Source organism: Manis pentadactyla, chromosome 14, assembly GCF_030020395.1.
Source record: "Manis pentadactyla isolate mManPen7 chromosome 14, mManPen7.hap1, whole genome shotgun sequence".
NCBI lineage: Eukaryota > Metazoa > Chordata > Mammalia > Pholidota > Manidae > Manis > Manis pentadactyla.
In genome coordinates this window covers 35,807,753-36,096,110 of record NC_080032.1, presented here as the reverse complement: position 1 = coordinate 36,096,110, position 288,358 = coordinate 35,807,753, and the positions used below count along the sequence as shown (strand labels likewise).

Genomic DNA, 288,358 nt, shown 5'->3' with positions numbered 1-288,358 from the left:
AGTTAGATTCACTTGCTGTTTTTCTGTTTAATGTCCCCCTACATACCCTGGTTCAGTGTAATTATTTATTTTTTGGTTATGTAAAACATCACCAGGTTCTAAAAGTCAAAACCACACAAGGGTAAACTGGAAGAAGCCTTACCCTTCCCTCTACTGCACTGTCCCACCTCCATTCTCCTGTTCTTCCCATCCTGCCCCACCACCCATGTAGGTAATTGCTCTCATTTGTGTGTCTGGTTTGTCTTTCTAGCATTTTTTTTTTTTTTGCACAAATGAGCAAATATGTAAATGTTCTAGATTCCCTTCCTTTTTGCATGAAAGGTAGCATATTACAGATACTCTTTGCTTTTTCCATCTAACAGATGTCCCAGAAGTTGCTGCCAGTGAGTTCAGAGTTCACCCTCATTCTTTTTTAGAGCTACATAGCACTCCATGGTGGGTCAGCCAAAGCTCATTCAACCACTCCTGTGTGTATCACACTTGATGTTTCCAATATTTTGCAATTAACAATGCTTCAGTGAATCACCTTGTGCATGTGTATTTCTCATTATGTAGGTTTATCTTCAGAGTTGATTCCTAGAAGTGGTGTGACTGAGTCAAAAGGTAAATACCTCGTCATTTTTTGAGGTATTGCCAGATTCACTTCCAGAAGGGTTGTACTAATTTGCATCCCATTTGTGCTAATTCAATGTACGAGAATGCCTGTTTCCCACAGCTTCACCAACAAAATATGCTTTTTAGTATTTTAGTGATTTTTAAATATCTGATAGGTGAGAAAGTGTATTTTAATGTTGTCTCACTTTGCATTTCTCTAATTATGAGCTTGGCTCATCCCTTTTTAATATTTAGGCAAATGATATGGAGGCCACCTTTCTCTTGTTCCCTTTTGAGTATATTATATATATATATATATATATATATATATATATATATATATATATATTTTAAAGTAATGTATAACAGGGTTATAGTTTATTTATTCCAGTCTGAAAGTATTCTTTTAATTGAAGTAATTGGTCTGTTTACAGTCAGTTTAATTGCTGATATATATTTAATTGCAGTTTCAGCCAACCCACTTACATGTGCTTTTTGACTATTCTGGTCTGTCTGTGTTCCTTTTTCTTTTTATACTCTTTTTGGCTTGATTAAGGATTTTAAAAATTATTCTCTTTTGGCCTATTAGCTTTATGATTGTAAGTATTCTTTACCTGTAATAGCAGGACAAATCTAGAACTTGGGGGCCTGAAGCTTGTTCAACATCTGAGTCTCTCTTTATGAAAATATAAATACAAAGTTATGAATAGAAAACTTACAAATTAATATGTAGAATGGGAAAGGTGTCACAATGAATTATAACTTTTAAAATGCCAAATACGACAAATGTCACAACATTGAAAGAAAATATTTACTACTACCTGTCAACACATCTCTGTTATAACTTTTCCACTGTATTTTTGGGTGTAAACTCTAATTGACTCTTCATAGGGCAACATTTTATAATTTCATTTTATTTAGAGGGAAAGAAAAAACGACTCAACCCTCTGGGCAGTGTTAATTTAAACCTTATTTTTTACTGTTGTTCAGGAACATTCTTTCAGCTTTATCTTACTTGTTCAGTGTTTGGGGTGGGCCAGGAAGAAGAGACAAGGCCTGAGGGAACACCAGCTCTGTGGTCCTCCTGGGCCTGGCACACTGCTCCTCCGTTCTCTGCTGCACACTGACCCAGCAGGCGGTCCAGGACCTCCCTGCTCCTGGGGTCCCTGTCCTGGTGCATCTCATCTCTCCTGGTCTCTCTTATTTAGAACCTCACTAGTTGCAAAATGCATCCTTAAACTGTCAGAATGGAATGTTACCATCTACAAAATAATTGGTCTTTGTTGTTCAAAATACCGTATCATGAATGACCATAACTGTTCCAGATTAAAGGATACTAAAAAGACATGGCAACTAATGCTGTGAGGCAACGAATGCAGTAATACATGATCCTGAAACGGATCTGGTATGAGAAAGAAAGAATTGCTATAAAGGATGTATAGGGGCACCTAACAAAATTGGAAAATGGACTGTAGATTAGATGTAAGTATTGCGTCAATGCTAAATTTCCTAAATTTGGTAAGTATATATTGATTATGTAGGATACTGTCTTTTTTTTTTAATATTTAAAGGAATGTGATAAATGCAACTTATTCTCAAATGACTCAGAAAAAAATGTACATGCAGATACAAAGAGAGGATGGGAGAGAAAGGAGAGAGAACAATAAAGCAAATAGGGCAAAATGGTAACAACTGACAAACTGGAATTTTTTGTACTATTACTGCATCTTTTGTAGAAACCCTAAATTATATTAATATAAAAAGTTTTTAAAAAGGAAAGTCCATTGTTATTTGGTACTTTATTTTACACTGTTGCAACAATTCAAGGACCTTAGAACACTAGCCACATTAATCAGCCTTCTTTACCTCACATTTTAGCTCAAGTATATGTTAATACTCTCTGTATTTTTATAACCCACAGGCATTTTTTTTATAGTGTTACTATACATTTAGATCAATCCACATATTTATTTTAATTCCTTCTTGCAACATCAGGCTACCATCTGGGATCTTTTCCTTCTGCTTAATGAATATTCTTTGTTATCTTGGGTTCATTGGTGATAAATTCTTGCTTTTGCATGTCTGAAAATGCCTGTATTTCACTTTTAATCTTGTAGGGTATTTTTACTGGAAAAAATAATTCTAGGTTGGAAGTTATTTTCTTACAACCTGTTTAAAATTAATTTTTTATTGGGGTAAAGTATATATAACATGAAATTTTACCATTTTTAAGTGTACTATTCAGTGATACTAAATATATTCACAATGTTGTGCAACCATCACCACATTCTTTCAGCATTTTGAAAACACATTTTCTCTAGGCTTCCACTGTTTCTGTTGAGAAGTCAGTTGCCAATTGCAGGGTGGCTCCTTTGAGGAAATCTGTCTTTTTTTAAATACCTTCTGTCCCTTGTATGATTTTCTTTTTGTCTTTGATCTTCAGCAGTTTGTCTGATAGCTTTACATGTGGATTTCTTTTTATTTATGCTGCCTGGTACTCATAGTATTCTTGAATCCGTAGCTTGACATATTTCATGAATTTTGGAAAATGTTCCAATATTGTTTCATCCATATTTTCTCTTCTGTTTTTGGGACTCATTAAATGTATGCTATACCTGCTCAGGTATCCTCTCTGTCTTTTTTATCCGTTTTTTGTCTTTCTGAGCTTCGTTTTATGGATTTTTTAAACCTACCTTCCAGTTCACAAAAAAAAATCCCTCTTCAGTTGTAGGTAATCTGCTTTTAAACTCATCTATTGAGTTCTTATTTTGGTTTTTGTATTTTTCACTTGTTGAAATTTTACTCTGCTATATCTTTTTTTAATGTGGTAAAAATCACATACCATTAAATTTACCATCTTAACCATTTTTAATTGTACAGTTCAGTAGTGTTAAATATATTCACATTATTGTACAACTCATCTCTAAAAGTCCTTTACCTTGCAAAACTGAAACTCTATACCCATTAAACACTAATCCCTCCTTGTCCTGCCTCCTCCAGCCCTTGGTGACCACCGTTCCACTTTCTGTTTCTATGATTTGACTACTTAAGAAATTTTGTATGAGTGGAATCATACAATGCTTATCCTTTTGTGAGTGGCTTATTCACTTAGCATAATGTCCACAAGGTTCATCCATATTGTAGCATGTGTCTGAATTTTCTAAATGGCTGTATAATAGTCCATTGTGTATGTAAAGTATGTTTTCTTTATTCATCTGCTGATAGACATTGCTTCTACCTTTTGTCTATTGTGAATAATGCGATAGTGAACACGGTTGTGTAGATATCTCTTTGAGATCCCACTTTGAATTCTTTGACTATAAACCCAGAGGTCGGATTGCTGGATCACATGGTAATTCTTTTTTAATTGTTTTAAGGAACCACTATACTGTTTTCCATAGTAGTTGAAATTTTACAATCTTGCCAATAGTATTTTCCTACTTCTCTTGCTTTTCTTTTTGTCTTGTTCCTTCCTCTATTTTTTAACTTTTTATTTTGAAATGAATTCTGGTGTATAGAAAAATTGCAAAGATTTTAGAGAGAGTTCCTGTATACCCTTTATCCAGCTTCTACTAATGTTATTTGTCAAACTAATAAATTAACATTGGTACAATATTATAAACTAAATTACAGACTCTTTTTGGATTTCATTAGTTTACCCACTAAGGTGCTTTTTCTGTCCTGAGGTTAGTTCTATTATTAGTCATCATGTTACTTCAGTCTGCTCCAGTCCAAGGCAGTTTATCAGCTTTTCCTGTTTTTCCTGACCCTGACACTTTTGAAGAAGAATATCCTAGAGGTGATGTGCTCTTCTCCTTGCCATTGCTACAGTTGCTTCTCATTGCTAACAGGAGCCTCATGTTATCAACATGATTTATCACTAACCATGATCACTTGGTGAAGATGGTATCTATAAAGTTACTATTTTTCCTTTCCATAATTTATTTGTTAGAATATTACTTCTATTTTAAGTATAATGCTTTCTTAAATAAAATTCTGTTTGGTCTTGGCTTTACCCCCAAACATCGTGAACCCATGACATTCTCTTGGATAGTGGGTAGTCCTGTTTTCCTATTAATTTTCTTACTTGCTGTGTCATTAAATCCTGAAATCCTCCATTAAAAAATCCAAAAACTTACCAATATTTCAATGTAGTGGGTGAAGGGTCCCCACCCATAAGATGGCGAACTTCCTGTTTCTCTTCCGGGTCCTCGGTTCCCGCCGGCGCCACCTGAAGCCCAATCACCCCTCGCCCCCCTAATCCCAGCACCTAGCCAATAGCCACCAGCCCCGTAGAAGTGACACCTCAATCACCCCATGCCCCTTCCTATATAACCCAGCACCTTTCCCTAATAAAGCGGCATTCTCCGGTGAATTGCTGCTGTGTGTCGCTCCTTTCCTTTCATTGGTGCCGAAACCCGGGAGACGGGACACCCCAACTGGGCCCCGTCTTCCCCCGACACCAGCGGCAGCTTGCCCTCGTCCTCTTTTTCCGGCGCTGGCTCCTCACACTCACCACTCCTCTCTGGCCTTTGGGTAAGTTTTCCCCCGGAGTGGGCTGCTCTTCCCCGACCAGGAGGGAACTCTCCCCGCCTCAGGCCTTCACGGCTGCGGCGGACCCTCAGGCCCCCCTCCAACAGCCATAAACGAGGTGACTCCTTTGCGGATGAGAACGCTCCCTTCCCCCCCCCCTCTTTCCATTCCTTCCGCCGAAAACTCCTAGTACTAGGTTCCTCGTGACTCCGGCACTCTGCCTTCTTAGAGAAGTCTGGGTGACGACCCACACCTCCTAAGAAATTCCGACTCGTATATGAGTTTCCGCAGACCACCAAGGATCACCGGGGACGCCCTTTGTCTCCTTGCCGTCTGCTCCCAGTCCGAGGGTCTCCGTTCGTCTTCCCCTGTTTGTCTCCTTCTCTGTCCTTTAGCCATGGGAGCCTCCTCATCCCTCCCTGGAAGTTCACCTCTTGAATGCCTGCTCAAGCATCTAGCCACCCTCTCCCTGACGCCTGATATAAAACCAAAACTTCTCCGCAAATACTGCTCCCAAGATTGGCCGACATGCCCCCTAGACAATGACAACCAATGGCCTGCAGGGGGAGCTCTTGATCCTGACATCACTCGCGATCTCTTTAACTACTGCCAGCGCCTGAAAAAATGGAAGGAGATTCCCTATACCGAAGCTTTCCGTCTCCCCCGCCGCCTCCCCCCAAGTTCTCCTAGCCTGCAAGCCGTCTCCCCCGCAGAAGCCTCCCGCCCACTCCCTTCCCCCTCCTCTCCTACAACAGCCCCTCCCCCTTCCTCCCCCACCATCTCCTCCCCCACCTCACCCCCCTGCAGATCAAGCCTGAGCCTTTCAGCCCCCCTCTAAGTCCCAGGGGCCTCCTCCGTCTTTGCCCCCATCACCTGTTTCTTCCCCACAGACTGAGCCAGAACCCTTCAGTCCCCCACCGCAGTGGGTCTCCGCTCTCAAGATATCTTCGCCTGCTGCGTAATAGCAGGTCTGAAAAAGGCAGCTCGTAAAGTAGTCAATTTTCAAAAGCTCCAGGACATAATTCAAAGGAGGGAGGAAGCTCCCTCCGAGTTCTTAGACAGACTCACTCAAGCCCTATTACAGGACACCAGCCTGGACCCGGAAACGCCTGACGGGAGACATGTCCTTATGACATACTTCCTGGCTCAAAGCTACCCCGACATTAAAGCTAAACTCAAAAAGTTAGAACAGGGCCCCGCTACCCCACAGACTGACATCCTAACAGTGGCCTTTAAAGTCTTCCATAACCGGGAGGAGGAGAAAGAACGCCGTAAACAAAACGCTGATCAGGCCAATTTCCAAATGTTGGCCCAGCTGATAAAACCACAACCTGGTGCCCCTCTACAAACAAGCCCCCCCCCAGGAGCTTGTTTCAAGTGCGGAAAAGAAGGACATTGGTCAAGGGTGTGCCCCTCCCCCAGATCTTCTACCACCCCATGCCCCAGATGCCACAAAAAGAGCCACTGGGGGTCTGATTGCCCAGCCACCCGAAGGGGAGGCTGGACGAACAACCCCCATCCTAAGCCTGCCGTAGTGGGGCTGGCAGAAGAAGATTGACGGGGCCCGGGGGCTTCTCGCCCGACCATTTCCATCACCAAACAGGAGCCCAGGGTTACTTTAATAGTAGACGGTCGCCCCATCTCCTTCCTCCTAGATACAGGAGCCACCTTCTCAGTCTTGCAGGAATACCGGGGCCCTACCACGCCTGCCATTACTCCTATAGTCGGGGTAGGAGGTAAACAGATTTTCCCATTAAAACCCACCCCCTTTTATGCACAATCCAAGACAATCCCATGCCTTTCTCCCACTCCTTCCTGGTTATGCCCCAGTGTCCCATCCCCTTACTAGGACGGGACATCCTCTCTCTCCTCCATGTTTCCATAACTATATCCACTCCCACAGCCCCCAGTACTCCCTTTCTGATGGCCCTCATAGCCGACGACCCCCCTCTACCCAATGAAAGCTCCAGTTCCGCCCTCATACACCCTGTAAATCCCAAAGTTTGGAACATTACAAGCCCCTCCGTGCCTCTATGTCCTCCTGCCTCTATCAAATTACGTGACCCCTCTCAGTATATCTGTCAGGCCCAATACCCCCTAACCACTTCAGCCCTCATAGGCCTCCAACCCATCATTCAAGATCTTTTAAACAAAAATTACCTCAGACCCACTCACTCCCCATTTAATACCCCCATATTAGCTGTTAAAAAAACCAACGGATCTTTCCGCCTTGTCCAAGACCTTCGCCTCGTCAACATGGCCGTTGTCCCTATCCATCCCTTAGTCCCAAATCCATACACCCTTTTATCGCGGATCCCTGCCTCGGCCTCCCACTTCTCAGTCCTAGATCTCAAGGACGCATTTTTTTTTTCTACCCCTCTGGACCCCTCCTCCCAAGATTTTTTACAGAAAACGGCTCCTCTCTGACCTGCCCGTTCCCAAAACCAAGACAGAAATCCTTTCCTTTCTAGGCCTGGCTGGGTATTTTAGAGCGTGGATCCCTAACTTCTCCCTGTTGGCAAGACCCCTATACGACCTCAGCAAGGGCCCCCCTGAAGAACCATTATCCTCCTCACCCCAACACTCCTTCATTAAGCTCCGTCGAGCCCTTGTGGAAGCCCCAGCTCTCCATCTTCCTGATTTGTCGAAGCCCTTCTCATTATACATTCATGAGAGGTCCAGTCAAGCTCTAGGAGTCCTACGCCAACATTATGGCCCATCCTTTGCCCCAGTAGCTTATCTTTCCAAGCAATTAGACCCCACAGTTCGGGGATGGGCCCCCTGCCTACGGGCATTAGCTGCTGGACAGCTCTTGCAGAAGGAAGCTCATAAACTGACATTCGGGGCGCCCCTTACCATTCTGTCCCCACATCACCTAAAGGATCTCTTAACCTACAAAAGTTTACAGACTCTCCCTCCCTCCAGACTCCTGACCTTACTGTCCTCTTCCCTCCAAAATCCCGTTCACCCCCTTTGCCATCCATACCTGAATCATGACTTTTTCCTCCTTTACTGCTCCCTCGCTCTCTCTCGCTTTTTTTCCTCATTCCTATTGTCTTCCCCGCCACCCCAGCCTCCTTTGTATGGCGATTCAAAGTCAGACAGACTTACACACAGCATCAAACAAAAATTACTGCCCTCATTGCCACATCAGACTGCCCTCTGAAAGGCTGCTCCGAGCCTTTATACCTCCACTTTCCTCCCTCCACCGAAGTGCTCACTAGCAGCTACCTTTATTCTCCCTACCTCTGCTTCCTCTATGACCAAAAACAAGCCTGTTACAGGCGATGGCCAGACACCTACAGGGGATGTCCCTACTGGTCTTGTGCCATTCACTATGTGGGTAACTCCTGGTACCCACAGTATTACTCCTCCAACCGTTTCATAAACTATCCCAACAGCTCATTCTCCTTATCAATCCCAGATCCCTGGGACTCTCGATGGGCCGCCGGAGTCACAGCCTCAGTTTACTACAGGGGGTCCTTGACCCCCCACGGTACCCTTCATATCTCTCGAGAGTATGTTCCCTCTCATTCCCAGATCTCTCAAGTTGCATCAGATATCAGACATTCCGAAAAAGTCATTATCCAAACTCTTGACGATGCCTCTTCATCATCTTATCCCCGCCCCTCTTCCAATTTCTCCTACTCTTGGTTACAGCTTATTCAGGACACCACCATCTTTCTCAACCACACCCTTAACACCGCCAATTGTTTCTTATGTGCATCACTACAGCGCCCACTGCTGGCCGCCGTGCCCCTTAACATTTCCAATTACTCCATTCACGCAGAAGGACAACCCTTCTGTCCCCTGGCAGACATACCCCTATGGGAACCAGAATACACAAACAATCTCACCATCCACCACTGTGTAGGCCCAACTCCACCCCACTCCAGCACACTTCACTGCCTCTCTATGTACACCCCTACCTCCGGCTCTAAGACTTTTACGCAACTGGGACACTTCCTTTGGTGTAATGACAGTCTTTTCAACTCATTGCCTCCCAACTCCAATACACCCTGCATTCTCGTCACCCTAATCCCACAGCTTACACTTTACAGCATGGCAGAATTCCTTGAGCACCAACCTCCCTTGCCCTTGCACACAAGAAGGGCTGCTTTCCTTCCCATTATAGTCGGTGTTTCCCTAGCCAACTTAGCCATTGGGGCAAGATTTTCAGGGGGAGCCTTGGGTCACTCTCTATAGGCAATTAGAGATCTCAACGCCAAACTTGAGAGAGCCCTGACGTCCACTGCTGATTCCCTGGCCTCTCTCCAAAGACAGGTCACTTCGCTAGCTAAGGTCACCCTTCAAAACCAGCGGGCCTTAGATCTGCTTACAGCCGAAAAGGGCGGCACCTGCGTCTTCCTTCGGGAGGAGTGCTGCTATTACATCAACAAATCCGGCATTGTAGAAACTGACATTACCAAACTCACCAACCTTGCCTCCAGCCTCCACTCTGCTTCCAATTCCAACTCATTCTCTTCAACACTAACAAACCCCTTCCTTATCTGGCTTTGGCCCATTGCAGGCCCTATAATAATCATTCTCCTCGCCTGTCTCTTCTTGCCTTGTATAATAAAGTTTATCAAATCCCAAGTTGGTAAAATCTCTAATCAAACTTTCAACCAACTTTTACTCAGGAACTATCAGCTTCTGGCCACAGAAGATCCCTCACCCTCACGTGACCTCCTCACCACACGCTGAGATGGACCCTCTCTCCGCTGGAAACTGTTCCTAGAAACAATGGCCGCAGACGCCTGGCTTCTGGCACCCGTATCTTCTTGGCACCATTGGAATCAACAGGTCCTCGACCTATGGTTACAGGGAACCTTCATTGATTTCCAACCTGAAGAAGTCCACATCTACTTGTCCTTACTGTGGGGAGTCCTATCAACCCTTTCCTCCCGGTCCTCAAGCCCTCACTCCCTTCTCCGCCCCCGTTCAGCAGGAAGCAGTCAGAGAGAAAGCAACGTCCACAACCCCATAGAGGAGAAAGGGGGGAATGAAGGGCCCCCACCCAGAAGATGGCGAACTTCTGCTTCTCTTCTGGGTCCTCGGTTCCCGCTGGCGCCACCTGAAGCCCAATCACCCCTCGCCCCCCTAATCCCAGCACCTAGCCAATAGCCACCAGCCCCACAGAAGTGACACCTCAATCACCTCATGCCCCTTCCTATATAACCCAGCACCTTTCCCTAATAAAGCGGAATTCTCCGGTGAATTGCTGCTGTGTGTTGCTCCTTCCTTTCAGTGGGGGCTTGAAATCTTCATCTCATGGGAAAATTTCCTCTAAATTTTAATTGGGAAAGTGATTAGAATAACTCTTTAGAGAATTATTTTCATGGTATTAGAAGTTTACTGATGTTAAGAATTTTATAAGAATTATTCATGGTGTTTGCATAATGATCACGAAGGCAAATGTTAGTAAAATCTTGAGTACAAAGTATGAAAAAATATCTGTATTTCTTTCCTTTATACCATACTGCCCAAATAAATACAATAACCACACAGTATGAGATGCCAGGGTCCCCCATGCCTGAGCAGACATTCTAGTGCCCAAATATGGGTGGTCTCTCCTCATTGCCTCACTCCATTGCCAGCACCAACCAAATTTTGTTCCCCTAAAACTCATGAAATGCCAAGTCGTTAATTAGAAAAAGTCAAACTTCTTTTTTATAGAAGTTAGTAATTTTAAAAACATATTAATTTCTTGATTTAAAAGAACCAGCACATAAAATTATATTTTCTTAAGGTTAATTTTGTGTGTTCATTGAATTACCATTTGCCAGCGGCTTTCTCTGGTCCACTCCACAGAGGCAACTCCTCAGTAGCTCTGCCTCAATGAAAAGTATTGTGGTCCTTTGGTATATAAATGTATGGGTTTTATTTTCTCATTATAGACTTTCTATATTGTTTCACAGGGCCTTCTCACCACAAACAACCTCATGCATTTGGAGTGAGGGGCAAACATTAAATGGTATGGGAAGCATATTATGTTCATGGACATACGCAAATTCCATTTGGGTACTAAATCCATGGTGACCTCTAGCAGTTCCATAATACAAGTCGGGCTATATTTCCATCTGCTAAAGGATTTGGGGTACATTGGTTCATTCCATCTAGTTCTCCATACAGGAAGTAGTAGTTTAGCTTAGGCATTGTCCATGACAATTAAAGCCAATTAGTCTTCTCAATCGACTTGCTATATCCAATGTTGATCTTTCTTTTCCCCAAAAAGACTGTGGCTTATTTGTTCTAAAAGCAGGGTTATGACTTACTTCTGATCTTCCACGTCTGGCTAGTGCCAGCACAAAGACACTCTGTAAGAAATGAGGAGGTTGGGAAGGTAGCCGTTTGGTGGTGAGTAAATGTATGGAGTTTGGAGCTGAGTGTGGGAGCTGATACTTCCTGCAACACTGACAAATGTGAACGTGACCATTTTAGTCCATCATAGAGATGTATAGTTCGACTGAGTACTCATACTTTTGCCTAGTGGGTTCTGTGCTGTGAATGTACTTTCTGTTCAACCAAGCCCTTCTGGGGCTTGCTAGGACAGGTGGCCTGACAACAACTTTGTTTACTTGGGTGGGGTAACTTCCTGGTGTTTTACTCAGAAGATGTCAACTTTGATTTTAGTGATTGAGGCTTATCTTGGCAATGTTCACAGTCAAGCATTCCAAACATGTTTTAAAATGGCTGTCATATGTAATAGCCAGTCTTCTATTTCTACTAATACATGCTATCCTTGCTACAAAAGTCTAAAGACAGAGTATTTGTCTCTGGACTGAGCTAAATGTCATTGAGTTTGAAAAATTTACACTATGTTCTGGGCAGGAAGAGACCCTAAGGCATGAGGAGATTTCAGTAGACAGCTACCTTCTACCAGATGAGTCAGTTTTATCTGTGAGGGGCTGGTGCCGGGATGAGTGCTTAGTAAAATGGGATAGGGTGAGGTAGTGACTGGAATATGGCCTCTAATCTGGCCTGAGAGATCTCATCAGGTTTGGGAACTCAGTTTAGGAATGTGCTGACAACCTGCAGGTCTGTGATGGGAGCGAGGACAGTGAGGGTGAGGGATCCACCCAGAATACTCTGTCCCACGTCCCTCACCTAGGGAGGGCTGGGCAGGTGCCAGCATGCAAGGTTCCCAGCTAATTCCAGCAGACGCCCTGAGAAACAGGTTCTGTTCTGACTCCAGCTCAGCTTGCTATCACCACACCTTCCACAGCACCACCACATAACCTCTCCTGAAAAGGTCTCCCTCCAGGACATTTTTCCTAAGGCAAGGCAGACCAAACTAGAGGCAGAAGTTCCCATTGGAGGAGTAGGAAATAATGATGGAGACAGAGGACTGGTCCAGTGTGGGCCTTCTGGAGGTGGGGCAGTTGGACCAGTTGAGACACAGACCAGGAAACATAGTCCAGTTCTGAAGAGCCACTCATTCCTCTTTGGGTTCTTTTTTTCTTCTGCTTTAAACATTTCTATTCTTGATCATACCAGATATGCAGTGTGGGGGGTGGTATGTATGACTATGAACCTAAAAGTTCATTTTCATATTTGTCAACGCTTCAGGAATTGCTGCCACCAAACTGACCATGCCATAGACCTGAACCCGTTTTCTTCTCTCTTGGCCACCAGCTGGGTTCCCTTCGCCACCTCCTCACGCCTGCCAGGGTAACTCCATTGTTACACTCTTACACTGGAAGCCTTGGTAATGCCATTTTATTTATTCTTCAGTTCATTCAATAGTCAACTCTTCAATAGTTGTTGAATATTCCTCTTGGTTTTCTTTCTCATTTTTTACTAGCATTTGCATTTATCAGTAGCTTAAGTTATCTTGTTCATGATGTGGTCATTGTTTATCTCCTCCTCCTCTGTTGGGCTCATTCATTGCTGTATTTCCTGTGCCTAAATGGTGTCCAGCATGGAGTAAATACTTACTACATATCTGGTCATGAGAAAATCTTTACATGCTTCTTTCATTTGAGGGGTGAGATCTGAGGGCCCAGTAATTATTCCTAAGTATTACTCAAGTTGGTGATGCTCACTGCCTGACTCCTTGTTGATGTTGCTGTGGAACATTCTGAATTTCAGTCTGGGCCCTGTACCTCTGCATCATGTTAATAAGTAAGCAGGCACAGCAGCCAGTAGGACTAGGGCTGAAGCTGTTCCTGCACTCAACAGCAGTGACCTAATTATACTTGGAAGCAATTAGGGAACCATAAATACACCTTGTTAAATTCACTCTTAGTGTATTCCCAGTTTAATTTCCCCTTTGCTGAGTGTCTCAATGTGTTGATGGCCACAACTAAGCCTCTGACATGAGACATATGTGAAAACTCCAAGTGGGAGGAGAGCTATCTGAACCAATTACAGTTAAGCTATCTTAATTTTTTATCACTATTATTAATCATAAGACTGTTTTAGGTTACTACATCGCTATACTGTAGAGGAAAATCTGTGCTTCATGGAAAACTATTATCTACAACATATCTTCAGCATTATCTGTTTCTAATTCTATAGGAGCTATTTAACAATTCTAAATTGTAGGAACTGAGAGCAATGCAAACAAATTCTTACATGTTGAAATGCAAATCAGTTCTGCCCAGGGGAGGTACAGCCCTCTTCTCCTTCGGAAAGATCATTTTTGTCTCCATTTGCACATTCGCTTCAGTATTCCTGATCTACAAATGTGTCTGTTTTTTGTTTTGTTCTTTTGAACTGGTTATAACATCTGCCTGATTCCCTCATTATGCTTAAAATAAAATCTTTAACACATAATTATTTATATTCGTATGAGAGTCATAATTTTGTCTTAAAAAAATTGTACCCTTTAACACTAGGACCCTCCGTCCCAGGACCTTCAGAAGAGCCCATGCAAATGAGAGGCCATAAAGGGTGAACTTCATGAGCCTGTGGTGAATCTTCTGGTGAAATTTAGGTAATGCGTACAATGGAAGAAGAAAAGTGAAGCATGGGTGGGCCCACTTAAATGAGCTGGGTTGAAGAAGCAAACATTGGGTTAGAGGAAAGTCAGGGGAGATCAGTGCCCTGGAAGGCAGAGCAGTATAGATTTGGAGAACTTTCCTTAGGTTCAAGGAAGATAAGAATCTAGCGATGACAATTTGATTAGAAAATTAGAGGAGACTGTGGCTCCCCTTAGCAAGAGTGAGGAAACAGCCATGGCATGCAGAGTGATTGCAGGTGGATAAAGAAAGCACAGTGAGCCTGGCCACCTATTTCAAAGAACTTGATAGTGAAAGGAAGGACAGAGAAATGCTGATGGACAAGAGTAGACACATGGAACACAGAGGGATTTTTCCTGAATGACATTTAGTATTGTCATTGAAATTTTCAGTTATCTAGAACATCTAAAAAGTTACAAAGAAAACAGCTATAATTCACAAGGAGGTTACCATCATTAAGTTCCCACATAAAATAGATAAGTATATATAATACATAAAATAAACTCAAGTTTTGTATATACAAAAATACAAAATTAGACTCATACTGTGTGTGTGTGTGTGTGTGTGTATAACCTAAGAATATATTTATTGCTTTATCATACCTGGAAGAATGTTCTCATCTTTAATAGCCTTCCAAACTAATGGCTTAAAGACTGTATAACATTCTATGTTGTGGGTGTACCATAATTAATGGATTCATTCTCATATTATTTGGCTTGGCCTTTAGATTACTAACAGTTTTTCACTGTTTCAATAATGTTGCCATGACTTTCCTTTACATTAATCTTAATGATTAGCTCTGATTCATTCCAAAAGAAAAATTACTTTGAAGTGGAATTCTTGGATCGAATGGTATGTTTCTGGCTTTTAATATCTATTCTCAAATTTCACTATCAATAGGCTAAGCTAGGTCTCTCACAAATGTATGAGTGCCTATTTGCCTATACTTTCTTTGTCAAAGAGAATTTTCATATGTTATGAATATTTGTCAATTTGTTAGGCAGATATTAATGTTGCACTATTTCATTGTGTTTGAGTGTTTGATGGAATATTTACCGTAAGTTTTTCTTTCACTCTTTCCATTGGCTGACCATTTATTGTGTTTTCCATTTTTGCTGACCATGTTCTTACTTATTGGAAAACTTCTTACTTACTGATTTTTTATTGGGAAAAATGGTGGCTGTTGATGATTTATGTAAGAACAGAATCTTCAGAGATAAAAGCCAGACTGGATTGGATAAAGAGAGAATGGCAGGAGGGGACCATGTGCATAGACAACCCTTTTGAAGAATTTTGCTATAAAGGAAAGTTGTAGTGGTTGTAGTGGAAGTGGAACATAGGGTCAAGGAAGAGTTTTTTTTTTTCTTTTGGTATCATTAATCTACAATTACATAAGGAACATTATGTTTACTAGACTCCCCCCATCACCAAGTTACCCCCACATACCCCATTACAGTCACTGTCCATCAGCATAGTAAGATGCTGTAAAATCACTACTTGTCTTCTCTGAGTTGCACAGCCCTCTCCATGCCCCCCCATTATACATGCTAATCGTAATGCCCCCTTTCTTCCCCCCCTCTCTTATACCTCCCTTCCCATCCATCCTCCCTGGTCCCTTTCCCTTTGGTAACTGTTAGTCCATTCTTCAGTTCTTTGATTCTGCTGCTGTTTTGTTCCTTCAGTTTTCCTTTGTTCTTATACTTCACATATGAGTGAAATCATTTGGTATTTGTCTTTCTCTGCTTGGCTTATTTCACTGAGCATAATACCCTCTAGCTCCATCCATGTTGTTGCAAATGGTAGGATTTGTTTTCTTCTTATGGCTGAATAATATTCCATTGTGTATATGTACCACATCTTCTTTATCCAGTCATCTACTGATGGACACTTCGGTTGCTTCCATTTCTTGGCTATTGTAAATAGTGCTGCAATAAACATAGGGGTTCATCTGTCTTTTTCAAACTGGGCCGCTGCACTCTTAGGGTAAATTCCTAGAAGTGGAATTCCTGGGTCAAATGGTATGTCTATTTTGAGCATTCTGAGGAACCTCCATACTGCTTCCCACAATGGTTGAACTAATTTACATTCCCAACAGCAGTGTAGGAGGGTTCCCCTTTCTCCACAACCTCGCCAACATTTGTTGTTGTTTGTCTTTTGAATGGTGGCGACCCTTACTGGTGTGAGGTGACATCTCATTGTGGTTTTAATTTGCATTTCTCTGATGACAAGCGATGTGAAGCATCTTTTCATGTGTCTGTTGGCCATCTGAATTTCTTCTTTGGAGAACTGTCTGTTCAGCTCCTCTGCCCATTTTTTAATTGGATTATTTGCTTTTTGTTTGTTGAGGTGCATGAGCTCTTTATATATTTTGGATGTCAACCCTTTATTGGATCTGTCATTTATGAATATATTCTCCCATTCTGTAGGATGCCTTTTTGTTCTGCTGATGGTGTCCTTTGCCATACAGAAAGTTTTTAGTTTGATATAGTCCCACCTCTTCATTTTTGCTTTTGTTTCCCTTGCCCGGGGAGATATGTTCATGAAGAAGTCGCTCATGTTTATGTCCAAGAGATTTTTGCCTATGTTTTTTTCTAAGCGTTTTATGGTTTCATGACTTACATCCAGGTCTTTCATCTATTTCGAATTTACTTTTGTGTATGGAGATAGACAGTGATCCAGTTTCATTCTCTTACATGTAGCTGTCCAGTTTTGCCAACACCAACTGTTGAGGAGGCTGTCATTTCCCCATTGTATGTCCATGGCTCTTTTATCATATATTAATTGACCATATATGTTTGGGTTAATGTCTGGAGTCTCTAATCTGTTCCACTGGTCTGTGGCTCTGTTCTTGTGCCAGTACCAAATTGTCTTGATTACTGTGGCTTTGCAGTAGAGCTTGAAGTTGGGTAAGGAAAAGTTGTTTAAACATGGGGTTGATGTAGCCAAGAAGAGAGACTGAGCAGTTGTTGACCTTACTGAGAGCAGAGGGTCATGTATTTTAACAGAATGTGACATGGATACAGTACAAGTTGACTGGAAGATTTGGAAAGTAGGGTGGTTCTGTTCTGTTCCTCAGTGAATCAAGAAATGATCAAAAGCTGAATGAGAGGAATGCTGGAATTTTGACCAAGAGAAGGTATGAAATTGTGTTTCAGAGAATGGACCAGTAAATTGACTGGAGTAATCTAGTAAGATTGGAACCCACAAACGGTTCATGGTTAGGAACTGGATGGGAGATCAGTCCACATATGCCTAGTGTTTCCTCTCTCCACCATAAGCTGCTCAGGTTCAAGTGACAGGTGAGTGAACTTGCCGCTGGTGGGGCTCTCCAGGCAAGATGACTTAGGACAACAGAGAACTCGAGCTGATGATTATTGAAACGAGTTGTTATGGTGATGGGGCCGCAGAATCTAAGCTGAGTGGAAGAAAGGCAAAGAAACAAAGGGGGTTATGGGCAGCCAGAGTGGTGTACCAACAAACTGAAGGCCTCAGAAGGGTCAAGGGATTATTGGAGAAGAGCGTTAGAAAAACAGAAGGTGATTTTGGAGAGTAGGATGCTTGAAATGGGGTCAGGGCCAGTGGGTGGTGGCAAAGTTGACAACAACAAGCGAGAAGCAGAAAGGACTGTTGAAACTGAGGTTGAAGAATGGGGCCCAGAGTATGGGATGAACATGAGTGACCACAGCCGGCAGGCACGATGGACAGTAATGTCATGGAGCAGGACCGTGAGCCAGGTGAAGGGTCTTCAGTGAATGAAGCACTGGCAGATTGTGAGTGGCTGTGATTGCAGCACAGAGGAGGAATCTAAAGGCCTGCACTTCAGAGGAGATGGGGGTTGAGGGGGGAGGACAATGACATGCCTGGGAAGGGGATATGAGCAGCTAGGAGGCCTTTTTTTCTCCTCCAAATCCTTTAGAACCAAATCTTTTAGTGACCGTTTAACAACGAAGGTTTGAGAAAAGTGGAGATTTGAGAAAAATCAGTGTCCTCAGGGGACAGACAGATTTTGGTATTTAGTACATAGTATGTTGAAAGTGAAGGAAACACAAAGATAAATAGTAGAGGGCACAGTGGTTGGGTAGTAAAAGGTGTTTCTAATGAAAGGCTGTGGGGTCAGGATGTAGAATAGGAGCATATGGGAGGGTCTGGCTTTTTTCCACTGTTGAACTGCCATCCCTAATCCAGTTGTCCACCTAGAGATGTGCAGCCCAGTCCTTTCATTTGAGAGATAAGGAGACTTAGGACGCAGATGGGAATTGCCTGCAGAGTTTGTTCCTTCCCAGTCACGGCTTCTGAGTCTGGGCTAAAGTCTGAGGGGTCATCTTTGTCCAGCTCCTCCTGGGGGAGAACCCTCCTTCTTGGTGGAACCCTGGGGGGTGAGCTAGCCAAGCCATTTTCTTCAAGCTAAAGAACATTTCCAGGGTCTTCCATCTGCTGGGCCCAGTTCTGCCAGTGCCATCCTGAGCTGTCCCAAAGCTGTTAGGTAACAGGTGTTGCTATCAATTCCACTCCTCAGGCTCTGAACTCCTCCTGTCTTTCAGAAGGATAGGGAAATAACCAGAGCCTGTGCTGGGTTCATCTGCCCCTTTACTTACAGTTCAGTTTGTACAGTTCAATAACTCACACGGAGGCTAGTCCAGCTTCGTCTTGCAGTTGAGAAGCCTGATCTCAGAGGGATTCATTTCCTTCCCTGAGGCTACACACTAAGGAGGTTGTGAGTGAAACTTGGCCTCAGACTCCAAAGCCCTTGCAAGTCACTACTGTGCAAGGTTGCCTCCATTTCCTGGCTGTGCAGCAAGCTCCTAGTCTGATGGAGGAGGAGCAAAAGCAGGGCGGCCTCGAAGTGTAACAACTGGGGCAGGGCCGGGCAGGGCCAGGTTCTCCTGGTTGTAGGAGGCTTAGAGGAGAAGGCGGCACTGCGTTGGCCTAAAGGGAGGACTGGAGTCAACTGGAAGGAAAGTGAAAGGGCGTTGATGGCGGGGTAACAGCGTGAGTTCAGACATGGGTGTCTCCTAGTTCTCAGCCTCCCACCACGCTGAGTCGCGAGGGAGAGCAAGGGTGAGACTGAAGGATGTGCCCGTGGCTCTTGCCCCAGAAGAACCCCCGAGACTTGCCTCCCTTTCTTGACCAGCCACAAGGCCAGGGCCCCTGACAGGTCAATCTCAGGGTTCTGCTGCTGCCTTGACCTGGAAGGACTGAGAGACTCGCCGCAAAGGCCACACCCCCCGGAGCGGACCCTTGGGAGCTTATTTATTTCTCATTGGCTGCGAGGCCAGTGCCCCCGGCCAGCCACTGCCGCCTGTAACCGCGCGCAGCCACCCCATCCCCTTTCTGGCTGCGGTGCCGACAGGAAACTTGCCTGGGGGACAGGCAGCGGAAGGACCGGGCTGCCATAGAGAGGGTGAGGCTGTGAGGCCTGGGCCGCTGCTCTCACCTGCACCAGGTGCCCAGGTGAGGGCCAGGCCATGGGGTTACCGGGCCTCGTCCTCCAGGTATGTCTCAGAGCATAGAAATCCCCACTGGCCGGCGACCCTGGCAGTTTCCTCCCCACGTGAGTCTCTGTGACCTGGCTACTGGCCGAGGGGTGGGGATGAGCCGGTTGGGACCCAGGTCTCACCTGGCATGGAAGGGACTCCACGGGGCTGAGAACGAAGGCAGTCAACCTACAGTCCCCTTTGCAGTAATGGGGTTTGCTCTTTGGCGAACACTTTGTCTCTTCTTCATCACGCCCTAAAACCTTTGTTCGTACTTAGAAAATAATTATGAGCACCAAGTAGGTTTGGTTCTTCAGTTTGCATCTCCAGTTTGCCACCAGCATGCAGAAAGTGTTGAAACGACCTTGCAGAGTTGCTGCGCGGATGGGAAGGTCATGGGTGCACACTCGGCCGAGTGTGTATGACAGGGCCCACTTCCGTTGTTCATCCCCTGGACTGCGTGTCAGTGTGAGAGAGTAAGATTGATCAGATTGTGGCTTTTCCTCCTTGAAAAGGATACAGATGGTCAGCGACAGCTTCAGCCCTGAAGACACAAAACTTTGTACCATCTGCAAACAGGATGCCTGTGTTTTCCCCACTCCCTGCCTCCTGCCCCAGTTTGCTTGCCTCGGTGAGCAGTCCTTAGCGCTCGGCTTCTTCATCTGGCAAGTTCAACTATTCTCAGAATCCTTCGTTCATTCCAGCAAACAGCTACTGTTCTACTGTAGGACAAATGTGTTCATAAAACTGCAGTGATCATCTGTACATGTAGTCGATTCTATCTTTGGTTTCTTTTTTTTTTTTAGATAATTATTTTTTATTGAAGGGTAGTTGACGCACAGCATTACATTACATTAGTTTCAAGTGTACAACACAGTGATAAAACATTTATATACATAATTCTAGGTTCCAGCTATCACCCTACCAAGCTGTTACAATATCTTGACTATATTCCTTATGCTATACATTACGTCCCGGTTACTTATTTATTTTACCATTGGAAGTCTGTCCTTTTTTTTTTTTTTTTGTGAGGGCATCTCTCATATTTATTGGTCAAATGGTTGTTAACGACAATAAAATTCTGTATAGGGGAGTCAATGCTCAATGCACAATCATTAATCTACCCCAAGCCTAATTTTCGTCAGTCTCCAATCTTCTGAGGCATAACAAACAAGTTCTTACATGGAGAACAAATTCTTACATAATGAATAAGTTACATAGTGAACAGTACAAGGGCAGTCATCATAGAAACTTTCGGTTTTGCTCATGCATTATGAACTATAAACAGTTCAAATATGAATACTCATTTGGTTTTTATACTTGATTTATATGTGGATACCACATTTCTCTCTTTATTATTATTATTTTTAATAAAACGCTGAAGTGGTAGGTAGATACAAGATAAAGGTAGAAAACATAGTTTAGTGTTGTAAGAGAGCAAATGTAGATGATCAGATGTGTGCCTGTAGACTATGTGTTAATCCAAGCTAGACCAGGGCAATAAAACATCCACGTATGCAGAAGATTTCTCTCAGAACGGGGGGGTGAGGTTCTAAGCCTCACCTCTGTTGATCCCCAATTTCTCACCTGATGACCCCCCTGCGACTGTGCCTGTCTTAGGTTGTTCCTCCCTTGAGGAATCTTACCCGTCTCTGGCTAACCAGTCATCTTCCGGGGCCATACAGGGAAATGTGAAGTTGGTAAGTGAGAGAGAAGCCTTATTGTTTGAAATGGTTAGCTTTTTATTTCTTTGCATATTTATGCCCTGTAGCTTCTATGCCCAGCATTTGTCTTGAGGTATCTTTACCACTTGGAAGAATTATGATACTCGGTAAATTTGATATGAGGCACGAATTCTATTTAAGGGTTGTAATTAGGAAGGAAGAAGAAAAGCTATAGAAGTAGCAGGCAGAAGAAAACATGGGAAGATTGATTATTTCTTTGACATATCTTCTTGTAGAGTAACTTCAGCACGTATAGGTTTTAAGCTACTACTTAAATTGCACACACACATTAACATAATAGGAGTATAGTTACATAACCAAAGCATATCTGTAATTACCAGCCATCTCCAGTGAAACCAAGAAAACCAGTTAGGCACCTTAGGCATTTGTGAAAACGTATCTATGATATGGTGGATATTGTCCAACTGAACTTGAACAGTCTGAGAGAAATCAGACAAATTAAAACAACCCATTCCTGGAGAATGTTCACATCCCTTATGTTCTTTTAACAGTAAATAGTCTGTAGTTGTAAGATTTTGGAGCGCTACAATTTGCACTTCTCCTAATTCTTGGTTGAGTTCCAACAGTATAGATCCAGTCAAATTTGTTGTTTTACTGTATGCACAGGCCAGCTTAGATATCTCCTTCATTCCCATGGCAAGTCCAGGAGCTGGTGGGATGAGTGCATCTACAGCTGTAGCAGTGCGTGGATCTTTGTTGGGGTTTTTTGATGATCATCTTCTGGCATGAGTCTTCCCGAGAGTGCTGATGTTGGAAGTTCTCTTTCATATCGTATCTTAGTTCATTTTCGGGGTAGCCCAATTAGGCTTTGATCTTCTGTATAAACGCAAACAGACCCTTTGCCTACACTTTTTTTTTTTTTTTTTTTTAGATAATTATTTTTTATTGAAGGGTAGTTGACACACAGTATTACATTACATTAGTTTCAGGTGTACAACACAGTGATTCAACATTTATATACATGATAATTCTAAGTACCAGCTATCACCATACCAAGTTGTTACAATATTTTGACTATATTCCTTATGTTATACATTACATCCCGGTTGCTTATTTATTTTACAATTGGAAGTGTGTACTTTTTCTTGGTTGTTGTTGTTAGGGCATCTCTCATATTTATTGATCAAATGGTTGTTAACAACAATAAAATTCTGTATAGGGGAGTCAATGCTCAATGCACAATCATTAATCCACCCCAAGCCTAATTTTCGTCAGTCTCCAATCTTCTGAAGCATAACGAACAAGTTCTTACATGGAGAACAAATTCTTACATAGTGAATAAGTTACATGGTGAACAGTACAAGGGCAGTCATCACAGAAACTTTTGGTTTTGCTCATGCATTATGAACTATAAACAGTCAGTTCAAATATGAATACACATTTGATTTTTATACTTGATTTATATGTGGATACCACATTTCTCTCTTTATTATTTTTAATAAGATGCTGAAGTGGTAGGTAGATACAACATAAAGGTAGAAAACATAGTTTAGTGTTGTAAGAGAGCAAATGTAGATGATCAGGTGTGTGCCTGTAGACTATGTGTTAATCCAAGCTAGACAAGGGCAATAAAACATCCACATATGCAGAAGATTTCTCTCAGAACAGGGGGGGTGAGGTTCTAAGCCTCACCTCTGTTGATCCCCAATTTCTCACCTGATGACCCCCCTGCGACTGTGCCTGTCTTAGGTTGTTCCTCCCTTGAGGAATCTTACCCGTCTCTGGCTAACCAGTCATCTTCCGGGGCCATACAGGGAAATGTGAAGTTGGTAAGTGAGAGAGAAGCCTTATTGTTTGAAATGGTTAGCTTTTTATTTCTTTGCATATTTATGCCCTGTGGCTTCTATGCCCAGCATTTGTCTTGAGGTATCTTTACCACTTGGAGGAGTTATGATACTCGGTAAATTTGATATGAGGCACGAATTCTATTTAAGAATTCGTTGTAATTAGGAAGGAAGAAGAAAAGCTATAGAAGTAGCAGGCGGGAGAAAACATGGGAAGATTGATTATTTCTTTGACATATCTTCTTGTAGAGTAACTTCAGCATGTATAGGTTTTAAGCTACTACTTAAATTGCACACACACATTAACATAATAGGAGTATAGTTACATAACCAAAGCATACCTGTAATTACCAGCCATCTCCAGTGAAACCAAGAAAACCAGTTAGGCACCCTAGGCATTTGTGAAAACTTATCAATGATATGATGGTTATTATCTAACTGAATTTGAATAGTTTGAGAAAAGTCAGACAAATTAAAACAACCCATTCCTGGGCACTGTTCACATCCCATATGTTCTTTTAACAGTAAATAGTCTGTAGTTGTAAGATTTTGGAGCGCTACAATTTGCACTTCTCCTAATTCTTGGTTGAGTTCCAACAGTATAGATCCAGTCAAATTTGTTGTTTTACTGTATGCACAGGCCAGCTTAGATATCTCCTTCATTCCCATGGCAAGTCCAGGAGCTGGTGGGATGAGTGCATCTACAGCTGTAGCAGTGCGTGGATCTTTGTTGGGGTTTTTTGATGATCATCTTCTGGCATGAGTCTTCCCGAGAGTGCTGATGTTGGAAGTTCTCTTTCATATCGTTTCTTAGTTCATTTTCGGGGTAGCCAAATTAGGCTTTGATCCTCTGTATAAACACAAACAGACCCTTTGCCTACACTTTTATATGTCCTTTATATCATTGTGCAGAACTCATTAGAGGTCACCACATAGGAACTGCATTTTTTTTTTTAATCATTAATCTACACTTACATGACGAATACTTTGTTTACTAGGCTCTCCCCTATACCAGGTCCCCCCTATATACTCCTTTACAGTCACTGTCCATCAGCATAGCAAAATGTTGTAGAATCACTACTTGCCTTCTCTGTGTTGTACAGCCCTCCCTTTTCTCCTACCCCCACATGCATGTTAATCTTAATACCCCCACACTTCTCCCCCCCTTATCCCTCCCCACCCACCCATCCTCCCCAGTCCCTTTCCCTTTGGTACCTGTTAGTCCATTCTTGAGATCTGTGATTCTGCTGCTGTTTTGTTCCTTCAGTTTTTCCTTTGTTCTTATACTTCACAGATAAGTGAAATCATTTGGTATTTCTCTTTCTCTGCTTGGCTTGTTTCACTGAGCATAATACCCTCCAGCTCCATCCATGTTGCTGCAAATGATTGGATTTGCCCTTTTCTTATGGCTGAGTAGTATTCCATTGTGTATATGTACCACATCTTCTTTATCCATTCATCTATCGATGGACATTTAGGTTGCTTCCAATTCTTGGCTATTGTAAATAGTGCTGCGATAAACATAGGGGTGCACTGATCTTTCTCATACTTGATTGCTGCATTCTTAGGGTAAATTCCTAGGAGTGCAATTCCTGGGTCAAATGGTAGGTCTATTTTGAGCATTTTGATGTACCTCCATACTGCTTTCCACAATGGTTGAACTAATTTACATTCCCACCAGCAGTGTAGGAGGGTTCCCCTTTCTCCACAGCCTCGCCAACATTTGTTGTTGTTTGTCTTTTGGATGGCAGCCATCCTTACTGGTGTGAGGTGATACCTCATTATAGTTTTAATTTGCATTTCTCTGATAATTAGCGATGTGGAGCATCTTTTCATGTGTCTGTTGGCCATCTGAATTTCTTCTTTGGAGAACTGTCTGTTCAGCTCCTCTGCCCATTTTTTAATTGGGTATTTGTTTTTTGTTTGTTGAGGCATGTGAGCTCTTTATATATTCTGGACGTCAAGCCTTTATCGGATCTGTCATTTTCAAATATATTCTCCCATACTGTACGGATCCTTTTTGTTCTATTGATGGTGTCTTTTGCTGTACAGAAGCTTTTCAGCTTAATATAGTCCCACTTACTCATTTTTGCTGTTGTTTTCCTTGCCCGGGGAGATATGTTCAAGAAGAGGTCACTCATGTTTATGTCTAAGAGGTTTTTGCCTATGTTTTCTTCCAAGAGTTTAATGGTTTCATGACTTACATTCACGTCTTTGATCCATTTTGAGTTTACTTTTGTATATGGGGTTAGACAATGGTCCAGTTTCATTCTCCTACATGTAGCTGTCCAGTTTTGCCAGCACCACCTGTTGAAGGGACTGTCATTTCGCCATTGTATGTCCATGGCTCCTTTATCAAATATTAATTGACCTTATATATCTGGGTTAATGTCTGGATTCTCTAGTCTGTTTCATTGGTCTGTGGCTCTGCTCTTGTGCCAGTACCAAATTGTCTTGATTTCTATGGCTTTATAGTAGAGCTTGAAGTTGGGGAGTGAGATCCCCCCTACTTTATTCTTCTTTCTCAGGATTGCTTTGGCTATTCGGGGTCTTTGGTGTTTCCATATGAATTTTTGAATTATTTGATCCAGTTCATTGAAGAATGTTGCTGGTAGTTTCATAGGGATTGCATCAAATCTGTATATTGCTTTGGGCAGGATGGCCATTTTGACGATATTAATTCTTCCTAGCCACGAGCATGGGATGAGTTTCCATCTGTTAGTGTCCCCTTTAATTTCTCTTAAGAGTGACTTGTAGTTTTCAGAGTATAAGTCTTTCACTTCTTTGGTTAGGTTTATTCCTAGGTATTTTATTTTTTTGGATGCAATTGTGAATGGAGTTGTTTTCCTGATTTCTCTTTCTGTTGGTTCATTGTTAGTATATAGGAAAGCCACAGATTTCTGTGTGTTGATTTTGTATCCTGCAACTTTGCTGTATTCCGATATCAGTTCTAGTAGTTCTGGGGTGGAGTCTTTAGGGTTTTTTATGTACAGTATCATGTCATCTGCAAATAGTGACAGTTTGACTTCTTCTTTACCAATCTGGATTCCTTGTATTTCTTTATTTTGTCTGATTGCCATGGCTAGGACCTCCAGTACTATGTTAAATAACAGTGGGGAGAGTGGGCATCCCTGTCTAGTTCCCGATCTCAGAGGAAATGCTTTCAGCTTCTCGCTGTTCAATATAATGTTGGCTGTGAGTTTATCATAGATGGCCTTTATTATGTTGAGGTACTTGCCCTCTATTCCCATTTTGCTGAGAGTTTTTATCATGAATGGACGTTGAACTTTGTCAAATGCTTTTTCAGCATCTATGGAGATGATCATGTGGTTTTTGTCTTTCTTTTTGTTGATGTGGTGGATGATGTTGATGGACTTTCGAATGTTGTACCATCCTTGCATCCCTTGGATGAATCCCACTTGGTCATGGTGTATGATCCTTTTGATGTATTTTTGAATTCGGTTTGCTAATATTTTGTTGAGTATTTTTGCATCTACGTTCATCAGGGATATTGGTCTGTAGTTTTCTTTTTTGGTGGGGTCTTTGCCTGGTTTTGGTATTAGGGTGATGTTAGCTTCATAGAATGAGTTTGGGAGTATTCTCTCCTCCTCTATTTTTTGGAAAACTTTAAGGAGAACGGGTATTATGTCTTCCCTGTATGTCTGATAAAATTCCGAGGTAAATCCATCTGGCCCGGGGGTTTTGTTCTTTGGTAGTTTTTTGATTACCGCTTCAATTTCGTTGCTGGTAATTGGTCTGTTTAGATTCTCTGTTTCTTCCTGGGTCAGTCTTGGAAGGTTGTATTTTTCTAGGAAGTTGTCCATTTCTCCTAGGTTTCCCAGCTTGTTAGCATATAGGTTTTCATAGTATTCTCTAATAATTCTTTGTATTTCTGTGGGGTCCGTCGTAATTTTTCCTTTCGTTTCTGATACTGTTGATTTGTGTTGACTCTCTTTTCTTCTTAATAAGTCTGGCTAGAGACTTATCTATTTTGTTTATTTTCTCGAAGAACCAGCTCTTGGTTTCATTGATTTTTGCTATTGTTTTATTCTTCTCAATTTTATTTATTTCTTCTCTGATCTTTATTATGTCCCTCCTTCTGCTGACCTTAGGCCTCATCTGTTCTTCTTTTTCCAATTTCGATAATTGTGACATTAGACCATTCATTTGGGATTGCTCTTCCTTTTTTAAATATGCTTGGATTGCTATATACTTTCCTCTTAAGACTGCTTTTGCTGTGTCCCACAGAAGTTGGGGCTTAGTGTTGTTGTTGTCATTTGTTTCCATATATTGCTGGATCTCCATTTTGATTTGGTCATTGATCCATTGATTATTTAGGAGCGTGTTGTTAAGCCTCCATGTGTTTGTGAGCCTCTTTGCTTTCTTTGTACAGTTTATTTCTAGTTTTATGCCTTTGTGGTCTGAAAAGTTGGTTGGTAGGATATGTGGTCTATTCTGGAGAATGTTCCATGTGTACTTGAGAAGAATGTATATCCTGTTGCTTTTGGATGTAGAGTTCTATAGATGTCTATTAGGTCCATCTGCTCTACTGTGTTGTTCAGTGCTTCCGTGTCCTTACTTATTTTCTGCCCAGTGGATCTATCCTTTGGGGTGAGTGGTGTGTTGAAGTCTCCTAGAATGAATGCATTGCAGTCTATATCCCCCTTTAGTTCTGTTAGTATTTGTTTCACATATGCTGGGGCTCCTGTGTTGGGTGCATATATATTTAGAATGGTTATATCCTCTTGTTTGACTGAGCCCTTTATCATTATGTAGTGTCCTTCTCTATCTCTTGTTACTTTCTTTGTTTTGAAGTCTATTTTGTCTGATATTAGTACTGCAACCCCTGCTTTCTTCTCACTGTTGTTTGCATGAAATATGTTTTTCCATCCCTTGACTTTTAGTCTGTGCATGTCTTTGGGTTTGAGGTGAGTTTCTTGTAAGCAGCATATAGATGGGTCTTGCTTTTTTATCCATTCTGTTACTCTGTGTCTTTTGATTGCTGCATTCAACCCATTAACATTTAGGGTGACTATTGAAAGATATGTACTTATTGCCATTGCAGGCTTTAAATTCGTGGTTACCGAAGGTTCAAGGTTAGCCTCTTTAGTATCTTACGGCCTAACTTAGCTTGCTTATTGAGCTGTTATATACACTGTCTGGTGATTCTTTACTTCTCTCCCTTCTTGTTCCTCCTCCTCGATTCTTCATATGTTGGGTGTTTTGTGCTGTGCTCTTTCTAGGAGTGCTCCCATCTAGAGCAGTCCCTGTAAGATGTTCTATAGAGGTGGTTTGTGGAAAGCAAATTCCCTCAGCTTTTGTTTGTCTGGGAATTGTTTAATCCCACCGTCATACTTGAATGATAGTCGTGCTGGATACAGTATCCTTGGTTCAAGGCCCTTCTGTTTCATTGTATTAAATATATCATGCCATTCTCTTCTGGCCTGTAAGGTTTCTGTTGAGAAATCTGACGTTAGCCTGATGGGTTTCCCTTTATAGGTGACCTTTTTCTCTCTAGCTGCCTTTAACACTCTTTCCTTGTCCTTGATCTTTGCCATTTTAAGTATTATGTGTCTTGGTGTTGTCCTTCTTGGATCCTTTCTGTTGGGGGTTCTGTGTATTTCCGTGGTCTGTTCGATTACTTCCTCCCCCAGTGTGGGGAAGTTTTCAGCAATTATTTCTTCTAAGATACTTTCCATCTCTTTTCCTCTCTCTTTTTCTTCTGGGACCCCTATAATACAGATATTGTTCCTTTTGGATTGGTCACACAGTTCTCTTAATATTGTTTCATTCCTGGAGATCCTTTTGTCTCTCTCTATGTCAGCTTGTATGCGTTCCTGTTCTCTGATTTCAATTCCATCAATGGCCTCTTGCATTCTATCCATTCTGCTTATAAACCCTTCCAGAGTTTGTTTCATTTCTGCGATCTCCTTTCTGTCATCTGTGATCTCCCTCCAGACTTCATCCCATTTCTCTTGCGTATTTCTCTGCATCTCTGTCAGCATGTTTATGATTCTTATTTTGAATTCTTTTTCAGGAAGACAGGTTAGGTCTGTCTCCTTCTCTGGTGTTGTCTCTGTGATCTTTGTCTGCCTGTAGCTTTGCCTTTTCATGGTGATAGGAATAGTTTGCAGAGCTGGGACGAGTGATGGCTGGAAGGACTTCCTTTCTTGTTGGTTTGTTGCTCTCCTCTCCTGGGAGAACAGCGACCTTTAGTGGCTTGTGCTGCGCAGCTGCGCGCAGACAGGGTTTCTGCTTCCTGCCCGGCTGCTATGGAGTTAATCTCCGCTGTTGCTGTGGGCGTGGCCTGGCTCGGGCAGCTACTCCAAAATGGTGGAGTCGCGTTGGAGCAGGAGCTGCTGGGAGGCTATTTATCTCCGTAAGGGGCCTCCGTGCTCCCTGCAGCCCAGGGGTTAGGGTGCCCAGAGATCCCCGGATTCCCTACCTCTGGATTAAGTGTCCCGCCCTGCCCCTTTAAGACTTCCAAAAAGCACCCGCCAAAACAAAACAACGACCACCAAAAAAAAAAAAAAAAAAAAAAATTTTTTTTAATTAAAAAAAAAAGGTGGTCGCTCGTTTTTCTTTATTCTCTGGTGCCAGCCTCAGGCCTCTGCTCACCGGTCTTGCTGCCCTGTTTCCCTAGTATTGGAGTCCCTATCCCTTTAAGACTTCCAAAAAGCGCTCGCCAAAACAAAACAGCAAAAAAGGAAATAAAAAAAAAAATGGTCGCGTGCTTTTCTTATGTCCTCCGACACCCGCCTCCAGTGCCCGCTCACTGTTCTTGCTGCCCTGTTTTCCTAGTATCTAGGGCCCTGCACTCTTGCCCAGATGGCTGGGGCTGGGTGTTCAGCAGTCCTGGGCTCCGTCTCCCTCCCGCTCTGCCTATTCTTCTCCCGCCGGGAGCTGGGGGGAGGGGCGCTCGGCTCCCGCCAGGCCGGGGCTTGTATCTTACCCCCTTCGCGAGGCGCTGGGTTCTCTCAGGTGCGGATGTGGTCTGGATATTGTCCTGTGTCCTCTGGTCTTTATTCTAGGAAGGGTTGTCTTTGTTATATTTTCATAGATATATGTTGTTTTGGGAGGAGATTTCCGCTCCTCTACTCATGCCGCCATCTTCCGCCCCTCTCTTTCTCTGGTTTCTTTGCTAAGAAAAGATAACTAGAAATGGGATTGTTTTAGGACACTTGATACATAGTATGATTTTATTATCACTTAAAATATTGGTGAATATGATGGGCTACAATGATATCTTAGATCACTTTTTACATTTTCCATTACAAGTAATGATTTACTACTAATCATTTATTACTAATCTTATTTTCCATGAGTTGCCTTTTTCCCGTCATTTTGCCCAGTATTGAACCTTTAATGTTATAAAGATGTTCACTTAACATATCATTAGGAGGTCCTATGTGTATGATGCTATTCTAGGTGCTGGATATAGTATTTAACAATCAGGCAAAAATCTTTGCACTCATTTAGCTTATATTCTAAATATGAGGTACAAAAGAAATAAGAGTGTTTACTATTTTAGATATTAAAAAATGCTAAAGAGACAAAGAAAAACAGAATGGGGATTGAAAGGATATGTCAGAGAGAGGTGAAATTTTCATTTGGATAACAGTGAAAGGCCTAATGGGCAAAGTAATTTTTGGTAAAAACTTGAAGGGAATAGGAGAGTTTGCTGTACATATCTGAAAGAAGAATATTTGAAACATAGGAAACATCAAATACAAAGGACCTGAGGTAACAACATGTCTGGTTTCTTTGAGGCAAAGGCTAGAGTGGAGAGAAAGGGGGAGATAGTAGGAAACTAGGTTAGAATATCAAGGAAACTAGGTTAGAATATCAAGGGTAATGCCCACTCTCACTACTTTTATCCAACATAGTACTGGACGTCCTAGCCATGACAATCAGAAAACACAAAGAGATAAAAGGCATCCAAACTGGTAAGGAAGAAAAACTGTCACCGTTTGCAGACGACATGATATTATACATAGAAAATCCTAAGACTCCACTAAAAAACTATTAGAACTAATAACTGAATTCAGCAAAGTTGCAGGACACAAAATACACAGAAATCTGTTGCATTCCTATATACTAACAATGAATGAGCAGAAAGAGAAATCAGAAATAACAACTCCATTTACAATTGCATCAAAAAGAATAAAGCACCTCAGAATAAACCTAACCATGGAGGTGAAAGACCTTTATTCTGAAAACTGCAGGACACTCATGAGAGAAATTAAAGAAAACACCAATAAATGGAAATCTATCCTGTGCTCATGGATAAGAAGAATTAATATAGTCAGGATAACCATCCTGCCTAAAGCAACCTATAGACTCAGTGCAATCCCTATCAAAATACCAACAGCATTCTTCAATGAATTAGAACAAATAGTTATAAAATTCATGTGGAACCACAAAAGACCAAAAAGAGCCAAAGCAATCCTGAGAAGGAAGAATAAAGCTGGGGGGATTATGCTCCCCAACTTCAAGCTCTACTACAAAGCCACAGTAATCAAAACAATTTGGTACTGGCGCAAGAACAGACCCATAGACCAATGGAATAGAAAAGAGAGACCAGATATAAACCCGCACAGATATGGTCAATTAATATATGATAAAGGAGCCATGGATATACAATGGGGAAATGACAGCCTCTTCAACAATTGTTTTTGGGAAAACTGGACAGCTACATGTAAGATAATGAAACTGGATTATTGTCTAACTCCATACACAAAAGTAAACTTGGAATGGATCAAAGACCTGAATGTAAGTCATGAAACCATAAAACTCTTAGAAAAAAACATAGGCAAAAATTTCTTGAATATAAACATGAGCAACTTTTTCTTGAACACCTCTCAGGCATGAGAAACAAAATAATAAATGAACAAGTGGGACTACATCAAACTAAAAGCTTCTGTACAGCAAAGGATACTGTCAGCAGAACAAAAAGGCAGCCTACAGTATGGGAGAATACATTTGTAAACAATTTATCCAATTGGGGTTAACATCTAAAATACAGAGAGAACTCAAATGTCTCAAAACAAAAGAACAAATGACCTGATTAATAAATGGGCAGAGGATCTAAGCAGTCCCTTCTCCAAAGAAGAAATACGGATGGCCAACAGGCATATGAAAAGATGCTCCACATTGCTAATCATCAGGGAAATGCAAATTAAACCACAGTGAGATGTCACCTCACACCAGTTAGGATGGCCACTATTCAAAACAGAAACAACAAATGCTGGCAAGGATGCAGAGAAAGGGGAACCCTCCTACACTGCTGGTGGAAATGTAAATTAGTTTAACTGTTGTGGAAAGCAATATGGACGTTCCTTCATAAAACTAAAAACAGAAATACCATTTGACCCAGGAATTCCAGTCCTAGGAATTTACCCAAAGAAAACAAGACCCCTAATTTGAAAAGATATATGCACCCCTATGGTTGGTTATTGCTGCACTATTTACAATAGCCACAATATGGAAGCAACCTAAGTGTGCATCAATAGATGAATGGGTAAAGAAGAAGTGGTACATATACACAATGGACTATTATTCAGCCATAAAAATTAAAGAAATCCTGACATTTGCAACAACATGGATGTATCTAGAGGATATTATGCTCAGTGAAATAAGCCAGGTGGAGGAAGGCAAATACCAAATAATTTCACTCATTTGTTGAGTATAAAAAGCAAAACAGAAGGAACAAAATGGCAGTAGACTCATAATCAACAAGAAGGGACTAGTGGTTACCAAAAGGAAGATTTTGGGGAGGATGGGTGGGGAAGGGGAAGGGGATTAAGGGGCACTATTATTCACAGTCACAAAATAGGTAGGTCACAGGGACAGTAGTACAGCACAGAGAATACAATTAATGACTCTGTAACATCTTACTATGTTGACTACGTTACAGTGACTGCAGTGGAGGGGATGAAGACTTGATGATATGGGTGAATGTTGAACCAGTGTTGCGTATGTGAAGCCATCATAAGACTGTATAGCAATGATACTTAAAAAAAAAATCTACACATTGTGACTTTAAAAAGATGATGGTCTGGAAAATGGTAACTGGTGAAAAACATTAGCAATAAATTATATGATAATGTAGCTGTTATGAAAGGTGAGGACAAAAGGCTGTGAACAGTTCAAAAACTTTAATATGTAGAATATGTGCCACGCCAGCACATTTCTTTAATCTGGTCAGAGAAAAAGTTGCTATGACAGTAACTGAAATTGTTGACTACTTTAGTATTTTGTAACATTTATGCTTTCTTTCCAGATTCATCTCTTAGAATATTTTAAACAATGGGGTATTTAAACACATGTGCAACTTAGATTTTCATTTAAAAAAATCTCAGTGAAAAAGAGGATTGTTCTATTACAAAGGTGTTTGAGCCTTGAAGAGGGTGGAGCCAACATGGTGGCGTGAGTAGAGCCACGGAAATCTCCTCCCAAAACCACATATATTTTTGAAAATACAACAAAGACAACTCTTCCTAAAAGAGACCAGAAGACACAGGACAACATCCAGACCACATCCACACCTGCGAGAACCCAGCGCCTCACGAAGGGGTAAGATAAAAGCTGCAGCCAGGCAGGACCCGAGCACCCCTCACACCAGCTTGGGGCGGGAGGAGAGAAGTCAGAGCGGGAGAGAGAGGGAGCCCAGGACTGGTAAATAGCCAGCCCTAGCCATCCACACCAGAGCACAAACACACAGTGCATGCGTGGGGTGCTGGAAACTAGGGAAACAGGACAGTAAGACCTGTGAGCGGGTCCCCGCAGCCAGCACCCTGGGTACAAAGAAAAGCGAGTGCTTTTTGGAAGTCTTAAAGGGACAGGGACCCACGGCCAGACGGAAGCATCCTGGGACACTTCGTCGAGCAGCAGGGAACTATGGGCACCCTAAACCCCTGGATAGCAGGGGAGCTCAGAGGCCCCTCACGGAGATAAAAACCTCACGGCCGTTCCCCCTCCGATGCAGCTCTGCCATATCGGAGCAGCAGCCTGAGGCAGGACATGCCCACAGCAACAGCGGAGATAAACTCCATAGTGGCCAGGCAAGAATCAGAAGCCCCGTCTGTGCACAGCTGCCCAGCACAAGCCACTAGAGGTCGCTGTTCTCCCAGGAGAGGAAGGCCACAAACCAACAAGAAGGGAAGTACTTCCAGCCGTCACTCGTGCCAGCTCTGCAAACTATTCCTATCACCATGAAAAGGCAAAATTTGAGGCACACAAAGATAACAGAGACAACACCTGAGAAGGAGACAGACCTAACCAGTCTTCCTGAAAAAGAATTCAAAATAAAAATCATAAACATGCTGACGGAGATGCAGAGAAATATACAAGAGCAATGGGATGAAGTCCGGAGGAAGATCACAGATGCCAGGAAGGAGATTACAGAAGTGAAACAAAATCTGGAAGGATTTATGAGCAGAATGGATAAGATGCAAGAGGCCATTGATGGAATAGAAACCAGAGAACAGGAACGCATAGAAGCTGACACAGAGAGAGATAAAAGGATCTCCAGGAATGAAACAATATTAAGAGAACTGTGTGACCAATGCAAAAGGAACAATATCCGTATTATAGGGGTACCAGAAGAAGAAGAGAGAGAAAAAGGGATAGAACGTGTCTTTCAAGAAATAATTGCTGAAAACTTCCCCAAACTGGGGGAGGAAATAATCGAACAGACCACAGAAATACACAGAACTTCCAACAGAAAGGACCCAAGGAGGACAACACCAAGACACATAATAATTAAAATGGCAAAGATCAAGGACAAAGACAGAGTTTTAAAGGCAACTAGAGAGAAAAAGGTCACCTATAAAGGAAATCCCATCAGGCTATCATCAGACTTCTCAACAGAAACCCTACAGGCCAGAAGAGAATGCCATGATATATTTAATGCAATGAAAGAGAAGGGCCTTGAACCAAGGATACTGTATCCAGAACGATTATCATTTAAATATGGAGGTATTAAACAATTCTCAGACAAGCAAAAGTTGAGGGAATTTGCATCCCACAAACCACCTCTACAGGGTATTCTAGAGGGACTGCTCTAGACGGGAGCACTCCTAAGACTAAACAGATGTCACCAGAGAAAATAAAATCACAGCAAAGAAAGCAGACCAACCAAATACTAACTAAAGGCAAAAAATAAAATCAACTACCCACTAAAAGCAGTTAAAGGAAACACGAAAGAGCACAGAATAAAACAACCAACATATAAAGAATGGAGGAGGAGGAATAAGACGGGAGAGAAGAAAAGAATGTCCAGACAGTGTATATAACAGCTCAGTAAGTGAGCTAAGTTAGGCCGTAAGATACTAAAGAAGCTAACCTTGAACCTTTGGTAACCACGAATCTAAAGCCTGCAATGGCAATAAGTACATATCTTTCAATAAGCACCCTAAATGTAAATGGACTGAATGCGCCAATCAAAAGACACAGAGTAATAGAATGGATAAAAAGCAAGACCCATCTATATGCTGCTTACAAGAAACTCACCTCAAACCCAAAGACATGCACAGACTAAAAGTCAAGGGATGGAAAATCATATTTCAGGCAAACAACAGAGAGAAGAAAGCAGGTGTTGCAGTACTAGTATCAGACAAAATAGACCTCAAAACAAAGAAAGTAACAAGAGATAAAGAAGAACATTACATAATGATAAAGGGCTCAGACCAACAAGAGGATATAACCATTCTAAATATATATGCACCCAACACAGGAGCCTCAGCATATGTGAAACAAATACTAACAGAACTAAAGGGGGAAATAGAATGCAATGCATTCATTTTAGGAGACTTCAACACACCACTCACCCCAAAGGATAGATCCACTGGACAGAAAATAAGTAAGGACACGGAGGCACTGAACAACACACTAGAACAGACAGACCTAATAGACATCTATAGAAATCTACATCCAAAAGCAACAGGATATACATTCTTCTCAAGTACACATGGAACATTCTCCAGAATAGACCACATACTAGGTCACAAAAAGAGCCTCAGTAAATTCCAAAAGATTGAAATTCTACCAACCAACTTTTCAAACCACAAAGGTATAAAACTAGAAATAAATTCTACAAAGAAAACAAAAAGGCTCACAAACACCTGGAGGCGTAACAACATGCTCCTAAATAATCAATGGATCAACGAACAAATTAAAATAGAGATCAAGGAATATATGGAAACAAATGACAACAACAACACAAAGCCCCAACTTCTGTGGGACGCAGCAAAAGCAGTCTTAAGAGGAAAGTATATAGCAATCCAGGCACACTTAAAGAAGGAAGAACAATCCCAAATGAATAGTCTAACATCACAATTATCGAAACTGGAAAAAGAAGAACAAATGAGGCCTAAAGTCAGCAGAAGGAGGGACATAATAAAGATCAGAGAAGAAATAAACAAAATTGAGAAGAATGAAACAATAGAAAAAATCAATGAAATCAAGAGCTGGTTCTTTGAGAAAATAAACAAAATAGATAAGCCTCTAGCCAAACTTATAATGAGAAAAAGAGAATCAACACACATCAACAGAATCAGAAATGAGAATGGAAAAATCACGACAGACTCCACAGAAATACAAACAATTATTAAAGACTACTATGAAAACCTATATGCTAACAAGCTGGAAAGCCTAGAAGAAATGAACAATTTCCTAGAAAAATACAATCTCCCTAGACTGACCAAGGGAGAAAGACAAAATCTAAACAAACCAATCACCAGCAAAGAAATTGAAGCGGTAATCAAAACGTACCCAAGAACAAAACCCCCAGGCCAGACAGATTTACCTCAGAATTTTATCAGACATACAGAGAAGACATAATACCCATTCTCCTTAAAGTTTTCCAAAAAATAGAAGAGGAGGGAATACTCCCAAACTCATTCTATGAAGCCGACATCACCCTAATACCAAAACCAGGCAAAGACCCCACCAAAAAAGAAAATTACAGACCAATATCCCTGGTGAATGTAGATGCAAAAGTACTCAATAAAATATTACCAAACCAAGTTCAAAAATACATCAAAAGGATCATACACCATGACCAAGTGGGATTCATCCCAGGGATGCAAGGATGGTACAACATTCGAAAATCCATCAACATCATCCACCACATCAACAAAAAGAAGGATAAAAACCACATGGTCATCTCCATAGATGCTGAAAAAGCATTTGACAAAATTCAACATCCATTCATGATAAAAACTCTCAGCAAAATGGGTATAGAGGGCAAGTACCTCAACATAATAAAGGCCGTATATGATAAACCCACAGCCAACATCATACTGAACAGTGAGAAGCTGAAAGCTTTTCCTCTGAGATCGGGAACAAGACAGGGATGCCCACTCTCCCCACTGTTATTTAACATAGTACTGGAGGTCCTAGCCATGGAAATCAGACAAAACAAAGAAATACAAGGAATCCAGATTGGTAAAGAAGAAGTTAAACTGTCACTATTTGCCAATGGCATGATATTGTACATAAAAAATCCCTAAAGACTCCACTCCAAAACTACTAGAACTGATATCGGAATACAGCAAAGTTGCAGGATACAAAATTCACACACAGAAATCTGTGGCTTTCCTATACACTAACAATGAACCAATAGAAAGAGAAATCAGGAAAACAACTCCATTCACAATTGCATCAAAAAGAATAAAATACCTAGGAATAAACCTAACCAAAGAAGTGAAAGACCTATACCCTGAAAATTACAAGACACTCTTAAGAGAAATTAAAGGGGACACTAACAAATGGAAACCCATCCCATGCTCTTGGCTAGGAAGAATTAATAGCGTCAAAATGGCCATCCTGCCCAAAGCAATATACATATTTGATGCAATCCCTATCAAATTACCAGCAACATTCTTCAACGAACTGGAACAAATAGTTCAAAAATTCATATGGTAACACCAAAGACCCCGAATAGCCAAAGCAATCCTGAGAAAGAAGAATAAAGTGGGGGGGGATCTCACTCCCCAACTTCAAGCTCTACTACAAAGCCATAGTAATCAAGACAATTTGGTACTGGCACAAGAACAGAGCCCCAGACCAGTGGTACAGATTAGAGACTCCAGACATTAACCCAAACATATATGGTCAATTAATATTTGATAAAGGAGCCATGGACATACAATGGGGAAAGGACAGTCTCTTCAACAGATGGTGCTGGCATAACTGGACAGCTACATGTAAGAGAATGAAACTGGACCACTGTCTATCTCCATACACAAAAGTAAATTCGAAATAGAAGAAAGACCTGGATGTAAGTCATGAAACCATAAAACGCTTAGAAAAAAACATAGGCAAAAATCTCTTGGACATAAACATGAGTAACTTCTTCATGAACATATCTCCCCGGGCAAGGGAAACAAAAGCAACAATGAAGAGGTGGGACTATATCAAACTAAAAACTTTCTGTATGGCAAAGGACACCATCAGCAGAACAAAAAGGCATCCTACAGAATGGGAGAATATATTCATAAATGACAGATCCAATAAAGGGTTGACATCCAAAATATATAAAGAGCTCATGCACCTCAACAAACAAAAAGCAAATAATCCAATTAAAAAATGGGCAGAGGAGCTGAACAGACAGTTCTCCAAAGAAGAAATTCAGATGGCCAACAGACACATGAAAAGATGCTTCACATCGCTTGTCATCAGAGAAATGCAAATTAAAACCACAATGAGATATCACCTCACACCAGTAAGGGTCGCCACCATTCAAAAGACAAACAACAACAAATGTTGGCGAGGTTGTGGAGAAAGGGGAACCCTCCTACACTGCTGTTGGGAATGTAAATTAGTTCAACCACTGTGGAAAGCGGTATGGAGGTTCCTCAGAATGCTCAAAATAGACATACCATTTGACCTAGGAATTCCACTTCTAGGAATTTACCCTAAGAATGCAGCAGCCCAGTTTGAAAAAGACAGATGAACCCCTATGTTTATTGCAGCACTATTTACAATAGCCAAGAAATGGAAGCAACCGAAGTGTCCATCAGTAGATGACTGGATAAAGATGTGGTACATATACACAATGGAATATTATTCAGCCATAAGAAGAAAACAAATCCTACCATTTCAACAACATGGATGGAGCTAGAGGGTATTATGCTCAGTGAAATAAGCCAAGTAGAGAAAGACAAATACCAAATGATTTCACTCATCTGTGGAGTATAAGAACAAAGGAAAACTGAAGGAACAAAACAGCAGCAGAATCACAGAACTCAAGAATGGACTAATAGGTACCACAGGGAAAGGGACTGGGGAGGATGGGTGGGTAGGGAGGGATAAGGTGGGGGGGAGAAGAAAGGGGATATTATGAGTAGCATGCATAATGTGGGGTGTGGGAGAAAGTGGAGGGCTGTGCAACACAGAGAAGACAATTAGTGATTCTACAACATTTTGCTATGTTGATGGACAGTGACTGAAATGGGGTTTGTGGAGGGGACTTGGTGTAGGGGAGAGCCTAGTAAACATAATATTCTTCAGGTAATTGTAAATAAATGATAACAAAAAAGAGAAAGAAAAGGGGGATTACTCCCTGATAGGATAAAACTAACTGCAAATCAATGATTAATGCATGCTTTACATATCCTTAATTTTGATCTTTTATAGGGTGTCAGATGATCAGCTATGGAAGTACATTTTTCTGATAATATTCCTTTCACTTAAAAAGAAAAAAAAAGCAGTTCCTGTGTGGTGATCTCCAATAGGTTCTTCACAATGGTATAAACGTCATATCAAAGTGTGGGCAAAGGGGTTGTTTGTGTTTATACAGAGGATCAAAGCCGAATTTGGCTACCCCGAAAATGAATTAAGATACGATATGGAGAAGACCTTCCAACATCCACATCCTCTGGAAGAGTCATTCCAGAAGATGATCATCAAAAAACTTCAACAAAGATCCTGGCGCTGTTGCAGTTGTAGCTGCATTCATCCCACCGGTTCCTGGACTTGCCATTGGAATGAAGAAGGAGATATCTAAGCTGGCCTGTGCATACAGTAAAACAACAAATTTGACTGGATCTATACTGTCGGAACTCAACCAAGAATTAGGAGAAGTGCAAGTTGCAGCGCTCCAAAATCGTGCGACTATAGACTATCTACTGTTAAAAGAACATATGGAATGTGAACAGTTCCCAGGAATGTGTTGTTTTAATTTGTCTGATTTTTCTCAAACTATTCAAATTTAGTTAGATAATATCCATCATATCGTTGATAAGTTTTCACAAATGCCTAGGGTGCCTAACTGGTTTTCTTGGTTTCACTGGATATGGCTGGTAATTGTAGACCTGCTTTTGTTATATAGCTGTATTCCTATTATGTTAATGTGTGTATGCAATTTAATTAGTAGTTTGTTAAAACCTATACATGCTTATGTTACTCTACAAGAAGATATGTCAAAGAAATAATCAATCTTCCCATGTTTTCTTCCGTCTGCTACTTCTATAGCTTTTCTTCTTCCTTCCTAATTACAACCCTTTAGTAGAATTCATGCCTCGTATCGAAAATTACCGAGTATCATAATTCTTCCAAGTGGTAAAGATACCTCAAGACAAATGCTGGGCATAGAAGCCACAGGGCATAAATCTGCAAAGAAGTAAAAAGCTAACCTTTTCAAAGAATATTGCTTCTCTCTCACTTACCAACTTTACATTTCCCTGTATGGCCCCGGAAGATGACTGGTTAGCCAGAGACGGGTAAGATTCCTCAAGGGAGGAACAACCTAAGACAGGCACAGTCACATGGGGGCCATCAGGTGAGAAATTGGGGATCAACATAGGTGAGGCTTAGAACCTCACCCCCCCTGTTTTGAGAGAAATCTTCTGCATCTGTGGATGTTTTGTTGCCCTTGTCTAGCTTGGATTAATACTTAGTCTATAGGCACAGACCTGATCATCTACATTTACCCTCTTACAGCACTAAATTATGTTTTCTACCTTTATCTTGCATCTACCTACCACTTCAGCATTTTATTAAAAAGGAAATAATAATAAGGGAGAAATGTGGGATTCACATATAAATCAAGTATAAAACTCAAATGAATAATCATATCTGACTTGATTGTTTATAGTTCATGATGCGTGATCAAAACTGAAAGTTTCTGTGATATGACTGCCCTTGCACTGTTCACCATGTAAGAACTTATTCACGCGGAGCCAACATGGCGGCGTGAGTAGGACAGTGGGAATCTCCTCCCAAAAACATATATACTTTTGAAAATACAACAAACACAACTAGCCCTAAAAGAGAGACCAGAAGACGCAGGACAGTGGCCAGACTGCAGCTACACCAGCGAGAACCCAGCGACTGGTGAAAGGGGTAAGATACAAGCCCCGGCCCTGCGGGACTCGAGCGCCCCTCCCCCCAGCTCCTGGCAGGAGAACAATAGGCAGAGCGGGAGGGAGACGGAGCCCAGGACTGCCGAACACCCAGTCCCAGCCATCCGGGCCAGAGCGCAGACACAGTATATGCCCAGGGGGCCCTGGATACTGGGAGAACAGGGGCTAAGACCTCAGAGCGGGTGCTGAAGCTGATGCCCCTGTGACAAAGAAAAGCGGGGGCTTTTTGAAAGTCTTAAAGGGACAGGGACTTAACAGCTTGACGGAAACAACCCAGGTCACAGTACAGCAGCTGGAAATTACAGGGAAAACCGGGTGCACTAACCCCCTGGGCAACAGCTCTGAGACCCCTCACGGAGGCAAACAGTCAAGCAGCCCCCCCATCCATCACCCCACCGGGCGCTCCGAAAGCAGAGAAGCAGCCTGAGACAAATTCCGCCCACAGAAAGGGAAATTTCTCCCTCCCGGCCAGGCAAGACACAAAGACCCACTCTACACGCAATTACCCAACACAAGCCACTAGGGGTCGCAGTTGCCCCAGTAAAGAAAGGCCAGTAGTAAGTGAAAATTTTGGCCCTCCCAGCTGACAGTCAATAGCACCTGTCAACATGAAAAGGCAAAAAAATATGATTCAGACAAGACTAACCCAGACAGCTTCGGCATCTGCTACATCTTCCTCTGAGAAGGAATCTGGGGAGATAGATTTAGCCAGTCTACCTGAAAAAGAATTCAAAACAAAAGTCATAACCATGCTGATGGACTTGCAGAGAAATATGCAAGAACTAAGGAAGGAGAATTCAGAAATAAAACAAGCTCTGGAAGGACTTCAAAACAGAATGGACGAGATGCAAGAGACCATTAATGGACTAGAAAACAGAGAACAGGAACGCAGAGAAGCTGATGCAGAGAGAGATAAAAGGATCTCCAGGAATGAAAGAATTTTAAGAGAGCTGAGTGATCAATATAAAAGAAATAATATAAGAATCATAGGCATTCCAGAAGAAGTAGAGAGAGAAAAGGGGATAGAAAATGTCTTTGAAGAAATAATTGCTGAAAATTTCCCCAAACTAGGGGAAGAAATGGCCTCTCAGACCACAGAGGTACACAGAACTCCCATGACAAGGGATCCAAGGAGGGCAACACCAAGACACATAATAATTAAAATGGCAAAGATCAAAGACAAGGACAAAGTATTACAAGCAGCCAGAGAGAAAAAAAAGGTTACCTACAAAGGAAAACCCATCAGGCTATCATCAGACTTCTCAACAGAAACCCTACAGGCCAGAAGAGAATGGCATGATATACTTAATGCAATGAAACAGAAGGGCCTCGAACCAAGACTACTGTATCCAGCACGAATATCATTTAAATATGAAGGAGGGATTAAACAATTCCCAGACAAGCAAAAGTTGAGGGAATTTGCCTCCCACAAACCACCTCTACAGGGCATCCTACAGGGACTGCTCTAGATGGGAGCACTCCTAAAAAGAGCACACAACAAAACACCCAACATATGAAGAAGGGAGGAGGAGGAATAAGAAGGGAGAGAAATAAAGAATCATCAGATTGTGTTTATAATAGCTCAACAAGCGAGTTAAGTTAGACAGTAAGACAGTAAAGAAGCTAACCCTAAACCTTTGGTAACCACAAACTTAAAGCCTGCAATGGCAATAAATTCATACCTTTCAATAATCACCCTAAATGTAAATGGACTGAATGCACCAATCAAAAGACACAGAGTAATAGAATGGATAAAAAAGCAAGATCCATCCATATGCTGCTTACAAGAGACTCACCTCAAACCCAAAGACGCGCACAGACTTAAAGTCAAGGGATGGAAAAAGATATTTCAAGCAAACAACAGAGAGAAGAAAGCAGGTGTTGCAATTCTGGTATCAGACAAAACAGACTTCAAAATAAAGAAAGTAACAAAAGACAAAGAAGGACATTACATAATGATAAAGGGCTCAGTCCATCAAGAGGATATAACCATTATAAATATATATGCACCCAATATAGGAGCACCAACATACCTGAAACAAATATTAACAGAACTAAAGGAGGAAATAGAATGCAACGCATTCATTCTAGGAGACTTCAACACACCACTCACTCCAAAGGACAGATCCACCAGACAGAAAATAAGTAAGGACACAGAGGCACTGAACAACACACTAGAACAGATGGACCTAATAGACATCTACAGAACTCTACATCCAAAAGCAACAGGATACACGTTCTTCTCAAGTGCACATGGAACATTCTCCAGAATAGACCACATACTAGGACACAAAAAGAGCCTCAGTAAATTCCAAAAGATTGAAATCCTACCAACCAACTTTTCAGACCACAAAGGCATTAAACTAGAAATAAACTGTTCAAAGAAAGCAAAAAGGCTCACAAACACATGGAGGCTAAACAACACGCTCCTAAATAATCAATGGATCAATGACCAAATCAAAATGGAGATCCAGCAATATATGGAAACAAATGACAACAACAACACTAAGCCCCAACTTCTGTGGGACGCAGCAAAAGCAGTCTTAAGAGGAAAGTATATAGCACTCCAAGCATATTTAAAAAAGGAAGAGCAATCCCAAATGAACGGTCTAATGTCACAACTATCAAAATTGGAAAAAGAAGAACAAATGAGGCCTAAGGTCAGCAGAAGGAGGGACATAATAAAGATCAGAGAAGAAATAAATAAAATTGAGAAGAATAAAACAATAGCAAAAATCAATGAAACCAAGAGCTGGTTCTTCGAGAAAATAAACAAAATAGATAAGCCTCTAGCCAGACTTATTAAGAGGAAAAGAGAGTCAACACAAATCAACTGTATCAGAAATGAGAAAGGAAAAATCACAACAGATCCCGCAGAAATACAAAGAATTATTAGAGAATACTATGAAAACCTATATGCTAACAAGCTGGGAAACCTAGGAGAAATGGACAACTTCCTAGAAAAATACAACCTTCCAAGACTGACCCAGGAAGAAACAGAGAATCTAAACAGACCAATTACCAGCAACGAAATTGAAGCGGTAATCAAAAAACTACCAAAGAACAAAACCCCCGGGCCAGATGGATTTACCTCGGAATTTTATCAGACATACAGGGAAGACATAATACCCATTCTCCTTAAAGTTTTCCAAGAAATAGAAGAGGAGGGGATACTCCCAAACTCATTCTATGAAGCTAACATCACCCTAATACCAAAAACCAGGCAAAGACACCACCAAAAAAGAAAACTATAGACCAATATCCCTGATGAACGTAGACGCAAAAATACTCAACAAAATTTTAGCAAACCGAATTCAAAAATACATGAAAACCATCGTACACCATGACCAAGTGGGATTCATCCCAGGGATGCAAGGATGGCACAACATTCGAAAGTCCATCAATATCATCCACCACATCAACAAAAAGAAAGACAAAAACCACATGATCATCTCCATAGATGCTGAAAAAGCATTTGACAAAGTTCAACATCCATTCATGATAAAAACTCTCAGCAAAATGGGAATAGAGGGCAAGTACCTCAACATAATAAAGGCCATCTATGAAAAACCCACAGCCAACATTATATTGAATAGCGAGAAGCTGAAAGCATTTCCGCTGAGATTGGGAACTAGACAGGGATGCCCACTCTCCCCACTGTTATTTAACATAGTACTGGAGGTCCTAGCCACGGCAATCAGACAAAACAAAAAAATACAAGGAATCCAGATTGGCAAAGAAGAAGTCAAACTGTCACTATTTGCAGATGACATGATACTGTACATAAAAAACCCTAAAGACTCCACCCCAGAACTACTAGAACTGATATCGGAATACAGCAAAGTTGCAGGATACAAAATCAACACACAGAAATCTGTGGCTTTCCTATATACCAACAATGAACCAACAGAAAGAGAAATCAGGAAAACAACTCCATTCACAATTGCATCAAAAAAAATAAAATACCTAGGAATAAACCTAACCAAAGAAGTGAAAGACTTATATTCTGAAAACTACAAGTCACTCTTAAAAGAAATTAAAGGGGACACTAACAGATGGAAACGCATCCCATGCTCATGGCTAGGAAGAATTAATATCGTCAAAATGGCCATCCTGCCCAAAGCAATATACAGATTTGATGCAATCCCTATGAAACTACCAGCAACATTCTTCAATGAACTGGATCAAATAATTCAAAAATTCATATGGAACCACCAAAGACCCCGAATAGCCAAAGCAATCCTGAGAAAGAAGAATAAAGTAGGGGGGATCTCACTCCCCAACTTCAAGCTCTATTATAAAGCCATAGTAATCAAGACAATTTGGTACTGGCACAAGAACAGAGCCACAGACCAATGGAACAGACTAGAGAATCCAGACATTAACTCAGACATATATGGTCAATTAATATTTGATAAAGGAGCCATGGACATACAATGGCGAAATGACAGTCTCTTCAACAGATGGTGCTGGCAAAACTGGACAGCTACATGTAGGAGAATGAAACTGGACCATCGTCTAACCCCATATACAAAAGTAAACTCAAAATGGATCAAAGACCTGAATGTAAGTCATGAAACCATTAAACTCTTGGAAGAAAACATAGGCACAAACCTCTTAGACATAAACATGAGTGACCTCTTCTTGAACATATCTCCCCGGGCAAGGAAAACAACAGCAAAAATGAACAAGTGGGACTATATTAAGCTGAAAAGCTTCTGTACAGCAAAAGACACCATCAATAGAACAAAAAGAAACCCTACAGTATGGGAGAATATATTTGAAAATGACAGATCCGATAAAGGCTTGACGTCCAGAATATATAAAGAGCTCACACGCCTCAACAAACAAAAAACAAATAACCCAATTAAAAAATGGGCAAAGGAACTGAACAGACGGTTCTCCAAAGAAGAAATACAGATGGCCAACAGACACATGAAAAGATGCTCCACATCGCTAATTATCAGAGAAATGCAAATTAAAACTACAATGAGGTATCACCTCACACCAGTAAGGATGGCTGCCATCCAAAAGACAAACAACAACAAATGTTGGCGAGGCTGTGGAGAAAGGGGAACCCTCCTACACTGCTGGTGGGAATGTAAGTTAGTTCAACCATTGTGGAAAGCAGTATGGAGGTACATCAAAATGCTCAAAACAGACTTACCATTTGACCCAGGAATTGCACTCCTAGCAATTTACCCTAAGAATGCAGCAATCAAGTATGAGAAAGATCAGTGCACCCCTATGTTTATCGCAGCACTATTTACAATAGCCAAGAATTGGAAGCAACCTAAATGTCCATCGATAGATGAATGGATAAAGAAGATGTGGTACATATACACAATGGAATACTACTCAGCCATAAGAACAGGGCAAATCCAACCATTTGCAGCAACATGGATGGAGCTGGAGGGTATTTTGCTCAGTGAAACAAGCCAAGCAGAGAAAGAGAAATACCAAATGATTTCACTCATCTGTGGAATATAAGAACAAAGGAAAAACTGAAGTAACAAAACAGCAGCAGAATCACAGAACTCAAGAATGGACTAACAGGTACCAAAGGGAAAGGGACTGGGGAGGATGTGTGGGTAGGGAGGGATAAGGGGGGGAGAAGTGCGGGGGTATTAAGATTAACATGCATGTGGGGGTAGGAGAAAAGGGAGGGCTGTACAACACAGAGAAGGCAAGTAGTGATTCTACAACATTTTGCTATCCTGATGGACAGTGACTGTAAAGGAGTATATAGGGGGGACCTGGTATAGGGGAGAGCCTAGTAAACAAAGTATTCGTAAGTATTCATCATGTAAGTGTAGATTAATGATTAAAAAAAAAAATGCAGTTCCTATGTGGTGACCTCTAATGAGTTCTACACAATGATATAAAGGACATATAAAAGTGTAGGCAAAGGGTCTGTTTGTGTTTATACAGAGGATCAAAGCCTAATTTGGCTACCCCGAAAATGAACTAAGAAACGATATGAAAGAGAACTTCCAACATCAGCACTCTCGGGAAGACTCATGCCAGAAGATGATCATCAAAAAACCCCAACAAAGATCCACGCACTGCTACAGCTGTAGATGCACTCATCCCACCAGCTCCTGGACTTGCCATGGGAATGAAGGAGATATCTAAGCTGGCCTGTGCATACAGTAAAACAACAAATTTGACTGGATCTATACTGTTGGAACTCAACCAAGAATTAGGAGAAGTGCAAATTGTAGCGCTCCAAAATCTTACAACTACAGACTATTTACTGTTAAAAGAACATATGGGATGTGAACAGTGCCCAGGAATGGGTTGTTTTAATTTGTCTGACTTTTCTCAAACTATTCAAATTCAGTTAGATAATAACCATCATATCATTGATAAGTTTTCACAAATGCCTAGGGTGCCTAACTGGTTTTCTTGGTTTCACTGGAGATGGCTGGTAATTACAGGTATGCTTTGGTTATGTAACTATACTCCTATTATGTTAATGTGTGTGTGCAATTTAAGTAGTAGCTTAAAACCTATACATGCTGAAGTTACTCTACAAGAAGATATGTCAAAGAAATAATCAATCTTCCCATGTTTTCTCCCGCCTGCTACTTCTATAGCTTTTCTTCTTCCTTCCTAATTACAACGAATTCTTAAATAGAATTCGTGCCTCATATCAAATTTACCGAGTATCATAACTCCTCCAAGTGGTAAAGATACCTCAAGACAAATGCTGGGCATAGAAGCCACAGGGCATAAATATGCAAAGAAATAAAAAGCTAACCATTTCAAACAATAAGGCTTCTCTCTCACTTACCAACTTAACATTTCCCTGTATGGCCCCGGAAGATGACTGGTTAGCCAGAGACGGGTAAGATTCCTCAAGGGAGGAACAACCTAAGACAGGCACAGTCGCAGGGGGGTCATCAGGTGAGAAATTGGGGATCAACAGAGGTGAGGCTTAGAACCTCACCCCCCCTGTTCTGAGAGAAATCTTCTGCATATGTGGATGTTTTATTGCCCTTGTCTAGCTTGGATTAACACATAGTCTACAGGCACACACCTGATCATCTACATTTGCTCTCTTACAACACTAAACTATGTTTTCTACCTTTATGTTGTATCTACCTACCACTTCAGCATCTTATTAAAAATAATAAAGAGAGAAATGTGGTATCCACATATAAATCAAGTATAAAAATCAAATGTGTATTCATATTTGAACTGACTGTTTATAGTTCATAATGCATGAGCAAAACCAAAAGTTTCTGTGATGACTGCCCTTGTACTGTTCACCATGTAACTTATTCACTATGTAAGAATTTGTTCTCCATGTAAGAACTTGTTCGTTATGCTTCAGAAGATTGGAGACTGACGAAAATTAGGCTTGGGGTGGATTAATGATTGTGCATTGAGCATTGACTCCCCTATACAGAATTTTATTGTTGTTAACAACCATTTGATCAATAAATATGAGAGATGCCCTAACAACAACAACCAAGAAAAAGTACACACTTCCAATTGTAAAATAAATAAGCAACCGGGATGTAATGTATAGCATAAGGAATATAGTCAAAATATTGTAACAACTTGGTATGGTGATAGCTGGTACTTAGAATTATCATGTATATAAATGTTGAATCACTGTGTTGTACACCTGAAACTAATGTAATGTAATACTGTGTGTCAACTACCCTTCAATAAAAAATAATTATCTAAAAAAAAAAAAAAAAAAAAGTACTTATTCACTATGTAAGAACTTGTTCGTTATGCTTCAGAAGATTGGAGACTGTTGAGAATTAGGCTTGGGGTTGATTAGTGATCGTGCATTCAGTCCCCTATACAGAATTTTATTGTTGTTAACAAGCATTTGATCAATAAATATGAGAGATGCCCTCTCAAAAACAAAAAAAAAGTTGTTTGAGCCTTGTGTGATGGATATAATATTTTGAGGATGTAAAATATTTTTTCTAAAAGATGGAATATGTAAAAAGTTTATTGGAAATGTTGATAAGGCTTGAGTGTGTCATTTTAACTATGTTTTTGAAAATATACTGGAATGTTTCAATAAAACAAGTGGGAAATTTTTTAAAAATCAAGGGTAGATATGTAGTATCTTAAAGTCATAACAAAAAGCACTGACTTTTGTGTATGTCTACAACAGTTTCATTTACATAGAATTCATGTAGTGTAAAATTCACCTTTTAAAAGTGTACAGTTCCGTGGGTTTTCTGTATATTCACAAAGTGGTACAACCATTATCACAATAGATTTTAGAACATTTTCATCACCCCAGAAGGAAACTCCATCCCTACGAGCAGTCAGTAACCGTTCTCTACCCTTCTCTGCCCCAGCCCTATGTAGTAACCATTAATATACTTTCTGTCTTTATAGATTGCCTATTCTGGACATCTCATAGAAGTAGAATAGTATCTTCTGGTCTTTTGTGATTGACTTCTTTCACATGCCATAGTGTTTTAAAAGGTTAGTCCACAATTTAACATGTATTATTACTTCATTCCTTTTTATAGCTGTACAATATTCCATTGTTAGGATATACTACAGTCTTCATCCGCTCATCAGCTATTGACATTTGGCTTGTTTACAGCTTTTAGCTATTGTGAATAATGCTTTTATGAATCTTCATGTACAAATTTTTGTGTGGATACATCTTTTTATTTCTTTTGGGTATATACATAGGAGTGGAACTGCTGGTTCATATGGTAAGTCTTTAATTGTTCAGGGAATTGCATAACTGTTTTCCAAAGTGGCTGCACCATTTTACATTCCCACTAGCAGTGTATGAGGGTTTCAATTTCTTCACATCCTTGTCAACACTTATTATCTATGTTTTTGGTTATAGCCATCCTAGTGGATATGAAGTTGTGTATCATTGGTGTTTTGATTTACATTTCCCTGATGGCTAATTATATGGAACATCTTTTCATGTGCTTATTAGCTGTTTGTATCTTTCTTTTGGAGAAATACCTATTTATCTCCTTTCTCCAGTTCAAATTTGGTTATCTGTCTTAATATAAAGAGTTTTTATATATTCTGGATGGGAGTCCTTTACTAGATGTATGAATTGCAAATATTTTCTCCCATTCTGTGGGCTTTTTACTTTTTTGATGGTATCCTCTGAAGCACAGAAGTTTTTAATTTTTATGAAGCTCTATTTATCTGTTTTTTTGTTGTTGCTTGTGCTTTTGGATATACCTAAGAAGGCTTTGCCTAATCCAAGGTTACATGTAATAATTCGATATTATAAATCATGGTCAGGATTAATTTGAAGACGCTTCACTGTACCTTGTGTTACCTGCTGGCAAGATTCATTACCCTAAGACCAAAGTCTTCAAAGTGTGGAATGTGAAGCCATGGGGCAACCAGAGATGCTTTTAGGATGTTTGCAAGTTCAAAACTATTTTCTTAATAATATGAAGATGTTATTTGCCTTTTTTACTATGTTGATATTTGCACTAATGGTGCAAAAGCTTTGGCAGATAAAACCCATCATCATAACATGTAGCACCTGGAAAGTTTCAGTGTACATCACTCTTTAGAGAGCAAAAAGTTAAAATTATTTAGAGTTAGTAGTAGTATTACAAAAATAGTTTTGACCTTGTGGCCCCCTTGAAAGCATCTTGGAGCCCCAAGGGGGTCCTAGGACCATGCTTTGAGAACCACTATACTGCCATTAATAGATCTTTTGATGGAAGAATTACTTGAAATGCACTTAAAATTTCTTCCAGTATCACATATATATTAATGAATCTTTGGCCTTATTTGATATTAGTATTTAGTTGTCATATGACTTTCAGTTTATATAAAATTAGTATATCTGTTTTTAACTTTTTTATTCTAAACTAAATGATGAAAAGGCTGCACATGCATATAATCAAGCTGTGACCAAAATGAGCATTAAATTCTAGCTTGGGTGCAAGAACCATAGTAAAGATCTACAATGTGATATAACATTTGGGGTAATACCTATACCATAAAACTGATTATTTGCCATTTTCTAGGCTTTAGCCTATAGTAAAATTTTCTCCCCAGATATTCCAAGCTCCACATTAATAAATTGTGTCTGCTAAACTATAAGATGGGTGGAAATGGTATTATTGGTGATCATCTTGAGCACATTCATATGTAAGATTCTGAAATTTCTCAATTTCATGTGAAGGAGTATATTTTCACATATAAATTTTCCACATATTTATGAATGGTAGTATTCTTTGGATCCTCCAAATGCATTTTGAATTTCTGAATTTACATGTCAGATGTAAAGTAGATTGAACTAAAAAGCCGGTCACATTACTTCATGACACGTAAGCCATGGGAGGCCTCAGTGTGCCGACGAGGATGTGACATGACTTTGGAGTGTCAATCAACTTTGAAGGCAAAGAAACACCAGGCAGAAACTCTTAGAGAAGCTGAAAGAAGCTAACGCATTAAAAAACATACTAAATGGGTGAGTTTAAATACTATATTTGGTTATTCCCTTATTTGCAAAACTAGGTGACAGATTTTGCTCATGAATATGATGTAAGTTACACTCAAAGCGGAAAATGCCTTTCTTCGTTTCAGTCTCATGATTCTAAAATCAGTTTTGTATGTTAAAATGTTTAATGTAGCTTGACTGACACTATTGACTAAATCAGTCCCTCTTCTCAATTATATGCAAGAGTGACCCTTTTCTAGCACCCAGTAATTGATTTTAACACCTCTTCCATTTCTCCTTATATAAACCAAGAAATTCAAATAAATGTATCTTGGAACTGCTAACAATGTGTGTGTGTATGATGAAGTGAAATGACCCCAGTTTCAAAAAAGGTACAACGGAGCAGGGCTTTTGTGATCAAGACATAATGTTGTACCATGAATACATTTTATTACATGAGCTTATTATTACATCAGCTCATTGTGTAGATGTGAGTGTTGCTTATGTAATAATTTTTGCACCCAAACGTTTATGTATAAAGGCACACACACACATTAGCTAACATACACTATCTTATTTGGTAACATCTTCACAGTATCATTTTTTATTGTTTATTATATAAAGTTTAGATATTTTCAGAAAAGAGCAAGTCAATTTTTTTCTACATGACATTTTTAAGTACCATTGATAAAATAAGAAAAAAATGTTTTTGATTTGAAATACATTTTATATTAAGTATCACTGCTTAGATTGCTCTCAATATTGGCATAAGAGAACTGGGGTTGGCAACGTGGATATAAGGTAAACGTGCAGTCTTTCCTATTTCATCTCCCTTTCCACGTTGATATCTGGCACTCAGGGAGGCTTAGCAATCCCAGCCCTTCATTCTGTGATGTTAATATTTAAGCAGATTCTGGACTGAATGTTGATGTGGGAGGGTCAGGAAAATGGCAGGGCTGGAGGAGGCTAGAGGGGAGGGAAGGGCTATCTGTTCCTAAGGGATGGGAGAGACAGTGTTCGATATTTGGGACCCTGAGGAGGGAGTATGTCTGAGGGAATAGCCCAGGGTGTCTCCCACTGCTTAACCATCTCATTTTTCCTTGTTGAAGGGCCTGGGGTCGAAAGGCCTGGGTTTTTCAGCTGGAGGCGCCATTATTTGGCTCATCATGGTACCATTATTTTTCTGACAGATCTCTCTCCTTTTTACCCTAGACCAAAAAAAGATGGCAGCTCAGAGCATAGTGCACCTTGGCAGTCTTTCTTCCCGTCTCCACAGCCGCCTCCTGCCTCCACAGGTCCCACCCAGGGATTCTCAGGAATAAGTAAAAATACCTGTGATACTGTCTTCTCTCCTGCCTCTCACTTTTGTGATGGCAGTATGAAAATTGCCTATATGAATGTACTGTCAGAGTTCCAAAATTAATTATGTGGTAAAATGAAAACATACTCTAAATAGACAAACCTGTATATGTATATTTTGTGTCTCCAACTGTATTTAACAGGAAAGGGATAGAGCCTTGGGTTCTAAGGAGGGAGGAAGAACCTCAGCCAGGGCTGACTAAAGGTAGAGTCAGGGTTAGAGGAAACTGGCTACTCCATAGACAGGATTTGGTGGGTTGTAGGCTCTTGGGAGGACTAAGTGAGTGTGCAGAGCATATGCCCTGAAGAATCCCAGCCCTTGGGCAGTGGAACTGTCTGGTAGCTAGGCAGACATGAGCAGTTCTAGCCCTGTCCTGGATAAGGTCGTCCCTCTCTCCACCTACCCCCTTGTCACCAGATGGCAGAACCCACCCCAAACTCCTCCTGTTTATGGTTCAGTGTCCTGACTTTTCATGGCCAAACAAGATATAAAAAGCTCAACAGGGCTTGCAAACCACCAAAACAGGTTGGCCGCAGGCACACTTAAGACCCAGAAGGTGACCTGGAGCTACCTTGGGGCTTATTATGCCATAAATAATAAATTTACATTGAGGTTTTGCCACCCTCTCTGTGGGTTTTGCTCATGTACTTTTGGTCAAGCGCCTGCTTACTAGGAAGAAGTATATATAACCTGAAACTGTCAACAGGTTAATGGAATGATGTAAGACACAGGGAGGGGCTTTCCACCATTTAAAAAAACCAGTCCAAACCCTAATAGCCGGGCTGTTGCTGGTTTCCAGACAGCCGGCTCTCCAGTGTACATTTACTTTGCTTAAACTCCTACCACTTACTGCTAAGTCTGTGTCTTGAGTGAACTCTTGGAGAAGACAAGGACTGAGAAAACGCAACAACATGTTGGTATCTAGCAATGTGGAAGGCACCAGTCTCCTCTGGACTCTAGGTGCTATTCCAGGGAGACTCTGCTGCCCCTCAACAGTCTCTCAGTTTCATACTGGTTCTCATGGTCAGACAACTTCAAGTGCCCCAATGGGGCCACAGTCTGGGGAGTAGGCCAGTATTTGGGGCTCTTCCTCATAGTGTAAACGTCTATATGGAAAATTTTCACTGAAATTGGCCTCCGTAATGGAATGATTCAACAATTTCATAAATTAAATGGTTATATACATGTTTTTACTGGTTAGGTACAGCGAAGACGAAGATGTAGGATGTTTCCCCAGCCCTGTTCTAGTCTTTGGCATCCTTTACTGTGGGAATTTGAGGGAAGGGATCAGGGAAGCTCTTAGATCAACCGTACGCCCCCATCTGGGATCTCCCAGGCGGAAGCAAGAGTGATGGAATGCGCTCTGCCGCTGAAAGGGCTGCTGGGAAGGGCGGCAGGCCCTTGGCCTCTCCTGTGGGTCAAGGTTGAACCAGTGAGGCGGCAGTAAGCCACGATTGGCTGTCCAGCCCGACAAATGCCCATCAGGGCACGTCCCCATGGCACTCGCTTGGCTCTGATAGGTGCGAGGCCCTCGCCCCTCCCCGTTCGGTTCAGAGCTGCCGTGCTCTTTCCTCCCCACTGGGCCACTGAGGGAGGGTGGTGGAGGGGGTGGGCCGCGGTGGAGGTGGGTGGAGCGGTGTTGGGGCTCAGAGGCACGACCCTCCCCTCTTTGGAATTCTAGGGTGCACACTGCGGGGTGAGCTCAGGGGTAACCAAAAAAAAATGTGCTTCAGGATACAAATACCCCTGGCTGCCCACCCCTAGCATGTCGTCCCTTAGTGAGTCTGTGACCTGTGGACGGGCCGGATGGGGACCAGGTCTTCGTCTGGATCTCTGGCGTCTAAGGGCCCCTCCCGGGAGGACTGAGATGCTTAATCAACCATCAATCCCTTTGAGGTGATTGGATTTGCTCTTTGATAACCACTGGTCTCTTGACTTCAGACCGAAACATTTATTCTTAAGAATAAAATAATGCATTTTTTTTCTCCAGAGTTTGAAAAAAGTACTTGTGTGTTATATGTAGCTGCACGGATGCCAAGAAGAAATGAGCTGGGGTCTTATATCCTCACCTGATTGGAAGGAGGACTTGTGAGGGTTAAGCCCAAAGAATGGACGTGAGGCTGCTGAGCTGTTCCAGTGGAAGGAAAGGGCAGAACCACCAGCCGCTCAAAGGAGAACCGGAGGGGAGGTTGCTCACCACTGGGGCACCTGCCAGATGGGGCCTTAGACACGTGCGTTTGTCCAGAGGTAGAGCACATACTCCATTTCAAAGAGGGTTGGTGAGATTATGGTTTTGCTTCAAAGAATGCCGATGCAATGGCGATTGCAGTCTACGTCTGACTCCCATTGCCATTGGTATCTAACCCCATCTACACTGGGCATTCCCATCGGCAAGCAGGTCGCCGCCCTTTCCCTCTGTCTTGCCTCTGACCCGTTGTTCCTTTGCCTTGCCAGGCAAGCCTACCTCATGCCTAATCTTCATATGGCAAACACTAGCAATTCTCAGGTGGTGAGTCATCCTCCGTTCCAACAAACAGAGCCTGCTGTGATTTCTGTTTTAGTCTACAATTGTGCTCAAATCTTAGAATTGCTCTTTCTAAAGTCATCTATTTTACCGTTTAATTCTGTTCATTTTACATATTACACTCTATTGTAACTCTCTCCTCACGTTTTTGACCTCTCCACTGGACTGTGAACTGGTGCCCTGAAACGGACTTCATCTTGAAATCGCCATTGTGTGGGATGTAGATGTCCAGGGAATCTTGTTGAATCATTGAATGAATTTTCATATAGGAGAACTGGTCATAGCTTAAATTCCTAGGAACAAGTCTCTCGGTTAAAGGATATGAGTAGTTTAAATTTGAAACATATACTGTCAAATTGTCCTACAAAAAGATTGTTCTAATTTATATTCCAGAACAGAACTCTTCTGTGGCTGAATAATGTTCCAACACAATGCTTTAGCTTAATTTACAGTGTTGGCTTTCATGGAGTTATGCCATGCTTTGCCACATTCGATATGCAGCCATTTTCATTTCTTCAGTCTTCATAAACAATTTTCATGCCTGTATAAAGTGGTTCATACAGCGTTTGTTCCTCAGTTTGCTTAACTGTTCCTATACTGTGGAATTGCATTTGTTACCATATGTCAAATTACATATAAATTAACCAGTGACTTTACACATAATAGGTTTTGTTTTGTTTTCTTAGGAAAAAAAACTCTAAATGTGCGGGTGCCAGATCATTTCATGACTCTTGATACATATCCTCAGTGCGATTTTTTTCATTACCTCTTAGAATGTTTGTGAATATGATGGGGTAAAATGGTATATCAGATTAATTTTTGCTTTTTTTGGTTTGTTTACTAGGGAAATTGAGCATTATTCCACTATCATTTATGACAAATTGCATTTTCTATTTAGGGAACTAATTTTTATATCTTTTGCTTATTAATGAAGTCTTGTGTGTATTATTTCATATAAAGTAATTTGTGTGAGATTTTTCATTCAGCAAGTAATTTTGAGCATTCCCCATGTGCGTGACATTTTTTTTTTTAGGGGTACAGATGTAGTAATTAACAAAGAAACAAAAATCCTTGCATTCAGATAATTTAAATTATAATGTGTTAGAAAAGAAATTAAAGAATATTCAATCTTTTGTGTGGTGATAACTACTTTTGAATTGAGATGCTTATTTATATGAATTTTTTTCTACTTAAAAATTATATTCTATCCTTTTAGAGTTTTCCCTTAAATTTTAAACTACAAAGTGAACTAATAAAGTCCTAATATAAGACTTTAATGTGGACCATTTTAGTTCTTATCATTCTCCTGTTTGTTGTTTTATTATTGAACACTATTTTAATTCTACCTCATATTTACTTACCTTCCAAATTTTTTATTCAGTTAGTCTTAGTTCAGAAATACATGTTTACTACTGCTTTGCTGCATTCTTGCATCTGAAAGTCCTAATATCATTCATGATATTCATCATGAAGCCTTGATGTTTCATAAATAAAATTCAGAAACTTTCTCTGCCTCAGAAAAAATTGCATTAATGGAGGTGCCTTAAAACAATATACAGATTCTAAGGTCCAATGGATATGAATTTTCTTTTTTGAGCTCTTCCTTAGTGCTCTGATAGATTTAATAAAGAAAAAGAGAAGAGACAGACTGACTTTAGCCTTTAAAAGGAGTTTTATCAAACTCTAGACATGATTCTTTCTGCAAATGCATTAATTTTATAGTGATTCCAGTTAGTAGAACATATAGATTTTTTTTAGTTTAATAAAATGACAGAACTGCTATTATCAAGGCTATTTACTGTTCTCAATATTCTGGGTGACAGAATGAGAAGCCAGCCTCGAGTACTTCTGCGAGCTAAAAATACAATGGTTGTCTCCAGAACAAGTTCTTGTATACTTGTTTGAATTGCTTGCTGAAGTAGGACTCCTTTCATGGAATTCTACTGTATATTTAAACAAACTTTGTGAAAAGAAATGTTATCTTTGAGCTTTAAAAGCAAATTAAAAATTTTATCATGAAGTATTTCCTAAATCATGGCCAATGTAAATTTAAAAATTCTGCTGTACGTGCTGCCATCTGCTGGCAGGTTCCGTTTCCCTAAAACAGCAAACTTCAAAGTGTGGTCTTTGGACCCCTGGGGGTGACAGCGAGTAGGGATCCTTTCCATGGGATCCGTGATATCAAAACTACATTTGTATAGTAATATAATTTTATCTTTTTCACTTTGTTGATGTTTGCACTGATGATGCAAAAACAATGGTGGGCAAAACCAGGGGGACCTCCGGACAGATTGAGGCCATGCCACAAAACTGTATAAAAGGCATGACTCTTCAGTGCCATGTGCTCTCAGTGCCATTTTTACTTAAGCATGTCCTTGAGGAATCAGGAAAAACTGATTTCGTTATAGCTACCCCTGAATTCACATGGGATTCCATTTTACCTGAAAGAATGACTTACATTTAGGATTATTCAAATAGATATTTGTAGACATTTTATTGCAAATGAATGAAGTGAGTTTTCTTTTCAAGTAAAACAACTGGCAGTATTTGCTGCCAACGATAAAATTTGAGTTTTCAAGTGAAAATCATGATCTTGGAAAACTTGTTTTTACTACTAGGAATATGACAAGTTCTAAAGATTTAGTTGATGTGGTAGATAGAATATGGCCCTTCCATAAATATGCAAAGAAGTAAAAAGCTAACTTTTTCAAACAATAAGGCTTCTCTCTCACTTACCAACTTCACATTTCCCTGTATGGCCCCGGAAGATGACTGGTTAGCCAGAGACGGGTAAGATTCCTCAAGGGAGGAACAACCTAAGACAGGCACAGTCACATGGGGGCCATCAGGTGAGAAATTGGGGATCAACAGAGGTGAGGCTTAGAACCTCACCCCCCCGTTCTGAGAGAAATCTTCTGCATACGTGGATGTTTTATTGCCCTGGTCTAGCTTGGATTAACACATAGTCTACAGGCACACACCTGATCATCTACATGTGTTCTCTTACAACACTAAACTATGTTTTCTACCTTTATCTTGTATCTACCTACCACTTCAGCATTTTATTAAAAATAATAATAATAAAGAGAGAAATGTGGTATCCACATATAAATCAAGTATAAAAACCAAATGAGTATTCATATTTGAACTGACTGTTTATAGTTCATAATGCATGAGCAAAACCGAAAGTTTCTGTGATGACTGCCCTTGTACTGTTCACTATGTAACTTATTCATTATGTAAGAATTTGTTCTACATGTAAAAACTTGTTTGTTATGCCTCAGAAGATTGGAGACTGACAAAAATTAGGCTTGGGGTGGAATAATGATTGTGCATTGAGCATTGACTCCCCTATACAGAATTTTATTGTCGTTAACAACCATTTGATCAATAAATATGAGAGATGCCCTCACAAAAAAAAAAAAAAAAAAAAAAAAAAAAGGACAGACTTCCAATGGTAAAATAAATTAGTAACCGGGATGTAAGGTATAGCATAAGGAATATAGTCAAGATATTGTAACAGCCTGGTAGGGTGATAGCTGGAACCTAGAATTATGTATATAAATGTTCTACCACTGTGTTGTACACTTGAAACTCATGTAATGTAATACTGTGTGTCAACTACCCTTCAATAAAAAATAATTATTTAAAAAAAAAAAAATATGGCCCTTCAAGATGTTTATGTCCTAATCTCCAGGACCTATGACTGTTACTGTATATTCAAAAGGAATTTTGCACAGTTGATTTGAGAAATGGAGATCATCCTGGATTATCTGGGTGGGTGCAATATAATCACAAGGGTCATTATAATGGGGTCAGAGAGGAGAGAAGATGCTACACTGCTGGCTTTGAAGATGGAGAAAGAGGCCATGAGATGAACCAGCAAATGTAGGCGGCCTCTGGAAGCTGGAAAAGTATGGGAAACAGATTCTTTCCTGGAACCTCTAGAAGGAACCAACCTTATGAACATCCAGTGAAAATGATTTCTGGTTTTTGACTGCCAGAAACATAGGATAATGAATTCATGTTGTTAATCTACTTCATTTGTGATAATTTGTTATAGCAGCAACAGAAAATGAATACAGTGATATTTTGATATTGTGTCATGAAATGTGGGCAATTTCACATATTCTTAATCTTCATAATTCAGCTAGACTGAACCTTGACCAAATTGATTCCATTTCTCAATTATATACAAGAGGAGTCATTTAACAACATTCATTAATTAGTAACATCTCTCCTCATTCTCCCCTCTTAGCAAGCCAAGGGACTCAGAGGAATCTGTCTTGGAACTGTTAACAATGCCTGCCTGCCTCATAAAGGTAAATGAGCCCAGATCGTAAAATGAAAGGGGGTGAGGAGTTCTGTGATTGGGACATACTGTTGTACTGTGGATACATGAACTTATTATATCAGGGTATTGTGCAGGTGTAAATAATGCTCATGTAAGTAATTTTTGCACTCAGAAGTATGTGTACACAGGTACGTATATACACGCATGCACACACAAACGCTTATGTGGTAAGATGTTCTTGCTGTCATTTTGTGATATTATATGAAGTAAGTATTTTTGGAGAAAGAAAAAAAGTCATTCTGTTCTAAATTAAACTACCATTTTTTCAGTACCATTGATAGTATATGAAAAAGGTTTTGTGATTAAAACAATATAATTTCACATTATGCATCACTTATCTTGGAAAACTCCCAAACGTCACAGCAAGAGAGCACCATGGTGGCAGTGTTCAGCCATTCCTATTTCATCTCCCTCTTCGCACTGACATCTGGCACTCAGAGGCTAAGGAATCCCAGCCCTTCATCCTGTGGTGTTAATATTTAAGCAGATTCTGGACTGAATGTTGACGTGGGAGGGTCAGGAAAATGGCAGGGCTGGAGGAGGCTAAAGGGGAGGGAAGGGCTATCTGTTCCTAAGGGATGGGAGGGAGAGCATTTGACAATTGGGACCCTGAGGATGGAGTAACCCTGAGGGAATATAGCCCAGGGTTTCTTCCACTGCTTCTAAACAATCTCATTTTTCCTTGTTGAAGGGCCTGGGTCAAAAGGCCTGGGTTTTTCAGCTGGAGGCGCCATAATTTGGCTCATCATGGTGCCATTATTTTTCTGACAGATCTCTCCTTTTTACCCTAGACCAAAAAAAAGACGGCAGCCACAGAGCATTGTGCACCTTGGCAGTCTGTCTTCCCGTCTCCACAGCCGCCTCCTGTCTCCACAGGTCCCACCCAGGGATTCTCAGGGCTGCAGGATAAGATTTTTTCCCAACTTCCTTCCTCACAGTGACTCCTCATGTTGTTGTCTCAAAGGCCGGGGGAACTGTTTCTCTGTCGTACCCTTTTCACCTACTAGCCCTCTCATATATAAAATGGCATATTAAAATCGTTTATATTTTAAGATATACAAGCCTGTGTTTATATATTTTGTGTCTCCAGTTATGCATACCAGGGAAGGCAGAGAACCTTGGGTTCAGAAGGAAGAAACTCATCCAGGGCTGACTGAAAGGTAGAAACAGGGAACTGGTTATTCTAGAGACAGGATTTGGTGGTTTGCTTGTGTGTTGGGTGGGTGGGGTGGTGGGTGGTGCAGATAATGTGCCCTGAAGAATTGTTACGCTGGGTGGTACAATGTCTAAATATTGTCAGGTGTGGAGGGGACAGGTCTCCTCTGGGTTTTAACCCATTAACAATCTCTCTATTTACATTTTTATGTTAGGTTCTGGTGGGGAGGAAGCTGATTTCACACATGGGGCTTCAGTCTGGGAAGTAGGACATTATTTGGGGATTTTTAAAATAATAAAAAACATAGTCTGTCTCTGGAAAAGTCACTGAAGTTCATTTCTGAATATTTTATTCTGTTTCTGTCTTTCCCTGTACTGGTACCACCAAAGAGTAAATCAGATTTTTTATTGTTGTTGTTGTTGTTGACTTGTAGGAGCTCTTTATATATTTTGGATATTAACCCCTTATCAGATATACAATTTTCAAACATTTTCCCCCATTCTATAGATTGCCTTTTCACTCTGTTGATTATATCCTGTGATGCACAGAAGTTTTAAATTTTGGTTAAGTCCAGTTAATTTATTTTTACTTTTATTGCCTGTACTTTTGGTGTCATATTCAAAAATCACTGCCATGAAGCCTTTCCTTTGTTTTCTTCTAAGATAATTTTTGTATATGGTGTATGCTAAGGGTCCAGCTTTATTCTTTTGCATGTGGACATCCAGTTTTTCCAGCACCCTTTGTTGAAAAGACTGTTCTTTCCTTATTGAATGATCATGGGTCCCTGTTTGAAAATAATTTGAGTACATATGTGAGGGTTTATTTCTGGACTCTCTTCTATTCTATTGTCTATATGCCTGTCTCTATGTCAGTACCACACTGTTTTGATAATTGTAACTTTGTAATATATTTTAATAAAACAGAAAGTGTGAGACCTCCAACCTTTTTCTTCTTCCTAAGACTGTGGCTATTCTGGGTCCCTTGAGATACCATATGAATTTTAGGATGGGTTTTTCTATTTCTACAAAAAACAGTTTTGGGGTTTTGATAGAGATGGCATTATATTTGTAAATTGCTTTGGGTAATACTGACATCTTAATAGTAAGTCTTCCAATGCACAAACATGGCATGTCTTTCCATTAATTTGTGTCTTCTTTAGGTTCTTTTAACAATGTTTTGTAGCTTTCAGTGTACAAGTCTTTCACCTCTTTAAGTTTCTTCCTAAGAATTTTATTCCTTTTGATGCTATTGCAAGTGGAATTTTGTTAATTTTTTTTTCAAATTGTTCATTGTTAGTGTATAGAAATGCAACTGATTTTTGTGTATTGATTTTGTATCCTACAACTTTGTGGAATTCATTATATATTTTATTTTTCATTCTTGTCTTTTTCTACCAGCTTTAATAGAACTGGTAGTGGGGCATTCTAGTCATGTTCCTGATTTTAAAAAGAATGACTTTTGCTGTTTACATTTAAGTAGTATGTTTGTTGATGAGTTTCTCTATAAATTTAAAGAAGTTCCCTTCTGTTCTTAATGTCCTAAGTTTTAATTTTTTCAGATCATGAATAGTGCTTTTCTTATTCAATGCTTTGTCTGCATCAGATAGCTTTTCTTTTTTTCTGTTAATGTGATCATTTACATTAATAGAGTATTAAACCAACTTTGCATTTCAGAAATGAACTAACTTAACTGTTATATATTTTTCAACTTTAGTGAATTTGGTTTGTTAATATTTTATATGGGATATTTACATCAACACGAGTGAAATTGAGTAATTTAATTTTTTCCTACTGTCTGGATTGTTATCAAGGTTATACTCACTTCATAAAATGAGCTCAGGAGCTTTTTTTTTTAATTCTGAGGGGAAAAGATACATGAGATTAGAATTATTTGTATCTTGAATGTTTGGTAGAATTTCCCTATAATATCTGTCCTGAGTCTTTTTACTTGGTTTTTGTGCAAATCCTCTAAACCACTCATTCAATTTTTAAAAAGATTGTAAATTAGGTTTTATATTTCTTTTGGGGCCATTTTGATAAGATGTATTTTCTAGGAATTTATCCATTTTACCTAAGTTTTCAAAGTCATTGTGCTAAAATCATTCATAATATTTCTTACTATCTGTCTCACTTCTGCTCTGTATTTATTTCTCCTTTTGCATTTTCAAGATAGTTTACTTTTTTTCCTTCTTTACCTGTCTTCCCAGAGTCTTGTCAATTTTGTTAGTATTTTCAAATACCTTAATGAGTCTATGACTTTCAATTCTGTTTAATTTCTGCTCTCATTATTTTTTTCCTTATGCCCTTTTTGAGTTTATTCTACCATTCCTTTTACTACTGTTTCTGTTTCTGGTTGAACACTTTTCATTAATTTTTAGCCATTCTTTCTCTTCTACTATAAACATTTCAGGTCTAAGGGATCATCTCAGGGCCACTTTAGCTGCATAGCACAATTTTGGATAAATTATATTTTATTATCATTCAGTTATAAGTGCTTTCTATTTTCCATTATATATTTTTTTGACATCCAGGGTATATGAAAATGTGTTTTCTTATTTTCAAATGTGCAGAGATTTTTCAGTTATCTTTGAAAAAATCAATTTGTAATTTGTTTGCAAACTTATATTTCCTTCCCAAAGTTTTGTCCGTTTATTCAGTTTTCACCCATAATTTAGTCTGTTTAAATGCTGTCTTGGTCCAGTTTTGAGGTGCTGGCTAGGGCCCATCACTTCTCCTTTTTGAGCAGGTAGGTCCATCCCAGTCACTTCCCTTCTCATCCTCTCAGTCTCTGGGGCCACTATGCACCAGTCCTAAAGGCCCTGAGCCCAGGTACCAGGCAATGAGGGACAGCCCCCAAATTATTCAATTAACCAGTCAGCAGAGAGCTCATGAAAATGAACCCCATCCCACTGGCCATACATAAGCTGCTCTCTGCTCCTCCACGTCGCGGTTACTGTCTTTGGGTACTGTGCTCTGGGTATCCCTACCTGGTAGCTTCCTCTCATTTTAAACTGAAAGTAACAGGTGTGACACCAAATCTGGAATGATTTACCATTGCTGCTCTGCAGGTGAGTCCAGTGGACAGTGGAGCTCTTCCTGAAGACCTCGAGAATTTTTGGCTTCCAGTGTCAGATAGGCTGGTCCCTGTGGATTAGTATGGTGGGCATTTTGATGTTTTTGGTGTTGAAATAAAACTTGGTCACTAGGGGGCGCTGGAGCCTCACATTATTGCTTTCCTTCTGGAATGCCTTCATGCGCTGCTTACCACCTTGCTTTGTGGGGGCTGGGGGAGGGTGATCTGGATATTTTTTGTTGGTCTGCCCCTCTTTGGTCAGGTTCCAGAAACTCAGTCCAGTGGAACGGTCGGGAGTGTAGGCTTTAGCTCTGTGTCTCTGGCAGTGCTGCCTTGAGTGCCCTACCTCCTCTCTCTGGGTATTTCCCCAACTAAGAAACAGGCATTACTAAAAATTCTATCCTTTTTGGGGTTGGGAGTATTGTTTAGTTTTGGAACTTTTCCTGGAGGAAAAACCTATTTAGTGTTTCTCCAGGACAGTAGAAGTATTGAGACAGGGACTGTGGGTTTTGACAGAGTAGGGTGAGGGCCTCTGGAAAAAAAAAGTAAGATAATCCACTGTGGGATTTGCTTTGCCCTGCTGGGGGGCCCAGCTTATTTTCCTCCTTCAGCCCTAATCAAGTGATTTGCAACCTGGGCCATTTAGCAAGCAAGCCCAAAACAACACAGTAAAAACAGGAAGGATTCCATCTTAAAGATAAATTTGCATTTTAAAATCCAATTAGTTAAAAAGCAAGTTTCTTAAGATACTCTTTAACAAGCAGACAATATCTCAGCCCACCTTGGGAGCAAAGCAGGCAGTCTTGATTGGTATGCTCCTAGACCAGGAAGCTGCTATCCTGGGAGGAAATCAGAGCAGTAAATTTCTTGTAAATAACCCGGAAGACCAATAAGAAACTTAATGTCTCTTCAAAGATAAACATTTTGGGACCACTTAGCTGGTCAGCATCCCTAGCCCTCTGCCTCTCAACCACCTATACATCCCCTAGACAATACACCACCCTGGGACTCTCTTGTCCCCCACTGGCCTGAGCCAGGAGCTCTGTCCTCTCACTTTATCTCTAAATAAAGGCTTCTCACTTGCTCTCCTACCTTGAGTGTTTGTGAAGTTCATTCTTTGACTCTGCGAACAAGTACCCCAGCATCAGTAGTATTCTGCAAATCTGAAGACTGACTTTCTCCAGGGCAGTAATCTTTGCAATTTGGAAACCTGAAACCTGCTTTTAACCTGACACCGACTCAGAAATTGAATGTGGTCCCCTGAGTTTACATGCAAATATTTCCCAGATTTCAATAGGCCAAGGTCAGCTGTTTCAAGAGAAAAAGCTATTACTGTACATTTGATTTATCCTACTAATTTTCTCTGCTAGTACCATTGTTGAGCACTATCTGTACCATGCACCATGCTAAAGGCTTTACAAACTTTAGCCATTAACCATCCCCCAGTCCTCATGGTTATCACCCCTTTTCACAGAAGAGAAAATTGAGGGTCACACAGCTAGTAAGTGGTAGCACTGAGCTCCAAACACAGACTGAGCAGGCCTGACCCATGCTCTCAGCCATCAGGGCAGTCGGGGCTCATGCTGTCTGTCCTTCAGGGACCAACACCTGTCACATGGGCAGGACTGGCTAAGGACATGCTAACTGGCTTTCCAGGGATCATCTCCAGACCCACCACGCCCTACGATCACTTATGATGGTTTGGACCCTTAGGTATCACCTGTTCTAGAACCGTAACCCTCCTCCCACCAGGCCAGGGTCCATGGAGACTCCTGCACTTGCTCAGGTGGGCTTGCCCAGGGCCTCGGGAGGCATGTGCTTCACACCTTTCGTTCTGTAGCTCCAGCAGTCTAACTGGTGCCTCAAGGTCTGTAATTCCATGGTGGAATCTTCCTTGGGCTCTGTACCCCTAAAAACATGTTCATTTTATCAATTACTCTGTATCATGAGTGTAGATTCACTGGCCACATAGTTTGAGCCATTTTTATTCTTTCTCTTCTTCCAGAGTTCACAGTGATGATAGTGCTGGAAAGCCCCCAGGAAGCACTACAGTGAATAATGTGTTTAACCTGAGCCCATGCCCAGCAATCCCCAAACTTATTTGACCACAGATCTCTGTTCTTTTTTGCAGGATACACGTGAACCTGGTTCCACAGTTCATGCACTGGGGAACAGTGCTGCAGCTCAGGGTTTCTCAGCATCAGCGTGATTGACATTCTGGACTGGATAATCCTATATTGTGAAGGGCTATCCTTTGCGTTGTACGATTTTAGCAGCATTCCTAGCCTCTCCTGTTAGAAGCCAGAAACAACTTCTCCCACCCTGAACAAAAATGTCTCCAGATGTTGCTCTACATGTCTTGTTGGGACCCAAAGCAGAGGGGATGCAAAGAACCAGGTGGGGAATGACTACTCCAACTCCTGCATTCTTAATAGAGGCGATAGTGTCCCCAAGGAGCAAAAATCATTTATTGGGGGTGAAAATAATTACTCTTTTTATGTATGAAGCATAGATACACATACACTACATAAACAGATATACAGTTTTTCTGTGGCATTAACATTTCATGGGGAGATGGTAAAACAGATTTATCTGAAAAGCTTCCTTAGGAAGGGTGATAATGAAAAAAAAGTTTGATAAACACTGCACCCACTCAATTTTTTAGTTTATTCATGAAGATTCCTCAGGAAAAGTGATATTTGTGGCTCTTTTAAGCTGAACTAGAGCTGAGCAACTGCAGACACAGAGAGGGAAAACATCTAGAAGCTGGCAGAAGTTGAGTATACGATATACAAAAGACTGGTCTGATGTCAGCTCTTGCTTGGATGGCTCCGCGTACTCAAAAGAGACTCAGCCAAGATCACTGTCGGTAGAAGCTCCGCAATTTCTAAGTAGCTGGGGTTTGGGAAGAGGTCTTTCTGTTGCTAAAGAGGCTTGAGCGATGTTGTCATGTCACTTAGCACAAGACTGAGGCCATGCCGATTATTGAACTTGGCTGACTTGATCCCTCCAAGTCACTTCCAGACACACACACTTGGATAAATTTTTCTCTCTTCTACTGAATATCCATTTTCTTGAGTATGTCTAGCCCCTCACTCTGACCTCCTTAGATCCCACGTGTTGGGAGAATCTTATGTGTCCATGCTGGGGAAATAAACAGCCCACTCCAGAACATGGAGATCATTTCTACTGCATATAGCCAACCAGAAGAATTTTTTTTCCCTTAAAAATCCAACAAATAAATTTGGAAGATTTAAAATTTTCTCTTTTTAAAAACTTACTTCATTTTCCTCCTTAATCTAGCAGAAAGCCAACCTTATTAGCTTTCAGTTTGGGGAAAGGAGTGACTACTCACTCATATTCTGCATTTTACTTCTATCAAAAAAACCCACTTGCGCTCAGCACAGATAAATGAGTAGAGTTGGTGCTCACAGGAAGCCACTTGCCCTTCAAAGCCACATGTCGTTCCTAACGCTGCACTTCTTGAGCAGTCCTGGCCCTGCTCCCCAGACCTTCCTCAGAGCCACTTTCAGGAGAGCAAGGTAAGTGGGGATGGGGCCATTCCCAGGGCCTTGGGCCGGGGAACTGCTTTCTGGACAGGGGTATGGACTCAGGAGCACTGAAAGCTGGCCAGCTGCTTACCCAGTGCCAACGTCCGATATCCCATGTGTTCTGCTCGCTGGTGGCTCCTATCCTAGTGCTCATGCATGATCTGCTTGCACTTACTCCCTGCGAGCCCCCATCTGACAGGCATTCATATATGCAGGGCTCTCTCCCTGCACACATCTGGCTGAGGTCTGCATACTCAGAATACGCAGATGTTTTCACCAAACCTATACACTTTTCTGCTTCTTGCTTCTATCAAGACTCCCGGGTCAGGAAGCACCATGCGGATGAGGCCCCCAGAATGATTCCAAACGTGTATCAGCTGTGCTTGCTCTCCTGCTAGTTTGCTGACTCCTCGGCCTCTTTTATTCCTGTAATTTCACTGGTGAAATGGTGGAGAAGGACCAGAATTGTTATTCATTTAACAAACTCTTTTGGAGACCCTGCAACGTGCCAGGTGTTCCGAACCTGTTTGAGGAATAAACCAAAATCTCTGTGTTGAGAAACACACAGTCTGGGTGTTTGGGTGTATGTGGTGGTGAGGGTGGGTGGTAGGGAGGTGATGTGCATTACCCAACAATGTGAAAAGGGTTCAGTGAGGAACGGCAGGGTACCATAAAGAAAGAAGCAAGAGGATGTGGGCTGGAGTCAAAAAGCCCTCCATCCCTGAATTGTTTGCACTCACATGTGAGCATGTATGTGACTTTAAGAAGGTTTTAACTTCTTCACCTGCCAATTGGATAGGAAATGAGGGTGGTTGTGAGCATGTATATAGTTTTAGGAGAGTTTTAACCGCATGTGCCAGTTTAAATAGGAAATGAGGGTGGTTGGGGACGTAGAGATTTTATTTCTGCTTTTTCTGGGTCTGTCAGGCTAATCCCCACTCTGATAAGATTCAGTGCATAGGATTGATTTTTATATGCGGTTTTGATGAAAAGACCACAGTGTTCCCTCAGATTGCCATCTGAGAACTGCGTATTACCTGAGCACGGCAACTTTCCCAAGGGCCTAAAAGACACATTTGCTGCAGAAGTGTCGGATTGGCCCAGGAGCAACTAGCCACCTGGGCCTGGGAGGCCTGGCATGCTTCTGCCTACGACGTGCTCTGGAATGAACAGGGCTTTGGCAGTGCATGCCACAGCTGATTTGCACTGACTCCTAGGAGCAGATTGTTCAATATTCAGGAATTTTGTGAGGCAGTTGGTAGCTTGAACTTGGCCATGGTGGAAGTATTTATACCACAGAAACCAGCAAACACCATCAACCAGAGTCCCCCACCTTTCTCCCCAGATCTGGTTTATCAGCACACCACTGGGACTTGGGGCCCCAAAACACGAGTTCTGAATATAGCTGTGTGGTCTTCAGAAGTCACTGAACTTCTCTGAATCTTTTGTGAGTCATCCACACCATGGTTCAGTATGCTTGCTTGACCGAAAGTCCCGGATTTTTGTTGGGGGGTTGGGGTGAGGACAGGATTAAATGCACAATACTGGTGAACATGCTTGGAAATCCACAAAGTGCAAAGCATGCTGGAGGAATTAGAATTTTTATATAAATGCAAGGGACTAACCAGGCTTCTCTCTAGCCTAAGGATTACCTAAGCAAAAATTTCTGGAGTTTTGGAGTTACAACCTGAAGGGAACACATAGGTTTTTTATTTATTATTATTATTATTTTTGCATTTATGTCAGAAAGGCCCTGGGTGCAGTACTGGTGGGGTGTTAACTGGGCTTGTCATTCCTGCAAGTGATTTTGGTAACTTGACTATCTTTTAGAAATATATCCTTGAAAACCACCTCCTTGAAAAGGAGGCTTTACTGTCCCCATTTACAAATGAGAGAACCGATGCTCCCCCTGAAGGGAGGAGCTTATTTCATTGTCTGATTTCGAAGAGAAGGCTTATTTCATCGGGCTGCACTGCCCTGTGAACAGCTGAGCCTTCAACCTGGAGAGGGTGGCAGTGCAGGTATATAATGACCTGGGGCAAAATATTGGGCAGCTGAGCTCTGCAGGCAGCACTGTCTTCATTTGGTTCTATTCTTAAGAAAACTTGTTTGTTTTTCCCCTCCTTAGCTTCTGGCTGGGCTGACACCTGCCTTGAGGAGCCTGTCCACTTGAAAATGAACCCCACAGATATAGCGGACACCACCCTGGATGAAAGCATCTATAACAATTACTACCTCTTTGAAAGTATTCCCAAGCCATGCACAAAAGAAGGCATCAGGGCCTTTGGGAGGCTCTTCCTGCCCCCTCTCTACTCCTTGGTCTTTCTATTTGGTCTGCTTGGAAACTCCCTAGTGGTTCTGGTACTATTCAAGTACAAGCGGCTCAAATCCATGACTGACGTGTACCTGCTCAACCTCGCCATCTCAGACCTACTCTTTGTGCTCTCCCTCCCATTCTGGGGGTACTATGCTGCAGACCAGTGGGTGTTTGGACTAAGTCTATGCAAGATTATTTCCTGGATGTACTTGGTGGGCTTTTACAGTGGCATCTTCTTCATCATGCTCATGAGCATCGATAGATACCTGGCAATTGTGCATGCAGTGTTTTCCTTGAGAGCTAGGACCTTGACTTATGGGGTCATCACCAGTGTGGCCACGTGGTCAGTGGCTGTATTTGCCTCCCTTCCAGGCTTTATATTTAGCACTTGTTACACAGAGCGCAACCATACCTACTGTAAAACGAAGTACTCTCTCCATGCCTCCAGGTGGAAGGTTCTGAGCTCCCTGGAGATCAACATTCTAGGATTGGTGATCCCATTGGGGATCATGCTGTTTTGCTACTCCATGATCATTAGGACCTTGCAGCACTGTAAAAACGAGAAGAAGAACAAGGCAGTGAAGATGATCTTTGCCGTGGTGGTCCTCTTCCTCGGCTTCTGGACACCTTACAACATAGTGCTCTTCCTGGAGATGCTGGTGGAGCTGGAGGTGCTTCAGGACTGCGCCTTTGAGAGACACCTAGACTATGCCATGCAGGCCACAGAGACCCTAGCTTTTGTCCACTGCTGCCTTAACCCAGTCATCTACTTTTTCCTAGGGGAGAAATTCCGCAAGTACATCATACAGCTCTTCAAAACCTGCAGGGGCTCCTTTGTGCTCTGCCAATACTGTAGGGTCCTCCAGATGTACCCCCCTGACACGCCCAGCTCATCTTACACGCAGTCCACTGTGGATCATGACCTCCATGATGCGCTGTAAAAAAGGAAAATGCAGCAAACAGTTTGTAGCTTCCCAAATTAAGAGCTTACCTAAAATTGTGTTCTAGTAAGAGTTCCTGAGCATGTGTCAGGAAGAAGACTTGCATCCTCCGCAGAGTGTGGGCCTCTCACCCCACCATCTGCATTTCCTGAGCCATGTACAGGTTCAGTGCTGCAAGAGCTGCCTGGCTGAGGTGGGAACTTGCCCGCACCAGGCCTGCCTGAGGGGCAAAGTATTCCTGAGGAGAATTCTGGGCAGTGTTTCAATGAGGCTAATTGTTCATTGGGAAGGAGAAGATCTTCCCTTCTAACCCAAGCTGACAGGGGTCTCCAGAGGGAATTGTAGGGAACTGACTGATGGAATAAATCACTATTTCTTGCTGCAAAAAATGGACCGTTTAATTACTTGTTAGCTTTTGTTAGCTTTTGTGGAAGAATAGAGAAAACTTTGGCTGTTTATCTCTGAAGCATGGAGTACTCCATGAAGCCAGGTGTCTGCAGACACAAATAGTGAAGTAATGAACCTGCCTCTAGGTTTCTTTGATTGTAAAGGTTTATTTGTTAATGGACAGCAAAACTTTTTATGCTGATTACTGGTAAAACAATATGAAGGCATTAGCACGGTCTGATTTCCAAACATACAAGGCATTAAAAAGTCCATACATATTTGGGGAAATTCAAACACAATTTCATATGCTTGTAGACATGTTTTAATTATAACAGATGAATATTCAAAAATTCAAAATATCACGTAGGCCCAGATACATTTAGTTGGGGTCTTTTACTTATTTACAAGCAGGGCCTTCAAAACTAAAAATGATGAGAGCTAGTGAAGTGTGGCAAAGCTTCCTTAATAATTTTGAAGCACCTGCCAACCAGTGAATAGTCAATTAAAAGTTACTGCTGGTGTGGCAGAAAAATGACTGTCAAAAGATTATGAAATTGTGGGAAGTGTTATCCTCTCTTTTAAAATATTGGCTTGCTGTCTAACTTTTGGATGATTCAAAAGTTCAGTCATTTCTTACAAATCATTTTAATCATATAATTAATTATTTATACCTCCCATTTAGATAAATCTCTGTTCTTACAGCCTTACATAATCAAAATTAAGGAAAGATTTTAACCATGTCTGGGGAGACCCTTAATCCCACCAAAAACAAAAACCTATCTTGCAAATTAGGATTAACGCGTTTAAAATGCTTCTGTAGGTTACATATTATTGCATGCTCTACATTTATAAAGAATACATTTCCAGAAAATTTATTTTCAGAAAGGTGATTTTAAAAGGGTAAGTTGATTGTCTTTATAGAAAAAAATAAAATAAGCTTGCCTTTTTTCCTGATCACATTTGTGTTTGATTTCCTAACGGGGTTGAGAATCCAAGCTGCCGGCGCTCTCATCACTTTGACACACATTGTAGATGTCATTAACTCACCCAAGGGGGGCAATCAGAGGGTTTACTGTCCAGCTCTCCACTTAGGGAGGGCGAGTCGGGGGTAGGGAGGTTTGGGTTGGAGGAAGGAGGCACTCTCATGTTGTATTGCGCTTGGAAGTCCGAATGGATGGGAAGTGAGTGGTGGGCCAGGCTCCTAGGCGGTGTTTCCTTGGGAAACCTCTGCAGGCAGGCTACTGTCCACAAACTCCCAGCTCTGCACTCTCGTGTGAGCCAGAGCACGCTACTCTTTTCTCTCAGCCTCAATTTCCTCTCATCTATAGAGCAGAATATATTTCAGAGTGATTGAATTAATGAAACGAGATGATTAATGCAAAGCATCCATGTTCCTAGGTCATCAATAAAGGGTAGTTTTGCATCTTCCCAGCCAGGGGCTGCCTCCCTTTTCCTGGTAGAGCTTGGAATTTTCTTCATTTGATCACAGTGAGATGAAAAACTTTAGGATACCAAAAGACAAAGACTGGCCTAAGGGGTTTCTGCCCCTCATTTCCCATCACATACAACGCTAAGCAAGGGTGCAGTGTGGTCCCACAGCTTCCATCCCTCCGCCCGACGGGGTCATCCATCTTCTCAAGGCTCTCAGGGCTTCGCTCATTCCAAAGTTGGGGGATATGCCCTCAGGATGGGGATCTAGACCCTCTAGTGACAGCTGAACACGATCTTCTCAGGACACTGAAAAGTGTCTTCCTGCTAAGTAACAGAAACAGAGGAAGCCAACCAGCATGGTTCCTACACAAAAAGGTGAGTTTAACCATAACTCATTAGACCCATTCCTTCCTCGTTGCAACCTGTCTAGCATCTGGGGAACACATCCTAGTTGTAATTTGTTTAAGAATAATAGAAACAAGCTTGCTCTGCGGGTGATGTAAATGTTTCAGAACTATCCAGAGGTGGTAGCTGCCTAACATGGGGAATTTGCTGCATGCCACCGAATTGTACATTTTTAAAAGACTAGTTTTACACGTATGTGAATTCTACTCAACAATAACAGAAAGAGTAAAAGGAAACAGCCTGTCTGTATCTGTCCCCTACTAGGCACTTGAATTCTATTGAATAAAGAAATTTCATCTGCTTCCCCTGAGAAGGAGACATAGAGAGTGTTGGTGAAGAGTCTTCAGACCTTTAGGGAGATTTTTTCCTGAGGAGCTCTTATAACAATTTGGAATATTTGATGCAATTAATCCCTATTTGTGCCAAGCAGGATGCTCGGTTATGGAGAGAATAATAGGATACAGGAGTAAGTGCTGCCCTTGTGGAATTTGTAATCTGTCAAGGGGAAACACCAACACAAGATCAAGTACAGTGACAGCAGGACAGATATGGTAACGGAGTTACAAACAAAATGCTTTGGGGCCCCAGAGGAAGGAGAAATGGATTCAATATCTAATTTCATGATACAATTAGCTTTTGAAGTAAGCCTTGCATAAGGAGTGTAGGGACTAAGGAACTGGTGGGCTGATGAAAGAGGGTTTGAAGAGGCAGGAGGTGTGCCGAGGGCTGTGTGTGACCAGGGAGCAGTGGGGAGGCTCTGCAGTTAGACACAATGGGTGGAGGCTGGGAGAGAGGAGCAGAGGAGGGAAAGAGGAGACCAAAGACAGACCAGAGCCCTAAGAGGCGATGGTTTTGAGCTCCTGAGTCAGCTGCCTGCCGCACTGGAGGCTATGGGGCGCCGCCCACACCCCACTGGGGTCCCCCCGACAGTTTCGCAGCTGCCAGGAGCCTTGACAGCCAACAGTGCTCAGCTAGTCTCTTGTCAGGTTGGTCCTCCCGGGGGGGCAGCTCAGACCCAGGGCTGGGATAACGAGGGGATCAGAGACGTGCCCCTTGCCTTAATTCAGGACAACCCTGACCGGCCATTCCAACTCCAGAGCCTCCCAGCGACTTAGCCAAGGCCTCCGTTGCACCTTCATCGCAGTCCAGCCTCCCTGCTGCCCGGTCCTACTTCCTTCATGCCCTTGCCAGGGGACTGTGCATGGAATCTCCCGTATGCAACCTCAGCGTCTGTTCCAGGAACCCCAGTCTAAAACGGGGACTGTGGATCACACAGGGGCAGCTGTGGGGAACTGAGGAGGCTTCAGCGATGTCCTTCCTTGCCTCTAACCGGCAACCCGCTTAGACTCCGGGTTCCTATGCTTCCACTAGTCAGTCTCACCTTCGCTCCCGTAATTTGCCCACCCCATTCCTGAGGCGTCTTCCCTCATGCCACTCGCTGTTGTGCTCACAGTGCGCCTCTACCCTCGGCGGTACCACAGCCTGATACCCTGTATCCTGTGCTGGTCAGGCACTTTCTGGGCTCAGAACCAGACATGAGCTCCACCCACTTTTGTGGTCGCAGTATTTAATTCCTTAGAAGCTTATGTGGCTCCAAGTTCCCCTTTCAGAAGATTGGAAATCCACGAAATGTTTTCATATATTGAAACTCAATTCAGCCTCTTCTTAAAGTAGACAAGGTGGCTTTTATTACCCTAAGAAACTGAGGTGTGGGGAAACAATAATCCAATCATGAATTGGACTAACTGTACCAGCAAGAACCAGCACCTAACTGCCCATCAAAATGCCCAGCATGAAGAAAAATCATTCAGTTATTTTCTAGTGAATGAGTGAATTTCCTTATCTCTTAGCTAAGTGTTCTATACTGGCAATTCAAGTTTCTATTTCACTACACAAACTTCACCAGTCCTCTCTCCAAAATCCCCATTGTGTTTTTCATAAAACACTTTGTGTGACAGAGTTCAAAGACTAATTAAATTGCCTCCTAATTCCAGAAATTAGTGGGTGGTCTTTGGGTCACAAGGTACTTTATTAAGACTTCTGGTATGAACATAGAGCTGCAGAACTCTGCATTTTCATCTTCTCTGAGAAATTGTAAAGTAACAGCAAGAAGAATGCATTAAAAAAGAAAAGGCAGTCCACTTTCAATCAGTCTTGGAGAGAGCGAGAGACTTTCCAGACTGTACAGTGTATGTGAGGTCTACTAAAAGCAGCCACTATTAGGCAAAATCTGTATGGGAGGCGGAGAATAGCCATGAAGGTGTCCTGCAGACAGACCTCCATCTGCCCTGGAAACAGGCCTGGCCTCATGCACCCTGTGGTGCAGGAGTAGACATGGACAGGACTGGCCCTCCTAGCCCCAGTTTGGTTCAGAAAAGTCAGAGGGGGCAGATTTGCTCAATTTCGAATTGGCAGGTGGCAGTCTTTTTCTGTGGCAGGAGAAAAGAGAGTCACTGGGTTGTGAAAACGGCCAGCCTGCAAAACTATCACTTGCCCCTACCCCCCACTGTCCCCGCCACATGCACAAACATGGACTTGAGATGAGCATACTTAATGATTCAAGGATGGACACTAAGAAAAATCATATTGACTATAGTCAGGACAGAATACTATAGAAGTACAGGAATGTAGTAATATTTTACTACCATGAGCAAATACATCTATCTCAGCTCAAAATGCTTCAGGGGGCACTCAGAGGTGTTCCAGGCAGCAGTGAAAGAAGACACAAATGCCTGCTATCATCACTTTTATACAACTTTGCTCTGGAGGCCAAAAGAGGAATAAATTCAAGGCAGGTATCATATCAGAATGAGTGTCTGCCTACTCCCCTCATCTTTGAAAAAGGTGCTGACGTCAGTCCTGGTGAGAAGTAGCAGAGTTTATGGTATGAGATGGTACAAGATAGCAGGTAGGAGGCAACGGAATGCCTGCATTCTTTTGATCACACGGGAGATAGAACAAACCTATAACTGGAGACTGGCCAGGCAGGCAAAAGATCTGCATCAAGATTGGACTGTACAAACACCTCCTTGTGATTGTCTTGGTTAGAGGGATTCTCCTTATTTTAGTGACATCACCATGCAAACATCATTCAAATAGAGTGAACAGTGGTTCAGACAGTGCATTTTGTGGTTGAGCTGGCTCCTCTTGGGGAATGACTGGAGGAGTTTGAGAGGATTGGTGCAACGGCCAAGGAGTGAGCTCAAAAGGGAATGAATTAAAGTGGAAAATGAAAGAATTGCCCCTTAAAAACTGGAGGGTCACAGACTTGTTGAGTCTACCACTAGCAAGACTTCATTAAGGTGCAGCACAAGTACAGTTACGGAGGTTCTTCCTGTCTTCCAGAACTCCTTGAGATGATAGATAACATATAATGAGAAATTTAAAAGATGGTTGGGTACAAAAGCCACTTTGAAAAACAGTTTGACAATTCTTTGTAAAAAGTGATCCAGGAATTCTGGATCTCAAGCAAGATGAAGATCTCAGTTCATAAAAAACTTGCTCAAGAATGTTCATAATATCATACTTAATAGTGAAAGACCAAATGCTTTCCCATTAAGATCAGGCACAAGACAAGGATGGCTGTTCTTTCCACTTGTATTCATATTGTACTGAAGGTTCTTGGCAGGAAAGGAAAAGGCAAGAATAAGAAATATATCCAGATTGGAAAAGAAAAAGCAAAACTATGTTTTTTTGCAGATGTCATGATCTTTTATGTAGAAAATTCTCCACACATAAATTATAAGTGCTAATAAATAATTATAGGATATTTCAGCAGATTACAGGATATAAGATCAGTAGATGAAAATCAACTACATTTATATACATTAGCAATACGCAATCCAAACATGAATTTAAGAAAGCAATTGCATTTGCAATAACATCAAAAAATAAAACAGGAGTAACTTTAACAAAAGAATTGCAAGATATGTAACTGAAAGCTAGAAAACATCATGGAAAGAAATTAAAAGAGACCTAAATAAACAGCAAGACATTCCATGTTCACTGATTGGGAGATTTGATATATTAAAGATTATTTTTTAAGAGGGAAGTTCTTTTCAAATTGATCTCTAGATTCAGTAAAATTCCTGTCTCAGTTACAGCTGGCTTTTAGAATTTTTTTTGTAGGAATTGACAAGCTGATCCTATATGGAAATGAAAGAAATCCAGAAGAGCTAAAACAATCTTGAAAGAGAGGAACAATTTGGAGGACTTACTCCAGGACTCCTGTAATCAAAATACGATGTGGCATAAGGATACATATACAGATTAAGGGAATATGAGAAGACAAAAATAAACCCTCATGTTTATGGCCAATTGCTTTTTCGACAAAAGTATCAAGATAATTCAGTGGCGGGGGTGAATGGGCTTTTCAACAAGTGATGTTGGAAGAACTGGATATACCCATGTATAAGAATGGAAGTTGTACCATTAACTCACTCCACACACAAGAAACAGAAAATAGTTCACAGACCTAAATGTAAGAGCTAGGACTATGAAGTTCTTAGAAGGAAACATACTTACAAATCTTCATGACCTTCGGTTATGCAAATTTATGCAGACAAAATGTAGATCAGTGGTTTACTATGGCTGGGAGCTGAGGCGTGACTGCTCATGGCTGTGGGTTAGTTTTTGGGGTGATGAAAAGTTTCTAAACTTGTGCTGGGGTGCTGTTTGCACAACTCTGAATATACTAAAAAAAATTATTCAATTGTACATTTTCAATGAGTCAGTGTTATGGTGTGTGAATTATATCTCAATAAAAATGTTTAATAAAAGGTTTATGCACAACAGCCCCAAACTGAAAATAATCCAAGTGTCCATTAGCAAGAGAATGGATGAACAAACTTGGTATGTTCAGGCAATGGAATACTACTCAGTAACAGAAACAAAGGAATCATTCATGTATGTAACACTAACACAGCTCAGAGACATTACATGTAGCAAAAGAAGCCAGACATCAATATTGTATACTTCTCTGTGTATGAAGTTTTATAACAGGCAAAACTAATCTATGGAGGAAATAATTGTGACTGTGGTTGCCCCTGGTACATGGTAGAGTGTCAGTCACAAAGGAGTACAGAGGAATAATCTGAGTGATGAAAAAATCCTACATCTTACTGGGTGTGACTGACCTGGGTAGATGTATTTGTCAAATTTCATTGTACAATATACTTAAAAACCTGCCTGTTTCATGGTATTCAAATTATATATCAATCAAAATAATATTGCAGAAAAAGTATAGGATTAAATATCTCTGGGGACAAGAACTGGGAAAAAGAAGCAAAGTGGTGAGCACAGCTTTGATCTCAAAGCTTCAGATCCTGGGACCTGAAGCTGGCAGTTGCTGCCCAGAGTACAGATCTGCGGCGACTCTGCTCCATACAACACGCAGGGCTTGAAGCCAGAGGCTGCATCAGGGCAGGGCTACCACCTCTGAAAGAAGACGAAAGAACTGCTGGTTGGCAGCTGTCAGCCTCGCTAGGCTGGAGGATAAACACAAAGTCACAGCTAAGATTTGAACCAAGCCCCAAGCATATGGCTCAATGAAAAGATCTGTGATACCCCAAACCACTCAGGACTTGAGAGCCAAACCACCAAAGTCAGGCCAGGTTCTATATTGTTACTCTTATTTGCTAGCTGGAAGGAGTCTTAGGTTGGGTTTGCTAGAAGCTGAGCCCAATACACAGATTCTAGTGTATTTGATTTACTGGGGGCTGCTCCATGGCAAAGGGAGGAAATGATGTAGAACACGGAAAGAAAAGAAGGTAAACAAGGATGTTTTCTGTGTTAGAGTTCTCTGGAGAAACAGAACCAACAGGGGACTCTCTATCATCTAGCTGTCTATCATCTATCTATCTATCTATCTATCTATCTATCTATCTATCTATCTATCTATCATCTATCTATATCTATCTATCATCCATCATCTATCTATATCTATCATCTATCTATCATCTATCTATTATCTATCTATTTATCTATCTATCTATCTATCATCTATTATCTATCTGTATCTATCTATCATCTATCTATCTATCATCATCTATCATCTATCTTTATCTATCTATCATCTATCTCATCTATCAATCTCTATCTATCTATCATCTATCTATATATCATCTATCACCTATCTATCTATATCTATCTATCTAATCTATCATCTATCTGTCATCTAATCTATCGACTTTTATAAGGAATTGGCTTTTTATAAGGAGGTGGGCAACTCCAAAGATCTGCAGGTGAGTTTGCAGGCTGTAGACCCAAGAGAGCTGATGGTGTGGTTCCATTCTGAATGTCTGTAGGCTTGAGATACAGGAAGAGCTGATGTTTCAGTTTGAGTATGAAGGCAGGAAAAAATAATGTCTTAGTTTGAAGGCACTCAGTCAGGAGGAGCCTCATAATCAGTGGAGGGTCAGCCTTTTTGTTCTATTCAAGCCCTCGACTGATTGGGTGAGGCTCACCTAAGTTAGGGAGGGCAATCTGCTTTTCTCAGCCTTGTGACTCAAATGTTAATCTCATCGAGAAAACCTTACAGACACACCCAAGATAATGTTTAACCAAATGTCATGGGCATGCCATGACCCAGTCAAGTTGACACATAAAATTAACAATAACAAGTTCTCTGCATTGGCCTGATCCCACAGGGGCTCTGGAGCATGAATTACACCACTTGAAGACAGAGGGTCTGATCTTTCGTATCCTTATGTCAGTGAGGAATCTTTGTAATTAAGGCAAGAGTGGTTCTCTGGGGTGGGGAGCAACCAAAACTTACAGCAGCTAGGGGAGGAGTGCACCAGCAGGCAAAGGCTTCTGGGTAGGGCACCCACCACATGCAATACAGGGGCAACCTAAAAATTCCCATATGGGGGAGGAGCAGACACACACACAAAACAAGTCTTTATAAACAAACACACAAAATCTCCCATTAACAATGAAGATGTAACCCAGAATTCGATAGGCCAAGGAAGAAACATTATTCTAAAACAGTGAACAAGGTGAACAATCAAAACAAGAGCTCACTTGGTATGAACTCAGTATAATAGAATAGTGTGGAAAAATACTTTTAAATAAATATGCTGATCTATTTTGAGGAAGTAATAACATCCACTAACAAAGAACAAAAGATTCTAAAACACTTTCTGACACCAAGAAGAGCTGATCCTACCCAGACGTGTTAGGAGAGGTGTTTATGGGTGTCAACAGTAAACTTCCTTCTAGAACTGAACTTCAATCTGTTCTGAGACCCCAGTTCTCCAGAAGGCAGGGACTTAATCTCAGTCACTTCAGCATTTCACCAACTCCTCATTCCCTCTGTAATGTTTGGTGTCATAGTTTTGGGAAAGGGACTCTGGTCTGTGTCATCTGTTATCTCAGCACCTGCTGAGATACACTTCAACCTGTCTGGGCCTCAGCCAGTCAGTCCAGGAAGCGACCTGCTGAGTTGATCCGCTCCAGCATGCAGGCTACTTCTCAGAGCCTTTGACACTTCTCTTGTGGCACAGGAAACGCTCCATTTTTCTTGTGCACTCTGTGGCCTTGGAAGTCTTAGCGCGGCTGTCGAGAGCCTTTGCTGCTTCTGGCTGGCACAGAGACCATTCTCCACTCCATGTCTAGCTCATGGGAACCCCTGAAGGTTGCGTTGGTCCGCGTGCAGACACCCAGACTGTTCTGCCTCCCCACTTGCACCATGATGGGACACCCAGGGTCCTTGTTTCCTCCCCTAAACTGACCTTGGGAATGGTGGCTCAAAAAGCCCCAGATTTCAAAACCTTGGTGGGGATTGGGTTGCGCTTCCCAACTCCAAGGGCTTGGCCGTGGGAGGTGGCAGTACCAGGACTCTTCTCAAGGATGCTCACTAACATCTGACTTTTTTGCCTTCCTTCAACCCTTCTTTCCCTTCCCGTGAGTCTATGGAAGCCTCTTGCCTCTCAGGACCCTTCCGAAGAAGTTGGACCTGGAAGAGAAAGGTGAGTGTGTGTCATTGCAGGAATATAGATGGGACATGTTTAATTTGAAAGGTATTAGAAATCCAGAGGTGGGGGTGGACAAAGGAGAGGAGAGAAGTGAAAAGGATGGCCAAGTGAGATGGATGATGGTAGGACGTCTTGTAAAAACTGGAATATCTAACATCCAACACAACTGAGCTTATGCTGTTGCAGTATGGACCGCCTCTTGCCCCCAATCTTTTCAAAGCTTCTGTGAAGTACTAAAGATAAAAAGGCCCAATGAGGGTGAGGTTTTTCTGAATCTCAAGGGACTCAGTTCCACATTTGAGTCAAGATACTGCAGAAGAATGTGTGGGATGGTGAGATCAGTTCATGAACTGAACTAATTCAGTGGAAGCAGAGGCAGAATGTCTAGCCAGAGGAAACCATGAGAAAGTAAGCCCTCCAGGGGTACAGAGAAGTCTTGGGAAGTTTTAAAGACAAATATTATTTAGCTTTTTAAAGGGAAGGACACCTCAACTGACACCTGTGTTAGACTTGCCTAAAGGAAGGCTGGAAACACATGGACCCTCTCCCAGTTTGTGAATGTAGTCCTGGGAGCATCCTTTCATCCAGGAAGCATTGATGAAGGACCTACTGTGTGCTGTACTGGGTCCATGGCTGCAAGAATGAGAATCATATGGTGCTTATCATGAAGGCTTTTCCAGCCAGTGGTAAACAGCTAACTCTAGTATTATGAGCTATGTGCCCTATAGAAGGATGTACCCCAGAGAAGGAACAAACAGCCCCTGCCTTACTAAACCTCAGGAGAACCCAGCTCTAGGGGGACACTGAGAATTTACTACCTGTCTTGTCTATTTCCTCTTCGGTCCCAAAGGCTCACAGAATGTTTTGCCAAACGGTCCTAATCTGCAAGTCCTGACATGGTGCCCTGGCTATTTATGTGTCCTTTGCCTAATTAAAGGGTGAAAGTTTCTCTTCCCCTTTTTAAAATTATTGTTGTATTATCATTAGCTGTTGCCTTGTGGGCACAGGACCACACAAGCTCCATGATGACCACTTTGATGGGAGAATAAAAGTAAAGTCTGAAGAACAAGTGTTCCCCAAACAAGAGATTGCCCATTCTCTAAACAGCATTTGGGTGAGATAATTGCCTTCATGTCCAGAGTAAGCATGAAAAATGACAGATTCTTTTTAGGAGGCATTTGTCCCCAAAAGATTGATTGTGAGCTTCTCAGCACAGTTAGTGGGAAGATGGAGGGATTTTAAGAGACATGTTATTTTCTTTAAGTGGGAGTGGAAGGGAACAGTTCTTCCTGACCAGTTTCCATAATAACAGCAATCCACAAATAAAACAAAGTTCTAAGTTTCAAGAGTTAGGAGGGGAAATAAGCTCTTGTATTGTAGATTCCTACAGTGGAGGAATTCATGGGACCCTGACACAGAAGGGACTTTGTAACAGGCCTGCAGAAAGTCCAAGCTTCCTCCTTCCCTTTCTGAGCCCTCCCGTGCTGCCCTACAATCTCTGTGGGATACTGTCGTGTCCATGAGGCTGCACAGAAACTGTTACTCACCTCTCCTGCCAGCTATAAACCTCTAGAAGGCATTGGTCATGTTTTTATTATTATTGATGTTGATCGTAGCTCCATACTCTTCAACAAGGAGATGGGGAGGGAGGGTTGTAAAGTGGTTGCCATTTTATCCTCAATGCCTAGTGTGTATCAGTGACTAACAGGTAATAAATGAATGAAAGAATGGATGAAGGCTGTCCTGGATTTAACAAAGAGATGCACCATGAGCACTTTGTAGAGCATATTGGAGATTAATAAGGCTTCCATAAAAAATGGATCTTGGAGACTTTTCAAGTGCAAAAACCAGGGATGTAAGTGATAGGACCTGTGGAATGAAGAAGGAGAAATTCCAGTGTAAGAAAACGTGGGACCAGAAAGTGGCAGGGTTTTGTTACGAAGAGAAAGAGGAGCAGCAGAGACCAGGCTGATGCTGAAGGAACCTGCTTGGTTAGGAGGGCTGGACATCTGTTCACTCCTGCTGCATGGACTGCATCCCACATGTGTTACTCTGGGTCAGTAATTCTCCAAAAGCATCTCGCTCTTTGAACATTTGAGGTGGGCAGCTCCTCCCTAACTACTGAGAGGCAAAATTCTGGTCTTCAGAGTAGAAGAAAATCAGATGACTCTCAATCTCTTTTCTTCCTATCTTCCACCTCTGTCCTCCTGAACAATCAGAACTCCATCATTAACCAGCCTGGCTTCTGTAGAGTTTGTAATGAGACTGACATGAACCTGCAGTGCCCTCAGGACAGGGCCTAGGAGGTATATTCCAATAAATATAGGCCAATTATCAGCTTCTCAGGCAATCAGAGAATCTTTCAACAGATAGACAGACAAGACTAGTTCTCTGTCCAACTGTCTTCCGTCTCCCTCTCCTTTCTTGCAGATATTTAGTACTGCAAAAACTCCATCGAGTGAAAAGATTTGGCCTTGGTTTTTTTTTTTTTTTGTAGATAATTATTTTTTATTGAAGGGTAGTTGACACACAGTATTACATTACATTAGTTTCAGGTGTACAACATAGTGATTCAACATTTATATACATGACAATTCTAGGTACCAGCTATCACCATACCAAGCTGTTACAATATCTTGACTATATTCCTTATGCTATACATTACATCCCGGATTAACACGAACTTTTATATTTACTTACATAGCTACTTTTTTATTTCTCTGTGTGGATTCAAGTTACTGTCCTTTCATTTCAGGCTTAAGGAACTCCTTTAGTATTTCTTGCAGGATAGGTCTACTAGTGACAAACTCTTCAGTTGTTATCTTGAGAATGTCTTAATTTTTCCTTCATAGTTTTGCTGGATATAGAATTTAGCTGACATTTTTCTTTCAGTACTTTGAATATATCACTGCACTGCCCCCTAGCTTCCATAGTTTCTGGTGAAAAATCAGCTGTTAATCTTATTGAGGTTCCCTTGTGTGTGAATACTTGCTTCTCTCTTACTGCTTTCAGGATTCTCTTTGCCATTGAATTTTGACCATTTAGATTACAACCTGTCTTGGTGTGTCTCTTCATCTTTACCTTACTTTGAGCTTCTTGGGCATCTAGATTCATCTCTCTCATCAGTAATGGTCAAAGTTCTTGACCATTATTTCTTCAAATATTCTTTCTGTTCCATTCTCTCTACTTTCTTTCTGGGACCCCCATTAAGCACATATTGGTATTCTCAATATTGTTCCATAGGCCTCTTAGGTGCTGTTCATTTTTCATCATTGGCCTTGGTTTTTATGCTGTCTCAGCTTTAGAACACAAAACCATGAGGCACCCATCCAGGTCACGGGGGTACTCTGGGAGATCCCAGGGACCTCTGGTCCATTACACATAAACTCTCTGGTGTGGTTTCTGGAACACTTTGCCTTGTTTGTTCTCCGTAAATGTGTGTTGGTGTCTACAAGGCAGAGAGTGGCAAGGTGAGCCAGCCATCCTCAAGGGAAGGTTCTTTGCGAAGTTCTTAGCATCCCAAGGGTGGAGCTGAGGCCCTCTTAGTGCTCCTCCGCCCCTCCCAGTCTCCTCAGCCATCCGGCTCCAGGAGGAGCTCCCTCCAGAAAAAACCCAAGAGCTGCCATCTGACTGTGCAACCACATTTCCATGTACTGTCTCTCTGTTTCCTTTTTTCAGAGAAACCCATTGCTCACAGAGGTTTTCAGCTGAGTTCCTGAGGAATTTGCTGAGTGTCGAAGAACAAATTGAGGCAGAAGAGATGCTGGACTCTACAGCCACTGGTGGGTTTTATCAGAAAAAGGCCTGGGGAGCGAGGCATCTTCCAGGGTGGAGGATTCTCACTTCCTGACCTGTTTTCAATGGGGTCCCACGTATGTGAGCCATTCTGCTCACCACATACCCACACAAGACTTACTGGTCCGTTACCAAAACCCAGGGCCACTACTCACACCTCACCTGACAGCAAGCCAGGCTGTGTGGTTGAAATGTTGTTCTATATTTTCAATTTTCTCAACTAGAATACAAAACTTTCTCCTTGCAGCCCAATCAGTCAAGGCAATCTGATATGGGAAAAGAGGGTGGGATCTGGAGGCAAGAGACTGAATCTGTTTCAGCCCTGCCACTCCTGGGTAAATCACAATCCTACCTCTCAATTTTCTTAAACTGCCAATTGATGGGCTGCATATCACCTGCCCTATTTCTTCAAAAAGTCCTTGTAAAGACTTGGTGGGATCCTGTGTGCAAAATAAAACATTAAAAGTACTTCAGAAATATTATTATTGTTACTATTACTGAACACCATCAATGTTTAAGACATGAACCTGGAAACTTCAGAGGATAAAAGAGGTGTGAAAATAATAAAATGTTTAGGATACTCCAGTCTGGTTGGACAGAGCTCCAATCCCTGCATTTCTCTCCAGTCTCATCTTTCTTTACTCCAAACTCTGGTTAGATTGAGCTATAGGTCATTGGCTTCTGGAGTTCTCCATCATCTCTCTAGACCCTGGGTCCTTGTGCCTTCTGCTTTCCTGCCTGAACCACCATTCACTCTCTTCCCTTCTACCTTTCTCTTCTCCTCTTCTAGCGAGCTCAGCTCCCAGAGCTTAACCTGACCAGTCCCCACTCCACATCAAGTCTGAGATCAGATCCCACGGCACCTTGGTCTCGTCTCTGGCATTGTATTCCCAACACAAGACCACATTGCCCATTTTCACATCTGTGTACTCCCTGGGAGCCAAGAAATGTGTCCCACTCTGTAGGGTGGGGTTCAGAGTAAGTACTGCATGAACATTTGTTGAGTAAGTGATAAGAAGCCAACAGTAGGAGTTAAAAGCTCAGAAACACACGCACCACCCTGAAGGTGGTAAGACCGGGAACCCTGGGACTCCTCATGGGCACCTCCTGGGGTGCTTCATGGCTCCAAAGGCCATGGAGAAGAGGGCAAGTGAGCCACACCTGGCAAAGCATGCTGGGACAAAGCCCCCATTGCTTGAGAAAATGAAACCAAAGTAGAAGTAAATTGGACAGACTGTACCTCTTACTCAGAAATACAAATCAAAAGACTCCGCCAAATATAAGAAAGAAGGAAACCAGACTGAGCTTTAAGTACAGTGCCCAAACTCACACACTGCCACATGCTATGGCTGCTGGGTGGTTTACACAAAGGGCTTCTAGTCTATGGTCAGTCCCAATTCCCCTTCAGTTAATACCTGATGGGACCACCAGCGGCCAGGTAATCTGCAAAAGAGACCATAGAATCCAATTCATGAAACACAGGCTAACTGTACTTATGATGGACCAAGTGCAGTGCTTTGCTGGGGGCCTTGGACCAAGGACAAACAGGACTCTGTTCCTGCTCACTGGGCTCTCAGACTTTTTGTGTAATGGACAGAAATACACAAAACCAACTGTGTTCACATGAGGGTTTTTAACAGTGGTTGCAAATTTTTTGTCACTCTTTCCAGCAAGGGGTGGGCTCTACGTTCCCACCCCTTGAATCTGGGTGCTTGGTGACTGCTGTGACCAGTAGAGTATAGTGGAAGTGATAGTACGTGACTTCTGAGCCTAGGTCTCCAAGCCAAGCAGCTTCTAACTGGTTCAGTTGAAAGGCTTATTCTCCAAACTCCCTCCTGGAACACGCTCATGGAAGAAGCCAGAGCCAGATGGAAAGGCTACATGTACACGTTTAAGATGACAGTGTCAGCTAAGATCATACTTCAAGTTGACCCAGCCCAAATGCCAGACACGAATGAAGGGACCTCCAGATTATTCCAGAACCCAGTGAGCCCCAGATGTCAAGGAACAAAGGCAGGCCATCGTGCTGTCCCTGTTTCATGCCACCTGCAAGCTTATTGAAGTGGTTTGAAGTTCCACAACAGACAAAAACCAAAGTAGTGCACAATGAGAAATGCCCTTGGGGCTCGGAATTCAGTCTGTCTGCAAAGTTGCCTAAGTTTTTGTTTGTTGTCTTCGCTTTGGTAAAGGCTCTAGTATGCACAGAGGCAGGGGGCGCTCAGCTCCTCTTGGCAGCTTTCCTCACAGCTGCTAGGTATTGCCCCGCTTGGCACAGGTGCATGTCCCCACCCTTTTCTTGAATTTGAGAGCCCATTTGTCCTTGGAGATCTGAGCAACTCCAGGACAGATGCTCCAGCAGCGGGGAGCCGCACACCTCTGGAATCACGTCCCGCACAAGCCTGGTGTGCCAGCAGGGCATCTGCGTGGTGACTGGCTCATGCTCTCGGCCACCTCATGACCTTGTTAGGAACCCCAGTCATGGGGCAGTGCGCAGCCATGGCTGCCGCGTGGAGGGGCCTTGCTTAGGCTTTGAGAATAAGAGCCCTGTCCATACCCGCCCCGCCCTGTGGGGGCAGGTTAGTGCTGCAGGGTCTTGACAGGTGGGCACCTGCCCCCTTCTGAGGAAGCTCCTCCTCCCCTGCGGCCAGTATCTGTGTTTTATGCCACACTGACTTCCTCACTTTGCTTCCTTGGGCCTGCGCAGGGGCTCGTCAGGACAGCCTCATTGTCCAGTGAGGAGCTGTGGGGACAAGACAGTGTGTCCTCATGGCATTTCTTCCTCTTTGTCCCTTAGTTTTATACGTGATCGTTTACAGCTTCTGTGGAGGAATGTCGTAGGAAAGCATCAGACTAGCACTCGGCCAGCATCCACTCCATGGACTCCATGGCAGGTGGTGTGCCAGGTGCTTTTATGTTCACTGCGGGAGATGGGGACACTTAGGAGCGGAGGACATGGAGGCTTATAAAGGAATCACTTGCTTGAGATCGTACCAATCTAAGTGACAGCAGGAGTGTGGCCTGTGTTTGTGTCCCAGAGCCTGACCTCTTTCACTTGGAGAGCCAACCCTGCTGATCCGGGGGCTCAAAGGCCGGGCTCGTGGGAGGCTTCCTGACATGTGGGAAAGCCCCGCTAGGTGCACGCAGAGCAGCTGCCTGGTGGCCACGAGGTCAGAATTCAGGAGCATTTACAGATGGCTGCTGCGTGTCCAGTAAACATGCCTCAGGTCCAGAGGCTGGAAGGCAAAGGACAGCCCGAAAACTGGTGCTCAGTCAGACCCAGAGCAGGGGCTGGGCCCCAGCCCGGACAGAGTGCACTCTAGCTACCTGGGCACTGACCGGACTTCCTCCCGGCCCCTGAGCTGTTGGCCCACACGGGCCACCTATTCTGCCACAGACCAGACAGCAGCCCTCACACTGACTAAAAGGGTGATTGAGAAATGACTTTTTTTTTCCTCATAAGACAAGAAAACAAAGACCACGCACAGTTCTTTTCCTATTTGTGTCATCTGTCAGGAGACCCATTGCTTGTTGGGGAAACAATGAAAAAAAACCCCAATTCAGATGAACCAAACCACTTCATTCTGAATAAACTAGACGTGCTGAGAAACAGAGACAGAAAGAGACACTAAGGAGGCAGGGCAGGGAAGAGTGAGGGGCAAGGGGCGCCTGTCTGAGCGGGCGGGGCTCTGTGGGGCGCAGCCTGCCCCTCCATCCCATCCTAGCCTCAGAAAAGATGTTTTGTAATGTAGGGGGGGCACAGGGAAGGCAGTATAGCACAGAGAAGACAGGTAGTGACTCTACAGCATCTCACTACGCTGAGGGGCAGTGACTGTAATGCGGTATGTGGTGGGGACTTGATAACGGGGGGAATCTAGTAACAACAATGTTGCTCATGTAAGTGTATATTAACACCAAAAAGAAAAAAGATGTTTTGAAATTGGCGGTTTCTTGAAAAGTTGAACACACATGTACCATGTGACCAAATAGTTCTATTCCTAGGTATCTGCTCAAGGGAAATGAAAACATCTGACCACAGGAAGTACTGTCCATGGAGGTTCAGATCAGCATTGTTCAAAAGAGTCTCAAAGTGGAAACAATTGCAATGCTTATGAGCTGACAGGTGGAGAAACAGAATGTGGCAAGTCACACAGTGGAGTAACTCCTCCAAAAACTAGGAACGCACTCCTGAAGGGGCTGCGACGTGGACAACCCTCAGACACAGGCTGTGCAAGAGAAGCCAGATACAGAGGACTACAGACTGGGGTCCCAGTTCTATGAAATTCCTGTAAGAGGCAAAACTAGAGACCACAAACAGATCCATGGTCGCCTGGTGTGGGGGGTGGGAATGAAGCATTCCTGCACAACAGAACTTTCTGGGGTGAAGGAAGTGTTCTAGAGCTGGGTTTAGCACAATTGTATAAATTTAGTAAGACTCATTAAATGACCTTAATATGGGTGGATTTTATGGTATGTAAATTACATTTTAGTAAAGTGTTTAAAACAAGTTGTTCTGCAGGTTGTATAAATCTCAGGTACCTACAAACCAAGGGTACAGAGGAAAAGGCCATGATGTTCAGCACCAGGATGGCTGAGAACACGGGAATATTCCAAGAGCATCAGTGTTACAACTGGGTTAGCAAGGGCCTGCTTGGAAAGTCTGAGAATATTAAAATCAGCTTAAAGATACATTTAATGTTAAAGGTTTATATAGCAGGCAGCAAAGGTACCACCCTCGTTATTTTCAGAGGTAGCATCCATACACAGAGTTAAGAAGTCAGGGGTGACCGAAGGTGCATTGTTTTAAGAATGAATGACATTGTAGAAGGTGAAATGTATGCCTGTCAGAGTTGGTATGGGCAGCTGGACTGGCTGTGAGTAGAGTCCAGGGTGGTAGTATTTATGTATTAAGGCCTTGTTTGCCGGAACATGAGACCCTGGACAAGGGATGACATGGTGCTGTAGAAGGAAAAGAACCCCAAAAGATTCCCTCACCCCGACAAGACAAAACCCTATGGCTTTGGATGGCGACAGATGCCTCAATGTTTTCATCTGTAAAATGGGCTTACTGCTGCCTCGCATGGAGTGTGGTTCTGACTGAATGAGAGAATGGGAGGGAAGCACACACTCCCAAGGGGAAGACCTATTCCATTGGCTGAGCCTTCTGGGGACCCCACGGCAGGGAGTCCCTGGGACAGGGCTGGGGCTGGAGGTGTAACTTACCAACATTCACAATGCTTTCAAAGGAATCAAATCACATTTCCTTCCAGGGAGTATCTCTGGGCCCAGTTCCTAAGCAGCATTTTACATGTCTTTCATAGTTAAGTGGAGTAAAGAAGGGTAACGAGCTGTGAGTCTACGGAGTGCGTCCCTCTCCCTGACATATGTCCAAACACCAAATGAAGCAGAGCATCTACAAAGAGATGCTGTGGAAAACAGTCCTAAATAAAGTTCTAGTCTCAGTTTGTCTCACTCATATATGCCTCCCCCAGCTGGCTCCAGCTGCAGAGTTGCAAAATCCCCTGTTGTATCCCAGATGTTCACTGATGAGACGGGAAAAGTGTCCATGAGACAGGGGGAAATGTGTGTTGTAGATCAGCACCAAAAATCTTCCCTTTCTTCCTCCTTTAAAAAAATGTGCATCTTCCCTGTAAAGGACTTAAGATACAAGTATGGAAAAAAAGGAAAAAAACACCCAAAACACCACCCAGATATAGTCATACTTAACATTTGGGTTTACATTGCTGCAAGCCTTCCTATGTATTGATCTAGTATGATGCAACGTGTGTCCCACCCCTGGAGCAAGACTACCCCAGTTCAAACCCTGTTGCTACCACTCACGGCTGTGTGGCCTGGTCATCAGGGAAGATGATCAGAGGTCCTGTGAGGGGCAACTGACTTAAATATATAACATGCTCAGAACTGGGCATGGTATAGGACTAGTGGTCAAAAAATAAGAGGGACTGCCCCAGAGCAGGACATGCTTATCATGCAACCCCGTGTCCCTGCATGTCCGTGCATGTACAAGCCCATGCACTTGTGTGTGCATGCCTCCTGATATGTAAAGCCCTGTGTGGAGTGTGTGGATATGTGCCATTCTTGTGCCCAAACACTAAAAATATAATCAAACTATAGTAATCTGCTTTTTCCACACAACCTGTCATAATGGCGTTTTCATGTAAATCAATACAGCCTGCATCACCATTTTGGGGGCTACATGGTGTCCTAGTGGACAGATGTACCACACATGTCACTTTCTACCTACCAATCGCTTAGGTTGTTTATATAATCACTTTGATTTGTATTTATGAGCTGCCTCGTAGATGTCACAGAAATTTAAGAGGAAGTCATGAAGGATTAGAAAAGCAGTAGTCCACTAGATCAAACCAAGGCTGTTTCCCGTCCCTTTGAACCTCCTGTCAGTGAAGTGGCTTATTCAGCCCACTCAAGTCTAGTTATATGATCTCAGTCAGGGCCTATCATTTAATACCTGCTTAACAATAAAAACAGTTTGAATACAAAATGTATTTAACAAAAAGACATGATTCTTTCAAAATAAAAATCAGAGACACCTTTACAACTTCCCTTCCAACTCCACAGATGGGGTGGCCCCTGCCGGCGGTGGGTCACACGCTGCAGAGCTGCATGAAAACCTCAGGTGAGGAAGCGTGAGCTAAATCTGTTTTCCAGTGAAGGCGGACAGGTGAGGTTTGTGCAAGGCTAGAACCCCAAGCGTCACAGTCTTTACCATCACACACAGTTCAGTCGTGAGTCTTTACCGGCAGGGTCTGGAGGGAGCCGGTTCTGGGTCAGTTGCCTGATGACCGGCGTGTCCACAAACTCCAAGGCGCACAGCTTCGGGCCACCGTCACCGCAGGGTGCCTGCTCCAGTTCCAGCACTACGATGGTGTTTGGGTCCGATGTCTTCAGGATGTTCTGTGGCACAAACAAGGTCATCTGGGGGCCCCGCGCTGGCCAATAGCGGCCAAGGTTAAAGCCGTTAATCCACACCTGGCCCTGGAGAGAGAGGAAGACAAAACTATCAATCTCGGCCTAGCGCTGAGGCCCGAGGGCGGAGGCAGGATGGGCTGTACGGGTGCTGTGCCACCACAGCGAGGCCCAGGCCCCGGGGGCGCTGCAGGGCCTCCCGCAGGAGCCCAGGTGACTGGCCAGGTTGGCAGGGGCGGGGCGCGAGAAGTAACAAGAAGCTGCCCCAGGACCCACACTCCTGCTTCAGGAAAACACAGGTTAGGACCCTCGGCCTGGCTTCATCAGCCAGTCACCACTGGACGGCGCTGGCAGTTCTGCGGCTTCTGTAGTTCGGCCCAGGGAACGCTGCCCACCACCCCCGCCCTGAATGGGCCGTGCGCTGGGACCTGCCGGTCTGCCTGCTCAGGGAGGTGGCCCCCCTGTGCTCGCCTTGCCTGGAGGGGTGTGCCAGGGCAGAGCCGGCCAGCGGCCTGGGAATGCAGGTTCCCAGACAAGCACTCAGCAGGGGAGGGAGAGGGGTGCCCACGTCACTTCGCTGCTCTCTCCGTCCTCACACCAGCATCAGAGCTAGGGTGGGGGCTCCATGTCTGCTTCAAGGTGCAGAGGGGTGCCTACAGCTGCACCTACAAGGTGCAAGGGGGCAGCTGCTTCCACTATCAAACCAAGAGCCAAGAAACTGCAGAGGGGCTGTGTCTGGATGTGTGCTAGGATTTGCTCACAGGTGGACTTCACAGTTGGATGGATGAGTGGAACGTCCTACTAAAAAGGAAGAGAGAAGGGGGCAGAGAAAGTGGAGAGGAAGGGAGGAAGAGGAGGGAGGGAAGGGCAGGTGGAGACAGTGCTACCCACTGGGGCCCAGACATGTCCGGGGCCACCCTGCATGGGGTCCCTGCTGAGCCCTGGTCCCCAGCACTGCCATGGCCTCGGAGCCATCTGGTCACTTTCTGAGCTCCAGCTGCGCCTTTACTCCTGCTCCTCTGAACTTCCGACCTGGTTCAGTCTAAGGCCTGTCTGACTTACTGGCTGCCTGACCTTGGGCAGGTCCCCACTCAGAGCAGTCACCCCAGGGACATGTGAGGACAGCAGGAGCAGGGAGTGGCTTGCCAACCCAGCCCAGCAGAGGCAGTGCTCCGTGAGGCTGGCTCCCACCACCGAATTGAAAAGCTCCCGCGTTCACATGTCTACAACAGGAGCCAGTGGTGAAGAAGAGCTGCCTGTCTGTTGGATCCAGTCATTTAGAAAAAGGATGACAGTTTCACAGTTCTCAGAACTGTTTTACTCTTGTTTTTACCATGGGATATGCCATCTCAATCCATCCTAAAAGGCACAGGTAGTGGCAGCTTTACCAGGCTTTTATCAGGTGCAAATCTGCCAGTGCTTTGTTTTTGTAGCTCAGAGGATGGCACTTGACTTTTGTGGTTGAGGGAAGGTGGGTTTGGAGGCACATTAGTGACAGGGCCCTGTGGGCAGGCAAGGGGTGGGCAAAGGACTACTTGGGTGGCTGAACTTGCCCCTGAGATCCCTGAGGAGCCGACTCGACCAGCTTGGGAGGGATGATTAGTGCTCCTGCCTTGGATTATCTGATCTGGCCTCCAATTTCTGCTTTCCCAGCTCCTCCCACACCGTGGGAGGCCTGACCCTACTGTGAACACTCACAGCGGCTCCACTTTCTGGGCCATGCTGTTGACGGGTAGATGCAACTCCAAATCCTCGCCCTAGCTTGCTGATCGAAGCTGGTATTATTTGTCTGCTAGTCATTTCCTTAGCTCCGGACACCGCACATATCCATTCTAGGTATCTTTTCTCCCCCAGATTTGCATGGGTGGCCTATTTGAAGCCTTTGGCTCCCACGTGAACCCTGCCTCCTGGCTCATCCAGACGACACTGGAACGTGGGCGACTGTGCCTTGCACATTCCCACTATTCTCCCCCGGTTTCAGGGTTCCATAATTCTCCAAAGCTATGAACTTCTTCAGGACAAAATTCCCCTCCACTCTCAGCTCTACCAGAATGGGTGTTAAGCAAGGTTTATGGTGCTTGGCTGCCCTTCCAGGACAGAGGAATAAAGGACTGGGGAGGAGGAGTCATGGGCACATGGCTCCCAGATCACCATTCCCATGAGCTCTCTGCAATGTCAGATGGCCTCGGCTGCCTGACGTGGGAACTATGTGCACTGGATGTGCACTGGATGTAGCTGGCCCAACCCTCAAAATGTGGCCAGAGTGAGAAGGAATGGATTTTCACTTTTCATGAATTGAAATTCAAACATAAATAGGCATGTGTGACTAGAGGTTCCCCTACTGGACAGCAGAGTTCAACAGTGACATGCCTGCGACTGCACCATCAGACCACAGGCTTTCCGCCTCTCTCTGTCCTACTGTGACTTCTGGATGGAGTCATAGGCAGTGCTGTCAGACTGCTGCAGCCTCCCCACCAGCCTCCGGCTGCCTGTAATTCTAGAAGCAGGCCCCACACAGAGGCACAGCGGAGACGAGATGACGAGATGATGGTGTGTTTCCTCCAGCCCCCTTACCAGGGCCACTGCCCCGGCCTCCTCTCCACCCCTCTCGCCCCTGCTCATTTGTTCTCCCATTACTTTAACAAGCCTCACCTGTGCATTAACTCCTCCCCATGCCTGCGACTGTCCGCCAGACCTGAGGCCTCCCCATCAACATCTCCTCTGGAAGAAGGTCCTGGTGGCTCTCCTTAAGACCAGGCTTCCATTTCAAGTCAGTCTCCAACCCTTTAGTTTTCTTTTTCTTTTAAGTATTGTTTGATATTCACATCATGTGTTTGGTGACTGGTTTTTCAGTGATCTTCAGCCTGGGCTCTAGGAAGGGCAAGGCTTTGTCCTTGTTCAAGGCAAGATTCTCAGCCCTCAGCAGAGTGATATTCATTATGAGCCTAGCAACACCCCTTAGATAATGTTGGCTGATAATTCTGCCAGAGAAAAGATCTGGTGGAGAGCTGAAAAAGAAGCCCTCCTCAAGGAATTCTTTGTGCTCTTCTCCTCCCAACTTAAGTCCTAGAGAATACTGTTTCACTGGAAGAAAAATGAAACGTCTGCATTCCTCCTTGATAACACTGTGATTTCTAAAGAGTGATTTTTTTAAAGTGCTAAACAAAAAATCACTTTAAAGAAGTCAAACTAAAAAATATTTTGCTTAAAAATACAGACACTCTGGTTTTTGTTTCTCTTTAAAAAATTATGCCAAAATTGTTGGGGGTGGGGCATGCACATGTTGGTAAATATTATCTAAAAGTAGATCACACTCTTAATTATAATTACAGTACATCCCCTGGGTGAAGCATTTTTAGAGTGAACACCAACGGCTTCTGGGGCTTCCAGGGGATGTCCCAGCTAAAACAGTTCCATGACAAAGTCTGACTTTCTCTGACCACAGCTTGCCCTTTGGGAGACTCCCCACCCTTGATTATTATCAACAAGGTGACAATAGGTTCAATAAATGTTAGGTTCCTGGAAATGTGTGACCTACTTTGCTAATCAGACAGATGTGTGCCTGACCATTTAAAATTCTCTAGATAAATGCCATCCTCTCCTAAGAGCTTAAAGCAAAAGTTTCAATTCTGTTTTAAGTCACAGTTTAAACATTTTGAAATTTGGTTAGGAGTTCCTTCAAAATCAATGAACTTCAGTGAAATATTGATGTTGTCAAACTCTGAAAGAAGACATTTAGACCTTGAGGGACTCAAGACTTAAAAGACAGAGGTCACTTTCAAGGTGAAAAGGCTCTTTACACAATTCATGAGCAACTGTGATGCTAATTTGTGAGAAAGAAAGGAAAAAGAGGATTTTTCTTAAAAAAGGTAAAATTGTGAGGAGCTGGGTTAAATAAAATGTCGACTCGATCTCAGGGCAGTACATAGGAGCAAATTCATTCTCCCTCCCTTCAGACCCAAAGACCCAAAGCTGATGCAAATAATACTCTGCTTCCTCCTGGGTCTTAGAGCAATAAATAACTTTAGGGTTTCTCTGTATTTTAGGACAGACCCAAAAGGAATCAAAGCCATGAACATATAAAATATTAGCCTAAAAGATGAATCAGTTCCTCCTCTCATCAAATTCCAATATAAATTCCTTTCTTTCTCAACTCCCACAAGTTCCCTGTGGCTTGACCTTTTGTGTGGGGTACCTCATCTATAGCAATGGTCGTACTGCCCACATACCTGGAACAAAGCTGAGAACTGGTGAGTGAAAATCACCTCCAGGCAGCCATGTAGGACTTGCTTTAAAGTCCATACACTAGAAGCTATAGAGGACCCTTCTTCACTCAGAGCCTATGGACTCCTAGTTACACACAACTCTTGTGTTTTGTTACTACATCAATATATATTTGTGGAAAGAAGTCTGATGATCTAGTTTCCACGTTCACAGGGCTTGTGACTTGAAATGACAAATTAGCTGGGAAGATTTTGTAGGGGGTGAGAATGACTGTAAATGAGGCCAAAAGAGTTTTCAAAGCATATCAAATTCAGAATGAAAGTAGGGGCCAGCAGAACAAAGGCCTGTGACAGACTGAAGAAATGGCCACAGGCCTTCACAGCTCCCCTATCAAGAGGCAGGGTCTGTTTCTCCTTCCCTGGGAACTGGCTGCTCTAGTGACTTGTGGCCACAGAAGGTGGAAGAATGTGACATGTGAATTCTGACTCAGACCTTCAGAAGCCTCACACCACCGCATGATTGCTTTGAACCCTGCCAGTCACCCTGGACAAGCCTGGGTCAGCTTGTTGGACGACGAGAGGGACATGGCCCACTGTCCTTTGCTGCCTCAGTGGGCAGCCAGCTAACACCAGGAGCAGAGCCTCCTCGCTGACTGGAAGGGCATGCCCTGCTGGGAGCTGCGCCCAGTCAGCCAACACTCAGAATGACGAGCTGAGTAAATGGATGTTTTAAACCACTTGGTTTTGGACAGCTTGTTGCACAGCCAGTGTAACTGATACACACTGAGGTGCATCAGCACACTGCTTTTCAGAAAAGTAAGATGTTTATAAACCGAACTGGAAAATAGTAGAGTCGCCCTCTACTAGTTAGTTCCTCTTTCACTAACCAGCCACCAAACCCTGTCAGGGCTGCCTCAGCGGTGTTTATGCCTCTCTCACGGCTGTTGTAAAGGACTCAGTGAGAAGACACACGTGAGTGCTCAGCACAAGGATGGAAGTGCAGGAAGAAATAACATCACTAGTATTATTATTCCCCACACCAGGACCCTCCCTTCCATCCCATCTGCTACCCTCAAGCCCCAGCTTCCTTCTTTCTCCCCGGACCTCTTCTCCAGCAGGTATGGGAGGCTGAGGAGGAGGAAGAGTTCTGTTTTATATGTGTGGGGTGGAGGTGTGAGACCTCCCATGGCAGGGCCACAACTGGCAGGTGGGTGTGGAGCTCTGGGTCCTCGAAGACACCGAGCTAGAAATTTGGGTGTCACCCACACATCTGCAAGGATGACATCCCCTGAACGTGTTAGAGGAAGGCCCAGGATCAAGTCCTGCAGAGGCAAAACAGCAGCTGAAAGAGAAGCCTGGGAAGGAACAAAGAGGCGAAAGGGAAACCAGAGGTTTAGTCACTGGCATCAGGAGGAGTTTTAAGGGGGGCAGTGGCTACCCATGTCAGGTGATCCTTGCCAAGAGGTCAAGTAAGAGGAGACCTGAGAAATGTCTGGAGGCATACCACCATGTAGGTGCTGGTGGCCCTGGCAAGAACAGCTTCAGTGGCGTGTGGGAGCGGAAGGCAGGTCCTACCCATCGCCCTCCACCATAGACTGAGTTCTACCAACTGAGTCCTTTCCCTCACAGCTCCAAACCTGGGACAGGCCCCTCACCTCTGTAGTCCCCTAACAAGCACTGAATGCATACCTTTCACTCACATTGAGACCCACCTACCGATTTGTATAGAGTTCTACATTTAGATTCAAGCCTGAAAGGCCTTCTATGGGATGGCCATGAGGTCTGGAAACATAAATGACATTATTTCATTGTGTTGAATGCAGCTTTATTCTTTTGCCATGTTCCAGACTTTACAGCCACCTCTTTGACGGCCAAGAGGACATAGTGCCTCTTGGGTGATTAGAAAGTACTTGAGACTGAACATCTGATCCCCGCAATGTACTCTCCTCCAAACTCTGGAGTCCTCCTAGACTCCTTTTTCTCAAATTCCACACCCAATTCTTCAGCAAAACTTGCCTTTTCTTTTGCATACAAATCTTGAACTTCCCTCCATCCACCAGCACCCAAGTGCAGTTTCTCACAAAATTACTACAACAGTTTTCCAGCAGGAATTCCTGCTTCCAGTCCTGCCATCCCTCATCTAGTCCTCGCTGAGAGGTAATGTTTTAAATGTAAATCATTTCTTTCACTCTCTGCTTACCACCACCAGCGGAGCACAGAGAAGCCAGTTCATCATTCCCAGCTGACTTGGTGCTCCCGGTCCCCCAACTCCTCATCTCCTGTGCCCTCCCTCCCCTGCTCATGGCATCTCTCTTGCTCTGGGCCTTTGCACTTCACTGTTCTCTGGTTCTGAAATGTTCCTTTTCTAGTTTTTTTTCCATGCATGACAGCCTCATTCGTCAGGTCTCACTCAATGGTCACCCCCTCCTAGAGGCATCCTTGACCACTGCACACACAGTGGTTAAAACATATGTCCACAAATTCCCCGACACTTTTCCTTTCAAAGGGAAGAATCTGACTCCCATCCCAACAACAGGGACAGGACTCAATGACTCTCTTTTAACCAACAGAATGGGGCCAAAGTGATGTGATGTGACTTCCAAAGCTAGATTATAAAAAAGGTCGGCTGGCTGTCTTTCCTGGATTGCTCACTCTGGGAAAAGCCACCTCTACGCCATGAGGACGCTCAAGTAGCCTATGGAGAGGCCCGTGTGGGGAAGAACTAAGGCCTCCTGCCAACAGCCAGCACCACCTGCCACCACGGTGTGAGCACCTTGAAGTGGATCCTGCCCCAGTCACACCTTCAGATGAAGCAGCCTGGGCTGACAGCTTGACTGTGACTTCAGGAGAGACCCTGACCCAGAACCGCCAGCCAAGCCAGTCCTAAATTCCTGACCTACAGAAATTGTGAGGATAATAAATGTTTATTGTTGTTTTAAGCCATTACATTTTAGGGTAGAATTTGTTATGCAGCAATAAGTAATTAACTACTATGCCATATAGCAGTATCTTTATCCCCACAGCCAACTTTATATTATATTATCACATTTATTTTCTTCCTAATTGTTACCACTATCAGAAATTATAGTGCTTAATTATGATGTCTTCCCCACTAGCAGTGTCCCTGTCTATCATATTCACATGCCAGCTACCAAACACTTCGCCTTTCTGGTACATTCTACACACTGTTGCCATATCCGATCATATCTCTTTGATACTTAAAAGCGCCCCTGGTTCTACAAAGTTCTCAAGGTAATATCCAAACTCTTTGGTACAACGAGGCCTTGAAACCACCTTTCCAACTGCGTTTCTACCACTCCCCTCCTGGCTCTTTCTGGGATATATTTTTTAATACCAACCCATTCTCCAGCTCTCTGGACACCAAGCAGGTGTCCAACAATTCAATTCTGATGACTTTTACCTAGAGTTGGTGTCACATCCCACAAGTTATAGGGCTCAGTCCCACAAGACTGCCTCACTTCAGACACCAGCCACAAAATCTGGGAACCCCTGTACTTCTGAATGACCAGCTACAAATCAGAGGTTGTGGAGGTGGGCCTGAAGGCTCCAGCCCTCTGATCACTTGGTACTTCCGGTGATCTTAGGCTGGGACTGGTCACCAGAGAGACCAAGTAATTAGAGGACTGGACATTTCAAGGGCATGATGCAAAAATAGTTTAAAAATAGAAGGGATTTTTGTCAGCCCTTTGTTATAAATTCTTTTGTTTTGTGATTGCTTATGTCTTAAAAGAGGGAATGCTTGCCTTTAAAAAATAATGTTGCTTTTAGTCAGTATTCTATTTTGATTCTTAGCTTTTCAAAGTATAATTCTGGTTGAGAAAAAGTGGGACATTTCCCCACCCCTCTCCACACTGTGCTATTACATACTCATGCCCACCACAAGTGGCCAAATAGTACAGGAAGGCTGCAGAGGATACTAACCTGAGACTTATCCACACTCACCAGAAGGACAGACAGCACAGACGTCACTGCATTAGCAGAACGTGACATCCTAGAGATGGCTCACAGGATGCAGCTGAAGCATTGGAGGACACTGCCTATCATAGGGGCCAAATGGTCAGATGGGAGCTCTGTGCAGACACAACACTGGCCTGTATCTCCTAGACAGAGCAAAATATGCTTGACCACTTCCCACTGAAATCCCAGCTGCCATTTGGGCATTTAATCAGAAAGCCACCTCTGACTCAAATAAAGCAGAGTAATCAGAAGTGATATTTTTAATCTTGTCAATCACCCTTATGAGTGATTCATTAAATCAGTAAATCAAGTTAGGTTCTTTATAGTAAGTAAAAAGCACAAGCCAAGAGGGGGACGGTGCCTTGAGAGGCGTCTCTGATGGAGGAGGACAGAGGAGGGTTAGTGTGCCTGGAGACAGAGCCTGAGAAATGACTCGAGACTCAGGGGTCATTTGGTACCCCCAACCCCACATCTCCCAAAGTGCTTGTTCTCCCAAAAGTCAGAACTTAGGGCCGTGTATGTGTGTGTGTGTTGCCAGGGATGGATCTTTTCTGCATCTGCTGATCATTTAGAACCTCAGGTGCTGGTCAGGTGCTGTCCTGGGACCAACCACAGCAACAGGGACCGCGGCTCTTCAGAAAATAACAGAAAACACATTTGCTCTGTCATATGCGTGATATATGTGTGTCTTCTGACCTTTGGACGTCCACAAATCCCATGGATGGGCTTTCTTACAAGTGTAATGCTTTACTGAGAGACAATTCACACACCATACACACTCATTTAAAGTGGATTTTAGAGCACTATAGAGCTGTGGACGATTGACTGTAGGGTATTCTCATCACTCCAAAATGAGGCCCTGACCCTTTTAGTAATCACTCATTTCCTCCCAGCACTGCCCTTTCCCTGCTCTAGGCAACCACAAATCCTCCCATGTTGACAGATTCACCTATTCTGGACATTTCATATAAATGGAATCCTACCATATGTATGGCTTGTTACTTGCCTTTTTCTTTCCATTTGCTTCTTTCATTTAATATGGTTTCAAGGTTCGTCCATGTTGTAAGATGTCTGAGTACTTCATTTATTTTTATTGCCAAATAATTTCCCATTAGATGGAAATACCACATTTTGTTTAATTCATTCATCAGTTGACGGACATTTGGGTTTTTCCACCTTTTGCTTGGTTTTGGATCATTTTGGGTGAATGCTGCTGTGAACATGTGTGCACTTGTTTTTGAGTTGACATGTGGACCAAATGGGCTTCTGGGGCCCCAAGCCCTCTGACATGTTCATAAATATCATATGTATATCTACTTTTCAAGCAGGAAGGTGCAGGATGTCCATCAGACTGACAAAATAAGTAAAGTGGCCCTGCCTAGACATTCAGCACGAGCTCCTCGCTGGCCTTGCAGGCCCTGTGCAATGCTGCCTGCCTTTCACATGGGTCTCCAGTCAGACCTGGGTCCAGGGAGCTGTTACACCGCTTACTTCTGCTCCTTAGACAAGATGATTGGCTCTCTGAGTCCCCACCTGCTCATCTGTAAACTGGACATCTGACAGGACACCCTTACACACACGCCTCTTCTGATGATTATGGAGGTGGTGTCTGTCAAGTGTTGAGCAGAAGACCTGGCTCAGAACTCCTGGGTGTGACACCTTCACGATCTGGCCAGTGTAAACTCTCACTGACCTCCAGAAACATCCCCTGCTTTTCCATTTCTGCGCCTTTGCATCTTCTGTTCTGCCACCTGAAATTCCCTCCCTGACAAGACTCCCTCTGATTCTGAGGAAGGGCCATCCCATCCTCAGGTCTATTTCAAACTCCATCTGAGCCAACAGGCCCTTCTCATAATTTCCATAACAGACATGTTCTCATTCTGCTCTGCATCTCCTGGGAGCTTGTTCTCTTGATGCACTAAACTGGGACCACCTGGTGAGCAATGATCTGTGTTCGGGCTTCTCATCTGCCTCGGCCCTGTGTCCACAGCACCCAGCAGATCTCCTCGTCCCGCACAGGGCTGCCTGAGGACCCACGCTGCTCCTATCTGCCTTCTTGCCAGGGGCTCGACAGCACAGGCATTTGGGCACCTGCTCACCTGAAAGTATCTACAGGACAACCAGGTCCAGGGAGGAGGGCAGGATGCCGTATAAGCTGCGGACTTTGAAACAATGCCCTTTATGGAGCTTATGACCTAGGGGGTGAAACCAAGGTGCTAAGCTAAGTGATGAAGCATCTTGGTGCTGAGTTCCAGTGGGGCACGGAGGAGGCCGCCCTTTCCTGGACTGCTGGTCTAGGAAGTGTTCACAGAGGATCAATGCCAGTCTGGACAGATGAATGTGTGATGATCAGGTGGGCAGAGTGAAGAATGAAAAAGCATGAACAAAGGAAATATATGACCCCGCAGGACACCAAGAGGGAGAATAGGAGGAGGAAGGAGGGAAGAAAGAGAGGGAGCATGGGAATAAGAGCAAGCCTGCCAGTTCAAGTGGGAAGGTCCAGGGAGGGCTGTACTTTGTCTTTAGGTGACAGAGCCCCTAGATATCACTTCTGGGCTACAACACAGTGGTTAGCAGAGAAGATGGAAAGGCTGACAAAATGCAGGATGAGAAAGCATGAGAACAGGGTCCTGGCCTGGAGGAGGAAGGTGGGGAGGGGATTTGGAGCTGAGACTTCCTCCCAGAGGCCACTGGGCAGGAAGTGAGGGTGGAGGCAGAGACAGGTCTGACAGGAAGCTGAGGAACAAAGGACTTAATACCTGATAACAGTCAGAGGGCGAGTTCCCCCACGGGAGGTGGTGGGGCAAGAGTGAAGTGGCCTGAGATGAGCGGCAAAGGCTAAGGAAAGCCAGCTGGGGGAGGGGGACCAGTTCTGGGCAAGTTGGGGGCCGGAGCAGCGTGGGGAGGGGATCGTGGCCTTGAAGAATGTTCTGGAGAAGCCCCACAGGCAGTGCTGAGTTACTGGTGAACCAGCAAAGGTGGACCTTCTCAAAACAGAGGATGAACAAAGAGACAGAGTCAAGAGAACCAGAGGCTTAGTGGCTTTTGCAGAAGGACAGTGGTGATGTCTAGGCTGCATAGGGTAGGACTGTGGCCTCGATGATGGAGAGTTTCAGGTCATCATAAGACCCAAGAGCAGGCTTGGGTGGTATGAGAGTTTGGGGAATAGAAGCACATGGCCAGAAAGAGGATAATAGAGCTGAAAACTCCAGAGGTATGTTCACCAAGATATACCACATTCTGGGCCAAAAAACAAGTCTTAATAAGTTTGAGAAGACTATGGAGCCATCAACATGATTTAATTTTGGAACATTTCTTATCACCCCAAAAAAGAAACCTCATACCCATTTGCAGTCACTCTCCCTACCTACCATCAGCCCTAGGCAACCATTAATCTATTTCTTGTCTCTATAGATTTGCCTTTTCTGAACGTTTCATATAAATGAAATCCTGTAATATGTGGTCTTTCATGTTTGTCTCCTTTTACATAGCATAATGGTTCTCAGAGTCCTTTACATTGTAGCATGTATCAGTAGCCTGTTCTTTTTTACTGTGGAATATTATTCCATTGTATGGATATACCACAATGTATTTATCCATATGTCAGTTGATGGACAGTTGAAGTATTTCCAGTTTGGGGTTATGTTAAGTAATGCTGTTATGAGCATTTGCATGTGAGTCCTTGGGTGGACATATGTTTTCATTGCTCTTGGGTACATACCTAGGAGTAGAATTGCTGAGTCCAATGGTAACTCTATGGTTAGCTCTTGAAGAAACTTTCAAACTGTTTCTGTTCCAAAGTGTTTGTATCATCTTACATTCCCACCAGCAATAGAAGAGGGTTCCATTTCTCTACATCTTTGTCAACATTTGTTATTATCCATCTTTTATTATTATAGCTTTTCTAGTGGGCTTGAAGTATTTCATTTGCACTTCCCTTATGATTAATGATGTTGAATATTAAGCATATTTTCATGTGTTTATCAGCAATTTGAATATCTTTTTTGATGAAATATCTATTCAAGTTCTTTGCCGTGTTTTGACTGAATTGTTTGTCTTCCTATTACTGAGCTGTAAGAATTCGTTATGTATTCTAGATACAAGTCCTCTATTACATATATGATTTGGAAATATTTTCTTCCAGTCTGTGGCTTGGATACTCATTTTCTTAATTCTTTTGAAGATAAAACATTTTTAATTTTGATGTTCAATTATTGTTTCCTTTAAGGAAAATGCTTTAGGCACTAAATCTAAGAAGTCTTTTCTCCTTCTAGACATTTCATAGAGGAATTAAATTAGAAATCAATAAAAAGAAGATACGCTAAAAAAGAACCCCACAAATATATGGAAATTAAATAACACATTTCTAAATAATCTATGGGTTAAATAAGAGATAGTAAGGGAAACCAGAGAATATTTTAAATAGAATGATAATGAAACTGTATTTCCATAAACATTTAAAAAGCAAAAAATACACAAGAGCATTTATTAAACACATGCCTCACACATCTTTTGTCCTGTTCTCTCCCAGCTATTAACATATTTTTTTCTCTTCTCCTTCAGAGTCAAAATTCTCAAAAAGAATGTTTATATTCAAGTAGAATCCATATCGATGTTCACGTGTTCATTTCCTTACTCCACACCCCTCAACTGCATGCAGTCTGTCTTGTAGATGCTCCATTCCACTGGCACAGTGATTCCCAAGGGCCCCAGTGACCCTGGTGCTAAATCCAGTAGAAGTGCTTTGGTCTGCATCCCACTTCTCCTCTCAGCTGTGTAAGTACCAGTCTCCCTCCTACCTCTTTGGTCTCTCCTCCCTCTCCATTATGTTTGTGTCTCTCAGAGATCAGCCTGACATCCTCTTTTTTCTCCTTCTGCATCCTCTCTCCTTAGAGGATTCATCCATCCCGTGTCTTCAACACTATCCATATGTCTATTCCCAGCCCAGATCCCTCTGAATTCCCCACCCATAGATCTAACAGCCCTCCTCCAATATCATCTCTCAGCCTCTCAAATTCAATCTGTCCAAATCTGAACTCATGGTCTTGCTCTCCCAGCCCAAGTCCTCTTTGGAAATTTCTTCTTCCGGTAAATGGTACCAATTGCTCAGCTGCAAACCTGGAACCTAAGAGTCATCTGGATATGTCCCTCTCTTTAAATGCAATGTCCCATATGCAATCCATCATTACATCTTATGGATTTAACTTCAAACACTTCTCAAATAGAGGTATCATCTCCATCTTGGCCACCATCACTCCAGTCTCTCAATGAAACTATGGTCCAGCCTTCTAGACAGTTTCCCGGAATCCACATTTTCCCTCACCCAACCCATTCTGCACACTGGGGTCATTCAGGCTTATTGCATCCCAGTTCTGTCCTGACACTCTCCTGCTTTAATGGCTTTCAACATAAAGACAAAACTTTAATGAGTTGGCCTATCCCAATCTGGTCTCTACCCACTTTATTTACTTTTTAAAAAATTTTTTATTAAGGTATGATTGATATACACTCTTATGAAGGTTTCACATGAAAAAACAATGTGGTTACTACATTTACCCATATCATCAAGTCCCCACCCGTACCCCAATGCAGTTACTGTCCATCAGTGCAGCAAGATGCCACAGATTCACTATGTGCCTTCTCTGTGCTACACTGTTCTCTCCATATGGTCTCTACCCACATTCAACCCTCTTCCTTGAACCATACTCCTCACCTGCACCCAGACATCCAGATTCTTTATCAGTTCCTCACACTTGCCATTGCTCCCCTCTAACCACAGGGCTTTTGCACATGCTATCCCCTCTGCTTGGAACATGTTTCCCTCCCTTTTTGCCATGTTAATTTCTCTGTATCCATCATATCTCTGTCAAGCATCACTTTACAGGGAAGCCTTCCCTAACCTCCCCAACAAAGTCAAATGTCCCAGTTATTATCAACCCCCATATCTCTTCCAGCATTGGTTGCAGCTACAGTTTTACCATTTAATTTGGGTGATTATATGATTTGGACCTCCCTCCTCAACTAGGCTGTAAGTTCCATGAGGGCAAGGACCATACCTGATTTTATTTATTATATCCGTTGTGCCTGGCACAAAGCTTGGGACATAATAGCCACTGAGAAATATGCTGAATGAATAACTGAATCATGGTGAGGTCATTGAGGATAAAAACAGGACTCAAAGTGGAGGGGATGACAGTGAAGGAAGACAATAAAATATCTTCAAAGAATAAAGGGGGTGACCAAGACAGAAGACGGCCAAGGAAGAGCTGACCCTACAGAGAATGGTGGATGCCCTGGGGGCACAGGGCTATATGAAGGTGGGGTACCAGGAGTACAGAGTGAGGCATGGACAAAGAGAAGCATGTGCTCCTAGAGATTCACCCCTTTGCCTGGAGCAGATTTTCCTCAGGATCAGGAGGAAGTGCCCCAACGGGGCTATGATTTTTCTTAAAGTAAACAGGAAAGCTGTCATTTGCTAAAGGAAGTTGTCCATCTGTGAAAATGGAGCAGAAGGTCCAACTTCAGGCTGGCCACTGAATCCCCCGAGACCTGCCATGGTTCCACTCCTGCAGAATGGGTAAACCAGCACAGAAAAGCCTTCACCTCCAAAGCCATGAGATGTCACACAGCATCTCCTTCGCAGCTTTTTGATTCTTTATCAGACACCAAAAAGTAGATGTTTGAGGCCTGAATTCAAGCACTGTCCACAAAGACACTTACCTTCGTCCATCCAGGGAACTGGATAAAGGTGTCCTGGGGCAAGTCTGGGATCCCACTGGGAATAGAGAAGTTCCCCACATAAAAGGCTGGGAGCATGTAGTTAGATGATCTTCGGGCAGGGGCTTGGGCGTGGCGGCCAGCAACACGGGCATCCAAGCCCCGCAGGCGGCTGCGCACTGCATCGTCAGCATCCAGCGGGAAGACCATCCAGTTCATGAGGATATTACCCCCAAGGGTCAGGTTAGAAACAAGACCCTGTGAAGGAGAAACAGAGCAGTGAGCCAGGCGCAGGTGTGGTGGGGAGGAGAAGGCTTCCGGTGTCTCTGCGCTCCAGTCCTGACTTCTTGGGGAAAGGCTGGGTGTGAAACACATGTTAAATGAGACTCAAACTGTGCGTCCACTGAGGTGGCACAGGCCTGTCTTGAGGACTGAGCTTGTGGCCCAGATCCCCAATCTTCACTGGTTCAGAGATATTGCTAGGTTGGACAAAATGATAGAATCTGAGGAATGGGAAAAGGAATGAGTGGGGGATACTAAGTGACATACAGTCCACCGCAGGTGGGGAGGGGAGGGGACAGGTCCTGCCCCTTACATACAACCAGGAGCAAGTCCTGATCTTGAGCTCCTCAGCAGCCCTCACGGAGAGGATGACACCTGAGTCCCCTCACCGGCCGTGGGTCTAAATGAGATGGCGTAAATGAAAACACCCTGATATCTGTAGAAGGATGTAAAGGATACTGGGGACGACGGTGAACCCAGACTCGTATTCTAAGGGGCTCTTATTTGTCCAGCAGGGGTGGGGGCTGGGGTGCCCATGGCTTTGCCTCAGAGCCTCTCTCTGCAGCTCCTCCAGCTTCCTCTTCCAGCCTCTAATGTGCAGAACTTCTCCACTCCCAGCGGGATCCCACATTTGTCCCAGGACACCTCTCAATTCTCAGCTTCAATTGCCCACTTAGTAATTCAGTAAACACATTAACCAGGCAGCTGTGCGCCAGGCTCATTGCTGGGTACTGGGGATCCAGAGACTACACACAAGGCTCCGTCCCTCTGTGGGTCAGCGTGATTTGTGACAGCCACGCAGGAAGTCATAATTATAGACTGAGCACAAGGACTGCAACAGGGCATTTCTACTGGAGGCAAAGGTGGCCCTGAGCGGCCATCCCAACGAATAATTACCCGCCCACTGAGCTGCCACCCGGGGTCAGGAGACAGTGCGATGCTTGTGCTGTTCAAGAGTCGCTCTCTCCCCTCTAGCAGACGGTCATCTACCCTTGGGAGAGCCTGTACTCAACACCTTTGTATCCCCCAAAGCACCCGCGTCTTGCACAAGTAGGAGCATAACAAATGTTTGTTGAATAATACTCTAAAAACAAGTATTTGGAAAACATATTTGAACTAGGAACCTGAGCTATAAGTAGCCAACAGACTGCAAGGTAGTACACCAGGGGAAAGGGCTCTCTGTAGCTCAAGGGTTTGTTGGGATCGTCCACACCCGACAGCACAGCAGACTGAGTGCTAAACTGGCTTTGTTGGCAAGGGAGAGCCTTTCGTGGGCCAGGCGGGCTTTTCAGGCCAAGGAAAAGCCCAGTGGAGTGCTTCCTCCTTCTCCTGCTCTCTAGAGGATGGCTGAACTCAAACCCAAGGGAACGGTTCTGTTTGCAAAGCCCAACTTTCTCATCACCCTAGAGGAAAACAGGTCTTCAAAATAACCCAACTTCAAGGCTGCAAAACAAATCAGGGTAGTTTCACTCATCAAATGTGGCCAAGTGTGTGTGCTTTTAAAAACTGCTTCTATGTCAACAGGGCTGGAGGGAAAGAATGTATATGTGAGTTTTTCAGTGGATTTGCAAAATCTTCCTTGGATGGCTTAGGTAGGGTCCAGCCTACCTTTGAACTACACTCCTGACAGGGAGGTTGGTCCTACCTTAAAATCATTGATATAGTGGCCGTAGTTCACACGCCCCATGTTCTCCACCAGAAGGTCCAGAGTGGCTCCAGCTTTCCCTGTTATGTTCAGAGTGATAACAGTATCTCGTGCAAGGATTCCCTGGGGGACCTGTGGGTTCAAAGCCCAGTGAGAATTAACTAGCATGAGAAGTTCAGCGGAGATGCAGGTGGCTCAGCTAATTCAGCCCTCATTTTCCTGCCTGGAAGTGTCACCAGACTTGGGAGGGAATGCTCTGATGGCCCGTCTTGCCCAAGTCACTGGCCAGGAGGCCACCTTCCTCCGATCACCACTTCCTAAACAGGAAAGTTGCCAGACACAGAAAGGTCTAGGTTGGTTTCCTCTGCTCTGGAAAGTTTTGCTGCACATCTATTTTTAACAGAAAAGGGATGGAGGCAAAAACTTCCAGGGGAGAATTTCTATAACCGGAACTGCTTTGTATTCTAGCAGCACAAAAGACAGTTATAAGTAGCTTCTTAACAACGTGGAGAGATGAGACACAATCAGATAAAAGAGATAAAATCAGAGTGTTAGGTGGAGTAGTGTCACTTCAAAATACCTGATATGGTGCATTAACCACAAAAATTACACAACAGAATGAGGGAAAACAACAGGTATTTTCACAGCAACATATTCCTAATTTTTTTAAAGGTGAGATGAAAAACAAAATTGATGTTACACTGACCGTAATTTACTGAGACAGCCCCTACACTGGAATCCAAGAAACAATTGCCAGTGGTACCCATGTAATTCTTAGAAATTTGCTCCCACTGAAATTAAAGCCACCAATGACAATGGAGTGGAAATATTTGGACTTAAAAATGTCTTGATCAGGAAAATCTCTTCATGTGCTTTTTCAGATGATTATTTCAGTGAGAGGAATGGAAACCTAAACTGTTTCTTCCACAAAGTTCTGTGTGTATTTTAGCTCTAATCTTCATGAACAAGCCCTTCAGAATGTAATTTCTCATGCAGCAACGAAGACACAGAGTTCAACGAACCACCATTCTGGCACGTGCCAAACGGACCTGCCCTCCAGGAGCCAAGAAGACATGGGTCACGTCTATGTCACAGCCACGACATGCTATGGTCAGAGGATGGCCGTGGACTGGGGAGGCCAGGAAGGCTTCTGAGAAGGCGGGGCCTTGAGCACAGCCCTCCACAGTTTTCCAGGGGGAGGGAGCATGGGTGAGGCCTCGTTAGTAAGTAAGGGGCACAGCTCAGGGACACCAGGAGAAGGCGCGGGGCTGGAGGTTGGAAAAGGGGGCGAAGGCCTCGAATGCCACATTACCAAGGGCAGCCCTCCCACCCCTGGGGTTTGGAGACAATTCTTACCCCATCCACGGAAACATAGGCCCGGTCATGGACTCCATTGAGGGGTGAAGAGAGGGGCGTGGGGTTACTGCAGTCTTGAGGAAGTGTTGTTCGGTAGAGCACAAACCCAAAATACTGGTTAGAAAAGGATGTAAGAAAAATACATCACTCTTGCTGTTCATTTTAAGAGAACTTGGTCTCCCTGGATCTGTGTGAAAGTGTTGTTTCTAAGCCATGAGGAATGAAACCCTTTTCTCTAGCCTCTGACAAAAACCCCATCTGAAAGGAGGGAACTAGCGGGAACATTTAGATCACAGAATAACTATGGCAGCAGCGAAATACAAGGAGCGCTCAAGGGTGTTTGAGCGACCTCGCCTCCCACACGAGGGAAGCGGGCCTGGCACACGGAAAGCAGTTTGCCAGAATCACTCAGGGGATCCTATCATAGCCATCAAAAGGTTATTTATACAACCTCAAAAAATAGAGCTCCTTCCCAACAAAAAAGGACAAACAACAACAAAGCCAAGAATGTTTGGTACAAAAATCTCCAGGTTCTTGGCCTAAATCTGCTCTAACATAGAAAACAAGAGTCAATCAGAAACTGTGTAGAGTGCAGCGGGGAGTGGGTGGAGATAGTGAGAGGTGGGGGTGTAACCAGTTGCCAAGTCAGAAAATACTGTTAGATGCTGGGATCCCTGGTCTGAAAGGAAGGCCCTGAACAGCCAGCATCGGCGGCACAGCACCCACAGCCCTGGTTAGTGGCTCTCCTGCCGTGGACCTTGCCACGGGATGCTGGCTGGAAGCCCGAGTCACAGAAGAGTGTCCCAACAGAAATCCAGCATGACAGGGGAAAAGGTCCCCACTTCCAGGGCCTGGGGAGCAAGGAAGTGCACCTGAGGCAGGTGGGAAGGCGATTTGCAGGAGCTGACCCAAAGAACGGCAACCTTATTCCTGTGTGGCAGGAAGGGCTGACCCCCAGGAATACCGCGGGTGCCACTCAAAGCTTCCAGCCCAAGGGGGCCTCCCTCCCAGACCCCACATCTCCTACTATCTTGTGTTTTTCCCTTTGGAAAGTCTCCCAGGCGGTAAGTCCTAACTCAGAGGCTGAGGACCTTTGTGAAGGGCACCCAGGTGGGAGCGGAAGCCGTGGTGTTCCATGCAGAGGTGCGACTGGGCCCCGGCGCTGCGCCCATCCCTGTGGCGGGACCCTCCCTGGTTTCGCTGGAAATGAACCTGCATGCGCTCACGCCAGACCCAGAGCAGCCAGGGCCGGGGAGCCCCACCCAGCCCAAGGACCCTGCCTGGGCCAGAGATCAGGAAGCAGAGGGGTCAAGACAGAACAATGACTGCAGTGTCTATACATCATCCTGGAATTCACTTCCCAGGTTCCAGCTGCTCTGGGGTCTGTGTCTTGTCTGACGTGCTCACGGGCCCCTCAGGTTTTATTTCATGGATGAAGACATGGACAGCCAGTGTGCGCTAGAACTACAGAAATAACTACCCAAGGTTAATGAAAAAAGCAGGCCAGGGAGCTTATTATGCATTTTATTTATCACAGACGAGAGTCGTTGGAATAAACTCACAAGTGTAAAAATAGCAACTGGAGGCAAAATAACACTAACCTGAGATACGCTATTATTAATGTCACCATGTTGTTCAGCTGCCTTTCAGAAGGCGATCTGCCCAGAGAGTCAGAAAAGAGGACCCAGATGATTGTACTTTTCAAAAAGTGGGGTTGACACCCTAACAAAGTGATCAAACTTCACACGGCAACAAAGGGACAAACGGAGCTCACGGGCATCCTGACACAGTGTCCTGAGAAGGACGCATCACCTCTGTTGTGCTCGGGCCACAAACATTCTGCTGCGTCTAATCAGTGCAGCCTACAGAACCAGAGCTGAGCTCTTCAGAGGGGTCCGTGCCACGAGAGAGAGGGAAAAGGGGTTAGGAGCAGGCTCAGATGAAGGAAGGCTGCAGGGACATTATAACTAAATAGGTATGAGCATGGGTTAGAAACTGGATTAAAACAAGTAAAAAATAAATTCCCCTCATGGGAATGGCCACAGGCATACCTGCCTACAGAATGTGTATTTGCTAACCGGATGGTATCAGTGTTAAATTTCTTCAGTATCTTAAGTGTGGCTGTTATGTTGTGGTTACACAGGGTAATGTCCTTCTTAAGAGATCTATGTTGTAATATTTAGGAGTGAAGCGTCATGATGTTGACAACTAGCTCAAATGGTTAAAAAAAAAAAAGCAGTTGGCTACATGCACACACAGCAAGATAAACCAAGTGACACGGTGTTAGAACTTGGTGACTCCAGGTGAGAGGTACACAGGGGTTTGTAGTGCTATTCTTGCAACTCTTTCAGATTTGAGACTTTCCAAAATAAAGAGCTGGGGAAAACTTTTAAAATAAAGATGGGGCAGTGCCTAGAGATTAAACACACCCATACACAGAGATTAAACACACCCATATACACACACACACATGAAGTGCTCTGTTCTCTTCAAAAAAATGAAAAATAGTCTAAGAGTAATCTATAAAGAACACGGTCCCTATGCCTTTGAGCTAACTAAAGACAAATAATTAAACTCTCTTGTTGAGCTACCACCTGTCTGAGTGATAATGAGACACGGGGGAACATACAGGACAGATCAGCCCACTGTGCACTACTGAGAGCTAATGCAAGCCTGGGAACCCACAGTTAATTTACTTGGGGTCGGATTTATCTGCTTGGTGTGTTGGTCCTTGTGCTCAGGATAGGCTCTGCAGGGCAGCATAGAAAGCACATTTTGCAGAAAGAGGCTGAAGCATTACCTTGGAAGGCCTACCTGTTTCACCTTGATAAATGTCAAAGGATAGAGACTTTTGATGGGCCCAGCAGGACACAGAACATTCAGAGCTTCCTCCACTGTCTTTAACTGGAAAGAAACAAAAGCAGCACTCACTCACTGTCCCCCTTCCCTGGGAACTGGAGTAGAGAATAATGTCACTTGCAAACCATCAAGGATATTAGTGGATTTGACCAAACCCCCAAATAAACCTAAAGGTTCACTTTCCACTCAGGCTGCTCCCAGTCACCTTCGATCATCTGCACCCATTCCCTAGCTCTTGATGAAAATGACTGACAGTACTCTTAAACAGAGTTTTAGACATACCTATTTGCAAGTACAACCTCCTGTACATAAAAGGCCTTTAAAATGAATGAAAACCAAGGCTCAGAGGCTGTTGCCTCTGTAAAGCTTCCCCTGACACCCCCGAGTGAAGTAACCACAGTGGCGTCACATTTTCCATGCCTGTATCATTTACCCATTGCTCACCTTGGCGTGCTTGCCAGACAGTCAACTCCTTGAGGGCAGGGTCTGTATTGTGTTCACCCCCAAGGCCCAACACGAAGTAGACTCTCAATAAATACTCATAGTCAATCTAAACAACTATGTATTCTTGCAACTCAGGATGTTAATTCTGATGCAGTAACAATGATATTAGCTACTAATCACTGAGTGCCCACCCAACTCCCAGTGGGGACAGCACTTCACAACCACGCAGTGAGGTAGGCATTCCTATCCCCATGAAAGGGATGAAGAACCGGGCACCCAACCAGAGAACCCCACCTGAGCCCTAGCAGAGCCGGGATTAGCACTTGGGTTTGGCTCTAAACCCAGGACTTCCCATGCCTTGATACTGGTTAGGAATTTAATAAATCCTTTCCATGGTTACTGTGCTGATGTGCAGCACCAGGAAAAAAACGTAAGTATGATTCCATCAACTCAGCTACTCACATGGATGTTTTTCCATTTGGACAAGTAAGGGACTTCAATTCACAATAAAAGGTTTTATCCTATGTAACAATGTTGTACATAAATTTAGTTGAGTTATATGCAGATTTGCTCTCTTAAATTATATGTATTTAGTTAACAATGGAAAGCCATTTCTGTTCACACAAGTTTTCTTCATGGTGAACAGAATGTGTTTTTGGTACTAAGTTACCTTTGTTTAAGCAATGTGGCTGTATTAAACATTTGCACTTATTTTCTGCTGCATAAAAATAAATTTCTCACAGCTCTAAAACACACAAACCTTTTCCTTAAGTAGAAGAAGTGGTGAACAAGGAAAGGTGCTCCCTTTACAAGTGTGATTGAAGTCTGATAAATCTAAAGGAAGATTCCTATCAGAGAGCCCACACTCTTTGAAGAATGTAACACACACATCTGACACTAGGTGGAAAATACTACAAGGACTCAGCCAACCCTAACATCAAAGGGCTTCACGAACGGAAAAATTACACAGTCGTGTTTGGCATTTTGCTTCAAGATAAAAATTTATGATGCTATTTTAGAAGATCAAGATTCTTAAGAAATATGTAACTGTGTGTGTGCTTTTTTTTTTTTCTGGTGAGTTAACACATGTAGGAGTTAGGGATTATAAGAGGGGAAATCCTGAAGACCCAGATGGTCAAACAAATTGATTTTGGCTTACATCACTCATGACTATGAAATGAAATTTCTCTTCTTTTTCTCTTTTCCTGAATAAAATGACCTTACCTCCTATTTATGATTAATTTCTAACTTTCCCCCCTGACTTCCCATTTACCATTTATACCACAGAGCACATAAACCAGGACATGATTTTGAGATGGAGGAGGGGAGGGTATGATTAGGGTAAACACCTATCAAAATGCCTGTGGTTTTTTGAGAATCCCTTTAAAAAAAAATGAATTCTGGAAAAGAACCTCACCAGCTGTAACAACAGGGTGGCATGTTATTCCTGCAAAAGCTCCTGGCACTGTCTATGACAACCGGTAATTGAACCAAAATGACCTGAATGATCTAAGAACACCTACCTACTCCTGCTCATGGCCCACATGCCCCCCGTCAACATGCCTACATATCCTCTTACCTCCCACGTGGCCCCATTTTCCCAGAAACATCACCCACCCCATCAGCCTTACAGAAAACAAATTCACAGAAAAACAGAAGCAATTCCCCATCAGAGCACTTTCACTAACAATTGCCAAATTAATTCCACTTCCTCACTCTCAGTATTTCTGGTGTTTTTTTTCTCTTTTCTTACCTTTTTCATAGCAACTTTTCCATATGCAAACTTTGGTGTAGATGGAGGGATAGGACCTTCTGGTAGTTTTTCAAACTACAAACCAGAGTGGAAATAGAAAATAAAAAAAGCTGTTAGAAGCAGCAGACTCACAGAACCCAAGAATGGACTAACAGTTACCAAAGGGAAAGGGTCTGGGGAGGATGGGTGGGAAGGGAGGGATAAGGTGGGGGAAAAGAAAGGGGGCATTACGATTAGCATGTATAATGTGGAGGGGGGCATGGGGAAGGCTGTGCAACACAGAGAAGAGAAGTAGTGATTCTACAGCATCTTATTACACTGATGGACAGTGACTGCATGGGGTATGCGGGGGGAACTTGGTGATGGGGGGAGTCTAGTAAACATAATGTTCCTCATGTAATTGTACATTCATGATACCAAAAAAATAACTTTACAAAATAAAAATAAAGAGAAGAATGATACCATTCTATATTTTTACAAATATCTTTAATGTTGAGCAAATAAAAGATGTGTTATGCATTAAAAAAAAAAAAAAAAAGCTGTTAGAGCCTTGGAAACACATCTGTACCATTCATTTTCAAAAGGAGGGTCGACTCAACCAACAATGCCAGAGATTTCTGGAAAGGCCAAGGAACAAAACTGAGTCTCCAAAACAAGATCTGGTAAAGCTTTTACCTTTTAAGTGTGTGCCTGTGTATGCCTATGTTTTAAATTCCAGGAATCATTCAAATAATAGAGCAAGAGACTTCAAAACAGAGAGCAAAAACAAAAGGAGAGAATGTTGGGAGACGGGGAAGGTCCGCCACAAAACAGAATGTGGAGGATGGAGCCTATAGTGGAAAAATAATTATTTACAGATTAAATCTTATTGACGGATTACAGATTTTTTCCTTCCTCCCTCCCTCCCTCCCTCCTTCTTTCCCCCTTTTAAAAGTAATAAAGAAAAAAAAAAGAGGAGGATAAAAGACTGTTTTCATGAAAAACAACCGTCTCCTGACTATGTGAGAATGTAGCTCGGTCGCTCTATTCTGGATAGCTCCCTTGTAGCGCCACTTTCAGTTTTTCTACTGATTATCTTTGTAGCTTTAAATAATATCCTATACCTTTATTTCTTAGTTTGATCACTTCAGATTATTTTTCTGAGTCCACACTTTTTAAGATAAGATGGTCTTGCATCCTTCCCTGAGTTCTCCCTACTCCCACCTCCAAACCATCAACTACACTTTCACATTGTAAAGTTAGGCATAATATGTATGTTTTTGCTCTGGGATTGAGCATTGTTCTTTAAAGAAAATATTCTCTAAGAAAAATAATTCTGGTTTTCTGATCGGTAGAACGACGCTTCCCTTGATAGACAGTCTATTTGCAAGTGGGGTGTGGACGGGAGGATCGGACAGGAAATAGGTTGAGTTCAGTTAGCCTTCCCACTTTCAGCTCCATTTCATTTCCACCCTTTGTCACACCCGCCCTGCCAGGACCCTGATTCTCCAGGGTTCTTTAAGGCCAGTCTACCCCCTGTCACTTGTTTCTATAACCCCCTTCCACACTCCCTGGGGACCTAGATTTCCTCATCCTACTTTTTTGGTCACCACTCCCCCACGTTTTTGTTTCCCAGAAGTCTTATGAAATCTTTCACGCATGGGCAGGTCCCCTCTTGTTGGCTCCATTAAAAAAAAAATCCTTTTTGATCATTTAGTTGGTGGTAGGGGAGATAAATACACGGTCAGTCAACCATTATGAACTGAAAGTCTTTTGTATTTCTAATATTCTATTAATCTGTATTTCTGTGAACATTTTAAAGATCATTAAAATGATCTTCATGATGCATATTAGAACAAATGTGAGGCCAAAGAGTTACTGCTGATGTTAGAGCAAGATGCACGACCTCTCTTCCCAGCTTTGCCTGAATCGGGACCACATCCCTTCCCGCTTGGCAGTCCACCCGCTTCTTACTCTTCTACCCCACATTCTGGCCAATAAAAGCGGACAATGCAAATCCACAGAGGGGACCTGAGAGCAGCATGATTTGTTTTCTGAGGTCCCCTATTTACCTACACATTATAGTGACTATGTCATCCCTCACACCTAAGGTCAAAGTGGATTCCAGTGTAACTAGGACTTCCATCTCCACTGCACTGGAAGAAAAGGTCATTGCACAGACGTCTTTATTCAACTGAGTGCACATTGATGGAGGGCTTATGCATGAGTTTCACCATCTCAGAAAGGCCCTCAGAGCTAGTTACTATATTTCCCTTTTAGAGAAGAGACTGAGGAACATGTTCAAGATTAGAAAGAGGGGAAGGGAGGGAGATGGGATTCGGACTCTTAGCCCAGTGCTCTTTCCACTGCTCCATCTTTCGTCCTTTATTGTTGTAACAGAAATAGAGCAGAAAGTGTCTTCTATTCATTGCAAGACATAATTTCAAACACAGAAACACCTGCAAACCTCCTGTCTCTCTTTCCCTCCTGACCCTCCCCTCATGCACACGTAATATAAAGATAAAAGATGACTTTTGTAATTTGTTACTACCACTGACTAAAAGCACTTTTGAATGACTAAATGATGACAATACTTTTATTTATTGCATGTTTTGTCAAACAGATTTGACAGAATTTACATTACCATCCTTTCAATATGAATAGTTAAATTATTTCTAATTTTTGACATTATAACTCATGTTACAATGAACAACTTCATGTCTAGCATGATCCTTGTGAAAAAAAATTTTTTTGGAATAAAGCCCCAAGTAGGCAGTTACTAGGTCAAATTGTATAAGCATTTTATATGATTCTTAATATAGTATCTAAGTTTTTACCAAATGTCTATACTTGTTTATATCTTTTGTCCATTATCTATTTGGATCTTGATTTTCTTAAGTCAATGGCAGAACTCATTATAATATTGATATTAAGCCTCCATATGTCTGTTTCCTATTCCACAATCTTTTGTCTTTAAATAATTTCATGACTTTTTCATTGATTATCATATAACAAAATACTAATCTTCCATCCAACTAACTAATGTTTCAGAAATGAAATGGATGAATACACCAAAACACTATACTTCTGAACCTTTATTTCTTGATAATAATTAGTGCTTTAATTACAAGTTTCAGACCAGTCATAAACATTGCTTCTTATTGTGCTTATTTAGAGAGACAAATTCAACAGAGGAAGCTGCTCTTTTCTCCGTGGAATGTGATGGATTCAGTGGTGGCCAACTTTTCTTCCCCCAAGATCTCTAATGTTTTGTTCATTCATCTTACACTCTTTATTAAGAAAGTACTTTGTGTCAGGTCCTATGCTGGGACTGGGGCTACGAACAGCTTCTAGCCCAGAGAGCGAGAAATTTGTGTGAACAAGTTATATTAACACACTATGAGATGTTGTGTATTCAAGATTTCCACCCTATAAGGTGGCATCAGAAAACAAAGTGTGACTAACCCTACAGAAATGAATCAGAGACAACTCCCCAGAGAAGGTAATTGAGGTGTGTTCTTATTTTCCAAATGGATAAAGGCAGAAGGAAGAGGAGTATGTACAGACACTGGGGGTATAAATAGCACTGTTCTAGTCACATAGTACTATGTATCTCCATTTTAAGACCCAAGAGTTACATACAAGAAGGGGAAACCTAAAAGGCTTGAGGAATATAGGGGCCAAGTCATGGAAGGCATTCTGACCAGATGAACATTTTCAAGAAATCATGATGGAAGATAGACTCGAAAAGCCAAGTGTGCAGGAAATATGAAGACTAGTGCCACATGAGAGCAGGCAATGCTTTCAAGACTACCTAACCTTTGTTAAATCACATTCACTTTGTCATCCTTAAGTGTCAGCCACACAACACTGTCCCCACCAGCACCATGAGCAGCAAGAGATAGCTTATGTCTCCACTGAGCTAGCTGATGTCACTCTAGCCATAAAGGACAATCAGTCAGCCTGGTCCTGGGTCAAGCTTCAAATGTCTTTAAGTTTTCTATGTCCCGGAAGCTCCATGGCCATTCTTCCATTCCCAGGCCCCCATCCAGTCCCAGTGACCACTTCAGGGAATCCCAAGGTCCACACCACTATCAAGGTCCTTCAGCTACAACTTGATTCATGTCTGCAGAATAATCTATCTCCAAAGAGCCAGCGAGACTCTTATCTTTGATGGAATCCCTGTGCCGAACTGGAACAAACCTTTAAAAATGGGTCTTAAACACATTCAGAAGCATACAGAAATAAACTCACCACTGCCCTTCTTAGGAATGGATAGCGAGGAGAATGGTTCATCCTTGAGGTCGAAGTGTTAACCATGTCTGGTTGACTTTTACCCACACCAAAGAGAAAACCGTAGAAAATGCAAATGTTGAGAGCTTTGCCTTGCTGTGAAGAGTCAAGTGCAGGGGCTGCGTGGAGCCTCTACCCCTGAACACGGGGCTCGTGCAACCTGATGGAAAATTATCCCTGGGAGTCCATGCCAGTGAGATGTTGTCCATCACCACCCAATTGACTCTTGAAATGGATTAAAGAAGAGACCCATTCCACTTTTTATATCTTTGGTGATGGAAAGAGGCAGGAAGGGCCATATGTGGGTGTATTTATAATCCCATTTCTTTTCCAGATGCAAGCAAATATTTTGAATACCACTTAAAAAACCAGCAAGCTGGACATCTACAAAGTCTCATAAGAAAGAGTCCACTTTTAAATTGGTCTATTTCTCTCCTCCAAACCTAAAATATCAATAAAAGAGAAGGGGAAAAGATGACCACATGTTACGCTGCAATCCAGTACTTTGAATTCCGTTCATTTCTGAAGACTGTCTGCTGGATGGGCCCATCTTACCTCACCCACTGGGTAGATGCTTGGGATCCCCTGGGTTTGTCTTTGGCTTGGTCCATGGCCCTTCTCACTTGGTCCCCATGTGCAGCCTTAAAACGTCCCTTGAACTTCAGCCTCCACTTCCACAGATGGCCCCAGACGCTGTGTCCGTCCTAATGACATCTTCCTGGAGCCTCTCACTCTTAGGTGAGGTGCTTGCCAGAAAGGCATCTCCACCTGAATGTTCCCAGAGGCATTTTCAGCTGAACAATCCCAGAACTGAAATTGCCTCTCCCTCCCCGTTCCCAGCATGAGCCTTTTCCCACAATCCTCTAGCTTAGTTCTGACCCCAATACCCATCCAGTTATCCAACCAAGGTTGTAACCTGGACAAATCAATGACTCCTCATTCTTCCTCGCGCCTGCATTCAGCCAATCGCTAAATCTTGCCAATTTCAGCTCCTAAATATCTTTCAAATCTATCACTTCTCTCCACTGCTTGCTGCCCCTGCTATCATTTCACTCCTAGGTTATAGCAGCAGCCTCCTAACTTTTCTCCTGCATCCAGAAATGCCCCAAGAGGGTCCTAGCAGTGCGTTCAGGTGGCCATAGGTTTTTGTAAAAATTTTCAAAAATAACATAATTTAACCACAACAGGCTATCACCCCATCTCTCCCTGCTCCAGCATCTGCTGTCATACATCCTTTTAAATCAGGAGGCTGTAAAGTGGCTACAGGAATCTTTGGAATTCAACCAAAGAGTTGAGGTGGGGATTTATCTAATTTGGGTGTAGAATGTATATATGCAGTTCACTGTCACTTCCAAGAATAGGTAAATTATTGCTAACAGATTATTCCCAACATCCAATATGCTGATTCATCTGCACTACAATAATCCCCAGGGCATCCAGTCCCTGAAGAAGGTAGGTTGTGGAGAAGAAACAAGGTCTGAAATGTATAGGCCTAAGTATAGCACAGAGAAGACAAGTAGTGACTCGATAGCATCTTACTACGCTGATGGACAGTGACTGCAATGCTGTGTTTGTGGGGGACTTGATAATATGGGTGAATGTTGTAACCACAATGTTGCTCATGTGAAATCTTTATAAGATTGTATATCAATGATAAGGAAGGAAGGAAGGAAGGAAGGAAGGAAGGGAGGAAGGGAGGAAGGGAGGGAGGGAGGGAGGGAGGGAGGAAGGGAGGAAGGGAGGGAGGGAGGAAGGGAGGGAGGGAGGGAGGGAGGAAGAAAGAATTTTATAGGCCTTGAACCTGCCTGTAGAAATTTCTTCTAAATACTGTAGCTCCCATATGAAAGAACTTGAGAGAGATTTCTCCAATTTTGATAACAATCCTCAATATTTATTTAATATTATCAGGAACAAAATGTGAAGCTTTTCCATTTTCCTAAACTACCAATACATACTCAAAAACAAATTTAAATCAGCCACACTAAAGAGAAAGATTTCCATTCTCTCCAAAGAAGATTGCAAACATGGCTGCCCCTGGAAGAGACAATAAAACAGCAGGCCGCCAAAAATAACTTAAGGAAAGAAGGCCAGCAGAGGGGTTTTGAACAGTTAATAAACCCAAAATACATTTTTAAGTTTTGTTTGTGATTATTTTAATCTTAAAAATTTTTGTAACATGCAATGTTTTCTTTATCCATTTACATACAATTCGTTTTTGTTGCCTGACGCAGTACCCTTTCTGAAGTGCGTATCCGACTGGATCACTTTGTTCAAACTCCTTAACATGCCATATCAGTAGCATGAATGGTCCCGGTGAGCTGGGAGAAAATGTCACCTGTCTGTTAAGGAGGAAGTAGTGATGGTTTACACTAGATAATGAGGAGAGGCCAGGGTGCAAGAAGAGAACAGGAGAGAGTTAAGTGAAAGGTCCATTTGGGTCTGAAAGTACATATCCCTGTTGTGGCAGCCCACACTGAAGTCTGACACAAAAGGAAAATATTATAAGGTTCCACTGATGCAAAGTATCTAGAACAGGCAAATTCAGAAAGCTAGAAATTAGACTAGAGGTCACCAGTGGTGGAGGAGAGGTGATGGCAAGATATTGCTTAATAATTACAGAGTTTCTTCTGGGCTGAGGAAAAGATTTTGGACACAGATGGTGGTGACGACTATACAACATTATGAATGTAATGAATGCCATTGAATTGTATGCTTAAACATGGTTAAAATGGCACATTTTATATTTTCTACTATGATTTAAAAAAATAATGTAATATGCTGAAAAGCACTGAATTTTGTGCTTTAAGTGTATGAACTGTATGGTATGTGAACTGTATCTAAATAAATCTGTTTCAAAATACATAAATAAATAAATGTGAAGGGATTTGTGAGATGAAGCAACAGACTATAAAACAGATAAGTCCGTGGGCATTATAATCATATCAATCCAATCAATCAGTAATTGGAAAAGGTTAAGTACACTGTAATATTCATGTAAAATTTAAAAGAGAGAAAAATAATTAAACATATGGTAAGTATTGCATGCGTCTGTATTAAAAGCACAAAAATGTGTGTGAATGATAAAAACTATCCCAAGAGTGTGGTCACCTCTGAGGAGGGAGGGGGATGAAGCTCTATCTTACCTGTAATGTATTATTTTCTTAAAAAAACAGGAGCAAAAATTTCATAATAACCTGTGTTAAATCCATGTACTGGGTATATGGATGTTGGCAACAGTATTTTATACATTAAACATTTTTTAAAGTATTTCATATTTTAAGGATAACTATATCTCATGAAAACATAAAGAAATGAAAGACATCTTTTACAATGAAACTTAAAAACAGAATATTTGGGAGTAAACATATTAAGAAATGGACAAGATTACTTTAAGAAAACTTTGAAACAAGAGGGACATCAGAGAAGATCTGAAGAGATGAAAAGCATTTTCTTGGCTAAGACTCACTATTGTGAGTCTTATCACTCCTAATTTGATATATAAATTTAATGCAAAACAAATCAAAACATCAATAGGTATCTTTGTTTTAAAGTTGATAAAATAATAGCAAAGTTCAAGAGGAAAACTTTTAGGGATAGCTGGGGAAATTCTGAGAGAATAAGGGTGGAAGACTTATCCTACCAGATAAGAAAAGATAGAAAAGGTAAGAATTAAAACAGTTTGCTATCGGTAAAGGAGAAAAAAAGAAAAACAGTAACATATAAGAGATAGCTGGAAAATTGGCTCCAATACTTATGGAAATGAAGTGGATGACAAAACAGGCACATTAAATCAGTGGCAAAATGATGGATAAAGTCCCTGAAAGGTGTAACTGGCTAGTCATGTAAGAGATGAATAAAACTTACTCCCTACCTCATGCTTAACAACAAAAATTCTATATCCATCAACATTTAAATGTAAAATGAAATCACAAAAGTGTTATGTACTCTAAGGGAATTTATTTATACTGCTAGAGTGGTGAAGCAGCCAGAAAGGAGAGAAGTAATACATTTGACAAAATAAAACTTCAAGATTGCCTTTTACCAGAAAAAAGGGATCCCCCAAACTATGAAAAATGCCACAATAATAGAACTCTTGTAAATCATAAAAAAGGCAAGTAACCCCAAATTAAAACCAGAATGAGATATCACCTCACACCAGTTAGGATGGCCACCATCCAAAAGACAAACAACAACAAATGTTGGCCAGGTTGTGGAGAAAAGGGAACCCTCCTTCACTGCTGGTGGAAATGTAAACTAGTTCAACCACTGTGGAAAGCAGTACGGAGGTTCCTCAAAAAACTCAAAATAGAAATACCATTTGACCTGGGAATTCCACTCGTAGGAATTTACCCTAAGAATGCAGGAGCCCAGTTTGAAGAAGACATATGCATCCCTATGTTTATCGCAGCACTATTTACAATAGCCGAGAAATGGAAGCAACCTAAGTGTCCATCAGTAGATGAATGGATAAAGAAGATGTGGTACATATACACAATGGAATATTATTCAGCCATAAGAAGGAAACAAATCCTACCATTTGCAACAACATGGATGGAGCTAGAGGGTATTATGCTCAGTGAAATAAGCCAGGCGGGAAAAGACAAGTACCAAATGATTTCACTTATCTGTAGAGCACAAGTAAGAACAAATAAAAAACTGAAGGAACAAAACAGCAGCAGACTCACAGAACCTAAGAATGGACTAACAGTTACCAAAGGGAAGGGACTGGGGAGGATGGGTGGGAAGGGAGAGATAAGGGAGAAAAAGGGGCATTACAATTAGCACACATAATGTAGCGGGGGGCAAGGGGAAGGCAGTATATACAGAGAAGACAAGTAGTGATTCTATAGCATCTTACGATGCTGATGGACAGTGACTGTAATGGGGTATGTGGGAAGGACTTGATAATAGGGGGAGTCTAGCAACCATAATGTTGTTCAAGTAATTGTACATTAATGATACCAAAAAAAAAAAGAAAAGGCAAGTAACCCAATAGATAAACTGTGAAAAATCTGAACAAGTAGTTTATAGAAAAAGAAATATAAATGGGTAATTCATATACAACAGGATGTACAATTCTAGTGGTCCTCACTAAAGACACTCACTGTTCCCTCAAAAACCATCCTTCTTCACACTAAATGGCAAGGTCAAAAAGGGTAGTTCAGAGATTCGGTAAAAGAGTAGGGAAATGAGACTCAACTGATACAGGTTCACTGAAGGGCCATTTCATAATATCTGTCAACATATTAGATGCAAACAACCTTGACACACCGATTCCATTTCAAGAAAATCTGTAGCTATCCTTGAATTGGCACAGTCCTGTCACCTAACCGGTGGCAAAGGCTTTTTAATTGGTTTTCCTGTTCTACGCCTGCCGGGCCTCTCAGAGTCTCGACTCAGCATCGCCGCCTGCCTAGACCTTTAACTGAACTCCACAATGGATCCCATTTCATTCAGAGTAAAAGACAGTCTCTCAATGGCCTGTAAGGCCTTAGGTCAGTCCCCCATTCTTGCTCCGACCTTACCTCCTATTACAGTCCCTTCTATGACTGGGCTCAACCACACTGGCCCTGCTAGTCCTTAAAAGTGCCACGCACGTTCCCTCCTTTTCACTGGCTGCATTCTGCATACAATGCTCTTGCCCCGAATATTCCACCTGGCTCTTCTACCACCTTGAAGTCTTTGTTCCAGCTTCACCTTCTCAAGGAGACCTGTACATACCAAGCAGCGAACACTGCACCTGGCATATAAGGGAACTTGCTCAATATTTGTGGAATTCTTTGTGAATAAATAATGTGGGTACAGTCAGCATCTGGAACAATTAAAATAATGCTTTACAGGTTTTTGTTTAAGGAAAGAACTAGAATGTGGAAGTCTAAACCTAGGAGAACTCAAATATGTGACATTAATGTGTGTGGTCATATGATATTAAAAGCATATAAGTCAAGAGGATATAACTGGACATAAAAAGTTCTAGTTGTATGGAGGAAGTGAAGATATTGATTAACTTTAAATTGTAAGTTAAAACAGAATGTTAAAGTTTTCTGAGAGCTGGACATAATATATGAACCCATTTATGTAGTTTGAAGAAAGAAGACAACCTATGCTGACAGAGTTCAGGACTGTGGTTAACTCGGTGGGTGGGGTGGGAGATTAATGTCAAGGAGGAGCCTGAGGGGGCTTCTGGCTGCCATGTGTTCAGTTTGCACACATTTGATGAGCTGTTTACTTCTGAGGTGTGTTTTTTGGTGGGTATAATTTTTATACTTCAATAACCACTAAAAGAATAAAAATATAGTGAATAACTTTCAAACTAGAGGTTTTAATTGGTTTTCCTGTTCTACATCTTCTCAGTTTAAGCCTAAGTGTTAAAATGTATTTTATGAAATTCTTTAACATATTGAAAAATATATCTCTACCTAACTACTCTTAGAATCTGTCCATATTGCATACATTTTCAGATGTATGGTTGAATATGTGGGTACATACCCAAAAGTGGGTAGGGGTGAGGAGTGGTGAGGGGAATGAAATAGGGAAAAAAAATAACTCAAACACTTCCAAAGAAAGTAATAAAGGGAAAACAAAACAGAAAAGGTGGACAAGTAGATTATTATAAAATTATAGAATAAGAGGGTTGAAATTAATCAATGTGTATCAAGAATTCTAATGAATAACAATGAATAAATGCACCAGTTGGAAGACAAAAATGTTCACTCAGTTTTTTAAAAATTCCACTATGTTCTGTTTGCATGGGACACATGCAAAAACAAATATATAAAGAGGTTGAAATTAAAGCATTGGGAAAGAAAAACCAGGTGAATACTAACCAAAAGAGTGTAGGTAAGCTATACTTGTATCAGACAAAAAAGACTTAAGGCAAAAAGCATTATTTAAGAGAGACAGTTATTACACAATGGTACTAAAGGATTTAATTCTCAAATTGCAAACCTAATAACATGGCCTCAAAACTGACAGACCTACAAGAGAAACAATATATAAATCCAACTCTCTAATAAGTAAGAGAATAAACTGACAAAAAGAAATTAGGATGGCTGTCAGAGATCTCAACAGCACCATTAATAAGCTTAATGCAATGAACACATATGCAGTTTATACCCAACAATTCTAATACAGTCTTTCTGAGGATACATGGAATATTTGTTCATATTTGTATATGCCAGGCTCTGAGACTAAGTTCAACAGATTCAAGGGATTTTTATCACACAGGCTACATTATCTAACTAGAATGAAAATACAAGAGAACCAACAAACAAGAAAAATACTTAAGTTTAATAGTTGTAAAACCTACTTCTGAGTATCTCAAGGTCAGAGAGAAATCAAAACAGGTACATTTGGGGGCAAACTATAATAAATGTATTATGTACCAAAATTTATGAGGTGTAGCGATAGTAGTACTAGAAAGAAACATACAACCTTGAATATTTGTGTGAGAGAAGAAGATGGGCTGGACTGAAGAGCTGATAAAGGAAAGGAAGGAAATAATAAGAATAGGAACAAAAAGAGCAAACAAGAAAGAGCTCGGGAGTCATCACGGCAATATGCAGAAATTAAACCCATGATAAAAAATAACAGGAGCAACATTTCAACCACACATCTGAAAATGTATGCAATATGGACAAATTCTAAGAGTAGTTAGGTAGAGATATATTTTTCAATATGTTAAAGAATTTCATAAAATACATTTTAACACTTAGGCTTAAACTGAGAAGACAGCGTACTTAAAACAAAGAAAGGTCCCTACCATTTATAGGCAGAAAACCTTTGTTTTTTAACTTCAAAACTCAGGTGACTGAGCAGAAAAATTGTGGGTTTTTTTTTTTAAACCCACAGCAGAGACAGGAAACCCCACCTGGGTGCTTTCGATGCCTCCAAAGGTTACAACATGAGCAGGACAACGCAGTTCAGGTGGCAGGCCAGAAGGAAACAGCAATCACTTGCCCCAGATAGAAAAATGAAGCCCTGCTGCCAGCTCACCTTTGCACAGGGCTTCACAGAGTGCATGGATTTTCTCTCCTACATACTTCAGTTTTTATGCAGACATGTTTTCTTACCTTTATATAAAGTCATAGCTACTACTAACCGGACAACATACATGTCAGAACTGTGCCTTAAATATATTCTTTTTAATCCACGCAACACAGCAAGGTGCTGTCTTTACAGTTTTCCAGGTAAACAGACTAGTGAGTAACTTGCTTACGGGCTCCTTCATCAGGAAGGGGCCCAGACTCAAGACCAAGACTATGTGATGCATTCCTTCATCCTTTAAACACAAAGGCTCCAGGAAGTCATCTACACAATGAGCACAGTAAGTCCAAGACCAGCCCACCGCAGCCCCTACACAGCACCAACCTTCCCAATAACGTCTCGCACAGCAAAATACTTCTTGGTGAGGTCCCCTGCCTCGCTCAGGGGGGCATCATAGTCGTAGCTGGTGGGCTGAGGTTGGTAGGGTGTGTTGGCTCCTAGAAGACAAGAATGTGCCACTCATTACTCCCAAAGGCCCTCCTCTAGGACAATTTCTTTGGGATTCATGGGCTCAGCACTGTGGAGGGAGAAAATAAAGGACACACTAGAACCAATTGTTAGGCAACACAGAGGTGGCCCTCAGGATGCAAGGTTTAGAGAAATGAGTTTCTTCCTACAGGTGGCGCTTGCCAAGCACCTGAGAGTCTGCAGGCGACTTCTCCATGCACTGCTGCAGCTGCGACCCCCTTGGTTACCACCCCGTGGGACCAGCAGGGACCTGAAGCAGCTCCCCACAGAACCTGCTCAACATCTCACGGCCAGAAATGGCAGGGCTTATGGCAGGATCCTCATTCCTGACCGATAACCTTGCAGTCTGTGATCTTTTTCAGGACCTTGAACTCTGTGGCTGAGATAAGATCAGTGGTAGAGACACAGGTGACCAGGCCAGGGGTCAGCAGGAAACAACTGAGGGGTTATCCACCACCCAAAGTAGGAGATACCTGCAGACACACAGTGGCCCAGAGACTCAAATAAAACCTTAAGGCCTTTGTAATTTCTGCCGAGTGAGGGGTGGGGCGGGGTGCCTCTCCCGTCCTCCTTCAGGGCCAAGGCACTCACTCATCCCCAGCTGTGGGGAGTCGGCTGCTGGCAACTTTCAGAGGCATTCCTTTCTGGTCACTGGCTTCTGTGGGGCTGCCTCGCCCAAGGCTACCACCCTCCCAGGACAGCCCAATACAGTGATTAACCAATGACGGCATGTAAGAACCTGGTCCTCATGCCACAAGGGCCAGCCCAGCCCAGGTCTCCCTCTACAAACAGCTGAGCCACTTCTGATACTGTGTATAGAAAAACACTAGAAAGTGCATCCCTCTCCAAGGGGCACAGTCTAAATCAGAGATGATGTTACAGATGATGTTGATAGGGAGGAGGCTGTTTGCAATACTGGATGGGGACCCTATGCCAGTGCTTAGAAAACCTACCCATGCATGGGGAGTCACAGGAAAGCTTGTGAAAACAGTTCTAAGCTGCACCTGAGATTTGAGTCAGCAGGCCTGGGGTGGGGCCTGAGAATGCATTTCTAACAGGTCCCCGGGCCATGCGAATCCTGCTTTGGAGTCCCAGCAAAGCTCTGGACACCCCTTCCTCTTCTACTCCACAGAGCATTTTACAGGGCAAGCATGTGAGAATAAAGCTATTTTAGGATAATCTTATATCTAACCTAATTTGTAAGTAAATGAGGCACAAAATCTGATCTTTCACTTATGGTTTAGTAACAAATTCCTTCAAATGATTGCATGGCTCACGAATGATGGAGCCACCTTGGGTGACCTTACTGGTGCAGCGGGGTGCCTCTCCTGTCCTCCGTGGAGTTGAAAGATGAGCAAGACCGAGGATTTGGTCCACCGCACAGAGACTCGGTTCCATTAGTTCTAAGCACAAAGTCTATATTTTGAAAGATCTGGACCACTCCACCCCGACAATGAACTGATGAATCACATTCTTTCCCCACTTTCTTATTAATCAGTCAGTGGTTTGCCAACAGGAACACCTGACTCTGGGGATACATACGTTAAAACACATCCTATGCTGTGAGATGAAAAGAAAAATAAAACCACATCCCTTGTTGCAAGGAGCTCACCTCTCCTCTAGCTCTAGCATGGCAGTCACCTTGCTGCCCTGTGTTTCTTATTTCGACATTTGGCTTCAAACTAGACTGTGTGCACCTTAGGGGCAGGTGTGGCCTCAATTACTGGAGTGCCTGCCAGAGCCAGGCACAGAAGGCGAGCTCAAAGAGTGGTTGCTCTGTGGACCTGAGTAAGTGTGACTTCCAGAAACAAACCTCAGAGGCCCAGGGAACCCAGGCTGGGAAGCTGGCCAGTGGGTTGAAGGATGGACTGGAAAACTAAGTCTTGGCCTTACTTCTCGACAGAATCATTGCCTGGATGCTTTCTGACCACCCGGGGGCAGTCAGGGAAACAGCGTCCACTCAAGCCTCCTGCCACGTTAGGCAGCGTGAGGTAAGAAGGTGGGAGAAATGGCAGGACTGGCACTCCTCATGTCCCCACACAGGTGGAGAGAGGCACACATCCCTGCATGAGCTCAGGGACCCACCTGGGGGGGACACACCTGCACAACCCCCCCGCCCCCCAGAGCTGTTTCTCTCACTGCTCTCCTGCGGGAAGCTGGCCTGACGAACAGTTTCTCAGAAGCACAGACTGGCCCTCCCTCACTGCCCCCAAGAGACCAGCAATAGGGACGCCCAGGGAGGCCGCGAACACAAGAGGAGCTTGTGCAGGGGCTCCAGGCTGCAAGGGGTTCTTTGAAGGGCAGTGACCGGCTTTCCAAGGTCTGAGGTGAACACAGGCTCGCCCCCTGACAGATGAATGGAAGCATGTGGACTTTCTTGTATCCTGCGTTTCTTATCTGTAAAGTGGGTCTGTAATCCCTAGCCCAGATGAGACTGCTATGGGCATTAAATGGGAAAACAGAGGCAGAAAAAAGACTTTTAGTGTTTATGGCAGGGTCAGGGGCAAGAGAGATGGACAACTTCCATTTTCTGAGTGGTAGTTTCTATACATCTAAATTTTTAAAAATAAGAATGTATCATTTGAAGTAAAATAATACGATATAAAAAGAAATTGTCTCATGAACTGTAAAGTTCCAGAAAACATCAGTCTTCATTCCTTGATTAGATGACTGGTCTCAATCCCTTAAATGGAAGCTAGGTGGGACCCTTAGCAACTGAATGAAAAAGCATCATCAGTCTTAACTGTCTCTAAGGAGAAGACAGACTCACAGAGATGATCTAAAACTTCAATTACTAACCTTGGCTCACTATTGTCTTCTAAGAATGACATTGGAATTTTGTAATATCTCCATTCCTTGGCTCTAATAATAGTAATAATATTAATAGTACTTGTAAGCAAAGTCTTCTTCTAGCCCATCCCACACAAAAGAGAGCAGTCCAAAGGAGAAATTTGGTTAAGAGTGGATAGTAACCAAATACTATCGGGACCCCAGGAGATTCAGAGTCAAATTAAGCCTCTGAAACATAGTATGCTATCCTCAGTGATTCAGAGAGAAAGGTACAGATGTGGAGACAGGTGGGGAATGAGGCTTGTAGAAAAATTAAGATGGCATGATTTGTCTTTGCAAAAAGTCAATGGCAACGAAGAGAATTTCGTTGTTATTTTTCCTTCCCCCCCCAAAAAAGATAAAAGGACCATATAGGAATGTAAAATTATGCAGCCACTTTGGAAAACACTATGGAAGTTCCTCAAACTCTAAACATATAGTTGCCATGTGTGACCCAAACATTCCATTTCCAGGTACACACCCAGAAGAACTGAGACAGGGATTCAAACAAATACTTACATGTCAACATTCATAGCAACATTATTCATAATGGCCAAAAAATAGAAGCCCAAATGTCCATCATTTGATGAATGGATAAACCAAATGTGGTATATTCATATAATAGGATATTATTCAGCATTAAAAAGGAATGAAGTACTGACACATGCTACAACATGGATGAACCTTGAAAAGATTAGGCTAAATGAAAGAAGTCAAACACAAAAGACCACCTATTGTATGGTTCTGTTTATATGAAATGTCTGGAAGAGGCAAATCAATAAAGATAGAGGGTAGACTAGAGGTTGTCAAGGGCTGAGAGGAGGCAGAGTGGGGAGTTACTTGGGCACAGGGTTTCTTTCTGGGGTGATGAGAATGTTACAGAATTAGATGATGGCAATGGTCAAGCAACTTTGTGATATACTGGATTGTACACTTTAAAATCATGAATTTTACGGTAAAGGAATTATATCTCAATAAAACAGATATTTATAAAAAAGGAAGAAAAGAAAAGAAGCAAAAGACCACAGTAGAATATATGAACAAGTAAGCTATAGCCAGAGACTATGACTGAGGTCTGCCCAGCTAGCCTGGCTTAAAACAATGAGGTTTCTAAATGCACATGTCCCTTAAAAATTTTTCAAAGAAAAATGATTTTTAAAAATTACACGGTCAATTCTTACATATTAGAAAATTTAGGAGATGACAAACAAAAAGAGAAAATAAAAATTGTCCACAGGTACCCCTGCCCACCATAGAGCACCAGAAACATTCTAGCGTAAGCTTCCGTGAACAGGTGCCAGATTGCTCTTACCATTCCAATAGGCAAAGTTGGTCCCACCTATAAACATGTACCTACAAGAAACAAGAGAATAGACAGTACTTCACTGTGAGCCTATAGCTGTAGAGGGCTCTCTCCCCTCCAGAAATTAATACTCACAAGTTCACACTTGCCCCATAGGCAAGTATTTCATAGAGGGTCGAAGCTACCACTTCAGTCTTGACTGTTGAGTGAGGTTGGCCCCAGTGGTCTAACCAGCCGGTGTAGAATTCGGAATTGACCTAGAAAGAGAAGAGGACATGGAGACAAACTAATAACTGTTACCTGTCTGGGCTTCCCTGTAACTGCCGTCCTATCTACTCCACCAAGGGATGGCAGAAAGGGGAGTTGACCCGCACTGCTTAACCCAGGCTGGAGGGCCAAACGGGCGTTTCAATAGCAGCATTGGCCAGACTCAGTTTTCAGGTGCCAGCAATACAGGTATTCTGAAATGTTGCCCCTACATCAAACCTTTGTTAACCAGGTTAAATATGATAGGAAAGTCTGTTGGGTGAAAGAATCATTTGGCGAAATAGTTTTATAAAATTATCAACTCCAAATTCATCCTTTGTGTGAATCCAGATTGTCAGATCCTAGGTTGACCTAAAGTGAGGAAGACTTGTCTGAGTATTCTGCAAAGCAGGACCCGCACACTTCGTGCTTCTCTTAGGCATTACCCTGCCAAGCCCTTGGTCTTGAGAAGGGAAAAGAAATTCGGACATGTTCTAGGGTCTGCTCATTCTCAGGACCCAGGCAATAGTGCTACCCAAAGCCTGTCAATGTGGGCTCTTCACCGCTCACTAGGCAGAGACCAGATTGAGAGAAAGTTGTTTTGTACAAAGGTTTGGAGACAGTGTGGCAGCCTGAGCTGCTGAAGAGAAGACGCAGGACACAGCTCCTTAAACTGGGCCGAGGGCCCACAGCAGCACCTACTGGGAAGGGAAGGCAGCCAGCGGAGGACTGAGGCCACATCCACCTGCCTGGGCCTTGCCCCGTTCCTCCTACGGCCGCCCACACAGCATGCCATGAAGCCCTGCAGCTCAGAGTGCACTCGGCTACCTCCATTTCCAATGCTACCTGGTTGCCTGTTGGCCATGCAGATCCTCAGGGCCCACCCCAGACCGCGTGGATCAAAGCTGGTGTTTTAACAAGATTCCCACGTGATTCATAAGCACGTTGACAGTAGGGAAGCTCTGAAACAAACAGCTCTCTGAAACACAGACCTGAACTAAGACGTGGCCGCACAAAAAATCAGACTAGGCATTGAGGAACTTGTAGCAATCTGAGGAAGTTTGTTGAATCTAATGAACTAAGAACGTGGCCCCGCTGCCCACCAGCTATCTGACCCTGGGTAAGTGACCTGTCCTCTGAGCCTCCCTGAAAAGGGAGAGGATGACACCACCTACAACAGCAGCCACGAGGACCGAGCGACGGCAGTGCGAAAGCACAGAGCCTGGTGCCTGGCAGGCCGCCGACCCAGCCCCCACTCTGTTCCCCTCCAGTGCAGGCCTCGAGGCCGAGGTGAGCACTGTGAGTCCCTCATGTGTGCAGGGGGTTATGGCCCCACCCTCCTGTCAGCTCCAGACCCCGGAGCCAGGAAAAGCCAGGACTCACACCCACCCTCTACAGCACATGGCTTCTCTCCCCCAGCAGCTGCAGGGGAGTCAGCCCAAGCGGCCAGTCTCCCCACACCGCACCCCCAGTTCTCACCAAAGGTCCTTGGGGCTCACTCTGCCTCTGGGTCAGGAAAGCAGCCGTGATGTTGGAACCTGGGAATGATGAGGGGGGAAGGTCAGTTAGAGGGGTGACAAGAAGTTCAAGAAAAGGCTCCTTGAACCTGAGGCCCTCCCCTCCCCCACACCCCTGTGCACCTGGCTGGACTCAGACCATCCGCTTGACGGGCGTGTGGGGACCACAGAACGGTGCTTCCTCTCTGAACAGATCGCCAGGGTCCTTCCTGACTGCACTGCCCTGGGAGTCCCCGTCACAGGCCTGTCCTCTCATCTGTGTCCCCACAGCCTGGACACACATCTTGTGTCCTCTCTTCACAGGGACCTCCGACTGACCTAGATGCTCCCTTCAGGAGAGACCTGCCTTGAAGATACTTCTTTGTCACCTCCACAGTGTCACACAGTAGTGCCACAAATATTTGCCAATTAATTAGCAAATCAAAGGGATGTATATGGTCTAACTGTGTTTATCCCTGAATTGGAGTGTACCCTGAATCTTAATTTGGACATCTTCCAGCATTGCAGACCACCTGCTGTAGGAGGCAGCAGTGACAAAAAATGTTAAGAAACATTGCTCTAAAGTAATGAAATGAATGACCTTCAGCTCCACCCAGTACACCAAAGAATCTCAGTGGCATGTTGAGTGGAAGCAATACAATACTGAAAAATACAGACAGTATACTTCCCAGTATAGAAAATTCAAACCAGATGATGGGGCCGGGTGGTCTTGCCTGCCGGTCTGGAGTGCAGGGAACTTACCTTATGCTGCGTCATCTTTCTGCATAACTCACAACACTGTGAGAGGGATGGGCCAGAGGTGGTTTGGGAAATGTTACCAAAACTGTCTTGCCTAACCTATGAGTGCTGTGTATGCCACAGAGGCTCTGCAAGGGAAGGCTCTGGGTGGGCGTGCAGTGTGGCTAGGGTCCTTCTGGCTATCAGTGTTTAAATAGAGTCTTCGTTTAAGTGGCCTTTCATAAAGGCCATGACAGCTAAGTGGACTGGGCCTGCCTCCCTCCCTCCCTCCCTCCCTCCATTCCTCCCTTCCCCTCTTCCTTCCTTCCTTCCATCTTCCCTCTCTCCTCTCTAATTTTTTTTTTTTGCTATGAAGGACATTATTGGGACAATCAAAATCTTTGACTAAAGTTTGGGATTACAAAATAGTATTGTAGGCATGTTCATTTCCTTTTTTTTTTTCTTATTGTGTTGTGTGTAAGGAATGCTCTTGTTCTTAGGGGTGCTCTGCTGTGATTTAGGGGCAAAGGGCCATCACATCTGCAACTCATGCTCAAGTGACTCAAAAAAAATACACACATTTATATATAGAGAGAGAAACTGATAAAGTGAATGTGGCAAAATGTTAACCATGGGGAAATCTGATGAAGGGAATAGGGTTCTTTACATGAGTCTCACAACTTTTCTGTAAGTTCTAAAGTTCTAATGGATTTCAAAATAAAAAGTCACCCCCACCCCCGCCCAAAAAAAAGACCACTCTTCAAGGAGCATAAAGACCCCGCTGTTCTCCCGGCTGACAGAAGACACTCCGTGCATGTTGCACATCCAACACCTGACGTCTCTTGAGAAGGAAGGGCAGAAGACTGAAGTGGCACTTTAAAAGAGACTCTTCTATGTTACCAAAAAAGAAAAGAACTGGTTTTAAGTGAATCGAGTGCTTCTAGAAACATGGCACGTTGCTCAGAGCATCTGGTGATGAAGTAACTCAGCCACACAGAGCCTCACAGGAAGTGGCACGCTGGTTTCCGGCTGCTCTGGCTCCCTTCCCATCACACGGAGGAAAAAGCGCAGTGTTTTCTGTTGGGAGGAGCACAGTGGCAGGTGTTCCGAGTTCGCTGTCAGCACTGTTTGCCTGTGGGTGTCAGCACACCGCTGAGCTGTGGGCTGAAGGACAGAGCACGGCAGGCCAGCGCACCTGGGGCAGGTGGGGCACAGGGCAGCTTCCTCATGTGCGTGGGGGCCCTGCCTGGGGTGGCATCACAGGACGCCCACGAGAATGGTATTGGGTGCAACCCGTGCTTACCAGTGAGACACTGATAGCCACAAAGCACATGAGATTCCCTGTTCCCTGGCCAGCACATTCTCTGCTGGAAGCTGGCCTTACAGAGAAGCCGAAGGCCGATCCGAGAGCAAGGGACTTATCTGGAGGTCCTGGCTGGTGCCATTTCCACTCTGGTGCATCTGTGTGGGAACTGGATATGAAGTTCGGGGCTGGGTGTCCTCTGCTCTGCTTGGAGACACACTGTTCATGCTCAGTCTTTCACTGATGTAGGCGGCTGACCTCAGAGTTCACTGTGGTCACAGCACAGCCCCGGGCATCCAGCCCTGATGCGGGGACAGGGAGGGCAGGGAAGAGTGGCTTGGCCTGTGCGAACCTGAAAGGCGGCTGCCGCAGGGCAGCACTTCCCACAGGCGGGCAGGCCAGGCCCTACCAGAAAGGACTCTGAGGTGCAGGCTGGTCCGCCAGAGCTGGACACGGAGCCTGTCTCCTCAAGGCCAAATCAGCATTAACAAAACCACGTCTGCTTCATCATGACTCTACTTCGCCTTGTTAAAGGAAAACCTGAGACATCACATGTAATATGCCTCTGGCACTGAAAACAGCAGCTGCCCCAAGCGACTGAGTAAAGGGCCCGCAGGCCTCAGCTAGGTTTTCTGTTGCTGCAAACACCAACCTGCCCCAAAGTCCACGGTGGCATAGAGCCCCTGCAGGGCCCCGCACTTCAGGAACTCTTTACAGGCCCCATCGGTGGTGAAGAGCAGCACGTTGTTACCCAGGTGGTGGCGGAAGCTCTTAAGCAGGAAACGCAGGTAGTCATAGTCACAGGTGAAGTAGCCACCATATTCATTTTCTACCTGCAAATTAAAAAAGAGGAAGAAGAGAAACACAGGAGACCCCAGGGTGGTCACTCCAGTTCAAGCTTTGGTGGGGAGGAAATACCTGAGCCCCTGCTGTGATGACAAGGCTTAGTGATTGCCCAAAATGCCTCCTACGCTGCTCAGTCCTCAAAACCCACTTTCCACAGAGCACCCGGAATTAAAACTTACCTTTGGCTCCCTCCCCCGCAGAAACGAGGGAAAAAACAAAACACTCACGTTAGTTTTCAGTGTAGTGATAGGCACCTCTCCTCTGCCCCAGATGCTTTAAACAGTACATACATAATACCTTCCCATGGCAGAAATACCAGAGAGGGGAGAAAATGGAAAAAATATCTATTACCCAGAGATAACCACTCTCAGCATTGTGGCATACTCTCCCAGATTTACATACACACACACACACACACACACACACACACACACACACACACACACACACTATATATATATACACAAATAACATACAGTAATTGTTTTCTGTCCTCAAAACTGGTATATTGTAAGTACCAGTTATACCCTACTCTTTCTCCTTCCAGTATTATGCAAATGTCTGTGGCAGTAAGGAGGGAGGAAAGCTGGGTGTGGATACACCACCACTGACTTGATCTCCTGCGGGCAGATCCTACATCCACTCAGGGTGTTCCCCATTTTGGGCTCAATTTCAATGCATAATCTGTGCTCAATAGGTCAGTGATTTCTAGTCAGGAGCTATTTTGCCCACCCCACCCCTCCAGGGACATTTGGAGCTATGTGGGGCTATTTTGGGTTGTCACAGCTGAAGAGGGGCTGTGCTACTAGCATCTAGTCGGGAAGGGCCAAGGGATCCTGCTCCACATCCCACTTTGTCAGCCTCCTGGCAGCAAAGTCAGTGGTGCTGAGGGTGGGAAGCCCTGCATTCTCCGTGGAGGTGGATGGCATCCCGAGGAGGGGAAAATGGATCTTAAGGGATTAAAAAAAAAAAAATCTTATTCTTTATATATATAAAGCACAGATACACATAAAGTTATGTAGTGTATCTCAGGCATTAACATTTTATACACATAAAGTTATGCAGTATATCTCAGGTATTAACAATAAAAAAAATATCTACAGACGCTCTTTAGGGGGCAATAAGGTAAAAAAGGTTAAGAAACATTGTTCTAAAGCAATAAAACGAATGCCCTTCAGCCCCACCTGATACAACAAAGAATCTTGGGGGTAGGCAGCGGGAAGAAACATAGCACTGAAGGATACAGATGGTGCAGTTCCCCGTATAGAAAATTCAAAGCAGTCAAAACCCAACTATCAAGTCTGGGTACACATAGAGATGGTAAAAGTATAAAGAAAAGCAAGAAACTGCTGACCTGAAAGTCAGGATAGTGGGAGGAAGTGGCATGTGAGCGACAAGGACACCTGAGAATCTTCTAGGGTCCCGGCTATGTGTCATTTCCCAACTGGATGGTGCTTATGTGGGTGTTCCTGTCATGGCGCTTCATTACACTGCACATTTATGTATGGGTGTTATATAGTTCCTGATTTAATAAAAACTTAAACAAATACACAACCATAACATTTCAACCTGCACATAATACAAAATGAATTTTTGTGATCATGGGGACACATGGTCTTTAAATATAAACACAATCAATGGTGAGCTGCCAGAAATGGTGAGCACCTGGCCTGATTGTGGTTGGGAGGGGTGGTTAGGGGAGCTTTCGTGGAAGAGCAGCAGAAAAGCTCCAAAGGATAGCATTCATCAGGGAAGAGAGACAGGAGGCGCGTATTCCTGCAAGGGGAAGACTGTTTGCCAAGTGGCAGCAGCTCCATATGGCCTGTGGACAGTGGTGGGGAGCAGGAAAGGGATGCTGAATGATCCACCACCATTATCTGCACAGCACTGCCTTGCAAGTGGCCTAATGGGGAAATGATTTCTCAAAGAGGATCCCTCTGACAGCACTTTCATGTTATACGTTCAAGAAGCAAACCAGACTGTAGCGAGCAAGCCTGGTACAAGGGCTTGTTGCATGGGAGATGAGGCCATCTTGGAAAAGGGTGTCTGCCACTCACACAGAATAGAGAGCCCCCACTGGGCGACTGATCCTGATACTTTGATTAGTCCCACAGAAGTCCCTTTGGAAATAATTGAGATAGATGCTAAGAAAAGCTTTGCAAGTACTGGCAAGTTACTTTTCCCCTCATTTTCTTTTTTCTCCTCTTTTAATAAGAGCTATTCAAGTGGCTGTGTCTTCCTTCACTTGGCTGTCTGGAAGTTCAGAGCAAAATTTAAGGGGCAGCTCCAGCGTCTACGAGGGCCCAGAGCCTTTGCCCTCATATTCTCTCCTGCCCACCCCCAATGCCCCAACCTGACCAAGTTTATCTTCACTCACTTTTCCAAGGCCTGTTTATCCATTACCATCATGGTGCTATATACCTTAAAATAAACAGGCTCATAATAAAGGCATACACATAATTGGGTTAGGTGTTCAGAGAGAAAGAAAAAATCTCAACTTGTACCAGGCAGCTTAGAAATGTGGTCACGAGCACAGGCCTCAGAGGCCCACACGTGCATGTGCAAATTTTAGCTCTGCCACTTCTTGTCCATGGGACTCCACCTGTAAGACGTTTCCTCATCTCTAAGAGGTGCAGGAGAAACACACAGAAAAGGGCTGGAGAGACTCAGAAGAGTCCCAGTGAGATTCACAGGAATACTCATTCTTCTAGAGCAGGGGTCAGCAAGCTTTTTCAGTAAAGGGTCACAGAGCAAGTATGTTAGGCTTTCTGGTCATACATCTCTGTCTCAACTCACCTCAGCTCTGCTATGGTAGTGCGAAAGCAGCCAGGCAGTGTGTTAGTGAGTGGGTGTGGCTGTGCACAATATATCTTCATTTATAAAAACAGGCAGAGGGCTATGGTTCACAGGCTCATATCCTTGTTCTAGAGTGACTATCCCATCCTGTAAGCTCCTAAATGAAACCACAAAACACTATAGACACTAAAAATTTCAATCTACAGTTGTTCATCTTCCACAATAGGTATAAACAGGGCTAATTACCTTATGACAAATATTCCATCAATCAGATGACACCAAGCTCTGGATGGAAGGTCCCCACAACTAATTATTGTCACCTTGGATATTATTAATAGATGTTTATGTCACCACTTATTTTAGGTGTGGACTTGGTACAAACTGAGGTAAACATCCTCATATGCAAACCAGCTCTAAGCGGCGCTAGTTTAGCTAATCCTTCCAGAAGGGAATAGATGCATATATGCCTGAATCAGATGGATGAAGAAAGGTCCAGGCTGGACTTGCTATAACTGTAAGAGAACAGTGTGGAGGCCCAAACTCCCTCAGGCTGGGCTTTGAGTCTTCTAGTCTGAATGCTTTTGCCCTGCCTGCAGACACAGAGCTCCTCTGTGGCCCCTTCAAACTCTCTGGGCACCCAGGTGAAGCCCTGCCATCATGAACTAAGGTAGCCATCACTAGTACCTTGGTCTGAATTAAGACTGAGACAGAAATCAGCTTTATAGAAGCCTCTGCATGCTGACACACAGTCGACCGATGTCAGCTTCTTTCTCCTCTAACCCATCGGCCTCTATTCCAATTCCACAACTACTTGGTAGGCGTGTGATGTGTACGCATGTGTGATGTGACCTCATAGCTGGTGAGTGGGGAGCAGAAAAGAGTAGAGATACACCTGGGTCAGGGATGAAAGTAGATAAAGTGCCTTAAGTGATTCCCAAGGGGAGGCACCAACTGAGGCTTCTAGGAGTCAAGTAGGTGCCAATAAAGTCCACTGGGAAGGCTTCTGGACAGAGGGAGCCCCCCTGTGAACTGAGCCTCAAATGACATGAGGACACCTATGAATTTGGTGTATGAATAATTTTAATGATATGAAGAAATACTTATGACGTAAGAATAAAGTTAAAAAGAAAGTCAGATAGGAAACTGATCACACAGTATGAACTGACTCTGTGAAAAGAAATTTTTTAAAGGCATGGAAAGAAATTCAAGGAAATCACCCCAAAATGTAAAGAGCTTTGCTTTGGGCTCCTAACATTAAAGTGACAATTACGGGTATTCTGCTTTCTTATATTTCTCCGTGCTTCCCAACACTTACTTGTTTATTTAGTGTTTAAGAGGCAAAAGACGTAGGTAGGATTCAAGCAGGTAGAGATGTGAGGACGTGAGGCAGAGAGGAAGCAGGGCCCCCAGGCAGGACCCATGGTCAAGTTAAAATCACCTGAGGTTGCAGGGGGTGGTCGCAAGGGAAACACCCCCAAGACAGTCAACTTGGCTGCCTTCTGCTGCGTTCATCATTTGATGACATTTTTCAAGGCATTTCAATAACCAAAAGGTACAGAAAAGTTATGAGCAGAAATGGAAATTGATTTAGAGAGAAGCAGAGACTGAAAAATGAGGGAAACAAAAGAAAACCTGAGATCAAGAAAAAGGAAGAAACCCAGCTGTGTAGACACACCCAAGTTTCAGCCTTGAAATTTTCATAAGGGAGATGTGCTCCTATGAGCTTACCCAATACAGACTCAAGATGCCTAAAGGGGCAGTGAGCGCTACTTGTACATCCCTCTGGGGGCTGCAACCTGGCCTCTCTCCAGCGTGCAGGGTCAGAACGGGCTGCCTGGCCAGCCTAGCCCTCTTGCTGCCTCATTGGGTCCCTCACACCGTGACCACCCTGGTATTACTCCTAAGAAGGAATCTGGCCCACACTCCCCTAGGGAGCACCACGCCACACCCCCTTGTTGTCCTGCAATGCAGTCAGTTTTACATAACTTCACTCTTTTCATTTGGACCATCCTTGGGAAATGACCAATGAACATGGTTTTATGTTCTGCCTAAGTAATTTCACCAACATCAAAGATCATTGCAGGTCAAGGATCCTGATTTTTCACATGGAAAATACTTGCTATATGATACACCCCTCAATATACCAGTCTTTGCAGAGCAGAAAAGGTGTGGAAGCAGGAGAGTGAGGGCCAGAAGTGGGAGGGAAACTTCAGGGCCCCAGTTCACCACATCCTGTTTCCACACAGATGTGACCTGATGCCTACGCAGCAAGACACCAATGTGGCTCAATCCATGCTGTGTCCCTGCAGCAGAAGGCAGATGGCACAGGAGAGACAGGTAACAGCACCAGCAGGCCCAGCGTACCATCCTGCTTCTGCCACCTGCCATCTGGGTGACCTTAGCAGAGTCACTTAACCTCTCTGAAGTTCTTCACTTAAGGGAGACTGTGGTTGGAATAATTGAATAGCATTTGTAGGGCATCCAGCACAGAGTCTGGTACACAACCAGCATGCAAAAACAGTAATGTTTCCCCAAAATGCAGTTTAAATAACAGCACCATCTGTGGCATCACCTCTTAAAGAAACAAACATAGGAGGCTCAGGTCTGCATCACTCCTATACATAACGTGGTTGGATGGAAACCTCCCCCCAACCCTGCTCATCTCCATGGTTACCTGCACTGTTATGATTGGGCCTCCGTTCTGATAGAGGAGAGGCTTCAGTTTGGGCAGAAGGACTCCCAACCACTTGTCCACAGCTGCAAGGTAATCTAGAAAACAAGACAGGTTTACCATCACATGATGCCAACACAAGGCAGCCTTGTCATCTGGAGGCCGGCACCTGAGATGTGGGGACTCTGGACTCCACAACTACCTTCTGCAATGGGGTGGCTACATGCAATAAAAGTCTGCTAATGTTGCCCTGCAGGGACAAGGACCAGTATGCATGGTATCTGTCCCTGCCACTAGGACATGAAGCCTGGGGGACAGGAGGCATCCAGCTGGTGTTTTGTTGAGTGAAGAAAAGAGTGGCTGAAAGGTGCATCCTTTCCATCATAGTAGGGCTTTCTTTCTTTTTAAAGTTAAGTTTGAATCAGTTATATATTTCCATTGTCAAATGGGGAAAATAGAGTGTATACTTCATAAAGTTGCTGTAAGCATGAAATAAAACATGTGAAAACACCAACAGATACTAAGCGAGCCCAACATGAGTGTAATACACTGAGAAGGAAATGCATACAACACATCAATACTAAGCTTTTATGCTGTAAATTTAAATTTAATCGCTGACACCATTCCAGAAACTACGTCTGCTATTCTGACTGCCTGCCCTTACTGGCCCTGGAACATACCAAGGTTGTAGGAAGAGAAGGCACTCAAGTCAGTCAACCGTGAACAAGGCCAATGCCAATTCAATGAGTTGCCAGTTTATCGGCAAGATCTGGTCAAATAGCTCAGGAAAGCTTTATTTCCTACACATTCAATGTTGGATGATATTCAGTGGATGATGATTAATTCCAGACTTTCACTAAACTTTCAGTTGTTTGCACAGAAGTACCCCGGCCTTCATAATACCTGATCCTTTTGATATAAACTGTCTAACTTTTCATAAATTCTCTGAAGACATCTCTAACAACTTACCTGGATCAGTAGAACGGAGAATAATAGATTCTTTCTGTAATAGCCAAGCAGGTAAACCTCCCTAGGATACAGAAAAAAACAAAAAAAGGAAGCTATTATAAGGTGTCAGGGAAGATAGAAATTACCAGAAGCAGTGAAGAAAAGGAAGGAAAGGTTCATGGAGGACAGGCATTTGAGCAGAGCTCTCCTTTTGTAACTTTGAAGGAAACGAGAAATTCTAACATAGTAAAAATACCATCCCTTTGCACGAGTGCAAGGTTTTGGGAATCAAAGCCTTTCATACCGATTATTCCACTTACTTCAGAACTACCCTGTTTGGTGGACAGAGCCCACAGCATTGACTGCTCTTTCCAGGTGAGGACACTGCGTTATGTGAGCGACCACTGAGAGGAAGAGAAGCCTTCTGACGCTTACCTGTTCCTCTGTCTCTGGGCCTCCTAAGGCAACACACACCTGTGCCAGCTACAGTCACAGGCTCCGTGCTACCCAGAATTAGAGACTAATTTAACTATTTTAATTCACTTTCCGGGACTGGGGCGGAAGATGGCGGCGTGAGTAGAGCAGCGGAAATCTCCTCCCAAAACAACATATATCTATGAAAATATAACAAAGACAACCCTTCCTAGAATAAAGACCAGAGGACACAGGACAATATCCAGACCACATCCACACCTGAGAGAACCCAGCGCCTCGCGAAGGGGGTAAGATACAAGCCCCGGCCCCGCGGGAGCCGAGCGCCCCTCCCCCCAGCTCCCGGCGGGAGAAGAATAGGCAGAGCGGGAGGGAGACGGAGCCCAGGACTGCCGAACACCCAGCCCCAGCCATCCGGGCCAGAGTGCAGGGCCCTCGATACTGGGAAAACAGGGCAGCAAGAACAGTGAGCAGGCACTGGAGGCTGGGCGACAGAGGACATAAGAAAAGCGCGCGACCATTTTTTTTTTCTTTGCTTTTTTGCTGCTTTGTTTTGGCGAGCGCTTTTTGGAAGTCTTAAAGGGACAGGGACCCCAATATTAGGGAAACAGGGCAGAAAGACCGGTGAGCAGAGGCCTGAGGCTGGCACCGGAGAATAAAGAAAAACGAACGACCACCTTTTTTTTTTTTTAATTAAAATTTTTTTTTTTTTTTTAATTAAAAAAATTTTTTTTTCTTGTTTTTTTTTGTGGTCGTTGTTTTGTTTTGGCGGGTACTTTTTGGAAGTCTTAAAGGGGCAGGGCGGGCCACTTAATCCAGAGGTAGGGAATCCGGGATCTCTGGGCACCCTAACCCCTGGGCTGCAGGGAGCAGGGAGGCCCCTTACGGAGATAAATAGCCTCCCAGCAGCTCCTGCTCCAACGCGACTCCACCATTTTGGAGTAGCTGCCCGAGCCAGGCCACGCCCACAGCAACAGCGGAGATTAACTCCATAGCAGCCGGGCAGGAAGCAGAAACCCTGTCTGCGCGCAGCTGCGCAGCACAAGCCACTAGAGGCCGCTGTTCTCCCAGGAGAGGAGGGCCACAAACCAACAAGAAAGGAAGTCCTTCCAGCCGTCACTCGTCCCAGTTCTGCAGACTATTCCTATCACCATGAAAAGGCAAAGCTACAGGCAGACAAAGATCAGAGACAACACCAGAGAAGGAGACAGACCTAACCAGTCTTCCTGACAAAGAATTCAAAATAAGAATCATAAACATGCTGACAGAGATGCAGAGAAACACGCAAGAAAAATGGGATGAAGTCCGGAAAGAGATCACAGATGCCAGAAAGGAGATCGCAGAAATGAAACAAACTCTGGAAGGGTTTATAAGCAGAATGGATAGAATGCAAGAGGCCATTGATGGAATTGAAATCAGAGAACAGGAACGCATAGAAGCTGACATAGAGAGAGACAAAAGGATCTCCAGGAATGAAACAATATTAAGAGAACTGTGTGACCAATCTAAAAGGAGCAATATCCGTATTATAGGGGTCCCAGAAGAAGAAGAGAGAGGAAAAGAGATGGAAAGTATCTTAGAAGAAATAATTGCTGAAAACTTCCCCACACTGGGGGAGGAAGTAATCAAACAGACCACGGAAATACACAGAACCCCCAACAGAAAGGATCCAAGAAGGGCAACACCAAGACACATAATAATTAAAATGGCAAAGATCAAGGACAAGGAAAGAGTGTTAAAGGCAGCTAGAGAGAAAAAGGTCACCTATAAAGGGAAACCCATCAGGCTAATGTCAGATTTCTCAACAGAAACCCTACAGGCCAGAAGAGAATGGCATGATATATTTAATACAATGAAACAGAAGGGCCTTGAACCAAGGATACTGTACCCAGCACGACTATCATTCAAATATGACGGTGGGATTAAACAATTCCCAGACAAACAAAAGCTGAGGGAATTTGCTTTCCACAAACCACCTCTACAGAACATCTTACAGGGACTGCTCTAGATGGGAGCACTCCTAGAAAGAGCACAGCACAAAACACCCAACATATGAAGAATCGAGGAGGAGGAACAAGAAGGGAGAGAAGAAAAGAATCTCCAGACAGTGTATATAACAGCTCAATAAGCGAGCTAAGTTAGGCAGTAAGATACTAAAGAGGCTAACCTTGAACCTTTGGTAACCACGAATTTAAAGCCTGCAATGGCAATAAGTACATATCTTTCAATAGTCACCCTAAATGTTAATGGGTTGAATGCACCAATCAAAAGACACAGAGTAACAGAATGGATAAAAAAGCAAGACCCATCTATATGCTGCTTACAAGAAACTCACCTCAAACCCAAAGACATGTACAGACTAAAAGTCAAGGGATGGAAAAACATATTTCAAGCAAACAACAGTGAGAAGAAAGCAGGGGTTGCAGTACTAATATCAGACAAAATAGACTTCAAAACAAAGAAAGTAACAAGAGATAAAGAAGGACACTACATAATGATAAAGGGCTCAGTCAAACAAGAGGATATAACCATTCTAAATATATATGCACCCAACACAGGAGCACCAGCATATGTGAAACAAATACTAACAGAACTAAAGGGGGATATAGACTGCAATGCGTTCATTCTAGGAGACTTTAACACACCACTCACCCCAAAGGATAGATCCACTGGGCAGAAAATAAGTAAGGACACGGAAGCACTGAACAACACAGTAGAGCAGATGGACCTAATAGACATCTATAGAACTCTACATCCAAAAGCAGCGGGATATACATTCTTCTCAAGTGCACATGGAACATTCTCCAGAATAGACCACATACTAGGCCACAAAAAGAGCCTCAGAAAATTCCAAAAGATTGAAATCCTACCAACCAACTTTTCAGACCACAAAGGCATAAAACTAGAAATAAACTGTACAAAGAAAGCAAAGAGGCTCACAAACACATGGAGGCTTAACAACACGCTCCTAAATAATCAATGGATCAATGACCAAATCAAAATGGAGATCCAGCAATATATGGAAACAAATGACAACAACAACACTAAGCCCCAACTTCTGTGGGACACAGCAAAAGCAGTCTTAAGAGGAAAGTATATAGCAATCCAAGCATATTTAAAAAAGGAAGAGCAATCCCAAATGAATGGTCTAATGTCACAATTATCGAAATTGGAAAAAGAAGAACAGATGAGGCCTAAGGTCAGCAGAAGGAGGGACATAATAAAGATCAGAGAAGAAATAAATAAAATTGAGAAGAATAAAACAATAGCAAAAATCAATGAAACCAAGAGCTGGTTCTTCGAGAAAATAAACAAAATAGATAAGCCTCTAGCCAGACTTATTAAGAAGAAAAGAGAGTCAACACAAATCAACAGTATCAGAAACGAGAAAGGAAAAATCACGACGGACCCCACGGAAATGCAAAGAATTATTGGAGAATACTATGAAAACCTATATGCTAACAAGCTGGGAAACCTAGGAGAAATGGACAACTTCCTAGAAAAATATAACCTTCCAAGATTGACCCAGGAAGAAACAGAGAATCTAAACAGACCAATTACCAGCAACGAAATTGAAGCGGTAATCAAAAAACTACCAAAGAACAAAACCCCCGGGCCAGATGGATTTACCTCGGAATTTTATCAGACATACAGGGAAGACATAATACCCATTCTCCTTAAAGTTTTCCAAAAAATAGAGGAGGAGGGGATACTCCCAAACTCATTCTATGAAGCTAACATCACCCTAATACCAAAACCAGGCAAAGACCCCACCAAAAAAGAAAACTACAGACCAATATCCCTGATGAACGTAGATGCAAAAATACTCAACAAAATATTAGCAAACCGAATTCAAAAATACATCAAAAGGATCATACACCATGACCAAGTGGGATTCATTCCAGGGATGCAAGGATGGTACAACATTCGAAAGTCCATCAACATCATCCACCACATCAACAAAAAGAAAGACAAAAACCACATGATCATCTCCATAGATGCTGAAAAAGCATTTGACAAAGTTCAACATCCATTCATGTTAAAAACTCTCAGCAAAATGGGAATAGAGGGCAAGTACCTCAACATAATAAAGGCCATCTATGATAAACCCACAGCCAACATTATATTGAACAGCGAGAAGCTGAAAGCATTTCCTCTGAGATCGGGAACTAGACAGGGATGCCCACTCTCTCCACTGTTATTTAACATAGTACTGGAGGTCCTAGCCACGGCAATCAGACAAAATAAAGAAATACAAGGAATCCAGATTGGTAAAGAAGAAGTTAAACTGTCACTATTTGCAGATGACATGATACTGTACATAAAAAACCCTAAAGACTCCACCCCAAAACTACTAGAACTGATATCGGAATACAGCAAAGTTGCAGGATACAAAATCAACACACAGAAATCTGTGGCTTTCCTATATACTAACAATGAACCAACAGAGAGAGAAATCAGGAAAACAACTCCATTCACAATTGCATCAAAAAAAATAAAATACCTAGGAATAAACCTAACCAAAGAAGTGAAAGACTTATACTCTGAAAACTACAAGTCACTCTTAAGAGAAATTAAAGGGGACACTAACAGATGGAAACTCATCCCATGCTCGTGGCTAGGAAGAATTAATATCGTTAAAATGGCCATCCTGCCCAAAGCAATATACAGATTTGATGCAATCCCTATGAAACTACCAGCAACATTCTTCAATGAACTGGAACAAATAATTCAAAAATTCATATGGAAACACCAAAGACCCCGAATAGCCAAAGCAATCCTGAGAAAGAAGAATAAAGTAGGGGGGATCTCACTCCCCAACTTCAAGCTCTACTATAAAGCCATAGTAATCAAGACAATTTGGTACTGGCACAAGAGCAGAGCCACAGACCAATGGAACAGACTAGAGAATCCAGACATTAACCCAGACATATATGGTCAATTAATATTTGATAAAGGAGCCATGGACATACAATGGCGAAATGACAGTCTCTTCAACAGGTGGTGCTGGCAAAACTGGACAGCTACATGTAGGAGAATGAAACTGGACCATTGTCTAACCCCATATACAAAAGTAAACTCAAAATGGATCAAAGACCTGAATGTAAGCCATGAAACCATTAAACTCTTGGAAGAAAACATAGGCGAAAACCTCTTAGACATAAACATGAGTGACCTCTTCTTGAACATATCTCCCCGGGCAAGGAAAACAACAGCAAAAATGAGTAAGTGGGACTATATTAAGCTGAAAAGCTTCTGTACAGCAAAAGACACCATCAATAGAACAAGAAGGATCCCTACAGTATGGGAGAATATATTTGAAAATGACACATCCGATAAAGGCTTGACGTCCAGAATATATAAGGAGCTCTCACGCCTCAACAAACAAAAAACAAATAACCCAATTAAAAAATGGGCAGAGGAACTGAACAGACAGTTCTCCAAAAAAGAAATACAGATGGCCAACAGACACATGAAAAGATGCTCCACATCGCTAATTATCAGAGAAATGCAAATTAAAACTACAATGAGGTATCACCTCACACCAGTAAGGATGGCTGCCATCCAAAAGACAAACAACAACAAATGTTGGCGAGGCTGTGGAGAAAGGGGAACCCTCCTACACTGCTGGTGGGAATGTAAGTTAGTTCAACCATTGTGGAAAGCAGTATGGAGGTACATCAAAATGCTCAAAACAGACTTACCATTTGACCCAGGAATTCCACTCCTAGGAATTTACCCTAAGAATGCAGCAATCAAGTTTGAGAAAGACAGATGCACCCCTATGTTTATTGCAGCACTATTTACAATAGCCAAGAATTGGAAGCAATCTAAATGTCCATCAATAGATGAATGGATAAAGAAGATGTGGTACATATACACAATGGAATACTACTCAGCTATAAGAAAAGGGCAAATCCAATCATTTGCAGCAACATGGATGGAGCTGGAGGGTATTATGCTCAGTGAAACAAGCCAAGCGGAGAAAGAGAAATACCAAATGATTTCACTTATCTGTGGAATATAAGAACAAAGGAAAAACTGAAGGAACAAAACAGCAGCAGAATCACAGAACTCAAGAATGGACTAACAGATACCAAAGGGAAAGGGACTGGGGAGGATGGGTGGGTAGGGAGGGATAAGGGGGGGAGAAGTAGGGGGGTATTAAGATTAACATGCATGGGGGGGTAGGAGAAAAGGGAGGGCTGTACAACACAGAGAAGGCAAGTAGTGATTCTACAACATTTTGCTATGCTGATGGACAGTGACTGTAAAGGGGTTTATAGGGGAGACCTGGTATAGGGGAGAGCCTAGTAAACATAATATTCGTCATGTAAGTGTAGATTAGTGATAGCAAAAAAAAAAAAAAAAAAAAAAAAAAAAAGGGGGCAGTTCCTGTGTGGTAACCTCCAATGAGTTCTACACAAGGGTATAAAGGGCATATAAAAGTGTAGGCAAAGGGTCTGTTTGTGTTTATACAGAGGATCAAAGCCTAATTGGGCTACCCCGAAAATGAACTAAGATACGATATGAAAAAGAACTTCCAACATCTGCACCCTCTGGAAGACTCATGCCAGAAGATGATCATCAAAAAACCCCAACAAAGATCCACGCACTGCTACAGCTGTAGATGCACTCATCCCACCAGTTCCTGGACCTGCCATGGGAATGAGGAAGGAGATATCTAAGCTGGCCTGTGCATACAGTAAAACAACAAAATTGGACTGGATCTATACTGTTGGAACTCAACCAAGAATTTGGAGAAGTGCAAATTGTAGCGCTCCAAAGTCTTACAACTACAAACTATTTATTGTTAAAAGAACATATGGCATGTGAACAGTCCCCAGGAATGGGTTGTTTTAATTTGTCTGATTTCTCTCAGACTGTTCAAGTTCATTTGGACAATATCCACCATATCATAGATAAGTTTTCACAAATGCCTAAGGTGCCTAACTGGTTTTCTTGGTTACACTGCAGATGGCTGGTAATTACAGATATGCTTTGGTTATGTAACTATACTCCTATTATGTTAATGTGTGTGTGCAATTTAAGTAGTAGCTTAAAACCTATACATGCTGAAGTTACTCTACAAGAAGATATATCAAAGAAATAATCAATCTTCCCATGTTTTCTTCCGCCTGCTAATTCTATAGCTTTTCTTCTTCCTTCCTAATTACAACCCTTAAATAGAATTCGTGCCTCATATCAAATTTACCGAGTATCATAATTCTTCCAAGTGGTAAAGATACCTCAAGACAAATGCTGGGCATAGAAGCCACAGGGCATAAATATGCAAAGAAGTAAAAAGCTAACCTTTTCAAACAATAAGGCTTCTCTCTCACTTACCAACTTCACATTTCCCTGTATGGCCCCGGAAGATGACTGGTTAGCCAGAGACGGGTAAGATTCCTCAAGGGAGGAACAACCTAAGACAGGCACAGTCGCAGGGGGGCCATCAGGTGAGAAATTGGGGATCAACAGAGGTGAGGCTTAGAACCTCACCCCCCCGTTCTGAGAGAAATCTTCTGCATACGTGGATGTTTTATTGCCCTGGTCTAGCTTGGATTAACACATAGTCTACAGGCACACACCTGATCATCTACATGTGCTCTCTTACAACACTAAACTATGTTTTCTACCTTTATCTTGTATCTACCTACCACTTCAGCATTTTATTAAAAATAATAATAATAAAGAGAGAAATGTGGTATCCACATATAAATCAAGTATAAAAACCAAATGAGTATTCATATTTGAACTGACTGTATAGAGTTCATAATGCATGAGCAAAACCGAAAGTTTCTGTGATGACTGCCCTTGTACTGTTCACTATGTAACTTATTCATTATGTAAGAATTTGTTCTACATGTAAAAACTTGTTTGTTATGCCTCAGAAGATTGGAGACTGACAAAAATTAGGCTTGGGGTGGAATAATGATTGTGCATTGAGCATTGACTCCCCTATACAGAATTTTATTGTCGTTAACAACCATTTGATCAATAAATATGAGAGATGCCCTCACAAAAAAAAAAAAAAAAAAAAAGGACAGACTTCCAATGGTAAAATAAATTAGTAACCGGGATGTAATGTATAACATAAGGAATATAGTCAAGATATTGTAACAGCCTGGTAGGGTGATAGCTGGAACCTAGAATTATGTATATAAATGTTCTACCACTGTGTTGTACACTTGAAACTCATGTAATGTAATACTGTGTGTCAACTACCCTTCAATAAAAAATAATAATTAAAAAAAAAAAAAAAAAAAATTAATTCACTTTCCCCCGGGTCCCTGCCTGCCAGCCCACCTCTGTCGCCCACCAGGCAGGCAGAGCCCAGCCGGCCACACTCACCATGTCCCACTCCGCACAGATGTAGGGGCCGGGCCTCAGGATAACCAGCAGTCCCAGTTCATGTGCCAGCTGAAGAAAATGTTCCACATCGTGTTCTCCAGAAAACTGATATTGACCTGGCTGGGGTTCGTGAAAGTTCCAGGGCACGTACCTGCCAAGACACACACAGCCCCTTCCTGGAAAAAGCTAAAAAATCCAGATGTCCTTCATGAATTTCTGAACAGTCTATAAACCTGTAAGTCTGCAGGACACATGGACTCTCCTTTGGCAGCCTCTTGGGAAAGAGGCCTTGTTTTGACTTTACACAGCAGATACCCAAGCAAATCAGGTTTGTGGGGAACACTTTCAAGTTTACGACCCACAAAGGATGCCTTTTCCTATTCAATGCTTGACTTAAAAAAATACAGAATTACCTGGGGCACAAATTACTACCATGCAAGAATTATATATATATACTATAAATTATATATTATGTATTATATAATGTGTAAAGTTTAGGAAAAATGAACCCATCTGTGCTAAAGTACTAAGAGGTAGACTTGTATTTTGAAAAAGTAGTTTTTAATAAAAATGGGAAAACCTCAAATCCTCGTGCCCTCTTGAAAAAAAGATTTTGTCAGGAAAGCATGCAGGAGGTAAAGTGACAAAAACTACCAGCTCCCCGGCTGCCTCCAGCAGGGGACACAAATTTAAATATGAAGCCACCCATTGCCATCACAAAGGTCTTCTTGATGACTGCTGGGTGCGGTCCTTTTTCCACTATTCCTTGGTTTTCAGGGTTCCTTGGAACAGATATTCCTGGTCCCACAGAACTCACAGTGGCCTCAGGACCAGAATAATAAGTGGGATTTTCCCTAACTATCTGTCCCAGGAATCTGCCTCTGGGGTTTCTCACTTTTTATCGTTGAAGGTTATCAGCGATGTAAAAACCAGAGTGGCCAGCCAGCTCAACTTTCTTCCCAGTTAGTCACCTTGCAACAGCAGATAAGCAGAGATGAAAGAGAGTTTCTAGGGCAATTATGTAACCCCAGGCTGTAGACTTACCCCAGTAGAACCACAAGACAAACTGCTTTCCAAGGGTCTGCCTAGCAAGGCATATTCCTCTAAGAGCTGAGAAGCTCTGGCTGCCTACCAACATCCTCATCGTCAAATCCCAGGCAGACCTCTGGCCAAAAACAAGGAGGTTGGGCCAATTTCAATTTCCTCAGCTGTAAACCTGAGCAGCAATACCTACCTTGTAGAAATGGAACCATTCATGTAAAGTGCCCTGCCTACAGTAAATGCACAACCATTGCTACCTCCCTTTGCCTTTGTCAGCTGATAACCATTTTATGATGTCTGGTGACAAGGTTCAAGGTTGGAAGAAGTGGTTAATTATCTCAAGAAGCTCATGACAATCCCCTCCAGAACACCGAAATATGCAATTTCCCATTCTGAGCAATGAGATAGCTGCCCTTGGAGATGCAGCTGTATCCTTTCTCTAGGTAGATGTCCAGGCCCAGGGGAGAGCCAGCACCCTCCTACTTACGTCTGGATGGCATTCAGCCCAGCCATCTTCATCTTCAGCAGCCGGTCCTTCCAGTAGAAGCTGGGTATGCGGAAGTAGTGAATGCTTCCCGAGATGTAGCGGAACGGCTGGCCATCCTTGAGGAAGCGGTTGTGGCTGTAGTCGATCTGGAACATCCTCTGGGAGGCCTTATACAGAGCAAGGATGGGACCAGGTGAGAACTTCCACCTTGCACATTTCACAAGCAGCCGCTCTGACTATGCAAGTGACTTCCTGCCTATTCAATTTGTGTAATGTGCTGATGGAGTTAATGTTTGGTCTCTGGGCCATAAAACAAACCACTGCTAAGCCAGGTCCATTCACTGTACTCAGAAACTAAAATATTCCAGGAGGACCCACGTGCAGGGTTCTGTAGAGCTCACCGTCCAGGGGCAAGCACCGACCTGATGATTGGTGCCTGAGATACAGAAGCCATATTCTCTGAGAAAACCTTGCTATAGGTGCCTCTTGGGGGTAGCAAAGCCCAGTGTACTGAGAACAAAACGCACACACCTCCCTCCCCTTGGCTGTGACCTGCAGGGCACTGGATGTACCTCGACAGTAATGTCCTTGGGCTGAAAGCAACAGATTGGAAGCCCCAAACCCTGCAGCCTCTTCCCAGATGCTGCTTGAAGGTCTGCAGCGATGGGCAAGTCCCCTCTAACTCTGCTGCTCTGACCAGTGCCTTTTTTTTTTTTTTAATGAAAGAGAATAGAAAATTTCCCTGTATTGCACATAAAGATAGGTATTATTTTATGAAACTTCTGTTATATGTACATATACAGAGTTGCATATGTACATATGTCTCTACAGAGTTGCAACGTAAGATGTATTTCTAGCAGTCATATCAAATTTCAAGAAACACTGGGGATCACTTCAGAAGGTAAAATGCTGGGATTTGAAAGGCAAGTCCTCAAAGGGGAGGCCAACTGTTAGGCAGAATAGAACACTGCCCTCTGGTGGATGGAAAAAGGCAGCAATAGCCCACAGGTGGCAACAGGGCCAGGGCCACAAGAAGCCATTGAGTCAGTGTCCTCCATTGTATGTAAGATCCTTTGTGCATCTTTAGGTGTTTTTTAAAAATATTTTCTCATAGTAGCATCAAATTCCATGAGAGTTCTAGGGGTTGCCCTTGAAACCGTATCTGGAAGGAACTGTGAGAGCCCAGATCACACTTGGCCTGAAATCCAACTGAGGAGTTAAAGCACTATGACTGAAACTTCAAGTTAATTCAGAATAGACTTCTTTGGAACACTTTACTGTATGTGTTACACCTCAATAAAGCTAACCAAAAAAATAAGCAAATGAATAATTTAAGAATAATAAAGAAAAGGCAGAAGGTGTCTATTTAAAATCACTTTTTTCTAGTGTCTAGGCTCCAGCTGTCATTCAAAGGCAAGAAACTCCTAAAGAAACTCACAAAAATATAAATTATTTCTTATACCAGGGGAATGGGTAATTTTGAAAACATTTTCTTAGCTTACACAATGATTAAGTGTCAAATTGGGATTTCCTACAAGTTCTGAGAGTTCACAGATGGCGCATGAGTTGGGGAAGTTCTCTGGGCAGGTAGACAGGAAGTAAGCAACCAACTTTGGGCAGAACTGGAGGAAGGAAAGGGTTGGTAGAAGCCCACATGTTTAGGTGAAGAGGCTTGGGGGAGCAGGAGATAAGGTTGGTGAGAAATGATCTTGGCAGACAATGGAATCTGGCCTTTGCCTTACACAGCAGAGCACCATTCTGCAAACAACCTAAAAAATCCAGCCCAAATATCTCCCATCATCCATTTACCCATGTGACCAAGCACCTACTATGTGCTGAGTAATAAAAGGGGAAATGCACAGATGTGGCCACAGCCCACATGAAGCTTCTGTCTAACATGGAGGTAACCCAAGAGTCAACACAGTGTGGCCTAGACGGTAAAGTGGCTAAGATGAGTCATGTCCTACACCCTAAACCCACAGTGTTCTCTATCAATTATATCCCAATAAAGCTGGGAGGGGTAAGGATTAGGGTAGAATGCTGCAGCAATAAAAAATGGCGTGGAACCCAGGGGTGGGGGATGAGGATAAATTTCCCAGGGCAGGGAACAGCCCAAACCGTGGCCCTCAACCTTGACTACACATCAGAATCACTTGCAAAAGCTTTAAAAAATAGCCAAGTCAGGCCTCACATCCCAGATGTTCAGATGTTCATTGATCTTGGGTGGAGCCCAGGCATTAGTATTTCTTAAAACTGCCCAGATCATGTCATACACAGCTAGGCTTGGGAACTACTGGCCTAAGCTAAGCCCTAGGGTGAGGAAGAGTTAGCCAAGGGGAAGGCAACATGGGCAGAGGAAACCGAGAACTGGTGGAGAGAGGGCACAACGCAGGGAGGGAGCCGCAGAAGCCGCGTTTAGATGAAGCTGCTGGAATGAGGAGACTGGCAGGGGCCAGACCAACCAAGCCTGAAGTCCATGTTCAAGGGCCTGGACTTTATGCCAAGAACTGTGGAGAGCAACTTAAACAGAATTATAGAATCAGATGTGTGCTTTTAATTTTTGGCACTCTGCCTTTTCCTGAAGCAGCAAAAAAGAAAGCAGAGTCATGGACCATGGCGGGGGAGTGGGGTGGGGCACGAGGCAGGCAGCGGACAGCTGGTAGAACCTACAGGACCAGGGGGTCAGCTGGATGGAGGAAACAGGCTGACTTGCAAAGGCTCCCACTTGGCCCCAGGTGGAAAATTTGGAGCATTTAAAATGAGAGAGACTCAAGATATTTATCAACCAGAGTAAAAAAAAAAAAGAAAAAAAGGCATGGATATTAACACCTATGCATTCATAATACCTTATGCAAGGGAAAAAAATGTCACTGGTCACCTTTGGAGATTGCTTGAGTACCAACTAATTACTCTGAAAAATGATAAAGGGAAAGAACTCAGCAGTTTACTTCCCTTTCACATGAAAACTGTATTTCAGGGTAACTGAAAAGTTGACAATGGAAAATTCTTCATAGAATTCCAACTAATAAATGCAGATAGAATAACAGAATCTGAGAAACACTTTTCTAACACTTAGTGGGGTAATGGATTTCAGCTATAATTACCTATGGATGCTAAAACCATCAGCAAAGTAGATGGAGTTTTATAAAGGAGGGGCGAGGCAAATTCTATATGACCCCTCTGCTCAATGTCAGTTTCATAAGAATAAAAAAAACAGACATTATGTCTCTCATGCTGTGATTCAACAGGATGGATACAGACCCTGCTAGAAGTAGTCCTCAACTTAAATCCCAATTAAACCTGGATCTAAGGACACCACAAGGAAGAACGAAGCCAAAAGTCCAATGATAGAGTTGCTCTGACAAATGGATGGTATTAAAATAAAATAAAACAAAATAGAGTATTGTTAGAAAACAGTAGAGAACTTAAGAGGCATAAACACTAACGTGGGAACCTGTTTGGGATCCTGATTCTAACCAACTGCAAAAGAAAGAAAAAACAATGTTGACATAGGAAAAATCTGCACATAGAGCAGGCATTAGGTAGAATTAATTTTATTGGGTATAACCAGACATAGTGATACACAGGAGGAGAAACAAAGTTCTCATCAGTTAGAGATGAATATGAATGTGTTTGTGGGTGGAACACCAGGCATCTAGGGTTACTACAGACTAAAAAAGAAAAAGAGCAAAAAACAAGTAGAGGGTATGTATGTCACACAAAATTGACTATTGTGAGTATATATATATGGATATATCGGTATTCTCTCTGTTTGTAGTTTTTAAATTTTCCTTGATAAAAAGTTTTTTTTAAACATGCATTTATCCTTTTCACAGAATTTTCTCCACAATATACATACAAATGAGCTTTTTTTTTTTTTTTTTAGTACAACACTGCTTAAACCAAATTGCACTTAAAAATAAAGGCTTTGTCTTGGCAAGAGAAACAAAAATATATTCATGAAAACACTTGTAAAAACATTGTTCATAACAGCATTATTCATAATTGTCCAAAACTGGGAACAACCAAATGTCTATCAACAGGAGAAAAAGATCAACAAACTAGAATGGTCTTGTGATGGAATACCACGCAGCAATAAAAAAGAACTACTGATACTTGAATAACTCTCCTTTGGGAGAGTGGGGGCAGGTTATGCTTGGGAGAGCTAGAAGGAGCTTTCTGGGGTAATGGTAACATTCTATAGCAGAATAAGGGTTTGGATTACACATCATCAAAACTCATCAAATAGTACACTTAAAATCTGTGTATTTCATTGAATGTAAAAATTACCTTAAAAGGTCTAAAAAGAGCTATAAATGAATAGTGACCTCCAGTTACTGACATACATGCTGAAGTATCTGGGGGGGGGAAGTGCACCAATGTCTGCAATTTACTTTGAAACACATCCAAAAATAAAATGGATTGATGGATGGAGGGTAATATGTTAATGGGAGACATTGGATGGTGACTGTTAAGTTCTTTCAACTCTATGTGTGAAAATTTTTCCAAGTAAAATGTTGACACAAATAAAAAAGTGGGGTGGGAATCGGATGAAAGTGGTCAAAAAAGGACACACTTCCTTTTACAAGATAAGTACTGGGGATGTAACATTCAGGATGACTATAGCTAACTTCCTATATATTATATTTAGGAGATTTTATGTATATATAAAATATTAAGAGAGTTAATTCTAAAGTTCTCATCACAAGGAGAAAATAATTTTCCTTCAAGTTTTTTTTCTTTTTCTTGTAACTATATGATGATGACGTTAGCTGAACCTGTTGTGGCAATCTTTCCACAATATATGTAAATTAAACCACCATGCTGTAGCCTGAAGCTTAGACAGTGACGGATGTCAATTATTTCTCAATAAAACTGGAAAAAAAATAAAAAATAAAAAAGTGGACTGAATAAATTTTAAAAAGTGAAAAGTACAGCAGAGGATACTATAATATCTTTGTATAGTGACAGGTGGTGAGCATTTTGTAATGTACGTAACTGTCAAATCACTATGTCGTACACCTGACACTAATACAATAGTGTATATCAATGAGAGTTCAATAAAAAAGAGGACTGATAGAAATCATGATTTCTGTGGTATGATACATATACGAGTGGATGTACCCACAGACATGTAATGGAAGATCATGAAGTTCCTTAAAGTAATGAGGTTCTTGACTCCTGCCCTTCCTGAAACATTGCCCATACACACAGAGTAAAAAGAGAAGGTCAAGGTGTGTTGTTAGCCGCAGCTCTTGTGGTCAGCCCTGGGCGAGCTCAGAGTGCTCTGTGCTGACGGTGTCTCCACTCAGACCCGTATGTCCAGTCTGCCCTCCTGCCCAGGGCAACCTCTTCCCCAGGTACCCGGGAGTCCTGGGGAGACCATTCCCCGGGGGCAGCCCTCAACCAATGGGACTGGATGACTGCATCCCCTGTTAGGCAGACAATCCTGGGGACAGTGTGTGTACTCGCCAGGAGAGTTGGCAGAATCTTGGCCGTGATGCCCAGAGAGAGAACCACAACATACATGCTTACATAGGCTTTTCCTTCTTCCCACCTGTCCTTGGTTCCTGCACCATTGGGTCACTTCTCAGGTCACCTGAACCCAAGCTTTTGTTTCTTGTTTTCCTTCAACAGGAACACAAATTAACACAGTTTGGCCTTAACAGAAGGTCCTCAGGATAAGTCTGCCCCTGGACTTTTCACATGCGTCCAACAGCAGTGAGAACACTATAGCTGGTGCTAAGTGGGTGGTGACAAATCCTAAGGGCCTCGCCTGGGCTGGGCTGAGCAGACGTACAGGCAGAAGGGCAGGAGTTGGCAAGTGCATCAGCTCTGCTCCAGGAATGGGGGACTGGTAATTGTAAGGGTTCTGAGGTTGGCTGGCTTTTATCAACAGATTTGGGAGCTTTGAAGAAAGAAATTGGTTGACAGGCTTCACTCAGGGCATTTTGTGAATGTCAGAGGCTCCTGAATGTTTAAAGAGACCTACACCTCCTCCCGGAAAGGTGAGCCTCAGGACTGAGCCGTGGGTGCTGAGGGGGCAGACTACATGACTGGACACAGGACAGCTTGTTGACATGGCACACAGTCCCATGACTTGTGAACTGTCATCTGGATAAAGGCACCTGCCCACATTCCCTAGGCTGCTGGAGCTGGCTTCCTGGAACCTGGACATATTAGCCTGCACGGAATGAAGTCCAAGTGCCAGGATGGCCTTGGCATCCTCAGGAGGGTGAGATGGCTCAGCGATGGGACTGTAAAACAACCAGACAGCCACATCTCACTCTACCCCAGGCCAGGCCAGAGAACACTCCCTTCAGAAAGGAAGGCACTAGGGAGGAGGGCCCTGGTGTCCCGGAGAAGCTCGGGGAGGGCTGTCCTCTATAGGCAGGGGATGAAAGGAGATGCTGCTGTGGCACCAGGCTCCCTAGTGCTGCTGAGGAGGATGAGACCCTGGCAGGGCCAAAGGGCCCACTCTACCATCAGAAGCAGGTGGGCATCTTCCCACAACGACCAGCTAGGCCAGAGGGGCAGCCAGACGTGCTGAGCAGTAGCAATCTTAGGCAATGGCTCATAAGCCACAGCATTCCTAGAAGGTGAGATGGCAACTTGGTTGGACTGCTTGACACGTCTTATAAGAGAAAACAACCAAGACCAAAAGGCCGATGTCAGCCTCTGCAATGGGAAACGTGACTCCGTCATCTGGCCCTGGCTCTGAGGGCAGGGTGGTTGGGTTCCCTTGAGGAAGGGCCCTGTGATGCCACTCCAAGCACACACAGTCAATACCCCCTGAATTCTTTCCAGGCCCCTCAGGAATCAGGGTCCCTGTGTCCTATAGAGAGGGGCACCCCAGGCCTTCTGAGGACTGGTGAATGCAGTCTGAGCTGACCTGATACCAGGGCCCCTGGAAAGCTTCACTCTCCTCATGGCTCTTCGAGATGCCAGGGGAAAAGACGCAAGTCTTCTCACAGCGAGTCCAAGTCAAAGCACCTACCTGTGGTGATGTCCCTGGTCCTGAGTGCAAACAGGGATGGTTGTACTGAACAGCCCCCAGAACCTCTATGGAGGGAAAGGCCGCGTGGGGGCCCTGGAACCATCCACCCCCCACCCGCACCCCAGGTCAGGTCTCCTGGAACTACACATGGTAGTGCCTCCCCTCTACCCAAACTAACAGGACATCCCACCACAGTGCCACTCCACTGACAGACCCTCATGGGTGCTGGTGGGCCACTTATTTAACCAAGCAGCAGCTGCCCTGTGGGTGTAGCATTAGTTGGGGAATAGTCACCACAGCCTCTGGTGTGGGTAATGTTCTAATCTTTTCAAAACCATCGATCGAAAGTATCAGGAGCAGTTTGTAAGTGGGCAGGGCAGCAGTATACATGCTCTCTCCTGCCCCAGCGCCCTGTTAACTGGCCCCCAGGTCTGGTCTGTAAACAGTATCATGCAATTTGGACCTAGGGAGCAGCACAGAGGGGATCAATAGGACAGCTACAGAGGCAGCGTCTCCTAAGAGAAACAGCTCTCAACTGGTGACTGTCATGGCCAAGGGAAACAGAGAAAATCCACTTCATGGCTCCAAAGTGACCCCTCTCAACATGTAAGGACCTGGGAGGATCCAACCTCAAGGCACCAGCTTCCTTAACATCTCTGAGCAGTGGTACCACTGACAGAGAGAGTAGGGCGATCGAGGAATATGAGGGGAGAAGGAAAGCTGCCTTCAGAGTTCATTCCCCCAAGATACAAAGAACGCACGATTCACCCCATGTGCAAATTCCACCCCTTCTACATTAATTGGCAATGGACTGGAGTACTGAAGAAAAAAACATGGTTTTATTTTACAAGTGCAGGGGTGTGGCAGCATCAGTATTTACAATGCATGAAGTCACAGAAACTTATAAAATGCAATTCCAAGCAAGGCAAAGCCCTTGCCTTCCCATGGTCCCCCATGTACATAATGCATATGAAACTGGAGAAAAAAGACACGGGTACAAACAAAATACCTTAGGACCAAATACACATCAGGAACCTAATACTGTCCAATATAACATTTTAAAAATTATTTATTTCAATTAGATTATTTCAGTAGTAATCATTTCCTAAATATTTAAACATAACACTGATATTTACATCACCAGGTAATGTGAACATTGCCCAAGTTTCCCAATCCTCAGGACTAAAAATAATTATCTTTGCATTATTTGTACACATTCCTCACCTAGAATAAAGAAATCAGAGGAGCTCAGTGACATCACAGGTTATGGGTCATGCTGATTATGTGATGATGACCCGTCTTCAGGTCTCTCAGTATAACTCTGGGAAGCACCTGTTCAATGAGTCTCCATCCCCAGGACCCTACATACCCTTTCAACTCGCCCCAGAGGCCCAACAGGCTGGCAAATCCCTGATGTGAGCTGTGTAGCTCTAGGGTGGCAGAGAACCAATCCTTGTGGGCTGCTAGCACCCTAGTGTTGGGGGAGAAAGGATTAAGGGAAAGGGAGAAGCTAGGAGCAGAGGGTTGGTTACACACAGAGGCTTCCCTGATCCCTTACCTCACAGACAGAACAAAGGGCAAGAGAAGAAATATTTCAGATGACTATAAAACAAACTTTGATTATGCCACAGCTAAGAGCCTTCCAAACATCAGGTGTCATGGAAGTACCATTACAGTAGACAGGTTGGAGGGGCAAAACAACCACAGGGGATGTCGATAATCAATATGGACCTGTAGGCATTTGTACATGGTCTGCTATGGCCTGTGCATTCTATTTTTATTTATGCCCGTCTTGTTCCAAAGAGATTTTTACTCAGCATTTCACAAGCCTGTGGATAAAGAATGTAAATTACAATGTAAGAGGGAGGAAAACGGCAGAATGGAGAAGAAATGAGGTTTGGGACTAGCTCCCAATACTCTCGGACTCATGGACATTTAGATTTAATTTTGCTCCCCTCCTCCCATCTCAGAGAAAAGATTATTATAGTTTAAAAATACAAAAATAAATTTAAAAAATACAAAACAATTCTTAACTGACAAAAGGAGATCTAATTGTCCACACAGGAAAGAAACATTTCAAGAGAATTTGAAATCATATTTGACTACATTTAGCCTAAGGATAAAAATACATTTTTAACTGCATTCAGGTCGAACAAACCTGCATCCAGTAGATCTCATCCTAGTAACAATATTTTGTTGGTATTCTGAATATTTAATACATGTAATAGGGTAAAGTAAATAACTACATTGTGTTGTTAGGAACCAAAATGCTCAATATGAAACAGAAATACAAACATAAAATCAAAGAAAGTTAAATAAAAACTTGAAATTGTGATACCTTCCACTCAATTTTGCTGTGAGCCTAAAATGGCTCTAAAAAAATTAAGTCTGAGTAAAAAAAACCTGTATCTCCCATTTGAATTAGAAACACTAATATAATTATTTTCCTCTTCCTTAAAACATATTAATTTCCTAGCAAGTCACTGAAACACCTTAGAAATGACACTAGCCAGTAGCACTTAGCTCCTCTAGCACTTAAGTTGTGGTCGAAATATTTCCCACTTAAAAGGAATCTGGGCTCCCTCAAGAAATAACTTATCTAAGACTGGGGCAGATCATATGCAAAATAAGCCTAAAACTAAAAAAAAAAAAAAAAACACAAAAAACTATTAGGGTCACAACAAAATGACATAGAAACCAATTTGAAAGGGCTCTCACTGGCCAAAGATGGAATATTTTGAGCATCAAAAGATTTATCCCTTTGATAGATTGAAACACATCAGATCTATAAAAATAGCCAAATTTACATCTTTCTCCCACCCAAAAGAAAAGCTTATGAGTCCTCCTTGGAGTTGTTGGGCATCTACTCATTATCCTGAAAACTGATGAATAAAGGAGAATAATCTTACATATGGCACTCTGTACACTTTTTTTCAAATGAACCAAACAACTGATGAGGCAAGTTCTTTGTAGAAGGACTAGAGCTAGTAAATGCGGAAGAAATGAAAATTTAGAACACAGAAAAGTGAAATAGGAAATACAAAAACAACAAAAAAGCTTTTCACCTAAGATCGGGAATAAGACAGGGATGCCCACTCTCCCCACTGTTATTCAACATAGTACTGGAGGTCCTAGCCACAGCAATCAGACAAAACAAAGAAATACAAGAAATCCAGATCAGTAAAGAAGGAGTCAAACTGTCACTATTTGCAGATGATATGATATTGTACATAAAATACCCTAAAGACTCCACTCCAAAACTACTAGAACTAATATCTGAATTCAGCAAAGTTGCAGGATACAAAATTAATACACAGAAATCTGTTGCTTTCCTATACACTAATGATAAGCTAACAGAAAGAGAAATGAGGAAAACAATTCCATTCACAATTGCATAAAAAAGAATAAAATACCTAGGAATAAACCTAACCAAGGAAGTGAAAGGCTTATACCCTGAAACTATAAGACACTCTTAAGAGAAATTAAAGAGGACATTAATAAATGGAAATTCATCCCATGCTCTTGGCTAGGAAGAATCAATATTGTCAAAACGGCCATCCTGCCTAAAGCAATCTACAGATTCAATGCAATCGCTATCAAAATACCAACAGTATCCTTCAATGAACTGAAACAAATAGTTCTAAAATTCATATGGAACCACAAAAGACCCCAAATAGCCTAAGCAATCCTGAGAAGGAAGAATAAAGCAGGGGGTATCTTGCTTCCCAAGTTCAAGTTCTACTACAAAGCCACAGTAATCAAGACAATTTGGTACTGGTAGAAGAATAGACCCACAGACCAGTGGAACAGAATAGAGAGTACAGATATTAACCCAAGCATATATGGTCAATTAATATATGATAAAGGAGCCATGGACATACAATGGGGAGATGACAGCCTCTTCAACAGCTGGTGTGGACAAAACTGGACAGCTACATGCAAGAGAATGAAACTGGATCATTGTCTAGCCCCATATACAAAAGTAAATGCAAAATGGATCAAAGACCTGAATGTAAGTCATGAAACCATAAAACTCTTAGAAAAAAAATAGGGAAAAATCTCTTGGACATAAACATGAGCAATTTCTTCATGAAAGTATCTTCCTGGGCAAGGGAAACAAAAGCAAAAATTGACAAATGGGACTATATCAAGCTGAAAAGCTTCTGTACAGCAAAGGACATCATCAATAAAACAAAAAGACAGCAGCAGACTCACAGAATATATTCATAAATGACATATCCAATAAAGGATTGACATCCAAAATATATAAAGAGCCCAAGCACCTCAACAAACAAAAAGCAAATAATCCAATTAAAAAATGGGCAGAGGATCTGAACAGACAGTTCTCCAAAGAAGAAATTTAGATGGCCAACAGGCACATGAAAAGATGCTCCACATTGCTAGTCATCAGAGAAATACAAATTAAAACCACAATGAGATATCACCTCACACCAGTAAGGATAGCCACCATCCAAAAGACAAACAACAACAAATGTTGGTGAGGATGCGGAGAAAGGGGAACCCTCCTACACTGCTGGTGGGAATGTAAATTAGTTCAACCATTGTGGAAAGCAATATGGAGGTTCCTCAAAAAACTAAAAATAGAAATACCTTTTGACCCAGGAATTCCACTCCTAGAAATTTACCCTAAGAATGCAGGAGCTCAGTTTGAAAAAGACATATGCACCCCTATGTTTTTCGCAGCACTATTTACAATAGCCAAGAAATGGAAGCAACCTAAGTGTTCATCAATAGATGAATGGACAAAGAAGATGTGGTACATACACACAATGGAATATTATTCAGCCATAAGAAGAAAACAAATCCTACTATTTGCAACAACATGGATGGAGCTAGAGGGTATTATGCTCAGTGAAATAAGCCAGGTAGAAAAAGACAAGTATCAAATGATTTCACTCATATGTGGAGTATAAGAACAAAGAAAAAACTGAAGGAACAAAACAGCAGCAGACTCACAGAATCCAAGAATGGACTAACAGTTACCAAAAGGAAAGGGACTGGGGAGGATGGGTGGGAAGGGAGGGACAAGGGGGCAAAATGGGCATCATGATTAGCAGACATAATGTGGGGGTGGGGGTGCACAGGGAGGGCTGTACAACACAGAGAACACAAGTAGTGATTCTATAGCATCTTATTATGCTGATGGACAGTGGCTGTAATGGGGTATGTGGTGGGGACTTGATGATGGGGGGAGCCTAGTAACCACAATTTTGCTCATATAATTGTAGATTAATGAAACCAAAAAAGAAAAAAAGAAAATGCAAGACTCCAGAGACTGAGGGTAGCCAAGGACTTTCGCTTGTCTTTTAGTTCTTGTTAAATAAAACTTCAGAATCTAAAAAAAGAAAAGAAAAACAACAGAAAAAAAATCAATGACTATAGAGTTGGTTTTTGAGAAGATCAACAAAATTGACAAATCTTAGCTACATTAAGCGGAAAAAAAGAGAGCAGATTCAATTAAAATCAGAAATGAAAGAGGAAACATTATAACCAATACCACAGAAATAAAAAGGATTATAAGAGACTACTATGAACAACTGTATGCCAACTAATTGTGTAACCTAAAAGAAATAGATAAATTCCCAGAATATACAACCTAGGAAGATTGTATCATGAAGAAATAGAAAATCTGAATAGATCAATAACTAGTCAGAAGATTAAATCAGTAAACCCAGAACCAGATGACAATGCTGGAAAAGTCTACCAACCATTTAAAGAAGAATTAACACCAATCTTCCTGAAACTATTCCAAAAAACTGAAAAGAAGGGAACACTTGTAAGCTCATCCTAAGAGACCAAAATTACCCTAAAACCAAGGCCACAAAAGACATAAGAAAACTACAGACCAATATTCCTGATGAATATTGATGCAAAAAATTCTCAAGAGAATATCAGCAAATTGAATTCAAGAACACATTAAAAGGATTATGCACCATGACCAAGTGAGATTTATTCCTGGAGTGCAAGGATGGTTCAACATATGAAAATCAATCATATAAATATGCCATATTAACAGAATGAAGGACAATAACCATGTGATCATCTCAACTGCGGCAGAAATAGATTTGACAAGATACAACACCTTTTCATGACAAAACACTCAACAGACTAGAAATAGAAGCAATTTACCTCCAACATAATAAAAGGCATATATGAAAGCCCACAGCTAACATCATACTTAATGGTGAAAGACTGCAAGCTTTTGCTCTCTGACCAGGAACCAGGCAAGGATGCCCACTTTCACCACCTCTCTTCAAAATAGTATTGGAAGCCTTAGCCAGAACTATTAAGCAAGAAAAATAAATAAAAGACATTCAATTGGAAAAGCAGAAGAATAAAATACTTAGGTAAACTTAACCAAGGAGATCAAAGACTTGGACAATGAAAACTACAAAGCACTGCTTAAAGAAATGAAAGAAGACACAAATAAATGGAAAGGCATCCAGTGTTCATGGAGTGGAAGACTTAGTATTGTTAAAACGTCCATACTACCCAATGTAATATACAGTCAATGCAATCTCTATCAAAACCCCAATGACATTTTCTGCAGAATTAGAAACTTCATCCTAAAATTCATATGGAGTTTCAAGGAACCTCAAATAGCCAAAACAATTTTGAAATGGAACAAAGTTGGAAGACTCACTCTTCTTATTTCAAAAGATACATTAAGATACATTACAAAGCTACATTAATCAGTAATAAATACAGTGCGGACTGGCATAAAGACAGACAAACAGACCAATAGACTAGAACAAAGAGGCCAGAAATAAAAGCTCTTGTATATGCTCAAATATAGTCTTTAACAAGGGTGCCAAGATTATTCAATGGGGGAAAAGACAGTCTCTTCAACAAATGGTGTTAGGAAAATTGGATATTCACATGCAGAAGAATGAGTAGGATCCTTACCTTACACCATATACAAAAAATAACTCAAAATGGATAGGAGACCTAAACAATAGATCAAAAACAGGGGGAAAGCTTCATGATATTGGACTTAGCAATGATTTCTTATATCTGATATGAAAGCCAGCCAACAAAATCATGAATAGACAATGTGACATCAAACTTAAAACTTTTGCACATGAAGGGACAAAACCAACAGAGTGAAAAGTCAATCTATGGAATGGGAAAAAATATTTACAAATCATATATCTGATAATGGGTTAGTATCTAGAGTTTACAAAGACATCCTACAACTCAACAACAACAAGAAAGCAAATAATCTGACTTTAAAATGAGCAAAAGACTCGAACAGTCATTTCTTCCAAGATGATATACACTCAACAAGCATATGAAGAGATGCCCAACACCAATAATCAAAAGAAAAATGCAAATCAAAACCACAATAAGTTATCAACTCAGACCACTATAAACAAACAAAAAAAATGGGACATGCCTATGGTTTTGCTGTAGCTTGCATGTTCCAAATTATAATTCTCTGCTATTCCTGAATAGACCCATTTTTGCTGGTTAAAAAAAAGAGATAAGAAGTTTAGATGAGGATGTAGAGAAAATGGAACCCTTGTTAATTGTTGGTAGGATTTAAAAATGTCTCAACTACGGTGGAAAACAGAAGGGAGATTCCTCAAAAAGTGAAAAATAGAACTAGTAAATGATCCAGCAATCCACTTCTGGATCCAAAATAATAGAAAGCAGGATCTCAAAGAGATATTTGCACACCCACATTTATAGTAGCACTATTCACAATAGACAAGAGGTGGAAGCAACCCAAATGCCCACTGATGGATGAATGGATAAACAAAATGTGGTCTATAATGCAATGCGATATTATTCAGCCTTAAAAAGGAAGGAAGTCTTGTCACATGCTACAACATGTAGATGAACACTGAGGATATTATGCTAAGTGAAATAAGCCAGTCACAAGAAAACAAATAATGTATGATTCTACTTAAATAAGGTACTCAAGAGTTGTCAAATTCATAGAAACAGAAAGTGCAATGGTGGCTCCCAGGGCTGGGGGTGGGGAAAAGCAGAGTTATTGCTTAATGGATAGTTTCAGACTTAAAAGACGAAAAAGCTAGAGATCTGTTTCGTAACAGTGTGAATATAGTTACCACTACTGAACTGTGGACTTAAAAATCATTAAGATGATAAATTTCATGCTATTTTCTTTTTACCACAATTTTAAAAAGACAACTGAGATAATCAGGAAAAACGGAACACTAACTCCTTACACAGTTAACTCCATTTGAATCCTGTCCTCACCTGAAACATACATAGCTAAATCCTCATCAGTGGAAAAAACACTTTTGAGAGGTAGAAGACCTGGCTTCTAGCCCTGAATCTCCTAACTTGGTAGTAGATTATATCACAGAAACATTGTTAATTGCATTGGATACAACGGCATTATGGATATGTTTCTTTAAAAAGGATCCATACTCAAGTATTTTGGGTGCAATTATGTTTCCTAAAATTTACCTTAATATATATTCCAGCCAAAAAGGAAAAAAGACAGAATATAGGGCAGGGATAGATGAGAAAGAACAGTAGACTAGGTACAATTGTTGTAGCTGCGTGATGAGATTTGAGGATTCGATATGCCATTCCCTGTACTCTGTGAATACTTTAAAAATTTCACCATAAAAAGTATAAAACAAAACAAAATAAAAGGAAAAGAAAGGTCGGATGGATGTCTGGAATGGATGGCAGTTAGGATTAATTTACTGAGATTTTACAACAGTAGTATCACACTATACATGCTATGGTTAATTTTTAAAAAGCATCCCATTTTATTTTAGCTTGCGTTTCACAGATTGAAAGAATTTTAAGCTTTAAGTAAATGTTTCTCACCACCATCCCCCAGCCATAAACAAACAACAGAAAGAAGGTAAACAAGTGAAGAACAGGGAACAGAGACGCGACAGGTGCTATAGAGAAAGGACCACCAGGGCCACATCTGTACAGCAAGGGAGAAATTTCTGCTGTGAAAACTTCCACATCACGGAATAAAACCAAGTAAAGGTGTTGCCGAGTATCCCCTAGACACACAGGATGGACCTGTTTTATTCTGTTAATGGAAAGGAACGAGTCAAGCAAGAACTTCAGAGCAAGGACCACAAGCCCACAAAACGATGGCATTCAAGAGAAAGAGACAAAGAGGCAAAGTGAAAATAGGACCAAGACAAGCTGATTTCATGAAGCTCAGGCACTGATGAGAAAGCTCCAAAATCGAGCAACCAGGGCACTGTCTAGCACAGTAGGCAAGCTGAGTGCTGCCAGCTGCCCCCGAGAGTGGAACGCCAAATGGCACCAACTAGCTCGGTCTGCAAACAACGGAGAACTGGAATGGCAACTAGAATGATCCCTTGAGTGGGGGGTCAGGTCACAGGAAAGTGAGATGGTTTGGAGGAGCCCCCTCCTCAGGCTGGGAGGGGTGGTGAACATGGAGCGGTCTATGGGGAGGGGAGTCGGGGGGCTTGGGCTGGGCCACTACCCTATGGTCCCACTGCGCACAAAATAAATGAAAAGGCTTTTCAGGACTCTCTCCCCTTTTCTCCCAACTTATTCCTGGCTGTGAGGATGATGAAACACAAGGGGGTAAAAAGTAAGGAAACCACTGAAATCTCTACTCAAAGACACATTTCAAACTTGACTGGAAGGCCTGCTGTCAATACCTTGGCTGCCCGGAAATGAGAAAGGTGGTCTCCAGGACCCCCCACTCCCCACCAGGATTCCATTAGACACTAGGAGGAAAATGAAGAAATTTCCTTTAGTCAGGCAGAGCACACACATGGAGACAGTAATAAAAGTAGGGGAAAACAAACCCCAGCAGGTGCTGCTCTGACACATCACTGGGCCCTGGCAGCTGGCAGCACGCTGTCCCCGCACATTCCCCAGGACTGGCTGCTCCAAAGACTTTCTGGGCACCTGGGCCCAGCACTGTTCCTCAGCACACCCCATGTGATGTTTCAGAATGAACAGCATCACATGCTTTCTGTGACTGTCCACATGTGACTCTTGCACCCATGTCTTAATATACTCCCTATGAAATAATCTTGAGGTAGATAATTATCCCCATTTTAGGGTGAGGGAAACTGAGGCTCAGTGAAAGCAAGTCACTTCCAGGACACCGCCGGCCTGGTGAGCAGTAGCAGAGTAACATCTTTGTTCCAGGCAGAGGGGTGCCTCCATTCCCTGTCGTAGAAACTCTCAGCCACAGTGAAAGTCAACACTGCACCCAGGTCCCCAGTTTCTCAATGAGGCCTTTTCTAACAAGAGTGCTTATTGCCACCCCAGGCCAAAGGCTTTCTTACCTCTGGCACAAAGGCTGTGGCAACAGCAGTGGGGCCCTCTAGACATGGTAACCCCTGCCTGCTTTTCTGGGGTCCAGTGGCTGGCACGTATGGCCCAGGATCTGTGGGCAGAGCCCTAGGACAGCTGTGATGGGGTCAGGACAGGGAGGGGTTTCCCATATTCCAGGTGGAATGCCCAGCATTCTGCAGTCAGGGTCCCACGGGAGGGAAGACCTTGAGGTCCTGCCAGAGCACAGGGCCCTGCCACTCTCCAGGGATATTTCAACTCCTCCAGAGGTACAGAACGAACTTGTTTCTCACAAAAAATCCAACCTAAACCTAGGTGGGGGCCGGGAGCAGCTCCAGTTTCCTAACTCTTCTTCCAGTATGAAGGACATCTTACACTGAAACTAGCCGACTCCCTTCCCAGGCTGGCTCATGTATCTCTGGGTGAGTTGACATCAGCCTCAAGCAAAAACTAATTTCAAAATCCATCAGGTCCTAGCCCTTGTTCGCTGCCTTTACTTGTTTAGCTGCATTTGAATCTTGTGCTCACTGGTAACAGGCATAGCTACTTAGCCATCAGACAGTGCAAAGAGTACTTTTACTGGGAGGCAGAAGACCTGGCTTCTAACCCAGAATCTGCTTTGTCACGCTGCCTAAACCCTACCTCTCTGCCTCATTTTCCTTATCTCTCAATAGATTGTCCCTAATGACCTCACCCAAGTGTTGTATAAAGGACAGGAGGGAGACAAACACCCTCTGAATTTCTGAGCAGCAGTACTATTACTTCTGCCCACTGCCTGCAACCCCAGAGGCCCGGGGGCCCAGGCAGTTAAACTGCATTGCTTCAGGCCCGGAAGAGGATAAGCCCTGTATGCCAGTGGGCTTTGCTGATGCCCTCAATTAAGTGACTCCACAGAACCAAGAAGAAAAGGAAAACACTCTCCTGTGGCCAAAGTGGCTTCCATCTCACCTGTTCTCCCAGATTACCTAGTAACGCTGCCCCTTCCCAGAAAGCTCTGGATCAATGATTCTGGAAACTAAGTCCTAAAGAGGGTTTAAAAACACGCAGAGTTCCTTCCCTACTCTGCTTTCGCAAGGTGTCCCTTCTAAGCAACACCATGCTTGGGTTCATCCCTGTGAGCTCCCCAGAGGGAATATACCACACAATGTCATCCGGAAAGAGAAGCCTGTTCTTACGTATGTGACTGAAGTGCACAAGAAAAGCAAGTGGCCACCTAGAGAGTCAGCCAGCCGGACGCTGCCAGGCAGCCCCACCACAAATCACTGTTCCAGCCAGGCTTGTGACCAGGCATGTGCTGGCAGAGCTGGGCGGGAGATGCTGTAGGGGATAAATCAGGCAACCTGCTCTGAAGAGGGTCAAGAGTGAAGGGCAAGGGCGATGAGAAGGCATACAGGGCAGGGCCGGGCTCAGGAAGCCCGCTGCAGGATGAGCTCCGTGATCTCCGCCCTGCTGCCCAGCCTCATGGGAATCCCGTAGTGGGCTGTGCCCGGGCTGACATACACGAATGTAGTCTGGGCCACTTGGTAGAGACCAGCAAAGAAGGGGTTCAGGAGATAGGCTGCAACGTTCAAGGGGAAGATCTGCCCAGCGTGCGTGTGCCCAGAAAGGATCAGGTTAATGTCTGGCCGAGCCTGAAGGGCTCTCTTGGCAGCCAGAGGCTGGTGAGCTAGCAGGATGGTGGTGTGGTCTGGGCTGCAGCCATCCAGGGCCTTGACGAGATCCATGCCATGGCCGTAGTAGTGCAGGATGTTGGCTTCAATGTCATCCACCCCCGCCAAGCAGATCCAGTCATCCTCACCATCACCACCACCACCGCCACGCTGGGCCCGCGTGGCAGAAATCTTCACATTCTCATTGTGAAGGGGCCTGACATTCAGGGATTCCAACAGCGCAAACCAGTTGCTGACATCTGACGTGTAGTACTCGTGATTCCCAGTGACAAAGTAGGTGCCGAGGCGTGAGTGCAGCTGGCCCAAGGGAGCGACAGCGGTCTGGAGGATGGAGGCTTCCGAATCGCAGAGGTCGCCCACGATCACCGTGACGTCTGGCTGCAGCAGGTTCACCATCCCCACAAACATCTCCATCTTGGTCCTGCCCACGGTGGGACCCAGGTGAATGTCAGAGAGGAGTGCCATCTTGAGGTTGTCCATCGAGGGGGGCAGCTGATGGATGGGCACCTGCACAGTGTTCACGGCCGGGGGCTGGGCGGCGTTCAGAAGCCCGGCCACGCTAAGCACGGCGGTCACCGCCACTGCCAGGACCGGCCTGAGGGCCAGCTTCCTCGCCTTGTCAAGGCTGCCCACGCCCCTGCCACTGCGCCAGGCCAGAAGCTGGTAGGCCTGCTCCATACCGCTGAGGGTACAGAGGAAGAAGAGCATGATGATGTACGCCCCGAGGCAGGCATAGGCCGCCAAGGAAAAGAGGTAGGGTTCCTCGGCCACTAAGAAGAGCATGGTGAAGAAACTGGAATGGGCCAGGGCCAGAAATGCCACAACAGCCATCTTCCAAAGCCGAAAACAGGCTGACTCTGCGGCTGACGAGTGGCTGAGGTTGCTGACTGTGCTACGCCAGATGTAGAGGGAGCCAATAAGCATGAGCGAGTTGGCAAACAGGGCAAGCTGCAGGCGGAACAACCAATGCCAGGCCTTGAGCTCAAGGCTCCCTGCCAGGTAGGAGCGAGAGATAATCATGGACACGAAGACAGTGCCAGCAGCCAGGGCAGCCTTTGCACCTAGGGACAGCTGCCTGAAGATCGCCATTCTCTCTGCAGCTAAGAGGGTCCCCTGCCAGTTCTGTGCAGGTGGGCTCTGGAAGGTGAGTTTCTTACAAAGGGCAGTGGCCCAGGAGAGGTTTCCAGGTCGGCTCCGCTTGCAACCAGGAACCGGCGTCAGCTTTGTAGGATATTAGGGCTTCCTTATCTGTATTCAAAACCTGAAGGCCACTTATACCTGCCCAACCCACTTTGAAACCAAGCCACTCAAATACTTGGTAATTAAAACACAAACACATGGGATTGTAACATGATGGGCAGTTTTCATTTTCTTAGTTTCCTGAATGCTCAAACGTTTTCCACAATATATATAAACTTCTTTTGATAATAAGGAAAACGTTATTCTAAATCAGCAGTTCTCAAAGTATGGTCCGGGGAGACTCTTTCAGGGGGTCCAATCAGTCAAAACTATTTCCAGAAGAACAGTAAGCTAGAACTGCCTTTTATATTCTCCTTCTCTCATGAGTGTACAGTGGAGTTTTCCACAGGCTCCAGGACATGTGACACAGCAAGACGGAATGCAGAAGTAGCTATGAGACTCCAAGTGTCATCTATTAAGGCAGACATGAAAGAGATGGGCAAAATGTAAAACAGTGCTACTCTTTACCCTAAAATGTGGGGAGAAATGTTATTTTTCTACAGATATATACAAAGTTTATTAACATATAATGGATTTATTATTTCTTACGTTAATTAATAGAATTTTTAAATGTTTGTTTGAATTTCAAGGACAATTAAAGTTTGAGAAGCACTGTTGTAAATCAACATAATAAGCAAGGAAATGATGCAGAGCTGGTATATTGATGTCTTTCTTCAGCTCTAGGTCCAGGAGGGACACCGGGAAACCTGACAGGAGAATTCCTGGGGTAAAGCCAGCCTCCAGTGTGGGCTTTGGGCCAGCCAGTCATAGGGCACCCCCTTGCTAAATGATGCTGCCCAACTATGCTCAACAACTATTACCCAGGGGCCTACCCTGCCCACCAGCTCTCCGTCCATAAATTCTCTCTCCCCTTCCAAAACCCTCCAAGATCTGCCTTCCCGAGATCTGCCTTCCCCTACCTATCTTCCTCTGCCACTGCTCCCTGAAACTATTTCCCACTTCCACCCTCGCCTGTGGTCCTCATGGCCTGCCAGCTCTCACCCCAGGGTTCCTCCAGGCCTCCCAGACAAAAAAGGGGGGCAAGGGGAACACTAATGGAGTAGACAGGGATTAGCAAATACTCAGCTTGAGGTAATCTCTTTACAAGAAGAACCCAAAATGAAAATATTTTCAGCAGCTATCTTCCAAATACTTAAGATTCTCGACCTCAGATTTAGGTATAGGTATGCACTAGGCATGCTACTGATAGGCCTCCTATCAAGGGGCGGAATTTACAAGTCAGCGGGCCCCAATTTCAACTTCTGCTTCTAAAACATGTGCCAGACTTAGCTCACCCAAACTCTGGAGGAACCACAAGTTGGTTCGCTGAACATACAGAAGGCAGGTGCGAGTTCCGGTCCCCGCGCCCGCGTCTCCGCAGCCGCTAAGCCGAGCTCCCCAGGCGGCGATTCCGGGGCCCCCGGGCTGACCTCAGCTCTGGCCGGTAAGCCCGAGGTCGCCCTCACCCGCCGGGCGCCGCCAGACCTCCGTCGGGCAACGCCGGCTGCCACCTTGCAGCCTGCTTCTCGCCCGCCCCGGGCCTGGACCGCCAAACCCTGAAGATCTGGTTAACCCACGCCAAAAGAGCAGGCGGCGGGAGGGACGAGAAGGGACGAGATGCTTGGAAAGAGAACACTTGGAAGGGAATGAACCCGATGTTCCTACCGCGAGGGCCTCTCCTGACCCCATTTTCTCCTTCCGGAGTGCTCCGCAGAGCTCAAGTTGGGCGGGGGAGGGCGCCCCCAACAACGCGCGCTGCTTGGCACCCCCTCCCGGAAAACTGCAAAGCCGGAAAGGTTAGGGCGGCCCTCATCTCACCCCCTGGATGCACCGGTGGGGAAGTGGGTCCGCGCGACGAGCACACGCGAGCGACGAGCTACTGGGAAGGACGCGCGCCGCCCGGCCCGCCCCCGACGGGCGGGCCGGGCTCCTGCCTGCGCTCCGCCAGCTGCCGAGCTGCCTGCTGGGGCGCACCCCGAGCCCCGGACCCCCGCCCTAACCCTCCCCCGGGCGCCGCAGCCCCAGCCCGGGCCCCCGCCAGCTTGTGCCCCTCGCTGCACGCCCGCGCGGCGGCCTGGGGACTTACGCGTGAGCCAAGCGTGGATCCCACCAGCAGCGGCGCCAGCAGCACAAAGAGCACACGGGCGACCCCCGACATGTCCGCTCTCCAGCTTCTCGGTTCCGCAGTCGGCGCCCCGGCCAGCCGCCCGCGTCACTTGCCTGAGGACCCGCGGCCTGGCTCCGCCCTGCGATCCGCCGGGCGACCGCGGAGCCGGGGGCGGGGGACGTGCTGGCCCGCGGGGCGCGCGGCCGCGTGACTCCGGGTCACCTTATCGGGCCTCGGCCTGCGTCCGCGGAGGGAGGGCCGGTGGGAAAGGCGACCCAGAGGTCGGCTGTCAACAGCTTGATAACAACGCGCCCGGGGTTGGGCTTTAACCAAGTTCTCTGCTCCTTGGCTGTCATGAGAGGACAGAAGGGGCAAATTAAGACCAGATAAACCTAAGTGGGCCCAATGGACCTCTAGCCCTGCGTACTAGGCTCTCCTGAAAATTCTCAGCCAGGGGTCCGCAAAGTGAGCTCCCTGGATTTGTCAGAAACGCAAATACTGGGGCTGCACCCCAGCAACAAACAGAAGCTCGAGGGATGGGGTTCAGTAATCTGATTTTTAGGAGCGCTCCGGGTTATCCCTGTGCATGCTAAAGTTTGAGAACCACGGTTCTAGGTTACTGATACATTTAGAGGTGTGGTTCAACTGAGGCAAAATCATAACGAATGCCAGGCCTTCAAAGCACCGCGGTCTGCACAATTTTTACCTCTTTATTTATTGGGTTTTGAGAGAGAAGAGCAGCTACACCTACTGCCTTTCAGTGTGGCCATCTGAGCCTTTCAGCATCCCTTTTGATACAGGCAAAAGAGCATAAAATAGTGTTCTTTCCTTTTACACTTGAAACATCAGAGGCTCTGCTGTGTGAGTTAACTTGTCCAGGATGCCGGTTACCACTAGATCTAAGCCTGAAGTTAAAAATCTTTTGACAGCTGGGTCCCTGCATGCTCTGAAAATCTGTCACTGCCTACATTTTGGCTCTGACTGAAACTGGGTTTCAGAGAAAGGAGCCTTTAGAGACGTTGCTTTTAAATACATACATTTAAATTTCCACCAGTTGTATTGATTTGTAATTGACATACCACAAGATTCACCCATTTTTAAATGTTTTATTTTGTTCACTTCGAAAAATAAAAAGGTGTGGTTAAATTATACTGTCCTGACAGATTCTCTCCTTGGCTTCAGTTGGACTTCTCTGATGAGACTCTTGTAGAGTAGACTAGACCTGGATATTGGCCTTCTGGGCCTGTCCTAATCCTTGTCCTTACCTGGTCTGCATTGACCAGGCTTAGCAAGGAATCCTGCTAAGTCGGTTTAGGGAAAATCCCTCCACTCTTGCTTTCTGATCAGGTCCTCACCCTGCCACCTTTGACATCGAAGTCCTGACCTGCCCTTAGCAAGAATTCTTTGAAATCTCCTCTTTCAGTTTTCTACTGCCGTCCACCTGGTTCAGCTATCTTTGCTATACCTAGAACCGGGACCTACCTCTCTCCCCTATGGCAATAAAGTTGACTCTATTACAACAGCCTTGAAGGAAGTCTTCCTTACCATTTAAACAAATGGCAGAATAATTTTTTCTTTAGCACTATTTTTTACAACTTGTGGATCTTTGAAAAACCTTAGTTTTGGCTTCTAAATGCTGGGAGTGATGACTATAAAAGTCAAGAATAGTGGTTACTTGGCCAATGGGCTTGGGCAGCTCCTCAGTGGGTGGCCGTGGTGGCCGTAGGGGTTCCTCCTGGCCCTGTTAATGTCAGGGCCAAGCCCTGGGAGGATGGCTCCCTAGAGCCCAGCCTTGCTGGGGCAGGGGAGGGGTGGGAGGGAATGGAGTGGGGACTGGCCATGTTGGATGTGACCCAGCAGCACTGGGGTGCCCGTTTTAGGAGAGGCACTAGCTTCTACTCTTGGGATCAGCATCAGCTGGTGGAGGCAATAGATGAGTATCAGATATTATTAGCAAGACAAAAAGAGGCCCCAGCTCAACCAATAATTCTGAATTCACAGAAGAGCAGAACAAAACCATAGGTAAAATTGCAACATGCTTGGAATTACTCAGTGCAGCTTTACAGTCCATGCAGTCCCAAGAAGAATTTAAACTGGAGGATCTGAAGAAGCTAGATCCAATCTTAAAGAATATTCTTACATATAATAAAGAATTCCCATTTGATATTCAGCCTGTTCCCTTAGGAAGAATTATAGCCACAACAGTTTGAGGGGATGAAGCAATTTGCCTGGATAAATTACTTTGTTGTTCACTCCAATCCTAGAGTGTAAGCTCCTCAAGGGGCAAGAACCACATGTTCTCCATGTCATGTAAATTTTCTAAGTGGCCATGTTATTTATTTATCTATCAGAGTGCTTGGCAGCACTCTGTGCCCTGTGAAGTACTTAGTATCTTTTGTTTGATGTTGCTGACAAGACCTCAAAAATAATCCCTTAACAAAAACCTATTCAAATGTAGCAAAACTGGGGAAAAAAGAAAAGTGGGTCCTTACGGGGACCAGGAGCTGAAACTGGAAAGGGGCCCAGAGAGGGGCCTTTGGAGAAGGAGAGGCAACCAAGTGTTGCTTATTGAACTGGAGGATGGTTATAAGGGATCCACAATAATATAACTCATTAGGTAAGTTCTTCGTTTTTGTGTCCCTTTCTGTATCTGTTTTTAAAACAACTTGGAAAGTTACTGTTTACTTTTTACAAAGTTTAAAAAAACTATCTTATCTGTGTTCCAAACAACCTTTGATTTTGTGTAACTAAATAACTAAAATTCCATATCCTCATTCCTTTCTCCTTTCCCACTGGACATTTCCTTGAGTAACCGAGAAAAGATCACTGGCTCTCCCTTCTTTGGTTCTTTTCATGCCAACTCTGTCTCCTAGTCCTGGGAAGCCCTGTCCAAACTCCACCATCGTAGTCCAGTACTAAAGAGCAAGGGTTCTGGAAGCAGGCACACTGGAGCTGGAATTTCCAGCTTGGACAGTTAATATGTGTGTGACTGTGGGCAAGTTGCTTAACCTGTCTGAGCCTTAATTCCTTCTTTGGCAAAATAGGGACAACACTGAACTCACTGGGTAGTTGGGAGAGTTTCCACATGATGACCATAAGACATGTGGCATATACAGGATGTTAGCTGATAAAAGCAGAATTCAGCCTGTAGCTAATGTCCTCATTTTGATAAGGGTGTTAAGATCTGGTCTAAAGATCTAAAGATTAAATAATAGTTTCATATTAATTTGTTAATTTTGATCATTGCAATGTGGTTACGGAAGAGAATGTCCTTGTTTTAAGAAACGAAAGGGCATCATTTTCACAAGTGACTTTCAAGCAGTTCAGAAAAAAAACGTGTATACATGCGCACAGCACGATAAAGCAAAATGTGGCAAATGGTGACATTTGGGGAATTGTCAAGGGATTCTTTGTACTCTTTTTTTTCAACATTTTTCTAAGTCTGTATTGCCAAATGAAGATGTTTAAAAAAAATACTTAGTACATGGCAGGTTCAGCTTTTCCCACCTTCTTTCCCAGTTTATGGACCCAAGGTGATCATACATAGTGAGCTATTTAACTGCATTGAGATAGAAAGGGTTTGGTGTAGGGGTTGGCAAATAGGGATTGCCTGTTACTGTATAGTCTGCCAGTTGAGAATCACGTTAAAAATTTTAAATGGTTGGAAAAAAATCAAAAGAAGAATAGTATTTTGTGCAATTTGAAAATGCGATGAGATTCAGATGCCAGTGTCCATAAATAAACTTGTATTTAGAACACAGTCACTTCTGATCTACACATTGCAGACTTCTGCTTCACACTAATGGCAGCATCCAACAGGTAAAATAGACCTTATGGCCTGCAAAACCTAAAATATTTTCTATCTGGCCTTTTATGATAAAAGCTTTCCCAGAAAGTATAGATTGTAGTTTGTTTCTGAGATTGTACATTTTTTCCCTTTTTAAAATCTGAAGTATAGTTGATACACAATGTTTCTGAGATTTGCATTGTGTTGAACTAGCACCTGTAACAACAGCCATTGTTCTGCTGAGTGCTTTACCAGGGCTCACCCTGCCTCACAAACTAGCTAAATAACTTGCTAATAGCCACAGATCTAGGAAGTGATGGACACAGCGCCTGACTTCACAGTTACTTTTACAAGGCCATGCTTCTGCCCACGCTCTATTTTTTAGATCCTGTCCAAGTGTGCATGTAGCATGTGCTGGGATGTAAAACCTCCAGCTCCAGGTTGTGGGGGATATGAAACAACCGCGAGAAGGCTGTCAGCCTGTAGGGATTCATCTCCAGTGAGAAAGGTGTATGCATACACAACTAAATGTGGTGCAAACTTGAAGATAGATGAGTGCTAATCAAAGTGTGGTCTGAGGACCAGGGGCATGAGGTAAGCACAGAAATTCAGACCAGGTATTTAAAAACGTGTAGCAATTTGGGAAAGTTTGTTAGATCTAATGATGAAAAAGTGGATGTGAATCTTGTATGTGTATCTTTATTTTCTTTTTCTGGTAATTTATTTTTACCATACTTTTACAACAGGATCAGTCCTTGAGAAATAGTGTGGGTAAAATTCTAGTATTTCCAGAATATCTCTCCTGGCTTTGGTACATCTGCATATCAACAGGCATTTAGAGGTGGAGAGAAGTATGGCTTTAGTGCATTTGCATCTTTTCTCAGGGGTGGAGAAGTTCATCTCCATATCAATGGGTAATTTCCTGGGCAAGAGAGGGTTTATCTGTACCTGAGAGGTGAGGGGGAGGGCCGGTGTTGTGGCTGCTTGAGCAGGAGAGAGATGGGCCGGACTGCAGTTTTGTAAGCAATAAACGGGTTTTAAACTTTATTTCTCCCTTTGACTGATTTTGGTTTTTAGAGGTATTTTGCCCCGGGATTTCCTTTCCCCAGACTTACAATTGGCATAGTCGGCAGGATTCCTGTGAAACCTAAATCTGTCATAATGGGTGCGACCTTTGGGAGGACCGCCCCTAGAAATGATGGGGAGAAGTGGCGCTCTCGCCGAGGGACATGTGTCTACACCCGTGTGGTCGTGGAGGCGCCACCACCGCTGCTGGCCATACCAACTCCGGCCCATGGCCTGAGCCTAAGGCTACTACTTCTGCCACTGCTGCTGCTCTTGCTGCCAGCCAGAGCCTGGCCACAACCATGGAAAAGAGCAGAGGTCCAGGTCACCTTGATAGAGAAGCAACTGGCTGCTGTGTACCATGCCTTGCTGGCTACAGAGCCCATCACCGGAACAGCTCCAACCAAGGTAATAACCTCCTATCCCATCACAGGGTGGGTGCAAGACTGGACCCAAAGGCCACGGAGTGGCATGGCACAGACACCTCAAAAGACAATGTGGGCCCAGCGGTGTGGCTTGTCTTTCACCTTTGAAGAAGTCAGCTGAGCCCAGAAGGAGTGCCCTGCATGTTGTGCAGATCAGCAAACCACCAAGAGAGACCTAGAGCGTCTCTCTGCAGCCTATGGTCGGTCGCTGGTGACTGAGAGCGATCAAGGTACCCACTTTATTGGACATGCATTGCAAGGATGGGTGCAGCAATTAGGAGTAAAATGGACATGGCCCTGGACATTTCAACACATGGACCGGCGATGACTGGCTCTTCTGGCACCTTGGGGAAAAGGTCTGGAAGCTGGCCTTCTGTGTATTCCTGTAATAACAGCAAATTGGTCCCCAACAATCACGGTTATTTGCTTCTATCATCTTTGTGTCCTGGATGTGCCCCTTGGCTGCAGCTGCCGCATGATGGCTGGAATAGACGAGCTTTAGACTTAATCTGCATGGGACTTTGAACCTAGTTGAATCCTCTGGCTTGAGAATTATGATTGTGTTGCTGTTGTCAAGAAAATAATGTTTAAAGAGAGGCTTGACTTTGTCTAATGTTTGGTAAAAGTTTTGTGAGCAATCTAGCATGATTGTTAGGAATGAGTAAACGTGTAGAAACGTATTTTGTGCTTAGTGAGAGATTGTGCTGTAAAGTACATTTACTTAATCTGCATAGGCTGAACCCTCTGGTTTGAGGATTATCAAGATTTTATTGCTGTAGCTTTTGCATGTTACTAGCTTGGTTGGAAGAGGGAGATCGAATAAATTGTAAGGCGAGATTTCTGGACGGATGGACTGTGGGTAAAATTGTAGTATTTCCAGAATATCTCTCCTGGCTTTGGTACATCTGCATATCAACAGGCATTCAGAGGTGGAGAGAAGTATGGCTTTAGTACATTTGCATCTTTCCTCAGGGGTGGAGAAGTTCATCTCCATATCAATGGGTAATTACCTGGGCAACAGAGGGCTTATCTGTACCTGAGAGGTGAGGGGCTGGGCTGGTGTTGTGGCTGCTTGAGCAGGAGAGAGAGATGGGCCACAGTGCAGTTTTGTAAGCAGTAAATGGGTTTTAAACTTTATTTCTCCCTTTGACTGATTTCGGTTTTTAGAGTTATTTTGCCCAGGGATTTCCTTTCCCCGGACTTATAGATAGGAAAGGGCACCGATAACCACAGAAACAAATCTGATCCTTCACCAAAGGCAGTTTGAGGAGCATAGAGGTCTTATCAGTAGCCTAAGAACAATGAAGCAGACGGAGTTGCACAGGCCAATAACACACATGAAACTGTTTTGCAACAGGTCTTTGAATCTAAGTTAAGAACCAACCTAAACTCTTGTGACCCATCTATTTTCCTCTTTAGTCCTAACAGAGCTTTCCTATTCAGTAAATTTCAAGTCCCAAAGTCAGTTTTGACTTGTATTTCAGTGTAAAAATTTAACTAACTTTACATTTCTAATATTTAAAAAATTCCATTAAAATGATTGTAATTTGGAATAGGTTTTAGGAAGATTACATGATAGATGTTAAAGGCAAGGAGAAAACAAGCCCTCCACTGCAAAGACATGACAATCAAATGTAATGCCTGATCCCGGATTGGATCTTGGACTGGGAAAAAAAAAATAGCTACAAAAAGCCATGCTTCATGGGACAATTAAGAAAAGTTGAATATAGACTATGGATTAGAAAATAATATTGTATCAATATTAAACTTCTTAATTTTGATAATGATACCATGGCTCTGTTCTTAGGAGACACACTCTGAAATATTTAGGGTTGAAGGGGCATAATGTCTGCAACTTACTCTCAAATGATAGCAATTATATGTATATGTAATTATATATTACGCATAATATACATATATATGTATATATGAAGAGCAAATAAGGCAAAATGTTAACAGTTGCGTTATTAGGTATACAGAAATTTGTACATCAACATAAAAAGTCATCTGAAAGTAAACAATAAAAACAAAAAATGAGAATTAAATAAAAAGAAAAAAATTAAGTCCCAGCGTTCAGCTGTGGACAGTTCTGCTGTGCAGCAATTCCTTATCCCTCTCTCACGTCTCTAAGTTTTCTAACCCAGAATGTCCTGAGACCTATGTCCTGGGGATACATTGTGCAGCCAAGTGATACATATGGGTTATGAAACAATAAAAAGATAAAATTGTGTAATAATCAGCCAATAGTTTTCCTGCAGTTCCAGTCCAAGTTAGCAGCTGTGTGTCAGGAACTGGGCCATGCTGTATAGCAGTCATGAGTATTAGGATGAACTTTCCCCTGTTCTCAATCTTCCTTGCGGGAGTTCCAGATATCTAAAAACATAAAATGCCCCAAGTAAGGCCTGCCTTAGGGGAAAAAAATGCTGACTCTGCAGGAAACACTCTTCTCTCCTACATTCTCTGTATGTCCTTACTATCTGTCAGTGGCATCTGTACCCCAAGGGCTCTCAGCTGCAGCTCTGCAAGGTCATTTTCCTCTCCATGTTTGATCTAAGACGTCTGTTTCTTCTTCTAGGCACCTAGATTTGGCCCACTCCTTCTGTCTTATAGCCTCATCTGCAACTGTGGCTCACTTCTCTGAAGGATTGGTTTTCTAGCTCAACTGAAGGTTACAATTAGATACAGCCAGAATGGCTATTTGTTCCAGCAATCACCATGTTGGCCTGTCAGTGTCTTAAATTTTATATAATACTGGAGTTACTGATGTTTAATCAGATGAATTTATATAATGTGGATTTCCATTGTTTCAAAAATCAGAAGGTCTGGCCACACCGGGCCCACAATGTCACGGGATAACTGTAGACCAGAGATACGCACTGGGACATTCTTGAGGCAGGTTAGGTCTGTCTGGATGGTCACAATCTCCATCTGATTTACCTCAATTTTCACCAGACCTGCAGGCCCTATGAGAGACTTAAATTTGCAACTTCTGGGTAGGTCAGAGGGTCTCAGTGGTAATCTGATCACTACCTCAGTGATGGCTATCAAACACACCCATGTGAGGCCTCAGATTCCCCAGTCACTGTCCTTTGAACCCTAGGCTGCCTGCTGTACCTCAGCTGCCCTTGCGGCACATGTGTGGCCCCAAGCCAACCACCTGGAGTCTCCGGCTCCTCCAGACACTTCTGACCTCACTGGAACAAAGCACCTTGTTTCTCAAGCAGCTGCTAAAGAGGTTGGTGGGGGTGTAACCTAGAAGGGCAGGAATAAGGTATTAATTAGCATTTAGCTTTGGCCTCAGGCTCTGTTTCTAGGGAGCTCAGGATGAGATAATTATTTGTTCCATAGGAGGAAATTGCTCTGCAGCCTACCATTTCCTGAATGCACTTCTTTAGCTTTTTGCAACTCTGGGTTTGGGAATATCCTCTTAAGAGTTTGCTTTTAGGACCATCACAACTCATTTCCAATTCAAACCCCAGATTTCATGCCTCTTTCTTAGTGAAGTGATTAGTTATTGCACTGGCTGAAAGAGTTCTTTCCTTCCAGAAATTTCCATTGCACTCTATATCTAGCTTATGACATTTATCTTTCTCCATTGTGTGGCTCTCCCTGTTCCCTGCTTTAACTCAGGCCCTCATCTTTCTTATGAGATCACTTTGGGGGCCTCCTACATTGGTTTTTGGCCTCCAGCCCCATCCCCTGCTTTCCTCAGTTTAGCCTTTGTTTCTCTGCCAGGAACCTTCTTCCTTTCTTTCCTTGCTTCTCCAGCTAACTTCTATTCCATCTTTTCAGACCTTTTAAAGGAGTTCAAACATGGCTTCTTGCAAGAAACCTTCCCAGACTCACCCTCAGACTAGATTACTGCTATAGAATAAAGTTTGTGTTCCCTCAGATTCATGTGTTGAAACCTAATCTCCAATGTGACAGCATTAGGAGGTGGGGTCATTGGGTGATTAGGTCACGACAGCAGGGCCCTCATGGATGGGATTGGTGCCCTTTATAAAGGAGACCCCAGAGAGTGACCTAGACCCTCTGTCATGTAGGGACAAGTGAGAAGGTGGCTGTCATGAATCAGGAAGTGGGCTCTCACCAGACATCATATCTGCTGGCATCTTCATCTTGGACTTCTCAGCCTCCAGAATGGTGAGAAATAAGCTTTGGTGTTCATAAGCTACCTTGTCTATGGTATTTCTGTTAAAGCAGCCTGAATAGACTAAGACAGGCATACAGCCCTCTTTGGGGTCCACACAGTATTCTGTCTGTTTCTATTCCCGCTTTAATGGTAGGATAATTGAAGGCTTACTTATCTATCCTCCTCAGACCTTGAATTCCCCAAGAAAAAGTTTGTAATTTTTTTCTAACACAGTGTCTGGCACACTATATAGTTCACTATAGGTTTACATAATGAATAATAAAAAAAAATAGCTGTCTTATTCTTTACTGGACTCAAAGTCCCTTGCAGTCAAGGATATATGCCTGATTCACCTTTGCATTCCAGCACCAAGGATCAGGAGAATGCTGAACAGTGTATGGAAAGAATGAGTAAATTCATGACGTGATGGGGAATTAGTCATTAAAGTCACCTGGCAGAACTCTGGTTCCTTTAGCGAGGAGATACTGTTAGCCCTGAACAGCTCCACAGGCAGGTGGCAGGCAAGCCAGACCCTGTCTGGGTTCACTTCCTTTCACAAAGCGTGCAGAAGCAACTGTACCTCAGCCTCCACGTGCCCACCTACCATCTTGCTCCTCAAAGGCAGGACATTTTTCTCTGCTGCCCCTGCTCCCTTCCCCCCACACTGTGTACTCCTGCCACCTGGCCTCCTCTCAGTCTCATGTACCCTCCATGTATCCTCCCCTAGAGCCACCTTCTGTGGGCACTGCACTATGTGGAGGTGACCTGGCATCCAAACAGGGATCCCAGGACATGGACATGGAGAGGCTTGGCCAAAGGTAATGAGGGACAGCTCCTCCGTGGTGACCAGCCAGGACCAAATGATGTTTCAGCAGAGGCCACAGCATACCTGTAGATAGGGACTGTCTCCAGGGGAACAGGGGAACTCTCTTCCCTGCCTGCTCCCTCCATGCCCCTTCCCCTATTCAGGTCTCTGCTCAGATGTCCTCCTTATGCAATCTGCCCTCTGTCCCATCCACTTCTTCAGCTTTCTTTATATCACTATCGCAGTTTTTTTCTAAAAATTGTTTTTAAAATCATGAGTAACTATAAAATAATATCTTCAAAATATATGTGTAACATATAGTAAGTGAGATTGAGCATGCAATACTCACTCCCATCCCCTGGCCTCATGTGACCCTCTCCCAATCCCATGCCCTTCCTTCCACCTTATAGGAAAACACTAGTTTCTGTTTTTGGCTTTTTCATTAGTTTTACCCTATATGAATGTGTGAGGTAAGTGTAAGATAAATTTTAGCCAGAATAAGCAGGCAAAGAGAGGCAACAAAGGGCCAGGTAATTTATTTAAATACCTCCGGGTGAGGTTCTGTGGCCTTCTTGCCAGAGGCCAGAGAAGTCACGCCCGGTTAGGGAGGTGGGGGCTTATAAGGGATTAGGAGGGGGAGGAGTGGGCAAGCTATCTTAGTGGGGGTGGAGAGGTATGATTGGCTAAAGGTGACATAATAGTCAACTAGAAACTTTTTTCTTTCCAAGAGGGAGGAGACTGACATCCGGGTCTTAGTTGGCACATCAGGATGGAATTCAGGGGGAGCTGTCCCCTTTCCATATACGGCATGGACTTTGGGGTCTGGTCTGTTTTCCCCCTATGGCATCTCTCTGTTCTGTTTGCATGTCCTTGTTTTTCCTTTCTCCAGCCTAACAGTAAGACTCTATTATTTGCATTCCTAAATAATATTTTGCATCCTTTAGCATATTTTTAAACTTTAGACAAATAGAATTGTTCTTTTTTTTCCCCCAAGGTTGAACAGTGTTTATATGTGTAGCTGTAATTCTTTCACTTTCCCCTGCTGTAAGATATTTTTCTATATGCACATACTCTCGCTTCTCAAAAAAAAATCCACTCTTCTGTTTATGGACAGGTCCTGTTTCCTGCTGTTAAGAATAGTGCTGCTGTATCTTACCAAAAACACTTACTAATTACACAGGAAAAAAAGGAAGCGGAGAAAATGGACAAGGCCTTAACAAAGTAATCAAAATGAACATTACTTATCCAGCACAGACACTGTGTTCTGCCCATGTGACAACTGAGAAGATGAACATTTCTTCTGTGGTATCCTAGTCAGAGGAGCTTAATCTGAATCTAATCACGAGGAAACATCAGAACCCCAAACGAGTAACCTTTTATAAAATAACTGGCCTGTATTCTTTTTAAAAATAGACATTGTTTTTCCTAGAGTAGTTTTAGATTTGCAGCAACATTGAGCAGAAGGTATAGAGATTTTCAATACTATTTCCTGCCATAGCATATGCACAGCTTTCACCACCATCAAAATCCCACACCAGATTTGTACCTTTGTTACAATCAATGAAATCACATCAACACATCACAATGCTCCGAAGTCCATAGCTCACTTTACTGTTCACTCTTGGTGGTGTACATTCTACACCATCAAGACAAGATCAAGGGTTTTGACAAATGTCTAATGACATTTATTCACTACAGTATCATACACAACAGTTTTACTGCCCTAAAAATCCTGTCTGAGCCTATTCATCTCTCTCTCCCCCTAACACATGGCAACCATGATCGTATTACCATCTTCATAGTTTTGCCTTTTTCAGCATGTCCTATAGTTGGAATCATACAGTATGCAGCCTCTTCAGATTGGTTTCTTTTTCTTAGTAGCATTTAAGTTTCTATGTCTTTTCATGGCTTGATGGTTCATTTCTTTTTTGTATTGAATAATATTCCATTGTCTGCATACACCATGGTTTACTTATTCAATCACCTGTTGAAGGACATCTCGTTAGCTTGCAGGTCTTCACACTTATGAATAAAGCTCCTATAAACATTTGTGTACTAGTTTTTGTGTGGACATAAGTTTTTGACTCATTTTGGTAAATACCAATGAGTGCAATTGCTGGATGGTATTGTAAGAGTATGTTTAGTTTGGTAAGAGACTGCCAAACTGTCTTCTAAACTTTCTGTACCATTCTGCATTCCCACCAACAATGAATAAGAATTCCTGTTGCTCACATCCTTTTCAGCATTTGGTGTTGTCAGTATTTTGGATTTTGGCCATTCTGATAGGTGTGTAGTGGGTCTTGTTTTAGTTTGTGTTCTTAAAAATTTTTCAAGAGAAAAAAGTGCAATCAAAGACGTTATTACAACATTGACAAAATTTTAATTGGGAATGCAGATTAAAGTCTTCTATTAAAGTCTTAAATTTCCTTAATTTGATCATCATCTGTGGTTTCATTCTTAGGACATACATAGTGAAAGATTTAGGGGCAAGGGCGCCTGATGTATGCAAACAATTCACAAATGTCAGGAAAAAAAGCATATAAAGGAAGGAAATGTGACATGCCCTTAGTTTGAGTGCGGATGAATGATATGTACGAGTTTGTATTAACTAGTCTTGCATTTTTTCTGTAAACCATTTAAAAATAAAAAGTTTAAATAATTTTTAAAAAGTGCTGCCTTTAATATCCCATCCAAATATTTTGATGCAGTTTCTCGAGCATATTCGGAAGCGTGGAATCACAGACTCGCAAGGTGTGTGCCTCTTCAACTTGATTAGCTAAATAGTTACAAAGTGTTACTGACACCCTTATTGATTTTATTTATCTATTTATTGTCTTTCTCACTGAACGTAAGGTCGTTGGCAGTGCTCTAGAAGTGTGTAGGCCTTGCACCCGCAGCATCAGCCTCACCGAGGTGCTGGTTAGAAGGGCATACCCTCAGACGCCCACTCCAGACCTGATGAACCAGAAACTCGGGGGCAGGGAGCACCGCCCGGGTTATCTGCATTTTCACAAGTCCTCTAAGTGATTATAAAGCTTTAGTAGCGCCGATCAACGATCCATTAGGGCCGCGCCTGTCTTGCAGAGTGCCGTTTCCAAGACCAGTGGACGGCGATGCTGGACCACGGGTCTGGAGGGTGCCGGAGACAGCACGCAGCGCGTCCTCTCAGGGCACCTCCCCGCGCCGGCACCTCCGCTGGACCCCTGGCTGGGTGGGGAGGGGCGGCCGGACGGGGCGGGCCGGAGGCGGGCGTCCCGCCTCCCGAGCAGCGGCTGGCCGCGTCGCGCCCTCTCTTCCTTCCCTTCCTTCTTTCTTCCTTTCCTTCCTCCCTCTTTCCGCCGGCGCGATGGAGCCGGGGCGCGGTGCGGCCGCGGCGCTACTGGCGCTGCTGTGCGCAGGCTGCGCGCTGCGCTCGGCGCGCGCCCAATACGAACACTACAGCTTCCGCAGCTTCCCGCGGGACGAGCTGATGCCAATCGAGTCGGCCTACCGGCACGCGCTGGATCAGTACAGCGGCGAGCACTGGGCAGAGAGCGTGGGCTACCTGGAGATCAGCCTGCGGCTGCACCGCCTGCTGCGCGACAGCGAGGCCTTCTGCCACCGCAACTGCAGCGTGGCGCCCCAGCCCGCACCGGCCGCCGGCCTCGCCCGCTACCCCGAGCTGCGCCTCTTCGGGGGCCTGCTGCGCCGCGCGCACTGCCTCAAGCGCTGCAAGCAGGGCCTGCCAGCCTTCCGCCAGTCGCAGCCCAGCCGCGAAGTGCTGGCCGACTTCCAGAGCCGAGAGCCCTACAAGTTTCTGCAGTTCGCCTACTTCAAGGCAAGTCAGCAGGACACGCCCCGCCCCAGGCTCAGACCTGCCCCCGTACCCCGCCCCGCCCCAGGCTCAGCCCCCAGCCCCAGGCTCCGCCCCGCCCCGCCCCTCCGCCCCGGGCCACGTCCAACCGTCCTGCCCTGACCGCGTTCCCTCCCACGCAGCCCCGCGGAAGGACGCTTTCCAAATCCTGGCCCGCTTCTTCTTAAGTTGAGATGAGAGTACTTTTCTGGAAGGACTGTTCTGAGGCAGAGAATACGTACATAGAACGTCAAGCAAAGTGTGGCACCCAACAAAGTGCCTGATAAGTATTAGCGCTATTTGAACACAGACCCATCTTTATACACCATTAAAATCCCCTCTTCCGAAGAGAGTGAGGACTTTGAGGAATGGGACGGAAGCAGACCTGGGGAACCGCCGGTGGTGTCCGGGGTCACCCCGTACCGGGGGCAGAGCTGCGACCCGCTGTGGACGCTTCCTGGGGTCTGTTGTGGAGAACCCGCACAGCCGTCTTCCTCCTTGTGGCTGCTGCCGTTCTGTCTGTGATGGCCAGCTAAAAATAGCCACAAATTGCAGTTCTCGACCTTTTGGGCCCCTGCTCTCGGGACCCATAAATTTGAAGAATGGGCTGAATTCCCTGTTACCGGATAAAAAGGCTTTCAGTTCGCAAGTCTTTATCAGGTTTTGCCAAAAGCTCTCTCCAAGCCCAGTTTCTACTTTAATTGAAAAGGATTTTTGTGGGAATATATTGCATTTATTTTAATGACAACGAAGATCTCTTAGGCATTTCCCAGATTTTCTGCTGACAGAGCTACCTGTATGTTGCATTAGTAACAACAATAAAATAGCACAAAACCCCAAAGAGGAGAAAAGCTGGTGATTTCTATCCTTAGCTGCACTTTTATATACTGTCAGTTCTATGGACGTTTGTCCTGGAAATAAAAAAACAAAAGCAAAAAAACAGTTTTAAAATAGAACTAAGAGGTAAGATTAATAAAGTTCCAGGACATTAAAAAATGACAACTGGCTCATTAAAAAACTGTTGTTTAAGTTAAAAATGACTCGTTTTTCTCTCTTATTTGTATTGCTTTTGGCAAATAGAGTCTAAACCAAATTTGAGCCACATAATCAAGGGGGAAATGTTTTACTTCTAAACATGTAAAATAGCTCTGATTTATATACAGATGAGTTAATTCTAAACAAGTGATACAGGGAGGAAGGCAAGAGTATTGTGCTTAATATGATCAGAAGGCATAGGTTTTCTTCATCATTGCGTCCTGGAAGGTTAAAATGGTCATAGCTTCTCTTCAAAACTTTTTATAGGTCTTGTAAGAATCACGTGAGAGTCAGTAAAATACCATCTGTCTCAGTATTTTGAGATCTCTTACAGGTCAGTACTAGGTTAGGAATTTTACTAATAAACCAGAGTGGTGGTCACTTATGGTCACTTAATTGCTTCAAGTAAAAATCACCAAATCCATTTTAGGTGGCGATGTGTGGCTTATTTTTTCCCTTAATGATGTTTATATTTTCAAGCTCAGTTTATGGGTAGGGAGACTGATTGGTGACAGGCACATTCATGCCATCTGGCACCAGCTGTTGGAGGTAGATGGTGCTGCCTGCTGTCCCGGGACTGAGGTGCCATTCTGATTTGCAGGCCTCTGTTTCAGTGATTAGGGACAAATGCCTGAGTTGAACCCATGGATGACGATGGTGAGTTTGGGCTGTCAGAATGAGACGTGTGGGTGTGTGATCATGTAGAGGAGGGGCTGTGCCCCTGGGGTGTGGCCCTCAAGCTCACACTAGGTTTCATGTCACCAGCCTACCTTAGATCCTCATCAGCTGTGGGTTCTCTTCATGGCCACCATCTCTGTGAAATGCTCATCTTCCCATAGGCTAAGCAAAAGGTGGGTCTCAGCACTTTATGTAAAGTCCTACTGATTGTTGAACTCTGAGTGGAAGTAGAGCCAGCCCCCTCGCAGACTCTTACCACCCTGCACCCCTCTCTAAGCTCTCCTCTGAGAATTAGAGAATCCAGTTTCATTGGCAAATGGTTTAAAAGGGCTGTGTTCATACTATCTCCCTCCCTTCTAGCTGCCAAACTAGACTTTTTCAGCCAGGAGTGTAGACTTTCTGTAGAACTCTTCCCACGGCTGACCCACTTCAAGCCACTGGCTGCCATTTCCAAAATACCAGCATCGGTGTCTGGAGTCTGCTCTCACTGCCACCCACCACTGCCCCAATGCAGCCACTGCCACTGTCTCCAAATGACTTGGCTCCAATTCTGAGGCAATTCTGTACAGATATGTGCTACCCTTTAATTTTCAGAAATCCAGAGTGTACCAAATGTCCCTTTGTTTTCTCTCTCCAAACCTGACTCCCTGATTCCCACCTCTGAGTGTCCCTCTGGATTGTCTGAAGGACTCTCTGTACATATGTGGGTGTCTTCCCTCCTCTCACCGGGTTGTGCCATGATTCCAGGGGTGGCCAGAGCCACAACATGAAGGTGGGGGTCCTCTGGTTGTTAGTTGTGTGTTCACATGAGGTGTACAGACCCACTTGCCTGCCATTTGAGACCCCCTGACAACAGGTCATTCCTCCCGAGGACTTCAGCCCCCTTGGCCCAGAAGGGGCCAAACCTGAAGGTCTAGGGCCGCAGAGCTGGCTGCTCCTGCAGTCCCCAAGGGGAAGTTTGTGTTCTGGCCTGGGAGATCCCCTCCCCTCTCTCTTTTTCCTCCAGGCCAGTCAGCTTCTTCCTGCAGTTCCCTCCCCCACTCCTCACCTCCTCACTCCTGCTTAGGCCTCTCAGGAGCCAGGACTCCTGTCATATGGGTAATTTCTACCTTCTGACCAGACAGCTACCTCCTTTGAGGCAGTGAACCCAGAATCAGCTGGCCACCGCTTAAATGGGGAGAAGAGAAAGAGGAAAAGACAGGGAAATGCAAATTCATTTTATGAAAATATTATATAGTCATAATGTCATGTTCAGATCACTGTGTCCTGCCATGTCCCAGGAACTGTGCCAGGTGCCAGGAACACAGACATGAATGACACTGCTGGGTCCGTCAAGGATCATGGTCTGGAGGGGGAGATAGACACATACTAGCTGAGACTACAGAGCTCTGAGAAAGGTGGGAGGACAGAACACAGGGTAAGGCAGAAGAGAGGCAATTGATCAGGGTTCCTAGGAGGTAGGGAAACTTACGTGGATGTAGGTACATGCCACAGGTGTTTTTTTTCCTTTGTTGCCCATTGTTACATACCTACTTCTTAGAAGTGCCTCACACGTAGGAGGCTCTCAACAAATATCTCCCAAGTGAGTGGGTAAGTGAGGAGGCAATGGAAGTCATCGAAAATGGTGAAGCAGCAGGTTCCATGAGAGACGTGGGAAAATATCATTCAATTCGTTAAGGTTCCAGCGGAAAACCCATGGTACTGTCATTGGGTAGTTGGAGGAACATTTAGTAAGGTAGTTATTTAGAAAGTTCTAGTAACGGTGGGTGTGACTACCCGTAGGCCAAGAAAGGCAAAGGAGAGAGCAACTTCTAGAACCTGGAGAGAGAGAGAGCATATGGAGAAGCCACCGTGTGGGGAGCTGTGACCTTCAGATAAGGGACAATCGTGGCCTGTGGAGACTGTGCAGGGAGGGAGCCAGGAGACAAATCACCCAGCCTGACTTTCTTGCTTCCTTCAGGCTCGTCCTCATTGGTGACCCCCAAGGGGAGCTGGAAGGTAAAAGAGTCTATTCCTGAAGGACCCTGGGCATCACTGAGCTGGACACACTGTGAAGGAACAAAAAGTTACCTGAAGGACTGAATGGACATTCTTGTTTTGCAAAAATCACTGCTCATCACCTATTGGGTAGCTCTCATCTTTCTCCTTTGTTCATAGGCAAATAATCTTCCAAAAGCCATTGCAGCTGCTCACACATTTCTACTGAAGCATCCTGATGATGAAATGATGAAGAGAAACATGGCATATTACAAGAGCTTACCCGATGCCGAGGACTACATTAAAGACTTGGAAACCAAGTCATATGAGGTATAGTTGGATTTCTACACAGCAGTTCTTCACCGTGTGAATTGCCGGAAGAAGTGTGTTCCAGTGATCGGCTATTGACATCTCAGGCCCCCTAGTGATCTTTGATGATGTTGATGCATATTAGGACAATAGAAATGATTGACTTGTAAGCACAAAGTTGACCCATTTAAGAATGAGATTTTACATTTCATGATGCTTTTGAAGCCATCTTTCCTTTAAATGCTGTAGGGGACTTCTGAGGACAATTGGTGATAACAAGAGGAAGAATCTAATAACACTGCCAAGGGTTTCCTATGGTCTGGGCCTGTCAGGCTCAGGCGCTGGGGGCATGGGTACCAAGGAAGGGAGGCAGGGTTGAAAACAGGAATGTATTGACAGTATCCATAGGGAGCTGTGAGGTCCTAAGTCTGCCTACAGGGTTTCCTGCAGTGTGACCAGATTGCAAGCCACTTATTCACTCGTGGTGACCCTCAAACATAATATGTGAAGTCTTTTTACTGGATAGCCCTTCAGTGTTCCAGGGAAGAGTGCTTCAGCCTCCTGAAACACTGCTGAGGGCACCCATGCTTGTCTGCTGGTGTCTGGAGCAAGTCTGGGGAGGGGGAGGGAGACCCTGTGGCTTCTAGGCCTTCAGCCCCATGCCTCGGCCCCAGCTCTGCTCTGCCTCATCCCTGACCCCTCAGCCCTATGGACAGAATATCTAGAAACAGTCACCAATCTCTGGTGAGGAGTAGCTTTGAGAGGTGTGGTCCCTGGGGTGAGCAGGTGAGTGCTGGGAGGGAGCTTAGGGCTCTAACAGCCCTGTTCAGGCTTTTAGGCTGGCTTTCCATTGCATGCCTTGCACCAGCCGTCTGTGGTCCCTGGTGCCTGTAAGAGCCAACAGGTGGTAGCTCATGTCCCCTGCGGACCCTCCTATGATAATTGGCTTTCTGTCTTTCCAAAAGTTGTTGAAGTCTCTTGTCTGCTGTTTGCTTCTTTTCCATTCTCCCATGAAAAGGATTTGTGCCTTCTTACTTTTCTTCACTGTTGATTTCGTGGGGCTTGGAGAAGCGAGCTAGACCCCTCTTTCCCCCTTTGGATTCCTGTGGGGTACTGTGGGGCTGCCCACCTGTGTGCCCCCTGGGGATCCCTCCTCTTTGTGGCTTTCTTCCTGCTGCTTCTACAGAGCAGCTGCCTGGAGCACTGCTCATTTACTCAGCCTCTAGGAGAGGCCCCTGCAATTCTCTGTCTGTCGTGTTTCCAGGGGATGCTTCCTGCCCAGGAGGTTTGGGAGAAATCAGAGCAGAGGCCCACCTTCTCTACCTGCCACCTTCAGCTTGGTAAAAATCCCAGGCCCAAGCGATGGCCCTCAGATACCCCCATTCTGGAGCAGCTGGTAAAGGAACTCCAAGTCGAGTCCTATGTTTTTTTCAAGACCTGTCCTGGCTCCTCCGAGTGAGCAGGATTTTGCATGTATCTGTTGGGAAAGAATTTGGTTTGGAGATGCAGGGAAGTCAGAATGAAATGTGAGGAAGGAATTTATTAAAGTGAGAGTGGCAGGGAATGGCAGCTGCCTTGCAGGAAGCAGAGAGCAAGAAAGAACAGAGGCAGGAAAGGGAAGCTCATTGAACTCCTGCTTGGCATTGGGCAAATCTCTTGGCAACTCCTAAAACCAGGGTCACCTGGCATCCAGTGTCTGCTTGAATCTGCTTGGCATGGGAACTAAGTTCATACCACCCCAGGATTTGGAGGAGCCACAGAGCACTGGATGGAAGGAGATTATCTTCTGAGAACTTCCCAAAGGCAAAGAAAGGAAATTTTCAGGCAGGTTACTGCATGATTGTACAGCTGCAGTCTTGTATGGGTCACCCAGGCAATGGGAACTTGCAAGCCTAAGTCAGACCTCTTAATAGCCCTTCACTTCTTATCTGGAGTAGAGAGAGTGGCACACTTAAAGAAAGGGGAGTGTGGGTAATCTCAGAGAGGAGGCATGCTTGAGGTTTAGGGTTTGGGGTTTTATAGGGCCTTTTGGGTAAGGGTCAGCATAGGCGTGATGTATACAGATGGTTTATAATTCCTTTGAAGTTTTTTCTTAAGAACAGGGTTATTTAAGTAGCTGTGTTGGTCCGGATTTCAGCATTCTTTATCCACATAGGTTTATTTACACTTCAGAGGCCTATCTCCTGTTCTGGTTATAAAGCTACCTGATGAAGGGGCTGGAAGAAGAGGAATAACAGCATATAGATTAAATTAAATAATAAGTTGGGCCTTTTTTGCAGGCTAAGTTGATTTCACAATGGCATGATCTAATTGGTACAATCAAGACATGGACTGAGCTCTAATACTTTACCTGGAGAATATCCGGACATTCCAAGTTACTCCTGGCTTTTGAAACTTAAGCGAATTAACTCATTAACTCTGTGGGTCCTTTCTGGCTCACTGGTTTTGTCTGGTTAGCTCTTTGAGTCCTTTTTAGTGGACTCCACTGGTCTTATTCTCCCTACAACCTGGTCATGTCTTGTCTTTCTGCCTTACATATCCAAGATCTCTACTTATTTCTTGTGAGACCTAGCTGCTTCCTCAGCCCTAGTTATTTCTATTTTATCTGGTCTAGTTAACAATTAGCAGAAATTCCTTGACATTCCCACTGTCTGGCACACAGCCACCCTCCCCACTAACTAGGGTGGATGCATGGCCCTCCTATTTTATACTTCACTGTTAGAGGGTACCTGTCCAACACTTGCTCTCAAGCTTGAGTCTTTCCCTTGGTTCAGTTTTTAAAATGAAAAATGTCTCCCTTAAAATGTCCCCTCACACCTTTGTAGTCAGGCCTTTGTCCCATCCACTGTCTGCTGGTGGCCACTGCTCTGATTTCTGTTTTCATAGTTTTCCTTTTTCCTTGATTCTCGTTTTACTTTATTATCATACTCCTGCTACTTTTTGAGTTAAAGTTAAGTGTCCCATTGTACACAGGGTAGAGAAGGCGAGATCTAAGTAAGTCACTGCTTGGCTTCATACTTAAAAGTCCGCATAGTTTCTTCAGAACTAATGAAAGTGGAGCTGTGTGGTGGTTCGATTCCTTTATGGGGGGCAGATCTGTCTCCCTTCATGTCCGGGAACCTCACCGGCTCCCGCCTGCCTTCCAGACCCTGTTCATCCGCGCGGTGCGTGCGTACAACGGTGAGAACTGGAGGACAGCCACCACGGACATGGAGCTGGCCCTTCCCGACTTCTTTAAGGCCTTTTACGAGTGTCTCGCAGCCTGTGAGGGTTCCAGGGAGATCAAGGACTTCAAGGATTTCTACCTTTCCATAGCAGGTTGGCAGTGGGTTGTATCCTGGCTGGAAATGGGACAGCCCCCCTGTGCAATCAGTAAGCCGTCTGGGTGACTTGAGAGGCCCCTGAGGAACTGTTGAGCTTAAATGTGAATGTCTGACACTTACACAGACCAGCCTTTAGCTTTGGTGGGGCTTCTGGAGAAGTAGCCAAGCACAGTGTTCAAGCACAGGCTCCGAGAGGAGGTCTTCCCTCCCAGCCCTTCTCAATTATAGATTCCCCACAGGCTTTTGGAGAAATAAAAATGGGCCCAAGAGCAACTTATGACTCACATGACTGAGATAACTTTGATCATGGAATTTTCCAGCACCATAAAGGTAGAATGGAAACAACAGTGAACCTTTTAAGAAGTCCTCATGACAGTGACTTTCAGAAAAGTTTCCTGATTATAGAACAATGCCTGCTCATTATAGGAAGTTTAGAAATCACAGAAAGGAATGAAGAGAGAAATAAAATTTTAAACTCTACCTGGAGATAGCCCAGATCTCTCCAGGGTGTAAGACGTTTAGTGAGCACTGTTGCTCCAGAAAACGGGAAATGGCCAAGAAGAGATTTCCCAAAATATCTGGAGAGCATTGATCCTTGAACTGCACCTCACAGAAAAGGTGCCCCAGTCAAACACGTCTGGGAATGTGTCTGCTGCTCCGAGTGCTGCCGTATACTTTGACGGCTAATGGCTTGTAGAAATCTTGCAGTATGGCAGCTTTTTTTAAGTTACTGAACCCAGGGTTTTGGTTTGCTTTTTATCATTTTTGTTCATGAATCTCTTTTTCCACAGAGGAGCTTGTTTTTTTCTTAACAAAGCCTTTTTATTGTGGAAAATTTCAAACATATGCCAAAAATAAAGAGAAGAGTATAATGGACCCTCATGTACCCATGACCCAGCTTCACAGCTGTCACCTCACAGCCACGGGGGCTTCGTCTGATTCTCACCTATTAACCCTCATGTTATTTTGAAGCCAGTCTCAGATGCTCTTTCCCTTCATTTATAATATTTCAGTATGTGTATCTCTAAAAGACAAGAACTTATTTTTTTTTAAATAACCACCAAACTATTCCACCTGAAAGAATTTTAACAGTATTTCTTTGATCTTCATCAGCTATCCAGTGTCTCAGTCATCTCAGAAATGTTGCACATTTAGTTAACAGTTTATTTGAATTGGGATCCAAAGAGGGTTGTCACATTGTATTTGGTTCTCTTCTTAACATTTTTATTTTGGTAGCATATACATAACATAAAATATTACTATTTTAACTGTCCTTATGCGTCCCAGCCCTGTGGCATGATGTGCATTCACCTTGTTGGGCAGCTGTCCATACTGAACCTTTTTTATCCATCTCCAGAACCTTTTCATCCTCCCAAACTGAAGCCCTGAACCCAGGAAATGCGAACTCCCGTCCTCCCCCCCGGCCCCCGACCAGCACCAGTCTACTCTCTATCTCTATGGATTTAACTCCCCTAGGTACCGTACATAAGTAGAATTATTCAGTATCTGTCCTTCGGTGACTGGCTTATTTCACCAAGCATAGTGTTCTCAAGGTTCATCCATGTCCCAGCAAATTGGTTATCTTTTAAATCTCTTTTACTTTATAGGTTCCTCCTCTGTAACTTTTTCCTCCCTCACTATTGAAAAAACCCGCCATTTGTCCTACAGAGATTCCCACCGTCCAGATTCGCTGATTATGAACCCGTGGTCCTCTGTCCTCTGTATTTCTTATAAATTGGTAGGTAGATGGAGAGGCTTGATCAGGCTCAGATTTTTCGGGTTTTTTTTTTAGTGGGGATTGGGGCCAAGAGGACTTCCAAACTGGTGCTGAGTTCTCCTAGCAGGAAGCACAGAATGTCTGGTTGTCTCTCTCTTTGTAATGTTCGCAGCTGCTGGTGCTCCTGCCTGGACCTCACATAGCATCTCTTGGTGACAGGTCATTCCTTCCAACCTCCTGTCCTGCCTACAGTGCTAGGAAGTTTTCCCTAGACTCAGAATAAAGAGAGGAGTGCCAGCCTGGTGCTTGCTTAGAGCTTCAGTGTTTTGATTATAGATAAAAAATAGTTATGAGAAAAGATAACATTTATTAAGCTCTAACTAGATACCAGGCCCTGTTCTATGCTTTTTATGTGTATTATCTCAATTTGCAACCCTATGAGGAAGGTACTAGCATTCTCCCCATTTTACAGCTAGGAAAGCTGGGCACAAAGTGGTTAAGAACTGTGCTTACTGTCTTCAGGGAAGGTCTGGGATTTGCCCCCAGGTGTCTTACTGTAGCGTCTTACCTCTTAATTCCAATAAAATAGTCTCACCTTGTGAGGTACATCATACTTAATCTCAAACTTTATTTTATTTTTGAATAGATAATATATATGCGTAGTATAATCTGTGAAAGACACCAAAGGATATACTATGAAAAGTAAGTCTTCATCTGTATAGTAAGGATCTGGCGATAGATGGCACATGAGCATCAGGGAAGTTCAAGAAGAATTTGTCTACGAAGGGGTTATTTACAGAAGTGTGGGTAGAGGGGAAACCCAAGGGGGCAGAATAGTACCTGGGGCTGCTAGGAGCTGACTTACATTTCCTAGGCTGAAGGGAGGTGAGGAGTCACAGGTAGCTAGGAGGAAATCTTGCTCCCATCCATCTCTTCTACCCATTCCACTCACCCCCAAAGGTACTGTGTTTATTAACTTCTGCTTTATACTTTAAAGGGTTTTTTTTTGACAAAAATAAGCAGAGATCACTTTATCTTTGATATACTGCAGTCTTATCTATATATTTGTTATGTATGTGTGTATATATATATATATATAGATAGATGACATAAGATCTTATATAAGTATATATGTCCTATCTACCTATATATCTCATCTGTAAGATATGTATCTATACTTGTATCTATCTGTATCTAGGTAGACAGACAGATAGATAGATGCTTAGGGATTTTTTTTAGTTTTTATTTTTAAATAATTTCAAACCTGTAGAGAAGTTGCAAGAATAATACAAAGAACTCAATATAGTCCTTACCCATATTCACTAATTTTTAACACTGATTGTGCCATACTTACTTTATCACTGTCTCTGTATGTGTGTGTATAATTATTATTTCAGAACCATTTAAAAACAGGTTGTATACATCATGACCTTTTACCCCAAACCTCAGTGTATTTCCTAGGCACAGTAATATTCTCTACATAGCCACAGTACAGTCATTAAATCCAGGCAACTTAATATTAATCCAATACTTTTATCCAGTCTACAGGCCATATTCCAATGTTGTCAACTAGCCCACCAACAATGTCCTTTCTGGTAACATTTTTCCTGGTATAGTCCAGTCCGGGATCATGTTTCCTATTTACTTGTCATTTCTTCAATCTGGAATAGTTTCTTGGACTTCTTTGTCTTCTTATGCCATTGATATTTTCTAAGAATCAGACCAATTACTTTGTAGAATATTCCTCAATTTGAGTTTCTATGACTTGTCCTCAGAGTTACCTTCAGGTTGTGCATTTTCGGCTGGAACATTACAGAAGTGTGCTTCTGAGGGTATCTCATCCAGATGTGCATGGTGTCTGCCCATTATTGGTGATGTTAATTTTTAAATATTTGATTAAGGTGTTTTCCAGTTTTCCCACAATATAATTACTACTTTTGTTTTGTGAGATTAATGATTTGTGGAGAGATACTTCAAGACTGGGTCAATTTGCTCCCCCCTCCACCGCACCCCCACGCACTCACTGATTTAAAGTCGATTGCACAGAGAGTGTGTCATTCTTTTTGACTGTTGCCAAGTCCTCCAATGAGGAGTTGGGGGCATGGTGATGTACTGCTGTTTGTTCAGCTGTGTAATGGACATTTTGTTTATTCCAATCTTTTGTTCTTGCATATAGTGCTGCAATGGGGAACTTCAGGTTTTGTGTTTTGTTTTTTTACCAAGGGTGGAGATGTGTTTTCAAGGTCGACATACGTGGGATTGATGGTTCCAAGAGTAAATGTCTCTAAATTATTTAGTATTTTAAGTTACCATTTTATATTCCTACCAGAAATGTAGGAGAGTGCCTTATTACCCATGGTCTTGCCAAGAAAATGTGTATCATCCTCTGGCTGCATGAAGGGAGAAAAGCATCAAGGGTCATGTGGGTGGTTTTTAGGGCCCAGTCCTGGAAGTAGCATTCATGGGTTTTTGCTGTCCACATTTCCCTGGTCTAGACACGGTCCCCACCCACCTGCAGGGGAGGTTGGGAAATGTAGTTTTTGACATCGCCCTCTGTTATATTTCAGTCCACATATTCTCTTTTAAAGTCTGTATAGATTCTATTGTTTGTAGGTACTGTAATATGTCAATCACCATCCTATTGATTGGCATTTAGATTATTTCAGAGTTTATTTGTTGTTACAAACAGTGCTATGACTAATAATAATATTTCCCAAAGCTGATTTCTGGGTCAGAGGGTATGAAAACCTTTGATATATTGTGCTCAATGGCTCTCCAAAACATTTACTCCTATTCTGCTTCTACCAACAGAATATGAGTGTCCGTTTCTTCATTCTCTCCCTAACACTGGGTGTTTTCAAATTTAAAAGATGTTGCCAGTTTAACAGTCTAAACTATTTTAGACAGGGATTGTATTTCTCAATTACTCATGAGGTTTAGTGTCTTTTTACAATGATTATTAGCCATTTTTATAATTTGTTTTCTGTTAACATCCATTGGCCTCTTCCTATTGACTTTAAGGAACTTTGTATAATAGACTTTAGCCTTTTAGCATCAGTGTTACAAATATGTTACATTTACCATTTTCACCTTTTCCTTTATCCTTTGGGGTGGGGTGAAAGCACTCTGAAGGAAGTGATGACTGCACTGCTCTGAAAATTTGTATGTGTTCTCTCAGATCACTACATAGAAGTTCTACAATGCAAAATACAGTGTGAAGAGAACCTCACCCCAGTTATAGGAGGCTACCCGGTGGAGAAATTTGTGGCTACCATGTATCATTATTTGCAGTTCGCTTACTACAAATGTAAGTAATCATTTTCTATGAGATCTTGGACAAGGTACTTAATCCTTCTAAGACTCGGCTTCCCCATCTGTAAAATAGGTGTAATGACTCTTACCTATGGTTATTGAAAGAATTCATCAAGCATTGACAGCCTGGTGCAGGGCTTTGCACAGAACAGCAGCACGGCCTGGTGATTCAGGGCACAGGCCCCGGAACCGGACTGCCTGGGTTTAAATTCCAGCTTCATCACTTACTAACTTCTCTGTGTTTTGGTTTCCTCCTCTGTAATGCAGAGGGAACAGTATTAACCTCATAAGATTGTCTCAAGGATTTAATGAGTTGGCAGACGTGGGCTGCGTGGATATTACCACCCTGGCACACAGCAAACTTTGCATTTGCTCCTTTTATCATTACTGCCGTTCAGCCCCACTATCGGCCTTACTTTTCTGGCAGAGTTTCATTCCAGGGGATCTGAAGTTAGAGTTTATCAGAACATTCCAAGTGGACAGATGGGAGAAATGCAGGACTAGAGAGAAAGTCGTTCAGAGTTCAGGCTCAGAGCCTGTCTTTTCGGCATGTCCTCCTCTCCCTGTGGCTGACGTGATGAGTGCCACTCCTTTGAACAGCCTGCACCTCCGCGGTTCAGTGACAAGCATAGGAGATTATCGGGGCTGATCCGAGCAAGAACTGCTCTGCCCTCCTGATGAAGTGTGTGGGCCCAGGGGCAGGCTTCCACTGAGATTCCCCTAGGCCATCCTTCAAACTCGGGATCCAGAGATATCCTGGGAAGGGAGAATAGTGACCTTGGGTTTCGCAACCCTTCTTCCCCGCTGTGGCCCTTTCGTTCTTTGCTGGCTTCTCCCTCCTGCAACAGCCACCTGCCCTTTTAGCCCACCTCCTGCCCTTGAGGACCCACTGCACATTGAAAGACTTGCTGCTGAAGGGCTAAAAAGGGGAAAAAATTGCTTTTCCTATATAGATATATATTTACATAGAGCATAGATAGGACGTTTTAAATTGTTTGCTGCTAATGAGGATTGTTCCTGAGAAGGCCCTACACCAGTCTTGAGTAAGGTAATGTGCCCCTTTTAGCAGTGAACCTCATCTTACAGCAATCTGCACCTCACCTAAGGATGCAGTGAAATGTCCAGAAATGCCTGTCCTTTAGGACATTTCTGAGATCAAAAGGAAGGAGAGGTGTGTCTTAAAACAGATGTTCTTCCCAGAAGTCCCCTTGCATGGAGGGCAAGGATGACATTTTATCCCTCATCCAGGCACCAGCTGTTTGGTACAGGATTATTTGGAGTACAGCATGAGAATCTATACTATAAATCTGTGAGCACGCTTTCTTATATTAGACAGCATGGAGCCCACAGTAGGTCCCCAGCAACTATGTATTGATTGCATTCAGACTATTGGAATTCTAAAATTCTTTTAGGTGGAATAGTTTGGTGTTGAAGGGGCAGTATTTTACGAGGCAGTATTTTTGCATATGAAGAGCCCTCTCTTTTAATAGAAGTGACTGATAAGTGCCTTTTTTCAAGAAGTCTTGAAGCAGGCTTATTGCAGCAGACCAAACATCTTGGGGATGGATGTACAGAGAGACATCCAGAGCAGACCACCCCGTCCCATCCCCCACCCCCAATACTTGCTTATATTCACCTGTGCTTGGGAGAGCCCTGTTTTAATGAGAATTATGAAAAATTATGTACATGGGTTTTCAAAAATTTACTCTGGAAACTTAAAGACATTAGAGAGGATGGTATAGTGAACTCTAGTGTGCCCATCACCCAACTTCAACTTTTATCGACACTTTGCTCCTCTTTGGTTCACGGTTTAAAGGTTATCTTTTGGAGGAACACATCAGCTAATGCTTTTATTTCATTTTCGTGAATACCTGTGCTGGCACATGGCTGAGCTGGCCCATGTTGGACTTTGGAACTTGAGGGAGTCTTTCAGGTCCAGCCCTCTGAGAAGGGCTGGGTTCTGTGTGCACAAAGCCAGATGACTGGGAAGTTAGCAGGGTTCTGGGCACCTCCAGGCTCCAGCCCACTGGTCCTCTGAAGTCCTCACGTGCTTTGGAAGTTACCCTGTGTAGCAGAAGCTTGGCAAAGACTTACAAACACTGGTGGACCAAAACCTCCAGTTTTGCTTGCTAGGAAATCTTCACTTTGTAGGCTTATAGGAAGCAGTACAAGTAAAATTTACTTCTTGAAATTGGCTCCTTGGAAGTCAGCCCTGTTTTGGACATTTTCTAGATTATCCGTCATACTGAACTTTTTGAGGGCAGATGCTACACTTGAACTCTTTCCCAGCTCAGCTGGTCTGTTAAGTGCCCCAAAGTGCAGGTTTGAAAGTTGTTATTACAGGAAACAGCCACTGGGCGGCACAATTTTTCCACACCAAAGCTTTGGTTACTGAGGCCAACCAGAGCTTTAGCAAAGGTAGGTTTGTGGGTTGTAAATTGGAGAGTCCTGTGTCGGGATAAATATCCAGGATCTTGTAGCTTATCACCTCTCTGCCTTTGCACCCAACCCCCTAGACAAGTCCCACTGCCTGCACAACCCCTATGCTGAAGGTGGTGCAACTCTAAGAAGGGACGTTGGGGTAGGAACCCCCAGTCCCCAGATGTCAAGACTAGTGGCTTTTCAAACCTCTTCCAGCCCAGAGGTTTTTTTAGGTTTGGTTTAGCTGTGGGAGGGCCCACCTGGATCTGGGATTATGGTCCTATCCAGGTGGGACCAGGTACATCCCTCCATCTGTTCCTCAGCCCCAGGATGGTCCCAGCTTGGAGACCCTGCCTTCTCAGGCTCCAAGGATGTGACACCAGTGCAGGTAGGCATTTCTGTTAAGACATATGCCTAACAAGCAACTTCCTGTTTCATAGCTGGTTTCCAGGCTGCCAACGGGGACCCAGTCTGGGACCTGCCCACCAGGGATGATTCCCACTAGTCACTGGTTTTTCTTTCCAAAGGAGGGGCTGCAGAGGTGCTTGTCCATGGCCTTAAGCTTTCAGAAGCTGTGCTCCAAGGAAAGGCAGCTGATGAGAGGAATGTCAGGGCCTGTTTTTCTGATTTCCTCTTTGTCTTTTCTCCCTGCCCTCAGTGAACGACCTGAAGAATGCAGCCCCCTGTGCAGTCAGCTATCTGCTCTTTGACCACGACGACAAGGTCATGCGGCAGAACCTGGTGTATTACCAGTACCACAGGGACAAGTGGGGCCTCTTGGATGAGCATTTCCAGCCCAGACCCGTAAGGGCCAGTGCATGAGGCGTGATGTTTCTGTCCCCTTCATTCTCACTTTCAGGAGCTTGCTTTGTACCTTAACGGAAGTTATCTCAGAAATGAAGGGAAGCTCATTTTTCCCTGTAGTTTTTTGTCTTTTAACATTTCACTGCTTTATTCTGATTTCTAAATCAGTAAAAACCACAGAGCCTAAACATTATGGAAATATTTTACTTAGAAAGAGAAATTTCATCCTGATCTTGTAACTCCTGTTTACCCCGTGCCTTACAGCTCTCCAGTTACTCATACATACAGCAGGCATACATTTATTTTTACAGAAACAGGATCATACTTTACATACTGTTTTGTCACTTGCTTTGTCTTTCTAACAATTCATTGCAAACATTTTCCGTGTCATGCACACGTACCTACTTATTACTATTTTTTTAACAGCTCTCTGGTAGGCTCACTTGTGGATGGACCATCATTTAATTCCCTTGATGAACAAACTCAGCTTTGCATGTACTGTCAGGGAACTCCATAGATAGGTTACTTTCAAAGGAATTTTTCTGATTGAACTTTGCCCTTGACTTCTATTTTCATTAGGATTTCCATATATTGTCCCACTTTGCGGTACGTACATTTCCCTTTACACCTCACTCCGTTGCTGACACATGCACACACTCTTTCTCTCATTCACTTGGGGTTGGCCATTCTTTTTTTATTTTGAGGTCTAATCCATACACAATAAAATTCACACTTTGAATTGCATAGTTTAGTGGGTTTTGGTACATTCCTTGAGCTGTGAGACCATGACCACTATCTGATTTTGAACATTTTCGTCATCCCCCTAAAGAAATCCATACCCCACTCCCCGGACTCCCTGTTGTAACATTAAAAGTTTGGTCATATAAACTGTTCTCCATGTCTGAACAGGAAGCCGTTCAGTTCTTTAACGTGACCACACTCCAGAAAGAGCTATATGACTTTGCTAAGGAAAATATCATGGATGATGATGAGGTAAGTTTTCATTTTTAGCAGACGTCTGGCTAAGAGAAAATGTTACTCACATCTATGCTAAAATCACTGGAAGGCCGAGTCATTCCTGAAATAAGAAATGGAATGGGACCTTGAGAGATACCCTTTCTGTGAGCATTTTAATGAACGTCAGAGCATTGGTTCAGGGAGAAATGGCTTTGTGGGAGACTCAGGTTGCAGACCTTATTTCTGGCTAGGGAGTATGGAGTGATGCTCCCGGAATCTCTCACAGGAGTCATCCAACCACCATTTCTTAGCTTTATAAAAACACAGGGCATTTTTCATTATTCAGCACTGTGCAAACACTTGGAACCCTACCCCCATCCTGATTTTTCTATGAGATTATTTATTTATTTATTTTATAAATTAGATCTTTGCTGTCTGTCATTTTCTCATTCTCTGAGCTTGCTTGACATTCCTGATCCTCACTCAGCAGACTTTTTTGTGACAAAGACTCCATTGCTCCTGGGGCAGTAGTCCTTTTGTGGTGGTGCAGCCTAGTCACAGAAAAGTCACAGCATTGGGGAAGTACGTAGACTTGATTTGGGACAAACTGAAACATGCTTTCTCAGACAGCGGGGGCCTCACCAGCCATTGGAGCTGGAAGGGAGCTGGTTCTGGCCTGACTCCTCACTTCATAGATGAAGAACGTGGGGGTCAGGAAGGTTCTGTGAGCTGCTTGGCCAGACCCAAAGGCCCCGAGCCTCCAGGCCTGCTCTTTCCACTGCCCTGGTTTTCAGTGAATGCTTCTCAATAAGACCTTGCCATGGAATTTGTCTTCTGTGCATACGATTGCATGAGAAGAACCCATCACCAGCATTCATTAAACTTGCCTGAGCCTCAGTTCTTTATCTGTGAAATGGGATTAGCTATGTACACCTCATGGGGTCGGGAGAATGAAATACTGTGTTGCACATGGAAGTGCTTTATGAATTAGAAATCAGTCAGTAAAATAGGATAGATCATCATGTGTCGGGTTGTGATCCCTTGAAGCCGAGCCTCAGGTAAGATCACAAGAAGGCTACTGGCCAGACACAAATGAGGTTGGCTGCTGTGGTTTGGAAAGTGGAGAAAAATATATTTAGAAAAAGAGGGACCAGTTGAGTTTCTAATTATCCAGAGGTAAGTGACTATTGCTCGTTTGGTATATATGCCACTTCTTTCTATACATTTTCCAATGTTCGTTCATTATCAGCTCAACAGTAATTATATATCGTGGCTTTTCCATTTAGCATTGTAATATGAAAGGTTTCCCTTGTTATGATTTTCTAGAACTAGCTTTACTGAAATATTCACATACCATGAAATTCTCCTTTCCAAAGTATAGAGTTTAATAGTTTTAGTATATTCACAAAGTGGTGCATCCATCCCTACTATCTAAGAGCCCTTTCATCACCCCAAAAAGAAACCCCAAACCTATTAGTCACTTCCCATTCTGTGCCTGCCCCCCACTGCTCTCCCACCTCTCCTCTCAGCCTCTGGCACCTCCTCACCTACTTTCTGTCTGTATGGACTTGCCTGTTCTAGGCATTTCATGTAAATGGGATGGGATGGCGTGTGGTTTTTTGTGACTGGCTTTCTTTCACAGAGCATAATGTTTTCAAGGTTCAACCATGTCATAACATGCATCATGTTACATGTAAAAATTCATTTTTATTGCTGAATAATATTCTACTATATGGATATACCGTGTTTGTTTATCAATTCCTCTGTTGACAGATGTTTGAGTTGTTTCCACTTTTTGGCTGTTTTAAAAAATGATGCTCTTAACACCTGTGTACAAATTTTGTTTGGGCAAAAGTTTTCAATATACCCAGATGTATATACCTCGGAGTGGAATTGCTGAGTTATGTAGTAAATCTGTGGTTAACTTGTGGAGGAACTGTCAGATTGTTTTCCAAAGGGGCGCTGCACCATTTTGCATTCCCATCAGCAGTGTAGGAGAATTCCAGTTTGTGGCATCTCCATAAACACCTGATGATGTCGTCTTTTTTGTCATAGCCATCCTAGTGGGTGTGAAGTGGTATCTCAATGTGGTTTTGATGTTTGTTTCCCTAATGACTAGTCATGTTGAACATCTTTTCATAGGCTTATTAGCTATTTGTATATCTTCTTTGGAGAAATATCTTGTCTAGTCCAATCCTTTACCCTTTTTAATTGAGTTATTTATCTTTTTATTGTTGAATTGTAAGAGTTCTTTGTATGTGTTATAGTTATTAGTCCCCTGTCAGATATATGAATTGCAAGTGTTTTCTTGCAATGTATAGGTTGTCTTTTCATTTTCTTCATGGTGTCTTAAAGCATAAAGTTTTAAGTTTTGATGAAATCCAATTTATCTATTTTTTGTTGTTGCTTGTGTTTTTGGTATCATATCTAAGAAACTATTGCCTAATCCAAGGTCACAAAAACTTACTTCTTTTTTTTCCTAAGATTTTTATAAGTTTAACACTTATATTTAGACCTATAATCTATTTCAAGTTAATTTTACATATGATGTGAAGTAGGGGCCCAACTTCATTCTTTTGGATGTGGATATACATCCAAACTGGCTAGTGGATATACAGTTGTCCCAGCACCATTTGTTGAACAGACTTTCTTTTCCCATGGAATTGCCTTCGCACCCTTATAGGAAATCAGTTGACTATAAATGTGAGGGTTTATTTCTGGATTCTCAGTTCTATTCCACCAATCTAGATTTATATTCTTACTCCAGCGCCACACTGTCTTGAACACTGTTGCTTTCTACTACATCTTGAAATTGGAAGTGTGAGTCTTCCAACTTCATTCTTCTTTTTCTATATTGTTTTGCCTATTCTGGAACCCTTGCATTTCCACATGAATTAAAGCATCAGCTTATCGATTTCTGCAAAAGGAAGCTGGGATTTTTAATATCAATTATGCTGAATCTGAAGATTTCTTTAGATAGTGTTGACATCTTAACAACATTAAGTCTAATGATCCATGAACATGGGATGTCTTTCCACTTATTTAGATCTTTAATTTCCTTCAACAGTGTTTTCTTAAGTTTTGCTATTCTTGATGCTATTTCAAGTAAGATCGTTTTCTTATTTTTATTTTCTGGTTGTTCACTGCTAGTGTACAATAATACAACTGATGTTTGTATATTGATATGACAATCCTGCAAATCTATTGAACTTACTGGCTTTAATAGTTTTTTATGTGTATTCCTTAGGAGTTTCTATACATAAGATCATGTTATCTACAAATAGAGGTAGTTTTACTTCTTCTTTTCCAATCTGGATGTCTTTTATTTATTTATTTTTGCTAATTGCCGTGGCTAAAACCTTCAGGACAATGTTGAATAGAAATGGAGAGAGTGGACATCCTTGTCTTGTTCCCAATCTTAGATGAAACCATTCTGTGTCAGCATTGAGTATATTGTTAGCTGTGTAGTATTTTTAGGTGCTCTTGTCAAGTTGAGGAAGTTCCCCCTTGTATTCCTATTTGTTGAATGTTTTTATCATGAAGTGGTGTTGAAATTTGTCAAATACTTTTTTTCCTGTATTTGTTGAGATGATTTTGTGGTTTTTGTTAACCTTGTTCGGTAATGTTCATTATAAACATGACTTTTTAATGACTAATGTTCCATGGTATGAATTTTAAAAATAAAGCTCTTTTTATAGGCATTTAGGATGCTTCCAACTTTTTGCTTTTACAAGCAATGCAGCAGTGACTAAATCGGCTACCTCCTCTCTGGTCATTTCCTTAGTATAAATTCCCAGGGATGAAATTCTTGGGTCTAAGGCTATAAACACAGAAGACTTTTGATGTAAAAAAAAAACAGTGTCGTAGAAAAAATTCATACATTATCTGAACAAGAAGAGACCTTTTAGGAGATTCAGTAAAGCTCTCTCATGTTACAGACGAGAAAACAAATTCAGGAAAGGTAGAGTGGTGTGCTTTCCTTTCAAGATAAAAGGACTCTGTTGAAAGTCCTGGAAGTAATTAGCTTATTAATTGAGGCTTTAGAATTGTGAAATAATTGATCCATCTCTAAAGAATGAGCTATTTTCTACATATCAAATTACAGCAAGTAATCATGAAACAAAATGTATTTTTTGTTTCTTTTCAATACAATAAAATTCTTAGTTTAATCTTTAAAATTTCCAAAGGACAAAATACTACTTTAACACAAAGCTCAATACAACTTAGCTACTGTTATTTGCAGTATTCTTCTTTATCATCTTTCTGGGGTTGAAACATATGGACGAGGACCTGAAAGTGTGCACACTGGTTGAAAATTTTGCAGAGGCCTATTAGAGTTTCAGACACTTTAGAACGCAGGCTGAGACAGATGCTTCACGTTTCAGGTTCTGAACGTTGTGTGCTTCGGGAAAGTGTAAAAGAAGCAGGTAACTTGCTGGGGTTATTGATTGAAGGAGTATTCTCAGGCAGGAAAGAAGTGAGGGGCAGGGCTGGGGAAGGGGCTGTGAACTTTGTGGTCTCAGGAGAGTCAAGCTGAGCTGATTTCGTGGGAGCTCGGGAGCAGGAGTTGTACCACAGGGCTCTTCCTGCCTTCTGTGCCCCTCCCATGAGTCTCTTGTTGGTTGTTGACAGCCCTCGGAGGTTGGTGTAGACACGCCCTGGTGTGGCTGCTCCTTTTGGCCAAGGTTCATTGTCCAGAAACGGGGCAGCTAACAGCCATTAGCAAGGACACTCCCAGTGGCTGGGGGCAGGCTGCACAGAAGGTAGATCTGAGTGGGGCACCCATAGCCTTACTACATCCTGATATGTATGGGGGATGTATTTCTTTCATCTATATTGCTGTGGGCACTTATTAGTCAGCTGAAGGCAAATAATACCATCATCCACAGGTCACAGCAGGCACACAGCAGGAAATAGTAACTCTGGGAACAGATGTCACGGCTGTACGCCTAACGCCTCTACCACACTGTGTTTTCTTTTTGGGGTCCAGAAAGCAACTGAAAACATTTTTTTTTTTTTTTTTTTTTTTTTTTTTTTTAATAATTATTTTTTATTGAAGGGTAGTTGACACACAGTATTACATTACATGAGTTTCAAGTGTACAACACAGTGGTAGAACATTTATATACATAATTCTAGGTTCCAGCTATCACCCTACCAGGCTGTTACAATATCTTGACTATATTCCTTATGCTATACATTACATCCCGGTTACTAATTTATTTTACCATTGGAAGTCTGTCCTTTTTTTTTTTTTTTTTTTTTTTTTTTTTGTGAGGGCATCTCTCATATTTATTGATCAAATGGTTGTTAACGACAATAAAATTCTGTATGGGGGAGTCAATGCTCAATGCACAATCATTATTCCACCCCAAGCCTAATTTTTGTCAGTCTCCAATCTTCTGAAGCATAACAAACAAGTTTTTACATGTAGAACAAATTCTTACATAATGAATAAGTTACATAGTGAACAGTACAAGGGCAGTCATCACATAAACTTTCGGTTTTGCTCATGCATTATGAACTGTAAACAGTCAGTTCAAATATGAATACTCATTTGGTTTTTATACTTGATTTATATGTGGATACCACATTTCTCTCTTTATTATTATTATTTTTAATAAAATGCTGAAGTGGTAGGTAGATACAAGATAAAGGTAGAAAACATAGTTTAGTGTTGTAAGAGAGCACATGTAGATGATCAGGTGTGTGCCTGTAGACTATGTGTTAATCCAAGCTAGACCAGGGCAATAAAACATCCACGTATGCAGAAGATTTCTCTCAGAACGGGGGGGTGAGGTTCTAAGCCTCACCTCTGTTGATCCCCAATTTCTCACCTGATGGCCCCCCTGCGACTGTGCCTGTCTTAGGTTGTTCCTCCCTTGAGGAATCTTACCCGTCTCTGGCTAACCAGTCATCTTCCGGGGCCATACAGGGAAATGTGAAGTTGGTAAGTGAGAGAGAAGCCTTATTGTTTGAAAAGGTTAGCTTTTTACTTCTTTGCATATTAATGCCCTGTGGCTTCTATGCCCAGCATTTGTCTTGAGGTATCTTTACCACTTGGAAGAATTATGATACTCGGTAAATTTGATATGAGGCACGAATTCTATTTAAGGGTTGTAATTAGGAAGGAAGAAGAAAAGCTATAGAAGTAGCAGGCGGAAGAAAACATGGGAAGATTGATTATTTCTTTGATATATCTTCTTGTAGAGTAACTTCAGCATGTATAGGTTTTAAGCTACTACTTAAATTGCACACACACATTAACATAATAGGAGTATAGTTACATAACCAAAGCATATCTGTAATTACCAGCCATCTGCAGTGAAACCAAGAAAACCAGTTAGGCACCTTAGGCATTTGTGAAAACTTATCTATGATATGGTGGATATTGTCCAAATGAACTTGAACAGTCTGAGAGAAATCAGACAAATTAAAACAACCCATTCCTGGGGACTGTTCACATGCCATATGTTCTTTTAACAATAAATAGTTTGTAGTTGTAAGACTTTGGAGCGCTACAATTTGCACTTCTCCAAATTCTTGGTTGAGTTCCAACAGTATAGATCCAGTCCAATTTTGTTGTTTTACTGTATGCACAGGCCAGCTTAGATATCTCCTTCCTCATTCCCATGGCAGGTCCAGGAACTGGTGGGATGAGTGCATCTACAGCTGTAGCAGTGCGTGGATCTTTGTTGGGGTTTTTTGATGATCATCTTCTGGCATGAGTCTTCCAGAGGGTGCAGATGTTGGAAGTTCTTTTTCATATCGTATCTTAGTTCATTTTCGGGGTAGCCCAATTAGGCTTTGATCCTCTGTATAAACACAAACAGACCCTTTGCCTACACTTTTATATGCCCTTTATACCCTTGTGTAGAACTCGTTGGAGGTTACCACACAGGAACTGCCCTTTTTTTTTTTTTTTTTTTTTTTTTTTTTTTTTTTTTTGCTATCACTAATCTACACTTACATGACGAATATTATGTTTACTAGGCTCTCCTCTATACCAGGTCTCCCCTATAAACCCCTTTACAGTCACTGTCCATCAGCATAGCAAAAAGTTGTAGAATCACTACTTGCCTTCTCTGTGTTGTACAGCCCTCCCTTTTCTCCTACCCCCCCATGCATGTTAATCTTAATAACCCCCTACTTCTCCCACCCTTATCCCTCCCTACCCACCCATCCTCCCCAGTCCCTTTCCCTTTGGTACCTGTTAGTCCATTCTTGAGTTCTGTGATTCTGCTGCTGTTTTGTTCCTTCAGTTTTTCCTTTGTTCTTATATTCCACAGATAAGTGAAATCATTTGGTATTTCTCTTTCTCCGCTTGGCTTGTTTCACTGAGCATAATACCCTCCAGCTCCATCCATGTTGCTGCAAATGATTGGATTTGCCCTTTTCTTATAGCTGAGTAGTATTCCATTGTGTATATGTACCACATCTTCTTTATCCATTCATCTATTGATGGACATTTAGGTTGCTTCCAATTCTTGGCTATTGTAAATAGTGCTGCAATAAACATAGGGGTGCATCTGTCTTTCTCAAACTTGATTGCTGCATTCTTAGGGTAAATTCCTAGGAGTGGAATTCCTGGGTCAAATGGTAAGTCTGTTTTGAGCATTTTGATGTACCTCCATACTGCTTTCCACAATGGTTGAACTAACTTACATTCCCACCAGCAGTGTAGGAGGGTTCCCCTTTCTCCACAGCCTCGCCAACATTTGTTGTTGTTTGTCTTTTGGATGGCAGCCATCCTTACTGGTGTGAGGTGATACCTCATTGTAGTTTTAATTTGCATTTCTCTGATAATTAGCGATGTGGAGCATCTTTTCATGTGTCTGTTGGCCATCTGTATTTCTTTTTTGGAGAACTGTCTGTTCAGTTCCTCTGCCCATTTTTTAATTGGGTTATTTGTTTTTTGTTTGTTGAGGCGTGAGAGCTCCTTATATATTCTGGACGTCAAGCCTTTATCAGATGTGTCATTTTCAAATATATTCTCCCATACTGTAGGGATCCTTCTTGTTCTATTGATGGTGTCTTTTGCTGTACAGAAGCTTTTCAGCTTAATATAGTCCCACTTACTCATTTTTGCTGTTGTTTTCCTTGCCCGGGGAGATATGTTCAAGAAGAGGTCACTCATGTTTATGTCTAAGAGGTTTTCGCCTATGTTTTCTTCCAAGAGTTTAATGGTTTCATGGCTTACATTCAGGTCTTTGATCCATTTTGAGTTTACTTTTGTATATGGGGTTAGACAATGGTCCAGTTTCATTCTCCTACATGTAGCTGTCCAGTTTTGCCAGCACCACCTGTTGAAGAGACTGTCATTTCGCCATTGTATGTCCATGGCTCCTTTATCAAATATTAATTGACCATATATGTCTGGGTTAATGTCTGGATTCTCTAGTCTGTTCCATTGGTCTGTGGCTCTGCTCTTGTGCCAGTACCAAATTGTCTTGATTACTATGGCTTTATAGTAGAGCTTGAAGTTGGGGAGTGAGATCCCCCCTACTTTATTCTTCTTTCTCAGGATTGCTTTGGCTATTCGGGGTCTTTGGTGTTTCCATATGAATTTTTGAATTATTTGTTCCAGTTCATTGAAGAATGTTGCTGGTAGTTTCATAGGGATTGCATCAAATCTGTATATTGCTTTGGGCAGGATGGCCATTTTAACGATATTAATTCTTCCTAGCCACGAGCATGGGATGAGTTTCCATCTGTTAGTGTCCCCTTTAATTTCTCTTAAGAGTGACTTGTAGTTTTCAGAGTATAAGTCTTTCACTTCTTTGGTTAGGTTTATTCCTAGGTATTTTATTTTTTTTGATGCAATTGTGAATGGAGTTGTTTTCCTGATTTCTCTCTCTGTTGGTTCATTGTTAGTATATAGGAAAGCCACAGATTTCTGTGTGTTGATTTTGTATCCTGCAACTTTGCTGTATTCCGATATCAGTTCTAGTAGTTTTGGGGTGGAGTCTTTAGGGTTTTTTATGTACAGTATCATGTCATCTGCAAATAGTGACAGTTTAACTTCTTCTTTACCAATCTGGATTCCTTGTATTTCTTTATTTTGTCTGATTGCCGTGGCTAGGACCTCCAGTACTATGTTAAATAACAGTGGAGAGAGTGGGCATCCCTGTCTAGTTCCCGATCTCAGAGGAAATGCTTTCAGCTTCTCGCTGTTCAATATAATGTTGGCTGTGGGTTTATCATAGATGGCCTTTATTATGTTGAGGTACTTGCCCTCTATTCCCATTTTGCTGAGAGTTTTTAACATGAATGGATGTTGAACTTTATCAAATGCTTTTTCAGCATCTATTGAGATGATCATGTGGTTTTTGTCTTTCTTTTTGTTGATGTGGTGGATGATGTTGATGGACTTTCGAATGTTGTACCATCCTTGCATCCCTGGGATGAATCCCACTTGGTCATGGTGTATGATCCTTTTGATGTATTTTTGAATTCGGTTTGCTAATATTTTGTTGAGTATTTTTGCATCTACGTTCATCAGGGATATTGGTCTGTAGTTTTCTTTTTTGGTGGGGTCTTTGCCTGGTTTTGGTATTAGGGTGATGTTAGCTTCATAGAATGAGTTTGGGAGTATCCCCTCCTCCTCTATTTTTTGGAAGACTTTAAGGAGAATGGGTATTATGTCTTCCCTGTATGTCTGATAAAATTCCGAGGTAAATCCATCTGGCCCGGGGGTTTTGTTCTTTGGTAGTTTTTTGATTACCTCTTCAATTTCGTTGCTGGTAATTGGTCTGTTTAGATTTTCTGTTTCTTCCTGGGTCAATCTTTGAAGGTTATATTTTTCTAGGAAGTTGTCCATTTCTCCTAGGTTTCCCAGCTTGTTAGCATATAGGTTTTCATAGTATTCTCCAATAATTCTTTGCATTTCCGTGGGGTCCGTCGTGATTTTTCCTTTCTCGTTTCTGATACTGTTGATTTGTGTTGACTCTCTTTTCTTCTTAATAAGTCTGGCTAGAGGCTTATCTATTTTGTTTATTTTCTCGAAGAACCAGCTCTTGGTTTCATTGATTTTTGCAATTGTTTTATTCTTCTCAATTTTATTTATTTCTTCTCTGATCTTTATTATGTCCCTCCTTCTGCTGACCTTAGGCCTCATCTGTTCTTCTTTTTCCAATTTTGATAATTGTGACATTAGACCATTCATTTGGGATTGCTCTTCCTTTTTTAAATATGCTTGGATTGCTATATACTTTCCTCTTAAGACTGCTTTTGCTGTGTCCCACAGAAGTTGGGGCTTAGTGTTGTTGTTGTCATTTGTTTCCATATATTGCTGGATCTCCATTTTGATTTGGTCATTGATCCATTGATTATTTAGGAGCGTGTTGTTAAGCCTCCATGTGTTCGTGAGCCTCTTTGCTTTCTTTGTACAGTTTATTTCTAGTTTTATGCCTTTGTGGTCTGAAAAGTTGGTTGGTAGGATTTCAATCTTTTGGAATTTTCTGAGGCTCTTTTTGTGGCCTAGTATGTGGTCTATTCTGGAGAATGTTCCATGTGCACTTGAGAAGAATGTATATCCCGCTGCTTTTGGATGTAGAGTTCTATAGATGTCTATTAGGTCCATCTGCTCTACTGTGTTGTTCAGTGCTTCCGTGTCCTTACTTATTTTCTGCCCAGTGGATCTATCCTTTGGGGTGAGTGGTGTGTTGAAGTCTCCTAGAATGAATGCATTGCAGTCTATATCCCCCTTTAGTTCTGTTAGTATTTGTTTCACATATGCTGGTGCTCCTGTGTTGGGTGCATATATATTTAGAATGGTTATATCCTCTTGTTTGACTGAGCCCTTTATCATTATGTAGTGTCCTTCTTTATCTCTTGTTACTTTCTTTGTTTTGAAGTCTATTTTGTCTGATATTAGTACTGCAACCCCTGCTTTCTTCTCACTGTTGTTTGCTTGAAGTATGTTTTTCCATCCCTTGACTTTTAGTCTGTACATGTCTTTGGGTTTGAGGTGAGTTTCTTGTAAGCAGCATATAGATGGGTCTTGCTTTTTTATCCATTCTGTTACTCTGTGTCTTTTGATTGGTGCATTCAACCCATTAACATTTAGGGTGACTATTGAAAGATATGTACTTATTGCCATTGCAGGCTTTAAATTCGTGGTTACCAAAGGTTCAAGGTTAGCCTCTTTAGTATCTTACTGCCTAACTTAGCTCGCTTATTGAGCTGTTATATACACTGTCTGGAGATTCTTTTCTTCTCTCCCTTCTTGTTCCTCCTCCTCGATTCTTCATATGTTGGGTGTTTTGTGCTATGCTCTTTCTAGGAGTGCTCCCATCTAGAGCAGTCCCTGTAAGATGTTCTGTAGAGGTGGTTTGTGGAAAGCAAATTCCCTCAGCTTTTGTTTGTCTGGGAATTGTTTAATCCCACCGTCATATTTGAATGATAGTCGTGCTGGATACAGTATCCTTGGTTCAAGGCCCTTCTGTTTCATTGTATTAAATATATCATGCCATTCTCTTCTGGCCTGTAGGGTTTCTGTTGAGAAATCTGACGTTAGCCTGATGGGTTTCCCTTTATAGGTGACCTTTTTCTCTCTAGCTGCCTTTAACACTCTTTCCTTGTCCTTGATCTTTGCCATTTTAATTATTATGTGTCTTGGTGTTGCCCTTCTTGGATCCTTTCTGTTGGGGGTTCTGTGTATTTCCGTGGTCTGTTTGATTACTTCCTCCCCCAGTGTGGGGAAGTTTTCAGCAATTATTTCTTCTAAGATACTTTCCATCTCTTTGCCTCTCTCTTCTTCTTCTGGGACCCCTATAATACGGATATTGCTCCTTTTAGATTGGTCACACAGTTCTCTTAATATTGTTTCATTCCTGGAGATCCTTTTGTCTCTCTCTATGTCAGCTTCCATGCGTTCCTGTTCTCTGATTTCAATTCCATCAATGGCCTCTTGCATTCTATCCATTCTGCTTATAAACCCTTCCAGAGTTTGTTTCATTTCTGCGATCTCCTTTCTGGCATCTGTGATCTCTTTCCGGACTTCATCCCATTTTTCTTGCGTATTTCTCTGCATCTCTGTCAGCATGTTTATGATTCTTATTTTGAATTCTTTGTCAGGAAGACTGGTTAGGTCTGTCTCCTTCTCTGGTGTTGTCTCTGTGATCTTTGTCTGCCTGTAGCTTTGCCTTTTCATGGTGATAGGAATAGTCTGCAGAACTGGGACGAGTGACGGCTGGAAGGACTTCCTTTCTTGTTGGTTTGTAGCCCTCCTCTCCTGGGAGAACAGCGGCCTCTAGTGGCTTGTGCTGCGCAGCTGCGCGCAGACAGGGTTTCTGCTTCCTGCCCGGCTGCTATGGAGTTAATCTCCGCTGTTGCTGTGGGCGTGGCCTGGCTCGGGCAGCTACTCCAAAATGGTGGAGTCGCGTTGGAGCAGGAGCTGCTGGGAGGCTATTTATCTCCGTAAGGGGCCTCCCTGCTCCCTGCAGCCCAGGGGTTAGGGTGCCCAGAGGTCCCGGATTCCCTACCTCTAGATTAAGTGGCCTGCCCTGCCCCTTTAAGACTTCCAAAAAGCACCCGCCAAAACAAAACAACGACCACAGAAAAAAAAACAAGAAAAAAAAAAATTTTTTTTAATTAAAAAAAAAAAAAAAAAAATTTTTATTTAAAAAAAAAAAAAGGTGGTCGTTCGTTTTTCTTTATTCTCCGGTGCCAGCCTCAGGCCTCTGCTCACCGGTCTTTCTGCCCTGTTTCCCTAATATTGGGGTCCCTGTCCCTTTAAGGCTTCCAAACAGCGCTCGCCAAAACAAAGCAACAAAAAAGCCAAAAAAAAAAAATTGGTCGCGCGCTTTTCTTATGTCCTCTGTCTCCCAGCCTCCAGTGCCTGCTCACTGTTCTTACTGCCCTGTTTTCCCAGTATCGAGGGCCCTACACTCTGGCCCGGATGGCTGGGGCTGGGTGTTCGGCAGCCCTGGGCTCCGTCTCCCTCCCGCTCTGCCTGCTCTTCTCCCGCCGGGAGCTGGGGGGAGGGGCGCTCGGCTCCCGCGGGGCCGGGGCTTGTATCTTACCCCCTTCGCGAGGCGCTGGGTTCTCTCAGGTGTGGATGTGGTCTGGATATTGTCCTGTGTCCTCTGGTCTTTATTCTAGGAAGGGTTGTCTTTGTTATATTTTCATAGATATATGTTGTTTTGGGAGGAGATTTCCGCTGCTCTACTCACGCCGCCATCTTCCGCCCCCTGAAAACATTTTTTTTTAAGTAGTAGTCTTCTACTCCTGTAACTTTAGTCTCTAATCTCAGGCATGATATGGTATAAGTATTTGGTAAAAATCATAAGACCTCATTTCGTGTCTCGTGTACTCTATAGATTTTCCATCTATGCGCAAATGCTGAGAGATTTAATGACTCTCTGTGTTAAAATATCGAAAGGAGCCAGTAGGCTCTTGGCCTGGGGTAGTGACCTCTGTGTGGGAGGCCAAGCTTTAGCAGGGGGTGGTCAGCATCAGTGGGGCTGGCCTGGCTGGCCTTCCTGGGGGGGGTTGGCCTTGGTGATTCCCTGCATGCTTTGCAGTAAAGGGAGTGGGTGTCATCGGCCGGTGGCCCAGGTGTGATGTGGAGAGAAATCAGAGCATAGAAGGAAATCAGCAAGTACATGGGCGGTTTCAGGTGGAGGCTTAAGATTGACTGCAGTAGGGGGAGCAGGTGGGAAGCAGGGAGACTTCTGTCTCCCTGTACTGACAGTGGGCAAGGGGGTCCCCTGTTCAGGAGTCTCTGTTTTAGGCGGAGTGACTGTCACGTCACAGCAGCTGTATCCATGTGCCGCCAGCCATTCGTCCCTTAGCAGGCTCACCGAGCACCTTGCTTGGGCCAGGCTCTGGAGAAGAAGTATCACCCAGGTCCTGGTCCTTGAAAAGCTGGTGGTCTGGCAATCAGGACAGAAAGGGAACAGGCAGGAAGTGTTCCGGGAGATGACCGCTATTGGGGGGAAGGGGTGCAGGACAAGGGGGCACTGACAGGGCCTTTCAGAGGGTGGCTGGACTGCCCACGTCATACAGGCCCTCTGTGGGGGTTACTGAGCGCTTGACTCCAGGTTCACATGGCGTGAAAACCAGGTCTGCTCCCAGGGAGAAGTCAGGGCCTGGGCCCAAGGGCGGTGCAGAAAGGCTGCTCCAGCCCCAGCAGGCAGTCGGCAGTGGCCTCCCAGAAACAGTCTCTGCTCCCAGCATTTTTCAAGTCAAGCCACCAACTTACCAGAGGTGTCATGTGGTCTCTTTCAGGGAGAGGTTGTGGAGTACGTGGATGACCTCTTGGATCTGGAAGAGACTGGCTAGACCGCAGCCGCCAGAGACCCCCCTTGATGTGCAGGAAGCACAAATTCTTTCTTTGTGTTTCTTTACTCAGTAGCCCAAGTTGTGGACACCTCAAGGTCTTCTCTTTACTCTGTGGAGTAAAAGGGGAGCCTCCATTTCTCACTACATGTAAGGTGTGAGCCAGCCTTCCCCCTGACCACATCTGCCTTCCCTGTGTTCACACCTGTCACCCCATGTTCACACCCACCTCCCTATCATCTCACCTGCCTTCTCCATGTTCATGCTGCCTTTCTTACCATTTTCGTTGGGAGGACAGTCTTCCAGAGTTTTTTTTGTTTCTTTTCAAGAAAACTAGTATTATTTTTTAAATAAGAAAAATACTCCTAAAAGGCGATGATTGTGAAAACCTACTTTGGCCTTTCTGTTCTTCCAGATATTAGTCTCCCTTGTCCCCAAGCCCTGATCCAGGAAAGGTGGTGGAGGACAAAGGCTAACTTTATCCACACCCCGTGATGGACTACCCATGGCCTGCCCTGCACCATTCTGGCACCCATGGAGAAAGAAGTTGGGTAGACATTGCAGAATACAGAAATGTGGCTTTTTCTAGCACTTTTGCAGTTCCAAAGTCTTACAGCAGTGCTTGATCCCATTTGAGGACCGTACGCAGTTATACATCTTAGAGATGGAAATGGAAGAACTCAAGAGAGTCTAGTTTGGTTCATTTTTTCAATAAATATTTAATGAGCACCTACTATATGCTAACCATTGACCTGGGTGCTGGCAGTATTGCACAGAGTAACAGAAAAAAATTCCCTGCACTCCTGGAGCCTACATTCTATAAGGAGATACAGACAAGAAATAAACAAGAATAAATACATATAAGGTATCAAGGGTGATAATTGACATGGAGAAAAATAAAGCAGAGAAGGGCTAAGGAAGCCTGGGGGTGAGGCTGCAGTTTTAAATAGGATGGTCAGGGAAGGCCTCACCAAGAAAGAGACATCAGAGCTGAGAGCTAAGGGAAGTAGGTCTCAAGGAAAAGCATTCCAGGCAGAGGGAACAGCACATGCAAAGCTTTATGGTGAGAACATGCTGTGGTCAAGGAACAGCAAGGCCAAGGAAAGGAGTGGTAATGGGAAGAATGGAAGGAGATTAGGCTGGGAAGGCATAAGCATGTGGGGGTGGGAGAGACCAGATGGCTTAGGACCTTGTCAGCCAGTGTGAGGCCTTTGGCTTCTACTCTGAGTGAGGGGGAAGCCTTTGGAAGGTTTGAGTAAAGGAGTGCTTTAGTGATGTGTGTCACAGGGGTCACACTAGCTCCGTGTTGTGCAAAGCCCGAAAGTGAGCAAGGCTGGGTGCAGGGTGCCAGACAGGAGGCTGTGCAAAACTCCGTGTGCAGGGAATGCTGGCTCGGACCTGCATGGCAGCAATGGACATGGTGAGAGGTGGTCAGACAGTAGGTTTATTTGAAAGCAGGGCCAGTAGGATTGTTGACAGACTGGATTTGGAGTGTTAGAGAAAGAGGGAGGTCATGGTGACCTCAAGGTCTCTGGCCTGAATGTCACGGAATTGCTGTTTACTGAGGTGGGGAAGATGGCAGGCTGTCTGAGGTTGGGATGGGAGATGTTGGCTGAAATAAAATGTGAGCATTTTCTCAGGTCAGATCTTCAGCAGAGCCTGAACAGGGATGCAGATGCATGTGGTTTACGGAGGGGGTACGTGCAGGGAAGCCTGGGAAGGCCCCTGCCAGGCAATGTCACAGAAGCAGGGTGTACCTTCGAAGGTGAACAGCTTGGTTAGCGAGGGCTGCCCTCTGGGAAGTGGCACAGCCAGCAGCAGGCACAGTGAGGGGCGGGGTGGGCCTGGGGCCAGCCCACAGTGCCCGTGGCTGAGTCATCTGCACGAAAGTGGTGTTCACAGCCCCAAGGCTGGCTGGGGTCACAGATCCTATGTGTATATTGGGAAGCAAGAGTGAGGGGCCACGGACAGGGTCCTGGGAAATGAGACACCAGAGCCTGAGAGAAGTTGCCCAAGAGGTGGGAGAGGACCAGGAGTGTGCAGTGCTCTGGGATCTGTGCTGTTGACTTGTCCCCCCTCCAATGGGCCATAGTCTAGTTGGGACCCTCTGAGGATGGGGCAAGGGGGGCTGGCCCTGCTTTGGGCGCCAGGACTCCCACAGCAACGTGGAAAGGACTACAAGGAGATATGCAGGCTGGCGGGCTTCAGGTCCTAGCGAGTGATGAGGATACACTAGCTTATTTTTCCCAGGCTTCCTTAGGCCCCGGCTGGGCCTCCTCCCCAGAGCACTTCCTCTCTTCTTTGCCAAGGGCTCCTGCCAGGGCTTAGCTCCACATAGTCACCTGTACCTGCAATGGGCTGAACTCGCCCGCTTTGGGCAGCAGGGGCTGCATGGGGGTGGGGGTGGGGTCCCAGGGTACCACCCATGCCTGCATGTGTCCCTAAGGAGCCTTTTCTGGCCAACCAGCCAGAAGTCAGATCCTGCATGGCTCCCCAGAAGGCTGCTTCCCCATTGTCCTTCCCTCACATCCCTCTCCACCAGATAAACTTCCATTTGCAGGACTGTGAAGTAGGGGGACCCTGCCCCAGGGCGCCTGAGTCCAGGAGAGAGGCACCAGCAGCTCTTAGCTCCCCTCACAGCTCCTGGCTGCAGGCATCCCTCTGGCGGAGCAGGAAAATGAGAGACCACAGGACTGCCCACACTCCGTCTCTGCATGCCCTGCAGGCTTCCATTCGCTCCTCTTCCTGAGTCCTCTGGGGGCTTTTGTAGACGGTGGTGTTCCGCGCAGGGGCAGGTAGTGGCTGTGGCAGGGCCTCATTCACTCTGAACTTGGCTCTTTCCACAGGGGATTGAAAAGCACCTCCACTCCCATCCTAGCATGTCCCTTGAGGAAGAAACCCTGGACACAGTCTGATCAGCATTGCAGCACTTGGCTTCGATCCAAGGCTGTGGAACTGAGTCACTAATGTTTTTACTTCAGGGGAAACCAAACCAGTTTTAAACAACCACAAAAAAGGTGAGGCGAGTCCTCTAAACCTGCCATGAACCTCCAGTGTGCAGGCTGCACTCAGTGACCTCAGCCCAGCACCTCCCTGACACCTCCCTGGACACGTCTCTTGGACGAGGCTAGGAGATTCCTGCCCTGAGACCTCATGGGTTCAGCATCAGTTGGCCTGTCTTTTGAAAAAACAAACACATTTGTAAGCTTTGCGGGAGTTTCCAGGCCCAGCCTCAGATGCCTTGCCTGCCCTCTGACCCACCTGCCTGCAACCCAGAGGTGGTTCTGTTTGGTTTTCTCAGGCTGGTCCATTGGGCGGCTGCTGGCCCCCAGGGTGTGGCCATCTGTCCACTCAGACAACCCAGGCGGGGCCACCATCTGGGAAGGGTCTGCCATCCTTCCCCTTCAGCCGTCTGAGCCTGCAGGCTTTACATTAGCAGTGAGGGACTGAGGGCGTGTACCCATGTGTAAAAGGAGCCGAGTGACTGAAATGCCTCCCATTCCAACATATTCAGCATACCAATATCTTTCTGAGTTTTGATATTTTGTAATTACTGCCACTAACCTAAACTCACCTCCGGGAAAACAGCAGGGTATGTTGACCACAGAGGCTGCCTTAGGAAATGTTGCTTTTCTGAGTTCTTACTAAGGGAATTTTAAGAGCACAAAAATTGTATTGAAGCAAACTCAGTCGCAAACACAAAATGATCTGTTAGATTGTTAGTGGGAAAGGGTTTATTATGACTACTGGTGGAATAAACAGCGGCTGGTTTCTGCCAACATTTATGGAAATAGTGTTTTTACGTTTCAAATGTGAACTGTAAACCTAAGCTACTTCAACTTTTTTTTTTTTTGAATCAATACTTAAACTGTGGGGAAGAGCTGGACTGGTGCCAGAGAAAACATTCTCATTTAATAGTGTTTGCACATGGAACTGCAATGCAGTTTGTTGCGAGGCCCTGAGAAAACCCCCAACCAATCCTTCATTGCAGCTGTCTGAACTCTTGATCTTCTGCCATCCTCCAAACAGTGACTTCTTTTTTCTGGTGACTCCAGGCTTGAATGACCTAGTGTGGAGAGTTTAAACTATATACAAGGCAGGGGGGCGGGGGAAGGAAAGGAACCTTAAATAAGCCTCAGCCAAAGGTTTTGTGTATAGGACTTCCTGTGCCTGCAGCTAGGGGCAAGGCTGGGCCCCACCCTGTCCCGTGGCATCTCCCTTGAGAGAGAAAAGACCCTGATAGACCAGCTTCGCTCTGACCGACCCGCTCCTACCTCCAAATGAGAGTCAGGAGCGCCTGAGATTTATGCCATGGTACAGCTCTTCTCTCTGTAGAGTGGGCATGGGAGTGGCCCTACCTTAGCACCAGTCGCTGGCCTGCCCCAAATAGCTGGCTTTGTTGTTGAATGAATGAGTGAGTCAGCTCATTCTCTGGGAGCTGATAGGGTAAGATACTAGTGCCCCGTTTTATAAGAAAAGGATAGGATGGAATCAAGCAATTTGGCCAAGAGATACAAGATCAATCCCAGAGGTTTATCACTTACTTTAAGGTGGTGGTCAGTAGGCCAAACTATAAACATTGCTAATGTCTTTTCCGCCTCCTCTCCTTGGGTTAGAGCGGTATGTACAATCTCACTTTTGTGGGAAGTTAGAACTTGGGAATCATTGAAACAAAGATTTTTAAAAATGGTAGTCTTAAATGTTTTATTTTGCTGATTCTCTACTGTTTTCTTTCTCTACTGGATGTGACCATCTGAACCAGCCCCAGTCAGTCATAATCCACCCCTAGGGCACATGTCATAATGAGCTTTAATTCCTCAGGTCTGTGAGATTTCAGACTTCATCTAGTGAAGCGGAACCTTGGCCCCAAGGACTCTTGGATGGCACACAGCAGGACTGGGGGGGTCTTTGCTAGCCATGAGTGGGCCAAGGAGGTAGATATCCTACCTCTCCGCTAGGAAAAACATTTGGAATCCAGGACTTGCTTTGGATCTGATGAGCTGGTCCCTTGCTGCCAACGTCTTGACGAGTACAAAAATATTCACTGTTTCAAACAAGGACCAGAAACCTCTTCAGGCATGACTGCCAACAAGCTGCCATGCTCCATGCATGTTGCTACAGAGCGAGGAGAAAGAGAAAAGGGTTCAGGGAAGCAGCTGGAAAGAGTGAGGGACCACTGGGGTTACAGCAGGGGCTTGTGGAATGAGGAGCTCAAAAACATCAGCGGTTTAAGGAGGTGGAGGACAGGGGGATTTTGTTGAAGTCAGCCCTAGAGTTCTGGAGGGAGCTGTGTGAAGGTCCGGATGGCGACGGAGACGGAGTGGAGATGCAGGGAATGAGTTTGCATGTTTTGAATGTTTTGAGTCCGGGCCCCTTGGAGCAAAGCCAGGCGTAAGTGATGGTGTGCTCTGCAGGGTAGGGGTGAGGGAAGCAGGAAGGAGCTAGCAAGGGTGAGGCCTCCCTGGAGACCAGCCTCAGCCTGACCCCACAGGAGCTCTGGAGCAGGAATTACACTGCACAGTGGTCCCACCTGGAGGCAGAGAGGTCAGCCCTCTGTATGCCTGAGTCTGTTAGTCCCAGGCTGCAGGGTAGAGGATGCTCCTGGTGAGGGAACTCACTCCCAAGTGGCAGGGTGCATTTGTGCATTTTGAGCATTTTTGCAGCCAGTGTTCAGGGCAGCCTGAGGATAGGATCACTGGCCTAGAGCAGGGGATCTGGCTGGCCACCAACAGTATCCACGACACTGGCTGACTCAGGAGGCATGGGATCCTGGTGGTCAAGGAAGTGAAATGGGACCGACAGCAGATGGGGTTGGTGCTGATCTCCTCTGACCTGGATCTCCCCTTGCCTCTCCAGATCTCTTTCCCACCCTGCCCTTGGCCCAGTGGCCTGAGCCCTCCAGCCAGCATTGCCACTGCTGGGGCTCCCGCACACTGAATTCTGAGACATGCCAGCAGGAGACTGCAGGGTGAGAGAGGAGGCCCAGGTCTAAAACTCCCTGCCCCCTCTGGGCCTCAGCTGGGCAGTGGCTGAGCCCTCCTAGAGGCTGGATCTTGCCCCTCAGTGCCTTTCTGCTCCCTAACCCCCACCATTCTTTGATGGTTCTCCTAACTCTGCTCACACTTTTGTGACTAGTTCCTACATCTAATCCTCTTGAACTGTTCGTTTGCATATCCAGTCAGCTAGAAGAGGGGAGTGATCAGCTCTGATTCTCTTAGGCTGGTGCTTCTCACACATCACCAAGCTCACCTGCAGAGAAAATGAAAGTTCCTATGGCCAGGATTCTCACCTGACCCTGGTTGGCTTGCTCAGTGCACACGTGTGGGCAATACGTTATTATTGACTCTATATAAAGAGCTCCGCCCAGTACTCTAGGCTGCACGGCTGCAGGAGAGCAGAGGCTGGTGTGGTGGCAGTGCCGAGAACAGAGACTGAGATGGCTGCAGAGGTGGAGAGGCCCTGACGCAGAGATGGAGGTGGATTATGGACCTGCAGACTGTGGGATGTAGACACAATTCTGGTGTTTGATGTGAGAATAAAGCCAGGTATAAATCCTTTTACCTCAAGAATGTTCATTCCACTGTCATTTCTCAGTCTCACTGAATCCATAGTGAATTTGCCCGGGGCTGAAACCCTCAGGCAAGACAACACCCTTCACCTGGGCACACTCCTTACCCTTCATCTGGGCATCGTGCTAAAAGCAGAATCTGAGTCAGCAGGTCTGGGGTGGGGCCTGAGACTCTGCATTTCTAACAAGCTCCCCACAAACTCTGAGCAGTGAGGGCCTGGGCTTTTTGCTGTAGCGAAGGGCATGGCCTCTGGGTGATGTGAGGAAGGGGGAAGGAGGTGGGGAGGGGGCAGGAGCTGGGTAGACCTCCCTGGAATTCTGCTGTAGGAAGCAACATGGCTGGGAGGTAGGTTTATAGAGGGCGGTCTTAGATGTAGCAAAGACATTATTTTCAAGATTACTGGAGAATCTTTTAATATAAATTATTGTGATGTAACCCAATACATTCAACAACTGTTTGGGGAAATAATTATTTCCTTAAAATATCTCAGAAGCTTTGTGTTAATGACCCCCCCTCCACCCCACAGTTTCCATGAACATAAAATGTTTACCAGTCTCAAAGCATGCATAATGGCATATCATTGAGGTTTACCATGTTTTAGTCATTTTCTTTCTACATGTATTTTTAGTTAGATCCTATAACACTAATTTAGATGACAACAAATCAAACTGAAGTGTTGGGTTTATTTTGCAGTCCATGTCTATAAAATGATAAATTTATTTGTATTAATGTATTTATAATCAACTTATTAATACATCTGTATTAACATTACCTATTTTTGTGTTGGTGTTAAGTCAATGTTCTTGGGTTGTTACATAATAATAGTTGAATAACATAATCCCAATGTTGGGACAAAGGTTATTTCATACAGTAAAAAATAGAAAAGTTATCTTGTAACAAATTAGAGAAGAATCTAATTTATATGTATATACAGCCTCTGGCTTTTATTCTGTTGTGTTTTGCTCTGGCTACATGCAGAAAGCACTTCATTCCTATTCTAGATTTCATCTGACATATAGGTATTCTATTTGGTATCTTCAGACCTTTGTTTTACTCAGTGATGGGGGACTAAGGTATTTGATTTTGCTGTACTGTCTTTATAGCTACTTAGCCTATTATTTTTCCAAAGCTTGCACCAGAAAGAGGTGGCAGGGTAGAAAATATGTTCCAAGAATTTTCTTCCCTTAGGTAACTTATCACCAACAACTTTCAAAGATCAGTTCTCTTATGCCACACAAAAACACTAAGACTCTTACAGTGTCTCAAAAGAAATGTATTGCCGCCATCACTTTTTTACCACTGAAAACTATTTCTAAGAAAGTGATTCCTGTTAGAAAAAATAAAGAATTCAGTTTGTGCCAATCCGTAAGAGACTGCTGGAGATGGCATTTCAACAGCTTCACGTGCTGCTTTCTGTGCCTCTAGAGCTTCCGCTGGCCTCAAAGCTCACAGCTTATGTTATCACAAACCCATTATGTTACGTTGTAACAAAACCCTCAACCTTGAGTGTGCATTGAAATCACCTGGAGGCTGGTTAAAACACAGCCCAGATCCACCCTAGGTGGGTTCTGCTTCGTGAGTCCATGAGGTGGAACTAGAGAATTTGCACCTCCAGCAAGTTCCCAGGTGATGTCCATACTGCTGGTCTGAGGACCACACTTTGAGAACCACTGTCATAAGCAATCCATGCTGAGCCACCATAAGATGATGAAGACATTATGAAATGGGACGCTTGATAGCTTGGACTCATCCCATTTCCTATCGTCTTGATCATCCTGGACTCGTGCTGTTTCCAAAGAGCTCACAATTGCCACAACAAAGCGGATATTGGCACAGCTCATTTTGTATTCCTTTTTAATTCCTCTGCTTCTCCATCAAATAGGACCCCATACTTGATAGCCTTGTCCTTAGCCCTCTTAAAACCTTTTTTTCCTCCCACATCACTCTCTCTCTTACTGGAGTTCAGAGACATGATTAATTCGGAGAGAAGAAAGCAAGAACTAAGTTTTTTGTTAGTCCTCGCAAAAAGTCTAAGACATTCCTAGGCACTGACCGGTCACAGGCACCTGGGCCACCACTTCAGAGAAGAAATGTTATTGACCAGTACAAAACTAACCTCTCTTTAAAAAAATGGTGGGCTGTCCCACAGCACGGATGGAGCAGAGGGGGACCTGCGCTCTGCCACTGCTCACCTTGCCCCGACACAACGTCTGTTCTAAAGTCTCTCCAATTCCAACAAAGCATTAACAAAAAACCTTGGAGCTTCTGGACAGTGTCCTGGTTCTTGGCTCTTTGCCCTCAGCGACATCACATTAAAAGGAAACAACCCATTGTTCTTGTACAGTCCTCCTTTCCCAACAACTATCTGTGTCCTAAATAACGCTGATCACAAATGCTCAGTTTATCACACCTTTCTCAAAAATTCCAGGTCACGGAGTCAGTCTTTTTCTTAAGAAAGGAAAAGACCATGGTATGAGGAACCAAGAGGTGCGTTTTGAGCTTACGTTGGAATTTGGGCTGGAGCACAGGTCTGGGATTAGTGCAGAACATTCCAGGGCAGGTTGGGGAGGAGAAACTGACGCTGGTGTAACACCGCCAAGGCCTTCCTGCTGGGCCAGGTGCCTCCAGAGACACACTTCTCGGCCTGCAAAACAAAGACCTGGGGCAGTGGAGCAGGGAAAGACAAGTCGTGCTCTGCCTGCTTCATGCCCAAGTGAGTAGCCGTGTCCATTAATGTGGAGGTATGGTTTATTTTTTCTCCAGGTGGCTTTGGGAGAACCTGCTCCAAAGGTGGCTAGACCCTCTCCATCTCAATCTGCTGGTGGTAGTGCCGAGCCTGCCGTGGGCCGACATTCAGCTTGTACACGGAGCTCTTGTGCTGGCACTTATGGTAGCCCCATGCCGCCCCCACTCCCGCCAGGAGCAGCAGCAGGCACAGCACAGTGGCAATGGTGGCAATGATGGGGCCTCTGCTGAGGCGGGGACACGCATCCCCTACACATGGCTCCACTGTTGGAAGGAGCTCCTCACGGGCACCTGGGCCAGGGCCTTCCTGTCCCAAGAAGTCCTCAGACAGCAGGTATGGGAAGCCCTCCTGGACCTCAGGAGCAATGGTTTCCATTGGTGTCTGGGTGGCTGCCCTGGCAGTTGAGGAAATGTAGTCGGGCATCTCCCGGAGAGCAGGTGTCACAGCCTCTAGGGTAGAGCTGGTGATATCGTAGGGTAGGGCGGCCATGGGTGACTTCTCTGTGGCAAATCTCCAAGGAAAAGTTGACTGATACCTGGTCAAATCATCAGCCCCCTCACTGGGACTCTCAGTGGCAGACACGTGCATGGGTTTGAGAGCTAGAACTTCTGTGTCTAATGTTTGAGACGGAAGGACTGAGCTATGGGCCATGTCCTCCCTTGGTGTGAGGGTGGGACTCTGGGGCTCCTTAACTTCCAGAAGAAAGGGCTGAGCGGGGGTAACGAGAACATTTTCTTCCAGCCCTACTGACCCCTCTCCCCTGTCCTCACCTCCCTCCTCTTCTGCTTCCTCTTCCTCTGTCTTCCTCCAAGCTCCGTCAGTCACAGGATAGCCATCTAACCAGGACTCATCGCTGCTGCTCACCATTGGGTCCCCTGCCTTGCTGTCATTTCTACCCACAAATGGCCCCAAGGGGTCATCCGTGCTGCCATAGATCACCTTGGCTGCAGGTCCATCTGAAGCCTGCGCAAAGCTACTGTGCTTGTCTCCAGAAGGAAGCTGCTTTTTGGTGTCATCCATCTCCTTTTTCAGTTCTGGCCTGTGGAAGGTCTCAGCAGGAAGCCAGAACAAGAACTTCTGGTTTGCTTGGGACCCTGGCAGGTCTGTGGGGACACTGTGCCCCGGGCTGGGCAAGCCTGTAGTTGGCACAAAGACTGTATCTCGGGCTATGGATTTTCTCCCCACAGAAATGGAGACCAGATGGTCCTGTTTAGGAGCCCCCTCAGAGGCCTCTCCCTGACCCCTGTCTTCCTCTGCCTCTGTCCAGGAATCCTCCTTGAGCTCCCTGAATGACACAGATCTGTCATCAGGGAAATTATCTTCATAGTCAATATGTGCCTCAGCCTCATCTGGAAGGAAAGGAGGGAAAACCTCATTAGGTCCAAGGTCACAGCATAGGACAAAAGAAAGGGAGGAAAATGAACCAAGACTGGAACAGATGAAATAAAACTGTCATTCACAGAGCCTATGGCTGTGTATCACAGATGATCTACATATAGTGGTTACAACTAACGTGAGTTTATCAAGGACACTGGGGCTATGGTCAGTATAAAACATTAACTGTATTTCTTATACACCAGCAATAGACAGAAAATAAAAATGGAAAAAGATGTCTCATAGCATTCAGAACATCAGACATCTAGGAATAAAGCTAACAAAAGATGTGTAAGATTTCTACATGGAATGGTACAAAATTGCTGAGCAAAATTAAAGACAACCCAAATAAATGAAGGGATATACCATGGTTGTGTAGTGGAAGGCTCAAAATTGTTCAGTTGTCAATTCTGTCCAAGGCAATGATACATATAGATTTACTACAACCCCAGTAAAATCCTCAGATATTGAAAAGCTGATGCTAAAATTTGTGGGAATGCAAAGGTCTAAGAATAGACAAGGTAAACTTGAAAAGAAGGAAAAAAGCTAGAGGATGTCCACTCTAAGATTTCAAGATTTACTATGAAACTGGAGTGCTTTTTAAGACTGTGGTACTGGCACAAGGGTAGATAATTGGGTTACATGAAATTTGAAAACTTCTGTTCATCGAAAGCCACCATGAAGAGAGTTGACATGCAAGCCACAGACAGGAAGATACTTGCAACACATACAACCTCCAAAGTGTTTGTATCCAGAATTTATAAAGAATTCCTACAAATCAATAATAAATAGGCACACAAAGCCTAGACAAGTTGTCAAGATACTTGAATTGGTACATCACAAAAAAAAGATATCTAAATAGTCATTAAACGTATGTAAAGATGCTTACCCTTATTAGTAATAGAGAAATGTTAATTGCAGCTGTAAAGAGATACCATTACATAGCGCCATAATGGCTAGAATTCAGCAGACTGACAATACCAAGTGTCAACAAGGGTGTGCAGCACTGTTGTGGGGTGTGAATTGGAACAACTATGGAAAACTGTTCTGGGGCACTGCTGCTGAAATTGGACATATGCATGCTCCAGGCATGGCAGCAATTCCATTCCTCAGTGTATACTCAACAGTAACATGCACACTTGGGCACCAAGAGACATGCACAAGAATCTTCATAATCCAGACCTGGAAACAATCCAAATGTCCACCATCAGCAGGACTGATACACAAACTGTAGCAAATTCATACAGTGAGAATCTGTGCATCAGTCTCACCAAATCAACCACTGCTTCCAACAAGGACACAGATGAGCACATAACGTTGAACAGAAGAAACTAGACACAAAGAACACACTCTATGTGATTCTACTTACATAAGGTTCGGAAAAGGCAAACTAGTCTGTGATGTGAAAAGTCAGGATGGTGGTCACACATGGACAGGAGGGATGAGTCTGGGTACAGCTGGAGTTTGGGGGGTACTGGCAACATTCTACTTCTTGACCTGTGTTGGGGCTGTGTTTATTTTCTGGTAATTCATTGATCTGTTCCCTTAGGATAGGTATGTATATTATAATTAAGTAAAAATGTTTTTTAGAAAACACTGATTTGCTCTTCATAAGACTTCTGAGTCCTGCGACTAGCTGTGAAGTCTTCTGAATCCAGCTGAGTGAGTGAAGGAGGTCCTGTGGTTTGGAGACCAGGATGTAAGGATGGTAGGTCAGGAAGGCTCAAGTTGTATCCTCAGGAAAGAGCAGCCCACTGGGCTTTCAAAGTTAAGTTCTATTGGAAGACATATTTAATCATTAAAACAGAAAGGGTTCCTATGACACAGTGATAAAATAAGGAATATACATCCAGTCTTTGCCCTTGGTTCCTGGCACGGAACCCCTAAAGCCCTTGGAATTTCCTGAGTGATGGGCGTAAGAACATCTTTTGTTATTCATAACAAGCTCCTTTCAACCATACCTGGTTTATGCTAATCAGATGACTCCTGGTCAGCCCCTGATTGTTGGTGGGAGGAAACACACCCCAACCCCATTTGGTATCAGAAGGGCTCTGTGGGAAGAAGCAACTCATAGTAGTTTTTCCCTGACTTCACTTTCAATGTGAAAGCCCAAAGTGCAGAGCTCCAGAACCAAGGTCTGGATAGAAGGAAGTGTCATGCAGTGCATTTGTGGGCTCTGAAACTGGGGTAGTGGGTATTTGGTATATTTCCTCATTCCTGCATCAAGTCCTTCTGCAACATGATTGTGTAGCTCTTCCTCTCAGAGAATGGTGCCTTTTTCCATTTCTGGAATCTGGGCTGGCCTTGTCACGCGCTTTGACCTACAGAACACAGTGAAAGCCGTGCATGCTTCTGTGCTCTCAGAACCCTGCCAGCTGCCACGTGAACAAGCCCAGGAGTGCCAGCTGAAGGATGAGAGACCATGTGCAGGAGAGGCAAACTGTCCCAGCGGAGGCCATCCTAAACCCCCAGCTTCAGTCAACCTGGGAGCTGACCACATTCACCTGAGTGAGCTAGCCAAGACCAGGACGATCCAGCTTCGCCCAGCCCGAACTGCTGACACAAAGCATTAGAGCCAAATAAATTGTTATTTCGCACCAGTAAGTTTTTTGGGGTGGTTCATTGTGCAGAAAAAGCTAACTAGTACACTTGCGAGGAGCTGTTTGAGGGCAGGTACTGAGGCATTACGGCTTCAGAGTGGAGCAGAGTTCAGCCCACGGTAGGTATTCTTGAATAACTGAAGGAATAAATGGCCCTGGGAGGCAAAGGAAGGAAAATCTGCAGTCACTCAGACCCCAAGATGGTCTGGATGCCTGCCTCAGAACCACTCGGAATTAAGGTCCATTTCCAGGAGCACAATGCCCTGAACACAAGAGGACTATGGGCTCAATTCCAAATGATGAGGCGTGAATTACTTGTAACCATAGTCTCATATAACACCCCGAAGACCTCAGAAAAGATGCCATTACTGAAGGACTACTTGTATACACAGACGTACGTGGGGGCATGTATCCCCACCCTCACTCACACGCACACACCCTTCACACGCTGGTGAGCAAACAAGCCAGGTTCTCTGGCCTGTGAGAACATCCATTCTCTTCCCAGCCTCTCCTTGGTGCCCCTGTGCCTACCAGTTTCAAAGGGCACCTGACTTGGACACTCCAGATTCATCACAATGAAGTTTTGATCCCTTTCCATCAAAATTTAGTCCTGATGAAGAGGCTTGTCATTCCACACATCTGACAGGAAATTTCTGCTGCAAATCTGCCATATCCAATTTGTTTTTTAAAAGAACATGTTTTATGGCACTGCAGAAAAAATTAATATATTTGCATAACAATATACATTTGCCAGTTGCCTCCCAGAGGTACTGCTGTTGAGGATGAATACGCCTGTGTTCTCAGCTAGAACACAGTCCCCTTCCACGATGGGGACAGGCAGGAAGCAGGTCTCTCCAAGGAGCTCTCACTCACTTGAAATCACAGACTATTACCTCATGCGTGATCCACAACGGAAGGCCTCCTACAGGTGTTGTTTTACTAGGGAGTGTCCCTTTGTGGCCCCCTGGCAGCCCTAGGTCACCAAACTGTCAAGAGCCCACAAATGGTTCTGTTTTATCCTAGGAACTGGTTTATTAACTTCTGGTTAAATTCTGACACCACATTCATTTTCTTTCAGGTCATCAGCTGTGGCTCATTGCCTGCTGGGTGTAAATAGGCTAAAGGAACCATCATTTGCAGAGTTTTGCCATAGTGAAAGCCGGCAGGGGGCCCACGTGCAGGTGAGCAGCTGAGCAGGAGTGCTCCCTCACTCTTTCCTGACCACCTTACAATGCCAAGCCGACTCCAAGATGGACTGGCCCGTGGGTACTCAGAAGTCTATCCAAATAACCAATGGCTGAACAGAAGTGTGAGTGAGGGATGCTCAAACTCTCCCAGTGCTGTGGAGTATCTGTTGCCTTGACACATCCTCACAGCCCTTGTGGTCTCTTCTCCCCACACTCCATTTTCCAGTCTTATCACATCTACATGCTCCATCGTTCTTGCTTCTTCTGATTGATTCCCCATCTGTTCTGCTTTCTTTATCTTCTACCTCATCACATACATTCCACGCCACATGAGTATGTCATTGAAGGCATATGCAAAAATCACATTTTCATCAGGGTGGATTATACGCACACTTGAAGATACCTAAGTGTTCCAGTTCAAACAACATCATATGTTTTCTCTCCCCATACCTATTAAAAGTGAGGAAACTCCAAGATAAATTTTAAAAACATGCACACACACATACACACAAAATGAGGCTTGCTGAATGTGAATTTTTTTAAATGAGGAAACTATACTAAACGTTACAGAAAATTTCTTTTACCAACAACAACCGTGCATGGAAAAGGGCATAATATATTACAACAAATTTCAAAAAAACTAGTTACCAAAGGAGAAGCAGAAGATTCTGGAATAGAGTACAGAAGGGCAACATGGTTCAGCTCCTAACCCACCCTCACCCTTCAAAAACTGCCCTGGGGAGTCAACAAATCCCTGAGAAAAGCCAAGTAGGTGAAGGGAAACAGATCAGTAACCAGCAAGTCTGATTCTTCCTGATGGAATCCAAAATGCCAGGACTTTGCATTGCACAGGTGAAGTAAACCTTGACATATAAGACATGTAACAGCATTCCTGAAGGGAAAGCAGAGCTCAGATATTTTAAAACAGAGAAGTGTTTTTTGTTTTTGTTTTTTTACTTTTTGTGAAAGTAAAACTATATACATAGCACTACAGCTGAGTTGTCCCCTTCTAGCTACCATTCCCACTTCTGGATGAAAGGGAGATGCATGTAAAAGGCGAAGAACCTAGCTTAGAAGAAATAATAGTTTATGGGACAGAACGAATCCCTTACAATTGTTTCACATTACAGAACTTAATAAGAAGGTGAGTATAATAAAAGCAAAAGCTCAAAGGCAAGGTGATAAAATAACAGAACGTTATGAAAAGGGTGATTTCGAACTTTGAGAATCAAGTTGAGGATCAATGTAACATATGACAGAACTGAAAAAATAAATTAGAAACTGCAAGGAACAGAACAGACTGAAAATTTTACAAAACAGAAAAAACCATGAAGGCACATATTCAAGAGTCACTGCAAAGCTCAAGCATAATAAATTCACAGAGAGTTGCATGTAGGCACACATGGGAGGTGGGGCAAAGGGCAACTGCTATTTAATGGGTATAAAGTCTCAGGTCTGCAAGATGAAAATGTTCTGGAGAGCTTCACAACAATGTGAATATATTTAACACCACTGAACTGAACACTTAAAAACGGGTAAGATGGTAAGCCCTGTGTAAAATGTTTTTTACCACATTTTTTTTTTAGAAAAGGACAGGATTAATAAATTAGTTTCCACTAAAATTCTATTCATCAAAGATAACAAGAAGAAAATGAAAAGGCAATTTATCCTGGCAGAAGATATTTTTTGCAACATATATAACCTCAAAAGTTCTGGTATCTAGAATAATATAAAGAACTCCTGAAAAACTATATGAAATAATAGAAAACAAATAAACATGGACAGCCCAGTAGAAAAAATGGGCAAGAGAATTAAAGGGGCATTTCACAAATGAGATACTCAAATAGCCAATAAACATATGTAAGGTGCTCAACATCATTAAAATAGGGGAAATTCAAATAAAGAAATTTTATATATAACCTTATAAAAAATAAGACTGACAGTACCAACTGTTGGTAAGGATATGTGAGGCTCCTGGAACTCTCAAACTGCTAGTGGGAGTGTAAATTTGTACATTTTGAAAACCGGTTCAGCATTATCTACTAAAGTTGAATATATATATGCCCTGAGCAATTTAACTCAGGGATTTGAAGGAATATACTAAAGAGGGATGCATGCAACATGGACACCAAAAAACTGGAATGAGAATGTTGTTTCAAGTCCCACACTGGAAACAACAAAAATGCTCATCAATAGTAGAATGGAATACTCCACAGCAGAGAAAAAGAATGAACTACAGCTTCAGAGCAATATGGATGTGTCTTAGACATGGTGTTGGGCTAATGAAGCCACATACAAGAGTACATATTCTACCTTCTCCTGAAATAAGAGTTTGAGCAGGGAAAATGTAGCTCATGGCTTCAGAATTCTAGATAGTGATTATTCACAGGGATGTAGTGACTGGAAGGCAACATTAGGAGTGTTTTGGGATTGCTGGGGATGATCAACTTCTTGATGACCTGGGTGATGGTTACATGGGTGTATTTATGGTATGATGATACACTGACCTCTACAACTTTAGATTTTTGAAACATTCTGCATTTATGTTACTCTTGAATAAAAATTTGAACAATCAAATGAACACAGTACACAGCATGTCCCAGGAAAAACTAACACAGGATTTGGCTACTGAATGCCAATAATTCAGGCAGAAAAGGTAAGTCACACGCAAGGACAAAAATTAAACCAAGCTTGCCTATAGTGTCACCTCAGCATTCAAAAGGGAAAGACAAAAGAACACTGTCTATGATCTTTCAACAAAAAAAATTTAATTCAACAGTATTATACTTTGTTAGGATGTCACTCAGTTATAAAGACAGCAAGCATTCATTCTTCTTAGGGTGTTTGTACTTTGAAATATTTTGAGAATATACTATATGATATTAGGCATGTGTTACTTAGATCAAGCTGTAAACCAGTTGCTGCTGGCATTCCATTCAAGAAGTCACAGTCTTAGCAGTGGATAGTTAGCTCTCTCATCAAGGAACACCCTCTAGATGTGGCTACAAGTACTTTTATTATCTGTATCTTCATCAAAACCATTGCTTTGCTAATTAGCACTCTGAATATCTGAAATGGCTTTCTGTTGATGAAATTAGTGGCTACTGACTACCATGATAAAATATTAGAAATGGGCTCTCACTGGAATACTGAAAGGTGTTTCTGATATGGGGATTGGCTCAAGATATTTTAGAGACACTTCTGATCCTTAGATGGATGGGGTAGACCAATGTAGACCTAAATGGTGCTGGAGATTTAAACCCTAAATGGTCTCATTTGGGAGTAATGTGTTACTAAGTTATGGGAACAGCATGCATCTGGGCTGGCCATGACCCTGCTCTCACTCGGCCACAGCCCAGCTCCTCCCAGCCCAGGAACTCCAAGAACAACACATGTCCCCTCTGCCTTTGTATCCCCAGGACACAGCATGGTACCTGGCATGTAGTAGACACTGTAAATGTTGTTGAGCGAATAAACAAGTGATTGAAAAGGTAAATAAGTAAATTAGTGAGTGGTGGAAGCCCATTCTGATAAAGCTTGATTCAGCTGGGAAGACCCTCAGCCAGGGCATTATTTGATTTGTGACAGTAGCAAAGAACAGTAGGGAACCCCTTCGTTCCGGTACTGGGCATAATCCATGTCTGCTAAATTCTTTTTCCCCTGTAACCCACCCATAAGCTTCAATATGTCAATATCAAAAGGCATCTGGAATATGAGCAGGCCTGAGCCATGTTCTCCTTCCCTACCCCCTATCATCAGGAAACACCAGTCCAGTGTATAATTCAAGTGCTGAGGGTTTGGGAAAGGTCAGCCCCTCTGGCTGTGGGTAGGCCCGTGTTGACTTGGGTCATTACAGTCAGGCTGAGCCCCATGCATGTGCGTGTGTGTGTGTGTGTGTGTGTGTGTGTGTGTATCATGAGGGTCTGCCCCCAGAGCTTCCTGAGCCTGGAGCATCTCCGGACACCATCTGGGGGCCCTGAACCAAGCTCCCCCTGTCTCCCCAGGTTTGTAGGCCAAGGCCCTGGCTCAGCAGCAGGTTCTCACTGTGTCACAATTTTCCCTAAACCTCAAATGACGATGAGGACACCGACTGTTTACAAATCGTCAACCCCCAAAAAAGTATTCCAAGCTTGTTTTTCTCCTCATGAGTGACAGTAAGTGAAGCTTGTTCTTCACTGGGTTTCAACCAGATATTAAATTCTGCCCATGCGAGGAAAAGCCCAGCTCTGTGCCTAAGAGGTGCTATTTCTCTCACCTCCCCTCTGCTTTCCTGAGTCAGCCCTCTCCTTAATCAGCCCACTAGCCTTCCAGCCCCCTCCCCCAGGCTCCCCAGAAACCTGTGCTCACATGCCCAGGGCCTTCTCATTGAGACCCACGAGTCCAGGAAATGTAAACTTCACGGGTTCTCTTGGCAAAAATCAGGTCACTCCTTGGGTGTTTACATTTAGCTATTACTTTAGTAGAACAGAAGAGCACAGATAGAGGGAACTCAGGAGGGAAAGGAGAAGGCGGGCTGGTGTGGCTTGTGTTCTCCAGGGTGTGAACGGTGAGGGGCTGATGTATACACGACCGGAGCCCAGAATTCTCTTTTTCATATCATCAAAATCCAAAGCTGCCACTTTTCCTCCTTTTCATATCGTCACATTTCTGGAAGCCCGCACATCCCTTCCTTTTTTCCCCTGGTCTTGGCTACACAGCTTTTAAAAATAGTAATTTTGAAATAGACAACCAGACAAGCCAGAAATAACCACTGGTTCAATGGACCTCTGAACAAATATGGCAATATTGACAAGGAAATTCTAAATTCAGTTTCAAGTTCATGCTTTGAAGGAAGTGAAGTCTAAAAATGGGGAGAAACAAAAATTGAAGTTAATGTAAGAAAATGAAAAAAAAAACACAGGCTTTAGAAATGAGAGAAAAGAGGGAATGGTCGGTTTGCAGAGGAGCTGGTGCAGCCCCATGCTGTGTGCCCCTGGAGGTTTGGAGGTCTCAGAGGAAGCGTCCAGACACAATACAGATGTTGGAACGAGACATGCCTGGCTTTGTATCTGGCTCTGCTTCCTTCTGGCTGCGCAATGCAAGCAAGTCACTGAGCCTTTCTGTACCTCAGGTTTCCCATCTGTCAATTGGAGCTAGCCATTTCCGCTCCCAGACATGTGAAGAATAAATGATATAAAGTGTGTAAAACTTCTGTCGAGGAGACTTGGGGGGTGGAAATGATGATTGTGGTGGAGGTTTCATGGATGTATACCCCTGTAACAACTCGGAAACTTTTATACTTTAGAAGGGTGTAGTTTATTGTATGCAAATTAAACCTCAATACCCTTGCTAAAAAACAGAACAAAACCCCCAAAGACAGCTCCCAGGGTAGAGACGGCATGGAGCGTTTGGTTTATGATGGTTCTTTTCTCAGTGCCTGGCTGGGCAACATGCTGTGCTTCCACGGCTGAGGCAGGCCAGGAGAGGAACAAAAAAAGGTTGTCTATTTGTTGTAGGATTCAGAGGTGGTGGGGCTGGTAGGCTGCCATGGAAGTCGGGGACACTCCCTTCCCTGATGCTACAACCAGAAGTACAAACAGAACCCACAGAGCTGGGGCGAAATGTCTGAGAGGCTTTCTCAGCTGGTCTCACCGCAGGGCGAATCACACAGGAAGCTCCTGTGGGTCTCTCACTTCCCCAGTTGTCTGTCCTACTGCTCTTGCAGCAGCTGGCCCTCCCGCCCCACCCACACGGACAGGATGACTCCGAATCCCAGGCAGGGGCCGCAGGACCGCTGAGTGCTGCAGTCGGGGGGAGGGTAGAGGGGCTGGAGGCCATGCGAGGCCAGGAGAGTGAGTGGGGAAGAATCATCCACCAGGGGAACTGCAGCGGCTCCTTAGGAAGGCCACATGTGGGGCCCCTGTGGGCACCGACACCAGGGTCATGTGGCCAGGGTGGCCACTTGGAGCGCTGAGAGGTCTAGACTGTTCTTAGGGTGCACGTGACCAGAGAGAAAACATGGCCTTGAAGACATATGGCATGTGGCAAAACAGGAAACCAAACCAAGCTGCACACACGCTTTGGGAGCAGAGCACCTGGATTTTTCCATTATCAAGACAATAAATAATAATACTTAGATACTGGGAACATCAGAAAGGGATGGCAGACATTCCCTGCTGCCCCGCTGGGAACGGAAACCAAGAAGATCTGTGGATTCACACAGGATGATGGAAAACGAAATGGCCAGACCCTGACCTGGCCTCTGGGAACCAACAATCCCAACACACAGAGGGGTGAAGATGGCAGGGAAATAAATTCTCATCCATGCTGATTAACAGTCAAGGCCAGTGTCCCTGTGCTTAAGTGAGAGACCTCACTACCACTTGAGGTGGCACGCCAGCTTTGTGGTGAACATAAGACCCAGGTGTCATGTGACCCTCATGCACCACCCTGCACCCACCCAGGAGTCTGTGCTCTCAGGGCTTCACTCCTGCTCATTACTGTACATTGTACATTTTAGCAAGCTCATTCGGGCAGTCCCCATCTTACTAATGGATTTTCTTTTTAACCACTGGTCTATGGAACTGAAGCTTTAATAAGCAACTAAGTTCTCCAGGGTAGTAGACACTGCTGGTGTCCCACCTCCCAGGCCAGTGCACCCACCCCCCAGCTGCTGCGAACAGGCAGCTAAAGGTTCACAGCTGCCCCCTTCTCTAAAGAACTGCCCTTGGTGGAATGGGAGCTTGGCTTGGGAGGCTACATGTCACATGCCCTCCATGCCCAGCCCTGCAGCCAGAGACAGACAGATATTGGCTGATCCCCTTGCTTCCATAAGGGACCAGCCCTGTGGTGCAATTCATGGGATCAGACAAAGCAAGAATCTAGCAGAGGCCACATCCTTAACTCCTTCCCCCACTCCCATCCTGCATCCCTAATGCTCTTTCTCCTTCAATAAACCACGTACATCTGACAGGTTCTGCTACTAGAGAGTCTAGCCCAAGACATCCAGTCAAGTCTTCAAATGTGTATACAGCACCCAATTTGAATGTCATTGTGTTCACAGTGGCCCTGAGGGCCTAAGTCCCCAGGATCTCTGAGACCAAACTTGTCCGAGTCCCAAGTTCCTTTAAGTCTTGACCTCCAGGGAACCCAAGCCTTAGGCTCTCTGGGCCTGTCAAGAGGGGAAATGAGGGCAGTGTCCCGGCAGGTTCATGGGCAGGGGGTTTGGAGTGGGCCCCAGCAACTCACAAGGAAACAGCCAAGTTCTGGAGCAAGGCTGGGGGACATCCCTGTGCAGAGGGCCTGGGGGAGGGAGGGTCAGTAGCCAGGCCCCCAGTACAGGGGAGGTAAGCCCTCCCAGGAGAAGTGAGGCCACGTGACCCTGGCTGCTGGCGTCCAGACCTGAGGCACCTGATGCCAGGACCAATTCTGCCCCACGTAACAACCAGCTGCAGTCCCACAATGCCTTCAATCACCGTTGTAAGGGGAGTGTCCTCCACAAACCCCCTTAGACCCGCAAGTGAGAGGGCCTAAGCACTCTCCTCGATCAGCATGGAGGCAAATGGGAAAGAATGACCCATTCCCTGAGCCCAGGCACAGGGCAGGTTCTGTGCTAAGCCTGAACCTGCAGGACAGATTCTACGTGATAAGTAGTATCCATTTTTTCCTCTGAGCAAATGAAGGCTCAGGGGAGTCAAGAATATCGCTCAGTTCCCCTTCTACTCTAAACTTTTCCACTGTCATTTAAGTAAGTTTAAGTCACTCCCATCTTAAAATAACACAAACAAGTAAGCAAGCAAACAAAACAAACCCTGACAACCTCTTTGGCCCCCTGATGCTCTTCCAGTTCTGTTCTACCCTGTCTCTTCTCTAATGGTCTTCAAGAACAGCAGAAATTGGAGAATGAATTGTCTGCCCTTGGTCCTCTTCCTCACCCAGCTCATTCCTGTGCTAGCTGCACTGCATCGCACTCCACATAGACACACTTAAAGTACAAGCCACCAGAACCTTCCTACACAGTGAAACCAGGGCACACTTTTTAGCTTTCATTACAGGCGTGCCTTGTTTTATGGCTCTTCACTTTATTGTGTCATACAGATTGTGATTTTTACAAATTGAAGGTCTGGAGCAAGTCTATTTCTAATAGCATTCGCTCACTTCATGTTTTGTTTTAAACTTCATTATTATATTTGTTAGGGTGATCTGTGAGCAGCGATTACCACTCCACTCGCTGTAAGCTCAGACGGTGGTTAGCATTTTTTAGCAACAAAGTTTTTTTTTAAATTAAAGTTTGTATGTTGTTTTTTTAGACATAGTGCTATTTGGACAGTTAAGAGGCTACAGTAAAGTGCAAACATAAGTTTTATATGCCCTAGGAAACCAAAACATTCATTTGACTTGCTAGATTGTGACATTTGCTTTATTGCAGTGGTCTGGAACTGAAAGTACAATATCTCCAAGATATGCTTGTACTTGGTCTCTGCAGCCTATAAGCCCACTGAGCAGTCCTTCCATCTAGAAACACATACTTCCTTCAGAATTTCACTGTCTGTAACACCTTCTTTTTCCACTTTTCCTTCTACTGCATCATCTACTGCTTTTCTGTGTCCTTTGAGGCACCTCAAAAAATTGGTTTACTCCAATTTTCTTCTGGATTGGGACAGTTTTGCTCAACTCTGTACACATAGCACTGAGGGCCCTGCCAAATGAAGGGATGTGGGGTGAGCAAATGGACAGCCAATCAGCCAGTACAGGGAAGAATTGTTATCCAAACCCAGACGGATCCAACTCCAAACTTTTGTTTGACCTACTCTCCCAGTTGACTTTTCTCCAATCCCAAGCAGTTCCCTAATCAAAAAAGCTGTTGTTCACTGGAAAAATAAATGTGCAAAATGGACTGAAAGCCTAGGTGAAGATATTCTTGTAACACACACATACACACACACACATATACACACACACCCTTCTAATAATGCTAAATCTATAACAAATCTTACATGCAAATTATAACAATCCCTACATGCAGCCAAGTGTTAGAAACCAGGATTCCTTCCTAACAGCGGAAAGCTCTGCAGTAAGAAAACAGACAACATTTCAGACACACAAAATCTGCACTTAGTTCTCATCCTGCTGGGGCCAGTAATGGCTCATGGAATGGTGTGGCTTCGGTGCCTCTCATTTACACTCTCAGGGTGCATATGGGTCTGCTTTGAGGAGACACATTCAACAAACAGGAAGCTTGGGCTTTATGCCTGATTTTCTTAGACAGGTGAATGATCAGAATGAGCAAGGGGCTCCTGCCTGCCGCAAACGAACAGCAACAGAAGCAAGAGGAGGAACTTTCTGGAAGATTGCACAGAGTGCTTCTAGCTCTTGTCCTAGTCGGTAACATTTTGTTACCAGTATGCAGCAAGGCGAGTGGATACATTGAGAGAACATTTTGAAGAAGTTTTATAACAATTTGAAACAAGAACTTTATGTCTGTTTAACAAAAAATAGTGTTTATATTTGGGAGAACTTTGTTTATTTTAGCTTTATATTAATTCATTTTTATTGCATGTTACTAAAGTATCAGTCTGCTAATGACTAGAAAATAATTTTAATGGTCCACAGACAGTTTGAGAGGTAGTGAAATAGCCAATAATAAGAATAAGAACCCCACTATTCATTAAAGACACTCTAAGAGGAAAAAGGTAAGTTGAAGAATGGGAGAAAATATTTGCAACACATTAAGAAAGTTTTACATAAAAAAGAAATCCTACCTGATGTAAATAATCAATTCTAATCAATTAGAAAAATGGGTGGGACAACTGGACAGACACTTTACAGAGGAAAGGCTAATTAATGCACAGTCAACATCGGGTAAGTCCCACCTCACCATCACCGGACAAATGAAAGTTACAGCTCCAAGTCACCACAGAGTCAGTCGCCAGATTGGCAGAAAGGTATCAGTCCTGAAGGTGGGTGAAGCTGAAGAACAAGAGCTCTCGGACACAGCTGGTGGGCTGGTTACAAAACGTGAGAAAACTCCCTGGCCTCAGCCACCTGCCAAGCCACATACACACCTACCCTGTGGGGATAGCAAGTCCACGCCCAGGAACCAACAGAAATGTGTTCACACGTGAACCGCACGACGTGGATGAGAACAGTCGTGGCAGTGTAGTCTGTGACAGCCACAAAATGAGAACAAGCCAGGTGCCCAGCAGCAGACTGCAGAGAGAAGTGATGCTGTGTCTCGCCACAGAGATGACAGCCCCAGCTCAGGCCAAAGTGAAGCTGAATCTCATGGATGAACAGCCCCCCAGTCTTGTGGTGGGACATCTGTAGGCCCTTCTAGGGACAAATTGTCCCATACATTCAGTAAGTAACATCGTGGTGCTAGAGTCCGTCCCCTCTATGGAGCCAGCCTCCGCTTGGTTCCCAGGTGCTGGGGTCAGGAAGGTGGTGCCTGACGAGTCTCAGGGTGAAGGGGCCCCAGTGAGGTCAGGGGACAGTTCGGCGTCTGGCATGAAGTCCACGGCATAGGAGCCATGAGAGAGGAGGGGACTGGAGAGGCCAGGCCGGGCTGTACCTGGAGACAGTGATTTCTGCTACTAAGAAAATTCCCAAGGGGCTTGGAAGAGGTGGGATGCAGAAGCCTAGGAGCCTCAGGTATAGAGTGATAATGGAATGGGGATACCTGTGTGGGGGTCGGCAGATCAGGTTTGGGGAGCTCAGTGCCCACCACGAGTCTTTTCAGTTTTAACTAAATATTCAGACTCACATGACCTCCACAGGCTACAGGCCAGGGAATCAAGAAGGCAGCAGGGCAGCCACCTGCAATTCTTTTTGGGGGGAGCAGCCCGCACAGCTGGCCTAGGGTCATTGTCCCTGTTTCCCCCGACCCCCCAGTGATTACACAGGTGCAAGGGAACAGGACGTGCATGTGTGGAGGTGGACCCAGCCCGCTTTACAAGGCCAAGAGCTTTGTCACAGCCCAGAGCCTAGCTCCCAGGGTCCCCACAAGGGGCATGTCCAGCTACAGTGACCACACTCAGGGAAGCCCAAAGCTGGCCTTCCTAACCTGTATTCATGAGAGCCCACCCATCGGGGTCATTTGCATCACAGCATTACTGCTTGGTACCACCTCTTGATAAGGTTTGCTGGAAAACAAGCTAGAAAGCCAATCCAGGGTCAGCTCTGTCCTCAGACAAGAAGGGGGAGTTTTGTTCCCCCTTGGCCCCCAGCAGGGAAGAAGAGGAGCTGGGCTGAGGGCACCCTGCATCCGTATTTGCAATGCTGCAGGAGTACCCAGGGGAGATGCTGCTGGGTCCAGAGCCTCTTTCTAAGGGGCCTTGGTGGAGAGGAACCCACCAGGAGCCCCCAGCAGAAACAGAGTCGCTGTCTCAATGCGAGGGCCCATTGCCCAGGGCTTACCTGTCCCGCAGGCCTGCACCAGGCCGAACCACTCTCCACAGCTGTTACACAGCAAGGTGAAGGCAGGGTGGTGCTGGCCCGCTGCCTGACCCGGGGTGCACACATACAGCAGCTCGTCCCCCATCTCCAGGCGGCTGCGCCCCTGCAGGACGGCATGGGGGAACGATGGTGGGTCACCACACGGCTTCTCTGGGGAGAGGAACCACAGTCAGCTATTCCGAACTGGATAGAACTTTTGCAGCCTGGGAGAAAACAAACTTAGAAAGCAACTCACTCTTCCATGGGTGCTGCCTGTCCCCCGCAGGGGTCATGGGGCTGTTTCCCCTTCGCCCTGGAATCCCCAGGGCCTGGCAGAATGCCTGCCACAGGGAGGCACTCTGCAAATACTTGCAGAAGGAATAAATGTGCTACAACTTTGTATTTTAAAATGTCTAGGCAACATTACCCTTCATGCCTTCTTATGCTTGCAGCAGCTCCATTTTGTCTTATGCACCAAAGTGAACAGGTCCTCTGTCAAAAAGCTAAAATGTTACAGACTAGAGAGCACAGAAGGTGCCCCTCCCCTTCCCTGACCCCAGTCCTGCCGGTCACACCCTTATCAGTTTGGTAATATAAATAAATATAGATTCAGACACAGGTACTCACAAACCTGCAGATACATAGGTAGATCCATTGATCTATCAATTGACAAATATACATATAAAAATACATATAGTTCTTTGTGTGTGTGTGGTTTTCAATATAAATGGGATTACATAGGTACTACTGAGTATCTGTTTCAAAAACATACCAACTATTTTTTGGAACAGTTTTAGATTCACAGCAGAAGTGAGTACAGAGTAGAGAGAGTTCCTGTACACCCCCTGTTCCCACACCTGAGGGCCTCCCCTCTGATCAACATCTGATGAACCCACACAGACACATCGTTATTGCCCCAGTTCTGTGGTTTATTTACGTTGGGTTCGTGCTTGGATCTGAAGAAGGAGAAGGGACTTCTGCCTCTCCCTGGAGCCTCTTCTGGTGCCTGCCCTCCGGGTCCCAGAGTCCGTTTTGGGAAAGGCAGACCCATCTCCTTCCAACCCCTTGCCCTAGTTCTCTTGTGAGAATGTTTTTACTGCTGTGTATTTTTTTTTACTGCAGATGAGCCTTTTAGTAATGAAGGTAGAACTGGTTTTTGTTAGAACTTGTAAACTGCTTATGAAAAACCTGTGGCTGGTCCAGGAAGCGGCCACTAAGGGCCCCCAAGGCTTCAGCCAGCGATGGAACTTGGAAGGCGAGGAGAGGGGAGCCCTGGCTTTCCTCCTTCCACACCAGCTGAGCCCTCAGGTGAGACCCTGCAGCTCAAATGTTCCATGGGACAGGTCCCCACACACAGCCAGGTCATGTGGAGGGAAGATGGTTTCAGAACAGGGCAGGGCTGGCCAAGTAGACTTCTAGCCCTGAGGTGGGCAGGGGGCACTCGTACTGTGGTGTGAGGCCTCTCTTCCACTTCATCCTCTCAAGTAAAGATAAATTCCAGTTCAAATGTAAAAAAATATCTTAGCGGGAAAGCTTCAAATTTCCCACCATTGAGTTATTTTTGTAGATGTTCTTCATCAAGTTGAAGAACTTCTCTATTCCTAGTTTGCTGAGAGTTATCATGAATGGGTGTTGATTTTGTCCAATGCTTTTTCTGCATCTATCAGTATGATTGTGTGCTTTTTCCTCTGTAGCCTGTTGATGCAATGGGTTACATTAATTGATTTTTGAATGCTGAACAAGCCTTGCATACCAGGGATAAATCAGTTATGGTTTATAAATTTTAAAATATATTGTTGGATTCAAACTGCTAATATTTTGTTGAGGATTTTTATATCTCTGTTCATTGCATATTGGTCTTAGTTTTCTGTAATGTCTTTGTCTCGTTTTGGTATTAAGATGATCATAAAACAAGTTATTTGTACTCCCTCTGCTTCTAACTTTTGGAAGAGATTATAGAGAACTGTTATAATTTCTTCCTTTTATGTTTGGTGGAATTCACCAGTGGACTTGATGCTTTCTGTTTTGGAAGGTTTTAATTACTGATTCGATGTCCTTCCTTACATTCTGGTTCAGAAACTAGAAGTCCTTTTTCTTTAATATTTTGGAGTTCTTTCCACATTAGTATTATAAGTTACTTCAGTTGTTTGAAAGGCTACATTATAGCACACATTATTTAATCATTATACAGAAATTTATGTTGATTCTAAGTTTTCACTATTATAAACAATGTACAATGAACAGTTCATACGATATTTTTGTACATATTGTTAGGATAATCTTCTAGGAGTGGAATTGCTGCATCAAAGTGATGCAGAGATGACTTTTTTTTTCAAAAAGGGAATTATTTTAGTTCAAATTTCCTCTTCTAATATTTTACGTTGGAAAGGAAAGCCTTTAGTCTTTATGCAAGACCAAAAACAGAAAAGTTGAAAGTAGAAAATACCACTTGTGCTTTAAGCCACCCTGATTGGCCTGACAGTTTATAGTCTTGGTAGCACTTTCTCAAAGACAGTCACTGCCTGCTTGTCCTTTAACAGGAGATATTTTTAATGAAAAAGGGTGTGGCTGTACTTCAGGAAGTCAGCACAAAGTGCTGCATTTTAAACCAACCCCCTTGAGGTAGCCCAGGAGATCGTGTTTATTTCACCTATGCAGCAAGTAGGGACAGGATGCCATTTGGAAGCTGCCACAAAGCCAGGAGTACTCCACTGAGCAGAGAGGCACCATCCCTGGGTTCACTTGGTCTGGGCAGGGCATCCTAAGAAGAGTGGACCAGTCATCAGCCTCAGTCAAGGAAGGCTGCTCGAATTTCAGCTGATACCTCAAGGGCAAAAGGCTCTGTCTCCCTCTCCAACATCCGTAGCCACCCATAACTCAGGCTGGACACCCAGTCCTTTCTCCTCTTACTGGAACCTACTTTTGGGAAACTGGATGCTCTTCAGCAAACACCCACTCTTGAAACCCTGGGAAATCCCCTTGGTCTCACCCAGCTCTGTCTGTGGAGTGCACCACCAACTCCTCAGAAGGAAGATCCAGGACAGGGTAAGGGAGCCGAAAGCAGATAATGGGGAACGTCAGGCCAAATCCTACCAGACTCATGGGATCATCTTCCTTAAGTTCCAGAATAGCAGGGGCTAGAATCTGGCTCCAGTGAGTCTGGGCACACATACCATATGTTTCTGGATTTCCCACAAATGTTCAAGACAGGAAACACACTGCTTCTTTGGAGGTGTGATTTCAGAAGCTCCAGACACCAGTTCCGTGCATTAACACAACCAAGTGCCAAAAACACCACTCATGCCCTGTGCTCCTTGAATTAGCTCCTATTACTAACCTTCCCATCTTGACGCTCACAGGGGAGCTCTGGAAAATAGCTGGCTGTCTACCTGGACCCTACTCTCCTCTGGAGGAAAACTTATGTTTGAGCAGTCCTTACTGCTGCCTTTCAATTACTCCGGAGGTAGGGCGTGTGGTTTGTGGATTTCTCAGACCTTAGAGCGGGGTTCCAACAGTTTCAACATAAAGAGCAATTTCTATTATTTCTTCCAAGAAAACAGATTTTATGAAAGATCTTGTCTTTCAAAGCATTAATAAGGAATGACTCTTTTTTTTTTCAATTTAAAAGGACGCAATTGCTTGCCCATCAGAGCTTCTGCTAACCAGTTTCCATAGTGTTTAGAACTCATATGAAAGTTGATGCTTTTCTTTTGAGAAATTTTAGGACTTCCATCAGGACTTTTGAAATTCTAAAGAAGAGCGTGAAAACCCCTATTACTGTTTCACAAAAGAAAGATGTAGAAATTCAGGCACAAATGCTTAACACTTCCTCCTTCCTTTTGGTATTACCTAAGGTCATCTTCTGTGCCCACCTGTCCAGCTCCCACCGAACCTGCTCTGTCAAATACAGCACCAGCATTGTCCCCCCAACTCCATCCAATTTTATCGTTAGTTTTTGAACTTTGTATCAGTGCTTCTCAAACTTGAACATGCATCAGAATTACCTGAAGGCCTTGTAACACAAACACACACACACTGCTATGTTTTTGAGTTTCTGACTCAGTAGGTCATGGTTAGGGCCCAGGAGTTTGCATTTATAACAAATGCCTAGGTGCTGTTTATACTGCTGGACCAGGAACCATTCTTGGAGAACTACTGCTGTAGATAAAAATCTACCCTCAAGAGCAGGTAAAACTAAAATAGGGTGACAGAAATCAGACCAGAGGTTGCCTCTAGCTCTGCTGGAATGGGGAAGGGGATCTGGGGAAAAGTCTGGGGTGAAGGAAATTCTGTTGATTGGGTGTAAATTACACTGGTGTATGCATTTGTCAAAACTCAACAAATTTAAGACCTGTGCATTTTGCTGATTAAATTATGCCTCAATGAAATGTTACTTTAAAAAATACCTCCCCTTTAGACAATCTATAATTTATTCAGCATGAGGTATAAATGGTTGGAAATTATTCACAGCCTCTTCCAAGGGGAATTGCATGTGACAAGGATCTATGTTTTAAGAGAATAGTTTCTAACTTGTGGGCCTTCTACCCTGGAAGCACTACAGTATGTACAATGTGGAGGCAAGTTCATACACAACTAAATCCTGGGGCAAGCAATACATTTAAATCAATTACTTACACATGGAATCTGCATGCTACTAGATCCTGAGTTTCCCATCTGTAGAGAAAATGGAAGTTCCATGGCCAGGAGTCTCACCTGACCGTGGTCCGCTTGCCCACTGCTCCTGTGCAGTGCTCGCAGGTGCAGGCTTGCACACGTGTGGGCAGTGAGTTATTATTGACTCTATTTAAAGAGCTCTGCCCAGTGCTCTGGGTCTGCTAGGCGGCGGAGAGGCCTGGAGGTAGAGACCAGCTTGCTGCACGCAGTTGTGCCCTGAGGCAGATGGGATTCCAGTGTTTGATCTCCCACCATGAAAATAAAGCTGGATATAAACCCTTTTACCCCCAAGAACTTTTTGTTATCATTTTTCAGTCTCACCGAATTCAGAGTGAACTTGCCCGGGGCTAAAACCCTCAGGAGAGACATCATCCTAAACAATTATTTAAAAAAATGTTCTAGAATGAAAATGATATCCTGTCTGGCATTTGTTTTAAAATATCTCAATGGGAGAAAAACATTGCAGGAAGTAGATGAAACTAAATTGGCAAAATATTAACTTTTGAATCTGGGTAATGGGCACACGAGGGTTTGTTACATTAATCCCTCTACTTTTCTGTTTGTTTAAAATTTTTCAAGATAAAATGTTTCAAAATTGTCCAAATAGGTAATTCTTACACAAGTCAGAAAACTTGGAAAGCTCACAGGGAAAAAACATCACAGGAAATATAAAAATTCTCTATTTCACCAATGATAATCACTGTTAACATCATTTTTACTCTTTCAGCTTTACACACACACACACACACACACAGTATTTTGCCACACTATTAACAGTTTTGTTTTGCAGCTTGTTTGTTATTGCAAAAATTTTCCTGTCAACAAATATTTTATTATTTGAATTTATATTATGTATCACATATTGGGCTATATATTATTCTATTTGTATGGATTTACCACAATGGACCCCCACTGTTAGACATTAACTTTGTTTTTGTTTTCCCCTACTAAGTAGTGAACATCTCTGTCACATATCTTTGTACTTTTCCAAGCTCATTTTCTTAGCATAATATACTCAAAATGGACTTGATGGATGAAAGGGCATATATATTTTTACAGCATCTGATAAGTTTTGCCAAGTTGCATATGAGTGTTTCAGAGTCTACACCTCTATCAATGGTATATAAATTTGTCTGTTTCTCCTCAGAACACCGGACTATCATTTTTTTATATATACTTTGATAATTTCATGGGCTGAAAAGTGATTTCTTATACTAACATGCATATCTTTAATTGGCAAAAAAGTTGGATATTTATTGACTGATTGTATTTCTCTAAAAATATTTCTTTACTGTGGCCTTTATCTTTTTGTTGTCCATCTATCTTTTTCTATCAATCTTTTTCTTATCAAGAGATCTGCATATATTAGGACAATAATCCACTGTCTTATTTTACCAAATTCTTAACCAATAACCTAGTACTAACTACCAAGTAGTCCCTCTATCCTCTCCCCACTGATGTGAAGTTTCACCATTCCCCTTACTGCATATCTGGGTATGTTGGTTCTGTTTGGGTGTGTTCAGCCTTTTGCACTGAAGTATCTGTTATTTGTACATCAGTATCAAATGACTCAGTACTGAAATGTGTTTTAAGCCTCTATTTGACGAATGGTAAGAAGTCGGTAAGATTAAAGCACAGAGTACGAGGGAGATAGGCAGGTGTAAGTTTGTGGAGGGCCTTTTATGCCAGGTAGGAAGTCTTGAATTTGTCTGGTAGGGAATGAGGTGCAATGGAAGAGTTTAAAAAGGGACATAATATGATCCCCTTGTTATGGAAGTATGGAAGGAGCACTGCTTACAAGGTAGAGAATGATGGAGGAAACCAGCCTGGAAACTGGAGGACCAGTGGGGAGGCCACTGGAGATGTCCAGGAAAGCATGGCAGGAGCTGATGTGAGGCGCAGATGGCAAGAAGCAGGTGAATCTGGGAGATACCGAGAAGGGTGGTTTTCACGGAATTTAGGATTGGAAAGTTGCAGGTAAGGGAGAAGATTGGGAGGTTGAAGGATATGAGTGGAATTTGAAGTTCAGAGAGAAGCATCTATAAGTAGCTGCTTGTATGGAAACTTAGGCTTAGTGGAGAGACCTAGGCTTGAGGAAACAGTTTGGGATTAATGAGAATTTATGAAAATTGACGCCATTGGAGTGTTAAGTGAGGGGAGATGAAGGTCCAGGTCAGAGCCCCGAGGAGGTGAGCAGAGAACGAAGAGTTCATGAAAGATATCACTGCAGCCAGACAGATATAAATAAAACCCAAAGGAAGTCAAGGGAAAATGTGTTTCAGGGACAAGGTATGGTCAGGTACTTAAGGCTGCAGAAACAGTAAGCAAAATGCAGCTGAGAACTGACCACTATAGCGAGCTGAAGGGAAGCTATGAGTAGCCCTGATGAGGATGGTTTCACTGAAGTGATGGGACAGAGGCCAGAAAGCAGTGGACCTCAGAGTACCGAAGGTGGGATCATGGAGACCACGAAAGTAGAATAATTTACGGCCATGAAGGGGAGGATGAGAAAATGAATTAAACACTTTCAAAACTGTTCCAAATCATTTTATTTGCTCTGCCTCCTTAAAATAATTCCCTCTTTTCAAAACGCTGAGCCTTCTCACTTGCCTTGTAATTCTTCTGTTTGCTGTTCCCAGAATGGACCAGTGGTGTGCTGATGGACATGACAAGGGGCCATCAGAGGGGGCTGGTGGGGGCAAGGGAGGAAATGGCTGGTATGATGGTGGTTGACCATGTCCAGGTCAGGCACAACAGACAAGGTCTCAGTGCAATTTATGACCCATAAATGGTCCTCAATACATTGTAGCTACATAAAAAGAGCCTGAAATAATTAAAGATGCACAAAAGGTATGTGTATGAGGATGTTCAATCACGGTATTATTTATTATAGTGAAAACCAAGAAAATACTCAAATGTCTAAGAACAGGAAAATGTTTGATTAAACATTAAAATTATTCTTTGAAGCATATTCAGTGTCAGGGGAAGACAAATTATTGAGTGAAAGAAGTCAGAATGCAAACCTACATATTGTCCATAGAATTCCAATTTGGTAAACTAAATAAAAATGCAGGGGGAAAAAGACAGATACCAAAGTACATTTGTCAAGACAGACTGATTAAGAGTGATTTTAATTTTCTTTAGACTTTCCACTGCAATGACCACCTACCCAAGTTTATAATTAGAAAACATATTAAAAGTGTAAAATGGAGCTAATGACACCTATCCCATAGGGTTGTTACCATAATTAAATGAGTTTATGCCTTGCCCACTGCCCGCTACACACATGGAACTTTATACAGACATGAATAAAAATGAGTTCCATGTCTCAATACTTGACGACTGATGGCCTTTTCAATCAATCTTCAAGTAATGATGGTAATAACGGAATGCCCAGTTCTCTCAAACCAAACGAAGCCAAGCACATGATGGCTGTACAGGAATTGAATGCCATCTGAAGAGGGGTAAAACAACATCTTCATAAGAAGATCAGAACGGATATGGGCCCATACTTCCCCTTGTTGATATGGCAGTAACGGTGGACATCAGAGGACTGGGTCAAAGGCTTGGTTCAGGGTAAAAAGCAGCCAGCACAGCTGGTTGGGAACACAGAGGGATCAGTAACAGATATACATTCTTAGAATCGGGCTTTGGCCCATGAGAATAGCAAATAATCAGTTTAACTTTAGCTGGTGACACGGGATCCCCTGGCCCACCATGGGCATGTCCTGCATTTCTGGCTCTGTTGGGTCATCTTGGCTCAACAGCAATGAACTTCTGTACCGAGCAGGGTGAGTCACAGATCCAACCACATCTGTTCTACCACTCACATACTCTCCGCTGCTGGTAAGTAAGTTCCCAGGGGAAATCTTTAAATCGAGCCTGTATATATTAATAACAGCTAGGGTGACCTTATAATTTATTATCCATGTAAGGACACTTTTGAAAATAAGAGGGAGCCTTGTTAATAATTACAGTGGGACAACCAGCATAAACACAAACTGTCCTAGGCAGACTGGAAGGCAGGGTCACATACCTCTCAGCTGGAACAGTAGTCCCTGGGAAGAGGAGCTATTCAAGGGTCAAAAGAAAAGAGAGCCTCAGAAAACAAAAATCCTTTAGTGTCTAGGTTTGAGTCCTATACTTACTAGCTGTGTGACTTTGGGCAAGTTACTTACTCTTACTCTTGCTATGCCTCAGTTTCCTCATCTGTAAAATAGGGAAAACAGCAGTAACTTTCTGTAGGGTTGTTGTGAAGATTAAATGAGTGAGCACAGGTAACAAGCTGTTAGCTGCTATTATCCTCTTCCTGAAGTTAAACATCTGAAGCACATGCTGAAGCCTTAATTACAGCTGTAGGCTTAAGGTTGGCAGAAGTGGTGGAGATGACCCACCAAGACTGACTGGGTCTTAGGGCTGGGAAGAGCAGCTCCCAGGAGCTGTGTGACTGAAGAAAATGCCCCACACCTCTCTGTCCCTCGGTTTCCTCATCTGAATGAAAAGAATAACAATACCCTCCTCACAGTATTGCTCTGAGGATTAAATAATAGATGGAGGAAAGCAATGGAAGAAGAGAATTTTAGAATTGTAAAGCTGCTCAATTATTTTTTTCATGTTCTCTTTTTTGTTTTTATTCAGTATTATTTTTATAAAGAAAACACCAATTTTACATATACAGCTTAATAAGTTTTGGTAAACTTTACTTTGGTAAAATACCACAAGCAAGGCATTGAACAGCTCTCCTAAACTATCTCCTTGCCCTCCCCATCTCCACCAGCAAACACTGTTCTACTTTCTGTTGCTGGCAGTTCGCTTTTTCTAGAATTTCATGCAAATGGAATAATACAGTATGCAACCTTTTATGTTTGGTTTTTTTCACTTAGCATAACATTATTGAAATTCATCGGTTTTACATGTATTAATATTTCATTCTTTTTATTGCCAAACAGTAATCCATGATATGGATGTACCACAATATTTTGATCCATTCACCAGTTGACGGACATTTGGGTTGCTCCAGTTTCTGCTTTTATGATAAAGTTGCAATGAACTTTATCCTAAGTGTACCCATTTTTGTGTGGCATGTGTGGGGAAAATGGAAATTCCTATGGCCAGGATCCTCACCTGACTCTAAACTACTTAATGATGTTATTGGCCTACTGCTAGGCTACTGCTTCCACACCCATAGGCAATAAGCTATTACTGAATGAGTCACTATGTAAAGAGCTATGCCCAGTGCTCTGGGTGGAGGCAGAGATGGAGGAGGATTATGGACCTGCAGACTGTTGGATGCAGATGTGATTCTAGTGCTCAACATGCTGCCGGGAGAATAAAGCCAGGTATAAACCCTTTTACCCCAAGAATGTTCCATTGTCATTTCTCAGTCTCACTGACTCCATAGCAAACTTGCCCGGGGCTGAAACCCTCAGGCAAGAAAGCATGTTTCTCCTGGGGCTGACACCTAGGTGCAGAATTGCTTGGATGTACGGTATATGCATATTAAACTTTGTTCAGTGATTTTGAAAGAAATGATTGGTTGATTCAGTGGAAATAGTGTGACATCAAGGTGAAGAAACCATGTTATTATCACTCTCTTATTAGAATTCCTGGGCAACTAGATACTAGTCATAGCCACAGATGGTACTCATTTGGTCCCACTAGTGCCAGGGACTGGGCTGAATGATTCACTGCATTATCCCATTCTGTCCTGTGACAACTCTACATATGGATTCGAATATTATTCCCAGGGCAGGTACAAGGTAGAGCTAATATTTGAACCCAGGAATTCTGGGTACAGATGCCATGGGCGTAATCACTAGGCACTATTGTGTTCCAGATGTTTCCTCCGAACACACAATCAAGCACAATGGCCTGCCCAGAGCTAGTCTCCCTGGAACTTAGGATCTTCAATTTCTAGCCCTTGCTCCCCCTGTTCTCTCTGTCTGTAATGGCCTCTCCTCCATTCCCTATTATCCCCATGAAACAAAATCCTTCAAATTCCACCCCAACTGCCACCGCCTCAGTAAGTCTCCCCAATCACCTTCCTGCTTTGTGTCATGGAAATGCGTTCATCCCTTACTTACCTGCCAACTCCCTGAGGGTGGGGATGAGTCCTCTATGCCTATCTATCAGTCATGTATCTACCCTCTCTCTCTCTCTGTATCTGAAGCATCCACAAGTCTGAGCACTGGACTTTGCACTACCCTTGGACAAAGAAATAAGTGAATGGCCAAGCTAGGTCAACGGTAATGAGCTCAAAGTCTTCCACATTCTTTTAGGAGACTGTGACCCAAATAAGTTCTATCAGCTGTGCAGGGGAAGGGCAGCCAGACCAGCCATGGCTTAGTGGGAGAAACCCTGTGGGTGCATCAGCAATAGGGAGATGGTGAGAGAGACACGAAGCCTCCAGGCCCCACGCCATCAACCCCACAGACCAGCCGCCAAGAGGAGCACCGCAGGGAACCTGAGCGGAGGCAGCTTGTTTCATCAGCATCCAGCCGGTTAAAAATAACTTCATTTAATAGTTTGAGTGAGATCACCACAGGGCTAGCAATTCACTGTCAGTGAAACAAAAGTACTGGAAGAAAGGGAGAAAAGTCTCCGTCTGTGAGGAACTCTATTTCAAAAGATGCAACACAGGAGGAAATTGCCTGAGCACTGCCTGGGCGCTGCTTTCCTCCCGGCCCTCCATGAGGCACACGTCTGCCCGTCTTTGGCATTACTGTTCGTCACTCTTCCCGTCTTGCCAAAGCGAAGCAGCGGCACAGAGTAAGGCCAGGGAACATGACAGGGAAAAGGCAGCCTTGGCAGGTGACACTGGCCGGCTGTGTGCTGACCCGGGCTCCTTGGCAAGCAGAAGTCGCCTGCTGACCGCGCCCTCAGAAAGGCCCCTGAGCAGGGCAGAGGAGCCTCACACGCTCCTTCCACAGGACGGGAGGCAGAGAAACAGGGCCAGAGCTTTCTGAGTAGCCCTGGGGAATCTATCCTGCTTCTCTACTCATTAACCTGTCTAGGTCTAGCATCTGTCTGGAGAGAGAGAAGCAAGCAAATGGGACAACATGAGAACAATGGTGAATCTGGATAAAGGGTTTTACAGGAATTCCTTATTCTTACGATTGTTCTGTGACTTGGTTAGAGTAACCAAGTTACAGAGAAGCCCAAGAGATAGCAGCCCTCTGACTCTAATGTTCCATTCGTGGCACACATGAAGCCTCCCCACAAATCAGGCCCTGCAGGACCAAGACTCCAGTCTTCTCCATATAAGCCCCTCCGTGTTGACCTGGAGGTGAGGGGAGGCCGGGCCAGCCTCCCCTAGTCCGCTCTGGGACACCGAGCTCTCACTCTGCCTGACGAATCACACATGGTGCTCGCCCCACTAAAATGGCATCCGTCTTCCCAGACATGTATGGGTTGTCATGCATGTACTTCATACACTGGCTCCCCGTGACTCAGAGCGTTTTTTGGGGGGTTTTTTTTTTTTCTTTTTCTGTTGTTGTTTTTGGAGGAGTATGTAGACCATTGTAATTTTTTGAGATTTTTAATTTTTATATAATCTCAAAGTAACAGAAAAATTGTAAGAATAGGAAATTCCGATAAAACCCTTTATCCAGGTTCACCAGTGTGATTTTGTTTTGTCCCATTTGCTTTATCATTTTTTTCTTTCTAGATAGATGAGAAATATAGTTATGCCTAGCTATAGATAGGTATATGGAGACACAAATGTATATCAGATATATGAATATGTATATATATGTATCTATATCTAATTATTTTCTGAACCATTGAGAATAAGTTGTATATATGATGTCCCTTTGTCCCAAAAATGTTGGTATGCATTTCCAAGAAAAAGGATACTCTTTTATATAAACCAGGATTTTAAGCATTGATACATCTAATTATCTCATTCATAATCCATATGCGATTTCATCAATTAGGGCCATTTTTTTCCTGGTCCAGGATTCAATCCAGGATCACAAATTACATTTCACCGTCAGGTTTTTTTTTTTAGTCTATTTAGTCTAGAACAGTTGCTTGGCCTTTCTTGCCTTTCTAATCCTTGACATTTTTTAGAGTATAGGCCATTCATTTTGTACGTTCTGCAGTTGGACTTCAATTAATATTTCCTTATGATTAGATTCAAGTTATCTATTTTTGACAGGAATATTACTGAACTAAAGGCATGTTCCTCTGAGGGCAATACAGCAGGAGGCACATTACACGGGTTTGGCAGTAACTCAGTTTTGGAGTTACTATTATGGCTTTGACCTTGGTGCCTGATGGGCTGTAAACAGATGTTTCCAACCTCTGGCTCCATAAACTGAAGTTGTGGCCCAAAGGGGCACACAATTGTGTATCTACAACCTGTTGGAAGTCTTGTGAGACAGGAAGCCCAGGCTAGCCTGTTGGATGTTGAGGAACACATGGGTCGGTGGCCCCCATCACCACAGCCAACAGCCAGCTGACTCTCAGTAGCAGGGCCACCTAACCAGCAGCTGACTGTAGACTCATGAGTGAGCCCAGCCTAAACCAGCATCAGAACACACATTACTAGTAAAAAAAAAACAGTGAACTAAATAAATAGTTCTTATTTTAAACCAGTACATTTTGGGGTTGTATGTTACACACCAAAAGCTAACGGATACCTCTTGTTCATGAGGAGAATGAGGTAAGACTCAGAAGCCCTACATATTCATTTGAGATTACTGAGGAAAGAAGATAGTGCTGTTTTTTTCTGACTCTGTCCTGTCTTCCTCAGGGATCTGAATCTTTGTCTATGATTGGATTCAAAGGATGGCTTTAGATTACTTCTGTGGATTTTAAAAACAAACCATTGTTCTCCCCAGGCTTTTCCAGAGAGAGGCCACATCCTTCAGTCATTCGATTGGATGGATACATGCTATCAGGAGACTCTCCCAAAGCTCTTCCATAGCGATCAGCAAATGAAAAATAAAGGAGCACCCCTGGAAGGAGACCCCATCACGGCAGAGAAGCCTATCACTGCCTCTGACCTGTTCCCTGGAGCTTACAATTTGGTGCCTCTGGGATGCAGCCTGAGGGTTTGTACTTCTACCAAGTTCACCTGGTATTTCTCATCAGCCAGGAGGTTTGGAAAACTGCACTAGAGAAGTAGTCCTCAGACTAGACTGCATGTTAAAATCACTGGGAAGCTTAAGAAACCCCAATGTCCAGAACATTTATATCAGAATTTTGAGGGCTAACACCAGGCATCAGTATTTCTTAAAATTTTCCAGATGAGATCCATGTGCAGCCAAGGAGTGCCTGTGCTGACCACTGTGTCCAGTGAGTAGGCAGCTGGCTTTCTCTCATTTGCATGAACGTTCACTTTGAAGAGCCTGTGTTCTGATAATGAAGATGTCTTTCTTTCAGCACCCATGAAATACAGCCCTGGAGATTCCTCACTACTTGGCTGATTTCCCAGAAGGAAGTTGAATTTTCCTTCCTAGGAGCAATTTCCTAAACCCTATGAGTTTTCTTTTGGGGCAAAAAAGATTTTTTTTCTTTTTAGTATGATCACGAAGAGAGATGAATGGGCAAGCTATATCAGCAACTACATCAGCTGCTGTCAGGGATCCGCCTGTAGTTCTGAGATACCTTTACCATTCCCATGCATAGGGGCTCCCGGTAGGACCTGTGCATCTTTGTTGGTGGTGGCACTCAGGCACCTGGAACCCTTTGCCTGGGCTCACAAAACCCAGAAGAACCTGGGAATTTACATCTCCCCAAAGCAGCCCTTAACCAATGAGTGGCAGGTGCAGCGTTATAAATACCCCTGCTCTCTCACTCCTGATCAGGAAAACTGTGGTGAACTACACTGTCTCGAGAGTTCCCCTGAAGGACTGAGCCAGTTATCCCCACCTCACCACCACTGTGCTTCTTGCTTAGTGTTGCACCACTGCTTGGTCTGCTTCCTTTCTCGGTCCACTTCCCCACTGCCCCATTGGCTTTCCTTTGGAAGACTTCCTGATACACCATATCTGGGGAACCCTCATCTCAAGGTCTGTTTCTAGAGAGCATGACCTAAGATGGCCAACCCCACGAGCACACCCTCCAGAACCTTCACTAAAGCTCTGGCACTGACCTTCATCCTTAATACAAAGGGCATTGTATGTGCCACCAGGAACCGGGTTGCTGGCAATTGTCACATCAACAGCTCTCCTGATGTGCTGTTCACCACTCCCCTTGCTACACACAGTTGTCCTGAAACAAAGATGACACTGGGTTAGAAGAGCTAACTAAAAACGGGAAAGAATAATTCTTTTCTGTTACCAGCTCTGCATCAACAGAGATTTTTATGATTCAGGAGCTTTGGCTGAAAACATCTAAATGAAAACACTCTCCCCAAAGGTCTAAACTCAGGAAGATAGAGTTGTGGTAACATGTATCATTTCAGGTTTCACTGTTGATTTCTTCTAGTATATGTTTGTTTTTTATTTAATAAAATTCTGCCTTTTCTTTATTAGTTCCCTTCTTTTTTGAGGGGGGGCATTTTGCTGTTCCTTTTCAGATTTCTTAAGATGGATCGTTAATTAGTCCACGAACCTTTTCCTTTTTTAACACAAACATTTAGTGCTTTACTCTTCTCTCTAGGTATAGCTTTAGTAGTACTCCATGAGTTCAAATATGTTATACTTTAATATTATTTGGTTCTACATACATGTTAATTTCCATTATAACTTATTTTTGCACCATAATTTATTTAGAGGTATCTTGTGTAAATGTCAAATAGTAGAATTCTAAAATCCATCTTATAATCTCTGTTTTCTAAATGGAGCATTTCATCTACTTCATTTAATCACAGATTTCTTTGAGTTTAAATCTGCCATTTTCTATTAGTCTGCCCATTCTTTCTTCCTTTCTTCCTCTCTTCTCTTTTCCCTATTTAGATGGTTTGAATTCTTTTCTTTTCCTTTTTTTTGGCATTCCTGTTTCCTCTGTATTGATTTGGGAGCTATATATCCTTTTGCTATTCTTTTTTTTTAATTGCGTTATCATTGATGTACAATCTTATATTGATTTCAAATGTACAACACAATGATTCAACAGTTACCCATATCATCAAATATTCACCCCCTCCAGTGTGGCCACCATCCGTCAGTGTAGAAAGATGCTACAAAATCACTGACCATATTCTCCATGTTGTACTACCATCCCTGCAAACAACTTATACTGTGATTGCAAATTATTGTGACCCCTTACCCCCCTTACTCTCCCCCCTCCTTTTGCTCTTCTTTTAGTTGTTACCCCAGAGTTTATAAATGCTTCCTTGACTTATTAAAATTTTTATTACTTTTATCCTCTTCCCCAACAACACAACTTAAAATACTTAAAATACGATTGTAGTAACATACTTAAAATATTTCCTGGCTTATACACAATTTTTTTAGTGTCTCATATTATTACTGCTTTATATAATTACATAATTTCAATTTACCCCCATATTTACTCTTTCCATTCATCCTTTTTTGCCTCTCCAGCCTTCCACCTGCAATTATTTTCCTCCTGCCTGAACAGTACCCTTGAGTGTTTCTTGTAGTGTAAATCTGATATAATGAATTTTCTCACCTTTCATCTGTCTGAAAATGTATTTATTTTACCTTTATTCTGGGAAGATATTTTCACTGGGTATAGAATCCTAGGTTGGCAGTAATTTTCCTTCAGCACTTTGAAGGTTATCCCTCAATTGTCTTTGGGCTTTCATTGTCAGTTTGCTGTCACTCCTTTGATGGTACTCTTTCTTTTTCTTATTATTACTTTTAATATTGATTTCTTCATATTTGATTCTTATCAGTTTTCCCATGATGTGCCAAGTTGTGAATTTCTTCTTATTTGTCTTCCTTGGACTTTGTAGGGCTTCTTGAATCTGTAACTGGGTGTTTTTCATCAGTTGTGGATAAGACTCATATGCTTTTGCTCTATCTTTCTCTTCTTTAGAATTCCTACATGTATCTTCTTTGTCTTTTAACTATATTTTTCATCTTTTTTTCTTCTGCTCTTTATTCTGGATATCTTCCAGTTCACTAATTTTCTGTTTGGCTCTTTTCAACCAGCTATTAAAAGTATCCATTACACTCTAAATTTCAGTTACTGTATTTTTCACTTCTAGAGTTTCCATTTGGTTATTTTTAGTTTTCAACCTCCTGTCAAAATTCTCCTCCTTGTTTTTGTATCTTCAAACATTTTAAAGGGTTATTTAAAATTTTTCATCTACCAATGTTAGTATCTAGAGTTTCTATTGGCTATTTTTATTCTTGTTGCTTTGTCTCCTCATGTGACTAGTTATTTTATATTGTGTGACAACATGATAGTAGCAGAGTTATGAAAAATATCCACACTGATTACACTATGGAAAAACATGCATGGAACATATTTTGTCTACTTAGGAAACTGTATGTAAAATATAAGGCAGAGAGGGCCAGTGTTCTAGGTTCACTAAAAATATCTGGAAATAGCCTAAGTGTCCTCTTTATTCAATTGATGTTTTAGAGATGTGAGTAAGCATGGTTGTGTGTTTTCTTTGGCCATTTGCCAGCCAGACATCTTCAGGGTCATTATCAACCAAAGTAGTTCTTGGAGCCAATATTGCCTGTTCAAATTCCTGTGGCATGATGAAGAATATGGAATGGCTCCTGCCTTCTCTGCATATGACTTAAAGAGGTAGTCTGCAGAATTAATGGTGAGTTTGTGCCTAGTTGGCTACAAGAATAACTTTTCAACAAGGATTTTGTGGGTTAGGAACTCAGATGAGGCACAGTAGGAATGGCTTGCCTTGTCTCTGCTCTATATTGTCTACAGCCTGAGCTAAGAAGACTCATAAACTGGTGATAAACACAACAGTTGGGGGCTAGAATCACCTGAGGCATCTTCACTCACATGTCTGGCAGTTCATGCTGACTATTGACTGGGACATTGTGTGGGGCATCACCATGTGGCCTGGGCTTCCTCACAGCATGGTCCTCTCAGGATAGTCAGACTTCTGACATTTCAAAAGTGAGTGTCTGCAGAAATCCAGGTATGGATTTTTCTGACCCAATCTCAGAAGTCACATGGTATCACACCTGCTATATTCTGTCAGCTGAGGAGTACCCTGCTATCCCTGATTCAAAGGGAGAGGACATAGACTCTATTTTTCAATGGGAGTCAATGTGAAAGAATTTGTGGCAATATTTTAAAACTTCCATACTATCTTCCTGTTCATATGTACGCAGATAAATAAATGCAGAGAAAAAGAGATAAAGAATACACACCAAACAGTTAAGAGTCATTCACCTCTGAAGTAGGAAAAACGAGACACTCAGTTTGTACTTTATACCTATCTATGACTTGAAATGTTAACAAGCATGTATTTTTTTATAAGTTAAAAAGGAAATTCAAAATAACAGAGTAAGGAGGAAAAACTGACAGAACTCAAGAAAAGTATATGAGAACTCAAGACAAGAATGCACTGGAAGCCACTGCCAATGTGCTTTGCCTATCCCGGCACTTCAGCAGAACAGTTGTTGAGACCCATATAAACCCCAGTGTGGCAGCAGGGACAAGTTGGAAGGGCAGCTCCCCTCGCTTGCCTGACGTACCCCAGTGTGCCGTCTGCCAACCAGCCCGTGGCACACACTGCAGAAGCACAATCCTGGACCACCCTTCGCAGCTCGTCCGCGGACACCAGGTGAGCATCCCTGCTCCTGCAGGAAAGGCGAGCTGCCTCCAGTTCCAGGCCCTGAGAGCCATCCTGAGACTCCAGCACAAAGAGCTTCCCTGTGTGGGGACAAACACAAACACAGGCTGACTCCAGGATCCATGGGAATTTAATCCCAGCAAACGTTCTCTCTGGCAGACGACTGTCAGATCACTTAGTTTCCTACTTGCCCAAAGACCCAAGAGCAACTACCCGCATTGCACTTATCCTTGGGATCACGTGATGACAACTGCACGGTGTTTCAATCCATTTTTTGCTCTTGTCTTCTTTCCACCACCATCACACACATACATAAACTTGCAAACCTGGGACTCAGGATGAGAGTGAACCAGGATAAACAATATCCTTTCCACTCATACTCAAGAGACTTTTGGAAGAGATGTCTTAGTGCTAGGAACCCAAGTACTAATCCTCATTGGGAATTGCAGTCCTAACAAAAATTGATATCTAAGATACTTCAAGCCATGGATTTAGCTTAAAGTGGTCTGAGACTGATAGGAACAAATATAAATCTTCTCTGATGGAAAAATGTACCTGTGTTTTATGCTTCAGGATATCCTGTGCAAATACTTTTTTCAAAGGCAATGACCACCACAGTAAAATACAGCTAAGTGTACAAGGAAACAAAGCAGCATGACTGAGAAGCAACAGATAAAACATGCAGCAGAAACTAACCTAAAAATAAGTCTGATTTGGTCTTAATGGGCACAGATTATAAAACAATGGGGTACAGTGTTTAAAGGAATAATATACAAGCTGAAAAATACCTGCAAAGAACAGGAAACTATAAAAAGTGGCTTTGCTGATTTGAAAAAGAACCCAATAGATTTCTAGAAGTTAAAAGTACAACAATAAGTTTAAAATGCAATGGATGTTTTTGGCTGCATTATCAGACACAGTTGAACAAGGAACGTATCCTTGAAAAAGAACCTGGAAGAAATCATCCAAAATGTAGTAAATAAACAAAAAAGATGGAAAATATTAGGACAATAAAGAGACATGGAGGAAAGAATAAGGGTTAACATGTACTTTAATCAGAATTCCCATAAAGAAGAGAGAAAATGAGGTGGAAGCAATGTCTAAAGACAAATGCCTGAGAATTGTATACAGCTGATAAATATTCTAATACATAAATTATGTCCAACAACAAATCCCAAAGTAGAAAAACAATTCTATAAGGAGATACATAGCAGTGATGTTGCAGAACAGTAAAGTCAAAGGGAACATTACCAAAGCAGACAGAGAGAAAGGACAGAATACTTTCAAAGTACCAGCAGTTAGACTGACTTCTAAAATAGTAGCAATGGAAGCAAAAATACAGTTATTATAAGAAAATAGCTCAAATTTAGAATTCTATACTCAATGAGAATATATTTCAAGAACAATGGTGAAGGAAACATATTTTTTCAGATAAGCCAAAAACCAAGACAGTCTACTATCAGCAGATCCTCCTTGTAGGAAATATTAAAAGTATTTCAGGAAGAAAGAAAATCATCTAAGAGGCAGGAAGGAATGAAAGGGAGGGAAATCAATATGTGATTAAATATAAATGAATATTGATTACATGAAGTAGCACCTGACAGCATACACATTCTTCCCAAGTGCACATGGAATATTCTTCAGGATAGATCTTAGAGTAGGCCATAAAATAAGCCTCAATATATTTTAAAAGATTAAAATTGTATAAAGTATGTTTGCTAATTGTGATGGAATGGAATTGGAAATTAATAACAGAAATAAATTGAGAAACTCATAAATAGGTGGAAATGAAGCAATGCACTCTTAAATAACAGATGAGTCAAAGGAGAAAGTATAAGTGAAATTAGAAAATACTTCGAAATGAATGAAAACAGAACATACCAAAACTTACTGGATTCAGCCATTGCACTGCTTAGAGGGAAATTTATAATTGTAAATGCCTACATTAGAATAAGAAAAAATATCTCAAATAAAAATCCTAACCTTCACTTTAAAACACTGGAAAAGAAGAGCAAAATAAGTCCAAAGCAAACAAAGAAAGGAAATAATAAGAATCAGAGGAGAAATTAATGAAACAGAAAAGGAAAAACAATAAGAAAATCAGTAAGAACGAAATGTTGGACTTTGGAAAGATCAACAAAATTGACAGACATTTAGCTAAAATGACCAGGAAAATAAAGAAAGAAGACTTAAATCATTAAAATCAGGATGACAGAGCAGACATTATTCCAAACTTACAGAAATAGAAAAGATGATAAAGTACTATTATAAAATGTATGACAACAAATTAGATAACTTAGGTGAAATGAAAAAATTCCTAGGACACAATAACTGAAATTGACTCAAAAAGAAATAGAAAATTTGAATAGACCTATAAGAAGTAGAGATTGAATTAGTAACTTAAAAATTTCCCACAAAGAAAAACATAGGTTCCAGTGGCTTCACTGGTAAACTCTACCAAACATCTAGAGAGGAATTACTACCAGTTCTCTACAAATTCATCTAAAGAAACAGAACAGGATGGAACACCACCTCCCAACTCATTCTATGAGGCCACCATTGCTCTGACACCAAAACCAGACAAAAGACATCACAAGAAAAGGAAACTACAGGCCAATATCTCTTATGAATATAGACACAAAAATCCTCAACAAAAGACTAGCAACCAAATCTAGCAGCAGAAAAAAAGAACTATATTCCATAACCAAGTAGGCTCTATCCCAGGAATACATGATTGGTCTAACAACCTCAAGTTAATTAACATAATATACCATCTCAATAAAATAAAAAACTACATGATCATTTCAATAGAAAAAGCACTTGCCAAAATTTATCAATATTTTATAATAAAAACATTGAACAAATTAGGAATGAAGGGGGATTTTTTCAACCTGATAAAGAGCATCTAGAAAAAAAATGCCATAGCTAACATCATACTTAATGGTGAAAGTCTTGTCAACAAGGATGTCTACTTATGCCATTTCTACTCAATATTACACTGGTGGTGCTAGCCAGGACAATTAGACAAAAAACTGAAATGCAAGACATCTGGATTGGATAGAAGAAGTAAAACTATCTCTGTTTGCAAATGACATGATCTTGCATATAGAAAATCCTAAGAAATCTACTAAAAAACTGCTAGAACTAGTTCAGCAAGGTTGTATTATATAAGATCAATATGCAAAAAACCAATTGTATTTCTCTACACTTGCAATGGACAACCCAAAAATGAAAGTACAACAATTCCATTAAAATAGCACCAAAAAGAATAAAATACTTAGAATAAATTTAACACAAATGTGTAAAATGTATATTCTTAAGATCACAAAACACTACTGAAAGAAATTAAAGACCCAAATAGAAAGACATTCCATGAATTGTTAAGATGGCAATTTCTCCCAAATAGATCTATAGATTCTGCATTATTTCCATCAAAATCCCAGCTGCTTTTGTTGATCTTAAAATTCATGTGGAAACTAAAGGGTCCCAGAATAAGTTGCAGGTCTCATCTTTCCTGATTTTAAACTCATGACAAAGCTACAGTAATCAAGACAATGTGGAACTGGCATAAGGACAGACTTACAGGCAAACGGAATTGAGATTCCAGAAATAAACCTTCACATTTACAGTCGATTGAGTCTCAACATGGGCATCAAGATCATTCAGTGGGGGAAAGAAGAGTCTTTTCAAGAAATGGGGCTGGGATAACTGGATAGTCACATGCAAAAGAATGAAGTTGGATTCCTGCCTCATGTTCTACACAGAAATTAACTCAAAGTGAATCAAACACCTAAATGTGAGAGCTACAACTATAACCCTTAGAAGAAAACATAGGAGGAAATCTTTGACCTTGTATTATGCAACTGTTTCTTAGATGTAACATCAAAAAAGCACAAGCAACCAAAGAGAAAATAGGTAAATTGGACTTTGTCAAAATTAAAAACTTTTTGCTTTGAGGGCAAAATCCAGAAAGTGAAAGGACAACCCACCAATGAGAGAAACTTTTTGCAAATATATGTCTAATAAGAAAGTTGTACATAGACTAGGTAAAGAACACCAACAACTCAACAAAAACCAAAAAACAGACTGATTAAAAAGTGGGCAAAGGACTTGAAAAGACATTTCTCCAAAGAATAAGTACAAATAGCCAACAGGACATGAAAAGATGCCCAGTATCAGTAAATATAAGGGAAATGAAAATCAAAACCACAGTGAAATACCACTTGATACCCATTAGGATGGCTGTTATTAAAAAAATACCAAGTTTTGACAAAGATATGGAGAAATTGGGACCTTTATGCATTGTCAGTGAGACTGCAAAATGGTGCAGTTGCTCTGGAAAACGGTATGGTGATTCCTCAAAGAATTACATGTAGCATCACTATATCATCTAATAATTCCACTTCTGGGTATATGCTGAAAGAAGTAAAGGCAGCGACTTGAATGATTTGTACATGTTCATAGCAGAACTATTCAAAATAGCCACAGATAGAAACAACTGAAGGATCCATCAACAGATGAATGGATAAACAAGCTGTGGTGAGTATATATGTCAGAATATTACTTTGCCTTGAAAAGGATGGATATTTTGACACATGCTATAACATGGATAAACCTGAAGACATTACATTAAATGAAATAAACCAATCACAAAAGGATAAAAAATGTACGATTCCATTTCTATGAGGTTCCTAGAATAGTCAAATTCATAGAGACAGAAAATAGAAATGTGGCTACTGGGGGCTCAGGGGGAGGGAAATTAGGAGTTATTGTTTAATGCCTACAGGATTTCAGTTGGGGAAGAGGAAAAGTTCTGAGATGGATGGTAGTGATGGTTGCACAACAATGTGAATGTACTTAATGCAAACTGTGTATTTTTAAATGGTTAAAACAATATAAAAATGGGCAAAGGATCTGAACAGATATTTCTTCAAAGAAGGTATACAAATGGCCAATACATGAACCGATGCTCAAAATCATTCGCCATAAGAGAAAGGCAAATCAACACCACAATGAGATATTACTTCATACCCACTAGGATGGCTATCACCAAGAAGACAGGTAATAAGTGATGGTGAGGGTGTGGAGAAACTGGAACCCTCATATACCGCTGGTGGAAATGTAAAATAGGGCAGCTGCTTTGGAAAACCATCTGGCAGTCTCTCAAATAATTTAACATAGAGTTACCATATGCCCCAGCTGAATACCCAAGAGAACTGAAAACACATGTTTATGTAAAAACTTCTATGAATGTTCATAGCAGCATTATTTACAATGAATAACAAATTAAAATTTGTAATAGCCACAAAGTAGAATTAATCCAATGACCATCAACTGATAAATGGATCAACAAAGTATGATATATCCATTCAGTGGAATATTTTTTGGCAATAAAATGAACTACTTGTACAGGCTTCAAATGGATGAATCTTGAAAACATTGTATCAAGTGAAAGAAGCCAGTCACAACAGCCCATACATTGTATGATTCCACTTACATGAAACGTCCAGAACAGGCAAATTTATATAGACAGAAAGTAGGTAAGTGTTTGCCTAGGACTTGGAGGGCTGGGGAGAAAGGAGGAATGAATGCTAAAGGAAACAGGGTTTATTTTGGAGTAATAAAAGTGTTCTAAAATTGTGTGTGGTGATTCATAACTCTGTGAGTACACTAAAAACCACTGAATCATCCACTTTAAATGGTTGAATTGTATGCTATATGAATTATATTTCAACAAAGCTGTTATTTCAAAAGGCATTGCTAAAAAAGAACAGGTTCTCTTATAATAACAGTTATTTCATGAGTTAATGTAAAAGAATTTTGAACACAAATAACTCTACACTCTAAAAAGGTAAGATTAATAAAACTACAAGGAGAAATAGAAAAATCCACAATGCTTATGGAAATTTTAACCACTATCTTCCTCAGTAATTGATAAAAGAGAAAAATAAAGAAAAAGGGATATGGAAGATTTAAACAACAAAATTAACATGCCTGACATAAGGATCAATGTGTAGTACTGCACGCTACAGAATACACATTTTAGGCACACACAAGACATTTGTAAAATTGTTCAGGTGCTGAGCTATAAGACAAATTGAAAAAATTTCAACAGACCCACATTATACAAAGCATGTTTTAAAACCACAATACAAACAACCTAAAATCACTTGTTTTATTCATCAAACACGTAACAATAGTATTTATTATGGGCCAAATTGCCTTACAAATACTCATTAAATTAATCCTTATACCAACCGTATGATGTAGGTATTATTATTATTATCTCTATTTTATAACCTATTAACTATAATATCTATTATCTCTATTATCTATAATCTATAGATAGTCTACAATCTGTGGATAATATGTAACATATAATATCTATTATCTGTATTTTAAAGTTAAGGTTTAGTATTAATGATTTATCCAAAATCACACAGCTGGGATAAAAAAAATGACCCCATGTCAGTAAGCATAACCACTGTGTTACACTGACTCTCAATAACAAGGGAATAACCAGGAAGATCCCCTTGTGCATGGAAATTACAAAATATGCTTCTAAGTGAACTATGGGTTCAAAAAAGAAACCACAGTGGAAATAAAACATTTTTACCTAAGTGACAAAAACTGTGGAGAAACTAAAGTATGTGTAAGGGAAATTTATAGCCTCGAACGCTCATTTTACAAAAGAATGATTGATAATCAATGTTCTAAGTTTCTATCTCAGAAAGACTGAAAAAAGAACACAGAATTAAAGAATATAGAACTAAAGAAGTAGAAAGAAGGAAATAATAAAGATACAGCAGAAACCAACTGAAATGGAAAGCAGATGTACAGTAGAGAAAATAAGGCCAAATATTGCTTCTTTCCAAAGAATGATAAAATTGATAAACGCCTAACAAGTTGGATCAAGACAAAAACAGAGAAAATACAAATAATTAGTATCAAGAACGGAAGGGGACATCACTACAGATCCTGTGGACACTGAAAAGATATAATGAGATCATTATGTTATGTATGTACCCTACATTTGACAATTTAGATGAAGTGGACAAATTTCTTTAAAAACCAAACTTAGCAGAACTGACACAAATAAATAAGAAAATCTTAATATTTCTTTATCTTCTAAAAAAATGTAATTCATCATTTAAACTCTACCCATGAGAAAAACTTCAAACACACAGGACTTCACTACCAAACACTAAAAACAAGCAAACAAAACAAAATAAAACTCACAGAAACCTTTTCAGAGAATAGAAGAGGGAAGAACTTCCTAATTTATTTTAGGAACCGTCATAATTTTGATGACACTACCTGACAAGAATACTATAAGAAATGAAAAATTATAGGCCAAAATAGTTCATGAACATGGGCTCGATCCTAAATCTGTTTCCTTCACTCCCAACTCAGTTCTAGGTCATCTCTTCTCACTCTAAAACCTTCCTGTAGGATTCCTTCCACACATACGTTTTCAAAGAATATCCTTACACAGATGACAGCTTTTCCTCATCAGTCCAGACCCTTTCCATTTACCCCCATCCACCTCTTCACCCCACCCTCTCTCACCTGGACAACTGAAGTAACATCCTGTATGGTCTTTGTATAACCAGTCTTGCCCTGGTGCCATCTATTCTCACTGTATCAGAATCAGGATGATCTTTTCAAAATGCAGATCTGATCAGTCACTGTACTACTGGAAGACATTCATTGGCTTCCTTTTCTTCTCTGGATTAAAACAAAGCTTAGCCTATGAGGCCCTGCATCATCACACCCATACCAGTTTCTCTAACATCATCTCAAACCATTTCTCCTTGGACCTCTGGCTCCAGCCACTCTCTCATCACACGTCCCATTTTCTCTGCCCCTCATTTTCTTTGCACACACTATTCTCTACCCAGACACTCTTTTTTACCCCTCTTTGCCCAGTAAATTTTCACTCATTTTTCAGATCCTCCTACACCAAATCAAAATCTCCCAGTATGTGCTTTCATAATACCTCAATCCTTTAATCTTATCACTTATTTAAACTGCAATTTCACATTCATTCATGTAATTATATGCTTAGTGGCTTTCCCTCCTACCCCCTCACTGGATTTTAAGCTCCCTGTTAGGAAGGACCTGTTTCTCCTCACTATTGTGTCCTCAACACCAGGACAGTAGCTAGCATATAATACTCAATAAATCATCTGTCAAGTTAATGAATCTTTTCCTGTAATCATTACCCAAACCCAGTTAATTTGCATTCAGCTAATTGAAGAGTTTTCAGTTTCAAAAGTACTTTAAAATTGCAATAGCAGGTCTCTGTATGTGCGAAATGCATATGTAAACTAAATAATTTTCATTTGACTTTATCTCCTTGACTTATTCTTTAATAAGTCCATAGGGTTTTTAATAACCCCAATTCTCTCTCTTGCAACATCTGTAACCCATCGTAGTTCGTAGTTTAGCTAAACATTTCTCCTTCCTCTTCCATTGCTGTAGAACACAAATAACTAAATGTGGAAAATGGTGGTAGTTAAGCACATATTTAGTACAGGAAAGAACCCTTTCATAATATAGGTTATAATTCTTCAATGGCTTTATAATAAAAGTTGGAGCTCAGCAAATAGAGCTTCTTGAATGCAAGTATATAATTCTCCGTTGGGAAGGAGGAGAGGAGGAAAGAAAAGACAAGGAAGAAACAGATATTTCTGGCAAGTGGTAGTAAGAAAACGTACTCTGGTGCTATTGTTACATTTTCCTTGTCCAATGATATTTCTACCTTTAATTTTCTATGACCCACATCAAGCCAGAGAGGCACAAAATATTGATCCATATCCATCTGGCATTGCATTTAAGCAGTTAAAATAGGGTGAGACTAAAGCCTTGTGACTTGCAGAGATATTTCTTTACAAGGATTTAAAGTTGGTACAATAGTATACATTGTTCAAAAGTTAATACTTGCTCCAATTTATCCTACTTGCCTTATTTAAAATCGGCTTAATTTTTCCTGACTCAATTTCAGGCAAAAAACAAGAAAAATAACTGCAGTAAAGAATTAACAGTGGATTGGCTGCTAATAGGTAGGGGTTTCTTTTTGGGTGATGGAAACGTTCAGGAATTGATAGTGGTGATGACAGTGGTGATGCACAATGAATATACTAAAAACCACTAAATTGTACTTTTTAAAATGGTAAATTTTATGTAAATCAGACCTCGATTAAGAAATTAACAGCGATCACTAGGAGCTTTCGAATTAAAAATGTTTTCTTTTCTAACACTGTCTGAGGATATGGAGAAATAACACATTCATCCTTAATTAGAAGCAAAGAGTTCTTCAAGTTGGCACTTCGGACAAAGAGCGCACCAAAAATTCTAAGATAGTATTTGGAGGTTTTTTCTTGCACTCCTTTCCCTAACCATCATTATTTTGTTGTTGTTAAGTCTTCTAGTTTCACCTGATATTGTTTGCTAAATAGCAATGACATTTTAAAATATACAGAGCATCCTAAATCAGCCAAGTTTTTCTCCTTCATCAATCTAATTTGTCCCAAGCTTGGATTTATTAGAAACCCTTCATGGATGGGAGAACTGCTGGCTTCTTTTCTTTCAAATTCTCCTGCACCAAGTCGGGGAGGGGGGTTGGGTTGTTCCAAAATCAAAATTCAGCTGAATTAGCATTTCGAAAGTGAGTTGATGTAAGGCTTTGATCCTGCTAATTCAAGGGAACTACTGAAAGCTGAATTCAGGTTCAAAAACCAAACAGAAAGGTGGGTCAGTTCTCAGAACTTGCAATAATCTGGTCCTTGCTGATTTCTGTAGCCTCTTGTTGAACAGCATCCTTACCTCGCACTCCCGGCTACAGCCCCTGTCTGTCTTGATTCTTCCTGCACCCACAGGGCCTTTGCATGTGCTATTCCTTCTCCCCAGGGCACTCTCTTCTCTCCTTTGGCTACTTGGTTCCCACCCATCTTTTCGACCTTTCCGGACCAAGCCTACATACTGAGGAGGTCTTATAATCACGACAGCAGGAGCGCATTTAGTAGATGCTGAAAACTACCCCTTGGCAGAGGAAGCTCTCGGGCACCCTAGAAGTGACTTCATTTTAAAGACCTTTCCTGGAGATCCTGGGAAAGCTGGCGGCGGGACTCAGGACCCACGCACCGGCTTCCTCGCGTGCGCGAAGACCTGCTTCCTGGGCGAGGAGTAGGAGCCAGCCGGGCCTGCGGGCTGCCAGGGAACGCGCGGTCGCAGGCTCCCGCCCCGGGTGCTTGGGTCCTGGCTGGTCCGAAGGGGCGCCTCCTCGAGCTGCGCTTCCACCCCCTACCCCGCGGCCCCCGAGCCCTCGAGGACACTCACCGTCCGCCCGCACCTGGAGGCGCGCCAGACCAAGCGCGAGCAGCGCCGCCGCCCAGAGCCGGGCGCGCGGGCCGGGCCCCTCTGCAGCCATGGTCCGGGCGTCCGGGGCCTCCGGGTTCGGGCTCGGGCTCGGGCTGCGGTCTGGCTGCCGCGCCACCGCCCCGCGTGAGCCGCGCTCTGCTCTGTTCGGCTCCGCGGCGCGCGGCGCTCTCCTCCGCTGGACTCCGCACTGTGCTCTGCTGTGCGCTCCGCTCCCCTCCGCTCCTCCGCTCGCGATGGCACTGCGCTCTCCTCCGTGCCCGGCTCCGAGCCCCGCTCCGCTCTGCTCCCCTCCTCGCTTGGCGCCCCACGCCTGAGGGAGAAGCGCCGGGCCCGGGAGGCTGCGAACGCCGGAGCTGCCCTGCGCCGCGAGCTCCCGGGGGTCTTGTCCGAGGCGTCGGGTTGGCGGCTGCGCCCGGCTCCGCCTTCGTGCCGGGCACCTGGAGACCTCGGTGCAGAAGACGGCCAGCGCCCCGGGCGGCGGGGGCGGGAGCGCAGAGAGCCGGCTGCGAGGACCCCCGCCTGCTGGGGACCCTCCGCGCGAGGGTGACGCAGTCCAGGAGGCCAAACCCCTCGCGAGGACCGTGGAAAACCAATGCCTGACTGCCTGACTCTGTTCTGTGCCTCTTGACTTTCCAGCTGGCGACCTCCTACGGAGGAGGCACCCTTTTACGAAAAAGAAGGCTCTAACTTGCCAACCCCAGTCTAGGAGAGAAACACACGGAATAGAGAGACTCTTCTTCCCTAAGAGCGTAGCTTAAGTCACTCAGAAGGAGTCATTTTGGGGACGCTTCCTTCACGACTTTTCCAAGGACACCTAACATTTCTTAAAGAACATGTGCTGGAGAGGGATCAGATTCGGGTTGTTTCCGCTTGGGCTGCAAATCTACGTTCTAAATTAAGTGTCCCAGTGAATTCTGCTGTAGGGGTCCCTGCACTGAATTAATTCGTTCCTCTAGCTCACCCCCTCTCTGTCCTGTCTCCCAGCATCAGCACTCTCAGTTTGCATACTTCATAGAGCATAACAGCAGTCAGCATCGAATAACTGGGCACCGGTGGCACTCTACAGTTCACAAAACCCTTCCATCTTCATGTACTGGTCAACGAACAACGACTGAGAGCCCACAGCGTGCCTGCCCCGTGCTAGACCTTGAATGAGGCTACAATCTGTAAAAAAAATGCCCATGTATAAAATCATAGATACTTAAGGAACGTCGAACAAGTGATTCGTGCCAAAAAGAACAGATGAGTTGGGAGCGAAGAAGGGGATTGAGGGGTATTTTGATTGGTACACATGGTGTGGGGTGTGATGGGGAAGACAGTGTAGCACAGAGAAGACAAGTAGTGACTCTGTGGCATCTTACTATGCTGATGGACAGTGACTTCAATGGGGTATTGGGGGGACTTGATAATACAGGTGAGTGTAGTAACCACAATGTTTTTCATGTGAAACCTTCATAAGAGTGTATATCAATGATACCTTAATTAAAAAAAAAAAAAAAAGAACAGATGAGTGACAATGACCTAGGATGCAGACATTGAAAAACCATCTACTTAATTTTTTTATATTTTTAAATTTTGGTATCATTAATGTACAATTACATGAGCAACATTATGGTTACTAGACTCCCCCCATTATCAGGTCCCCACCACATAACCCCATTACAGTCACTGTCCATCAGTGTAGTAAGATGCTATAGAGTGACTACTTGTCTTCTCTGTGTTGTAAAGCCCTCCCCGTGCCCCCCACCCCCTACATTATGTCTGCTAATCATAATGCCCCTTTTTCGCCCTTATCCCTCCCTTCCCACCCATCTTCCCCAGTCCCTCTCCCTTTGGTAACTATTAGTCCATTCTTGGGTTCTGTGAGTCTGCTGCTGTTTTGTTCCTTCAGTTTATTCTTCATTCTTATACTCCGCAGATAAGTGAAATCATTTGATACTTGTCTTTCTCTGCCTGGCTTATTTCACTGAGCATAATACCCTCTAGCTCCATCCATGTTGTTGCAAATGGTAGGATTTGTTTTCTTCTTATGGCTGAATAATATTCCATTGTGTATATGTACCACCTCTTCTTTATCCATTCATCTACTGATGGACACTTAGGTTGCTTCCATTTCTTAGCTATTGTAAATAGTGCTGCAATAAACATAGGGGTGCATATGTCTTTTTCAAACTGGGCTCCTGCATTCTTTTTTTTTCTCTCAGATTATTTTATTTATTCTTACAGTAAACATAGATTTACTTACAATGGCTATTAAGTTTTGCTGATTGAGAACTCTTTTTTCTTTTATGTGTGTTTTAAGTAAAAGCATCTTATAACAATGAAAATTTCACTGGTGGCTTGATCAGGTTTTGTTTTTCGTAAGAGTCATTCTTTCGTCTTGCTTCTTGAGAGCTATTTTGGTTGGATAGAGAACTCTAGGCTACCGGTTATTTTCCTGAAATACTCCCTGTCTTTTGACTCCACTGTTGCTTTTGAGAAGTCAGCTGTCAGTACTTGGAAGGTACTCTTTCCTTTTTCTGTGGCTGTTTATAAGATTTTCCTCTTTGCCTTTCATTTTCTAGTGTTTCATTGTGATATTGCCAGGTGTGTATTTCTCTTTATTTATTCTGCTTGGGCTTTTTGAATTTATGAATTGGTGTTTTTCATCAAATTCTCAGTGAGGATCTCTTCCATTGTTACTTTTGTCCATTTTCTCTCTCTTCTCTTTCTGGAACTCCAGTTGAACTTAAATTAGAATTTCTCACTGTAACAGTTTATTTTGCTTCTTCTTCTAATTTCTTAAGTTATAAGGTTAGATTTTTATCATTTGCAAGTTTTCTAATAAAAACATTTTGTATTTGGCATTTTATGGATAACTATTTTGACCTGTGATTATTTAACATAGTATAAATGGTGTGTATTTGTTTTGTACATTTTTTTTGGTATTGTTAATGTACAATTACTTGAACAACATTATGGTTACTAGACTCCCCCATTATTGAGTCCCCCGCACATACCCCATTACAGTCACTGTCACTGTCCATCAGCGTGGTAAGATGCTAGAGAAGCATTACTTGTCTTCTCTGTATATACTGCCTTTCCCATGTCCCCCCTGCTACATTATATGTGCTAATCGTAATGCCCCTTTTCCCCCCTTATCCCTCCCTTCCCACCCATCCTCCCCAGTCCCTCTCCCTTTGGTAACTGTTAGTCCATTCTTGGGTTCTGTGATTCTGCTGCTGTTTTGTTCCTTCAGTTTTTGCTTTGTTCTTATACTCCACAGATGAGTGAAATCATTTGGCACTTGTCTTTCTCTGCCTGGCTTATTTCACTGAGCATAATACCCTCTAGCTCCATCCATGTTGTTGCAAATGGTAGGATTTATTTTCTTCTTATGGCTGAATAATATTGCATTGTGTATATATACCACCTCTTCTTTATCCATTCATCTACTGATGGATACTTAGGTTGCTTCTATTTCTTGGCTATTGTAAATAGTCATATTTACTATATGTCTTTTTCAAACTGGGCTGCTGCATTCTTAGTGTAAATTCCTAGGAGTGGAATTCCTGGGTCAAATGGTATTTCTATTTTCAGCTTTTTGAGGAACCTCCATATTGCTTTCCACAATGGTTGAACTAGTTTACATTCCCACCAGCATTGTAGGAGGGTTCCACTTTCTCCACATCCTCACCAACTTTTATGTTGTTTGTCTTTTGGATGTTGGCCATCCTAACTGGTGTGAGGTGATAACTCATTGTGGTTTTAATTTGCATTTCTAATAATCAGATTAGCGATGTGGAGCATCTTTTCATGTGTGCCTGTTGGCCATCTGAATTTCTTCTTTGGAGAACTGTCTGTTCAGTTCTGCTGCCCATTTTTTAATTGGCCTATTTGCTTTTTGTTTGTTGAGGTGCGTGAGCTCTTTATATAATTTGGATGTTAACCCTTTATTGGATATGTCATTTATGAATATATTCTCCCATACTGTAGGATGCCTTTTTGTTCTGTTGATGGTGTCCTTTGCTGTACAGAAGTTTTTCAGCTTGATATAGTCCCACTTGTTCATTTTTGCTTTTGTTTCCCTTGCCTGGGGAGATATGTTCATGAAGAAGTTGCTCATGTTTATGTCCAAGAGATTTTTGCCTGTTTTTTCCTAAGAGTTTTATGGTTTCATGACTTACATTCAGGTCTTTGATCAATTTTGAGTTTACTTTTGTGTATGGAGTTAGACAATGATCCAGTTTCATTCTCTTGCATGTAGCTGTCCAGTTTTTCCAACACCAGCTGTTGAAGAGGCTGTCATTTCTCCATTGTATATCTTGGCTCCTTTATCATATATTAATTGTCCATATATGTTTGGGTTAATACCTGGACTCTATATTTTGTTCCACTGGTCTGTGGGTCTGTTCTTGTGCCAGTACCAAATGGTCTTGATTACTGTGGCTTTGTAGTAGAGCTTGAAGTTAGGAGGCGAGATCCTGCCTGCTTTATTCTTCCTTCTCAGGATTGCTTTGGCTATTTGGGGTCTTTTGTGACTCCATATGAATTTTAGAACTATTTGTTGTAGTTTGTTCATCTACTTTCTCTTTAAGGCAAGTACTGGCATTGAAATGCCACCTGATTTACTACAGATGTCATTGTGCAGCTCACATAATTTTTGAAGTGAACCAAAAAGATATTCTCCTTTTCTTATTCCTCCCCAAATGTCAATAAGGCTATTATTTGTGATTAATTCCTTTGTAAAGTAAGAATTTGCTTTTAAAATACAAGTGCTCTAGGGTGCTAAATGCAGTGAGGACTGGCAATTATTCACATGTAAGTGTAAATGACTTTACTCAGCTACTTGTCTTCTGACAGCTAGGTGGTAACCTAAGGGATGATACTTGGCATGCCTGGGTTGGAGGGTGCTCTTAAAGCCTGATTAATGCTGAGAATAGAGAGAGGGGCCAGGAGACTCTTGCAGGAACTACTGACTGACCCTCTCAGGAGCTGTGACTACTACTGTTTTCAGAACAGTCAATTGGATATCACCACATAATTGTAATGATATTTTAAAGTTTGTCTTTATTCAGACCTGTCTTGGCCTGTCCTAATTTGGGGAGATGGCATGCTCTAAATGTGTAATTGGTACAACTGTTTTAGGAAACTGGCTGCTTCATGTAATGTTAAACATACACCCATGCCCCCAACCTCCATGACACAGTGTTTCACTCCTAGGTGTATAGCCAAAAGAAAGGAAAATATGTCCACAAACAGATTTGTACACAAATTTCATAGCAGCTTTATTCACAATTATGAAAAACTGGAAGCAACCCAGATGTCATCAACAGATGACTAGAAAAACAAACTGTTATATTCACATAATTCTATTCATCTAGAATACTATTCAACAATAAAAGGAATGAAATACTGATACACTCAGTCATGTAGATTAATCTAAAAAATATTCTGCAGAGTGAAAGAAGACTTACACAAAAGAGTTCATACTGTATGATTCCATGTATGTGGAGTTCAAGAAGGGGCCAAACTAATCCTTGGTGAAAACAATCAACATAGCTGTTGCCTCTGATGGGGCAGGAACAGAAAGGAACTTCTGCCCTAATGGGAATGTTCACATCTTGATGAGGACGGTGGTCACATGAGTCTACACACTTGTCAAACTCATTAAACTGTATGCTTAAAATCCATGCATTTTGTTGAGTGTTATTTATATCTTAATAACAAAGTTTTCAAAAATAATAATTCAGCCCTTGCCCTAAGGAATGAATAGGCTTCATGGAAGAGAGTTTAATGCAAGGATAACACACAAAGATGTGGGCAGGGCTGAGGGAACCAATAAGGGATGGTAAAGCCTTGGGGACTATCAGCAGCTGGAAGCATTACCACCTTGAAGCCTGAAAGTGTGAGGAGAGGTTGAGGCGTTGCCAAAACTCAGCAAGAGCTGTGGTCATGAAAGAGGCCACCTGAAAGGAGTGTAGCCATAGGTATGGAACAAATCGCTACTACTGGGCTCACAGTGTGGGGGTGGGGAAGAAATACCCCAGCTTCTCTCTCCTTCTACCCTTCAGATTCCTCGTGATGCCTCCTATTGGCTGAACCATTTGACAGCTGAGGGAGAAAGGAACACAGGTGCCACAGTCCTTAGAAGACATCCTTCCAGGGCACAAAGGCAGGCAGATAAGAAGGAGAGTGGATCTGGAGCAGCAACTGGAAAATAACCAGCACCATCTACTCTTTTCTTTCATTTGAGTGAGAGTAATTCAAAACTGAACAGAGGAGACACAAAATCTTACCTATTTTCTGTATGATCTGGGAGTATATCAATTCAATCAAATTCTCAGTTGGAGCTAAACTTAATGTTCACCGCTATTAGTAGTTTTTTTGTTTTTTTGTTTTTGTAGATACTTATTTTTTATTGAAGGGTAGTTGACACACAGTATTACATTAGTTTCAGGTATACATCACAGTGATTCAACATTTATATACATGATAATTCTAGCTACCCGCTATTACCATATAAAGTTGTTACAATATTTTGACTATATTCTTATGCTATACATTACATCCCGGTTACTTATTTATTTTACAATTGGAAGTCTGTACTTTTTTTTTTTTTTTTGAGAGGGCATCTCTCATATTTATTGATCAAATGGTTGTTAACAACAATAAAATTCTGTATAGGGGGGTCAATGCTCAATGCACAATCATTAATCCACCCCAAGCCTAATTTTCATCAGTCTCCAATCTTCTGAGGCATAACAAAAAAGTTCTTACATGGAGAACAAATTCTTACATAGTGAATAAGTTACATGGTGAACAGTACAAGGGCAGTCATCACAGAAGCTTTCGGTTTTGATCATGCATTATGAACTATAAACAATCAGTTCAAATATGAATATTCGTTTGATTTTTATACTTGATTTATATGTGGATACCACATTTCTCTCTTTATTATTATTATTTTTAATAAAATGCTGAAGTGGTAGGTAGATGCAAGATAAAGGTAGAAAACATAGTTTAGTGTTGTAAGGGAGCAAATGTAGATGATCAGGTGTGTGCCTGTAGACTGTGTGCAAATCCAAGCTAGACAAGGGCAATAAAACATCCACGGATGCAGAAGATTTCTCTCAGAACAGGGGGGGGTGAGGTTCTAAGCCTCACCTCTGTTGATCCCCAATTTCTCACCTGATGACCCCCCTGCGACTGTGCCTGTCTTAGGTTGTTCCTCCCTTGAGGAATCTTACCCATCTCTGGCTAACCAGTCATCTTCCGGGGCCATACAGGGAAATGTAAAGTTGGTAAGTGAGAGAGAAGCTTTATTGTTTGAAAAGGTTAGCTTTTTACTTCTTTGCATATTTATGCCCTATTAGTAGTTATTTTCACTTAAGTGCTGCTTCACATAAAGAGAAAAGGGGAGAAATCAGTTGTCATAAAATATAGATGCTATAGTCCCCACTTCCATAACTGGTCATGAGGCCTTATTTTGTAACCATTGCAATGCTCCCCTTCTCCTTTCTGAGCATCTTGGTGTGCATACTTTTTTTTTAACTGGGGGTTAGGACCCAAACTTCCCTTCCAAGAAGGACCTATCTTTATTAGTTTGCCATGGTTTCTCACTGCTGTTGTTCCTGGGCCTGGAGTTCTCTGGAGCATAGAGTCATTTATGCCCCCTTACATAGCAGCAACCCAGTTTCCCCTTGGATATCAGGGTCAGTCACCAGCCAGTACCTTTTTCTTTGTCTTCTGGACAGCAATCTTAGCTTCCAATTTGCTGGTACATGCCTGTGATTTACTGGTGGAAGTAGTTCTTCCTTGCCCACCCAAAGCTCCCAATTCACCAGTCTAGAGGTGACGGCAGTGGTATGCAAAACTTTAGTAGATGGGTAATTATATGTAGTGGAAGGGAGATCACTCCCACTTTTACCCCTTGGTTCTAGACAGTGTATTTTATCTGTAAGAGAAACAACTGCTGGTTTCAGGCATATACTGTGTTCTGTGTGACTGCCCTAACCTCAAGGTGGTGTCGCCAGCTAGTGCCCTGTGATCTTACCTTTCTGTCAAGTCACCTGCTTCTGAGTAATGGGGCAGGAATATTCGTGGGCCTGAGCCCATTTCACCCTAATGCCTTTGCTGCAAAATCAGTTTCTTGGTTACAGATGAGGTGATGCATGTTTCCATGGCAAAAGATGAGGTATTTTATGAGTCCACAGTGGTAGAAGGAAGGCATAATCATATCTAGAATAAGGATCTTTCTAGTGAGGACAAAGAACTGTGACTATGTGAAAAAAGAGATCCAATATAAACAACCTGTCCTAACATAACCAATAGGAGGAGCCAGCTAGGGATTGATACCTTATGGTGACCTCTGCTGTTGGCCCATCAGACCAAAGCTAAGAAGAAAAGTTTATGTTATGCCACTCCTGCATGGCCTCCATTTCTGCAACTATGGCCCCTACTATGGCAATATGGTGGATGGAGAAAGAGGCAACTGACAACTACAGAATGTGTCCTGTTTTCCAAGGTGTCCACCTGATTATTAAGAGCAGTCTTTCCACTGAATGCCTTTGGGGGGCAAGGTTGAATATAGTCTCAGGCTACTCACTCCAAGAGGTCCATACTGACATCCTTGTTATCAGCCTTCCAGTGTTGAACTTTGCAAGTCTCTGGCCAACTATTTTCAGCATTATCCATAAATCTATAATTTAGGCATTATCCATAAATCAGTGCAGATCCACAAATAAGGCTTGTTTTATGTAAAACAAAATTTCAGCCATTGGGAAGATTTTCTTTTGTTAATTTTTTTTTCATTGTGGTAAAATATACATAACATAAATTTACCACTGTAGCCATTTTTAAGTACACAAATATGTACTATTAATTTGCATTCACGTTGTTGTGTAACCATCACCACCAACCATCTCCAGAACTTTCATCATCCCAAACTAAAACTTTGTATGCATTAAACAATAAATCCAACCCCCCAGGCTCCAGCCCCTGGTAACCTCTGTTCTACTTTCTGTCTCTGTGAACTTGACTCTTCTGGGTACTTAATATAAGTGGAATTATACAATGTTTGTCTTTTTTTGTGTCACTACTGTTTTTAGTGCTACACCAGAGTGGGGATGGCTAGTGCCAGGCTGGGGACACTCAAGTGCAAAGTAGGCCCAAGGGTTTTCCTCCTGTGTTAAGTGAAACCCCTCGTGAGTGTACAGGTGCAGGTAGAGGTAGAGGCAGGAAAGCAGTAGGAGAAAGTACCATGGGAATCTGAATTACCTGCTCATGCGATTTAGTGTCCCTTCCAGGCTTCCTCTTCATATACCATTTCTGTTTAATAGTGGAATTCTGCTGTGTGATTCCACATGATCCACTGATGAGATCAGAGAAGTGTCATACTCATGGTGTCTGTGGTCAAGCACTCAGTCCTCACCAAGGCCCAATAGCAAGGTGGGAACTGCTTATCAAATGGGGAGGAATTGGTTATACCCTAAGATTCTGGGGGTCTGCATTGCCATTCTACCATTCGGTTTGCCCAAGCTTCATAAGGCATCCTTACTTGCCACATATACATAAGGTATTGTATCTTGTGTGACATGAGGGCATACAGGGGTTGCATTTGGGAACAGAGTGAACACATGAGGGCCGTGGGATGTTGGCTTCGTAGTAACAAGAAGGTCAGGTGACCTCTGTTGCCCGTGGGAGGAGGCGATTGTGTCTTTCGGATAATTCCTCAGGCTGGTGGAGAACTGACACCTGTCACTCAGGGACAAACAGAAAGTGTGTCTGGTCCCTGTGAAAAGGACGGTTGTTGTTAGGCTTGGGGACCTTATCCCTGGGAGCACAGTGGGGAGGAAAACTGAGCTGAGCCATTTGAGATCCTCTTGATTTGACCAGATGTCATCACCTTGGGGACACCATTAACATGCTGAGCCTATGTGGTTATTTGTTAAGTGGGGATAATAATGCCAAGCCCACAGAGTTCTTGCTATGATTAAATGAGGTCCCAGCACGCTGTAAACAAAGGGTGGTAATGGGCTAAGCAATAGGTCTTCACTTCATTTTCATTTCTTGGGGGACACAGCCAGGAAAGAAAGATGATGATCAATCAAATCCCTTTTTAAACATGTTAATGGCAGACCCCCTGGGGAAACAAACTGAAGGGCTTTGCTAGCAGGAGAGTCTTATTCTTGTAATGCTTTGAGAGGGATGTATCTGGTTGTCCAGGATTGCTTATGGCAAACAAACCTGTACCCTATGGATCTGTGTGGCATGGATGCCTGGAAATACCATGTAAGTTATGCGACCACCTACACAGAAATTGGAAATGTGTTGTGACTCAGATGGCTCCTTGAGTGTAGGTGCTGTCACAGCAGAACGTAACTTGAGGACCTAGTATGTCAGAGTGTAGACCAGGCTGGATCTCCAGATATCTGAGGAAAACCTGTAATGTGGTAGATAGAGACCTCACTAAAGAAATCGGAAATAAGAGACAGAGAGAATGGAGAGAAGAAAATTTCAATCGCCTTACTGCCCTCACGGAGATAAGAGAAGATACTGCATTCAAAAACAGAGAGCAGGGTGTTGTGCCAAAACAGAAGAAGAAAGAGAGAAAAGGAGAAAAAAAGAAGGAAAGGAAGGGAAGGAAAGAAAGGAAGGAAAGGAAGGGAGGAAGGGAGGAAATGGAGAATAGGAATATTCAGAGTACAAAAAAATTCTTGGAAATTAAAACATGAGATCAGAAACAAAAGCTCAATAGATAGGTCTGAAGATAAAGTTGAGAAAAATCCCCCAGCAAGCATCTCACAGTGACAAAGAGACAGAACATGGGGAGAGAAAAGAACAGGCAGGAATGCTAAGGGCAGCAACCTGCAGCTCCCCACAGGGCCCCTAAGGCAGGCTCTGCACCCCCTCCAGGGCCCGCGAGTCATCAGCTTCCCTGTGACTCTGCTTAACAAAGGTTGATTTAACAAAGTCACAGCATTCTGTGGAAAGGCCAAAGTCCACCCCAAAGGTAGCTGAAAATTGCTAAGACACGTGGGTTTTTGAATTCCTGCCCTCACTTCTGGTTCTATGGAAAGTGGCCGCTGCTTTATTTCAACCCTCCTTGAATCTCAAATGTGGGATTCATGTTGGGAGTACCTTTTTCTTTATTTTTACCTAAACTGTATTCACTGAAGGCTTTTACCTATGAAACACTCTTTAATCCAAAATGTGGCTGAGAAGTGGTGAGAGTTTGTTGCATAAATGCAAACAATTTACAGCTGTGTACAGGACTGCCCGATTCTGAACAGTCCTTCTGATGCCGGGGTTCTTGTTTGCGGAGCCGAAGAATGAGCTTCACAAACACTCAAGGTAGGAGAGCGAGGTACAGGCTTTTATTTAGAGATAAAGTGAAAGGCCAGAGCTCCCGGCTTACGCCAGGAGGGGACAAGAGAGTCCATCGTTGGTGCGTTGTCTAGGGGGTTTTATAGGCAGTTGAGGATTTTTCGAGAACATGAAAAAACTTAGGGGTGGGGACTTGTTAAGTGGTTCCTGAATATTAAAAATTAACTTAACTGTAAGGAATTTCCTGCCTTGATTTCTCTCTGGGACACCAGCGCCTTGGTCTGGGAGCATATCAAAAGGCTGCCTGCCCAGCCAGCCCCCAAGGTGGGCTGAGGTATTGTCTACTTGCTTAAGAATCTTGCCTCTTGAACTTCCTGGGTGTTAAAATGCAATCTTATCTTTAAGATGGAATTCTTCCTGCCTTTTACCATGCCGTCTACAGCTGGGTCTGCATGCTAAGTTAGTTGCTCAGTTTGCAGAATCACCTTGTCAGATCTGAAGGAGGAAAGACAGCACAGAGGCCTGGGCCTTTTAGCATGCTAAAGTGAATCTTACACATGGTTATAAATGGTTAGCATAATAAAACATGTGCTACTCTTTATCTGGGGAACATTAACTGATTTCACTGAAGAATGATTCTAGAGCTCAATGTTTAACATAGAGTTTTAGCAGAGGGGGTTTCCTTGCATGTAGTTACATTGCTCTGACTACAGATATCCCGCCCTGCCCCCTCCGGAGGCCCTCACCTTACTCTGACTACATCCATGGTCCCTATCTCACTTTTGGCCTCTGTGCCATTTTCGGTGCCAGCTTCTTTTGTTCTTCTCCCCTCCCCTCTCCCCACTCTTCTCAGCTCTCTCCCACCCCCAAATTCATCCCCCTTTCAGACCCTCTCCTCTCCTAGCTTCCCATCATCACATACAAGCATACCACTCATACACACTCCATGGTGATTAAATGTGTGATAAGTGGAGAGAGCTTAGACCCTACCTGAGAGTTCCATTATTTATATTCAAAAGATTTTGCTGTGGTTAGGATATTTCAGAGTTCATGCATTCAAAAATATGCCTGGCTGTGCTCAGTTACCCAGACCCGTCTAAACTGTCTCTGTCTTTCAGTTGTAGGGAAACTTGATTTTCTGTCTAAAATTGGACCAAGGACTCTAATGACCTCGATCATTAAATAGGATCTCTTGGTATAATCAATAAAGATTTTTAAATTTAGTTAGACTCTCTGGCCTCATTTATTTCTTTTTATGTCTAGATTTCTCTCAGGCACATAGAGTCAAAGCTAAATATTGATCACAGTTTTCTTAATAGTGAAGTAATGGATAGCAACTGTCCTAAATAAACTTAACATATTATTTTGGTACTGGAAATTGACTTTGCAATGTTATAGGTGTGCTGAAAAGTAATTACCTTTTACCAATCCCCTATGATAACCAGGTGCTTTAATATGAATTTTATTTCTAATCCTCACCACAACTCTATAGTCAGGTTGCAGATGAGAAAATAGAGCTTTCTTCTATGTAGGTGATGCAAATTGCCCAAGGTCACACAGCTAATATGGCAAAAGTGGGATCTGAGCCCAACTACATATGGTTCCAAAGT

At 43.1% G+C, this 288,358-nt stretch overlaps 5 protein-coding genes across 7 annotated transcripts; 2 read left to right on the top strand and 3 right to left on the bottom strand.

Moving 5' to 3' along the window:
* The first annotated feature begins 66,767 nt into the window (after positions 1 to 66,767).
* On the top strand, positions 66,768 to 73,327 carry CCR4 (C-C motif chemokine receptor 4). The gene is made up of 2 exons (XM_036892119.2): positions 66,768 to 67,889; positions 70,027 to 73,327. Exon 2 carries the CDS (start codon positions 70,074 to 70,076, stop codon positions 71,154 to 71,156), a length of 1,083 nt encoding a protein of 360 aa, XP_036748014.1. The 5' UTR covers positions 66,768 to 67,889; positions 70,027 to 70,073; the 3' UTR covers positions 71,157 to 73,327.
* A 16,495-nt stretch (positions 73,328 to 89,822) lies between these two features.
* On the bottom strand, positions 89,823 to 176,062 carry GLB1 (galactosidase beta 1). Of its 2 annotated transcripts, none has more exons than XM_036892134.2 (16): positions 175,924 to 176,062; positions 153,630 to 153,796; positions 152,102 to 152,252; positions 143,336 to 143,396; positions 142,370 to 142,464; positions 136,706 to 136,886; positions 133,996 to 134,054; positions 132,406 to 132,527; positions 132,280 to 132,320; positions 127,995 to 128,107; positions 115,353 to 115,427; positions 113,111 to 113,200; positions 110,297 to 110,410; positions 108,941 to 109,072; positions 107,017 to 107,271; positions 89,823 to 92,164 (listed from the first exon to the last, which is right to left on the bottom strand). In XM_036892134.2, exons 1-16 carry the CDS (start codon positions 175,993 to 175,995, stop codon positions 91,898 to 91,900), a joined length of 1,995 nt encoding a protein of 664 aa, XP_036748029.1. In that variant the 5' UTR covers positions 175,996 to 176,062; the 3' UTR covers positions 89,823 to 91,897. The 2 variants fall into 2 exon arrangements, with proteins under 2 accessions (XP_036748029.1, XP_057348476.1); XM_057492493.1 differs by lacking the exon at positions 175,924 to 176,062 and adding an exon at positions 175,133 to 175,254.
* TMPPE (transmembrane protein with metallophosphoesterase domain) lies at positions 161,444 to 175,704 on the bottom strand. Of its 2 annotated transcripts, none has more exons than XM_057492497.1 (2): positions 175,656 to 175,704; positions 161,444 to 174,249 (listed from the first exon to the last, which is right to left on the bottom strand). In XM_057492497.1, exon 2 carries the CDS (start codon positions 173,685 to 173,687, stop codon positions 172,335 to 172,337), a length of 1,353 nt encoding a protein of 450 aa, XP_057348480.1. In that variant the 5' UTR covers positions 173,688 to 174,249; positions 175,656 to 175,704; the 3' UTR covers positions 161,444 to 172,334. The 2 variants fall into 2 exon arrangements, with proteins under 2 accessions (XP_057348480.1, XP_057348479.1); XM_057492496.1 differs by lacking the exon at positions 175,656 to 175,704 and adding an exon at positions 175,133 to 175,271.
* A 13,008-nt stretch (positions 176,063 to 189,070) lies between the features above and the next one.
* Positions 189,071 to 221,557, top strand: CRTAP (cartilage associated protein). The gene is made up of 7 exons (XM_036892171.2): positions 189,071 to 189,975; positions 193,861 to 194,010; positions 197,136 to 197,307; positions 202,208 to 202,336; positions 205,421 to 205,566; positions 206,476 to 206,559; positions 220,756 to 221,557. Exons 1-7 carry the CDS (start codon positions 189,505 to 189,507, stop codon positions 220,807 to 220,809), a joined length of 1,206 nt encoding a protein of 401 aa, XP_036748066.1. The 5' UTR covers positions 189,071 to 189,504; the 3' UTR covers positions 220,810 to 221,557.
* Positions 221,558 to 227,784: 6,227 nt separating this feature from the next.
* Positions 227,785 to 276,232, bottom strand: SUSD5 (sushi domain containing 5). The gene is made up of 5 exons (XM_036892185.2): positions 275,400 to 276,232; positions 264,961 to 265,138; positions 261,468 to 261,586; positions 246,677 to 246,865; positions 227,785 to 231,470 (listed from the first exon to the last, which is right to left on the bottom strand). The coding sequence occupies exons 1-5, from the start codon at positions 275,488 to 275,490 to the stop codon at positions 230,170 to 230,172; spliced, it is 1,878 nt and encodes a 625-aa protein (XP_036748080.2). The 5' UTR covers positions 275,491 to 276,232; the 3' UTR covers positions 227,785 to 230,169.
* Between the last annotated feature and the right edge of the window lie 12,126 nt (positions 276,233 to 288,358).

Bases quoted from the DNA above. Each gene is read 5' to 3' on its own strand.
- CRTAP (XM_036892171.2), top strand. From the start codon at position 189,505: ATGGAGCCGGGGCGCGGTGCGGCCGCGGCGCTACTGGCGCTGCTGTGC. The intron at 202,337-205,420 runs GTAAGTAATCAT...CCCTGCCCTCAG, and splicing joins GCAGTTCGCTTACTACAAAT to TGAACGACCTGAAGAATGCA. The intron at 205,567-206,475 runs GTAAGGGCCAGT...ATGTCTGAACAG, and splicing joins AGCATTTCCAGCCCAGACCC to GAAGCCGTTCAGTTCTTTAA.
- SUSD5 (XM_036892185.2), bottom strand. From the start codon at position 275,490: ATGGCTGCAGAGGGGCCCGGCCCGCGCGCCCGGCTCTGGGCGGCGGCG. The intron at 265,139-275,399 runs GTGAGTGTCCTC...GTCCCCACACAG, and splicing joins CCTCCAGGTGCGGGCGGACG to GGAAGCTCTTTGTGCTGGAG. The intron at 246,866-261,467 runs GTCAGTGCCAGA...TCCTCTCCCCAG, and splicing joins CCTTTGTATTAAGGATGAAG to AGAAGCCGTGTGGTGACCCA.
- TMPPE (XM_057492497.1), bottom strand. From the start codon at position 173,687: ATGGCGATCTTCAGGCAGCTGTCCCTAGGTGCAAAGGCTGCCCTGGCT.
- GLB1 (XM_036892134.2), bottom strand. From the start codon at position 175,995: ATGTCGGGGGTCGCCCGTGTGCTCTTTGTGCTGCTGGCGCCGCTGCTG. The intron at 153,797-175,923 runs GTAAGTCCCCAG...GCTCTGTATAAG, and splicing joins GATCCACGCTTGGCTCACGC to GCCTCCCAGAGGATGTTCCA. The intron at 128,108-132,279 runs GTAAGAGCAATC...CTTGTCTTCTAG, and splicing joins CAACTTTGCCTATTGGAATG to GAGCCAACACACCCTACCAA.
- CCR4 (XM_036892119.2), top strand. From the start codon at position 70,074: ATGAACCCCACAGATATAGCGGACACCACCCTGGATGAAAGCATCTAT.